Genomic DNA, 220321 nt, shown 5'->3' on the forward strand with positions numbered 1-220321 from the left:
TCCGCTGTCAAAATGTAATCTGGGACACAATTATAAATATTTAGCTTATGGATTAACTCTGTACCTTGTTATACCTTAGCCTACCTGGTCCTTCTTGGATTAATGAAATACATATCCTTGGGGTCAAAATCCATAGATGCAGAATATTCTCAGTCATCTGGTTCTGCTACAGGGTAAAGTTAGACTGAAAATAAGACAATGTTAAGTACAAGAAGCTTCCTTGTGTAATTCACCTCACAAGGGCTCCATCTGTAAAGAGTACAGACCAGAAATTCTATGCTCTACTGGGTCCTTTCCATGGTACCAGCCTGCTGACAAGCTTTAGCATCTTCATTTTTAAAATGGGGACAAAAATACCTGTCCTACCACTCACAGGACAGATTTAAAGGACTGATGAGATTGTATCAATGTACTTTATGATCTACAAACATAAAGTTATATAACGATAGCTATACTTCGTATTGCACATTCTCAAGTCTACTAGCCTACAATTCTAGGACTAGTAGTGGAAGCTTTACATATAAAATGCTCTTTTAATCCTCAATACAATCCTACATTGTTATTATAATTATATTCAATCTATAAATCAGTTAAGAGAAACTCAAAGAGGTTGATTAGTTTGATGTGCAAAGGTCAAATAATTGGAAAGGGGAAAGAGTCAGGATTCAACTTACTATTACCTCCAAAAAGGCTTCCATTCTTTTCAGTCCAGAGTAGCAAAACATTTTATGTCCCTTAGAATACAGGGTGTGATTAAGAGAAAGTGGGAATGGGGTGGAGGTGGGACAAGGAGGAGGACGGAACCACTGCATAACCTGCCCCTCCAGCAAAGCTAACAACCCTGGGAAAGCTTGTGCTTGCATTTCAGAACAGACCACGTGAGAATCCCTGGGCTTCACACTTTGTTTTTATATATCAAACATAAGGTGCAAAGTGAAAAATAGATGTTTTAGGAGTTAGAAGAATAAGGTATGCCAACCCAGCCAGATCCAAACTTAGTTGTCACGCACACACACAAATCAAAAATGACATGAAACAGGAAAAACATAGGGACTTCCTTTGCTTTTGGGAAACAGCCAGGACACAACAGAAAATTCTTTTTTAGAAATTCAGAAAAAAACATTTTTTTTCATAGTAGCTAATATGCCTTCCTTGGGCATTAAAACATTTCTGTTCATAACCTTAATACAGCCATATTTTTACTCTTTATAAAAAGTCTCCCAGTAAAAATGGTATTTTACCACACTAATTTTTAAATTCCATCACTAAAAAATGTAGTTTATACACACCAATTTCTAACGTCTTGGAACATTCTGCACAGTGGATTTTAGTCACTGGAATGAATAATTGCTCAGAAAAACAGCACTGCCTGAATTATGGTACGATTTGGTAGTCAATAGCTTGTTTTCCAGTAAAAAGGAGATCTCATGAGCAGAAAGACTGGACTCCTTGTGGTTTCATCGATCAAGAGAACGTTTCTGAGCAGCTTCTGAGCAAACATTTCTTAACAGGTTGATCACAGATCTGGGGTCTTCACTCCTCATAATGGCACTGCCAGACACAATCATGTTAGCTCCTGCCTGGAAGAAGTAAACACTTAGATTATGCCTCAAAGGAAGATGTAGAACAGCCTAAAACAGAATTCCTGGACTAGAGTTTATTTTTTGCCTTTGCAGCTGGTAGTTAGCACTGTAATTGTACAAAAGCAACTTCAACAAAGAAAGAAGTTAAAATGCTTAAATAAGGATATAAAATTATTTTTAAATACGTCTGAAAAATCACTGACTTTTTGGTAACCACCTCTAAAAAAAGCTAGACTGCATCTCTGCTAATACTTAGATAAGGTTTAAAAACCTTTCATCTTCAACTCTATTAAGGCTTTTCCTATACAACTCCTAAAAGATTCTCTTTATCTTTGACTTATGTATAGGAATTGGTAGGGAGTTTAAAAGGACAATTATTGCTAAAATGTGCAAGGACTCACAAAGCAAGGCAACATTAAATTTAAGTAATTTCTTGTTTTGAAGCCAGAAGCACCTTTTTATGTATACTTCACTGCATTCCAGATAGTTCTGAGGTGGCTTAAAAAAAGATTTTTAAGATTTTTTTCAATGTGAAAGCAAAGAAATGCAAGAGAAAAGCAAGTGAGATGAAGCCAAATTTATCTCAGAGCATCCTAGGATGTGACTCCAGCCTGTTATGTGATACATGGCTAGAAGAAAGGGCGGACTATTGGGAGAACTGCTGAAGCTGAGGAAAACCCCTCCCTGGGACACTGTCACTCTAGGAGGCAGAGTACCACACTCTAACAGTCCCCCACAAAACGAAAGAAGAAAAAATTGGTTTTATAGGGTTACAACTTAACATGTCTCATAATGTAAGCAGGAAGAGCGCTGATGACAAAGCACAGTTCAGTAAAAAGGAATTCCACAAGGAGTCAAAGGATATATGCTCACTAACCATTTGGCCAGCAACTCTTCCATTTTGATCACAGCCAAGCTTTTGATAATCATCAAGCTTTTGATAATCATCAAGCAGTGTGGCCATCTACACGAAAAACTGGAAGGGCAAATTAGACCATCCTACTTAATTAAAGCAGGCCACATAAACTTGAATCACCTGCAGGGCTGCCGCAGGGAGGGCTGGCATCCTCTTATGATGCTCAGGAGCCTAACTCAGCTTGGCTAGCTACGTGGAAAACAAAACACCCCACCTCTACAGAGAGGGCCAGAGGTCAGATCTAGATTTTCATCAGAAGTGGCTCCAGTCAGTTTTTGCAAGGCACAGTTTGGTAGCTAATACACCTAAGTTCTACAGAATAACAATGTTTTCCCTTTATGAGCAGGTATGTTTTCTTTCCCTATTTTGGAAAACTCTCTCACTCTACGGCCTGGGAACTTAATGATCTTCCACAGGCTGGCATTCTTTTTCAAAGAATTTTTTCATCATTACTATTTAATGATTATGTGATTTTAGAGTATTTATTTACTGCTCTTTATTCTCCTAGTTTTACATTTGAACCAAAAAGTACTTTTCCAAGAAAGAAAGGCTATTTAGGAAAGGTAGGGAAAGCCTCCGGCAGACAAGTCCTGTCCTGGTATTACATTTGTTAAGAAACCGGTCTAGGTCACATACAAGGAGCAGTCTCACCTCTGCACATTTATGGATGGTGTCAGGACCTACTCCACCATCAACCTCTATGTCCAAAGACGGGAACTGGGTCCTCAACCAGTGAACCTAGACATACACACGGAATAAGTGACTACTAAAGTGGATGTGTGAGGGCAAAACACCAAACAGACAAAAAAACCAGACAGCTAGTGTTAGCCACTAAAATAGGACTCCAAATGTCTCACACATAACTTTATACCAATACAAATTATGATTGCGGAAAACCTTTTTAATCATGGCTCTGTGGAAAATACACTTCATGGAAGCAAGACAAAGACAAAACTCTCAATATTCAATGAAAACTCCCAAGAGATTTAGAAGTTAGAGATAACGGTTTTGAAAGAAAATTTCAAGACTAAGGTATAGCATCTTTTCTGACTTCCAAATGTAAATGTCTCATGGCACTTCTCACACCGGGTTCCAATGATGTATAAGCACCCGCTTCTTCCCTTCAGACAGGATGTGTCTAAACATACAAGTAATTCAATATATGCTTACTGAAGGAACACACACAATAAAAGCCTCACCCCAGAACCAAATACTCCTTTTACCTTTGGCATCATATCTTCCATGAATTTCTGCCCTCCAAACCCAGGTTCCACTGTCATAACCAAGGCCATATCTATCTGATTAGCCCATGGTGCCAAATACTCAACTGTAGTTCCTGGTTTGATAGCAAGGCCAACCTGTAACAAGAGACAGATTTGCTATATCACATCAATAATTATTTCCATATTATATAATCATGGCAAATCAGGTCCAGGAGAAAGGTCTATTCTTAAAGATCTTGGATGTAAATAGAATACGTAAACTGTTTAGACTATAATTATTTTTTTAAAAGTCAACAAGGCCACCAAAAGTAAATGTTTCTAAAAGGAAGTAACTCTCAGAAAAGTCTCAAACTATATTATCTTATCTGACAAACAAGTTACACTTAAACTCTAGCTTCAAAGCTGAAGAATAGCTGCCTAAGTCTGTCTTCTCTACCTATCATTTCCCATTTTCCACCAAATCTTCCCAACTCTGAAAATGAATAGTGTAAAACACCACGTGTCACCGCTGACCTCTCACCTTCATTCCATTCTCCCGGATGTCTTTAATCAAAGCCCCTGGGTTCTCAGTAGCCTCAAGATGAAAGGTATACTGATTGGCTCCTGCTACAGCCATCGGCTTTACCCACTGTTCCGGCCTGGACACCATCATGTGCATGTCTAGAAAGAAAACACAGATGTCCTAAGTATTACTAGAAAGGAAACAGCTGGCTCATATTATCGAAGCCAGCTTGTAGTTTTTGCTATGTCAGATATGAACTCTTTCGGCATCACAGTAATTGTTAACAGCTACACTTGGGTATAGCTAGCCTCCCTTATCCCTTATCTTAGGGAAGATAAGGTTTTGGTTAAACTCATTTACCAAAAAAACATTTTCCCACAAAAAGCCTACGGTGCTGTTTATGAAAATAGCCAGAAACCAGGAAACCTAAGCCCAGGTCCAGGAAATGCCATTCTAAAAAACTTACAGAAGTCATAGTATCTATGTGGATTTGCTTCCTCATTTAAAAAGGAAGCTAAATTAAGCAATTCTCTCCACCAGTATTTAATTGAGCACGTGTCACACCATTAACCACTCTAGGCCCTAGGGACAGAGCAAAAAGCAGCCAGACAAAAATCTCTGCTGTCACAGCGATTACATTCGTAGCAGGGGAGACGAACCATAGAGAAAATGAGTAAATACAATACACATTAGGCTGGGAGGGAGGGAGGCCGGCGTGGCCAGGGCAGGAGGAGACAGCAGGGCTGCAGGCTGTCAGGTCTCTCCGCACAACACGGGGCCAACACTGCAAGATTTCAAGCAGAGAAGTGACAAGATCGGACTCAAAAGGCCAAGGCAATGACCTGGGTGAAAAGTGACAATGGCAGCAACTGAGGATGGTGAGCAGCGTGGGGAATCTGAGGGTGTCCCGATGTTTGGAAGGCAGAGTCAACGGGGCTGCTGTGGGTCAGGTGTGAAGAGTGACAGTAGAGTCAGGATGGGGCAAGGACTCGGGCCTCAGGGGCTGGAACAGAACTGCCATCATCTGAGAGGCAGGCAACTGCAGAGGAGGAAAAGACTCAGAGGGAAGGGCGTGTTAACCAGAGGAAGCCTGACGTGTGTCCCAATTCTAAAGATTGAATCACAGAAATATGTTTGGGAAGAAATGGGCATGGCCTTCTTAAAGATCTTGATCTAAAACATAATAGCATTTCATGAGTGGGTAGCTTAAAAGAAGCAGGATCAAGAAGGTATTAAGCCTGACTAATGAAGCCAGGATTAATATTTATATTGCTAAACTAATAAAAGGAGCAAAAATAGAACATATTTTAACAGGCAAAACTTTGTTTTGCAAAGATATACTCAATTTGGTGGGGGTTTTTCTCTCCTTTGTATTATAAACAAGGAAAATTCAATCCGGTTTAAAAGATCAAGTTTACTCATTCCTTAAGTTACTAGTCTGCTAAGTCATCCCTATTCAATCTCCAGCACGCAGTCACCACTGGCAGCCCTGGCTAGACGATCTCCTGTGCTCAGAGAGTCAGTGGTTCAGCAAATCTGTCTGTAAGTAAAACACCAAGATCAGCAGGTCTCCAGTGTTCTATTATCAGACTCCCTTTATGCTCTTAAAAATTACTAAGATCCCCAAAACCACTGTTGATGTGGGTTATATGTATCAATATTTAATATAATAGAAACTCAAGCTGAAAAAAATTTAAAGTGTCTACTTATTTGTTAAAAATAATAATTATTACATGTTAATGTAAGAGTGGCATTATTTTACATTGTTGTATGTCTCTAATGTCTGGCTTAACAGAAGACATCTGTATTCTCACATCTGCTCTGCATTCAATCTGTTGTTTTAGATGGACAGGAAAGAAAAAGTACATAGAAAAGGGAAGAGTACCTACATTCACAGTCTTTTCACACAAGTGTGGATATTTTTATTTCTTCCCAAATCTCGACAAGTGGTGCTTTCATTAGGTTAATGGCAACATGGAATCTGTAACCCCTACCAGTGATCTTTTTGTACTTCATTACACTAAAACCATTAGCCTATCTTATACTTTGAATGGATCTTTTAAGTACTGTTGGTTCACTCAGCTACACAGATCTTCCAAATACTGACACATTTCATTATGTAGCACCCCAAACTCACATTTGTTAATGTCGCTACAGATCTTATCAGAAAAGTTGTAAGTACTGGGAAGCTGTCAAGCTCATAGTAGCAGACACAAGTTTTCCAAAATTCTAATTTTCACATGTAAGCTCCAACTTTATTAGGGCAATGAAAACTAATGAGTTATTTTCCTTAAAGTGACAGGCTTTTCTATTAGTTAATTTTAAAGAAAACGCCAGTAAAATATGCAAGCCTGATAACCACAGCCCATCTGTCATTTTCAAGGGAAAATAGAGTTCATGAAAAGAGCAGCAGCACTCACAGCTCAACCCAAACAGCGCAAGAGGTTTTCTTTGACAAGACCATCACCCTCCAGTACAAGGCAGAAGCATTTGTGTGTACTTCCCACTTTGACATGCAAAATACTAAAAAGACAGGCACTGGAGGTCAAGGTCCACTAAATCAATCATCTATACCGACTCATCGAGGACACTTGCTATGGATGCAAGGTGATGAAGAACATGACAGCCACCTGTGTCACCAGGCTAAGGCACCAACAGACTAACTGACCATTGCTTGTGCACCATCAGGACAAATAAGGGCAAACAATGCCCTTACAAATAAAACTATCATCAGTTTTCACGGAGGGGAGGGTATAGCTCAGTGGTAAAGCATACACAACGTCCTGGGTTCAATCCCCAGTACCTCCTCTAAAAATAAACAAACACAATTACCTCCCCCCACCAAAAAAAAAAAAATCAGTTTTGACGTCAGGGACCGTCTGAAAAAGATTCCCATGGGTCCTCAGACACTACTTGAAGACCACTGATATAGTAAAAACAATTTTTCCTGCCACTTTACTTCTTAGGTGGTTACCTCTACCCAATACTGAGACTGGATAGTTAAGAACTTTAGCAGTCAGACATACAACTTGTGATCTAACTCCTAGGAAACAGTCATGTATCAAGTATTCAACAACCAATACCCAAGAATTAAACAAACAAAAACATGTCTCTTAATATAAAAATAAAACAAAACCCAAACATTAAAGCATATGGAGTCCATTCATCTTTACCCAAGACTCATGTCTAGAAAGACTGATTAGCATGCTGAACAGTAAAAAACAAACTAAAAACAGGAAAAAAGAAAATAAGCAGACTGTGGGGTAGAGTGCAGACAGGTGCAGCAGAACTGGTAGAAGAGACTCAGTTAGAAGAAAAAAAAAATTTTTTTTTAATCCACACAAAGCCAGAGTGGAGGACTCTGGCCATTGTACAAGCAGGAGCAAATAACACTATTTATTTCATCCATTTCTGATAGCCGTAAGAACAAATATAGCCTGGAAAGTTCATTTTCCAAAATGTAGTTTTAAAAAAAGTTCAGATAATCAGAGGATTATATTTCATTATTTGCAAATTTCAAAATGGCGACCATGTCATTCCCGGAACAGTTTCCCTTATGTCACATAAATCAGGTAATAATGTACATGTTCTTTGGTGCATTCTAAGTGGATGGAGCTACACAGAGGCTCTACAGAACCTCCTGCAATGAGAGCCGTGGTCCTTAGCTGCACCATGCCACATGGCTGCACATGGCTATCAAGACCTTGTGACGTGGTTAATGCCTCTAAGAAACAATTTTTAATTTTATGTAATTTTTACCAGTTTGAATAGCTACACATGGCTACCATACTGAACAGCACAGCTAGAGTCCTTCATAAAAACTGGTTCACAATATGCCAATTAAAAAAAAATCTAAATTTTACTAAATTCCAAGAGTCATATAAAAACACATATTTACAAAAACTCATTAAATTTCTCAAATACCAGAGGCGTAGCAAACGAGGCTTTGTTAACTTAGTTTAAAACAGCAGCAGCAACAACTTGTGGGCTGAATCTATGTTCCATAAGAATTAACTACTAGGTCATTGTGTGATCTTAGAAGTCTTAATCCGTATTATCCTACAACATTGGAGTGGAGCACACAGAGGCCCATCTGTAGAAAGCTCCAATTTCCATGAAATAATTGGCTTTGCATCTAGACTATAAACCAACCTATTCACTGATTCATTTAACAATTACACTGAGCTCCAACTGTGTGTCTATGCTCAAATCTAGGAAAACCTCAGTAAACAAAGTGGATGAAATCCTGCCCCTAAGGAGTTTAGAGTCTGGTAAAAGTAAAACTCAGATTGAAAGAAGCTCTAAGAACATGAACAAGGCGATATGAGAACCGGAAGAAGGTTAATTCAGGGGAGGGTGCTTAGAGAGGCTCTCTGAAGAAATGAAAAATGATCTGAGGCAGAGAGATGAGGCAGCACTGGCCAGGTGACCAGCCTTCCAGGCAGAGATTAGCCGAAGTGCCCAGGCCCTGAAGTGGAAAGAGTCTGGCTTCTTACAGGCGGCCAATGAAGCCCCAGCACAGTGAGGAGGGGAAAAGGGTAGAGATGAAACTGGAAGTTGAGAAATCAACCAGCCACTTTTCCTTTGCTTGAGCAACACACCCAGCTTCAGATGGCATCACACCCACTTACCAAAGAAAGGGTCCTGGCCTAGCTGCTTTCGGAGGCTTTCTACCACAGGGTGACCAAAGGTGATGTTGGGAACAAAATGCCTACAAGACAAACAAAATCTTACTCTGAAAATGTTTTCAATTCAGTTTCTGTATTTTTCTCAATATGTATTCTGATGCGGGTGGAGGAGATTGCTTGTGACTGCAAGTTGTTCAGTCTACTATTTAACATCATAAATTCAATAAACATCATAAGTTCAATACTCAAAATATGTGGGTAATTTTGGTCTTACAAAGCTGTGTCTCCTTGATATTTCAACAAATCATAATAATGTCATGTGATTTACTCTGTAATTCATAATCCCTGACAGGCAGAAATGGGAATATGAAAAAATCAAAACCCCAAAAGTTATATGACTTGCCCAAGTCACACACTAGTTAGGAAGTTCAGGACTCTGGTAAGGGTCTTTCAAATCTTAGCCTATCACAGGCCACTTGTGCCTACTTCTAATCCATCTCTACTACAGGGCACGAAATGACAATTTATTTAAACTTTTTAAAAGATCATCAATAATCTGATGTGTATTAACCACCACCACTTACTGAGGCTTTACAACATACCAGGTATTGTTTCTTAGTTCATTTCATCTTCACAACAGCCCTATGAAGTAGACGCTGTTATTACCTCCATTTTATGATCTCAGGATATAAAACTTCCTTAAGTCACTCAGTTCATGATTTGTTGGTGCAGGATTCAAGTGAAGTCTTCCTGATATCAGAGCCAAAGCAGTCAACCATTATCCCACTCCAGCCAGTCCTTCTGTTTTATCACCACCTCACTTCAATATTTAACAAAACCTCCTCTATGTAAGTACCAGGCTGGGTGTTTCAGAGAATACTGTATTTTATAAAGAAATATGTGAGAGTTCCTGCTCACCCCAGAAAAGTTTACAATCTCACGGGCAAAAGATGGCTAACGACTCACCAGAATTCACGACCTACTGTTACAGCAGAGTTGTTGGCAGGAAGTCAGCTCAGCCAAGAAGCACACATCCCAACTGCCTTCACATCCAGGTGGCTCAGGTGACTCGTTCTCACTAGTGGACTGTGCATGTAGGTGAGGTGGGCCACTGCAGAGCCCAGGAGGTTAAGCAGTATGCCTGTTCTGCTCTCACTTCACCCCTCTGCCAGGAAAGAAGCCCTTAAGGAATTGGCAGAGCCACGGGATGGAAGGAGGCCATGTCCCTGCATTTCTGCACGGGAGGACAGTCACACCGAACTATCACATGAATGAGAAATAAACTTGATAACATTAAGCCACTGAAATCTGGGCTTTATTTATTGAAGTAGTAGGTATGACCGTATATAAGGATTGTAAGAAAAGCTAAACAAGAACAAGGGAAACCAGTCCAGGGGCAAGCAGTATCGCTTTAAAAGAGGGGAAGATCATGAATTTACAGAACAAACACAAACGAAATGAAGCAAAGGCAGAAAAAACTAAGTTATGCCCAAAGAAGAGGGGAGATGGCATGGCCCACCTTAGCTAATGTGGAAAGGCAGGAGGTAGACTGTGTCACATTAAGGTATCAAATGCCAGGACTTTATCCTATTGTAAATATTAAGTGAGATTTTAAAGAAAGAAGCAAATAAGAAACAAGGTGTAAGTAATCAAGTAGGAAGATGGACTGTAAACTGGAAGGAGGAAGGTAAGAGGTGTTGTTAATGGGAAGAAGCAATAAGAATGGAAACAAGGACAGGCAGACAGGCAAGTGACAGGATTTGCTAACTGATGAGATGGGGGGGTGGAAGAGAAAGAACAAACCATGACTAAAGTCTTGAGCTTAGATGACAGGCAGAATGAATGTTAGTAAAAAAAAAAAAAATAAAACAGCCCAGGCACCATTCTGAACACTTTCAATATATTAACTTATTAAAATCTCACAAAAATCCAGTGAGATAGGTACCACTATTATCTGTATTTTACAGGTGAGAAAAGAGGCCCGAGATCACACAGGAGGTAAGGGCTGGAGGCAGGAGTTAAACACAGGCAATCCAGTTCCAAAGTTCAAGCTCTTAACTACTATGCTTATCTGCCCCTCCACCAACAACTAATAACTAACACAAGTAGAAGTGGGGAGGAGAGCCTTAAGAGAGAGAGGTCAGGATTCAGGACACACGTGAGAGGGATGGGTGAGGTGGATGGGTTCAAACACATTTACTCTCCAGCACCGTGGTCCTTGGCGGCTGGATTTCCAGTATCTTGGAAACCATTCTCTCATTTGCCTAAAAGCAATGACTAATTGCCAGGGTTATGGATAAGATGTTTACTATGTTTACTCAGAACCTGAGGTAAGAGTCACATAAGCAGGCAGTAAGGCCTACTGGGTATTCCACAACTCTGGGATCGAAAGACCTGGATTTCATTCACTGTTCTTTCAATTTGCTGGTAGCCTTGGAAGTACTTTTGTTGTCTTACATTTCATTTATCATGAAAATAAACATAATAACCACATCTTGAGAACATATGAGAATAAAACAAATACGCTTTTACTTCATTGGGAAATAGAAGCTATAATGGCATTTTGCAGTAGATTGCCAAAAATAAAATGCAATAAAAATGCTCCCAAAGAACTTCTCAAGATGAAACTATAGTTGTCTAGAATACAGGGATAAGGGATACAATTATTTTGATCTCCTATCACATTCCACCATCAATCCCAAGCTTTGTTTATAATTGTCATACAAAGCAAAACTTTATTACATCTCCCAACAGGGCAAAGACAGTTAAAAGGAGGATCAAGGCTGATATGTAACTGGAACACACTTCCTATGAACCAGGAGTCACACCCTCATAAGCCTATACAGGGGTTGGCAGATAACATGGAGGAGCGAACCAGGCCAGATGGAGACAGGAGACAAACGGGGAGCACGTGGCCAGGCTGACAGTGACTGTCATTTAGCTCCTCCCCATTGTGGCCTGTGAGGCTGTGGGCCCAGTACTGGAAATCTTTGGAAGTTCAAATCTAGTGCTAATCTGAGATCTCCCCAGTTTTTAAATCGTCATAACGAATTTAGAATTTGCTTATTTGCTCTGTTCCTACACTTAGGACCAACACGTTGCCAGTCAACAGCCTGTCATGACGTGTTTATGCTCACATGCTTTCAGTTTTTCTTTTCCAGAAAATCCACTTGTCCTTTATTTCAAATATCCAACCATACTAGTGCCCCCCTACCCGCCCCCCTGCAGTGTTCCCAGAACTCGGTCCTGACTTACAAGATGAAGATGGTCAGTTTTAATCATACTGGGGGCCTCAGTGGGGGACAAGGAGACTAGAAAATGACAAGTGTATCCATGCTCAGTGTGACAGTGGAGTTCTGAAGGGGGCCGGGAAAAGAAGTGTGGAGGCAGTACCTGGAGGGAAGGTCAGTAGTGGCTGGCCACCTTGGGAAAGGGTGTTCATAGCCCCTCTTTCAAACCCCTGGCCTAGGAGACACTGCAGCTCAGCCAGGCTCTGCCTCTTCCAGTGGGACACTGGGGAAAGGGCTGAACCTCCCTAAAATGATTTCCTCCTTTGCAAAAGGGGAATGAAAATGGCTCTTAGGTTAGAAAACTGTGAAGCCTAAAAGGGAAAGTTTTTAAAATGGTGTATGCAGAATTTAGTTTTTTTCAAAGCAAAATGTTCCTGGCAAGGGGGGAGAGAAGTCATTTTAAAACTAATACTTTTATCTTAATAAGCTCAGTATGCCACAGGGCTGGGAGGGGCAAAAGGGATTCCTTAGAGATCCCTCCACTGTGATAAAGCATTTATCCAACCAATAGTAACTAAGCTTGCCATAGTGCTTTTCCTGCAGATAATTCAGAGGCGAGCCAAAGAGATACACCCAGCTTTCAGGAAGCTTACAGTGCAGCAGAAGAGATAGGAAATAAATTTAAAATGTAAATTAGTTACTCTTTGAAGACAGAGAATGTCTTGATCATTCTCTGTAAGCTGGGTACCCAGAGAAAACATTAATTTCTGAGACAAAACAAGTTTTGCACGCTTCCAGTCTGGACTCCACCATTTCCTAGCTATGAGGTGACTCGCGGAACCTCTCTTGATGTCTGGCTCCTCTCTGTCAAAAGTTAGTGCTGACAACAGCACTGAGTTCATAAGGTTGTGTGAGATACTTCATAAAAAGTATCAGAACTGAAGTAGTTAAGTGCTCATAAATACTACCTGTTGTTGTTTCTGGTATTTCTGATTGGTGAACTGAAACCATGCTTTCTCCATTCATTCACTTAAATGTGGCACAAAACCAAATTACTCTCTGTGTCAAATAGGCTACACACATACACATAGTCCATTCTATCCTGAAACGCTAAGTGTTTCAGACACAAAATTTTCCCACTTTGTGTCTCAGACACAAAAATGTAGCTACTCATCTCTGAGAAACACGTTCCAGTAATATTATCTGAAAGTTTAGGGCTTTCAAGTAAAGACGTCATAAAACAGTATGTAAGCAGAATTACATATGACAGCAAACTAAACAAACAAAAAAAGCCACCATCCCCCCACCAAGTTTTTGTAAGAGGTAATATTTACTAACCTTCTTCCACACTTAGACTAGAGTTCATAGCACTCTAAGGTCAAGATTTTGCCATTATTGGTTGGGCAGTGTTGAGTGGAATGCAAAAGAGAAAAAACAGATTTAACCAGACAGAACAAAGGAAGACAAAACTCTCGTAAGAGGAGTGACATTAAAAACAAAGGGAAGTGACCAATCATCTTTTGTAAAACAACAAACAAACAAACAAAAAAACTTGCAAACTTGCTTAAGAGCACACAGAGATCAAACCTATTTAAAATAAATCTATTTTTCTACCCTGAACCAAGGTAATGGCTCTTACGATTTTATGACCTGTTATCAGTGGGGCTCAGAGAACTACTTGGCAAACCCAAGAGACACACGTTGCAACACCGTCACAATGTGTGTAACCTTGAAGGAGTCAACTGTTTTCTCTAGGTTTGTTTCCTCATTTTATAACCAATTTAAGAAACTAGCACCACCCTTACTCAAACAATATTAATTATGGGCGATAACTACAGTGCTTAAAAATTACTTACAAAAAACTGACCTCCCTGAAGAGCAGGGTGCCTGAAGAGAAAATAGACAGGAAAATCAAAATTCGAACAATGATACAACAACTAACAACTATAGCGTTTATTATATGCCAGGCACTGTAAACTTCACGCGTCCTAGCTCATTTTGTTTTCCAGAAATGCCGAAGCGGTAGGGCCTGTTATTACTCCCATTTCTCACAGAATGAAACTGAAGCTCAATGAGGTTAAATGGCTTGTCCCAAGTAATCCAGCAAGTGGCAGAACTCGGCGTTTTCACGCCAGGTGCCAAGCTCGTCATCGTTACACACGTCTGTCTCCCCAGCTTTGCCCCTAACTAGCTATATGAGCTTGGGCAAGTCATGCCTATCCCCTTGGGCCTCAGTTTCTCTAACTGAAAATGAGAGACGAGTTCTAGAGATTCAAGGTCGCTTCCGGGCTCTAAGTGCTAGAAGACCACTCGTTACGTGGGGGGAGGGGGAGGTTTGGGACGCGGCCGCAGCCCCGGGTGCCGCCTCAGGTCGGCTCCAGGCAGGGCTTCCAGAGCTCCCACCCCAGGGCTCCCACCCCTGGCCCCCCCTCAGAACCGCGTTCGGAGTGAGGCGCTCCGCGGTACCGAGACGCCGTGCACCCAACAGGCTCTCAGTGAAGGTGCGCCCATCCCGCCCCGCGCGCGCGGCAACCCTGACCCGAGCCCCGCGGAGTTACCCGTCCATTACATCCAGGTGCAGATAATCGGCCCCAGAGTCCAGCATCCGGAGGCACTCGGCCCCTAAATTGGCCAGGTCACTGTTGAGGATGGATGGGCCAATCTTGCAGCCGGACGCCATGGTGCTGGTTCTGTAGAGCAAGTTGCCCCACGAGAGCCCTGGCAAACGAAGGCTTCCTCCCGATTGGTCGTCCAGTTTTGGCCCCGCCTCTTCCCCGTAGCATCTTCCGGACTCCGCCGGAAGCTGCTTCCCTGAGGGAAGGAAGTCCCGCCTTCCCCTGAGGAGAGGGGCCGCCACTCCGAGAGCCTAGGGGCGGGGCCTCACAGAGAGGCCCCTTCCTCCTTCCTCTGACCTTGGTTCTTAAAAGAGGCGTTTCAAGCTTCCGGGCCCCTCCGAGGAGTTTCTTAATCTTTTTTTAGCTTTACTTCTGCCGTTCCCTCGAGACTCTTGCCCGCTCTTTACTTTTTTGTTTCTCCATTATTTGCATGTGCGATCCTTCCCTCTTCACTCCTGGACTTGTCTATTAAAAAATTCTTTGTTCTTATTTCACTCTTTGAATTCTTAAGAGCCGTGGGAGTCAAATTTAGGACGAGTCCTGGCCATACCAGATACTAGCTGGGTGACCTACAAGTCACTTCTCACTGCCTCCAGTTTTCTCACCTGTTAAGACAGTGGCCAGTGTTTGGGGTTTGGGAATCCAAGGTTGTGTCCAGCAGATGATGCCTGGTGCTCAGTGTAGAATGCTGGTTGTCGTTATTATTACTCTGCTCTGTTCTGGCCCGCATCCCTCTTCTCTTTGTTTTCGCTCTCACAGGAATGCTTATTGACAAGTTATACGTCTATTTACTGTTCAGACAAAATCCGAAACAATGTAAGGGTGGCTCTTCATCTGCCAAATGTGTCTAGGGTTGTTGGGTCAGGAAAAGAAAGGTAGTAAAACTAATCAGATAAGGTAGGGGGTTCTCTGGAGAAAGAAAACCAAGTATGGCTTTCTTAATATAAGATAAGCCTAAGCCATTTTGTAATCTAAGCCTGGCCATAATGCTTTCACTTCAATAGGTCTTAGTAATTCATGATCTTAAGGGGACACAAGAACGCAGGGGAAAAAATGACTGTTACCAGTTGGGCAAGAGAAGTAAACAGAGCAAAGATAATGTATCAGTTGTCAGCTCCCAGTTCTATCTCAGTATTTCAGATTAGCCTGAAGTGCTCAACCACTACATTGACAGGAACCTGAGGGATGATGATGTTGACCTTTTCTGACCCTCGTGACTTCAGTCAACTAAAGCTTGGACTCTGTCCACCACCCAAGCCCCTTAACTTAAAACTTCCCCAGTTTTGCTATTTGGGGACACACTGCTTTTGGAAAGATCCCTTGTGTTCTCCTTACTTGCTGCAAATAATAAATCCTTCCTTCTCCTGATCTTTGGCTTTGTTGTATCTTTTGGCTCGACACCCATCAAGAGGCAAACCTAATTTTTCAGGTAACAAATTCACATGAGGAAAAAAATGGATTTAGCAGGAGCATACCTTAGAGGGTAAGGATGGGACACTTTGCATAAAAGATAGGACTTGTGGTAACTTGGATCCCGTGGTGATCCTGGTTACATTCAGAGAATAACTGGGTCCTTAACATTCCTCCTAAAAAACCTACCAGTCATAATGTTAAGTAGTTTAGATAGAAATGAACACTGTGCAGGGGGAAAGGAACAACCCAGAAAATGGCAGTGTGTCTGCATTCAGGAAAAGGGATTCCAGAAATTTTTTACTTTCTCTAAATGAGGGCCAGTAAAAGAAGCCAGTTAAAATCAAAGTGATGCAGCTGCATATGAGAGGGGGCCCTGGTATAACTTGACCCAATGAACCTGCCGAAAAGGGGATGGGCATGCTAGAGTGCAGGGAACCTGAGTTGTCAATCAATCAATCAATCACGAAACCAGGATATAAAAACAGGAAAAACAAAGAAACAGTGCCATTTTTCCTCTCTGGGATTGGCCAGCTTCCAATTCTCAGGAGTGTACTTTTACTATTTTTTTACTTCACTAATAAAAATCTTCCTTATATCACACTTTTCTGTCTCTCATCAAAAATTCTTTTTATTTGAATTGACTAAGAACCGAGGTAATTCTTATTTTCCTTTTCCCAGTAACAATTCCAGTAGGTCATAACCTGAGCGGAGAAGTCAAACTGGGGTACTTGTCTCCCAATAGGCCCATTCTGCTTTATTTTCCAAGTTAGGTGTGGAGAGCATGAGTAGAATGGAGCTCATCTGGGGTTGGAGGGAGGAATTGGGGGTGTCCAACTAAAGGGTAACCTCACGCCGGACTATGAAGGTTGAAGACAGATATCAAGGCATGTTCCATGGACCCAAAACAAGAGCAGACCCCAAGGATCTAAAATGAACATGTTCCTATATGAGTGAAAACTATTCCCTGTGAAGAAAAATGAGAACTGAAAGTCAATCAGGCATCTTAATATTTTTAGATTTATTTTATTATATGTGCATATTCAAACACAGAAGTCTAATCTTTCATAAATATCTTTCATAAACGTTTCAGTATTTATTCATATGCATTTTTTCCATGCTCTTTGGTCATTCAGTATTCATAACAAACTTCATAGTCATCTGAGGGAAGTTGGCTGTGTAGTCAATCTTTTGTTTTTTAACCTATAAAATGGCTAATAAAGGATTTTCATCCTGCAGTCACAGTGACTATTGAAAAATATGGAGGTACATTGATCTGTAATCCTAAAAGATCCTAAAACAACATAAGTAAATTTGTCTTAAGTTTTTCCAAACACATTCTGCCCTAAACTTGTTTTTATTCTCCTGAGTGTCAAACCAAACTTTGTTTCTGAAATGCTGCAGTTGAGACCCACTAAAATAAATGAGGAGGTGGGACTTTCTATTCACTGCCAAGACAAGGCCATGGAATTGGAAGTGTGAGGTCACGGGGCATGACTCAGTGTGATAGCAGCAAATTCCGGAGACTATTCAAGTCTCCTGTTCAATCTGAGGAAGGGTATTTAATTTCTGTTTTGGACTGTCATTCTATTTATGACCCTTTCTTCCCTGTAGGTCCCTGTATACACTCTTTTCCTGTCTCAGATACTCTCGGAGCCAGACAGCAGAGTGAGAATGTTTTTAATTGACTAAAGGGACAGCTACTAAAGAAGGAAGGAGATATCCTGCCTAAGGTAAGCTTGGAGGCTTGAAATAGCAAACCAGCTACTCCCAGCCAGACCCCTAAACTCCACAGATTTTTTCCCCCAGCATTGCTAAGCCCATTTATACCTTTTGACACTATAGTTCTCAGTGCCTTGTCCCAATGCACTCAATAACTCAGTGTCTTTTTGGGGGAAAAAAACATAATTAATCTAATAGAATTATAGAAAGCAACAAATACTGAAAAATGAAAGTAAAATGTTTTGCTATATAAAGTACTGTATCCAGAATTTGAACTGCTTGAATTGGATCTGAGTAGCATAAATCTCCACCCACTATCATGGATATACACGCTTATTCTAAGATCTCTCAAAAGTTAATTTCAGAAGAAGCAGCCTCTTGGTGGAGCTCAATTTTTTATATATGGGAAGTGAGTGTCTGTTTTAATTTTCCTCTGAACAAGATAAATATTATTAAATATCACAGCTTAAGAAATGATCTAGTATTACCAGTACTGTATTTATCATATGTAATAATTAACTTTTAGTTATCTATGCAATAATACTTGAATTACAAAAAATTGTAACTTATCTTGAACTTTTTCTAATCTTCCCCGACTTTTTTTTTTTAATAATTATTCCTTCAAACTCCAGGTAACAGTATTCCTGAGAATACATCTTGTAACAATCTTATGCACATACATGTATTTTATCAATTACACATAAACATTTAACACATTACATTCAACACATTTAAGGGCACCTTAAATGGAACAGATGCACACATCTGCAAAATCTCCACAGTCCCAGTATGAAAACATTTCCACTCTATAAGGCCCTGTTTGTCAGAGTGGAGGCTTTTTTGCAAGGTACAACATTACTTAGCTTATTGAAAAAGTTTCCAACAGACTTCCATAACACTAGAGTGAAGGAGTCAGGCTAAAAGGCAAATGGGCCAGCATAGTCATGTTCAAAACAGCCCAATACTTTTTAAACACATAGAAAGGTATATAGGATTCTGATTGGATATTTAACAATCTTCTTCGACCCTTTTATTTTTAAATATTTGATACGACTATACACAGAGAATCTGAATCAAGAATCAAGAAACTGGAACAAAGCACACACATATATAGAGACTCATATAGCCCAGACACTGGTAATTACCAAACATAAGGCCTCTAGCACTAATGGAGCAGCATAATTTTTAACAGGCGAAATATATAGCTTAGAAAAAAATCACAAAACCACTCATATATGTATATTTTTGCACTTGAGAATTAATTCAGCATTAAGTGTAAATGTCCTGAAAATATTGTGAAACATAGAAGAGGTCATTTACCACCTCTATTTTCTGAAGTTTTAGATTTGAAATTTTTAGTTTTGTCCTTTAATCTTTAACACAGAGATAACTTTCATTCTATCAGTGAATGAGACCAAAACCTCAAATTATATTTGAACGTGTAGATCACAGTAAAAACAAGGCCTACTTAATAAGCAATTCTAACAGAAAAATCATTTTCCTTTGTGATTTGGGTGGGTTTAATAGGTCTCCTTTATATGTACATATTCATTTCATAGCCAATGTAGTCAGAGTTTAAATGTATAGGTTTTAAATTCACTGCAATGTAATCAATGTCTGAACTTCAACTTGAGGACTAGAAACCACACACACCACCACCAGCATTCCAATTTAGGTATGTGTGTGTGTTTTTGTATGCTTAGAAGTTATGTAACAGTTTTCAAATAAAAACTGTTAAAGTTTTGAAATTTAATTTTGAACTGTATGAGGCCAAGCCCCACTATAGGATCAATAACACTAGATATGGCCTCACAAACCTTCTAAGTTTCATACTTTTCTTGAAGTAATTGAACTTCAAGTTAAAGTAAAATAAACAAGCTGACTGTGTCTATAAAGAAATTGCTCACTTTGTATTTTCTCCTCATAAACTTTGATGACTAAAGGATCATATGAATATTCTTAACACTAAGAAAAAGTTATTTTATCGAACCAATTCTAATAACACTAACCTTAACATCTGAAAATACGCCCTCAAGGGCAGGCACAGGATGCAGTGAGGGAACGTAGTCACGGTTCCCAATATCTCCCAGTCTTGGCATTGATGTAGTCAGGGCTAGAAGGAGGAATGCCATCTCTTTCTAGCTATTATATTTACATTTAATTTTTGTCATAGTATAGGCTGTTTAGGTTCTTCTTAATTCAGAATTATGTCTGATAATTTCTAGAATATTCTCTACTGTGACTAATTATGAAATGGAATTATCTTATATGGTATGAGCATTTTGATTTACAATATGCAATGAAATTGACAATTAAAAAATAAATATTGAAAAGTCCACAGCTCTAAAAATAGTATTTTTTTTCTTCTTCTAAATAGCTGCATTGTTGATCAAAACAAAAATGGCTGCAAGCTTACTTACTATTTAGTTTCCCCAAACTTATATTTCCTTATTATTTTTACGTAAATTTCTACTTATATAGCCACCTGATTTAATATTCTTGAAATTATAAAAATAAACATTTGCATGAGATGTATAATGTAACCTCAAAAATTGCATTCTCCTTTTAGAAGACATTATTTGTTAATATTTCTAAGTAAGCAGCTCTGTAATAGTATATATTTTTAACTGCTCAAGGCTTCTTGAATCATAAACAATGTGCAGTGAAATGGCTCTTTCCCTTTATTCCTCCCTGGTTTTTATAGTCTTCACACAACCAGACCATCTTAGCCATTGATTTTTAAAGATGTTTATGAAACAATATGCACACTGGCAGCAAAATCTACTGGGATCTGTGCTAACCATTGGGTGTAAAGTGCTGTGTTTTCATCTTTTCCAAGCAAAGGTTTTTCAACTTTTAGCCACATGAGCCCTTGCACATCCTGTCTACACCTTCAGCTCTTAAAAGGTGCAGAGTTAAACGTGAGACTCATCTAGGTCTACATCACTCTCCCCCAGCCCCTGCCCAGTGGGTGCAAAAGGGAACTGGCTGGCCAGCAGGGGGTTCTCCATGCCATTTTCCTCACTGATGTGAAGGACAGTGTCTCCGTGCTGAAGGAGGATGGATGTCTCAAGGCCTGTGAAGTCATCAGGGTCTGAGAGTTGAGCAGAGAGGGGGCTGTGTGCTGCAGCACCTTGTACTTCTGTGTCCTCCTTCTTTTCTCCTTCTTCAGCTGGGAGGGTCTCACCCTGAGATTGAAAGGATCGTAACATCATGGAAAGACAGGGAGGAACATCAGTGTTGTTGTCTAGCTGTAACTAGACAAGGAATCACAAGGCTGGACCCAGTTTTAGCCTCTGTTATATATGAGATCTTATATTGGCCCTTCCAACTTTCTAAGCCTCAGTTTTCTAACCTGTAGCATAAGCATCAGTTTTTGCCCCACTTACCTTGTAGACTGTGAGTATACAAATGAGGTAATGGTATTACAATGCTTTTTACCCATTAAAGATTTTATAAATGTATATAGCATATTGTCCCTTAGCTTTCTTTAAATACCACAAGAAGAATGTGGGACCTATAGGAACTTATTTCTAAAAATCAATAGCAGAAAAAAAAATCAAAACAAGAAAAATATTAAAACCATAAGGAAAAAGAACCAAACGTTCCTCTCACAGGATACAGAAGGCTGTATGTTTAAAGGCTTCCTCTAAATTGATAACATTTTTTTCAATTGAACTGTCTTTCAACTATGTATTATATATTAGTTTTCAATGGTTATTTTAGCTATGAAATATTTCCTCCGGTTTTTCATTACAAAGAGCATGAAGACTTCTCTCATTCCTTCTTAAGTATATGTAGTCTTGGCCATGTACTTTATATAGATTTTCTTTTTCCAGGGTCTGTCTGACTAACAAAGCTTTACAAACTCAGACTTAATTTATATGGGATACATATGCATACCCTACTGGTTTCCAGACAAAGGTGCGCCGGGAGCAAGGCATGCCTGTTTCTCTAGCGCCCTCACCTGCTTGGGAGACAGGCTGTGAAGATCAGCGACGACAGTGGTGGGGGAAGACGTGAGGACCGGTTTGTCCATCCCTTCTGGTTTCCTGGACGGGGCTGGGCTGCAGCCCTGTGGCTGGGCTGTAGCAGGAAGTGTGTCTGCTGGGGCACCTGCTGGCTCCGGCTGAGCCTCAGTGAAGGTCACAGATCGTTTCTGATCCGCTGTAGGTCAGAAGTAAAGCAGTAAATAGGAACAGTGGGGGGAAGTATGTTGTTGATGCTTAATTAGCTTTAATCAGCGTCTCCTGACTTTTCTTAGTAAAGACATTCCTAGTTTATCAATAAATGAGAGCATATTTGACTATTATGTACATGTTTTGATTTTACCTTCTTACAAACAGTAGGACTTGGGTAGAAAAATCATTTTTACATAAATAGCCTTTTCACATAAGTAGTTTTTACATAAAAACAAGATTGGCAAAGAGCATTAAGTGAACTTGGTCATCGCTCAGAACGACTGCCAACAGCATTTAAAAGTCCCTACTATTCATCGTTCCTCTTTCTTCAGTGAGACATATGACAATCCTAGTTCCTGGCTTGGGTAAGGAAAACACAACCCTTACAGTCAAACTTCATAGCATTTGCGCTTTCCATTTTCCTAGGTTCAGGAGGGGAGGGATGGGGTTGGGGAAGGTGAGAAAAATAAAGGCACTCCAGTTTCCTGGGAAACTTCTTCCCTTTTCCTAGTGGCTCTCCAAAGGTGTGCTTATCTGCATGAGCTCAGTCTCAGCTGTGTGGCATGTCAGCGTGTCAATGGTGCGTCAGAAGGGACACAGGAGGCCTCACCAGATGGCTTTGTTTTAGGTTGAATGCTCCTGCCAGTGGTGGACAGCCGAGCCCCGTGGCGGTTTCTGGGTTCAGTTTGAGTCTTCTGACGTGACAGTAGAGGACGTCTTAGCTAAAGAGAAGAGACAGAAGAAGGGTAGCGCGAACAATCCAACTACCTGGGAGGAAAAACTGAGCTCAGAGGATTCCGCCTATGGTTTGTCCCCTTCTTTGTGGGTTTCTGTAGAGTCCTATGGTTGTTCCTCACATTCATCGCTAATGAAATAAACTTCTTTCTGCATATCTAAATGCAAGTACGTATTTGGCATCCCCTTTAACCAATTCTGTCTTCCGATTATTACTCATTTATATATTCTAAGAACATTAACCATAATTTAAAACAGTCAATGTGAGAATTTCAATGAATTTTAGGATACAAAACTAGTAATTCTTACTTAGCAATCAGCCTTTGCTCATCTAAAAGCTGTCACTGAACTTAAGCTAACTCTCAGGGGGAGGCTGATGAAAAAAAATATCAGATGCTGGGAAAATGTCTGGTCTCCAAATCAGTGTTGGGACGCTCCCATCAAAGCAGCAATGCAAAGCCTCATTTAGATTTTTATTTAGACAGTAATGTAAAGGAATCGCACCCACGGAAATTTGTACAGGTGATCTTTACTTCGATATCAGTTTGAAATTGAATCATTAATCTTGAAATGAGGAAGAAAGGATGACTGTGCCTCTGCTTCTGGAAGGGATAACTGTATCTCTGCCCCTATGCAGAAATAGACTTTAAATCAACTTTATAACAAATCTTGCACAGTCAGTGGTTTGGCTGGCAAAGGTTTCTGGATAGGGGGCAAATAAAAGCATAGGCTCATTTATTCTAAGCAATCAGCTTGGTTAATAAGAAACTTCAGAGCTAAAATAGAAGCCCCAAACTCTCACCTTGCCTAAGCACTTACCATGTTTTAAAGTTGTTCTGTCCTGCTTATTTCAGGTGGGGAGAAGGCAAATTATAGTCTTAATATACATCTGAATTCAAAATTGAATACAGCTTCCATTTCCTAAAAGGACTCTCCTGCTCTTACAGGGTCGGCTTACCTGCCTTAGGCCCCTCTTTCTCCCCAGCGGCTGCTGAATGAGGAGGTTCTGCTGGCCAGGCTCACTCTGTACACTTGCCACCCTGCCAAGCATCAACAGCGTTAGTGTCCCCAGGAGGGAGTACAGAAGACCTTCCTCTGGTGGGCGTTAGCCAAAACCACGTATGTCCAACAGTCACTTCAAAGATGCCATAATCTTTGAAGGAAGGTTGAGAAAGAATCCCTGGGATGGGACTTTTCAAAGGTTTGGGAGGAAGGACAAGGCTTTGTAGCCCCAAGCTGCCAAAATTGAGATTCTGTTTTCAATGACTGATGCTGGATCTACTATTCAGCAAAACATCAATTTGATCACACCCCTGGATTGGAAGCCACCAAAAAGGCTTAAGACGCCATATTCTAATCTCAATTTTTTTTTTTTCCGAGGGTAAGGGAAAAGGTGGTGACGAACAAACACGAACAACTCTATCACATGGATGGGAACACCTCTTTTAAAATTTCAATTTAAATGAAAAAGATGGACGAATATCAAACACATCAGACACAGAATCCATTTGGGTGAAGGGTCACATTCAACACATGTTTGCAGCCGGAAGTCTCTGTGACTACTGAGTACATGAATAGTCACGCAGGTAGACAATTAAATGTCTTGGGAAAGTGATTTTAGATTTAAAAGGCTGGCAAAATAATTAAGCTATCATTACAACTTAGAAGTTTAATTAATTAATATAGAATTGCTGCACCCAAACATAGTACGTAATTTATAAAAGCAACAACCTGCTCCCCCCAAATTTACTGTGTATGTGTGTCTTTTATATGCAAAAATGACTACAGGCAGTGGTCCCTATTTCAGTGTTGGGTGAAGCTGAAAACACGGTCATGGGCCCCATGATCCTTTTTCATTCTGCATGCATGTGTAACAGGTATTTATAATGGGAGTGGAGGTGAAAAAAGGAAATGTATTGTGCCCCAGAGAACACTGTAATCCTGTGGATGATGCCAATGTGATTATTTGGTTAATGGGTAATTAATTTCTGCTTTGCCTTTGCAAAAGGAGAGTCATCTACAAATAGTTTTTACAGTAAAATATTCCACAGAGGAATGCAGAGTCAGCAACTGTCCATGAAAAGGAAAGACTGTATTCATTCATTGCCATTTTTAGAAAAAAGAGCTACCTAAATACAGTCTCCCTGCACTTGTAGGGAGAGAAATTGGTGGCAAGACAATCAAATGTTTCCCCTGTTGTATTAACAACTAGTCAATCATTGCCATGGCTGGCACAACCACATCTGTCATTTTTTTTAGTTTTAAAAGTCTTACTTCTATTTCCACTAGAAGAAAATGAATGATTCCCAAATGGAGTTCATCACAGTTTTTCTGAAATAAGGATGGAATTATACCATAATGTATTACACCATTTGGGATGCACAATACAAAATTCCAGACAGAGTCTCAAAAACAGATGTTTTTACACTTTCTTGTCCTCCTGAACATCAAGTTCAAAAAAATCGATGTTCATTATTTTTATACATATATGACCTTGTTCCATATACGACTTTTCTATGAAGATGGAAAATCATCCCAAAGGAACAATGCAATAAATTCTGATAAGCAATCCAAACTAAGTTGCTGGCATGTTTGAAATGACATCTCCTTATTAATTATACATTTTAACATGTGTCTTAAATTGGAAAGGTGTTCAATTATCATATGCACAAAAGTAGAAACAAGTTTCTCCCAAATACTTAGCAAAGCTTTCACTAGAATGGATTCTTCATTGACATCTAAGTGTTACCTCAGTTCCCTCGGCCGTAAAGGGAGGTTAATACTTACCACCTACCTCCCATTAAGGTAGAGAAAAGAAGTTAGTTGATGTAAAATGGTTTGAACATGAAGAGTGATGTAATATAGCATGCTTCCTTGTTTTACTTTGTAATGAGTTTACTGCTTCTAGAACACTAGAAGGAAGTAGGCAATAAAATGTCTTAAGAATAATTGGGCAGAGAAAATGAAATAGAGGCAGTCCACTTGTCTCATTTTTATTCAGTAATCAGAGATTGTGAGGAAAAAAAATGGTGCAAGAAACAAAAAGAAATACACGCCACTCAAGGATTTAAATGTCAAAACATAATGGTAATTTCACGATGATTATTCCAAGGGAGGATCATAAGCATCAAAATTTTCTCTATGGATAGAGAGGCTTATCTCTAAGAAATGGATCAAGTTTACAGCCTTAGTAATTATCTGTTCTGTGTAAGTGATATAGCATTTCATCAATGGAATGCACATATCAGTGATGAAATTCTAGAACATGTCCTTGGAATTACAGTCCAGCTAATATATTATATTCTCCCTAAAAATGTGATGCTAACATGCTTATATTTGGAACATCAAAGTCTAGCTTTACTGTGTGCAGAGGACATGTTAATAAAAAACAGAGAAATTAACAATAGAAGTAACACACAGAACGTGTTTCTTTTTCTCAGGTCTGTATTAAACTGGAGTTGCGTATAAAAAGTGATCCCAATTTAGCTTCTCCCCATGTCATGTAATATTTCCATCATGTGTAGGATTTGTGATGTGTGACCATCAGGTGTGCAATACTAACACCAACCAGAAGACCATGGTGCTTGCCCTAAGCACCTCTCAGAAAAACTGATTTCCTAAAAATTTAATCTTGGGGATGAGAAATGACTGATTTCCACTGTTTTGCCAAATAAAAGAGTATACAATAAGTATAAAAGCAATACAACTTTCTGAATTGAAGCTAAAATCATCCTTTGTATTTTTACATCACTGAACAACATTACTATGGCAAATGATCTAGATCTTAGGGAAGTAAATGTACTTGCGTCTTGGCAGAACCACTGTGACTCAACTGTATGCAAAAACCAAAAACACCTATCTCAAAATACAAGGAAGTCATTGATAAGCTAGAGAAACTTAGACAACGTTAGAAGACAATTCTGGCACAAATTACCTCTTTTCCCTTACTTCAGCACGAAAGCCTGTTTTGTGGAGTATAAATACGTATGTATCTCCTGATGGAATATATGTTTAATGGTATTTCTTAAAGGATAGGGGAACAAAGGGCCATTCAGTAATGCAATAAAAATTTGTATCATTCATTTCAATTACCAAAAAAAAAAAGATTTCAATCTAGAAACAGATTTCATAAATAAAAATTATGAGTAGAAGCACTGGGTGAGACTAGCACACAGAAAATGAATTCGTATTTTCATTGCTTTTATCTATAGTTTTAGTTTCAATTTTAATATGGTTAGAGAATCTCGAGGTGCAGTGCCAGACCACGAGCAGAGCCACTTTCCCTGGGGGATGGCCTTGTGCTGGGAGTGCATGAAGCCAGCACTAAAGGAGCCATAAAGCATTTATAGAGAAGAGGGATATAGGGATATAAACAGACAAAATCCTACTCTTCCCTTTCCCAGTAGAAGATTACTGTTTAAAATTTACTTAGCCTCCACAACAACCAAGAAAATGTATCTTTCAAATGCCATGGAATTTTGATATTAGAGGCTGGAATCAGATTTAAAAGCTGGCGGGGGTGGGGATAATCTGGATCTTCGCTCTCCTGGAAGAACTGACTTAGCATGGGCAGAATATCCTTATCCCATATCACAACACACGTTTTCTTAACTATTAATTCTCAGCTACACAAAAAGCTTGCTTTAATTTTTCTCTTGTACTTTAGAGTACTTGCCAAGTTTTCATACTTTGAAAAATATGTATGATCATGAGATGGATAGGTTATTTTTATTTTGTCTTACCCAGACTGCATGTCTTGTTCAAACTTGAGCCACATTTTTATTTGCCAGGTGATTAAAATTACCCTTGCAGAATCAAATAACATTGTAATCACTCTCTTCTTTTTAAGGTTAGAGTTGATTGTCAATTCCTTCCTTTCAAAATGTCCTAACATGTCCAAAGAAAATTTAATCCTCAAGTATAAACTTCCAGGCTTATGTGCTTGGATAACTTTCTGTGTCTATATTCTTCTGGAGAGAAAATATGGTCCCTAGTGTGTGTGTTTGGGGGCGGGCACTGGGAGGGAACATTCACAATGAGTTTCTGTACTTCGAAGGGCAACACTCTCAAAGCAGAGAATTCTTCCATGGAACATTATTATAATTTATTAATTTCCAAAAGAAAGAATCTTTTCTCCATAGCATAGTGCTTCCAACAAGCTTATATTCCTTGTCATGAATGTTTATAAGAAACCAGTTAGCACAGGTTAAAAAAAATCCTGGAGGAAATTTTCTAAAGGTCTGCAAGAATTGTGTTAATTTCCATCTATTCATCAGATTATCCGATTATCCTAGTTTTTTCCTTTATTTTTTTAGCCCTCAGACCAACTTGCCCACTTTGCCTAAAACAAGTGCTTTTTCAAAAGCAATTTCTCAGAAAGTTTATCAAAATATGGGTTGGCTGGAGGAGTCAAGTTTATTACTTTCCGTTAGGCATGCTTCCTGATATTCTTTAAGCTTTGGTGCCAGATTTTCCTTAAGACTACTTTGGATGGATTTTAGGTCCTGAGTACTCGGGTGTGTGCTAAATGTAACTTACATGGTTCATGCCTCACTGCTTTCTTGAGGATTTTAAGAGCCTGCAGCATAAAGAAGTTTCATGCCCCAAAGAAGAAAGCCCAGAAACCAAATATAAAAAGTATATAGCCTATTTTATAAACCCACCTCTTAGTAAATGCCAAAAGTTCCTCTCCTCCAAAGAGAACTTGGTAACATGATGGAGTTCAAGAGATATGATTTGCAGTGTATGGCAAAGGTGGATGTGCTACTGGCCGGTGGAATGCCTCTGCATCACTAGAATTATTTAGAATCCAAAGTAAACACCTCACCTTCTGGTTTCTTAATGACCGTAACTGAATCCGGGTGACTGACACCCAGAACTGAAACACCCCAGTTACAGGAACAACAAACCAACAACAGTTGATTTAAAACAGTCATCAAAGCCCTCACAGCAATGACTAGTTCAACTGCAGATAAAACCTACAGGTTTGGCTCTGAACCACTGTCACACAGCAAGAATTTTGGGTTTACTCCCATTGACACTGGACCCAGGGCAGACTGAATTGGCTTAGATAACTCCAGATCAGAGTCATCTGAACCCTAAGCCTGCCAAAGAAGGCCAAGTCCCTGGGAGAATTTATAAAAATCAACACAAACTCCTTCCTTCTCCCACCAACCCCAGACTGGTATTTACTCAGCAAGAGTAGAATAGAACATGGCCTAATTAGAAGAGCTGGCCAAATGAAAGTCTGATTTAATAGTTTCTACCCTCAGTAGGACATTGAAATTATCTTTCTGATCCAGCTTCTCCTGTTTCGTATGTTAATATTAAACTTTAAACAAATGTATGCCTTAAAGCCACTGGTCACAGTGCTAAACTTGGTTCAAAGCTCTTCAAATACAACGAACAATGAAGGGAAAACATCTAGAGGACTGTTTTGTACTTCCGGCCCCAAAACCCTCAGTAGTGGTACTAAAGCCTTCACTCTACGGCACTTCCACATTTACCACCAGTAAGAGACTGGTCTGTCACGGCAAGGGCTCGCAAACACAAATGAATGTCATGAATTATGAGGCCAGTGGAAAAAAAAAGATACACCTGATGATGGAGTAAGTTTCCCATTTTCAATGGCAGAAGAAAATGTGAAATCTGAACGAGATGCAAAGAAAACAAAGGACAGCCTTTCTCAGGAACGGCCTCTCAACATTTCCTCATCTTTGTGATAGAGCAATAAACATGGGTGTATTGCACTCACTCTACAATGCAAACTTGAAAGGGAATGTTTTCTCTTGAGATGGAACAAAGGCACTCTTAGAATGAACAAGAAGCATTGCCCCTAATGAGGATTAGTTGAGAGGTGTGAATCAACAGCACAAGATTAGGAATGTTTGATGTGGGTTATCTGAGTGTTAAAGGTGCAGTCCCCCTCTCTGAAGCCTTAAGCCAGAAGCCAAACCATTATATGGTTTGCATCATAAGGCTTCTCTTAACGAGAAAGGTTTGTGTCTGATATTTCATGGCAAATTTGGGAGTCCTCTTTGCACTGGGATAGGCATTCTTTATACAAGTGTTGTTTGAACAGGCTACTATGATAGCCTGCCTCAAAGCATGCATTAGAGAGCGGATGACATAATTGTATCAACACTTATTACAGCATCACTGTTTGTTTTCTTACCATCCATGCAATTAGCTAAAAGGCCTGTCTGGAATTTATAAGGGGCTTCTCGATGATGGAGAGTTGTATTAAAAGGCTTCTGAAAGAACAGTTCTTATGGAATATCAAGGGATATTGGGGGGGAAATGATTAGATGGGATAAATGTAACATTTGGCATGTTAAACTCTTTAGATGGTCCATGGGATAAGCCCTAAAAGAACTCCAGGGATTTTTTTTTTTAAAGTAAGCTTTTTAGGCCATTTTTGATTGAGCTCTGAAGCTGAAAATGAAGGAGGCTACACCTTTGACTTCCAGGCTCGTGTGTTCATGAGCAACAAAGGGCAAGGAATGAAAATCGTTATCGAGACGGGGCGAGAGGAGACAGAGAGACAGAGAGACAGAGGAGACAGGGAACAGCTAGTTCCTCAGCACAGACACCAATAGACAGGTAGCGTTGACACTGTACCTAGAGAGGCTGCCCTCAGCGGCCAGGCCCTGGGAGTCATCGAGGACATTAGGTTCACTGCAGGAGGGGTAGGGAGATGAAGCATTTAGGGAAAGAAAATGCAAACAAATAAAAGAAAAAGAAAAAAGGCATGCGATTTTCTGCTTCCAAGAACCAAAAAAAAAAAAAAATCAATTTAACAGAACAAGGAAGGAAAAGGAGACAGTCAACCATTTCACCTTGTGCTGGGTCTGTCAAGACATAGGACTCAAGGCAATGGGGGAGGAGGGACTTTGGGGGGACACGACTCTCAGTGGAGTGACCTACTTATTGGTCAAGAGTTGGGACTTAAAATGAGCTCCGAATGGACACATGAGCTCTGAAACGCATCGCAGAATGAATCTGGAGAAGACGAAACTGTCATTCCTCTGGTAACTATTTGGTTGGGTGGTGATGATCTTTCACCTGTTTCATGGACATGACGCTTCACTGACCAGGATCCTGCTTCTTTCTGGTGTACTGTGACGTTATCACACAGAAACCACTTACCATGAACTGCTACAACCCAACTCTCGGAACAGATGCCATTAAGAAAAGCAAAGAAAGAATCCAACTTCACCTGCTAATTTTGCAATGAAAATGCAAGTACACGAATGGAAGGAAGATAACCCTGGGAAATTCACCCGGAACTCGCATTTACCTCCTCGCTCCATCCTCTAGTGACTGAATTGTAAATGCCAAAAGAAAAAGCCTATCAGGCTGGTGAGAGAATAATTAAATAGTTTATTGATATATTTGGATGCCGCTGATTTGGGGATTTGTGAACAGAAACTGTCACACTTTTTCTCTCTTTCCCTCAGTGCCCAGCATTGAGCAAAGCACCTACAAGGCACTCAATAAATAGTTGCTAAATTGGATGGAATTAAACTATTCAGAAAACTGGAATGCCTGCCCCCAAAGAATTGTGGTTCACCTGCTTACTGTAAAAATAGCGTCTGTCCTCAGGAGGCTTTCCCTACACACATAGACATCATTATCTTCACTAGCCTTCCAAAGTATGACTTAAGCCCAAAGGGGTCACCTACATTATTTTTCTGGATTTCTAGTATATCCATAATAGAACCAATTTTCTCCCCAGAAATGAGATAACCTCTGAAAGGATATGGACAAGGGGAATTGATGGCCGAGTTGTTTTAGGTAAATAACAAAAAGATCCTCCATTTAAAATTCCTAAAATTCTCTAATTTAAATAAAACTTTCAAGTAGATGGCTAGATAGTTTTTATTCATTCTTGAGAGAAGTGTGCACATTACTAGCAATTAAAAATAAATCACTAAAAAAGTCACTAGTTGCCAATGTTAACTGCTTGTATGATTTTACATCTTTTTTGGACATTATAGTTTGGCCCTGATTTTGTTCATTTATTTTATTTATAAGACTGCCTTTTCAAAGATAAATTATCAAATGGTGGGTAAAACAATTTCTTACAATGATCGTTACCCTTATATATTATCAATTTTTGTAATAACTAAATAGTACATAAATATTGCTTTCTGTATAAGCATGTAATTTACTTACTAATCTTTTATAATCTCCCCCTTTTAAAAATATTCTCCAAAGTTTGGCTTTATTTCACAAATTTTATTTCATCCATGCAGGTCAGGAATGATTTGCTAAAGGATTTGGGTACAAGGTAATTATTTCTGCATGTAAACTAATTTTACCTGAACATTAGAATGTGCTCTTATCATTATTATTTTCCATGTATAAATTATACCACAATGGTTCTATAGGTAATAAAAGTGAAAAGGGCCATATTCTTTGAAATAATTCAGTTCCTGAAGTAAAAATTTTATTGACTCTGGAATAGAAAAATTTTTTATTAAAGTATAGTTGATTTACAATGTGTTAATTCTCTTATGTCAGATCATTTTCTATACTACCATATATATGGCAAACTATATGTATATGAAGTTTTTAATCGATATTCTGAGAGGGCAGAGAACATCAAAGAAAATGTCTTAAAGGATTTAGTTATGGAATCATAGAACTATAGATAGAGAAGTTACCTTGAAGACCAACTTCAACTAATCTTCTCATTTCACAGAGGAGAAAACTGTGGGCTCTTGTTAAATGATTGCCCAAGGTCAGACATAGTGGCATAGGTCCTTTTCTGCTTGGTTCAGTATCACTACTGACCACTAAATACTGATCATATACCAGAGGTCTAAACTTTACCAAATACATCAAGCAAGTCTTATACACTTGGCGAGACACTAATTATTAGCTTAGCTGATGATATATCTGAAATTCAAGAATATCATTTGAAAGAAGACCATGAACAAAGATCTTATATATATTTATAGAAAAATTCTGAAGAGAAATAATGCTAGGATCAGAAACTAAGATCCCTTCTACTGGCCTGGCTTAGAAAACTCTCTGCAAATTGTTGCCTGTGGAACCCTAGTTGAAAAATCGCTTGAATGGTCTACTTCAAAACATTGTTTGCTTCTTTTTAGCTTTTTAGAATAACAGGAGAGAATTCTCAGAATTTCTGCCTTTGCCCTCAAATACAGAGTATAACATACCCGGGGCTCTTTACCTTTGGCTGGGTAACATGCCCACCTCAGCCTGAGGTGCAGACATGCTGGAGACGTGGCTGGAGAACCGTCTCCTTCCAATGGCGCTCAGGAGGTAAGCTTCCTGTTCACTTACCACACTGGGCATGCTGACAGAGTCATCTGAAAGGGCCAGAGAAGGGAGCGTTACCAACTATGAAGTGGATCAGAAAACCCAAACCAACTTTGTGCTTGGGTTCTGTCCTTGGCTTAAATACAATCTTAGGGCAGTCTCTAAAGCTAAAGTATCATTTATCACTTTGTACAGATTCAAAACTGAGACCTCTGGGGTCTGAAGAAACATCTTCACTATTTGTACAAAAATGGAGAATTTGACAGCTGAGCCAGAGTTAATGAACATTGTCATTTTGAGAATATGAACAGAACGTCGAGTTAAAGTGACCAGTTACATCATTTGGGTGAGGGAAACAGCCTCAATAAATCTTCATGACTGTAATTCCATCTTGGAAAAAAAAAAATGACCTTTGGGGGCTTAGTTTTTAATCTGTAAACAAAGGGATGAAGGATAATTCTTCACATCTACACATCTCCCACCTTTGAACAGCCTTCATGAAATAAATGTAACTCCTTGTCCATTACTACAAGTAGGTTATTTGTAAAAGTCAAGGGGCATCTGCAAATTAAAGATTTCAGAAAAGCTGGACTATACACTTTTAAACCTTCCAGCAGTAGTCCAATAAGGGACTTTGTTATTAAACAAGTCAAGCATGTTTCTTCGACATTCAAACACTACATTCAGTACATTTTATTAATGATTTTTAGACTGCTGAGGGAAAGATTATTTCAAGTATTTTTTGGAAAAATATTTAAAAACCTATAAATTCGTTAACAAATGCTTATTTTAACCTAAATTTAAAATTTGATGCATGCAGTTTTGTTTTCTTCATAGAAGCAGAAATGAATGTATCCAAATGCATATGAAAATTAACGTTAGTACAATATTTATGATGAGGTGACCTCATTCTAAGTGAGCTAGTATTGTTTCTTACTGAACAGGAAACATATTCTGATTAACATTAGAGTTTTGGTGAAACGTTACCATATAAGGTCATCTGACAGCATTTATTTAAAATATCTCCAAGTAGTCCTATTTCGAGTGAAATTTATTTCAAACCAAACAGGTGAAAAGAAAAAGTGCTAAACATTTTAATTTGCTATATAATGACTGGCTGGAAGTTGATTCTTGGTATAGAATGGTATTTTCTTTTTAGGTGTGTTCATAGAGAAGAGAATAACCAGATGTGCCTTAAAAAACATGAAAACATGGTCAGGTAGATTGAGCTATTCTTACTGAGAACTTTCTGGGATTCCACTAATTTTTTTCACTCTGTTCAAACTCGTATATCATGTAACACTTACTCCTTCAATGTTTGTTTGGTGATTAATTGTGTGTTGCCTTCCATTCACTCTTTTGTTAAGTGTTCTTTATCAAAAATGTCCGTCATCTCCTCTGCAGGACTATATTGAAGACTTTAGAGAGCACAGAACATATCTTTCTCATACTTTCTTGTTCCTGCTAGGTCTTGATACAGGTTTGATGACTGAATAGGAAAATTGTTTAATTCAAAGATGTCAACCTTCTAGCTTTCATACCCCACCTAGTAAATGAATACACACCCACATCACAATCACACCACACCATGTGTTAGCAACCTTTCGTTCATTGGGACGGCTGTAATGTCTGAGAGCAGAGATAGTAGCAAAAACTTCCATGTGTCAGTGTGTGTGTGCATGTGTGTGTGTTGGCATTTGGTAAATGATATCTCTGTTTATTTCTTCTGTACTTTCCTTCCCTAGCTCTTTCTACTGGCTAGGTCATCTACGTATTTATAAAGTTACCTGCAAAATATATTTAGCTCTATTAAAGAGAGGTTGTTATCATTTGTCATCATTTAAAAAAATTGCTAGGAGAGATTACTTGAAGCATTAAAGGAAAATGGATATTACTTTAAGTTCTAGATTATTACGAGGACTTAATAAATATTCTAACTGCTGATCCTTGTCTGTCTCATTTTGTTTTTCTTTTGGTCAAGATTTTTCAAGATTTTCCTAATTACAATTTTAGGGTTATTTCCATGAGCAATGACCAGGGTGATTTAGAAACAAGTGCGTAAGTCAGGTGCAGAACAATATGATTATCATTTTGTTATCTACTTAGTTCTGAAGCTAAATCCGGAAATATAATTGATGTGCATTTTGACAAAGCAGTTATTTCTTTCCCTCTCCTACACATCCAACTGCAGTAGGGTGTTAAAATACCTTCATTCATCCTAGTTAATTAAAATTCCAACCTCAACTCTATTTAATTTAGTTCAGAGTGGGGCTTTTTGTTGTTATTTCGTATGGAGAGGCTCTGAGTGAAGATCCAGATTTTGTTTTCATAAGGCATTGACAGCACACTTTGCTATAAATCTTATACCAGAGTGTCCTTAATTAGGTCTTTAAAATTTTTTTTAAATAAAATATTTTAAAAACACAATCGGAAAATAATTGATACAATTAAGAAAACATTATACGACAGTGGTGTTTAATGGACACTTTCTTTTAAAACTATTATGCATATATATGGAAGTGTGTTCTTGACAGGATTTCCCCTCATTTCATTACATCAAATCTTAAGCATATGCATTAGAAGCTCCTGGGCTGTTACTGGGGACATTTTAAACTCAAATTGGGTTATATGCCCCGAGACAGTCTTCTGGTTTACATTCTAGATAATACAGACGACTAGTCTTTTCCAAGTCATGAGCATACGCATTGCTCACTTTTCTTGCCCAACTGGGTCATTAAGTGTTGACTGACCTAAGCAAGATGGTCTACCCAACTCCTACTAAATGACCAAGGATATCAAAGAATTTATAGAAAAGCAGGCATTAGAAATCATGGGATCTGTCACAATTCCATTTTAAATCCTTTTTGTAAAAATGACCAGGGGGGATCAGAACCAAAAAGGTCACAAAAGCAGAAATCCTTCCCAAGTCCTCATTCACATGGCCAAGCTATATCACACACGACCTCCCCAGCCCCTAACCATCCCTCCCTGCCCCCGCCAAATTCTGCAGGATGACCTACTTTCCTCATCTTCCTCATCGGTTCGACTCAGGGTGTCCTGTGAAGCCTGCTGGGACGGCTCACTGTCCTGCTCCCAGACAGTGCCGGTGCCCGTGTTGGAGCGGGACATGGTGGCCAGGCTCAGGCGGTAAGCGGAGGTGGAGGTGCCCACAGTGCTGATGGATGTCTTCCCTTGGTAGGCTAGTGGGATGGAGAGACCAAAGGAAATCTATGGTAAGGATCTTGAAAGAAAACAAGTGCAAGCTTCAAACTTCTCTCTGACAACGTGTATTTTTCTTAAGGAAAGGTCAGCAAAAGAGTGTGTCCCAGATAGATGATCTTCAGAACAAAATAGCAAATAGAAGTGAAAACGTTAAAAAAAAAAAATTGGCCACTAATGTACTTATAATTTAATAGTTTTATTGCAAGGAGCGTATCTCTAACAATGTAAAATGCTTGGATGTTGCTCCCTCTCTCTGTTTTCAATTTCATTTTCCAAGGCTGGCGAAATGCAAATTAATTTTGACCTGAATTGTAGCTTCCAACTTGGTCAATTTCACTGAGAAATATACTTTACCTGACAAAAGCATAAAGAAGTAATAAATTCATTGTCTGATAGGAACCTCACAATCAGAATCAGAATACATACTTCAAACTGAGTTCTTATTCCCCTTTTCTGGAAATTACAACTTATAAAATACCCCCTTGGTTCTATGTTAGATAATTTTATTATAAGGCAGAGTACTTGAATGGCACTGTATAGATTACACCAAGATTATACTTGTCAATTTCTTTGTCTTTACTTCATTGCAAACAACAATAAAAGTTTTAGACAAAAAAAAAAGCCATCAGATAATAATATTCTACTTATGGGTAATGACTGCCCTCTAATGGCAGATAATGATTTATTTTTTTTCATCAGTAGCCTGCAGTTAGTGTTAATTATAAAAGTAAACAATGCACTCCCAAAGAAAATTTTTTGAACAATGTAAAGGAAGTACCTCCTAGCTTGCCAGTTTTGATTCAACCCTCTCTCCCTCCAATTTGTGTGAAGTCAAGGACTTTATAATCAGTCATACAGACCTGGTTTTAAGTCCCATCACTGGTGCCACTGTCTATGTGTGTAAGTTATTAATCCTCTATTGAGCCTCAATTTCCTCATTCTATAAGTAGACGTTCAGTTATGCATCTTGCAGGTATTAGTGTGGGTTAAATTAAATAACATCTATGAAATAATCTATCCTATAATAGATGTTCACTGAATTTGAGTCCCCTTTTCGAAAAGGAAATGAAGTAAGAATTTAAGTATTTTTTTACAATTAAATATTTGAGAAAAAGCTTAACCACTGACATGATTAAAAAATGTTTAGAAAAGGAGTAAATTAAACTCTTATGATACTCCTTTGATGTGTTTTGTTGTTGACAGCGATGAAATCTACCAGTTGTACTGAAGTGGCTAACTCACACTTGGTTCCAAAGAGAGCAGTGACCTGGACAGAAACATTGGTAGGTTGTAAGTTCTATTAGTCAAACAGATTCAAAATACCCCACGCATACTCACCTGACCCACTGTGAACTGCCTCTTTTAGAATTTTGAGTTCATTGTTGAACTCAGCAATGAGGGAGCTCTTACACAGAGGGCGTGGGATGAAACGCCGCTCCAGCTGGTCAGCAATATGTTGTCGGGCAGAAAGCTCTTCATGATTTTCTGCTGGTTGGGCCAGAAGCTGAAAGGAAGGCATAGATTCTCAGGTCCTCAGTTTTCCTGTCTGTAAAATGGGCTGATTATTGCATCATTTCATAGTTGGTTGTGAGGATTTGATAAAGTAGTGCTTATGAAGTTCTTAGAACAGTGCTTAGAAAGTGCTTACCCAATACACTGTTTTGAATCACTGCCCCAGGAAATTAGAGCATGGAAAGAATGAAAGTAGATGAATACTTAGGAATCCCAGGGAAAAACATGCTTTAACTATCCCATTTTTTTCAAGTTTATTTAAAATCCGATCTCAGTCATACCACTAAAGAAAGGAGACCATTCTTCAGATCATTCCATTGGGTCAATCTCTTTTTCTGGGTTGGGGGAAAAATGGGAAGAGGGCAAAGTTCCATAGACTTTAGTTAAGCTCTTACTGTGAGGGTTTTTTTTTTTTTTGTCTTTTTGTTTGTTTTTTAAATGGAGGTACTGGTGATTGAACCCAGGATCTTGTGCATGCTAAGCATGTGTTCTACCACTGAGCTATACCCACTCCCCTAAGTGAAAGTTCTTCTAACATGAAGTTTTATCCCCTGGGACACTTGTTTGGGCTGTCTTTTTCATCAAGCATGGTATTAGCTGGTCCTACTGACTAGCTGTAACACGTTCCCCCCAGCAATGCTGCTGTAATCCTGCCTTAATCTGGACAGCAGCACGTTCCCGGGACGTGTCACTCCCCGGAGGAGAAGCACACACCACACCTTGCACTGGATAAAAGGGCGCAGGAGCACGAAGATGGGGATTCGGGTCCGCACGATGAAGTCGAGGAAGTCCCACAGGGCCAGGCCTCCCACCTTCCGCAGGGCCATCTCCTTCACCTGGAGACTCAGCCAGTACCACTGGCTTCCGAGCTGCCTCTCAAAGCAGACGAGAATCACCTTGAGGGCTTCATACCAGGAAAAGAGACAGGTGAGCCCGTCCAACTGGTGCTTGGGAGGAACCCCGCCCACATCCTGCCGCCCGCATCCACTGCCCTTCAACGCATCAATTTTGACATTTCTAAACTCTCTCTCTGTTTCCATAAACTTTCATGTACTCTTCAGTGAGACTGTTCTGACATCAAGACAGACATTCGTGTGGTAACATGTTTTGATTCTGATTAAGACAGTACATAGATCTTTCTTAAGTGCCTTTAAATAGTATTTTGGAAAATACAGACCCAAGCATTTCGCAGAATTGAAAGGGGAAGGCGTTACACGATGTGTGGCTAATGTTTTGCTTTCTAAAACTTCTGTCATAGTGGCTTTATGGTTATACTAACATACCACCCATATCCTAAGCGAAAACACGGGCGTTTTAAAATATTTTTTTTTACTTTTAAACTTAGGCATAATATATTCTTATCAAAATATAAAATCAAACCATGCAGAAATGCATAAAGTTTAAAAAAAAGTCCTTCCCCTTCCCACACCCTTTCTGACTCCAACCTAAACTGCTCCCCAAGTAAGCAGTAAATGTGTGTGTGTGCGCATCCTTCCAGAAAAGAAGACTCCATCGTCCCTGCCTCCCCCGCCTCCATTTTGCACATCATGTCTACTACCAAACCCTGCTGGATTTCTTTTACAACATCTCTTTCCTCCCAGATTCAGCAGCCACGTCACAATCTGCATTTATGTATTTATTTTCAGGAAGCAAAATTTCCCAACAGTGTGTCAGGAACAAACCAGAATATTGTAAAGATGTGGAAGATTGTGGTGGGGGCTTCCTCTGCCCCCAACCCCACCAGCTCTGCCCACAGGGTCTCCCATGGGGCAGTCAGGGGAACCTGGAGTTTCTTCATCCTGCCTGAAGGCCCATCTCAGCATCTAGAAGACACACAGAAATCCAGCTCCCTAAAGCCCTGAGGAATCACGTACACGTTTACCATTAATTTAGGGCATCTCTAGGGGAAAACCATGCCATATCACACAGACAGAGATGTTGTAAGATTCTTCCTTCCCCATCTTCCTCCTCAAAATCTCACTTTTTCAGCAGTCGCTAGTCTCAATTCCTCTCCCTCAACGAAACAAACAAACAGATGAACAAAAAGCAACATTCCTCTATCCCTACCCTGACCCTGGTGACATTTCTACTGTTATGTGCCTGTTTGCCTTCTTTGGGTGTCTGCCTTTCTGCTTTCCACCTTCCTCTCCATCATAAGTAGAATAGCAAAGGGCTCATGAGCAGGGATTCTGGTGCTGGATGGTTAAGGTCTGAAATTGGGCTCTGCCACTTACTAACTGTGTGACCTTAGGCAAGTTACTCAACCTTTCTGGGCCTTGGCCTTGTCCCTTCTAAAATGAGAACATTTACTTCTTAGAGTTGTGAGGATTCCAAGTGATGATAGTGTAAAGTCCAGAAAACACTGCCTTCTGCACACTAAATGCTCAAAATGAATGTAGAAATAAATTTAAAATAGCCTGGCCAAGTAACCAAAGGATCCGCCTTCATTAGAAAGGCAGAGCGTGTAGAGAACTGAAGATAGTTACTCCCTAGTGTTTCCTCCAATCCCTGTCTTACATGCTAAGACCTCTTTCTCTGTCATCCTTTCTGTAGTCTCAAACCTCATGCAAGGCTCTGTGCTAGAGTCTAGATTTCATTTGAACCCTAGATTCTCTTGACTCTGGCAACCAAACCCCACGTGGGTAGGTCCTGTGCACAAGTGGCCTTGTTTCTTTTTTTCCATTTTTCATTCTCCTTGCAATCACATCATTTTCAGATGCATCCCTTATAATGCAGTCCAAACATCCCACTACACTCCAAACCCCAAGGACCTGTTTTTTTTTCCATTGTGTATACTCCCCACACCAAGGTCTGCTTTGGTGAATTGAACAACGTCCTACAAGATTTTTTCAACTTCCTCCTTTTGAGATTTTCTGCTATAGTGCTCCTGAGTGTCAGTGCTGTGGCGGGGGTGGTCTTTTCTCCCTGGCTGAGTTCTTTCTGGCCAAGGAGCAACTTCTACCATTACATGGGTCAGAACCCAGTTACAGCAGGGATAGGGTAATGGGAAAGGAGAGGTGGAGGGTGATGCTTCATCCTTGCTCAAGAGGCTTCTTTAAATACTCTCTGAATTGAGGTCTTAAAAAATACTTTTTGAGTCTAGGTGGAACATAACTAAATAAATACATATGCATATACATATACACACACATATATAAGGGTGTATATATACATATATGTGTGTATATATATATACATACATTTATACATATATGGAGAGAGAGAGAGAGAAAGGAAGAAGTACCCACCCAAGTATGCTGCTTGGCTGGTGGACTCTGCCAGCCCTTCCCTGCGCAAGTCCTTCCCTGCATCCCCGGGGGTGGAGCAGTGGGCGGGGGAGCTCTCCAACATGAAGTTCTTGCTCCTGGACGTGCTGATGATCCGTGGAGGCAAGAGCACGTTAATGACCGTCTGTAGCAGCAGCTGCACCTCAGGCTGCTCCAGCCACGGGCTATCTGAGGGGCAGAGTTTGGAAGAGGGAAGTGGAAAGAAAAACAAGTCACAAGGTAGACTTTCCACATTAGACACAGAAGAATTCAGCTCTCTTTCCAATTCCAAACTAGAAAACCCTAGAAATTCGAGTGTCTTCCCCACCAAGTAGAGCTCCTCCTATGAGTGGAAGCCGTGCTTCTGGTCCTGGGTGTCTCCTCCGTGGTCAGCACCCAAGGGTCCCTGTTCTCAGCCAAATCTCTGCTTTATCACTTCAATGTCTGCTCAAATACTCATAATGCACTCTCTTTACATTTGAGATAAACTTGTCCTAAAAGAAAAATCCCCCAAGAAGGAAGAGGAATGAAAACATACTGGAATTTAATAACAGTGGAAGGATTTCTGCTAAACCTAGTGTCAGCAGGTTATAAAGTCCATTCACCTGTCAATGCACATCATACTGTACTTCAGTTAATACCATTTTCTTACTCAAAACAATGCTCTCCTGGTTTTTAATGTACTGAAATGATTTTAAATAGGATGTATCTTCTAAGAAGCAGAGCAGAGGAAAGCTTTGCCCCAGGGTAGCTAAAATGAAAAGAAAGAAAAGCTCTATTTTCTAAGATAACCCTGTTTATATCATTCAGATCGATTTCAGTGATGACCTTCATGGGAAAAGGAGAAATAATAGCTTGACATTTAAGAAAACACAACAACAATGATAAGTTTCCTTTAGTTAAATTAATCAGACCTTTGCTTCCAGATCCTACTGTGAGCACAAATGGGATGAGCAGATTTAAAAGCATCCCTTCCCTTCGCTCTTGATTGGTGAATGGGGAGATCACATGGCTTAAGGGGAAATCTTCTTTTAAAGCCTGTGCAGCAATAATAGAAGAAAAGATTAATTGACCCCCTCACCCATTCAGTCTGTTTTTTTTCACACAGCATGGCAGGACTCCCTGCTGGCTGCACCTGCAAACTAGGAGTTCAGTTGTCATCTGTGCAGCATACAAGATTCACCCCAAACTGATACTTTACCATTTGCTTGACATAACTGAGTGCTATATACCTAAAAAAACCAGTAACATCTTGAATATAAAATAAAAATTTATTATACTTATAGTCTGGTATTAAAATAGCCACATTTCCCCATTTTCAGTTTCTCCATATGTCCCCTAATAAATATTTTAGCAACCAAAAAAAAGGAAGAACTTGCCACCTGCTCCATTTGAAAATTATTTAAAAGTCCTCTGACCCCTGAATAAGGCCTTCTCCAAGCCAGAAAGCAATAGACAATAAAGAAAGAGATAAATGATCTTTGTACACGTGTTATTAAAATGTTATCACTTTAGGGATTTCATTGTTTCCCTTTTGTGTGGTACCCACAGTGCTTGCTTAATCTCTTTTCCATCATCTTACCCGTTCTCCGGATGATGGACCATCGAGCTTGGTTGTCAGAGAATAGATGGGTCAGTTTATATACCTCCCATTGGTCACAGAGCTTCCTGGTGATTTACAACTCTTAAAATTAGTGACACACAGAAATAGGCAGGGAAATTGGCATTCTGCACATTTTTGCCCTGGGAATGATTATTTTAATTTTAAGACATAAAAGAAGGGGGAGAGTAATAATTTTAAAAGCACCTGCAATATTCAACCCACAATCATTAAAGAAAATTAAGATATTCAAAGTCTGGTGATACCATTTGAAAGAATTTTTTATGGCAATTCTTTCTGCAAATAATTTAAAGCCAGACTTTGAATATTACTGCCTCTTTTAATTAACAATTGTGGGCTGATTATCTGTGAACCACTATTTCCCTAACAAATCTGCATACATTTTAAATGACTGAAGTGGTTGCTGAGGTCGTGGTAGGACTAAATGACTCTGCTATTTTTGAGATCTCAAGAAGAATTACAGAAGCACAACTTTAGGACCAAGCTCAGTGCTGAAGCTCCAAACCGGTAAAAGTTTGGAGATGTTTACACTTTCGTTTCACAGATTTTGCCCAGCCATTGCAGGAAAAAAGAAAAGAGGACACCATGATCTGGTGCCTCAACCAGCAACTTAAAAGAGCGTGACAAACAGGTAAGGCAGTCACACCTGTATCTGCAACGCTACAAGCCGGACAACAGCTGTGCTGAAGGGCAGAGGTGGTGAGAGATAAGGGCTGAGATGAAGAAGGGGTAATCCATCAGCAACACTGGAGGGTCCTACCACTCCCATCACCTGAAATACAAACAGAGCACATGACCAGCCTTGACTATTGCAATTTCATGCAACTGTAGTAAGGGAGTCTCATTCAGTAATAATAATAATAATAATAATAATAATAATAATAATAATAATGATAATGATGATAATAATAATAATAATAATAATAATAATTTGAAGGTTGGACATGTTACTTTTAATCTGTCCGTGCTGCCTCCTCTTGAAGGCATGTAATGTCTGGAGTCAGATCAAATGTTTACACTGGATTCAGGCAAGGTTTTGTATAATGTTGTTTATAACTAACTATGTAAATAATGAGAGATGAACCAAAAATTGCTCTAATCAGGAGACTGGATATACTTACTTGTGGACTCAAAGGAATGCAGTCAACATTCTTTGATGGAGCAAATACTGAGGACAATGATGATGGCAAGAGCTCTATTTGCACTAGGCATTCCAACTACAGGTTAATTGCCCAACTAGTTAAGCAGCAGATTCTAGTCAATGAAATGCTCTACCATGGTTTCCACATTGTACAAAACCTTGTCGGGACCAGACTCTAGAGATTACATAAATGATTAAAAATTTTTTTTCTTTCTTCCCATAAATCCTAGACTGGCCAACTCAGTGTCATTTTGCACTAAAAAGAAAAAAAAATTCTCTTTGTATTTTAAACTCCCCCACCCGAGACTACCTCAACATCTAGCCAATTGTGCAGTCTCCACCACCCCACTCTCCAACTGGCAGCCCTCAACTCTCAGCGCAACTTGAAGAGGTCGACTGTCAAAGTAGTGTGTGGGAAGCAGCGCACCAAAATCCCATCTGTGCAGGGGTGGGCCCCTGGATCTCCCCACACACCACCTTGAAATGTGCCTCACTATTTTCAGTGTCACCTGAGCCGTCTGTTTTCATGGATAGGTAGGTATGTAGGTTGACCTGTAAATCTTCAATTCAGAGAAGTCAATAGCAGAGTTACATTTTGCAAAGTTTCAGAAGATTGCCACTTGGCTACTCACCAGATTGACACAGACATTGATCAGTGACCTAAGGTGAGGCAGGAAGGATATGATTGGCTGCCTCTGAAGTGTCAAACAAACCCCTTCAATCAAATTGCTGGCAGGCTCCCACTCAACCTGTCGCCTGGAATACAATATAGGAGCCATTAGCGGCATGGCTCCCTTCTGGAGACTGTCTGAAAAGAGTGAATGAGACGGTGATTCTGACGCCATCTAAGACAGGATGGATGTCTGAGACAACAAAGTGCTTCACAGAGGATGAAGTTTACCCATGTTTTTCCAAAAGTACAGAGCACAGTGGGGAGGGAAGAGGATACTGAAAACGTAGCATAGGCACTCCTGCCCCACTCGACTAATGAGACAAAATCTATTGAAGAAAAAACAGAGATGATGAATGGGTGGCATTTCACGTTTCCTGGGTTTAGCTCTGAGAGGGAGCATGAGGCTACGATTGTAGGGACGCCATCGTCGGGGTCACCACCCCCAACAGAACTAATCTGACTACAGGCTGTGTTTCTGAAAACTTCCAATCAGACTACAGTTGATCTCATCAGCGTTTACACCAGATTACAACTAATTAGATTTATATGGCTTAACTCCTGCCAAAAAGATGACATTAGAGGAAAATAGTCTATCTATTTATTTTTGAAAATAGTCTATTTAAAAAGTGTTCTTTCTTGTCTTCCTAAACAGTGATATTTGGGGGCTGCTTTCTATGGTAGTATAAATGGTGGTATACCTAACCAACTAGATGAACACAGGATTTTCTGTAATAAAAGACAGTTTAGTAAGTATTTGTCTCAGTAGCAAAAGGGTCATTTCTGTGGCCCCCTAAATAAACAGGTTGGGCTTTACTGAGATCAACACTATTTCCAATTATCCTGGAAATAATTTCTAAGCTTATATTGCCTACCTAATTGAAATTTCTATAGTGACAAAGTGGAAATGCTCATAAATGAGGACATAGTGACATCCCTGATGCCCAAGGAACTCACAGGACAGGTTCAGTCCACATTTCTCTTGTGGAATTGAGATCACCTGAAGAAATTAAATCCATGGCTACTCTAAATTCACAGCCTGCATCCCAAGAAAACTGCCTACCACTGACCGAGTCGATGCATTAATCCAGAAGTCTACTTTTAGGAAGCATGCTGTTCTTTAAAAATGGTCTTAGTTATATGACAAATGAGTCAGCCTATGAAGATGCTTAACATTTTTAGATACAGAGTTATTCTGACACATCCCTGTAAGATTTATAAGCTCGTGGCCGTTTGCCAATAGGCACGAGTGTTTCATTGGGACCACTAAAGAAAACAGGAGTCCTTTAAGGACAGACATTTCCGTGCCCATGAAATAAATAACCTTGAAATAGTGTATAGGCATTTGTCCTCACAATACAAAAGAATATAGCATCAAACCATCAATTATTAGAATGAAATCTTTCAATTTCTTTTTTTCCCCCTGATGACTACATAAATAAAGACAGGCACAGGATGAAACTTGCAAAAGTTCTAACAAATCGAACAGTAAGCTCTACAAACTCTTGGGCAAGAGCTGCACTGACTTTAGGTTTTGTTTAAAAGGACAGGAAGTGCCCATCCTAACCCAAACTTGAAATTTCCAAGTATGTGGGTTTATTAGCATTTATCAATTGAACTATCTGCTCATGGTGCCTATAGGTTTCCAAACTGGGCTCAGATCTCCAGGTAGACTGGTTCAGAGGCATCTGCTCATAGAAAGGTTACTAATGGGTATTTCAGGCCACTGAGTGGAGATCAAGTGGTAATAACATTCATTTAGTACCACTTGAATTAAGTAAAAAGGTGAAAATGAGTCATCTGTTACCAACCCTGAGATCCCTTTAGCTGCTGCTTGGCTGATTATTGTAAAGCCTGGCATTTCTCTAAACTGGTACCTAAAATACTATGTTAAATACCTGTTTTCTGAACATGAAATTAATTTTTCTTCTCTCCTTATTTGTGTAATGTAGAAGGTATGTCCTGGAATTGAAGGGTTCACACTGAATTTCTGATGTGTGTCAGATAAGAAATATGATAGCTAAGAAATGAACAGATTTTTCAAGATACATATTTTTAAAGAATATGTTATTTCCTCAAAATATAGACGTTGCTGCTTATGCATTTGTACACCTGACTATCTATGCATACGTAACAGAACACTCGCAAGTCATTCATTCAACTCCAGATTGATCCACCACCTTAAAAAATGACAAACTTTAAGTCTGAGGCTTGTAATATCAACAGCTGACTAGGAGGCCTCCTCACCTCAAAGTAGGCATCTTATGAATTTTGTTGAACATTCTATCCAATCTCTTTAGAATGAGGATGAGGGCCGGCCTCACTGCCTCGGCCGTCCAGTCAGTAATGGGCAGCATCTCCATGATGTAGCGCCGCAGCCCCCGGCTCTCCATGGTCTGGGTGTCGTATGGTGCCAGCTTCAGAAGGGAGTGGGCTATTTCCGCCAACCTAAAACATTTTGTTTGGTTTTTAAAGAATAAGCTTAGAATGCCACCATGGGAATTGTCCCACACAGCATCATGCTAATCACTCTCCTTCCAACACACCAACTCCCTGAACTACAAACATTCTGACACATTATCTCGTAATTTTAAAATAAATGTTTAAAAAAAAAGCAAATTAGGACAAACTAAGTCCCACATATTTCAATTGACTGATATCTCTCTTAAGTCTTTTCAATTGGTAGTTTCCCCCCTCCCCCTCTTCTGTTTTTGGTTTTTTTTCTTTTTTGACATCTAGTAATTTATTTGTTGGAGAAATTTAGCTGTTTAATGTGTAGCATTTCCCACATTCTGGATTTTGCTGATTGGATCTCCATGGTGTCTTTTATTTATTTATCCCATTGCCCCTATATCTAATTCAGCTGGTAGTCATGTTCAGGGGTTCGATCAGATTAGATCTGATTTTCTGGCACGTGCACTTCATAGGTGATACGTACTTTCATCAGCAGGCACGTGATTCCTAGTTGTCACTCTTTTTAGGATGTCAGCCACCACTAGCGATCACTGTGGCAGATTCATTAACTCACTGGGAAGTAGTACAGTGGAAATAGTGTATCACTCCTTTTTTCATGTTTTAACTATTAACTATAGCATTTCAATAAGGAGAAATTGTCTTTTGATTATTCCAAAAGAGACAGGATAAATGCTTGAAAAGATCTACAGTTTAAGAGCTGCCCGGGTGATTCTGACAGGCACTCTGGTTTAGGAATCAGAGCCAAGCCCCCTCCTCTCTAATACTTAGATTGCTCCACAATTGCTCCATCTGACCAGCGCCACGGATGGAGAATTTGCCACTGCACAAGGTGGCTCATTCCATCTATGGGGGTCCACACTGTGAAAAGCTCTCCTTGTATTAGGTCCCCCAATTCCCAGAGCTTTTTCCTACGAGGCTTCATCTGGAAGCCTGAATTCAATCCGTCTTCTCCCTGGCAACCCTTCATTATCAAGTAACACTTGTTGTCTCCTCATCCCCCCTTATCCTCCCTCCAGACCCAACGTTTACATTGTCCTTCTGGAAATTGTGTGTGTGTGTGTGTGTGTGTGTGTGTTTGTGTGTTTCACAGTCTTTTGTTTATCTTTCTCACAAATGTGCCCTGCGGAAAATAATTCTTCACTTCTCAGGCTGCTTGACAGATAAATCTACACACACGTATTTCTTTTCCCTTATTAGTTTGTAGGTAACCTTAAGAAGTGCTGGAGAAATGACTGATCCATTTTAAGCTTGAAAACAATACTTAAGAGTCATTTTATGGATTACTAACCGAATTTCTCTCATCCCTGGTCATGTTACAAAATGAATTTGCTTTGGGCATAACACAAAAAGTTCCTTTAATACAGTCTTTGCTGTACTAGCACATGAATAATCGTGAGAACACAGGGATTTTTCCCACTGAGAAGGAGAGGGAGAAAGAGAAAATAAATTTGCAGATCTTGCTACCCTGCTATACTGCTGCTTTGGCAGCTCTGGGTGGGGCAAATGCGCCAATAAATTCCCTTAGGGTAGAAACTATCTAATCAAGAATATCTTCCTTGAGAGCCTTGCAGTCAACCATATATTCTGCAAATGCAGGGGTACAGATTTCTTCAACACTCCTTCTTGGCTCTTTGACTCAAATCAAGTAGTCCTTGCAAATATCTCTTCTATCTTTTATATCATCCCATTTCTTTTTTTTTTTAAATCAGTCCTCTCTCCTTGATTAATATTGTCCATTCCTATGGCTTTAAATACCACCCATATGCCCACAGTTCTAAAATTTATATATTTAGCTCTGACTTCTACATATATCCAAATGTGTACTTAATTTATAAAAGAAAACCTTAATTATACCCTTTGCTTGGCATAGGATAAAAGTATTTGGAACTGTCCGCACTCAGCAAACTGTTTGGAAAGAGAACATGGCAGGTCTATTTTTACTGAAAGCTTACTGAAAGAAATTGCATGAATAGAGGGCATTTAGTCTTAATATCCCTGGCAGTAAAAATTTTGCCTACCTCCCTATAGCTCCAGGCCATGAAATAACTGTTCTATAGAAAGACATTATCCTGTCTCTGTAGAGGCTCCTCTTGCTGAATTGCATTATGACATCTGGAACTCTCAGCAGTGACAGGCATCAGCCATGTGACACTGGCCCTTGATCTCTATGGGGACGTTGTTGAGGGTGCTGTTTGTCACACTCCTCTTTCCTTTTAACCAATGCCAACTAGGAGATATTTCTTTTTCTTCATATTTAAAAACGGTAATGGTTTACCAAAAAACTAGTTGTTTTTATCTTCTCAATACTATGATTTTGTTATTGGTCCTTTCCCCCTCATTGCTTTGATAACTCAAAAGCTCAAAGTAAAATTTATAGTTCATGAATAGCATCCATAATGATTAAATCATATAGATTTCCTGTGCTCTCACCATAAACAAAATTACTTTCCTGCTAAGTTTTTTCACATTGTTCCGACTCTTAATTTGTAAATTGCATTCCTTTGTATCATACAATTTTCTAAGTTGCCTCAAGTAACTTGGTGAAATAATAAATACATATATACACATGTGATATATAGTACTTGCAACACGGCATTATATTCTTCAAAAATTTTTTTTTACTGAGTGGTAGCTGATTTACAATGTTAGTTTCAGGTGTACAGCAAAGTGATGCAGTTATGCATACACATACATACATATTTTCAGATTCTTTTCCATTCTATGTTATTAGAAGAAATTGAATATAGTTCCCTGTACTATACATTAGGTCCTCTTTGTTTATCCATTTTATGTATAGTAATGTGTGTCTGTTAATCCCCAACCCCTAATGTATCCTTCCTGGCCCTTTGTTTGTTACCATAGTTTGTCTTCTATATCTGTAAGTTATAGTTATATTCTCATGTATGCTTCTTGTATTGGGCTGTGATCATGTTGAGGACCAGAGTTTTATTTTACATCCCCAGTGTCATCATAGTATTTGGGTATTTCTCATTAGCATTAGTATCTATTGAGCCCTAGACCAGTGCCAGGCACAGAGCTCAATCATTTAAACTACATGGGCTCATTTAACCTTTACAGGGTTTGACCTCTAGAGGGACCTCCAGGCCCCTCTGACATGCTCTCCCCTCCCTCCAAATGCCTTAAGGATGGTAGATACAGATGGACAAGTTGTAGGACAGTTACTAACTCATGATCATGATCTCTCTCTCTCTCTCTGACTCTCCTTCTCTCTCTCTCTCTCTCCCGTCTTTTAGAAATCTCTCCCCCTTTCTCCTACAAAATGTCTGTTGGTAGTAGTGATTCTCTGACTCTGGGTGACTTAGGTCAGCTAGCCATGATCATCAGTAGGAAAGGAGAGGAGATGGCCTGAACAGAGCACTGAGTTACTATGGCAACAGGAGCGTAATACTCCAAACTTTCCTCCCCTTCCCCAGTGTAGGAACTGAGATTCTCAGGGTAAAATAAGCTCTCCCCCATCACAGCACGGCAGGGAGTGTGAACACATGCGAAGCCCTGGAGCTCTGGCTGTGTGCCAACAACTCAGAGGATGTGAAATCAGTCTGGAAGAGAAAAAGCCTGTGTTTTCCACACATTTTCCCTCACTTAGTATTTTCTAAATTTTTCAAGAGATAATTTTAAGGGGAAAAAAAAAGAGAGTTAATAATTAGGAAACTGGTGTCTTTAAATTGCAATGTAATTTCTGAAAGGCTAGAACCTAAGCCTACCTTTAGCTTTACAGTTACACTAAACTCTCCAAGTGAACATTTTGATGCCCATGGAATTTTCCTTTCAAGGAATTTTTATGACCTTTTACAGACGGTTACAAAGCTAAATAGAAGATCCTCTGGAATCATGTTCCTTTTAGGAATTTGAAAATACAGACACAGACTTTATAGTTGGAATAACAAGTGAAATAACGTCTCCATAGGAAGAAGGAAATATGAGTGCACAGAGATGTAATTCTGGGGCCTCTCCCTGACACACCAGGAGTAAAAAATTTTAAATTCATGACTGGCCTCATCTAGGGCAGAATTTTTACCAGGACACTGTTTTGAGACATTGGAAGGCTGTTACATCCAGTGCATGTAAAAGGGAGCTCAGACTCGAGCAAAATGTGGCTTCAAGTTAAAACTGTTCCTTTCCTGCCAACTTAATCAGAGCATCCTTGGGTCATGTAGAGGCAGGGGAAGCCCTCGAGCAGAAAGTAGCAGTGCATTTTTAGTGTAAAATAAGAGAAAGGAGACATTGGATTCTTTCGAAAAATTAGAATCTGGGCAGGAAATAGAACTTGGAAGAAGGCTACTTCCCCAAGAATTAGGTGATGGAATTTCCCTTTCACTCTCTTTTATTGAGGAGCAAATACATTGCCTGGGCTTTTCCGTCTTTAAGAGCATTGCCCCCTGTCCATGCTGAGATCCTTTTTCACAGACTTAACATACTTTCCCAGAGGGCCCTGCATCCAAGCCACAGGAAACCAGTCAATTTCAACCAACTCCATGTTCTTATTCTGCCCCATCTCTACTCCACTGCCCCCCACCACACCCCAACCTCCTTCAGACATCCAGCCCAAGCTGTGTCCACACTTAGAGGCAGAGAAAATGAGGGCAGTACCTCATGTGGGACTTCACATCCAGCAACTCCAGGGCAGTGACCCGTGGCTCCCCGGCCAAGTTTTGCAAGATCTTCAGCCTGGGCCCGCAGTGCTTGTAGAACTCCGTGCAGATGTTCAGCAGCGACTCCCGGGGTCTTCGGAACTCCTCCCGAGCAATCCTTTCATCCAGTTCCTCTCTGGGAAGGCCCTGCCCTTCCTCCAGTAAGTGCAGGTTTTCTCTGGGGATTTACAGAAGGTTAACTGGGGGTCTGGAAAGGTGCGTGGGGGGGCAACTGTGAGAGGAGAGTACCACACGGCAGAGAAATATGATTCCTTATATTATATATAAGTTAGCAAATCAGCACTGGGTGGGGCCTAGGAGAACCTCATTAGAAAGCTGAAGAAAGTGCATCACCCTAGAAGAGATGGTCACCCCAAATGGTAGTGGCTTTACATTAGCCATTTCTTGAGGATGTACCCCAAAGTAGAACGACATGTGGGGATGAAATGCAATCTAATGGAACCATAACCCAGCTCACAAGGCAAATCATCACAAGATAGCAGAATTAGTATGAAATTAGGGCTGTCTTTCAGTACCTGATAAAGTGCAGTTTGGCGCCCTGTTCCTGGTACCTGGGAGTCAGAAAAAAGTCTGCATGACTATCAGAGCGAGAACAGGGGCCCTGTGGTGGGGTCTCTTAAAGATTTTTCCTAGCAAAAGCCTTTGAAGCTACACATTTTGATAAGCTCACCAATCCACACATGCTAATCCTGAAATACAAAATCTTACTCTTTCATTTGGCAACCACATACGCTGAAATTATAGCTGCCATGAACGCTGTTCCATTGCCACTTAATTTGTAGAAAGAAAGGCATTGTAAAAACATCCACAAACCCATGGGATGTGGTCAAATGAGGGAAATTTTTGAAAACTTCAAAGGCAAAGTGAATCTAAGTTATAGTTTTTACATCATGTCCTACATTTTGGGTGATCAGAGGAAGAACTATGGCTGACTTCCTTTTAGTTCTAGAGACTGGCTGCTTTATGACTGATTTGATAACAGGACTTTAGAAGCCCACTTTCTCTCTGCATCTTTCATCTCGTAGTTGAACCTGGCCCCATGTGCTTAGAGAAGACCCTAAATATCACTTACATTCATTATTTAAGACCCACATAGTCATTTTTCCTTAACGTGAGAAATTGAGGCCTGAGTTAACACTATCGTACCAGATAATTTATAGTCAGGAATTTATTTTATTATATAGATATGTGATAAGCAGGGAATTTACTTTACACAATTAACAATACACACTTAAAAGTATGCTTCAGAGAGAGTAGAAAATTACTTAGTTTTTTCTTATCATCTCCCTACTAACTACTCCATACCAGGAAAGGAGAACTTTCTCTCAAGCTGATCTTGGGTTTGCCCTAAATCTTCCTTGGAGGAAGAAGCTAATTAAACTTTTTGTTTGTTTTTGTCTTAGACTGTTTAGGAGTTAACCCAGGCAGAAGAAAGCAGGTGAAGTATTAACTAGTATAGCTGGTGTCTGAGTTACACCAAAACAGGGAAGGCGATGAAGTCAATGACCGTGAAAGCATCATTTAAGGACTTAAGTCAAAATGTGGATGAAATGTCTGCAAAAAATCTGTCCAGATGAAAGAAAGCTGACTTGGCACAGCTGCCCTGGAATGAGAAACCACCTCCTGATTATTACTGTTTCATTTGGCTTTTTCTTGGAGGCCAGTGAAACAACACTGGAATGGTTCAAAGACCACCCAGGAGGCAGAGAACATCTTGCATGTTTGTGCAAACAAACAGACACAAATGCCAGTTTTTGAAGGTGGCTTAGTTCTCTTCATTTATGAAGGTGAGAATTTCAAAGAAGCCTCAGTATTTTCCTGTCACTCTAAACTCTCCCCTTCTTTTCTTTTCCTTGGAGATTTTCACACTCAGTGTTGACTATTTTCAGGATTCGTTTCATTCCCAACAGCTGAGATTCAGGCTGCATGAAACTGAGAGACCACGGAAGAACAAGGCCAGTGAATTACCTGGTGTTCACCCCAGACGACATGGTGTGGTTGGCTGCGGTGGCCCCTTTATGGCCTTGGTCACACCTGCTCATCTGTGGTGCTGTCATGGGCCTGTGACAATGACAGTAACAAAACAACAACACAAGTGGAAACACTGATGAAATCCTCAAGCTACTGCAGCTCACACAAGTTTTAAGTTAGTCTTAGAGTCTTATAAAGATAGACTTTGGGTTTTTCTGTCACACTTTTCTGCTGTCTCTGTTCTGGGAAGCACTTTTAAGGGAACACTGATTCGTAAGGGTTTATAAGCTCAGCATGATTTAAGTCCTCCCATTTCTTGGTTTATTCATAGAAATAAACTATGACTCTTCAAACCAGACATTTATGAAATCAGACTTCTAAGTCTGTAGTAATTGAGAGTTAAGAGTTCATTTTTCAAATTCTACAGTTACCAGGAAGTTAGCCACTCCAGACAGTAAGAGAAAGATAGGGGTGTGTACCATTCAGGTAACCTTCTCCATAACCAGCCACTCTGTTTTTCTGAGAAACTATCAAAGAGTAAAAGAATTTTTCTAGACAAAACTATACCTAAAACTGCCCAGGGAAGGTAGTAAATTAGTATCTATTATAAGTCAGTAATTGACACACTAAGAAATAGATTTGAACCATCTCATTTTATATCTGCAGGGTTCACTTTAAATATTAGGCAAACTTAGCCTCTGCATCAGCGTCTGCAACATGGTACGGATGATAAAGCTTTTCAAAGCCATTGCTTGTGTGAGCTCTTTAAGGCTTGCTTTTGTTGTGCTCATCTTCTGGATGCTGGTTGTGGCTGGAAAGGGAGAAAGGCTTTAAAAATCACACCATGTTAGCTATCTTGATTGTGGTAGTGGCTTCATGGGTACATACTTCTGTCAAAACTCATCAAATTGTACATCTGAAATATGTGTAGTTCACTGTACAGGAACCATTCCACAATTAAGGTGTTGAAAAAGTATCAATTAAAAAAAAAATCACACCAGACCTTCCCTTCCTGTGCCTTCGTGGTGGTAGGCGGCATTTAAAGATGGCCCTGAGAACTTCCCACCCTGGCATTGCTCCCGTGATTAAGCTACATTATATTGGCAGAAAGGAGATGATCCGGGCAGACCTCATCTCATTTCCAACCCTTAAAAAGCACAGAGCTGACTCTCACTAGGGGCAGACAGATGTGAAGTCTGAGAGGGACTCAGGGCACCACTGCTGGTAGATCTGGAGCCGTGTGAGAAGGGAAACAGGTGTCTTCTGGCAGCAGAGTGGCCCCTGGCTGACTGCCAGGAAGGAAAGGGAACCTCAGACCTGAATCTGACTGGTGTTGGATTCTGCCCCAAACCTGAATGATCTCGGAAGTGGATTTTTCCCCAGGAACTTCAGATAAGAGCCCAGACTGAATGACATCTTGATTTTGACCTTGTGAGACCCTGTCAGAGGAACCAGCTGAGCTTGCTCGATTTCTGGCCTACAGACCTCTGAGATAATAAATGTGTTCTGTTTTGAGTCTCTCAGTTTATGGGAATGTGTTATGCAACAATAGAAACTCATACTGAGACACTTGAAATATAATTATTTATTTATAAGTAGGTTTTTTTTTTTTCCGTGAGCTACATAAATTAGGGCTGTGAAAGTGAAGTGGTATTCTCTTCTTTTTGTAAAAACAACGAAGCCAATTTTGTTGTGAATAATTATAACCAAATAATGAGACTAGTCTTCCCCTCCATCAAAAGAGTATTAAATAGGCTGGAATATTTAAGGCTACAGAATTTTAAATGCCAGAGCTCCCTCCATAACTCTTTGTGGAATTTTGGGTAAGTCAATTTTGGATAAGCTAATTGACTTACTGTACAAGGGAGTAGAAAGCATCAATATTGTGTCTATAAATAGAAATATCAAGTGACATTTAGGAGAATGGTCTGCTCTTCTCTCCTCTGGTCACAGGAAGGCACTAGTGATGTAACCAGGTGGATGAGAAGAAAGAGTGAAAGTCACGTGTTTCTCTTTAGGATCTTCTCCTACCTCGGACTCTCAGGAAATCATCGTCAATGTACTGGGGACTGTTTCCCATTGGATGAGGCAATTCATCATGGCTCCCTGTCCCACTGCTTCCCATTTCTTCAGTTTAGATGCACTCGGGCACTTCAATAGATAGTTGACCCAAGGCTTTGGGGCTGTATTCTACTTGCCGAGGTTGGCAATGTAGCTCAAGATTAGAAACTAAACATACATTGAATTTAATGAGCGACAGTCTCACTCCCTGTCTAACTGCTGCTGCATGCTGAAACAGTCCTCCCTGAACCAACGGATTTCACCTAGCCCCCTCACCGGCAGAGCAAGATGGGGCTGAGGAAGTGGGCACCTTTGGTGGGAGTAAATCATGGAATTGTAGGCTAAGGATATGGCCAAACAGGATGGACACCAGGGCAGAAAGAAGGCTTCCCCATGTCCACCCCTGTGGAGGAATGTCACCTTCCAGCTAATTTTAGATGAGAACGGAGAAGGAAAGGCAACCATTTACATAGTTTCCTGCATCTACTGTCCCGACTCCTCTCACTCCATCTTTTGTACATGCCTCCTGTACATGCCTTCCCTGGCAGTTTAATTCCCCCACTTCTCCACCCAAGAATCTTGTGACAGGACTAACTAAATTCCTGGAACTTTGTTCAGGGCTGAACCCTGGTGTCAACTGACCTTTCCATTCCCAAATCCCTCAGCCCTCTGTCTCAGCACTCCTGAGCCTGGTCCCAAGGAAAATCTGTTAATTACAGCATTAGAACAAAATTCTGTAGTTTATCTTTGTTACATAGCTTCTGAAATGAAAGTAAGAAACCCCAACTCCTTACAGACAGTAAAATAACAAAAGAATGCTGAGTTGGAATGGCAGACATTTCATGTCTCATAAAAGAGCTTATTTTATTAAAATCTGGATCACATTTTCATATTCACTAAATTGGCCTTTTTACAAAAGATTTGCTCACTGCTGGCACAGAAGCTGCCACAGAAGCTCAGCAAATTACATGCAAATGTGTGATTAGTAATCATGGTAGAAAAATAATAATAGTTACTATTATTATTATTATTACTCAGAGTACTTAGCACTATTTATGTAACTAACATAGGGAATGTTTGTAGTTTTAAGCTATAAAGGGCTGAGTTTGGGTAAGTTATCCGTAAATAAAAACTGGGTTTTAGAAATTTTTTTTGCCACTCCATTTTTTTCTGCTTTTTGGTGGGTACATACAGTTTCTGGCTGTGGATATTTCTGCCAGTGGGATTACCTGGTGAGGACCTCCACACTGTATAAAAGAGCCTGCAGGGACGTCGCAAGGGCAGCCGTGGCCGCGATCTCCTCCCGGGCAGCAGGTACCGTCTCCACTTGTGATGTCTGCCTCTTTAGCTTTTGGAGGTAACATGGCACTAAAGCTTCCAAGACCATCAGCATCTGAAGACTTTAATCAACAGAAAGAAAACCAAGGTGACATTTTACATCCTACTTTTGTGGATCATATCACATTTAGGGGTACAACAGAGACTTGGTGTTACAAATATTGAATCTTGTAAGAGTTGAACTTATTCCTGTAAAAGCTATCAGGGAACAACTGTTTAAGAGCCTCCAACTCCACCCGGGAATTAAGAACGCCTCTGGCTTACAGCAGAATAGGGTATTAGGGAAGACTCTTCAAAAATTTCAATTTAACAGTATTGACTTTGGCTTTTAACTCACAACGACAGGGGAATTTCGTTGTGAATTCTAATTTCTTTTGATTCCAATGTGTTTGATTTTCACTTGAAAGAGTCTTTTGTGTCTCATTGGGAATTTGATAATGGGAGGACTTTTTAGTCAAATTTGGGGGTTCTGTGTCATTAGCATTTTAATATTAGAGGATCTTTATGCATTTTATTATTGCATCATCTTAGTATTACCCCTTAATCTCAGTGCAGAATCTCTGATACACCCTATTAACGTGGCACTGGACACACTTGGAAGGGAAAATAGGATAGGGACTATTTTGTATGTGTGTGTGTTTTATTTTATTTTTTTATTTTAACATTTTTTATTGAGTAGTAGTCATTTTACAATGTTGTGTCAAATTCCAATGTAGAGCATAATTTTTCAGTTATACATGAACATACATATATTCATTGTCACATTTTTTTTCTCTGTGAGCTACCACAAGATCTTGTATATATTTCCCTGTGCTACACAGTATTGTTTATCTATTCTACATTTTAAAATCCCAATCTGTCCCTTCCCACCCCCTGCCTAGGGACTATTTTTATATTCAGGAATTGAGTGGACATGGAGTTAATGCAGAGTTTCAATCCATTTTTGAGTCTTTTATGAGCTGTGATATTGTAGGAGGAGCCTAGGGAAAGCGGGACGAGGAACATCATGATAGAGGGTAGATTCGGTCTCCTGAGGGCTGAAGTCACACTCCTGGTTGACCACAGGCATAACGTATAATCCTCATTGTTTAAGACAAAAAGAACTGGAAACGTTGGGGGTGCAGGTGGCATTTTTCACTCATTCCTCATGTTTCCTTCCAGGAGAGAGAGTTCAGTTCATATAAATCCTGGTTCCTGTTCGCCCTTTTACTCATTCTGCTCTGGAGGAGTGGGAAGGACTTACCTGAGGGGCAAATTGATAAAGATATATACAATCAGCTCAGCCCTTTCCTTTTTCCTGGAAAGGCTTGCCAACAGGGCTTTCCTCCGCCATGCTGTGAGTTTTCAGGGAGGTCCTGTTTCAAGCTTGATTCTGCTACTTAGGCTTTCTCAGTAATAAAGGTGATATGACCAACCTCCCTTTTGCCTCGCTCCTTGTCTTCCTTCATTTTTTTAGAACATGGGCAAGAGAGAGGGGACTCATCATTGGCTCCTCTCAGAAACCTCAACACTTAAAAGACTAACACCATCTCAGGAGTTTCTGAGAAAGAATAAATAAAATCCTCAAGAAGCCTGCGGTGTGCAGCTCAGGAAGGAGAGCAGGGAATTGCACCAGAGGTTGTGGCCAAAAGAAACATTATGTATCTTCTTCAGGTGACTCCTTCTGTTTACACACATGGTGGTAAGAGGCAGGATGAGGTAAGGTGAATTGACCTAGCACCTCAAGACAGCTAAACAACAAAATTTCAGAAGTAAAAACTACAAAAATTAATTGCTATAGAAGCAGAGGCAGGAGAGATTATTTGTCATGGGCAGATGGGGAAATGTACTGTGAAGATGGTGCAGAGGTCACTCTACTCAAGATCAGGATGATCTGACCCTACCATTTGCTATCTCCCAGTGGTGTGTGCAGAGATGGTACATTATATGCAAACTGATGGAAGACTATTAACAACGGTGTTACAGCATAAGATTGATCCTTAATAATAAAGCAGTCTGGGAATATCTAACAGGCTGTCCATTGCTTTTTTCATAGATTACTTTAAAAAATACAAAATCCCAGTCTTTTGTTCAATTCATAATAACTAAGAGAATTTTCAGCATCAAATAAAACTGACAATGGTTAAAACATCACTGAGGAGAATTTGTTACTGAATAAATTGATCTAATAGAGAAACTATATCTTGCAGGCAACACTGAAATACGACTTGGGGAACCAGGCAGGTATAATGATCAAAACCCAAAACACAAAAGCTCAAAATGACAGAAACTCTAATTGGCAAAGTTTGATATAGACCAAAACAAAATCAGTCCTTCCCCAAAACCTAATTGATGACTTTAATCTTTATTATAAATTTTACATGGAAAGAAAATAATCTCAGTGAAAAGAACTTTGGTTTTTGTTTTTGGGGGGTTTTTTAGTTTTTTTGTTTGTTTGTTTTTAGATTAGGGGAAAGTGCAAAAGTAGTCCCCCACTAGCACAAGTCATGCAGTCAAGTTTCCTGCATTTGGGGAAATCGCAGGGGTCAGTACACCCAGAGTGCAATGGATAAGCCTCACCCTGGGAAAGCCACCTTCATGATCATGGTGACTCCCCTGCCAGGTTAAGTATCAATGAAAAGAATTTTGATAAAATGAAAATAAAAAGTTGAAAATGGCTTATTTGCAACATAAAATAACTGATCAAGGAATTAAAGTGGCATAGAGAAATTAGACAATTACCCCTTAATGAACATTGATCACTGTAGGCATAATTATGATTAAGGTTTTTATATTTATAAAGTCATAGTCAACATATCCTTAGAGTTAAAATACCCACTGGATTAAAATAGTATAGTTGCAATATGGGTCAATGTTTTTCTACACTAATTGAAAACCAAAAGTAGAATTAAGGAGGAATGTGAAAAATTGATGATGAGATTTGATCAGAAAGAGAATTAAGAATTCTAAGTAATGTGTAAATCTGTAAGCCCAATCTTTACACCCCAAGTATGTCACTATATCTTATTTTCAGGGTTAGATCAGGGTCAGCATCCTGGAACTGACGTAATACTCAGAAAAGATTTATATTCTTGTTCTTTATGTGACAGGAATCTGTAGTCTCAATTTCTTGAATTTATATCAGGAAGATGCTAACCTGCTTAGATAAGGCAGTCTTAATAAGGAGCAATACTCTGGAACAATTTATCAACCCATCTTTCTCTGTAAAGTGAGAAAGTTGAGGCAAAAGCTGTGAGATGTTTATGACTAATCTTTATTTTCTTTCAAAATATTTTCTGACCACAAAGGACTATGCATAAAGAAATAACAAATGAGAGAAATAGGAAAATGGAAACAGTTGGCTGTTATCTGATTTGTTCATTCTATACATTTTTACTGTTATATCTTCTATGGACTACAGCATTATATTGGACATTGGAAGATATATACAGATATACCAAGAATAAGGCAAAATGTACTGCTTTGTTTCTAGGTTATGTATTATGAGAAAAAAATCAGACTAGATTGAGAAGTTGTAAGAGAGAGATTGTCTATTGTTGATGTAACTGGAGAAAAGAAGGGAAGGCCAAAGGGTTAGTTAGGCCAGAATTATGGAACATTTTGAAGGAATGCAATTCTTATTTTTAAGCATGTACATTACATAAAAGGGGGCTATTCACAATTCATTTGAATTATTGTCTCTGCCTTTAGAAGACCTATTTTCATAGAGAGATGAGACTGATTTTCATTCTGCATATCACTGTACACATATATCAGATGAGAGCCAACGTCCTAGAACTGGAATGACACTCTCTATGTGAGACCTTTGGATTCCTTGCACTTGGCAAAATGACAAACATGACTTATCTTCCTGCTCTTTGGCAGAAGTTCTTACTGCTCCTTGAAAGGAGTTTTCTCAAATAGTTTAAATGTCTGTCCTAAAATTTTATTTGCTATTAATTTATATCACATGTGAGGATGATATTTTCTAAACAAGACTAAACATCTTAGCTGCTGCACAAATTCCAAATCAGGGGATTTCAAATTAATAAAGATATACTATATTTTTCATAATCTCTGCTATGACAGATTTCCCAGATTTAGTTTTTGCAAACATACTTGCCAGAAAGTTACAGGTTAATATTAGCACACATAACCCTTTGTGGTCAATTTTATTTTCTTCACCATATTTACTCATTTCAAGGCACAGAAGAAAAGGCTGCAGTTACCTTCTGAATGACTCAGGAGCGTAGGCCACCACGGTAACGCAAAGCTTAATGGCTTCGCTTATAGAGAAAGTCAGGTCTTCATTTCCATAGCAGAAATCTGAAGGGACAGACGGTCAAGGCCAGGGAGAAGAATTTGTCACTGTTAATACTGACTTTCCAGTTATATTTTGTAGCCATTTCTTTCTTAGACTTTATTCCTAAACTGTGAGCACTATCAATTTCCTCATCTAAAGGGACTGAAAACTCTGTTCTACTTTTGAATAAACTGGATGATTAAATAAAAGTGCTTTTTCTGGGGTAGCTTAAAAAAATCTTACCTAATAGAAGGGCATCTGGATGGTCTAAGGTAAGACACGAGACTTCTCTGAATCTTTGAATACCTCTACTTATACACAGTCCATGACAATAAAAAAACTATCTTAAAGTATTACCCACTTCGAATCGCCCATGAAAACCCAATTTTCTGAAAACTGCAGTGGTCTACTGAGCCCCCTTTTTTAATACAAACTTCATGGCAGAGAATTCTTTACACTTCAAGATTTACAAGAAATTTAAGAAAAATAGGAGCTAGGAAAATGTTCTCACCATTATTCTATTTGTTTTTGCTGTTCTGATTTAGTTCAAAATACTCAGTATAGAGTCATTCAGAAAGATTACCAAGAGAACAAGAATGTCAAGACAAATTTTGCTTTTACCTAGTGACTTCAGAGGCTTCTCAGCTTTGACCAGCTCTAAGATGTCTAGGATGTCTGTGGTCTCTCCTTCCAGTGACTGTAGCAAGTCAAACAGGCACTGAGCTGACACACCTTTGCTGGACCCAGTGTTGGCAGCATCCTGTATAAAGAAAAGCCATTTTAGATGATTAATTCCTACCTGAGTACTGATGTCATTTGATCAGGAATTCAAGTTTCATAAACTTTGCCACTGATAACAATTACAATATCTTCAGTTTACAGAATTCTGCATCCAACCATGCTGCTGTGTGACTTTGGAACGCCTGATCTTTCAAGAAATCTATTAAATGTTAATCTAGTACAAAAAAGATATTTGTGGAAACTCATTAAAATGCAGCAATATGTGAACTGCCAGAAGAGCTCATGCCACTCGTTCCGCTGGTCTATGCTAGTAGGACTCAGCATTCCCAAAGGAAATGCCCATGGTGGATTAGCTGAGTACTTCCAAAATGTTTGGAGAACAGATGCTTATTTTGACAACTCTGGGAATTTTATAGGTCCTATATGATAATATATCTCCAGAATGGAAATACTTGCCATCTCAAATCTCTTTAAAATGGCTTTAATTCATTCATTAAAACAACAAATCTTCATTAAATGCCTACTATGTACCAGGTTCCATTTTGTGCACTGAGGTTATAGCAAAACAAAAACAAAAACAAAACAACTCCATAAAAATTAAACAACTAAAGACAACAAAAGGCAAATGAAACCCAGGTAAAGGTCTGGCTTTAATGGAGCTTATATTCTGTTCTGGGGTGTGGCAGAGATACCTATTGGTGAGACAAATATATGTGTGACATGTGATATGGTATAAATGTCCTGCAGAAAAAGAAAAATAAAGCAGGGTAAGTGCTAGAGAGTGATAGAAAGAAATGAGAATCAGGGACTACCCCTTTTATCATTTTTTATTTTCCATCCTTTTATTAATTGAGTATAAAAAAACCTGGAGAGTTGGTCCATCTACATCCTAGGGGCTGAGATGAGAACTGAAGATGAATGTTGAAGAGACATTATTCACTTGTTGAAAGAGAAATGATTTGCGGTGCTCATGGTCCAGTGGCTGAAGGAAGGGAGCTGAGAGACTGGTCACACAATGGAACAATGACCAGGCCAACGTAAAAACAGAACTCTGATCCTCAGCCTGTGGTAACCAGCCCAGGAAACCAGCCTGCTATAAGTAGACCTGTAGAAGTTAGACTGCTGGCTCTAGTGTAAACAAATTAACCCCTGGAACAATTAGCCCCCTAATGGCCAGGACCTGATTAATTACTCCCAGCTTCCCTAATCCTTATCCCCGTATCCAACTTAGGACCAACCAGAGAAAGCCAAATATGCGCCCGTAACCAACGGCAAAGAGAGACCTCACTTCTTGTTAGCCTGTGTACAGCCTCCCCACGCCAATGGCCTCCAATCAGGGTATCCCTGAAGCCTTCCCTTTTCTCCACTATACTGTCTGCATTCGAATTTTTTCCCAAACACAGGTGATGGTGGCTAACTCCCTTGCTCCAGTGAGCTCCAAATAAAGAACCTTTACTTTTCTCGTTTGGTTGGTCTTTATTTCCACAGAGCTGACTCACAGGAAACTCCAAGAGAGGGGCCACACTTGCAAACAGCTGGAGCACAAAGGGCTTCCGGTGTAGAATGTAGAACTGGTGGCAGGCAAATTCAATGGCTTGACGCAGCTGGGGGTTACTTTCGTAGTCAGAGTACACCTGTGGGAAAATGCTGCATAGTCAGAAAATGCCTAAACAGCCTATTATGGGAAGCATGGAGGGCAATGGCGAATTTCATAAACTGGTAGATGGGAGGGTAAAATGGTATATCCTTTCTTGAGGGAAATTTGGCAATATATGTAACAATCCTAAAAATACCAATATACTTTTTTCCCCAGGAAATTTGTGACTTCGGAATTTATCTTAAGACAACAATTGGACAAATATACAAAGATGTATATACGAGAATGCCTGCTGCGAGGTTGCTTAAAATAGAAGAAAATTTGAAACAACTTTCGCTATTTGTAAATTGGGGTTGTTTAAGTGAATTATGGTATATGCATACAACCGAATACTATACAATTATTTTTTTTAAAAGATGCCATAGTGCTAAATGGAGCTACATGAGAAAATGCCCACAATATTCCTAGTATTACATTTTTGAATAGATGGTATGACCCAACTTCTGTTTTTAAGAAAAGTAGGAAAGAGTATCAGGATTTTGAAGATTTAAACCAAGGCTATCTAGGAGGGAGGATTACAGGTGATCTTTATTTTCTTGTTTTAAACTTTTATCTTCTGAATTTCATAATGAGCATTTACTGTTTTTGATAATCAGTCAAAAAAGTTATAAAAAGGGGAAAATTCCAACTATTTAAAAATCAGAGAGCCCTGATGACATTAAAAGTCAATTTCTTGCCCCTGCAGGTTGAACAAAGCCCGCTTTACACAAGTGTGTATTACTTCCATAATTTTTATGAAAATGTCCATGAAGGTAGAGAACTAGGGTGATCCCCCAGGCCCTGTCTGAACTTTACTCAGCACTCCTAAATGCACCCACATACACATCAGACTTGTGTAAGTGGAAACTGTTCCTGCTCCATTCACCTCCTCCAACCCCGTCATATGCCAAATTTAATGGCAATGAAAATCTCTATTCAGAGAGAGGGCAGAGACTCTCTTGGGAGAAACATCCACTTGCCATACATTTGAATAATGGTTCTCACACTTCCGAGGGCATCAGTATCACCTGGAGGTCTTGTAAAAACAGATTACCAGGCCCTGCCCCCAGAGTTTCTGATCAAGTAGGTCTGGGATGGGGCCCACCCAAGAATGGGCATTTCTAACAAAGTCCCAGGTGATACTGATGCTACCAGTGCAGAGATTACACTTGGAGGACCACTGGCCTAGAAGAAACAGGAAAGCACAGCCCAGATCTGGGAGATCTCAGGATAAAATGGAATATCGTGACCTTTTGGAAATTTCTAATGGAGGGAGGGTTTCACTTGGTGCCTTCTGGGGTCACAAAAGAAGATAATTCCATCATTTAAAAGTTTCCTTAATAGATCCTGTGGAAGTGCAAGATGGGCAGTTAATCTCCCAGTTAGGAGAGGCGAGCCAGCGCACCTGCAGCATGGTGGGCAGAATCCACTGGTAGCCACTGAGAGAGAACAGGTGATTGAAGTGCACAGCGCTGTTGATGACGGTGGCTGCATACTGCCTGAGCAGGGCGCTGTCTTCCGGGTGGAGGATCAGAGCCCCATTAAACACGTTGAGGAAAAGCATGATTTCATCTCCCCAGGGAAACTCGCTTGGCATGCCCAGGAACATCTCCTCCAGGAGCTGGATCCACAAGCTCTTCTGAAGTGTGTCGAGGCCAAACAGCTCCTTGCCAGCTGCGAGAACATGAAACAGCACAGACAGCATGAGCCCCATGCCAATCCGGTCAGTGTGGGATGACCACCAAAGCCCAGGGCACCGCTGTTTCCCATTCGTTCCAACTCGGGGAGTGTGGAGATCGACTGCTGACCCACTTCCCAGCACAACACTGCTGGCACAGCTGTAACACCACCTAGTCGACTCTCCAGAGACTTTCATCACCTCTTTGATTCAGCTCTGTGGGCAAGACGGGGTAGGTATGCGCAGCGTGTTGCTGCTGCATAAGTCATGGCTTTGAGAGAAAATAAGTCATTACAGAAAGAAAATGGCAGGGATATGGCTAATTCTTGGTCTTTAAAATCCTGGTCAGACTAGAGCTCTGTCTACTACTGCTCTGGAGCTTCTGGATGAAGACACAGAGCATAGCGATGCTGATTTAAGTAAATTGTCCCAAATTTAAAACTGAGTAGTAGAGTGAGGTTTCAGAATGGTCTCTTTCTATTTCTGTTTCAGGCTCCTTTCCCCTCACCCCTGTCTCTCTCTCTCAAATCGGGTATAATTTAGATAGAGTAAAATACACAGATCGTAAATGTAGAATTCAATGAGTTTTGACAAAAAATACCCACTCATGCAACCAAATTTCCATCAATACATAGACCATTTTCACCACCTTAGAAAGATCCCTCCTGCCCCTTTCCAGGAAATCCATTCCTCCCAAACCAGAGGCCACCACTGTTCTGATTTCTGTTACAATAGATTCATTTTTCCGCCTCTTAAACTTCGTATAAATACCTGTTCTTCACTTAGTCAGGAACTCCTCTACCACCACCATACTACTTCATTCAATTGCTCATGATTAGCTCAGAGCAGTGGTCTCGGAGTTTGGTCCTTGGGAGAGCAGCATCAGTATCACCTGACAGCTTGTTAGAAATGCAGGCTCCTAGGCCCCATTCCAGAGATACTACATCAGAAACTCAGGGATGAAGAGTAGGGCCCGGCGATCTGTGGTTTATCAAGTTCTCCAGGTGATTCTGATGCCCACTCAGGGCTGAGAGCCACTGGCTTAGGGAACTGTCTGCTGATTCAGATGCTCTCCAGCTGAGGACAAAACAAGGGCATGAGAAGAAGCCCAAGAGAGGAAGTGCTTCTTTGCTGATACCTTGAGGATCACTGAAGAGTGAAAACTCCGCATCGATAGCACTTCGAGGGAAGGAGGGCAGTCGGAGGAGGTCTTCCTGGAGCATGGAGACGTGGGACTGCTTGTGGGCTGTGGGGATCTTCTGGGTAAGGGAGATGAGAAACAAAACCCGCCCGACTTCCTCCAGCTTCCGGGTGAACACCTAGCAGCAGACAAGAGCAGGGGCAGATGACAAGTAGAACTGGCAACCCGGGAATCACTAATTTGAAGAAATTGAAGCAAAATCTTTAATGGCAAAACAGGCTGATTAAAAATTAAGGGGTGGAGGAAGTGAAATGAGGAAGAAATTTCTTTTTTTCTTCACCACATAGAGAGAGCAAACAATGTTTAATTGACCCCAACTTCCTGCATCTGTCTGCTCCACAGAAGGAAGTGTCCTGCCGAGTTTGCAGGCTGGGGGCGGAGCACAAGGCGAGCATTGTCAAGAACCATTCAATGTTAAACAGAGCCCGTTTGTTGGATGACCTTCTGTGACAGGAGCCAGTCAGTTCCAATTGCTTCTATCTTTTCCACTGATGCCTTAAGCTGTTTTCTATCAGTTCTGGGTTTGCCTCTTAAAGACTGAAATGGGATCCAGGAAAAACCTACCTTGGGACAAAAGCTGATGGGACTTAGATTTGTACCCATTTGGCCCTGAGTTCAGATGCCTCGGACACAGGGCTTGTGGCCCTTCTCTTAATGCCTTTTCTGTTGCTGCCGAGGGGGCAGGCGGGTGAGATGAGGAGGATGATAAGCAGGGAGCTGCTGTTGAGGAACTTCAGAGCCAGAACCACAGGTCTGCAAATGACTACGTCCCTGAGGAACTCAGAAAGAAGCCTTAAGATTCCAATTTGGAGAATACAGACAGCGGGAATCCCATTTTATGCTATGTTTTTTAGAAACATGTTCTTAAACATGATTTAAAAAACGACAATTGTGAAGTGCTGCTGTTGATCATGGTTTTAATTATTTTGCTGCTATATCAGAGGCTGGGATCTTTTGGGGGAATTGTTTTAGAAGTTATTTGCATTTATGATCTTAGTTTTGCCTAGCACCTCACCCTTTGTAACCCATTCACTATTTTCTTTCTTTCAAATGTAGTTTAGGTCATAGTACTAACTGTGTTTTTAATTACTTAAGTGGTCAAATTCTAGGCCATCTCATTCATCTCATGAAGATATTTTTGAATACTTTGATGCCAAATTAGCATTCTTGCTATGTGCAGAAAAATTGAAATGATAAAGTTTCATGCTTAGACATTTTATTAAAAATAAATGAATGTAACACACAGACCACATTAAAATTATATCATTAGAATCATGTACTACAGCTATATTTCACATGCAAAATACTGTGAATTTCCTTAAGCTCGAAGTCTGATTTGTGATGAGATGTGTGAACATTATTCTGCTCTTTGATCTTAAATCTAAATACAGCTGCTTGACTCTGTCTCCTCCTGTTTCAGGAGAAGTTAGTAACATGCCCAAGGTCAGATCTCCAGTCAGTGGCAGAGCTGGGACTGAGTCCAAATCTCTGGACCTTGGTTCAGTGCCCTTTTTCAGGCATATTACATTGATCCCTTTTATTTTTTTTCCAGCTAGCATAAATTTCTGGGACAACTTTCTAATAGCTATATTATGTGTACTTCCAATCCTGCTTTACAAAAATGTGTAATGAAAATCCATACTTAGACACTAATAGGTAAATAAATTAGATTTTTATTATTTATACCCAGTGATTCATCCTAGCATTACTCCAAGAGTGTTCCTTAATATCTTCGCATTATGATCTAATTTATAAAACTTAGCTCACACACTATTTTGGGGTATTATCTATTGACCAAGGGCCCATCCATCTACTCTCTCTAGAGAGGATCATGACAGAATCACAGAATCTCAGGGCTGCCAACCATTTTCAGATCATCTGTCCCAATGACATGACAAAATCATACAATAAAACTGTGGTGGTCAGTCACCTGTTTCTGAATCAGCTCCTGTCCTTTCTCTGGATGCATATGTACAAGGTTCAGTTGTGGAGACACTGATCTCCTGAAAGGATAAATATCTCGAACGTAGGTCTGTGGTGGGATCATACAAAGATAAAAAAGAATTCAAGTGATTAACTTGGACTCTCATTTCCTCTTTACCCAAAGGTCAGACAAACATAAGTTGTGTATTTTCTAGTGTTTAGATTCTTACTACTTTATGCTCCCCAGTTCTACAAAATCCCAGGGAAGATAAACTCCCCTTCCCTTCAGGAAAGCATCAAACCTCTCAGTACCCTTTCCAAACACCAGGGTGCTCGGTCAAGGGCAAAGGAGCCAGAGGCAATTTACTAAAGGACATTCCAGAAGAAGAGAATCACTGGAAAGTGATGTCACTGGTCTTCTTCTGGGTTATTTTTGCTCATTAGATCATTACCACATTCATGCTTAACATAATAGAAAGAGGAACAAGAACAATATTAAAATTCCAAATAGAAAACCTAGTTATGATATAGGGAACCTAATTTTTCATCTAGATGTAATAATAATGAGCAACTAAGTGCTTTACTTGAATTTACCTCCTTTAATCATTACGACTCTACAGTGGATACTATCACCACCTTTACTTTCCAGACCAGGAAGCCGGAGGGTACAAAGGTAGAGTGGCCAGTCCAAAGTGACACAGACAGCAAGGTGGTGCCACCCAAGCGGACATACTCATCGCCTCTAAATAGTGATGCCTCCCCAAGTGCAAGCTGCCTCAGGAAAGACATGATGAGCTTTTGACACAACTCTCCATGAGTGGCATTACTGCAAAGTCTCACCTTATTGTAGTGGATAAGGTTCCAGCGTTTATCCATGAGAAAATAATGTGTTGACTGGGATTCTGGGATATTAAAAAACTCCAGACACTCCTAGAACAATAATAAACACTTATTGAGAACTTATTATGAGCCAAGCAGCAAGCTGAAAGATAAAAGCATAAGAACAAGGTAACTTCTTACAAGGAAACATACATACGTACATACGTGCATGTGTGTGTGTGTGTATATCCATCTATCCGAAGAATGAGCGCATAAGGACAGGTAGTGTAACATAAACTGTCTGCTCTTATGGTGCTGAAAGGTACAACTATAAAGTAGACTTGAGTGATGAACTGTGGAGGCACAGTGGCATCTACTGGTCTCAACATCAGGAAGAAAGCAAGTTTAGCAGCTGCGTTAAGAATATGAACTACAGTGACTGAGCACTTATTACCTACTACGTTCTAAGTTCAACGCTTCCCACGTAGAGAACTTGCACAACCTGCACTGGGATCCCGGCACTGTTGAAAGAGAACTCGGGACTAGAGAGGACCTGGCTTTGATTTAGGTGACTCCGGTTGTCGGGGAGCCCGGCTTTGAACTAACTGTCTGCCTTCACGCTATCCTGCCATTCAAAGTGAGCAAGAAAATGGAGTGCTTGTTGAAGTTTCCTTCATTGAGTCTGAGAAGTTCTCTGGAGATAAATGGGTGAGGCCGGGAGGAGGCTTAACAACCAGGAAATTTTATTTTTACTGAAATAGAATACACAGGTTTGGCAAAGCTGAATTTCTCAGAGGTCTTTTCAACTTATGTCTGGGCCAAAAGTCTGGACTCTGGATAAATGGGAAATCACTGCACTTAGGGTACTTATTACTTTACCTTAAAAACCTTATCGGCAAGAGTCACTGTGGATTGCATTTCTTCTGAGGGGCATAATTGCCACAACCATTAAAAATACTTTCTTGATTCACCTGATTTATTCTAAGGTGTATATTTTCTGCTTCTCCAATCATTTCTGTCAGGGGCAAGTTAAGACTGCATCGCTCAACAAAAAGGGTCTCTGGCATGGATCATCGGCTGACTGCTAGAGTCTGCCCCATGCTCTCAGCATGTGGACCCAGGGCAGCTCCAGAGCTACCACGGGGGTTGCTGGGAAGCTCCTAAGCAGGACTCATGGTATCCGGAGAGGAGTGTGGCTGAGATTTTGCCCACTTCAATGCAGAGCTAAAATGTCAGTGATCGTGAGGAAAATTATGCAAGGAAATAGAGGAAGGACAGAAGGGCGAGGATTCTGTAAAAGGTGGATAAATGCGCATATTGATTGGAAGATGGATAAATGCCATTAAATTCTAAACTGGATGATCAGTGAAATGGCCATCGACATCGTGCATGAAAGAAATCACTTCTGTTGAAAGTCATCCTTACCTTTAACAGGGCTTCAAATTGAGTGTCTTCATGGACTGGTAACTGGGTTGGGATATCACACTCATTCTGTCCATGAACTACCAAGGTTTTGGTACCTACAGAAGGTAAAAATCACAATAAACTGACTTCTACTATAAGGAAGTTTTGTATATAAGGCATAGAATATTGAAATATTATCAATAAGCTGATATTTTAATTGTTATTATTATGATTATTACTAATAGTGTTTAATGTGTGTTGGGTATTGTACTAACTGCACTCCTTTGTTAATAGTTAAATATATACGTTCAATATATTTACTTATTAAGAGTGACAGCTACCATTTATGGAGTTCCCAATACTTTAGATAGTTTTTAGTGCATAATTGTATTTAAATCTCACAGCAACACTATGATACATGTATTATTATTTTCATCTTACAAATGAGGAAAACAGAGAGAATTTATTCTTATAAATAAGAACTTGTAAGTAACTTAGTCAAAGACACACATTTATTTAGGGGAAGAGTCAGAATTCCAAACTTAAGCAATGCAACAAATAATATACTCCTATATTTTAAATGAGATGACAAGGTAAGAATGGTTGAGAAAACATAAATGGAGATATTAGCAAAAGCAAAACATGTAATTGAAATTTAGTTTAAATTTACATTTTCTGTATTCTACTTTGGCTGGTGAGATAGTACTTATTTTTACTTCATTCCTTAATTATAAATCTTTGTGAACATTATGATATACCTTGATTTTTAATGAGTTGTTTTTAAGTATATGATTGACAATATGAGTTTCTCTGCTGTACTGAAAACTGATCACTGTGTTGAGTAATCTGCAGAACATAGAAATACACAAGCACCATTTACTAAATGTTTACCAGGTGTCAGGTATGACAGCAAGTATTTTACAAACCTAACCTCACTTACCCCTCATGACTGTGAGGTATGAATTATACCCCATTTTACACATGAATAAAGAAAGCTTAAAAAATGGTGTACGGCAGCAACATGTATGGACCTTGAGACGATCATACTGAGTGAAGTAAGTAAGACAGAGAAAGACAAATATCATATGATATCACTTGTATGTGTAATCTAAAATATGAAACAAATGAACTTACTTACAAAACAGAAACAGACAGAAAACAAACACATGGTTACCAAAGGGGAAATGGGGGGACGGTTAAATTAGGAGCTTAGGATTAGCAGATACAAACTACTATATATAAAGTAGATAAACAACAAGATCCTACTGTAGAGAACAGGGAACTATACTCAATATCTTGTAATAACATATAATGAAAAAGAATATGTGTATGTATAACTGAATCACTATGCTGTACATCAGAAACTAACACATTACAAAATCAACTATACTTCAATTTTACAAAATGATGTACTTTTTCATAGCTAACACTAATTGTCCAGACAATAAATGGCAGTGCTCTGATTTTAACATTGGCCTCTTTGCTGCTAGAACCTGTGTTGTCATTTATATGTAATTTTGTCTTTCTCTTTATTTCAATACATGTATCATCTTACATTTTCTTAGTCATTGCACAGGGATAAAGGCTTGGCAAAATTTTTATCTCAAAGAAAGACAAGCTATCCAAAGTGAAAAGGAACGGGATCTAAAGTTTACATCACATTGCATGTTCTTTTGTAATTCTCCTTCCTGCTTTTCCCTGTTCCAACTTTTCATAAAGCCATCTCTCAGTGAGTTTACAAAAGCCTGGGCCCATGCCATGCAAACAATCTTATTCTCCTTGCAGTGCCAAAAACTCATTCAGAAAGGCTCTCGGTTCAGCTGGCCCTCTGCGATAGACTTAAATACATCTTTAACCTTGGCAGCCCTTGAAGGTCTATTCACACGGATCTCAGTTCTGATGTCTCCCTTTTCATCTGGCAATTGCTGACTTTTAAAGGGTCTATTGTATTTCTTTAGATGGCAGTCAACAAAAATTCTTTGATGCCCTCAACACCAGGGTCACAACCCTGAAAATTTTCTCATGAATGAAAGAGATGCTTAGTCTGTTAAAGGATTATTTGTACTCTTACCTGGCATTGAAGCGGTCACCAGGAGCTTTACCTCACACTGCTCCTTCTTCATGGTCTGCTTCAGATCCTTGAAGAACAGGCCTTCCACATAACCCACCACCTCCCACAGGAAAGTCAGAGTGGCTGAAATGGCGTCCATCCCCCACTCGCAGGGGGTCCGCACAAAGTACATGATTAATCCCACCTGGAAGCCAGAAGAGGATGCAGTCACAGAGCCACGGTAATCCTGAGCTTGTGTTCTAATTTCCTGGGCTTTTCTTTCCTTAATTAAATATTCTTTTTGTGCCTTCATAGTCTCTGTTCAAATGCTCCTCTAACCCTTTCTGTGCAGTAAGCAGGAGGTATGACTGGAAAACTGGCCAGAATGGGTCGTCTTACCTTTTTACGTTATCACCAAAATACTTACTTCTTAAGGGGAAAGCAGATCATTTTTCCAGCTTCAAGTCACTTGGGAGCTCAGGTACTTGGGCCGCCCAAAATGCATTTCTATATGATGTTTGCCCAAGTACTATCTGCAGCCTGGATGATGTCTAAAAAGTTCGACCTAAGAACACTCTGCTTGGCTAAGTCAGTGAGCATAGAAGTTTTTGTTTGTGTCCTCTGAAATAATTTTGAAAAACTGTGTGCCCTTCTGTCCATTTTTAAGATAACACTTAAAAATATCTCATCATACGTTTACTTTTTGTTAATATGAATAGAGTATGTCAAATAGCCTGTACAGTGAAGTAAGAGGACTGACTGTAATTGGAATGTGTACTTCATCAAATTGGATGAAATAAGTTTTAACTACCTTATTCAATAATGTACAACAAAATCAGAAAGAAATAATATAAAAGCCAGCCCCCAAGGCTTCTATCCATTTTTTTTCTTGACAAATTCGTTAAATTTAAAAAACTTTCCAGTTGCACTGGAAGAATCAGTGTCACTAACCCAGTCTGCTTTGGTGGTTCTGAAGGCTGAATACTCTCACAATGGCCAAACCTCATCCCTAGTAGACAGCTATAAAAGACAGGAAAAGGTGAGAAGTCCTATTGGCTTAAAGTGCCTGGATCAATCAGAAATGAGGCTTCCTTAATGCTCATGACAGTATTACGTGTCTGTCAATGCAGTCTGGTGATATCTGAGATGGTCAGAGAGGGCCCTCCTGGTGTACAGCAGGGGAACAGGGATTGAGATGGCAGTCATGCTCAGGGAGTATCAATGCATGTCTGCAAAATGAGGATTTGGAGATTTATTCCCTTAAAACTATCTGGGAAGCAAACCACTTTCCAAGTCTTTACACACCGCCACACCTACTCAGACCCCAGGATGAAGATCAGTGGGTCAAGTTAAGCAGTAGATTTAAATATCCCTAACAACGTCCAGAAGAGATGGGTCATTGTTCTCAATATCCCCACCGTACACATCTATAATATACATGCTCTATAAGAGTCATTAGAAAAAGGAAATGTATAATAAAGGTAATGGTTTAAAGAATGACTCTGCCTTCACTATACTGCCGTTCTGAGTGCAAGACCCCTTTCCCCAGTTCACCTAAAGCATCCATGTGCTTGGGATTCAGAGAAAGATTAGAGTTTAGACAGATGCAAAAACAGGAATTTATATTCATATGAAATAAGATTACACAGCATGTAGCCAAAGTGTTGACAGTCCCTTTCTTCATTAGCTTATCAGTGATCTAGTTGGGAGGACTTTTGGCTACCATGTAGGCTAATTTGGAGTTGACAAGAGAGTATGGCAGAAGGGAAATGAAACGTCCATCTTTCTGTCCCAGGACTAAAGGATGGAGGGGAGCAGTGGTCTACATAAGCATCTCCCCTGTCCAGTGACCCGGGGGAAGGAGCAGGTACGCTCGAAGGGCCTCTTGCTTCTGGTCTCTGTTTGGGTCTCTGACAAGAGTTCACCACAGAGCCTTCTGATAACAACTGGATGCAACTTTAACTTGGCAGGGTATGTACTTAAACTAGGGAGGCACCGATATTTGGCTTTGCTAATCTACTTTGGGTTTTTGTGTGGTGTGGACAGGACCGAGAAGCAGCAGACAGTTTGGCTGGAGAGCTTTCTGGTTAGAACTGCCATAGGCTGGTTCACTGGGCAGGATGCTCTGGACAGGGGACTTCCTAAGCTAAAGCCATATAGGACCCTCAACCAGAACTCAGAGGGATGCAGGGTACCAGTAGGAAAGGAGGCAAGGTGGAGTTTCCCAGTAAACACTGTTGGGAGCAGACAGGGTTTGCAAATTACAAGAGCCAAGAGCTTCAGCTTCTGCCAGCCAGGCCTCCAGCAACTAGCCAGATAAAGAGCATTGTCTTGCAAGGGGAGGAGTCAGAGCAAAGGATAGAATGCTGAACAAAGGTCTTTTTTCTCCCCAACTCCACATAGCATTTAGAGCTGAAAGAAGCTGGAAGGGAGGAGAATTCCTAGAGACTAAGTATTTTTAGCCAAGAGAGACTGAACACTAGCCAAAGGTACTATTTATATATTTCTCTCAGTCTGAACTTAAAACTGGATTGGACACTTATTTATATTTTTCCCCTTGCCAACCACCAAGTGGGCACTCATGATAAAAAGCAGATCAGTCACCAACATGAGAAAGGAATTACAAATTCTCTGTGCATATCAGAGTTGTAGTGTGAGTTAAATTTATCAACCTGCTACAGATACATATGGATAACTCTTTTATTTTCCCACTTGCTAGAAGACCAACGATAGTAAAGGAGAAAGAAGTTCTCTCAATATAGAAATTCATTTGGCCATCTGTCTGCCTAGATTAAGGTGCAGTTTAAAAGAATAGTCATCATGCCAACAATCTCCAAACTGCATATTCATTTAGGGTGTAAGGAGGAGAATATAAAGAAACTGGTAAATTCTGGAGTGTTCAGGAAGGAGCTGTCAGGATAGTTTAAAGCACAGACAGTTGCTATGGAAAAATACACTTGCAAATACTTTCCATCTAGGGCAACATTTTCTTCTCTGTGTGTGTACGTGTGTGTGTGTTTGTGTGTGTGTGTTTTAAGCAGCAAGGTAGGAAAAGGGAAAAAAATGACTAAAAATGACACATTCCTTTTTTTACAACAGAACCAACATGAGGAAGGTGTATAATGCCAAAGGAAGACAGAGACAAAACTGATAGTTACTGATTGCCTCCCACAGGCCAAAGATTGTGCCAGGAGGGGCTTCCCCATACACACAGTGGGGACCACGATTCACCGTCAGTCATGTAACTAATGGGATTTCATTGAAAAAGAAATCTAAAACCTTTTTCTCATGCTGCTGCTTCCTACTTGGAAATGAACATTTATAACCCGCTAGAGGCGAAACTCACCAAGTAGTTGAAGAGGATGTGAGACGTCTGAGCAGGAAAGTCTCCGATATTCAGGAGAAGTTTGCGCAGCATGTACATTAACTCGTCCTGAAAGAACAACATAACCTCCATGTCTCACTTGGCCACCACGTAGGAAACAAAATTAACTTCTTGAGGAGCAAGGGGAGGATTCCTCTTATTTTTGCCCACTTGCTGACTTCCATTATGTCCAGCATTTTAATGTTGGATACATGATGCTTGTTAAACAGAATTTAAACTAACTGTAATGCCTTTTCCTAGAAGCTAATATATGAAATTGCTGAGCAGTAGTCACACAACTTTTCTTAAAATAAAAATTTAGATCGTGTCTGTAGGTCACAGGCAAATCACAGGGAAGCTGGATATTTAGTCAGCTCTACTTGCTACGGCTGCCAGGTGTAATGGAGATGTGAGGAGGACCTATCATAAGACACCATTAAACAAACTAGGATTATTGAACATCATAGTTCTGTTTCCTTAGTTTTGAGTCAAAGAGATAATGTGCTAGGCCAAGAGAGGATAAATGGAGATGTTTATAATTAACCTTCTTTTCAGAAACTAAACTTAATCTTCCAGTGAACAAGATCATAACATAGAAATGAAGAAATAATTTGCAATCAGTGTATTTTACCATTGCTCAGAAAACCACTTTTGTTTGGCATAATCTTCTTACAGAGGGGCCTGGTAAATTCGATTTTTTGACTAATGGAGAGTTTCAACATACTCTGATAATGCTACCTGCATCACAGACTACCAATAAATCAGAGTTCAGTAAACATACCCAACACTAAAAACATTAAATAATATTAAACTGAAATTTAATCTTTGTTTACAAGATCGAGAATCTTTCAGTATCTTAGGGTCATTACTAGCCATGTACCATGAACGTATGGAAACTTCAGATAATGGAGAAATTCGAAAGAAAACAGCAAAGTTTAATTTGTTCATCATTATCGTTATCCAAAGTACTTCTTGGCTATGTGTCAGGGGATACTGACGTTGCATGAATAGCACTATAAAGTCCATCACTCACTTTTAACCGTGTTCACACACAGAGCTACATGGCTACCCTATAAAGAAAGAGGAATTTACTTGTCTATTGCTGATGGTCAATTTCTCCAGAAAATGCCGAAGGACTGTTGATGGATCTTCAATTAGACAATTCCATAAGACTTGTTGGGCCACGGCACTTACTTTAGGAGAGAAAGGAAATTGAACACTTGTCTTAAATGGAAATAAACCTATAAGATAAAGTATTCAAACAATTTACTAAGCTTTGATTAGTCTCTCTAAAAGCTTTGCCTTAAAAAGGTTCTGTGAATTCTTTTTTTCTATTGAAAGGTAGAAACCTTTTGTTGTTTCTGAACATTTTAGCCAATAAAGGAAAGGTGAAAAAAGAGTATAGGATGGTCTTTAAATATTAGCATTGTTTTAGTAAAGAATGCATTTGTGATATACAATGGAATATCATTCAGCCATAAAAAAGAAGGTAATCCTGCCATTTGCAACAATATGGATGGACTTTGAGGGTGTTATCCAAAGTGAAATGAATTAGACAGAAAAAGACAAATACTGTATAATCTCACTTACATGTGGAATCTAAGAAAAACCCAAACTCATAGACACAGAGAGCAGACTGGTTGCTAGAGGCATGGGGTCAGGGTGGAGGGGATGGGTGAAGGCAGTCAAGTTACAAACTTCCAGTTGTAAGATAATAAATCCTGGAGATGTAATTACAGCATGGTAACTAAACTTAACAATACTGTATTGCATATTTGAATGCTGTTAAGAGAATAGATTTTAAAAATTCTCCTCCTAAGAAAAAAACTGTGACTATGTATGGTGATGGATGTTAACTAAACTTATTGTGGTGATCATTTTGCAATATATACATACATCAAATCTTTATGTAGTATACCTAAAACAAGTACAATGATATATGTTAATTATATCTTAAAAATACATTTATGAATCTTTGTTTTGGAAATCACCCTCCTATTAGCAGTGGTAAGTATTTATTACATTAAAGTCCTATTTATTTAAATACCATTTATTGTTTGTTGCACGGAGAAATTTCTAATTATTTGGTTTTTAGGAAATATGTCTCAGTTTAAAATGCATATGAATTAGAGATGACCTTTTATTGTTCACATGAATACTTTAAATAGTAATTCCTTCAGCAAGATAAAATAGTTGAGCCAGTAGTAGTTATGGCTCCCACTTCTAATAAAAATGTCTTAGGAATAAATGTGAAAGAAAGTGCCCTTTCTTTGGGGAAGGTGGTCAGGCTAAGATTGCCTAGAAGTGACCAGGCTAAGAAAGCAGGTGGGTAAAAGTGAGTGGTGGGGAAGCACTGTATGATCTTCAGTTTAAATGGTTTAATTAGCTTAGTTTTCTAAACTAGGAATATAGAATTTAGCATGAATTTATCTTTCAGCTGATATTTTAAATAAATGCTACCTTTCCTTTGCTTCAGATGCTAACCATCCAATTAAAATTGAGCTATATAAATAAATAATATTAACAAGATATGTCTAAATGTAAGATTTAGCTTTCATGTATCTTTATAAATAATTAAAATAGATGTGGGTTTTCGTTAGGTTGAAACTGGTTGTAAGACTATCTATATAATACAATTTTTATTCTAATTGATGAGGTAAGGCAGTTTAATGCTTAAAACATGAAAAATACAGAAAAAGACAAAGAGAAAAATAAGACTGGTAAGTCTACCAACCATCAAAACAACCATTAACATTTTAGAGTATGTCCTTTCATGTACATGAAATATATATTTACATGTAGTTTAAAATAACACCATGTAGAAAATATTCTCTGGTACTCAGTTTTTTATTTAGCAATAAACTGAACACTTTAATGTTAATATTTTAGAATATTGTTTCTGATGTGCACAGAATGCTGTCTTATGGAAGTACCATGATTAACTAATTACATATTGTTGGATATTTAAACTCTTTCCAAATACTTATTATTGTCATAAACCTTTATTCAGTCCTCATTATTGCCTTAGGAAATTGCTAGAAGTCAAATCTATGTCAAGGGGTGTTCACACTTTCAAGGTTTTTGATGCATACTGAGAAACTGTTTCAGAAGGTTTGCACTGAGTATTATACTGCCATCAGCAAGGTGTGAGGATGCACTTTTAACAACATTATTTACAGATATTATTAGCCATTGGATTGTTTGTTTATATCCTTTGTCCATTTTTCTACTGGGGTTTAAAAAAGTCATTATTGAGTTATAAAGGCTTTTTAAAACTAACATTAAGAATATTAACCTGGTATCATTTTATTTTTCAATTCTTCTCTTTAGATAGTACCTCTGGGAAGGTAATCAAGTGAGAAAGGTGGCATTAATGATGTCAAGCCAATAGTTAAGATTTCTAAGATGGCCCAAATCACTATGTGATTTCTATATTGCCAAATAAGTGTTGTTCTGTTCTCTGTTCACAAACAATGCTCCTGGACTGGATTCCATATTTTGAATGGAATTTCTTGGTCATAAAGTTTGTGGGAGGAAGGGGTAGAGAAAGTGATAGTGTTAGTCCCATGTACTACAGATCTATAATTATAATATATGCATAAAACAACTCCACATATGCTAGTGGTTCATGTCTTCAAAAGCACCCTACTGTCTTTATCAGATGAACACCGTAAGTATTTATTAGACTTATTGATAGTTTTACTGGTCAAAACTGTACCTGCTACTCCATCTTCCCGCACCTCACCATCCTCCATCAGATGAACAATGGGGAGCACTGCTGCACAGATGCATGCTGGGAATACTGCCTGTGGGGGCTGAGGTACATGGTGGTTGGGGGTGTGTTCGGTGGTGTGCTCCTCATCTGAAGAGGGAGACATAATTGGGGTGCTTTTCCTCAGTATTGTAGTTCTAATGCAACAACACTTCTCAGTTCAAGACCTACCTATTTAACATTCTTTTCTGTATAGATACCTAGTTCTTTCCCCACTGAATTTTCTCAGCACCCTTTTCAAACACGGAATCAAGACACATGTGATGGTCAACCTCTGGTTGCTCAATTCTATACCACTGATCTGTTTGTCAATCCATACGCCAATACCACACAATCTTGATTACTGCAGCTTTGTAGTAAGTTTTGAAATTAGGAAATGTGAGTTTTCCAACCTTGTTCTTCATTTCCAAGATTATTGTGGCTACTCAAGGGCATGGAGCAATCAGAACCCTCGTACCTTTTGGTAGGAATGTAAAATGATACAGACACTTTTTGAAAATAGCTTGGCAGTTTTCCTCACAAAATCTATACATAACTGTTCACAGCAGTGTAATTCATAATAACCCAAAAAGTGGAAACAACCCACATTTCTACTAATGATGAACTGATAAAATGTGGTGTATCCATATAATGGAACATTATCTGGAAATGAGAAGGAATGAACAACTGATACCTGTGACAACATGGATTAATTTTGAAAATATTATGCTGAGTGAAAGAATCCAGTCACAAAAGGTCATGTATGGTATGATTCCACTGATATGAAATGTGAAGAACAGGCAAATCCATAGAAATAGAAAGTAGATTACTTCTTGTCAGGGGTTGGGGGAAGTAGTGGATGAAGACTGACTACAAATGGGTATAGGACCTCTTTTGGGATAATGAAAACATTCTAAAATTAGGTAGTGGTGACAGTTGTACACTCTACCAATATACTAACAGTTACAGCATTATATACTTCAAAAGGGTGAATTTTATGGTATGCGAAATATATGTCAACAAAGGTGTTATAAAAAAATATAGATGTGCCGTGGGCCCATCCCCATAAGTTGTGATTAGCATTGGTCATTTTTGAAGTTCCCCAGTGCAGTGAAGGGTTGAGAACCACTGGTTTCTGTATGACTTTTGGATGACTTAACAAAGCAGTGACAAAATTCGTATAATCATGAAGCAACAAGTCCCAGACAGTTATTTATCATTAGAGAAGCACAATTTAAAAATTCCTGGAACTGAAGAGGATCACATTTTCCCCTGGAATCAGATTTTATTACAGGAGTAGCAACAGCTTCGTTCTTTCTTTGATTGTTAAATTACTCCAGTATAGCATCCTAAAACATCCTACTGAGTCTTAGCTCACACTGGAATCACCTGAGCAGATTTTTAAAATATTGATGTGATGGGTCCGACCCTTAGACGTTCTGATTTGGTCTTGGATGTGACCTGGACCCTTTTTAAAACTTCCTTGGTTGACTGTAATGTGAAGCTAGGGTTAAAAACTGTTAACTTCTGAGAATAATGTTTACTGGACCCTCAGCAATATGATTATATGTAATGCAGTTAAAATAGAACCAACTTAGCACGGGCATTTGCTGGATTAAATCAACAGTAACTTTTTTTTTTTTAAAGAATACCACACAATCGAATATATATTTTTTAGAACTTCAAAATCATGAGGCAAGTTATTTAATGAAGACAGTATAATAAGGTGAGATAATATCAAATAAAATTGTTTCAAAATGCATCAGTGACGAGAAGTAAAAAACACATTTGTGAGAGGACACACCTTCCGCACTGACGGCTGAACGCACCGACCAGACTGAGCCTCGGCGGAAGGAGTAATTCCTGTGGGAAGTGCTGGAGGTACAGGATGGACTCACAGACAATCGACGGGATGCCAGATTGGTGACTTCTTCTACTGGCAAAGAAAATGGGGAATGTGAACTTTGGTTTTGTAACAACAAAGCTACCATTATCACAACTACAGTTGTACTTACATCAAAGTATATTGCTCTCAGAGCATAAGACTTATTAAGTAATTTAGAGTATTTGAGAAATGAAAAAAAAAAAAAACGTACAGGAAGAAAGACAGAAAATTCCTCCCAAAGATTTCACAAAAGCAGGGCAGAAAATCACTGAGTTTAGAATGGTTCATAAATCATTTTCTGATACCGACCAGCAAACTGTCTGCACTTAAGGTAGAAAGCAGTTAATGGACTAACCCCATTTTGGGGGGTATGTGGTAATTAGGTTTATTTATGTATTTATTTTTTAATGGAGGTACTGGGGATTGAACCCAGGACCTTGTGCATGCTAAGCACGCACTCTATCACTGAACTATACCCTCCCCCAGACTAACCCCATTTTTAATGATGAAAGATTGACTGCATTTACTTTAGCACACACTCTGGATTCAGCTGTTGCCTGAGTCATAGTCACTCACTGCTTGGTCCATTATCATATTGGTTCATTCAGTATAGCTAATGTTCCCCTCTGTAAACAGGCCAACTCTAAACATTCAGAAAAAGACAACTTTTCTCTTTCTTTAGATAGTGTCAGGAGGTGAGAGAGAGAGGGAGCATATCACCTCATGTCACGTAAAATCATCAATGTTTATTTCAAAGCAAGTCCTTTCCCTCTCCTATGACTCAGCCCCCCAAGAAGTCCAGTGTGTAGAGGGCACCTTCTTCTTCTGGCTCTGAGTTGGGTGTGCAGGTGGGCTCATAGCAAGCCTCCTGGGTGATGGGGATGGCAGTGATGAGGCTGGCTTCTCGACCAAGACGTTTCTTCTCTTCTTCCTGTTGTAAATTCTTTAAGATGTGTTCTGCCCTTTGATGGGAGCGGGACACAGCCCGGGCTGAAAAGGATTTCTATGGAGACATGAAGGCAAGTTTATTTACTAGCAATTTTTCTACCTGGTCACAGGCAAAAAGAGTGTTCCAGTAAATAACACAAATGTAGTACTTTGTCCTCAGGAAATGTTAGAGCATCCATGATTTAGTTTCATGGAAATTTATTTGTTTACTTCTTTTTCTACCAAGTTTCTAGGTTGTCTCCAACTAAGCTATTTTTTTTTTTCATGCAATCTGAATAATTCTTCAAGACTGTGATTTCTGGAAAGAATCCTATTTTACCTTTAGAATAAAATATCAATGATCCACTCTTTGAACACTGACAACAAATAAAAAATTTTAATATTCTGTTTCTTTCCAAAATTTCTTAAACTGGTTTTAAATGAAGGACATTTATTTTGTAAGGTTAATAAAAAAGAAAGTCAGAACCATGGGAAGGAGGAAGAAAGAGATCTATCTCTCATATGAAACAATTAATTATGTGATTTATTTTTGTATCCTAAATACCTACCACATTGTAAGTACTTAATATTGAAAAAAATATTAATATCAAATAATATTAATAATATTGAATAATATTAATAATAGAAAATACAGTGGCACACTGTAAATACTTATCAATATTTGTGGAAACAAAGCTATTGAGTGGAAACCATGAGAGTTGATAGTGTTGCTAAGTTTGAATGTAAAATCGGACTCTGTTTACCAGCAGCAAAAGCGTAACAGATGAGGAACACTAAAGGAGAGAAGATTCACTGTGAGTTGCCATTCTATTTGTGCCTTAATCATGATGCTTATGCTAAGACAAATTCCAAGAGCTTGGGGAGTGAAGTCATTGGTCCCAGAGCAGGGAAGTGATCACTGAAGTTCCTGACTACCAATGTGAAGTGATGTCTGTGTACAACAGCAATTCTACATCTCCTTGTTGGCCAGTAGTTACATAGGATTTTAGAGACAGACCAGAGGTGGTGATGACTCTTTTAAAGGACTATAGTCAAAGAAGCTCCCTTTATGCAGAATCTTAACATAAGACTAAAGATTTCCTATAATGAATGACACACAGCAGTTAAGGGCATCTGATGAGCCACATGGCAATTCACTTTTAGAGCCAGGGGTTAAGTTGATTCATTATAATATAAGGGAAGAATTATAGAATAAGAAAAAACTGGATATAGAAGCAGGGAACTTGGTTTGAAATTCACTGTGAACTTGTGAGAGAAAACGTACTTGGCTCAGATGAATCTATCACATGTATGGAAGGAAAAACCAAAGATATTTATGCCAGTGGTCCAGATGCTAGAATTACTGCATGTATGAGGGAGGAACCAAGTATGCCTTTCTCTTTGGCACAAACTATCAGATATGAAGGTACCGTATGCAAAAGAATTAAAATAAAATATTTTGATAAGTAGAGAGGTCAAACAGTTCTCCAAAGAAAACTATAAACATCTAGAAAATAAACGCTGATATGCAAAAATATTCAACCTAACTTGATATATTCATCCAACTTTTTAAAGAAGTGTGAATAAAAAGCCAATAACTTTGTTTTTGCCATTCAGAGTGGCATTAAAAAGTAACGCTAGTTAATTTGAATAAAGAAGACGTTTCCTATTCTGTTGTATAGGGTAAAATGGTGCAATCATCCTGGGAATACTTTGTGAGATGTATCAAAAATCTTTAAAATTATATACCAGTTGCCCTATATCCCATGGGAATTTATGCAATGAAATACTCATGGATTTGTGCAAAGAGATGTATTCTTTTTCTATTTTTTATTTTCTAAATTTTCTACATTACTCTTGTAATTTAGAAAAATGCCACTCACCAGATGAAAGAGGCATATTTTGAAGATTCATTTTTTTAAAAGGCACATATCCTTGGTCCTTGTTTATAAAGAGACTGTGTTCTAAACTCAACTGTTTATGAATTGTATTTATATAGCAGTGAAATATTAGAATAACATAAGACCAGAGGCCTCAGAGTGATGTTTCTGATGATGATACTGATGATCAACAAGATAAAGAAGAGAGTAAGGCCCAAACAAGGAAAAACAAGAGCTGTCAATTCAGTTCTTTAACTTATTCATCCAGGGCCAATCTCACTAACTGTTGGGTAGCTTATGTAGGTTAAATAAACTGTTCTGTAATAGAAGCAAAAGTGCTACCTTTGACTAAGAAATCAATGCCTAATACTCTTAATAGCTTTATAAGGTGGCTGCTGCTTTGATTATAGAACAAAACTGTCTTGGTTTGGAGGTCTGCAAATGCTCACTCCCAGGTGTTAGTTCCTTCTATTCTGTTTCACAGGAACTAAAGGCCTTCTGTGGCTGATTTTCTGTGCTGCTGTTACCTTCTTACAACAAGACCAAAAAACTGGCTCACAGATTCATTGCTCGTCTCTCTCACATGTACATCACACAGTCTGAGGATCTGAGAAAGAAAGTGCCTGTTACTCACAGACTGGTCTTCATTAATGGGGTCCTGGACACTCCCGCTGCACTGAGGGACCCAAGGGGGGTCAAACATCGGGACGGATGGCATTCCAAGCACTGGCGAGGGCAGGGTGAAGTTTATACTGGGAGGCGGGATCTGTCAGTGGATATCAGAAGAATGATTTAAGATGGAAAATAAGCTAAAATGAGTCTGAAGTATAATTATCACAATCTTACAGAGCACAGGATGTTATAAAGCACCATGTGAACCTCTCTGGGTCTCAGTTTACTCACTAATAAAATGAAGGGTTTCAACTATATGATCACTATTTGTGTTAATCACCCCATCCTTCAAAAAACACCTGTGTATACAGCAGAATGTCTGGAAGATTATACTCATATTTTTATGTGCTTACCTCTTGGGATGGTAGTGAGAACTTAAGGTTCACAGAAACTTGATTTTCTTACTCTACATTCTTTATATTTCAATTTATAAAGAACAAGAATTCACAATTATATGAGTCAGGTTTACTTGTATAATAAGAGAGAAAAAAAGGAAGCATCACTTGGGCCATACACTGTGGATTTGAGGTTCAAGGATTGAAACAAGCCTTGGGTCAGGTTTGTTAATCTCATTCGTGTGTGTGTGTGTGTGCGTGTGCGTGTGCGTGTGCGTGTGCGTGTGTGTGTAGTACCCCTTTTGTGGAAAGTATCCCTTACCTTAAAAATCTGCTGTGCTCCCTCCTCCATCCGGGGCCAGACCTGATACCGAAACCTCCAGAGCGTGTGGAACTTAAGGACAGCGTTCAGCCTCTGCACGGTCTCTGGGTGGTGGAACTCTGACATCAGCATATCAGACACAGCTTCGGGGACTTTCACCGCACACAGTAGGAACATGGCAGCTAAAAACCATCAACAATTCATCAGCACACATCTTTTAATTTTGCATGATTCCTGGGGATGGGGAGATGCTGGGAACTGCTCCTATCTCCTGAAAATGACTACTGAGCTATAGAGCCAGGCCACCAGCATTGGCAAAAGCAAACCTTGTTTCAGCCACTGGAAACCAGACATCATCCTTTGTGCCACCCACGATCTTCCAGTATCTGATGCAAGGGCAGTGACAGCATGACATTTCAGTAGAATAACTCATTCTGAGCAAAGTTTCCCTTGGCTCACAGTGAAAAGTGAATGCCAGAGGAAGCAAACGACAAAAGGAAATTACATACTGAAATATTTTCTTTAGGAAATGGCTAGAGTCATCTCAGAGTAACCCTAGGACAGTATCTAAAAATGTCCATTAAAAACTGTCTCAGTTACATTCGTTATATTAAAAATAAAATTCATTATATAGACTCTTATTAGAAACTTCTATCCTTCCAAGAGGTAGAAGAGATTAAGAAACTAAAAGAGGTTTCACGAACCATTATACCATTGTTGTTTTTTAATCTGAGGAAAGCCAATATCAATAAGAGAAAGGTGCGTACCCTGAAAAGTCACAATGACACTGAATAAGGAGGAAAAAAAATCACTCTAGAGTGTAGATGGAGGAACCAGTGTCGATCATAAAAACATAACTTAAAATCTCTTGTGCTTTTTTCAAGATCCTCGAAACATCGTCAGGCAATGGTGTTAGAATCACTGGGGTTGAAACCCAGCTGAAACTTCTCTGCTATCAACCTTGGCCAAGTCTCTCTACTTCTTAGCCTTTGTTTCTCTATTGAAAATGTCAATGATGATGATGATGATCATAGCTGCCTCCAAATCTGTTGTTAGAATAAAATAAGACAATGTATAAAAAGGTGTTTTGTAACATGAAAATTACTACAGAATTCTAAAGTGTATTTCATTTTTTAGAGGGAATGTGGTGTATGGAAAGGGCACCTACTTATAGTCAAAAGATCTGGGTTTGGTTTCCTGGCTCTGTTATTTCTGAGCTGTGTGGACTTGGTTAAAAGTCCTTTTCAACCTTCTGAGCTGCAGTCTGCTCATTTACAAAATCACTGTTATGAGGATCAAGTAAGCTAATGTGTGTGACATAGTTTGATGACAAATGTCAGCTACCATCATTGGTAGCTTTTGGTAATCCCCTTTTTTAATCCTACCACCTCCTCAAATCACCACTATTTGTCCCACCTTTACTTTTCTTTGAAGTGTACTCTATTCTGTCTCAATTTTTAAACACCATGGTCACTCTCTGAATCACGGCAGTTGGAGTTCTACCTCCATCTCTTTACTGAAGCAGTGTTCTTGTAATGCTCATTCATCAATAGATCCAGTGGTCTTTTTTAGCATTTGTTTCCTTTCAGTTTTTAACACCTTCATAATGATCTCCTTGAAAACTATCTTCCTTTTCTTCCATAGTTTGTGATTATTTAAGTTCTACTTTTCTGCTCTTCTGAGTTTTGCTGGCCAGCAATTCTTCTTGTCCTCAGAAGGCAGAGAAGGCCAATGGCTTTGTGCTCATCACTCAGCTCCCTCCTCTCTGCTGATTCTCCCCTGAAATTATCCACTCTCATTGCTTCAGCTGCCACATATATCCAGTTTTCCCCAAGCTTATCCCTAGCTTTGGCCTTTGTCATTAGCTTTAGTGTCATATCACCAATGATATGTCTCATCATCATCTAAAAATCACTGTTTCTAAAACTGAACTACTCCACTGCCACATTAAACTTGGTAATAATTCATACAATCTCAGTCCCATTCATTTGCTTAATATACTATGGACTAGCGACCTCCTGACAAAAGCCACCCCAGTCTCAACTCCTCCTCAGGCTTTCCAAAGAAACCCAGGGCATTTCCACACCCCACGTAGCTCTGCACACACCATTTCCTCTTCCTTCTAGCTTTTCCTAAAGCCCAGTTCACCTGTTTTTATCTTCTACAGGAGTTTCCATGGCTATCCCATATTTAGGGAGCATGCCCTTCCCTGAACTTCTGCAGCCCTCTCTGAGAAATATATGGTACAGAAGCAAAAATCTGAGCTTTAATGTGAACAAAGATATTTCATAAAGACATTTATTGCAGTGTAGTATAGAAGAGCAAAAGGCTGGAATGGACTCATTTTTTAAAGGTAAGAGGGGAAATTATTTTTCCTCCTCTACAGTTCTTGGTGACCAGGATGAGACCCACTGGGACACCTCACTCACTCTGGAGCCTGCAGACAGCATCCTGGGAAAATTGGCAGAAGCCAGCAGTGGGTAAGAATGTTTACTAAAGTCAGCTCCCCTAGATCTTTATCTGGTGCCTGGTTCAGAAAAGAAAGTAAAATTTCACATTGTCCCTTCCTTTCCAAGTTGGCAGGGAAAAAAAAAAAATTGTTATTGATCCTTTCTCTCCCAGGGACAGCTACTGCCTTCTTGTTCATTTCATTTTCCTTTTTGCCCTGAGAACTTGGCTTGGCAGTCATCAGATTGGAGGTCCCCAAAATCTAGCCAGACAGAAATGTGGGTTACATTCCATTTGTGGCCAGGGTCCTACTATTGCCAGCTCTCAGGGGAACTGTCTAAGTCTTTCTTTCTTTTGGTTATCTTTGGGAATAGCTCTGGATCTTGTGTTCGTGGGATTATTCGATATTGCCAGAAATATTTACTGTCTGTCCCACTCAAACCTGACAAGATATTTGACTGTTTTTTTTTTTTTTTTTAAGTAGCTCTACAGTCAGAAGTTAGCCAAATTGGAAGCAGATATTTAGAGCCTGATAGGAACTATTTTTCAGGCCTTCTCCTCCAAGCTAAAATAAAGCTATGTACCCAGAGGGGAAGAAACACATTCCAAAGCCACTGCAGAAGAGTTTACTAAAACATTTCAAAGAAATACAGCGCTAAATCTAGGACACAGAAATCTTTTGATTTCCATCTTAGTTGAAGCTCTGCTCCCTGATATAAAGAAGCAAACTGAGAATAATGTAGTTGGATGGTTGGGTCAGCATCTTGATAGTCAGGCTGCAACCCAATTCTGTGAAGAATTAAAAACAACTGTACTTGTCTAACAGAGTAAGTCTTTATAAGAACAATGTGGCTCTAGAAACAACTCAAAGTCCACTTATCCTTTTTACCAACCCCAAAACCTCTGCTATTTATCTCAAAGGACTTGCAGATATTTAAAAAAGAAAATCTGGATTTAGGAAACAAAAGCCTTTCTTGGAGAAATTTACATCTTTTCTTTGTGATTTTGAGATGTAAATGTTCTGTCTGGTCTTCTCTGGGAACCCAAATCCATCCCTTGAAATGCAAACTTCAGGAAAGTAATTTTTATCAGAAAAAAAAGGGAGCTATTTGGGAAATCAGGTGAATGAAAAATCTTAAGGTATTTTCCACAAATATTAGTAAAAGTTTTAGCCATCTGAGCAGGTAAATCTAACTTATTTTACTTGCCAGGAAGACAATTTAGATCAAATTGTTCTTTTATAAACTAGTCAGTTTTGCATTACCAGACCTGTCTCATGGCTGAAATTTTAAAACTAAAGCTTTAAGATCTTTGCATCTGTCTGTATGTTAATATGTGTCTATGTTTGCATGTTACAGATGTGTGATATTTTTCTACTTTCAGATGGTATTGCCAAGATTAATTTATGAGGAGCTCTATTAATTGACTTAAAGACAAACAAGCATCTATATAAATCAAGTATTCCCTCAGATATATAGGAACTAAACCAGATGTTTTTCAAGTTCATGTGATATAGGATAATCTTTTGAAAATAAAAGCTAGTTAAAGTTTGTTGGTTTAATTAAAACTGGCATGTCTTTAGAGTTATCAGCATTAAATATAATACTTTAATTGGACCTAGGTTTACTAAAAGTCAAACAAGCTCATGTTGTTATACCATTTGTCAGCAAGAAAGATAACTTGATAGTTAGCTGTTTAATGTCTTATGAAATTTTCATGAGTATTCTAAACATAATTATTAAGAACAAATGAATTAAATAGATGAAGGATGAATGTGTATAAACTTTTCAACATTAAAATTTATAGTATGTCTACTTAAAAATAGTTTCTGAAATCTTTTTGGTAACTTGAAACCTTTTAGTTATATTGAGATAAGTTAAATGATGGTTATTCATTGACTATCTAGGTCATTTCCAAATAAGATAAAATTTTGAAACATTAATTACTGAACATAGCTTTATCTACTTCTGGCTTTCTAGAAATCTGTCAGTACTCTCATTGCCCAATTATTATCCTAAATTATTGTATGCCACAGAAATAACTACATTTCCTTATCAAATGAATTTTCATCAGATCTTTCACCATGGCCATTTTTTAAAAGTCTTTTTGTCATTTACAGACAGTTGTTATTTTGCTCTGATGCTTTTGCAAAGGTGCTTTTTCTTCAGAGAGATTCATGGAAATGACTCTAAGAGCTACTCTAAAAAAGTAGGTTTCTGGTTAACTGTAAGATCATAAAACTGAACTGAATAAAAATTTCCAGAACTAATGAAAAAACTGGATTCAAGCAGAACAAATATTAATAATATGGGATTGAATAAGCTGATGAGGGTAATTATAATTTTTTTATAACTTTTTCTTTGAAACATTGCTGGTTCCTTAGTATTTTGTTTTCCCAGACTTAAGGAAATATTTTTCTTTTTTCTCTTAAGCTTTCTATGCCTTACAATAATTCTGTAAAGTATATTTCTGTAAAATAATTTTGTAGAGTATATTACTTTTTATCCCTATCTGATCTCTCCAGAATTCAGAAACATATTGAATATTTTTATATTTATGGCAATATAATTATTTGCATAAATTCAATAAAAATCTGTTCTCCTTATAACAAGACACAGTTGGGAACACTGGTTATATTACTAAGGCTTTATTGGAATTGGAATATCATATTTGAGAATATGCATAAAATCAGGTATGACCAGTTTTAAAGGGCTAACGTTGATTTTATGGAACCAAGAAAAGCCCAAGGGAAAACCGGCCGGGTACCTTGCTTATAGAGTTCCCTGTAGCCTTACCAGGTGAGTAAGGAAGGTAACTTCCTGGCAGGCCAAGGAACCTCAAGATATTTGAGGGATCTCAAGAATAGAGGAATTCACCCAAATCTGTAGGTGTGCCAGGTGAAGTCTGATGGTACGTTCTTGGCTTGGCTTCTTAGCCTGGAGAGGCTTTTAAAAGTCCAAACTAAGATGCTTTAGGAAAAGTTTCAGTAAAACAGATTTTAAAAGAGCCTATATGTAAAGAAAGTTGAAATCCTGCCATTTGTGACAACATGGATGAACCCTGAAAGTATTATGCTAAGTGAAATAAGTCAGATGGAGAAAGACAAATACTATATAATTTCAATAATATGTGGAATCTAAAAACACAAAACAAATGAAAAAACAAAATAAAACAAAAGCTCATAGATGCAGAGAACAGATTAATGGTTACTAGAGGGGAAGTGGGTTGGGAGGCAGGCAAAATGAGTGAAGGAGGTCAACTGTACGGCGACGGATGGCAACTAGACTTGTGGTAAGTGATCACTTTGTCATGTATATAGATGTAGTAATGCTGTACACCTGAACCTTACATCATAATAATAAAAAGAGAGGCTATATGGTCAATCACTATTCTCGCTGTATTTGTGTAAATAATCAGGCCAAGTTTAATGAGATGAGACTTACTTTGCAAACAAACTAGTCTCACTGTGATTGTCTCTGATAGAAATAAAGGTGATTGTGGAGGAAAAGATTATGTTTCAGTAGGAAACGATAACACAGCCTTGTGGATAACAGATTCTGGTCCCGTACGTTATCTTTGAGGTTTTGTTATATAACTGTACACCAAACTGAATTCCACTTTCTTCTATTTTCCTCAAGTATCTCCTTATAATTCTCCAAACTAATGTTTCTAATTGTTTCCCACCCTTCTGATTTGGAATCACTAAGAACAAAGACTGCCTTTGAGCCTCCTTGACGGGACCACAGTAGGCCCTCCTCACTACCCAGATATCAGTCATACTTAATGGACTTGAACCTTGGGTCCACATCCCTCAATTAAAAAGGCTCTTCCAAGCTCTTGGAACTACACACCAGCTGGAGATCTAAAATGAAAATTGACTAAGGAGGTTCCCATCCAGAAGCATATGGTACCTTGTAGTGAACAGATCTCCCAAGCACACAGATCAAGATCTTTATCACCAGTGTGAAATGTTTATTCCTTCTGCCTTTTCACTAATTGCTTTTCTCTGTTAACGCACAGGAAGACAATGCTCCTTAACTCTGGCAACTGTTGATGAATGTATATAAGGCTACAACTGCATAACAAAAGACTCAAGATTTTCTTGTTAAGGTGGATTTAGATAATAGAACTGCTTTAGATTACTTATTGGCTGAACAAGGAGGACTCTGTGTCACAGCAAACGCCCCCTGCTGCGCCTGGATCAACACCTCTACTGTATCGTAGCAAATATAGAAAGTGAACAAACAAGCCACTTGGCTAAAACAGGTATATTCTTTGGTTTATTTGATTCTAACTGGTTTGGTTCACTGGGGCCCTGGCTAAGGAGTACACTTCAGTCTCTTGGTATTATTCTCCTAATAGTTAACATTACAGTCTCTCGTCAATTTTTCGCATGTGAGAGGATGACCAACAATTATGAAATTATTTTGAAAAGGAAGCCATTAGACTGAGGTGGCTCTAATGACATGGCAGCTTACATAAGCAAACCCAAATCTATGCCTGTAAACCCGTCAAATCAAAATGCTATGGACAAACAATTACAAGAAGCTAACTAGGTTTTAAGTTATAGCTAATCAGTGATTGTCTTTCTTTGCTTCTGCCTTTTCTCTGTAAAAGTCTTTCTCTGAGCTACTCTTGGTAGAGTGCTCCTAACTACTTCTGGTTTGGCACTGCCTGATTAAAATCAATTTTTGTTCAAATAAACTTTTAAAATTAAAAAAAAAAGTTTCCTAGATATAAACAAAAAATGCAAAGTACAGAAGTCTTTATGGTATGTCCTATTTGTGTGAAAAGGGAAACATGTAATACACACACACATACTTAGGTATATACATGTGCACAGGGTACCCTTGAAGGTTTCCTGGGAAATTTAAAAATTGTCACCTCTGAGAAAGGGGACTGGGAATCATGGGAAAGAGGGTGATACTTTAAAACATCATACACTTTTATACTATTTGAATTTTTACCATGTGCATTTTTCAACTAAAATAACTATATCAAACTAAAGGAATATGTACAAAAAGTGGTAAAAGGTGAAGAACTCACATTTTGCATCTACCATTTACAAGCTATGTGGTTTTGGACATGTCACTTAAATTTCAACAAATCTGTTTTGATATTGTAATTTGGACACAGAATATGACTCGCAATAAGATATAATAAAGCTAACACTGGTAGTTCATGGTTGATCTAGGAAGTCACAACATACAAAAACAATTTATCTTTTGTGAAATATAGTGAAAATGTAGATTCCTGAGGAAATCATGCTTTATAATTTGGTAGTATCCCGGGAGAGACATACTGCTCTTGTGCAAACTACACAGTGAACTGAAAGGGGTGCACGTAGAGCCCAGTCCTGTTTCCCCGTGGTGCATGGCTCTGTTTAGAGTCCTAGCCATTGCTACCAATCTGACCCAAGGGTGAAAACGGAATGATGTGCTTCTCTATTATTTAAATATGGGGATGAGTGGCAGCAGGACCAGGATCCTGGGTAGTCTTTCTCTACCTGCCGCCCCTGCCATGTGCTCATCCATGCTGAGCAGGAGCTCCCAGGCAGCTGGCTGGATGTCTCCATACATCTCCTCTGTCAGAATTGGTGCCGCCTTGATTAGCAGAGATAAGGGAGCAGGAGACAGGCTCATCACCTGGGAAAAGATGGAAATGATGTCTTAAAATCTTTGAAGACACTGATTGCTGTACTCTTGAAAATTAAGTGCCACCCCCTCCCTCTGCTTTCCTTAAATGACCTTAAAGTCCTTTCTAAAGTGGGAGCACATTTATTGGCATAACGTATAATAAGCCTTAAATCTTATTAGTTGATGCATAATTACCAAGAATTACACTAATTTTATAATGCTGTCACCATAAAAACTAATGTGCAACCATCTAGGGAATAAACTGTAGAATCAGTATAGTACCATGAGGGAAAAAGGACTCCAGCCAAAGTATCTTTGTGTTAAAAGTCCTGGTGGACTTTTTCATAGCACCTTATTTTCCTTCCTATGGGAGTTGATTTCCACTGGAAACTGTGAGCAGCCTCTAATTTATAAAGGAGTTCCATTCAGAAAGTTACTTTTCTAAACCAGTGAACTTGGATGGCTTTTTCCCTTCAAAACATTATACACTATGGTTACTGCCGCCCAGATTAGCCCACAAAGTCCTATTTAATCTATTATTTCAAATAATTTAGGTGATAAATGTAGGTTCTGGGCAAATTAAGTTTTAACCATCATTTAAAACACCTTCTACAAAAATATGAAACTTTTTTTTCTTTTCCCCTGGGGAAATGTATTATGGTTTAGAACTTAGGTTGTAATATAACAGTATAACAACATGTCAAGCCCTGGATAAGTAGGTAAGTGTACTGTCTTTTTTAATCCTTTGGGATAGGTCTAGTGTTATAATCCTCATTTTAGAGATTAGGCAACTAAAACTGAGAGAAATTAAGTAACTTGCCCACAGTCTCAGAACCAGAGCAGTAGACATGGGATTGGAACCCAGACTGTCTCATTCAGGACCTGTGAGCATCACTACCACACGCTGGTGGGAAGCTGGCATCCCTGGACTGTGTGCAGAGACTGGTTCTAGCCAAGCTCCCCGAGCCTTGTCTCTATGCAAGCTGGCTGTCCAGCAAGAAGGGATTTTTTCCTTGCACACTTGGTGGCACTCTTGCTCATCAATTAGAGGAGACTTTATGCCAATACTGGGGCAATTGGCATTTTATGCCCCAAACATTAGTAAACAGGCTATCTGGAGTCCCCTCCCTATTACTGCTCCATGAATGTTTCTGACCCACGTGTCAATACCTGTAGTCTGATGTATTTCAGCATTCCAGAGTCCTTTTTCCCTTCCAGGTTGGCATCTGAAACTCTCTTCTTCAGAGAAGGTGTCCTCAGGCATGATTTATCTGAGCACTGAGAAAAATATGAGATAGGTGATGAAGAGGGTTGTGCTCTCAAAAACCAACAAGTGTTGTTTCCCCTCCAAATTCTCCAAACAACCAACTTCTTCTAATGGAACAGATGATTTAACGCCTTCTTATGGGCCCACATTTTCTGAAAGTGATAAAAGCAGTTAATTTTGTAATGAAAAGGGAGCTTAGGAATATTTAGCAACAAATCCCTCTTTTGCCGCCAAGGAGACTAGGATCTAGACGAGGGTAGTAGCCTGCCCAAGGTTCAAAGCTGGTCATCAGCAGAATAAGGAAAGGACAGGATCCCCTGATTTCCATTTCAGGGCAAATTATATTCCATCAAGCTGTTAAAATCACAAATCTTTTAAAATGTTGTCAGTTAAAATCCACGCTCTCTCATAGTCCTTTCACAGGGTTGGATGTCATAAGTTGATCATTTGGAGGAAAGAAAATATTTCACACAGACATGTTAGGAAGTGAAAGATAAAAGACTCTTATCAAGGAAACATGAATTCAGAGCATCCATCATCCAGGTGGAGTGACTTCATTAAAAATCATACTTGGCAGCTCCTCTTTCAAACTGACCCCTCAGACCAGGGTCCAGAATAGGCCGGACTCATCTGCACACACACGGAGTAGACAGTATCCCCCCGACTCCCTAAATGCCAAGAAATGGAGTAGACAGAGCAGCTGGGAGAATGATCGCTCCCAATGGCGACAGGCCCTTGTTTATTTATCCTGAGTCCTGATTCCTCTTATTTTTGCACTTCAGGCTATTCAAAGAGGGAATCCATCCCTTTGCACAGTATAAATGCTCATTTGTTTTTCCAGCGCCATGTCAATGAAACACTTTCTCCCTCAATGCCAAGGGAAAAAACTAAGCTCCTTAAGAAATTTTGAACAGAGCTTTACAGTGTTATAGATGGAGATATTTCAAAAGAAAAAGCAAATCTAAAAGTACATGCATGTTCCAAGAAAGCCTTTCAAAACTCTGACAAAAAGGCCCAAGACAATGCATCTGTTATGTGACTGGGAGGGAATAAACTTTTAAATGAATCTACTTGGAAAGAAATGAATCAGAGCTCTTGCTGTGTTTTCTAAAGATAAAAAACGTGGAGGCACGTACTTGGGAACACACACCATTTGGGGAGAGAAATACTGCATTGCTTTTTTTTTTTTCCTTCTGTGACTGTAAAAGTAATATACAGCACAAATATTGTGCCTATTTTATATAATTTGAAAACTATTCTAAAATCATAAAATCATGGCAATCATTTTACATATAAATGTAGGGGTGTAGTTGACTTTTTTAAAAGCTAAGGTATTCACAAAGTGGAGTCTTTTTGCTTTTATTCTATTTATAAAAAATACATGTAAATTGTAGAATATCTGGAAAATACAGGAAAAACTATGAAGAAGAAAGCAAAAGCCCTATAATCTCCAAGTCAGTGATGGCCATTATTTGGTTCCTTTCAGCCTTTTGTCCCCTTCTGCATCTTAGCACAACTGTGACAATGCTATGAACGTGGCACACAATCTTAAACATTTCATTTCACTATGCTTTTATGATGAATACTTCCCCAGGTCATTACAGTAATTTTATTACTTCTTTTTTAATTGAAGTATAGTCAGTTTACAATATTGTGTCAGTTGCTGGTGTACAGCACAATGCTTCAGTCATACATGAATATATATATATATATTCATTTTCATATTCTTTTTCACCGTAAGCTACTATAAGATATTGAATATAGTTCCCTGTGCTGTACAGTCATTATAGTTATTTTAAAATATGATTTTTTAAAGTTTAAAATATTTTATCCCTTTCTCCTTTGGCTAAAGATTTTGTCTTTTCAGGGTTACTTTTGAACAATGCTTTTGATTAATTTATAGGAATTTTAACAAGGTAGATACAGGAAAATACTCAGAAGAACAAGGACACACATTTATGTGTTTCTTATACTCTGGGAAATGTAGGGTTTTGTTTAATCCTGTTTTCTGGGGACAGAAGGTATAAGTCAAGCTTCTCAGATATCAAACATTTAATATCCTGGCATACTTCCTTAAGAAGCATGATGTGTTCTGCTGGCCTCAAGATAATTAGGATGTTTGTTTTAGTGGCAAGGGAGGGGAATTGGAAAGGCTTTTATATTAGGGTGATGGGCTAGTAACTCTTCTAGAGTGACTTGTTCAGGCTTGAAAAGTAGATATTAAAGATGGGTGCATATGTGATGGGCACTTGGATACACTATGTGAAGGTCCTAAAGTCCTCCACTGGTGTGACCCCCAATTCAGGCTAACAAAGATATCAGTTGCTTTTTGCTTTGGTAACTTGGTGTAAAACTTGGCTAGAAGAGAGTAAGAAATGGATGGAGTAGGAGGCTAGTTCTGAAGGCATCTATTGGTTATTAGTCATTCTTGAAGAGTTGGAAATTTCAGTGGACTGCAAGAGGTACATGGTGGTTGGAAATACACATCAAACAGGGACCTATAAAGAAAACCAAGACTAGTAACCCAAGACTAAAGGACAGAATGTATCACTAATAAAGGATGTCATTCACTGTTGAACTGATTTACCATAGGGAGGCAGTTCTAAAGTCCCAAGAGCTGGCAGGGATACTGGGGCATACTTGCTATGGGTGGTAGAACTTGGACTACTGTCATTTTCTTCTACATACATATCTTAGACATATTCCCTATAATTGTCTCCCTATCTTCTCTCCTCATTCTGATACTACTGATTAAATTTACAGTATAAAACCAGCCTACTGCCTGCCAGTGAATTATCACTTGTGGTGTTTGGATCAAAAAGAGGAAGAACTGGTCCCATCAAATTCCTCTCCGAGAGAATTAAGGGACCGAGTCTGATACATTTGGTGATGGTTGCTGGGGCTGAGAAATAATGATGCAACCGGTAGATTTTCAGCCTAAGTACAAGACGAATAAAGCAGGAGTTACTGGTCATAAGTAAGCAGACAGAGATGAAGCAGAAAGCAGCAGAGATGAGGGACGATGTTCATCCGGAGATGAACAGCAGCTTTGGGTCTCATTCCTTTGAGGCTTGACCGTGTTTTCCAACTGTCCCTAGTTTCCTGAGATTCTATTATATCCTTTGAAGAAATTCTCTGATTATTTGAACAAGTTTCAACAGGCTTCTATTCCTTACAACAAAAGATTATTGACTAGAGAGGCATAATATTAACTTAATTACTTTGAGTAAAAATTGTATTTATTCCTTCAATAATTCAAGTATGTTTATTAAGAATTAACCACATGCAGGAACTGGGCCAACTTCTGAGGATACGCTGAGGAGCAAACTCCTTCATGATACTTGCCCTCTTACACAGGGTATCTTACCAGGAGAGACAGCTAACAAACAAGCACACTAACGCAATGTCAAGATAAGCAGAAAAGGAGAGAATGTCATGAATGATGTTGCACTGTGGAAATAAGGAGGTATTTAAAACTTGGGAAAATCGGAGTCAGCCTTTGGGCTCTTTGGGAAAGCGACCGTCTCATGTTTCTGGGAGGAAACATCATGCCAACAGAAGTACAGTATTTCTCCAAAGTTAACCCAGACCTTTTGTGTCTCATATAACTTTGACACATGGGGAATGTATATTATGGTGAGGAGTCATTCTGGCCTATGAAATCAAGACCCAGGGCCTGGTCTTGCCATCACAACTATGTTTTCCATAGCTTTAGAAAAATATTAGTCCTGCAGGAAATCAGCTGACCACTTGCCATTTGAATTGGCTTCACAAAATTTACGGACCCTATGCCCTTGCTTGTTTGGACACATATAACCTTATATCTACCTCTCCTTTTCAACCAGAAGGAAAAAAAAAGTTTTATCTACTCCTTTTTTCATCAGCAGGCACTAACTGAACATTTAATCCATTTAGAGCATGGCATTAGACAAGGTACAGATACATAGGAAAAAGCAAAGAATTCTTTGGTGAATTCACCTTTGGTGAAGGTGAGGTATATGCATATATACATACATAAATACGTGCATATATATGAATAAAAATATATATAATGATAATTATATAATGATAGTTTATAAAAATCTCTCAAGTTTGGAAGTGCATTCAAATAGACTAACAGAATGTACCGTAAGTCTCTGAGCAGGGCAATGTAGATTAGCAGATTGATCAGTTAAATGGGTTACAAAATGTACTAGCTGCTCCAAACATATTCTGCCATAAAAAACAATTAAAAAGGAAATAGGAATGAAATATCAATTGCTCATAAGTCTCCATTTTAATCAGAATCACTGCTTTCATTTTTGATTTATTGCCTACTCTGTTTTCATTTTGGCTCTGGAAACGTGGGCATTGTTCATTTATGTGACAGATTCAGAACAGGCAAATGGAAACATCATGAGACAATAAATATTAAAAAAAAGAAAAAGCTTGAACGAGAGGCTGGCATTCTGGAAATAAACTGCATATCACAGAAGACTCAATATATCTTTTCAGCTCTGCATCTGCATGACTAATTGAAATGCGTGAAGGTTGGGGGAACAGACTCTTGTTTTATTTTCTCTTTCAGAAATGTATGCAATACCTAAGGCTGGTAACCTTTTCTCCTGCTTCAGGCCAGTGTCCTGGCTGGGCCAGAGGTGGAGGGCACTCATGGAACATCCTAGAACTTTGCAGCCCACTCATCCATTCAATAGTATTGGCCCTCTGCTACAGTGAGGTACTCTGTTAGGTACCACCAGGATATATGTGTGTAAGACTGCCTCGGTTCTCAAGAAGTTTGATAATTAAGTGTCAGAGGAGAAATAGGGAGTTAAGTGGCCCCATTTTGCAGGCAGAGTGACCTTGAAACCTCTCACTACTCACAGGATCAAGACTAAAATCCTTCCCATGGCCCTAGGGGCTCACCCTGGTCTGCCCTCTATCTGCCCACAAAGCCTCGTGCTGACGCACCAGTCCTCTGTATTCCCACCATCATCCTCTGAACTCACGTCTTCTTTCTGGTAGGAGAATTCTGTATTCAGCTAACATCGATGTATCCTTTAGTCAAAGCTCGTCTGTCACTTTACTGGAGAGGCTGTCTTATTTCCCCCAATACGTTCAAAGTCTTGTTCAAAAGCTCTCTCAGCACAGGGGGTTTCTCTTTCACTGTGCTTACTGTTGTTGCAATTTTACGTCAGTTTGGAACGTTTCTTTGATTAATGTCCGTCTCTTCAACTAGACTGTGTGCATCATGCTAGGGCAGGGGCCATGTCTCTTTTGCTATTATTATACCCAGCACATGGTGTAGACTCAGCTTGGTCCATAAGATCTTTAAAAATTTGTTGAATAGACACATGGATGGATGGACAAATTAACGAATGAATCACTGAATGAAGAGTGAGAAAAGCAGAAGTAAAACACCACTGCAGTTTAGAGGAAGAAGGAACAGAAAATAACTAATCATCCACCTGCAGTCTGTCCTGTGATGAATGCTAGGGAGATCAGAAAAGGTTTCAGTGAGGAGGTGGCATCTGAGTTGGATCTTGAAGGCTGTTTGGGTTTGGCCACATATGGATTACAGGTGAAGGTGCAGCTGGTGCAAAGTCGTGGAAGTAAGAAATCTCAGAGGTGTATGGTGAACAATGAACATTAATTTAGGCTGGTGTATTTTTATAACTTTCAACATCTATGGTTTTCTTCTAAAGCTAAGGGAGTTTTTATGTGAAGTAGTACTTGCCTAAAAGAAAACAGATTTCCTTTGAATGTAGTGTCATTTATGGTTGAGATACATATGTATGTAAACATGTATGTACATACATACATACACATGTACTCATCTCAACCATAAATGACACCTCTGTACATGTATACATGCATATATACATACATACTTTTCTTTTTATGTCATTATTTAGCAGTTCAAGTAGTTTCTCCACTTGATTTCCTCTCAGAATTTGTGTAATTTGAATACCATGAAATGCAATAAAGTCTAGTTGAAAAAATGAATACTCCATGTTCCTAAATGAAAGTCTAACTGAATGCATTATAGATGTGAACTGTGGACAACTCCACCTTTCTGAACCTCAACATTTTCATCTGTAAAATGAGAACAGTATCTCCTGCACAAGATGTGCAAGAATCAAAAAGTGCTTTGTTAATGATGTATACCTGCCTTAAACTCTCATACATATGCTTAAAAAAAACCCCAAAACTAAAAGATCATATCCCAGAAGGCAAATTAGCATACTTACAAGATGCACAAGATATATATATATATATATTTGGAGCTCTTAATATTAGCCAGAATTTCTTCCATGTACCTGTATTGCTTTCATAATTTAAAAAAAAAGTCATTAAAAAATCCCTTTTTTGGCTGTTAAAGCATCACAAATTGCCATACAACTCAACTGTGCCTTTTTTGTTACGGCTCGTATTCTCCAGTTTGATTTGTATTTTATTGCCATCCTCCTACCCCGCCAAACCTGGCTCACAAACTCCTTAGCAGAAAGATCCTCTACTCCTACTTATTTATTTTTTATTTCTCCAAAGAATATCTGGTCTCATATTGTGCCAACAGCAGGTGCCCAATGAATGCTCATCGAAATGAATAGGTATTATATAAAAATCTCTTTGCAAAACCACTTGTGGGAAGCAGCTGCAGGGGCAGCCAGCAGCACGCAGAGGAGCATCTTGGCGATCACGCCTGTTCAGGGGCAGGTGGGTCACTCAGGGCTTCCCTGGCAGCAGCAAGGCAGCCCTGGTTACTGTCTCCATCTCCTGCCAGCTCAGCTGGTCAGTTGTCAGGAAAGCGCAGCTGAATGCTTAGAAAATGTAATCGTTTCTTAAAGAAGTTTCCTTTAGTCTGATTTGAACTAGGTTACTCTATTGTTTATCTCTGACCAACTGGGCCATCTATTACTTATTTCTTAATACGTAACTTTATGGATTTCTTATTAGTGCTGTAACAAATTCCCATAACTTTCTTGTTGAAAAACAACACGAATTTATTACCTTCCAGTTCTGGTGGTCAGACGTCTAAAGTGGATTGGCAGGGCTGTGTTCCTTTTGGAGGCTCTAAGGATCCATTGACTTCCTGGTCCTTTTTGGCTTCTCCAGGCTGCCTTTGCTCATTGCCCTGTATCACTCTGACCTCTGCTTCTGTTGTCACATCTCCTCTGCCTCTGACTACAGTGGGACCATCTGGATAATCCAGGATAATCTCCCCATTATAAGAGTCTTAATTTATTCTCACAGGCAAAATCCCTTTTGCCACGTGAGGTAACATATTCACAGGTTGCAGGGATTAGAATTTGGACACTTTTGGGGGACACTGTTCTGCACACCAGAACAACCTACTTATCACCATCGCCCCTATGAGTTCATATTTATTCACAGAAAAAAGACAAAACCTGGGAAAAGAGTCCATGTTTGCTCATGAACAGGAAGACAAAGCACTTGTCTTTCTTCCACTAATCTTCCATCTTGGCTCAAAATCACACAGATCTGTAGCCTGGTTTATACAACTGCAGTGGGCTGAAATTTGCATTTCCAGAGAAAAGACTGTTAGGACATCATTCTCCCTATCATCGGTACGTTATCACGGGATCATTCACTCACCTCTTTCTGTTTCTTGCCCCGGAGAACCACAGTGCTGACGCTGCTGCTCTCGCGGAGGGAGTCCACGGTGTCTCCGTAGAGTAGCTTGATGGCCCTGACCAGCCGGGCACAGGAGCGGCTGTGGTGCAGGTAGCAGTGAGGGTGGCAGTAGTCAACATGGGTGCAGATGAAGCTTTGCTGATTGCACAGCAAGATCATGACCTGGAACACAGATATCACTGAGACTCAACCAGGCAACCAGGGTACAGACAAACTGTGAACAACTATGTGGGGTGGAAGATGAAAAGTCAAAATGTCAACTTCCCTTAATGGGTCTTAAAACCACAACAATTCCCATAAGAGAACAAAGAGTTACAAGCCTTTATGTACTTGGCTTCTTTTGTTCCCTGGATTTATACATGCTAGAAAGTCCTTTTTGAAACAATAAAGGGCTAAGTGATCTTCAAAAACATAAAACAATTATTGGGGAATGTATGATTTCCAAAGTATTTCCAAATAAAGATTCTGAACTTAAAATATATTATTTACTCAGCTCTTACGTTGTGAAAGGAGCCAGAGAGAAAAGCAGAAACTGATGAGAAGTTCTGTCCCAAAGGATTGGTTGGCCTTTCACAGCTGTTGGATGTATTTAACTCCAGCCCACCTACACGGACCTGGAGAACATTTCTGCATCTCGCACACATCTGACCTATAATCTTCAAATGGGCCTTGAGCCCCCACTGTAGAACTTCATTTCCTCTTTCTACAAACTAAGTTTTTTTTCCAGCTTTTGGGCTATTCCAGCTCTTCACTTGTGGCTTGAACTGGCTCAAGTCCCCCTAGACTCCCCAAGTAGGATTCCAGAAAAGAACTCGGCTGATTTAAAGGATATGGTTATGTTTAAAAAAGGAATGAAGGCCCTTGAGTTTGTAACTTCCAAAGTTGCCTTCCTAAAAAGGCAGTAGTATTCCTAGAGCTGCAGGTTTAGTCAAATCTGTACAGATTAACCTTCTGAATGATACCATCCTTCAGGAAACTAGTTCCCACCCCAGCACCTAACCTGTGAGAGACCATGTGCCACACCCGATGGAGAACATAAAGTAAGTCTGCGTGGACAAGGCCAATCAAACTTGCTAGGCAGGGCTGCCACACGTTTCCTCAGGAATGAGAGGCCCTGCTTCCTCTGACACAAAGGTAAACAACAATAACAATCAACTCCATAACCCTGTCAGACTCAGCTAACAGTACCTCATACTCTTCAAAGCTTTCAAAAAAAATATAGATGTTGTCAGAGCAGAATATCCAGATCTCTCAAGACTCATCAAAGAGCCCTGATATTCCTATTTATACTGGTAAGAGGTAGGGCACAAATAAGAACTATAAGGTTTCCCTTGTTATTCTCAACTCTGACTGTTCAAGAGAAACACCAAGAAAGCTTAACAAAAACAAAGAGATACAAAAATGAATATATTGCTGGCCTTCAGCTCAGGAGATTCTCATTTAGCACATCTTGGTAGCTATATTTCTAGGATGTCCCCAGTGACCACACATTCTGGTATTTATACCTCTGCGAAACCTCTTCCTGTTGAGTATGGGCTGGCCTAGTGACTTGCTTCCAACCAACAGAATGCAGCAGAGGTGATGAGATGTCATTTCCATGATCAGGTTGCAGAATATGGTGACTTCTCTTGCTAGATTCTTTCCCTTACTGGCTTTGATGAAGCAAGCTGTCATGTTGGAAAGGTCCACATGGCAAGGAAATGAGGGTGGCCTCTGGCCAACAGCCAGCTAGGAACAGAGGCCCTCAGTCCAACAGTCCTTGAGGAACTGAAATTCTACCAACAAGCACATGACCTTAGAAGAAAATCCTTTCCTAGTCAAGTCTTCAGATAAGACCCCACCTCTGGTCAATACCTTGATTGCAGCCTTGTGAGAAATCCTGAAGCAGAGGACCTAGCAAAACTGTGCCAAGATTCCTGACCCACAGAAAGTATAAGATAATAAACATGGGCTGTTTTAATACACATACATATATATTACCATATATTAATATATACTTTGAATATATTTAAAGATATTTAATTATGCATTCAAATATATTGATATTACACTTACATTCAAATATAAGTATATTTGAATGCATAAGATAGCATTCAACACAGTGAGGTGGTCAGGACCTACAAGATGAGATGTGGACAGAGGGCATCCACTGAGGTGGGTGAGCACAATGTGAGCGCACACCATACTCCTCTTGAGGCATTTGCTACTTCTCAGGCATAGATGGCCAAGGAGCCAGGCAGAGCTCTAGGCAATTTCATGGGGGCTGGAAGACAAAACTAGAGTTCAGATTTGCCCAAGGAAGGAGGAATTGAGTGGATAAGATCCTGTCAAGAAGAGAGGTTCAGAGAAGTGAGACTGACACTGTGACTGTTTTCCTTTCTAAGCCTTTGCTGGTTGAGTAGCTAAGAATTCAGGCAGAAACCAGCTGAGAAGCAGAGCGGAGATTTTGGAAATTTCACTGTGATGGGGAAACAGAATTGGGATTTCTGACCCATCAAGACAGAGAGGCTCTCAGACGTACCCCAGATGCTCACTGGGTACTTTGGAAGCCTTTGTACTAGGGTGTGTGTGTGTGTGCGTGTGCGTGTGTGCACGTGTGTGTGTGTGTCAGGGAGACGGGGTGGGGGAATAGAAACACTGCAGGTCAAATCAGCTTAGGACCAATGCAATCTTCTTTGCTGTCTGCTGAAGTATATGGTGGATCCTCTCTGGAAGGAGATAAAACCATCCAGAGCTGCTATAATTCTATAATTTTAAAAGTTAATAATCTTCGTTTTAAATTCACAGCAAAATTAAGTAGAAAGTACAGAGTTCCCATATTCCTCCTGCCCCAATACATGCGTAGCCTCTTTCATTATCAACATCCCCCACAAGACTGGCACATTTGTTAACACTTGATGACTCTATGTTGACACATTATCACTCAGTCTATAGTTTACATTAGGGTTCACTCTTGGTGTGATGCATCCTATGGGTTTTTTGATGACATGTACCCAACATTGTGCTTCTGTAAGTTTTCATCCACCATGTCTAGGAGTCAATGAAATAATCAGACAAATTAAGGAGCAGGAGGACCAAGAGAATACAATAGATTCATAGACTGAAGTTATCAGTCATGAACTTTAAAATATCTATGATCAATTATGATCAAAATGGAAATCAAAAAATATTTTAACTGAAAGATAATGAACATACAATGTGTCAAACCTTGTGTGATACAGCTAAAGCGATTTCTAGAGATTTATAGCTTTAAATGAATGTTAGCCAAGCAGTTGGAAATCAATTATCTAAGTATCTATTATCAAGAATTATGAAAGAAAACAAATTAAAGTCAAATAAAGTAATAAAGATCACAGCAGAAATTAATGAAACCAAACATTCCCAAAACAACAAAAAAGAATCTTGTACTTTGCTTAATAAAAATCGACCCATTTCTAGCAACACTGATCAAAAAAAGAGAAGTAACTCACCAATATCAGAAATGATACAGGCACATCACTGCAGATCCCACAGAATTTAAAATGATCTAAAGAAAATATTATAAACACCTATTTTGCCAATAAATGTGAATAACTGAATTAAATTAACGAACTCCTAGAAAAGAAATCAATTTACCCACACTGTTCCCAGATGAAACAGAAAAACTGAATGGTCTTAATTATATTACAGAAATTAAATCTGTAATTAAAAACCTTCCTACAAAGAAATTTTTAGATCTAGAAAGTTCCAATGATTTCTTCTAAATATTTAAAAAAGAAATAAAACTGATCTTCACAAACACTTCCAGAGTATTAACACTACATAGAAAACTAAAAAGCATTACTGAAGAAATTTTGAGATCTTAAATAAATGGTAGGACATAAATTAATGGAAGGATTGACCATTTTATTCATATACAATAAAGATTTCAATTCCTCTATTTTAAATGATCTTTATATTCAATATAAGGCTGCTGTGGAAGCTTTTTTTTAATGGAAATTAACAAGGCGATACTAATAGAAGCAAACATAGCCAAGGATAGACTAGGCCATCCTGAGGAAGAACAAAGCTGGAGGATTTACACTTGTGAAAACAAAAAGAAACCAGACACTACAGAGTACTTAGCATATGACACAAATACGCTTTTCAAAAATAGACAAAACCAATCTTTGGTGTTAGCATGGTGGTTAGGAGAAGTTAGTGGCTGGTGGAGGGCCCAGGTAAAGCTTCTAAGGTGTTGATAATGTTCGTCGTGACCTGGTGGTGGTTATACAGATGTGTTTACTTTGTGAAAATTTATTGTGCAGTACACACAGGTTGTGTATACTTTTCAACATGTTAAGATGAACTTCACCAAAAAGTTTACTTTAAAAACAGCTGCCTCAGAGATTCTCAAAATCAGCCAGTTCCGAGGGCTTAGCACTGAAAGTCTGAGCATTATACCCAAGCCAGCCCTAATCTGACCCTACCAAGAAGTCAGATTAAAATCAGAGGAGATGAAGATAGTCCATATCTAAGATCCATAATAGTGCTGGCAGTGCCCTGCTAACTGTGGCTCTCACGTCATGCTTCCTTACCTTTCTTTTCCTTTCTTCATGCCCACTCAAACCCTGAACTCTAATCTGTGCCTGAGGTACCCCTGGGATCCCTTCTTCCCTGGACCTTCTGGAGAGCCTATTGATCTGTGACCTTCATCACTTTAGAATCTCCAAGTCCTGGTTTACAATTTGGTCGAATACAGACTCAAGACAGACACCATGACCTTGCTCTCAGCATTTGTGGTGACCTGTATAAAATTGATTGTGAATGCCTTGCCTATGTCACTCAGGCTATCTTGATCACCAACCTGGTCTGGTCCCTCAGGGTTTTCCCTGACTTATACTGACCCACAAGCCAACCATAACAAAGGACCTTTGGTCTTAGATAAGCTTACAATGAATTCAATCCAGAAAATTATCAATCTTAGAGAGTACCCAGAGGTTCTGCTGAAATATAAGCTTATGGTTCTTCTTAGAGGTGGAAATGGATCGATGGTTTCAGTATAGTCTCCTGCCCTCCCTCCACAGATCTTCCCCAAAGCCAAAAGAAATTGATCTCAGGGCTCTTTCTGAGATCCTACTTACGTGAAGCCAGGACATGTTCCTGTGGTAGTTTTCCTCCGTGCCCACAGTGCTCATTCCCTCTGGCTCAATACTGGGCTCACTTGCACTCCAAGGACTCCCTTCTTCAAAAGAAAAATACCAAGAAAAGTTGTATGGTCCTGTCTCCCTGGAGAACATGCTGCTATGGTATAGCTGTCCATGCTTTTGAATCCTAGGGCAGACTACCATGGCCCAGAGGGTTATGGGCAGAGCATCGACTTGAGTGGAGAAGTATGACTAGGAGCGGTTCCCTTCATCACCAGCCAAACTGGTGATTACAAAGACATTTATGACCTCTGTTATGGTGGCTTCCATTTTGAGACATGGGAGCAGGGGGAAAAACAGAGTCAAGTCCCTGAATTGCTGAGATGAGCAAGTTACTGGCTGAGTGTGCCCAAATTTATTGAGTGTGCCCAAGTCCATTCCAGACTGCCCAGACCTTGCAGGTGTACTTAAGTAGGGACACCAACCAACCTACAGTGGCCACACGGGGTGCTGCTACCTCCCCTGCTGCCGTGACTACGGCCAGTGCTACCGCTCTGAACACCATCTGGCTTTGCTATCAGAGCTATTTCACAGATGGGCAGGTGCCTTGGAAAAACTAAGGGAATTTGAAAGCAGTTGTGCCCAGTTGTGGACAACCCTTTGTCCAGACTCCTTTCTGCAGGAAAATACGAAGGAGGTCTCTCGCAGGAATTCGCTACTTAGTATACTAGATAACAAAGCTCTGTCCTCAAATCTACAAGGCTTTTTGGGTATTTTCTATGACAAAACTATGCTTCTAGCTTGGATAGTCTGATTTAACAGCTTAGGCTAAATTAATCAATTTTAATAATTAATTCAAATAATATTTTCCCCCAAATTGATGATCCTGTTACAGCTAAGACCTGTAACAAAAGACATCATTAGGTTTTTTTTTCCTATTGTCTCCTTTAAAAATAAACTGAATCTTAACTAATGCATAAATTAGCTATTTTCAAAGGCAAGGGTGGGTAAAACATTTCCTATTTTAAACTCTCTTTGATGAGCTATACTCAGTCTCTATTTCAGCAGACTTGATTGATAATTTATCCACATTTCCTGACTGACTTCTGAAGAGGCCTACTTAGGGAAAAAAAAAAAAAACCTTTCCATTTTGGTTTTCATACAGGGACTGAATGGAAAAGAACATGTACTTCACTTTTTACCTAACAGTTAAATTTCAGGCAGCTGGTGAGTCCTACTGGCACGACTGCTTAACCTTTTTCTTGTCTAATAAGACAGTGATCAGGGACCACAGGACTAATACATTTTGGGGTTCTGTGGATCTTAAAGTGACAATCTACAGTTCTAATGCTCTGTTTGTATATAGAGCTCCTACTCAGGAGTTTGACACATTTAGAGCATCCCTTCAGAGTAAACAGGGAGTAAACAAAATTATCCCCATTGGGTAGCTGGAGAAAACAGTCCCTAAGGAGTTAAGTGATTCGCTGAAGGTCACTCATTCTTAGGTGTAGACATCTTTCCTCTGAAATTTTGGTTGTTTTTACTGGGAAATAGAAACTTTTATTTATGCTAGCTGTCTGTCCCCAAGGGAATTTCTGCATTTTTGCTTGAAAGGTCCTGACCAAAAGAATGGATGCACAAACATCTGGATTTCCAAAAACTGTCCCTGTCATTAAAATGTTTTCTTTCCCTCATGTAGACTCTCTGGCTCCCAGCCCAGAGCTGCTGAATCAGAATCTGCACTTTAGCAAGCTCCCAGTTGACCGACCGTGTGCACGTTAAGGTTGGAGCAGCCCTGCTCGAGAGGGCAGCCTGGTTTTCAGACTGAATGAACGCTCTAACCTATGACTCTGTCCTCCATCTACTGATGTGCAAGAAAATGGACTTGAGCTGTTTCAGGATTTGGGCCCTGCCTTCCTGCCCCCCACGTCCCTGCACACCCCACTCCTCTATGTTACCTAGGTCAGTGACAGTGTCCCTGCTCTGGGACAGCTGCAGCTCCTCAGCCTCAGACTCTGAGTCCTGCCGTGATAACTTGCTGCTTTTTAAGCTGCCGACCCGGCGAATGCTGGACAAGGAACCCCCCTTCTTCACCTGGAAACTGCGGGTTCCTTTAATCTGGAGCAGGCGGGAACCTCCTATCCTGATCTTCCTGCTGGGAACTGTATTAAAAGAATAAAATAGGGCTTTTTCCCCCTTAGTTCTCCCCAGCCAGTGTTAGATCCAAGCTCTCCCCAACTTGTCCCTGAACAGCCTCCTCTCTGTTGGCCGGGAAGAGCAGCATGTCTGGACAAGGAGCTTCTCCCAAGCCCCCTGTCAGGCAGCTTTGTTAGGTGGGCAGGAGGCTGGGTCCACCAGGAAGGGCTGGTGCAGCTTCTCTCTCGGACACATAGCTCATCGGTGCTGGGAACACCTGCTCTCTCTCTGGCCCAGGGTTCACAAGCATGAGCGCACCCCGCCGCAGCATCCTCCACGACTGTTAGTACGTTCACACAGCATCACTGCTTGAATCAGTAGGACCACAAACCACTTGTTTTTGTCTTTCTTTTGAAATGGAACTTACAGACTCATGTGAGTTATGGAAACCCCTTCATTTAGGAATACCTCGTTAAGAAATAAAAACAAGTTCTCTCTCCAAGAGTCAGCAGTGGGCTCCACTCAGTTTCTTAGCCAAGGCACTATAAAGGATCTGTTTTCAGTGGGGTGCTTTGGGTGAACCTGAGTGTGAAATGGTTCCATTTTCAATGCACCTAGTGATTTCATAGCATCCTCCTCTCAGTCAATAGGTTGGGTGAGATATGAGTCCAAAAGCTGCAACACTCTGAGCCAACCTTACAGTCTACGTGTACCAAGAAGAGCATGCATTATTCATCTTTAGTGTTCTGGAAGAAACAGTCATCAGTCAGGAAAACAAAAGGGTAAAAGAAACACATTCAACTCGAAACCTACTTTTTAATCAAAAGCATCCTTATTTCCCATAGTCATATACACACCTCCTTCCTCTTCTTTGAAGATTTGATAATTGTCACATATTGATTTTGCAAAAGTGAGAAAAGAAAGTTTTCAGGGCTTAAAGTGATGATCAGGAAGGGGCCATTTCTTAAGACAGGAACAAGATTTTTTACTAATGATTTAAGGCATAGCTATTAATATTTTTAAAAGTCCCAATCAGGGAGATTGCATTTTAGCCTAAAGTTTCTTACTCACAGGGTAGTTAGTATGTGACTGTGACAGAACTTGCATTGCTCCATAAAATGTTAATTAAGTATGGATTTTAGTGCCACATAAAGAAGCCTGGAAGAATTCCTATTGAATAATGTGAAATGTTTCATCTCTGACCTATTCTTGCGATTGGGAAAGATGGAAATATCACCACTCGGCTGGCAAAGGCCTCATGGAGCTCCCTGAACACATCTGGATAGAATTTCACATTTGGATAGAAATTCTTGCAGCAGAGTTGGATACACTCCACAAGGACTATAGACCAGAGTGCTCTGTGTTAATTATAGCACAAAACTCAACCACTGTATTTTTCAGGCTTCACTGTATTATTTCTAGGTTTAATTGAGACTTTGTGACCTACCTGAAATGTATTTGAAACTTAAGAATATACTTATCATTTTTAATAACTATTAATCTAATCTCATCTCAAAGTAGATTGGGAAGTAGAGAAAAACATTAAAGAAATAAGTTTTAAAACTTTCTTACAGAGGCACACTTGGCATTCTTTGCCTGATTTCATGATCTTTTTTCATCCTACAAATATGGCAAGATAACCCCAAATTAATAGGATCTGAAACAAATTTAATTTTGAGAACCCCTTCTACCACCAAAGATAATGGGAGACATCCTACAGCACTGAAAAATTAATGTTCAGAATTACAGCACTGGTTATTTACAAAGGATACAGAAGTTAGAATTCAGATTTGGCATAGTACATGAGAGACATCAGTTGAGATTGTACACCATCGAGTTTTAGCCTTTGTTTCCATGACAACGAGAACTGGTATGAAAGTGAAACAAATTCATCCAGATTGGATAAAACATCCCTTTTCCCTTTTCTCTCAGTATATCCACAGTATATTCATTAGCAAGTCTTGCTGGTGCCACACTTTAAAATATCATTGGATTTTGAAAGCTGCATCACCTATCCCCTGGACTAATATAACTATGAAACTCCCTCTTACCCTCACTCCTGCAGTTCGACTCATCTTTCAAATACATAAATTATAAATACAAATATTATATCACTTTTCTAGTCAAAGCCTGCTAACAACTCTCAGACACATTTAAGATAGAATTACATTTCTAACCACATTTATAGGCCCTACTTATTTGCTCTTTGCCTGACCCCGTCTCCTATCACTTTTCCTCCAACTCATTCTGTTGCAGCCATGTTGACCTTTTGCCCTCTTCACTTGCTCCAAGTTCATTCCTACATCAGAGCCTTGTTCTCACTGTTGTCTCTGTTTGCGTTTTGTATGCCCTTTGTATGACTGGCTCCTTCACATCATACAGGTCTCAGACCAATTTCACTTATGGGGCCCATCTGACTACAATCCCTCCCACTCCAGGTCACTACTAATTCTCTGACTCTAATTTGTTTTCCTTCATACTACATATATCTAATTGAAATTAATGTTATTCACTATTACATTATTAACTACTAGCTAAGATAAACTAAAATATATGTGGGAAATTTTCCCTGTTCACCGCTGTATTCTAGGAAACTGTAACAGTGCCCAGTATACACTAGTGTTCAATAGATGACTGCTGAATGATCAGACATGTCTTGGGGTCTGTATTTTAGAATGCCAATCTTAGTTTGTATTTGGAATATGGATAAAATGATTGAACAGAACTTGCTTGGAGATTTTAGGCAGACGTTTTTAGTTCTAAGGATTATTTCATGTTAGTTTTCCTTTGTAGGATCCAAATTGTCCTCAGGCTGTTTATTTCAAGAACTGGCATTTTTAGATGTTATACAAACAGATGGTATGAAATTTTAAATACAATTTTAATAGTTTACATTAGCAGGGTCCCTGCAGTCCCCCTTTTCACATCCGCTTTGGCAGCTGGTATCAGCTTGTGAAAAGGGTTAAGGAATATTTAGGAATCTTTGGGAAGGTTTTTGCCAACTGGTAAAGGACATTTTATGAATATGTTCTCTTTTTATTCATAGTTTCAGTTTCCTGTTCTTCATTTATGATACAAATTTCATACAATCACATAGCCATTCTATGAGGAGAAAAACTGTCTTTGTGTATTGAATATCAAAGGCAATTTACATGAACGATAATCATGAAATTAAAGTGTTCTTAAAAATTAATCTGAGGTCTTATTTTTTTAAGTGGTGTAGAATTTACTCTGCTGAAATTTAACCATGTCAGTATTAGCAATAATACTGACACAATTAGAAATAATATCTAACACAATACTTTGGGGAAAAAAAAAATCCCTGTGGGATATGTTTAAAACATGGAAGTGTATCATCATCTGCAGTTATCCTTTCAGAAGTACTAGTATCTGAAAAAGCCTTGACTTGATACTTCATACTCAGAAATTGCTAAAACTTGGCTAAATCCTTCCTGCAACATGGCTTCTATTAAACCATAAATTCAAAACAATATAATATGTTACTTGCATTTTTAAATGTCATGACAACAATATGATCTTGAAATATTAACAAGTCTTTTTTTGAGAATATATCCATTCCTCACAAAATTTTAAATATTTTTAATATGTTGTGGCTTCTCTATCTAGGGCTATTCCTTTAAGAATTATGCATTCCTTTAATTATCATTTATGGAGTCACTGTCTGCAGGACACTAGAAATTATCCCAATGCATAAAATTGTCTTTGACTCTTTTTACAAATGTGCTGATGTTCTTTCAATTGGAGTTCATCAGACAAGCATTGAGGGGCAAAGAAATTTGAGAAATAGAAAAATCAGGTAGAGAAGTTGACAATTCAAAGGAGACTTTAAAGAGCAACTTAAAACTCTGCAATCTCTAACTCATATTTAGGATTTTCTGCATAGGTTCTAATTTCTATGCTCATGTTATATAGAGATATATATATAAGGATAATTATTTATTGTGTACTTACTATGTATCTGGTACTGAGTTTATGTTTTACTTGCATTGTCTCATTTAAAGCCCTCAACATTATAATGTGGTAGGTGTTATTAATCAAATTTTACAGAGAAGAAAATTGACTTAGAAAGTAAACAGCTTGGACAAGGTCCCATAACTAGTCACTCTATTTTATTATCTTAAGGTGCACATTTTTTTACATTTGAACATATCTAAACTTGAGATTTGTCTTACAATTGATGACATCTTAGGATAACCTGTGCCAGGCAGCATTTGTGACACATTTGCTATTGCCTGTGTTCATGTGAATATCTAAAGCACTGGCAACAAAATATAAAAAATGGGTGCCAGTGTTTTTTAAGTCCAAGGAGTCAAATGATAGCTGGATGGAGGAGCCGGTAATGTGGTAAGATGCGTTTGGCAACATTCCTGAAGCAGGAACTGAAGGTGGCTAGCTTCATAAAATTGCACGCTGGCTTAAAGTAACTAACACCAATCGCTTTACTTCTCTTATAGATTTATTTAAGAAATGATGTATTACTAATATTCAGATGGCACAGAGGACATTATCACATATAAAAACACAGACATGGACAATTCTGAGTTGAAAAATGATTAAGAATTTGAACTCTGAATTGAAGATGGTTTAGAAAAACTTTAACTAGTTTACTTGGCTGCACAAGATTATATATACTGGTAATAAAAATATATGTTTAATTACATCTGAAAGTTCTCTTTCAATAAGAATGAAACATACATTAAGTGATAAGAAAGTATTGCCTACGAGCTGAATGGGGAGTATTTTTCCTTTCTTATTAGTATATAAGATAATGGTTCATCTTACAACTGATGGCATCTTAGATCCAATGGGATTTGGAGAATTTCTGAGCTGGAAATAGAACCCAAGCCTCTCTGATTGCAGAGTCCAACCTCTAACCAGTGTGACTGCCTACCTCACTGAGCAAACACAGTGCTGTACAGAGCCAAAAATTCTGGACTTCTTTTAGTGCACAATTCTCCCATTTAGACCCCAGACCAAATGCCCTACAAGAAACCCTGAAAGATGAATTAATTTTTGCTTTTCCATACCTTTCTTCTCCTCAACACCTGCATCTGATTTGAGGGTGTGGCTACTACTGTGAAGGGAATCTTTTGAGTCTTCATTTTCATCCAGGACCCCAGCAAAGCTGATCTTCCTCTCATATCTGTGCCGGTCTAGCTCAGGATCCAAACGAAGTCTGCAGCTTTCCAAGTCCTGAAATAGCAGTGGGGAGCACGTGAGTGCTGGCATCTCCCCAGCACTGCACTGGTCTTATGGCGAACCTCCCTCCATTTCGAATTGCACCCAGCTGCATTTAAACAGCCAAATTCCCTCTTATCTAATGCCAATTGTAGATTGTGGCCATGAAAACATTTTCCTTAATCCATAGGTTAGGGATTCAGTCCCACAGGACTATCTCCATTTCAGCCACCAACTGCAAGCCCAGATTGTTAGCTGTGCTTCTGACCAACTGGCTATAAACCGAAGGTTCCAACAACCTTGGATTTGCTAGAGTGGCTCACAAGACTCAGAGAAACACTTTGCTTACTAGATTACCAGTTTACTACACAAGGATATAATCAGTAACAGCTAGACAGAAGTAATGCCATAGGGCCAGGTATGGGGAAAGGGTGTGGCGCTTCCATTGCCTCTCCAAGGACACCCCTTTCCCCAACCTTCACGTGTTCACCAACCAGAAGCTCTCCGCACCCTGTCCTTTGGGTTTTTATGGAGGCTTCATTCCATAGGCATGACCGATTAAATCACCGGCTCCTGGCAGTTGATTCAACCTCTAGCCCCTTTCCTCTCTGTGGAGGTGACAGGGTGGGACTAAAAGTTTCAATTTTCTAATCACTTGGTTGCTTCCTCTATCGACCAGCTGGATCCTTAGGTGATTTAGAGGCAATCCAAAAGTTACCTCATTAATATAACAAAAGACACTTTGATCACGCTTCGACATTAAAGAAATTGCAAGGGTTCTAGGAGCTCTGTGCCAGAAACAAGGATGAAGACCAAATATATATTTCTTATTGTACATTACAATATCACACAACAGAAATAGAAAACAAATACAGAGATGATGTTGGAGTTAAATCTTGAGGATTAAGTAAAATTAGCTTGGCAAACAAGGAGGAAAAGGCAGTTCAGGCTTAAGGAACCTGATGTGTGAGGCCAGAAGCTCAAAACAGGATCATACACCGGGGGAATTTCTCACTCACTTCTAGGAAGACTTCAGTATAACAGCGGATCCATCACTATCTGCTTATGAGCAGAATGATCCCACACACTAAAGTAAACCTTGCGGAGTGTAAATATTTAGTAGTTTGTTTGACCTGTGAGGCCCCAAGTTGAACATTTGAACTGTTCTGTGAATGGAGTCTTCCTCATGCTGAAGATCATATTTAATCATTAACCTCTAAAACACTTTCAGACCTGGTAAGTGAAAAATATATAAAATGCTAACTTTATTTTTATACAGCATTTTTCCTAATTATGACGTAGTAAGCCCTCAGATTCGAATAGCATGGGAAACAAAAAATAGTTTGAAAAACTCAGTTTGCACTAAGATGAAAATCTTATGCTTTTAATTGTTGCTAATAAATGAAACTTTAGACTCTACATATTGTTTCTTCTTTTCCCTTTGAATTAAGAACAGAAGTTATGCTTTGGTATTCAGAAAATTATATCACATCTAGAAAAATAAGGAACTACATGGAGTCTATTTAACATTGTCAAAAAATATTCTAGGAATATAATTGCTTCTCTGAAATTAATCCCTTTTAGGAAAAAAAATAACCAACTACTTTCTATTTTGGTAGCCACATTTAATTAGACTCATTTCTTAGTTGGGACAAAAAGTAATACAAAACAAATCTGGTTCTCAAAAGTAATCTCTTTCATCTTCCACTTTTATCTACTTGCCAAAATCCCACTTATCTTTCAAAGCTACATTCAAATGTGAACTCTTCCAGGAAGGTTCTTCAGATTTTTCCAGTCCCTTATTTGGCCAGCCCTGGCCCTCTGCTCCTTTCTTAAGTGTGGTGTTTATGCATTGGTTTTCCTGTTATAATATATTCATCTCTGGGTCACGCCCTCTCCCATGTCTGGAACCATCGCACCACCTTGCTCAGTCTTTCTCTCAAATATTCATCAGCCTAGTCTTCATATATGTGAACTGTGTTTTGCTTCAGATTTTTTTAACTTTAGGAACATTTGGAATCCAGCAGTATATTCTTTATAAACTGATTGTTAAATCCTGTTGGTACAGTTTCTAGCACAATCTTATACAAAAGCATCCAATATGTTGTTTTCCCTAATGAGGGAATATAGACGTCTGGAGACTGCCTCACTGTCTTTATTATTATGGATTCATATCATCATCAGATGAGAAATAACTTCTTTTAATTCCATGTTGCTTGGTCATCGGTTATTGGTTTTACTAATTCAACTGGGAAACATCTGAATAGACCGGCAGTTTTATAAACAAAATTCTGTAAAAAAAATTTCTTTGTTGTTCTCAGGTTTGGAAGTTAATATTTAGAGAAAAATTTGATTATTATGCTTTTCAGATGATGAATCTTGTAAAAAATGCTTTTTCCATTTTTAAATATTATTTGTATGGTTTACAAAAAGAGTGAATAAAAATGCTATCAGAAGTTATTTTTTGGGGGGGAGTATACTAAGTTGCATCTAGGGATCTCTGTGGGAAAAATTTGTTAAGTCAGTAAAAATACATTTTTAGCAACATTTTAAAATCTTTTGATATCATTTTTCCTTTTACCTCTGTTCCCCACCAATGAGTGGCCTCCTGGGATTTCTTGACCCTATCAAATTAACTTTTATTTTAATTACTGTACTTCAGATATTTTTGCATTCTCTTCTACACTTGGAATATAACTAGGATTTTTTCAAACAAATATTTCATAGGGAAATATCTTTTATTTGGAAACGGCCTTATGACATTTCTACCAGAAAGACTTTTAGTTGGTGGAAAGTTTCTGTTCCTAATTTTCTCCCATCTTCCAGCCTCAGATCCCAGAATATTTTTAATTTGAAGTGATTATTTTACTACCTTCTACTTTTATTATTCTATACATTAGAATAACTTTTTTCTACTGCTATTAAAAATGTTCCTGAATAAATAAAACATTCCAAAGGTCTATAAATACCCTTGTAGCCAGTGTCTTGTTAAAATTTTAAAGTATTTCATCTTGGTGGTATTTATGCTGAGTCTGTTACAGTCACTATTGAGTACAATTTCTTAAAAAACAACGTCAAGTGTTTATAGCTTCTGTGTTGGTAAAATAGTTTTATGATACTATTTTTTCTACAATAGTTTAAAATGTGACTTGAGTTTTCTTTACCATCAAATACGGTTAGATATATTAAACATGAGAAAAAAGTCTTTCCCATTTATTTTATAAAGGTCACATCTCAACACAAAATATATATCTACACTTGACAATGAAAATCCTAGTGTAATGAATAAAAGATTTCTGAGACCTAGTGAAAGGCAGTGTAGCAGTGAAAAAGTTCCTCTTATTGAATAAATGATTGCAGGTTCTGTTTTTGCTTAATTTCTTGGCATTTCCTACTAGTCTACTAGGTGGTTATACAGGAATTTTTTAAAGATTTGATTAATTTTTTTAAAAAATGAAATTTGTTACAATAATAAGGAACATTAAACTAAAGCTTCATAGTGTTGAAAGGAAGAACAAAAATAACCGTCAAATGTTAAGGTTCCTATTTTTAAAAATCATAATGGGCCAAAATGGTGACCATTGAAAATCTGAACACTTAAAAGTAGGTATGTTTCTGTGCTTTTATCAAGGCTTTAGTACAATTAGAATGTTACAGGTTAACACTGACAGAGGCCTACAGATCAGACATTTTCTCATACTTAACTTTAAACTAAACCCATCTGGAAGTGGTGGTTTTGATTTGGTTTTATACAGTAGTCTCAATATAATACTGAAGGTGACAATTCAGAAAAATAAAGGCCCAGGATAACATGAAATTAAATAAAGGTAGAAGGAAGAACTCCCCTTTCCAATATTTAAATGGTATAGTTTCACAGTCCAAATGTGGATATGTTTCTCTTGAAAACATATTTTACCTATAAGTATTTCCATTTTATGTTTTAGAGTGTGAGGAAATGGGCTGTCCAGACATGGGAAAACTGGAGTTAGAGAGGCACTTCTCAGGAATACCAGAGCACTGATTCTTCTGTTCCCCCAGGACGGGGGTTCGGCCTTCTTCACAGAGAGTTTGGTTAAAAAAAGCAAGAGAGCTGGTGGATTGTAAAATTCACCTAAATGGAGGCATGTAGATTGTTGGTATGACAATTTTTCTGGAAGAGCAGTGTAAGTCTTGTGTCAGGTGGAAAAAAAAAAAAGAATTTCTCTGGTTCCTCAGCTCTGGCTGTGATGAAGAACCACTGGAAACTCTGTGCCCCCTGGAGAACTAAGGGCCAAGGAAAATGGGCTCTAAGGTGTGCCCCTGTCCCACACGCTCTGCGAAGACCCCTGGCTCTTGTTAGAATTTGTATCCTAAGTTACACAAATCAGGCCCTGATGATACAGGGGTGTGTGTATGTGTGTGTGTGCGCCTGTGTGTGTGTGTGTGTGTTTCTGTGTACGTGTGCGCGTGAGAACATGTGATTTTTTCCTGCCCACCTGCATCCATAGGAAATGCTGCAGGGCTAAAACACATGTTTGGAGATATTTACATGCTAAACACATAAGTCTTTTCACCTATAACTGAAATGAGAAAACTCATTGGAAGCACATTTCTACGTGGATTTATGAGTAGTTATTATGAAGAAAAAAATCTGTCAGTGATTTCTGGAGAATGCTGGCCATAAAACTCCTTATAGTTTGTGAAGCAAAAACACCTAGAGGTTCTTAGACATTCTTAGGATAACTAACTGACAATGATTGATCCAGCATTTTACCCAGTGGTGCTATCTTTAGAGATTTCAAGGTCAATTATAGATTTTTTTTTAATAGAGAAAAGAGATCTTTCTTTTTATATATGAAAATCCCTTGGTTGAATTTTTAAACTCTATGATACATTTGGCCATTGGAGATTTGAGGAAATTGTGAATCCTCAAAACCTGGCCACGTGGCTAGACTCTCCAATTAGGCTGATCATCAATATGTTTTGCTTACCACCAGAGGCTCAGTGCGTGGTCTGGGCAGGCAAGAAAAGGTCTCTCGCAGGAAGGTGGTAATCTCCAGGAGAAGCTGGCATGCTGCCATCTTCAATGCAAAGGGGCAGCCACATTTGGAGGGGTTCACAGTGCCTATAGAATGAAAGAGTTCTTTTATAAGTAAATAAACCAATAAAACATAGAGAGAGGCACGGTTTGATGGACATAGCTACACATGTATAAAATCAAATTGCATATGAGAATGTTACCTCCACATGTCCAAAATGAAATTGCATATGAGGATGTTACCTATGCATGTTTAATTTACCTGGTCCCTTTAGCATAATCTATGCATTACCACACCCCTCTGTTTCCCTCTTTTGCAATTCTATAAGGAATGCCTCAGTATTAAAATGTCAGTCATTAAGAACTAAATTGTTCTCCTCAAGGCATCAGAGAGTAACAAAATGCAGCTCCACTAAACTGGAAAGCCTTTTAATGAAAACAGAAATAGAAACCAGCCTTGCCAGATTTTCACATTGCTGGTCAATCAGATTTAGACAAGGAACAGGGCTGTCAACTAGATTTGGAACTACTAGATTTGGTACTTCCTTGATCACCTATATAATACACCCTATACAAGTTAGCCTGTCGTATTAAGGGATAGCTGTACTAGAATATGCAGATATGCTCCTTTGCTTTGAAGAAGACCAGTCTTTGAATGAGTTGCATCTACCATAGACCAACCAATGGGTTTTGCTCTAAAGGGAGATGATGGCCAAGGTGACACTATAGAGACTTTTTAAATCCTCACAATTAGTTCTGAGATACATGACATCCCAAATCATGGAGAAACATATTGATTACTTATCAGTGTTCAGAAAACAAAACCAAAGTCATGCCTCTCATAAAAGAAAGAAAACAGTTATCTATTTCCAATGAATCAAGTTACCAAGCAATCACTGTATCACTGCATATTAACATTCCTAAAAACATTTCTAAAATGTTTCCTCTGTATTGGCTTCCTTAACTGAATATAATAAATAATTCGTGGTTTATATCGATAGTGGGTGGAAATGATAGTCCTTCTGAAGATATCTGCCTATTGCTCCCTGATGAAAATCATTATGTTTTCTACAGAGGTAATATGTGGCTGAGGATACTGCCACTTATTAAGAATGGAAAACATTAATTCCTCAAGAATTTCCAGACTGATAATTTGCTTACACCATGATTATTTTTTAAATGCAAAGTGAGCTATGTATTGACTTGAAAGGAGAACTAAAAAGCAGACATTCCAATCTTATACTCAGTGAAGGCTATATGACTCTAGAAATTGCCTAGGTGTGCAAATGTTTTTAAAAAATAATTGAATACTAGATATTCAGTATAAACTTCTAGAGGTGTCCTTTTAATCCTGAGGTTATCATTTAGATACTTCTTGTCAGTCCTTGGTCTTAGTCCAGGATCTCTCATTACTATCATCTGAAATATTCTGTTACAAGGATTGAGTTATACATAATCTCACCAAAAAGCTAACATAGCAGGCATACCATATTGGCCAATGATATTTATGTGGTCTCATGGAGATGTGAGACCATTCTGGTCTACGAAGATACATCCATCTAATGTTGCTTTGTCTCCTCTCTGTTCTAAAGGACCCCAGGAGATCGAGAGCAGTTTGGGAATTCTTCTGACAGGCACTCATTAGGTTCTGGGATTGCTGGATAATCCTCAACTCTTCCTATAAATCAGACCCAATTCTATGAGTCATTCTAGGATAGCTGAGACTCCTGTGAACTTGAGGGAATCTTTGGGGCCAACTTTCATCATTAGATTAAAAAGGCTAATGTCAGAATTTGGTGTTTTGTCAATAGCCAAGTCAAAAAGATTTTCTCTGACACGATAAGGGCTGAGAAAAACCAAAAAATGAAAAAATGCAAAAAAAAAAGTATTGGTATGAAAGTGGAAAAAAACCAATACATTTTCTTTGATTATTATTTAATTCTGTTCAATATTACACTCTAGACATCCTTTTACATTTCATGCTTATAAGGATGAAGTAGGTTTGGCATCACTTAACTAAGGACAATCCTTAAGACATAATCAGGGTCTTAGTTTCAAACCATTAAAGAAGGGTAAAAGGAAGAGGTCTCACTGTCTTCCTCAGATAATGATACTAATTTTATAACCATGTTGGAATTTGATGCTCCACAAAAGGCAGTGGTACACATACACACAAGTTTGTATGGTACAGAACACACATATGCACAGAATGGTTTTGAGAAGGATGCCCAGGAATCTCCTTGTCTCTATTCTTCTATGATGGGGCTCAATTATAATTCTAATAAGTAAGTATAGTACATCAGACATTCACAGTTTTAACAACTGAATCTTAATATTTCAATTCCATGTTAAATACTGTAATATTCTCTGATTAAATATTTCAATATTTTAGTGATTTGGGAAGCTTTTCATTCAATTTTATTTGCTCTTTTTAATCTCTAAGAGCAACAATAAAACACAAAAACCTGACCAAACCTCTTCCGGGACAGTAATTTCTCATAACTATGTTTTCTCAGAGAGACCTAAAACTAATCTTTGCATAATATTAAGAGTCAGAGACTACAACACAATGGATGTTCCATATTGCCTGCAATTCTTTGCTCCCGTCTACAGTCTTCTCTTTCTGGTCCTTGCTCTCTCCTTGTGTGGCTTTATGCACATGCTTCACATCCATGCACAGGGAATAGGGGAGAAGGTGCAGTGGGGAGACATGGGAAGGTGGTAAGAATATGAAAGAGGAAAGAGAAATATTACGTGCTCCTAAAGCAGAGGTTCTTACAAGCAGGGGTTCTTGTAGTAAAGGGAGTCTCCTTACTGTCATCTAAAAAGTCTTCCTCCTCATCCTCCTTTCTCAGTCTCCTCTTGGTCTCCTCATCATAAATGAGACCCAGCAGGTTGGCTGGGCTCTCACTCTCCCCATGGCACAGCTCATTCAATCGGACGCCAATTGCCTACCGTGGGAAGAGAAAGAATGAAACAGCACAAGGCATGTCAGACTGTAAAATAGGCTCTCACATTACAGAGGTCATAAGCCACCAATTAATGGGAATCATTTCCAGGATAAGCCTCCCTTGTATGCCACAGTGTTGTCACCACCACGTTCCCTAACGTGGAAACCCCGAGAGGGAAGGCGCTGATGCTGTCTCCAAGGTCAGTTAGTCTGAAGACTTGCGGGAGCTGGAATGGTATTTTTTTATTCTCATACAAATTTTTTTCTGAAAATATTTTCATTCACTCAAAGGTCATTTATTTTATAGGTCTCAAATAAAGGAGTATGCAGTTGTTTTTAACGAAGGATTTTGTTGCAGTAAAAAAAAAAAGTCACAGCTCCTCGGTGTTCCTGATTATGCTATTTATGAGAAAGGTACTGTCATGCTAATGAGTTTAGATTCTGGCATGGGTTCTGGTACTGCAGTTTTATTTGTATCTGTCATTATGTACACAATAAATGGCTTTCTTTGTTCCCCCCTCATGATACACTATGAATTAGAAAAAAATAGTAGCTATTCTTCTGAGAGCATACCCGACATCAACAATAGAAATACAACTTTCAGATAACTCAGCACATGGCAACATAGGCTTTTACAAGAAATTCACAAAACTAGTACTTGTTATCTATTTTTCTGAATCATCATGGACTGTTGTCTGATTTACCAACAGGAATTTTCCAAAAGAAGAGACAAAATATATTACCTCTATCTAATGCCTTTTATATTCCAATTACATACTCTATGCAACAAAAGAAGAGACACATTCTTAGGAAGGAGAGTCAAAAAGTTAAAATGAGCACTGAACTTGGAGTTTGACAGTTTTGGTACTCTGCATTAATAAGGACAAAATTTCAGCTAATTTTTTTTCTTTCTTCCTGTATCATCCTTTCCAAATATTTAGAAAAGTCAGCAAATTTTGGGCATGTAAGAAATTAGATACACTACTAGAAACTGACAAAGATATGTTCAGAACTCTTTAAATAAAAACACAAGTTGTTTGAATGTCTTGGCTATCTGAAAACAAAGAGGTCTTCTAAAACTCTAGAATTAAGGAAGGAGTAACAAAAACCACATCAATGAGTTGTCTTTTTTTTTTCTTTTTTTAAGGGGGGGAGGTAATTAGGTTTATTTATTTTTAGAGGAGGTACTGGTAAAAAAAAAAAAAACCACATCAATGAGAAAGAAAGCAGTGTAAAAAGATATTGCAGCATCCTAAAATGTTAGCTGCTTACCTGAGAAGTTTAAAGCAAACAAAACAAAACAAAAGCAAAAACCACCACCTTAACAAAAGGCCTTGTCCTGATGCTACTATTTTGAAAATCCTCTGTAAAGAAGGCGACATGAAATTCTGAGTCTGGAGTGGGGCAGTAAACTTAACAGTGAGATTCAAAGGGGAAAAAAATTTTACATTGATCCTTCCAGAATGCTGGTACTAAGCAATTGAAGTTAAACCCACAGTTTGTAAAACTTAAAAGGTTGCTCAAAAAATGAACTTTTTTGGGATAATATTAAATACCCAAGTAATAATTTAGAGCTCTGTATCTCTTCCAAGACTAGAAGAATGCCTTGGGGATATGTTTATTCCTCCTTCATTCATCAAATATTTATTAGGTAATTTGTTAGGTATTAAATAAAACATAGAGTTGAATAAATTGTATAGTACATCAGTATCTTTGTTTAATGTGCCCTGGTAGATTATAAACCCTCATAAAGAAGGATCACTGTTTGGCAATTAGGAAAGTTAGAAATGTTGGAAGACTCGCTCGAGGTTGATCAGCAACCTTGAACTGGGGTTCAAACATTGGACATCTGTCTCTGTCTTTTGCTGTTTCCCTAAACGAGCTTACAGTCTCACTGGAGAGGTAATGACGTATCAAAATAACACATTAAGTGGTGAAAGAAACTGAAAGCACTTTCTTGGTCTAGAAGAAGGAGAGATTAGATTCATTTCAGAGAATCATATAGTCTCATGACTGCAGATTTTGAAGAATCAGTGTTTGCGCTAACAGAGAAGGGGAAGAGAGGATATTCCAGATGGAGAATTCCAAAAGACCTATCTTCAGGGAAATGCACTGATGCGTCCAGACACTGACAGATAAGCCACTCGGTTGAAGCAACATTTTATGAGAGGAAATAATGTGGCTGAGGGCTTGGAAAGGTAGATTGGGACCAGATCCAACAGTCCTTGAAGTTGGACTTCACTTTGTACTCTGAAGAAGGATGGAAGGTAGCTTTTGAGTGCGGAGAACACTCATCACTCTTCTGAGAGAAACTGTACTAGCTGCTAGAAATACACAAACCATATATCCTGCTTTCAAAAATTAATGTAGTAACTTATTATTACTGAGTATCTCTTGAATGCAAAAGATTTGAGATAAATGTTCTTTAGATATATTAGCTCATTTGACCTCATCATCCATAATCATGGCGTGATTTGAGCAAAGGTTGTGGAGAGAGCACCAATGCCAGGCTAAGCAATTTGGGTTTTATCCCTATGGAAAAGGAGGGCCACTGAAGCATTATAACTGAGTTAAGAAACATAGTCTGATTTGCATTTTAGGCTAATTACTGTGACAGCAGTTTGGAGAATGAATTGGAGGGAGAAAGTCTGGAGGCTGGGAGATAAGTATGAGTGTTCTGGTTTTTGATGGCCTATGACATTGGGAGATCATTTTACTGGCAGTGTGTAGGATGGGTCAGATGAGGGGAGACTGAGGGGAGGAGACCAAATAGGGAAACACTTTAGTCACACAGATGAGAAGTAACAAAGATCTGACCTAAAGGGCATCAGTGACATGGAAGAGGAGGAATCAATAAGGGAAGGCGGTTTAGAACATGTTCAAAGGCTGTCATCTTAGATAATGGTGGTACCATCAATAAGAATAGAAAGTTCAAGATGGGTTGCAGATGGGGATGTGTTTAAATGGAGAGAAGGATTTTATTTTGCTTCGATTCACTTCAGGACATTAAGTGAATGCCTCCAAAGTACAGTTGGCAATGCTGGTCAGAGTTCTGGGAAGTGCTTTGGATAGAGAAGTGTATGCCACTGGCATACAGGTAACAGTTGAGAATAGAGGAATAAATGTAATCCTAGTGGAAATTATACGGGAAGGAATGATGCGATCCTGAAAATGTCTGAATCTGTAGGGAGGAAAGAGACAGAGGACCAGGAAAGAAGGCAGAAGAGATAATGTCTAACTTTGTAGATTTATTTGGAAGATTAAACAAATTAAGTTTATTTGCCCCTAAAATATTTTGTTCTGTTCCTGGTACATAACAGATATTCCATAAATTGTCTCGCAAACAAATGGACAAACATAAACACAAAATTTCTTCACTTCACCCAGACTACTTTTTATAGAAGAAAATCAAAAGCTCACGTCTCCCCATTGGTAGAAGAGCTTGGCAGCATTCCACTGCAGCTTCTGGTTCCGCTTGTTGCCCACAATGGGAGATCGTCCCCTGGAGAGGCCTTTCTTGGTGATATTCACGTGATGTCCTTTCATCCACTCTGGCCAGTTGCCACGGTTGCAGCGGTGAACAAAACGGGCACATTCCAGGAAGAGTGCTGCTCTGGCGACCACAGGCGCTTCCTGAGTAGGGTTGTTAAGGAAAGAGTAACGTGGGATTAATGAACAGTAAATTGACCTTAAAGGGAATGACCATGTGCTCTTAGTTTATTTGAGTCTCCGTATTTTGATTTAGTTTGGCCGTATTTCCCAGTGTAGTGTTAGCATGGTTAAAATAGTAGTGGGAAATCTGGAAAATGAATGCAAGATGGCAAATTTGGGTGTTGAAAAATTAGACATTTTAAGTAGGTTTCTGTGTTTAGTTTCCGCCTTTTGAAGAATCTCAAGTAATTTCATGACTCTAATGCAAATTTAAGAGGCAGCTGGGATTTCTGTATGAGAGTGAAATAAATTTTAATAAGAAGGCTTTAAATGTGAAGCTTTTTTTAAACCTAAAATTAACATGATGCAAACACATATTCAATATCTAAAACTAGTATTATGTCAACCAAAGGTGTCAGTAGGGATCTTGTTCAAACAATAATCTGTTATCTAGGACCATCCACAAGCTCCAAGAAGTGCAACTCCTCCCTCATTTTTGCTAGTAAGAAAAGGAAGAGCTTATTAAATTAGATTGAGTTGTGAGAGAAAATAGAGAATAAAATAGGGCCTGAAATGGATAAATAAATAAATATGTATGTATGTATGTTGAATTAGTCTTTTCCCTCAATTTCTCATAAACAATACGCCAAATTTTGCTTTAATAGGCATGGTTTTAACTGCAAATGCTTGACAAAGAGAAAATTGCTTAATTGATAAGTGAAAAATAGACCATTTCTTCAGGAAAATAAAAACATGGCTCCATTTTGTCATGTCAAGATGTATTTGAAAAAAAATATAAGAAGCAACTTGTAGTTGATACCCAGAAACATCTACAGAATTTTTCATAAGCCAAAAAAATAATTAAAAATGGAAGAAATATAAAGTTTTCCATAGAGGGTCAACAGGTCACAAAAAATACATAATTCAAAAATTTACTTGTGCCAGTTAAAAGAATACAGAGTTACCTAAATAAACACAGGTTGCTTAGTAACCACATGTTTTCAAATTAAAATGGTTTTCATCATTGCAAGCAATAGCATTCTTAACAATGCATTGATCCATAATGTTAAAATATCGGCTAATATATAGAGAATATCAATTATGTGTCAATTAGGTACTTTTTTGCCAGTCAGTTTTTATGAATTGTAATTCTTAGTTATCATAACAATGCTGTGAAACAATATCTTCTTTTTAATATTTTTAAAAACGAGGTATAATTTTCCACTATCATATGGCTGGGAAGAAGTGGACAGGAGTCAATCTCAGATCTGTACTAGTTCCTCTTTGGTATCTACATGGTCTTAATTTATACTCATATAAACCTTGGTAAAAGATAATTTCTAGAATGCATGTAGAAAGTCATTGGGACATTAGTGTCATGTAATATTATTTTCTAAAATGCAAATATATAATCACATAATTTTCCCATTTAAAATATATTATAGGCTCAGTCATCAGTGAATAATAATACCTGACCTTTGTTATTTTGTTCATCTCTCTTTCTATTCCTGTCTCAAGTGCTCTATGGTCCAATTATGTCAAACTGGTTAGTCTCTCAAATATGGCATCTCCTACCCTTACATGTGTTGTTTCCATGACTTGCAGAGCCTTTAAGATCCTCGTCTATCTGGCAAATTTCCACTTTTAAGATTCAGTTTAGTTACCTCCTCTAAGAAGCCTTCCTTAATCCCATCCTTCTTCAGGCAGAGTTGGTTACTTCCTACTGCTGAGTGCCACAGTATCTCAGACACACTGGATTATTCAAGTAAGTTTGCCCATTAAACATTTCTCATTGTCTACAACTTAAATGAAACCATCAAGAACTCCCAAAATACATTTATTTATATAGGGACGTAATTTTACAAAGCATATGATGTCTTGCCATGACATATAAAGCTAATCTATGTGAAAAGGCAGAAGACAAGATAAACCCAATGGTGAGAATTTATCACTAATACAAGATGGACACTGATGATGAGAAACCATCATCAACTGTCCTGGTGCCAAAACTTGGTAGCAGGTCACAGGGATAGAAAGATTTTAGATTGCAAAGGATCAAATGACTTTCTGCATCAAAACTACCATTATTATGGTGCCATAACATACTGACTAAATATTTGCACTTTTTTCTTGTATTAAATATTTTACTAAACATCTCAGATATGTTAATTTGTGTCTAGAAAAGGCTGGAACATCTATGCCTAAAAATGAATGCCAGTCTGGAGGGCAAGGCTAGTGCTGTGGATTTTTTCTTAGTCTGCCACATTTGACACATTTTTAATATAAAGCAATGAGATTCATTGTCTAATTACAGGAAGACAGAAACAACATAGAGTAGCATCATGTTATGAACCCTGGCTCCTTCACAATGAACAAGGGTAAAACTTCTAACTCAAATCTATGGGGAAGATAGGTCTTTTTTTTTTTTTTTATAATTGCCCTTAACTATTAGATGGCACTGAGAGGACTAATAGAAGATGAGTGAAAAGTCCAAATTGTGCTATGTGGGGTTTCCTATGTAGATTGGCTAGCCTTCTTTAGAAAATACGTTTTTATTTGTTTAGGAAACTCAAGGCATTTTGAATGAAAAGCAATTTCGATTCTCTGCTCTCAAAAACTTCCTATGATAAAACCCAAATATTATCCTACTGGCCCTAAGAAATCCTAACATAAGTTAGGAAATGGTATTGAGATCAATATGAAAATAATTCCCATTAATTACCTATACAGCACAACATTAAAGGGAGGGTGGGTTATTATTTGATAAATTTGATCCATATAAATTGCCAAATCTAGTAACTTTTGGAAATATCACTGTCCAAATTAAGAGACAATGACATAGAGTAACTCAAATGTTGCCTTTTTATTATAAGGCTCATGAACCTGGTAGATGAAAGCAGGCTTGAGAATCCTACAGTCAAGATGGCACTGAGTACTACCAATTTCTGGGGTACTGTGGTATGTATATTACTGTACAGACAATGGAGGGAGTTGTGGTGCAAAGCCGAGGATTCAACTGTACATCCCAGTAGAAGATACTTAGCAACAAGTACTGATATCACATTGTGTGTGAAAAAGCATTCAAGGCATTCTAGTGAGGGTGTGGCTATATGGGGAATTATTCTCCTTGTAAGTTCCTGTCAAAGCGTAGTTTAGAAAGTATTGATTTTAGGAGGAGGGTTATGTTATATCTTAGACAAAGGATTCTTTCTGGACATAAAGGAAAGTCAGTTGATGGAGCTCTTTCGATGGAGCTTACCTCTTAAGGCTCAGTGCAACCTGAAGAAGTAGCGAAAAATGGAGGTATGACAGAATGGCTAGGGATGGATTCACGTCACAGAGAAACACAGCACAAATGGAGAAAAATGAATCAGAAGAATGCTGCATGGATGAAGAGAATCACAGAGTATCAGAGGCATAGTTAAAAGTGAACTTCTAAGCAAAATTTGATACCATGGGTATATCACAGAGAACTTTGCAGGTGGTCCTGATAAAAAAGCAGGCATATTTAAATTATTTCTTATTAATATTGTCTGCCCGATCACCTTTTTGTTCCATAATGCCACAGAGCGTCTTTAATTTCACTATGTCATAACTTCATAGTTTCCTGACAGGCAAGAATCAATTTTAACTGAGAAGACAAAGTATTACGTTGAACCACATGAAATCTCTAAGTTTGAAGGTCAAAAAGAGTAGAACATTACCAATTTCATATGGTTCAACCTTATATAAGATATTCTCTGCAATGCTACAGAGCCATCTAGTTAAAATTACAAAATGTCATACATTATACAGCATGGATTTCTCTAACACTCTACAGCTAGAATACTTCAAGCATCAGGCTACTTTTCCTTGACTTCCTTTGTCACTTTTTCCTGCATTTCCTAAGATCATCATGTATATTGAATGTTTCCTTTATGAAAGTAAAGTAGAGAACTAGAATACTAATTCAAACAGCTGTGCTTTCTTTTGCCTGGGGACCTAGAAAATATTGTTGATGGCTAATTGAAGGTTATAATTGCAATTCATTCCTTTCCCTGAAGGACTATATCTAAACTTAATAAGAAACCCTGACTGATCTTGAAAACACATAACAACACAGGACAGCAACTAACTGTTTCTAAAGACTGAATAGTTTATGTTGGCCCCTGGGTAGTTACATAATATTTTATTGCCTTACAATAAAATATAAAGCTCTTGCTGGTGCAAGATACCTATTTATTTAAAACCAATGGGAATAAGCAGTTATTGTGGGTCTTACTGTGCAGTGCAACCTCGCTTGCTAGAGGGCATGCGCTTGTGAGTCAGTATTTATTACTTAGCTTGTATTGAATTCTCTGCCTGACTGAAATCATTAAGTAACTGACAGGCTGCCTCTGCCCCTGCCCATTTCTACAGTCGCCGTGGGCAACTGAAATGTTTCAGTGTCAGGCTAGAGGCAGGCATTACTATTTAGTACACAGTCTGGATGGTAGTCATTTTAACACTTACTCAGATCATGCTAATATTTTGGGTAAGTGTTTTAAAAACCAAATGAAGACTCCTGTTTCTGACAATATGATGGATTAAGTGTGAAGACAAACTTCTTTTGGTTTAGATACCTAAAAATGCTGGATAAAATAGCCAAAATTTTTTCACATTGTTTTTGCTTTTGTTTCTAACAAGAGATAGATCATTGGAGAGTAGAAATTACAAGGAAGTGCAATTCTGGGTTGAAGGTAGGGGGAGAGATGCGAGATAGTGTAGGAATATTTGCTCCAAGTGTTTCTATTGACTATGGCAAGACCACTAGGTTCCAGCAGAATGGGAGATCGGGCCATACATTCTAATATAATGCTACTATTCCAGGTGAGAGCCACCTTCAGTACGTGAAAACAGAACTATCTGACCCACAGAAGCAGGCATGCACGACTAGGCTTGGCTCTGGGTAGGACAGAAAAAAGAAAAAGAAAAAAAAGTCTTAAACGAGAATTCCTAATCAAAACTGAACATTCTCGTATCAGTTTCAACTAGAATGTGCACTATTTCCATGTTCCTTGCCCCCAAAAAATGTTTTAAAAATGATCTCGGGTTGGTGATGTTCCTAGGTGCCTGAGAAAAGAAATGGAAATCCTCTCTGGAGGAATACTTTAAATCAGTGCTTCTCAAATCTTCAAACTTGAGTATGCATGAGTCACTTGGGAATATGGATAAAATAGATCCTTTGGCCCCATTCTCAGATCTGATTCAGATCTGCTGCAGGGCCTGAAAATTTGTATCTCTAGCAAGCTCACAGATGATGCTAATACTGCTGATTCACTGAATAACACTCCTAACACAGATCTTAGAGAATTTACACAGATAAAGTTTCAAGGAGTTAAGCTCACATTAAAAATACATTTAAAAAATCCACCATGAGTAAGAGTCAGCAGAAACAACAAAGTGCAGAATCAGACCCACAAAGACTGCAATTATTGAATCACAGAATATCCATGCATTTAAAGATTAATGTATTAAAAGTAGAAGAAGTTAGATTATCAAAGTTGACCAGGCAGTTTTAAAACAAGGATTAAATAGAACTTTTATAAATAAAGATGTAGTACTTGAAATTGAAAACTCAATAGATAGATTAAAATACAGATTAGATCAAGTTTTTTCAACTTCAGCACTATTGACTATTTTGGCCAGGTAATTCTTTTTTGTGAAGGGTACACTATGTATTATGAGATGTTTATCAGCATCTTTGTTATCCATCAACTGGATGCAAATAGTAATCCCCAGGTTGTGACAATCAAAAATTCCTCCAGACATTGCCAAATGTCCCCTGGTAGGCAAAATTATCTCTGGTTAAGAATCATGGGATTAGACATAATGGAAGATATACCTCAGAAAATTATCCAGAATTATGGGATTAGACATAATGGAAGATATACCTCAGAAAATTATCCAGGATACAGCATAGGAAGAGACAAAGAAATGAAAAACATGAAAGAGGGGTTGTCAAAAACAGAGGATAAACTGAGAAGATCTATCATTCATCTTTTCAATTTGTAGAAGTAAAGATTAGAGAAAATGCAAAAGATACAATCTTTGAAGAGAAAATAACTGAATAATTTTCAGAGTGGATGTAATATGCCAATACATGAGTCAAGGACTTAATAAACCTCAAATCAGAGAAACAGGCTAGAAACATTTAAGTGAAATTGCAAAGTATCAACAATAAAGAGAAGATATTAAAAGCAACTGGGAGAAGGGATTACAGGAGACAGATTACCTGTAAAGGAACGACTATTAAACCAGAAGAGAAGGGAATAACCTCTTTGAAGTATAGCAAGAAAATGTTAGCCTATAATTATAATTCTATCAAAGCTATCTTTCAATGAGTAGAGAAAAATAAAGACATTTTCAAGTAAACTGTAGCTGACAGAGCTACATCCAGTTGATCATCACCAAAGAAACATTTGAAAGGTTTCCTTCAGAAGAAAGACACAGACCTTAGAAGGGAGTGTCTGAGATGCAAGGAGAAATGGTGAGCAAAACCATGCTAAGATTTAGGGCAAATATTAAAATAGTTTTCCTAAAGAAATCAATAAAAATAATGTCTACTTTGCCAATGTTAAAACAAAAACAAAATAGAACTCAATCTTGAAAAACAGTTGGGGTTAAAGCCTTCTACAGTCTTTTAATGTTTGAAAGAAGTGTAAAGATATCCATTAATTTTAGACTTCATTTAGTTAATATATATGTAATTTTTAAAAATATAATAATAATATAATAATTTCCAAACTAATCAAGGAAAATGAGTAAAACAAAGCTAAACAAAATTAAAGCAAGAGAAATAAAACACAATCCAACACAATTTGAAAGAAGGCATGAAGTGGAAGTAAGAACACACAATAGTGAAAAAATATGATAAATAGGTAGAAGAGGACAGAAATAAATCTTTATCAGTAATCATAATCTGTGTGTAAATGTTCTAAATTTTCTAGGGGAAAAAGATGTTTAAAACAGTATAAAAATTTAAATATTCACTTTTTATAAGAGATATACCTAAAACACAAAGATGTAGAAAAGTTGAAAGAATTGGCAAAAAGACATACCAGGCCAATGCTAACCTAATAAAATTGTTTCAGCTGCATTAGTAATAAAGAAAAATATATCTTATATATATCAGAAATAAACTGGGTCACTAGGTAGTGATAAAAGATTTATAGCACCAGATACACGTCACACTTCTAAACTGTCTACCTCTAAATAAATAAACAAAAATTGGTGAAACCACAAGTATACATGGCCAAATTTGTCATTATAGTGGAGATTTTAACATAATAGTAATTGACAGATTAAACCGTGAAGGAAAAAAAATAAGGATGTAGAAGATGTGAATATAAAGCACTATACCTGGATGGACTAGAGGCTATTATGCTAAGTGAAATAAGTTAGACAGAGAAAGACAAATACTGCATGATTTCACTGATACATGGAACCTGAAAACAAACCAAAAAATGAACAAACAAAACAAAACAGAAACAGACTCACAGACAGAGATAACAAACTGGTGGTTGCCAGAGGTGGGGCTGGGGTGGACAGGGGAGATAGGGAGTTGGGTTTGGGTGAAATAGGTGAAGGGGATTAAAAGGTCCAAATCTCCAGTTATAAAATAAATAAGTCATAAGGATATAATGTACAAAATAAGGAATACTGTCAATAATATTGTAATAACTTTGTATGGTGACAGATGGCTACTAGACTTATGGTGAACAGTTCATAGTACACATAAATGCCTAATCACCTTGTTGTATACATGGAACTAATATGATATTATAGGTCAACTATACTTCAATTCAAAAAAAAAAAAAAAAGGAAAGAAAAGCCACTATGTGTGCCCAACAATTAGGTAATGCACATTCTTTTCAACCACACATGGAACATTTATGAAAATTAATAATGCTCTGGTTCATAAAGCAAGTCTAAATTAATTCCAAAGAATCAATGTCTGAAAATGAAGTTAGAACTCAATAACAAATAGACAGCTAACAAAATCCTGGAATTTATAAAATGAAACACACAGATATTTAAATAACTCACAGAAAAGGAAATTATTAAAGGAATTAAAAAGGACTTAAGTTATAACAAAAATACTACCTGTCAAAATGTATGGCATATAGTTAAAGCAGTACTTGGTGGGAAATTAATAGCTAAAAGCTCAGTTTTGAACAAAAAATAAAAATTATGAACTGAGCAATCAACTAATAAGCTAAAGAATAGTACAATGAATCAAAAGCAAGATGAAGGAAATAATAAAAATAAGAGCAGAAATTAATGAATTAGAAACAAAGATACAATAGAGAGAATCAACAAAGTCACTAAAAAACACTAATGAAATTGACAGACATCTGGCAAGCGTAATCAAGGGTGAAAAAGGAAACAATTTTAGGAATAAAAACAGATAAAATAACCACAGATGCTGCAAAGATTAAGAACTAATAAGAAAATGTGATGATCAATTTTAGGTTAATAAACATGAAAATGTAGGTAAAACTGACAAATTACTAAAAAAATTAAAATTACTTAGACTCAGGAAGAAACAGAACTTTTGAATAATCAATTCAGATCTGAGTTTCAATTTGAATTTTAATTATATCTAAATTTATCTAATTCCAAGAATAACTCAAAGGATTTTCATGGAAACTGATAAGCTAATTATAAAATTCACATAGAAGAACAGAAAGCCAGGAATAGCCTAGGTGATGCTCAAAATCTGAGCTATTAAGACAGTAGATTAACTCATAGTTCACAGAAAAAAACTGAGAATCACATCCACGTATGTAGGAAACCTGACACATGATTAAGATGGCATTGCACATCAGACAATAAAGTATGAATTAGTCAATGTATTAAGGTAGGGTAATTTTTCTCATATAAAGAAAGGAAATAAAGAAAACAAATTCCTATTTTATATCATTCACACAGTAAACTCTAATTAAAGACTTAAATGTGAAATGCAAACTTTAGAAGTTTTAGAGGAAAATGTAAGATGCATTTACTACCTTGGAATTTCTTTAAAAGACATGAGAGAAAATTTTGATGATTTATATTACTTTAAATTAAAATTTTCTCTTCATTAAAATACAGCATAAAGAAACTAAACCAAATAAGATATTCCCTAGGGACACAAACTCAAGTAGTAAAATAAAGCAAGCACAGGAAAGATTAAAACAAGTTTCAAGACAGCAGTGTTGTCTGGGAGGTAGGGGTGAGTGACTAGGGAGGGGGATAGAGGGGACTGTAAAGAAACTGGAAATGTCCTATTTATTTTTTTCTTTAAACCCTGCATATTTATGACATATATTCTTTATGCTACATTTAATAGTTAGAATTTTTCAATTCAATAATATAGGAGTACCACTAGAATTAAGTGAATAATTTGATAATTTAGTTTTGGTTATTACTGGATTATTTCAACTTTCCTTATGATTCAAAAGAGAATACAGTATTATTTTGCTTTAATTGTTCCTTGTATGCACATATTCCAATCTTCCTGAGAAAAAAGCTAATTTCCACTGACCACCAAGTAGTCTTGTGATGCTAAGCCCCAGTGCAGGTTAAATTGGATGCAATAAACCAGAAAGTATGGCTATATGGTAACCAAGTATCTCATTTTTTACCCCAGGGAAGTTCTAGTTTATGTCTATTTAACTGGTACAATTGCTAGCACCCCCTTTAATTCTCAAAAATGTCCCAGTTTGGATAAAAATTATATAACCATTTCTCCTAATGCTGTCTATTTGTGAAGTTACATGGTTTAACATGAATTAGGTTTTCCCCATCCACAGACTAGGGAGAAGTATATGATCCCATTGATTCTCTTATACTCGTAGAATTGTTCCTAAAGCAACCTGACATCATTGTAAGTGTTATTCATGCTAATACATTACCAGTAAATTAGATATCACTATGTCTGTACATGTTTCATATTCAATTGGATGAAAAAGGATAGATTATTTCACCTGAAATATATAGAAAACAGACAGAAATGCCTTTTGTTCGAATTGTTTAACTTTTCTGTCTTTGTGCTTGTATATTATGTAAACCTAAAGATGAAAGGAGTCCTTTCTAAAATATATCTTTTTAAAAATGCCTTACGGGCACATTTATTAAATGTATACTAAAGAGAAAGAGTGTGAGGAGCTGCTATGCTGAACCGAAAACTAAACTAATTATCCCTTCATAATCGTGGCAAAAATGACCAGAGGACTGTTTAAAACAAACAAGACGGGCAAGACTGAACACTGACTGACATTTCTAGTATTTCTTTCATTTAATAATACTTTTTAATACTGAAGAAAGTTGTAAACTCAAAAAAAATCACATTTTAATTTGATGATTAAGGCAACAAAACAATGAAAACTGTCCTGAAATAAATTTACATCATAATGCAAACACTGTATTTAAGCTGCAGTTACAAAATGAATGAGACATCCAACAAAAGAAACAATAAAAGAGAGATAGAAGAAATTGTTGGACTGGAATATGATGATGAGCTGAACATGTTCATTTTTCCCCTCGTCTCCCAAATTCTATCTGATGAAATGGCAGAATCTATGCCTATGTCTGTATCTGTATCTACATCCATATCTGAATCTATATCTGCATCTGTGTATCTGTCTGACATCTATATCCATCTACCTATCATCAATCTATCCATGTCATTTATTTCTATACTTAATTCTATATCTATATCTATTTCTATTGAACATGTTCATTTTTCCCCTCGTCTCCCAAATTCTATCTGATGAAATGGCAGAATCTATGCCTATGTCTGTATCTGTATCTACATCCATATCTGAATCTATATCTGCATCTGTGTATCTGTCTGACATCTATATCCATCTACCTATCATCAATCTATCCATGTCATTTATTTCTATACTTAATTCTATATCTATATCTATTTCTATTTTCATATTTCTATCTATCTGTATTTACACACACACACATATGACTAAAACCACAAATGCACTGGAAAACATATAAAACATTTAAAAGTGAAGCATGTCTGAAAGTCAGGAAGCAGATGAGAACAGACATTAAGTGAAACCAAATACAGCAGATACAGAAGCTAACAATACAGTTAATAGAAGTATCTGTGAAAGAGCACTTTGAGGAGCTCCTGACCCAAATCCACAGGCATGGAAAACTGCAGTTCCCACACCCGTGCAAATGACAGCAAACACAGAATGCTACTTTGATTCAAACACATCGGACGTGCAGCTACATTTTCCTTCCTCTCAGTCGGCTTGCCAGCATTCACCAGTGACTTCAGTTCCTTCACTTTTCTATACCTGAGAAACTAAGTTTAAGTGTGCCCTTATTTGGGGACCATTTTCTGGCTTGACCCTTTTCTCTTATATCAACAAATAAGATGATGAATATGAAGGTGCTTTATAAACTATGACATATAATGAAAATGTTACTTTTGTTACCTTCTACCATCACCCCTGCCACCACTGCCACTGCCATCACCACCACCATGACGACCATCACCACCATCATCACCTATCCCTTTTATTCAACTGGCCAGGTCTACTTGGATTTTCTCTCTTTGTCTCCTTTAAATCTTGACTGATTCTGACCTCTGGACACTCCTTGGCCTTAACCTAGAATCAAAGACGCTCAGATATGAAAGCAGCTCATACTAACCACTCACCTCTTGAGTCCTCCTGTATACTTGTCCCCATTGAACCCAGCGCAATAACAAAGAACTCATTACTTCCCAAAGTATCTGCTTCATCATTGGACATCTATATTGATCAGAAAATACCTCTTTGCTTCAAGGCTCAAAGACACTGCTTATAAGCATCAAACCTCCTTTATTTTACATCTTCCAATGAAATTAATAAGATTGAAGGGGATAGGGTACAGCTTAAGTGGTAGAGTGTATGCTTAGCATGCACGAGGTCCTGGGTTCAATCCCCAGTATCTCCACTAAAAATAAACAAACCAATAATAAACAAACAAACAAACCTAATTACCCCTCCCAAATTTAATAAAACTATCTTAAAAAAAGAAATTAATAAGATTGAGAAGGTCAAGCAGGGCCAGAGTAGGTTCTACAGGAAAGGAAGAAAGGAGAATCTAGTGGTCTGGTAATTATCTGGCCATAGTCTTATTTTGGGGAAGTAAAACAAATTTAAAGTTTTCTACGGAATTCAGCCCAACTTAATGGTAGGAGTCAAGCTACAATCAGGAATAGAGTGTATTTCTATTAGGAAATCCCACATATGACATCTCCTTGGAAACTCTAAGCATTACAGCAGTTGAGAATCATATAGGTGGTACCATCTGATGAGAGGGAATGAAATCTCAACACTCAAGAAACTGATTAAAGTATTCATCAATATTCCTTTTATAATAATCTCCTTTCAGAAACCAGTATTAATTTGTTCTACTGGGATTATTTTTTTAATCTCCAAACATGTATTTCTCATTTCATGACAAGCCTCCTGTTTCTTCCATGCCCACATGTCTTATATTAATCTTTAAGTTTCTATTTCTATTTCCTTCTGTTGTTGTATCATCAATAAAGGTTAATGAAATTATTCCAATTATTTTATTAGAGAGTCCCTTTTGCCAGTGATAATACATTAAATAACTGAGATTGTGTTCTTTTCATTTTTAGTTTCATGGATGGGTTTTGGGGTGTTGTCCATGAAACTTCTGATAGTATAAGGCTCAATTTTGTCTATAAATGCACTTCTCTCCATAGCTTTCATTCAATTCTGAAAGAGTTTATGTCTCCAGAATACTAAAAATCACTGCTTTAGAGGGAGAATGTGTGGTGTGAATCCTCAAAATTAAAAATCCTCTGTATTTTTCTATTACGAATTCATGAATTCATGTGACCGTTTTTCAAGATTCAAATGCTTTTGGACCATTAGAAATCATTCACAGTCTTCTTTATTATGGAGATCATATACCTCTAAGTGCATTTTCAATGTATCAAGGGATATTCTGATTTACCTAAGTAATTTTTTTTACAGAAAAAAGTATACGATATTGCTAAAAGAGTCCTGAATAGAATCAGATGATTCTGCTCTGAGCCCAGTTTTTGCTTTGACTGGCTTACATGACCTTGAGCAAAGTATGAATGAAAAGACTGGCTTGATGGAGTCCATTGCATGATGTGTGTTCATGTGGAGATTTCACTCAGGATCTCTGAAAGAATGAGACTGAGACTTCCCAGTGAGGGAAGGACAATCTGTCACCTCTGTCATCAGGTGCTTATTTCACTGATCATTGTCCAAATACTATTATCCTATCATGTTCCGATTTGTATGTCCAGCTGTGCCTCTTTCTCTGAATTTTTCAACAATAAGTTGAAATAGCATGATTCATTATTACTGTTTTCCTTACATTCAGGCAGTTGCTTGAGAAATTTAATGTCTCGCCTGTCTCAAAATTTTCCAAACTATCTGTGACTTTAGGGTTGAGACAAAGATGGACCTGATAGCACTGAAGTTTGGAACTATCCAGAAAGTTCTAACGCACAACTGCTACTGTGTATTTAACAGTTGTTCAGCTAGTTTCTGTCATCTTCACTTTCTTAATCACATTTAAACTATAAGGCATAAAATATAGAATTTATTATTTTTATGTTTTTAAGTTCTTATAGCGATCTCACGTAATTTTTTTCATGAGTGAGTCAACTTGGTGAAGTACAAATTTTAGGATCTCTGAAGACAAACCTGGGTTCTAACCTGGCTCTATTCTTTCTAGCTTTGAGCCCTGGCCCATTGGTCTTTCTGAGATTTAATTTTTCTTTTTTTGAAAACATAGTAGGGACACAATAAATGTTAATCATTAGTTTATCAACCTTAGAATGCTGTATACGCCAAGTCTGGAAAATGGATCACTATACAAATATTATCTTCACAAGGAAAGCTGCAAAACAGGTGAAGCTCTCTAGTTGAGGTCTGTTGTGTTATCATTAACAGTTAGCACCATGCCTGGCATACAGGAAGCCTTCCATAGACACTGGTTGAGTTAATTAATCAGTTATTATACGGTGAGTATCTTACAAGTCTCACTGACTTCAGGCTTTCAAATTCTACCACCCTTTCCATTTGATATATTTGTATGTAGAGAACTGCTCTTCCACCAGGACTACACCTAGTCCCAAATTACTAACTACTCAGGGAGGAAACCAAGGAGGGCTCTGCTCAGCATTATTGCTCTCTCACTATCACTCTGTTTTCCCAATACTTCCTTCTGTTCCCTAATCAAAGCCTACTGCTTCCACTGCTATTAACACCATGATATTTCATACCTCGCTAATAACACTTTTTAATCATTGCAAATCTGACAGCAAAAATATAGAAATTTATAGTTATTTTAATGAGCACTTCTTTAGTGCAAATACAATGGGACATACTTCATTGGCTTTAGTATTTTCAGTGAACTAACTGTTGATGTACTTAACTCATTTTTTAAATGTTCAATCGTTTGCCCTTTCCTTATTCATTTGTTACATTAATTTATTCTAATCTGTTCCTTTTGAGATAGATCAAGATGTGATTAAGAAGAGCCACGTATGACTCAAAGGAGTGACAGGCTAGTTACCACTTTCCCATTTAGAAAATGAGAAGTTGGCTCCTGGCCTCTCAGCTCCCTTGCTTAAGACAGGTATCTCCTTGTTCTTTGTCTGTCTGCCACCAGCCTCAGCTCTCCTGGAGACTCATGACTCTCTTCATTTTATAGTCATGGTAGCATATACCAATACACATTAAATATTTTGGAATTTACAAAAATATTTGCAAAAGCCAAAACTAAGGAATGGGAAACTGACTGAACAATCTTATATAACCACAAATCATCATTTTGGGTGATTACAGTGGTATTTCAGGCTTCAGTGAAGCTACTTCCCTTGCTGGTCACTAAATATCCTAAGAGCAAAAATGATAAATGTCACAGAAAAATGTCATGAATTATATTACAAGGTTTGGACGATTTTACGAGGTAAAATATGAGTGGCCAGTGGTCACATACTCATGTTTTGTAAAAAAGGATCATTTTACAGACAGGCTTAAATTTTTTTGTTGTAAAAATGTCAATTTTAGCTTTTCTTTTTTAAATGAGAAAATAAGAGACTTTTATTTCTTGATATTTACTTGGAATTTTGTACCCAGTATTTATGCAATGCATGAAGAGCTTATTAAACCAGAAGGTAAATAAAGGAAATTGAGAAACTGAGTTCAAAACTGACATCTGAGCCTTGTTTACTGGACAAAAATAATTTCTAAGCAAGATCTACTTTATACCCTTGAATCTCTTAAGTGTGCTTAATGCCATACGATGTTTGAGATGTTTCTGCACAATTAATGTCAATTGATCCTTGTTTCATATTTTCCTTCCAATAATAGGTAATTAAACAAAGTCAGAGTTTAAAGGACTAAAACATGACAGACATAAAACTAACAATAATATAATAATAATGGCCTACTTTATAGAGCAATTACTATATTTCAGGTATTGTGATGAGGGTTTTCTATCTAATATCTCATTTAATCCTCACAGTAGCCATAGTAGGTAGGCATAACATTATTCCTTTTACTCTCTTTACAGAGTTTAGCTAGTAGATGTCAGAGTGATTTTAACCCAAGCAGACTCATTCCAGAACCCTCATATACTTTTAATCATGATACTATACATTCTACTTCCCAGAATATATTTACTAAGATTTTTCCCCCTTCCTTTTCTTCTCTCACTTCACTACATTTTTTTTTATTCTTTTGCCACTAATGCTGAGAAAAACAAAAACACAAAACATAACCCCACAGTTAGGATTAGGATTAGGGATTTATCCTTTTCTCCATTAGCAGAATTAACTGGAATCGGGGACACGGTGGGCAGATTCTTCCAACTACTTACAAGATCCAAGGCGGCTGCCAAGATAGATGCATCAGGAATTGTCCCTGGCTCACAGCAGTTTAACAGAAATTGAAAGCGCTTCATGCCTTGTCGAATTGCTCCAAGATTCACCACATTTTTGCTTTTTCCGCCATCTTGGTTGGAAGACAGATGGTCATCGAAACTGTGGCAACCTGCAGGGGTTTTCCCGTGGTGGAGGAATGAAGGAGAGAGAGTATAATGGTTATAAATTAAAAACAGAGCTTTGAAGTTTTAACAATGCATTTTCTGTACTGTTGGCCTGAGAACATTTTCCTGGACCACATCTCCCTCCTCTCTAGCTAATGCTTGATTTGGACACATCTTGACTTTTAGGAATCTGGTGACACATAGTATATGTAAATTTGGGGTTTTATACAACTATTTAAATATAGGGTCTGATCATTTTGCCACCAGATCTCCTCTCTAATATTGCTAAGAGGATTATTTAAAATAATTCTTCCAGTAATCAACAACTAACTTGTTTTTATGGAAGATGCAAAAATCACTGTGCAATTAAGGATTTGTTACAGAAAAGTTGATATCAAAGATAATATCTTGATAATTTAGCTACAATGCAAAGAATCACTGACTATTAGAGTTGTAAAGGACTTGAGAGGTTGCTCATTTAATTCTAGGATCTCCAAACATGGCTGTTTATCAGAATTATCTGGGAAGTTCCTGAATCTTATTCAGAACTTCAGAAGCAGGGTCTCTGGAAGAGGAATGTAAGATTTTGCACTTTGTAAATCTTCACAGATGATAATGATGCCACCAGCCTGACCCCACATAGGGGTCAGAGGTTTGGGAACCGCTGACCCATCCTCACTTACTTTTCCATAGTTAAGCTACCTACGAATGAGAATCAGTCACTAGCTCAAGAAGGAGCTTCTTAACATGCAGAATATCAGGTCCCATTGCTAGAGATTTTGATTCCATAGGTCTGGGGGCGATGTATATTTTTAACAAACATGCCACATGATTTTAATACAGAAAGTCTAAGGATCACACATTAAGGAAGAATAATACAAAGCATTGTTTTTCATTTTTTTTTTTTAATCCCCAGGTACTTTTAAGAAAGCCTAAATATCTCATGGCTTTTCTATAGCTTCTAGTATATATATATTTATAAATGTGTGTGTGTGTGTGTGTGCATATATATATATATATATATATATATAGTGCTTCTAGTGTGTGTGTGTGTGTGTGTAAGTGTGTATAATTTGTATAAGATAATAATATTGAATATAGTTTTTTTTAAAACCAAGCTCAAATTACTTCCCATGATTCTGAAATGTACCTCCAACACCTAAGAATATACTCCCAGGTTGCTGATTTAGTGTTTGGTTTAATCTGCGCTGATGCCATTTATTTGCAATGCTACCAACTCCTGGTCCTCACTAGGTTACAGATCCCATTACAGGAAATGAATCTCTCCCCTCTTTTGTCAAGAATACCCTATCCCTCCCACCCACTGCCCCATTTGCCCACCTGCCACTTAGCACAAAGGTGGCTCTTGTAACTGTTGCTCTCAACTGAGGTGCCCTACACACCAGTGTGTCACCACTGGTGGTTGCAGGATGTACGGTGAATAATTTATCCCTGTTAATAAACACTAATGTTTGCAAATTTGCATTTAAAAATCAAATCCAGAGTTGGAGTTACCCCTTTAATAATCTGCATTCATCGTAGATAAAAGGGCCATATTTACAGTTATGAGCTTGAGTTACCAAGAGAGTATGTCCCACCCAAGGGATGGCGGCCAACAGATTTACTAGTGGAAAAAAGTGGGCACCTGTTCTTTTAGAAAACACATCCTTTGGAAGTAGTTCAAGCTGGGGGAACAGATTCCTTTCGACTTTATTACCACAAGATAAAAAAATATGGCATGACACACAATTACCAATTCCTGGTCAACAACTTTCAAAATGTCACAGTATCGTACCGAAGTATGTAGGTGTGAAATGATGTGGTGTCTGGAATTTGTTCTAAAACACATTGCAAAAATAAAAGATGAAGCAAATTGTAAAATTTTTTATCATTATTTCAAGTGGGTGACGGATACTTGGGATCTATTGGAAAATTCTTTTTACTTTTTGTCCATGTTTGAAAATTTTCATAAGAATACAAAATGGCTCAGAAAATAATTAAAATATCATTATCAACATTTCCCACATTTCATTCCGTATGGGTATGTTTTCTTTTCAGGTACAAATATTCCATATTGAAAATTCTATGTTCAGCACCCTCAGTATTTTTTTTTTCAGTTATTGTATCAAATGCAAAAAAGGAAGTAGCTCAAGAAGAATCTGAAGATGGAAAAAATTCCAAAGACAGAATTTCAAATGATACAAAGAAGGCATAGAAGCTATAGATTAGGAACAAATATTTCCTGGACAATACAGTATTTACTCACTGGACATTACCAAAGCTATGAGAACAGGCAACTTCCTATTATTTTTCCTATCTATGTATCACTTCATTAATCATTTATATACAGCCCTTTAATACATACACATATCACAGGAAATATCATCCATTAAATAAAATTATAGCCTTAAGTCTTTAAACTTAAACTTAAACTTTGAATTTGATAGATCCCAAATAATAAGATTTTTGTTTTTAGTGAATCCACTCATTTCATTATTTCCTACTATAATTAAGATGCATCAAGTGGTAACTCTCAAATTTGTAATAGAACTAATACATAAGACAGGATGGATGGTCAAAAAATTATTCTAATTTAACCAATTTATTAAAAAACAGTTGTCATCATTTTATTAAAAGAAGCATTAAGAGTAAGTGTCCCACATCTTTTTAAATATTTTTTGACAAGATAATTAATTCTAAAAGAAATATATTCAATATCACCAAAGAAAGTGCCATTTTGATCAAAAGAACTTCAGAAAGAACGCAGCTAAGGATGATGACCAAAATAGTGAAGAGAGAAGTGATCAAAACAACTTTTGTCAGCAAGAACCTATTCTATGAAGAGCCCTTCACAGAATGATGTACCCTTATGACAGATAAGAAGATCAGTGGAACCCTGTGAGCCCAGGACATAGGATCATGCCATAGGGAAAAGCTATTTACAATGGAAAATTTCCATTGTACCCGTAAAGCAGTAATAGATAACAATATATTTGCTAACTTTTTGAGCAGTTTTGCATTTCGTGTTGTAATACTAAAAGAAATGTTATAAAGTAATTTGCCTATAAAATGTACCTCTTCTTTGTCTATCTTCTATATAAACTTACAAGAATGTAAGGATGCCTCTTGGCTTCCTTGGCTATCATTAATTTTTTAGTCTCAGCATGGTTTAGTTGCATTTATTTACTGGGTTTTTTTTTTTAACATTAAATTTACTGAGGTATAATTTACATAGAATGCATTTTTAAAAAGCTGTTAAATCTCCAAAGCGTCATTTCAAGATGAAGTATTTCTTTAAGCAGCATTTCCCATAGAGCTCACGGCAGAGCTGAGCACAAAGAAGATATTCAGTAAAGTTTGCTGATTAGTTGAGAAGAAATCCACCACTTTAATTAATGAAATATCATCCATGATTTCTATAATAAAATATTCTTAATGAATGGGGAAACAGAAGAAAAAGATAGCTGTTCTCTGAATGTAATTTCAGTTCTGCTAAATATTCAGCAGATGTATTTTTCATTTGTTGAATAATTTTTTAGGTTAAAAAATTCTATCAGCTATTGCATTTTATCTTAGTTCAATGAAGTTTGGGTACTGCATTTAAATTGAAAACCTTTGATATTTGTTTTCTTTAACAGCTTTAAATCAAGAAACAGGCAATATGCAATTAAATGAAAATCATTTGAATAAGAAAGAAAAGGACAATGTACCTATAATGGTTGCACAGAGACCATTTAGTCACAGATTGTAAAGTAAAACAGAAAGAAAGAAAAAACAAAATTAGGCTCAAAGTTAAAAAGGTGTTCACATGGTCAAGGATGGTAGTTGTTGCAAAACACAATGTACTTAGATTAGCACATAATGTTGTTTTGGTTCTTTATAATAGCTAAGGATACCTGTCTTCTGTGAGAGATTCCAAAAGAACTGTCTCACAGACTACTCTTTGTAATTTTTAACAAGCCAGAAAACAAGGACAAAGAATGATGACGTCAAGCCATATTCTTTTGCAAGTCAAAAGCACATAAAATATTCCAGAATCAGTCCCAGATTTTATCATTTTGGCTTCTAGACAAACAGGAAGAGACTGTCTGTATTGCCGATTGTTGATACAAACTCACCCTAGACTCAGGCTTTATGAATGTTCTGTATCAGGTCTTTTCTATTTGTGAAGGGAATATAAAGAGCATGTGAAACAGTGGCTGAAATCTGTAAGAATGGTGGTAAGAAAAACACAAAATCCAGAATGAACTAAGGTGTGTGAGAAATACTAATGATAACATGTTTGGAACAAGAGTAAGAGTAAAAATACTGGCTTTTTACCTGAAGAAAGGAATGTAAGGAAGTCAAAAGGAAAGTCAACAACTCAATTATGCTTTCATCCTTTCTACTAAGGAGAGAAATTCACAAATGGGAAAGTACAGAAAGATTCATTATGAAGCCACCAAAGAATACTGGCAGTTTTGAACACTAGATGTATCCTCTCTGAAATATCATGAGTGGAAAGAGTGCAAGAGGACTGAAAATGACAAAGATCCTGATTGCTAGGAAGATTCTCGAAACCACAGAATAATTAGCTTAATGTGTGCCCTAGCCCAATTCTATAAGAGAGAATTACATAGAGAGGAACATTAAAAAAAAAAAAAGAAAAGAAAAGAAAAACACAGAAGTAATCATAGGAACCCTTGTAGTATCAAGAAGACATCTTGTTGAACTAAGTTACATGCCTCCTTTTGACAGAGTTATAAAGATACCAGTGAAATATTTTGGTAAAGTCAGATGATGTTTTTGTAACGAGGTTGGAAAGTACCTGCCGATCACTAGTAAATTAAGTGTGTGATTGGCTGAAAAACTGTACCCACAAATTGTTAATCAATATAAGTCAACTAGATGTGTTCTAGGAGCTATTTCTTTGGATTTGTCCTGTTTAGTAGTAATGTCAACAACTTGGATGAGAATAGGGAAATGTGTATATCTCTGCTGATGTATCTTTATAGCACAATGGTAGAGGAGAAAAGATTCAGAATTCAACTTGTTTTGGGTTCTTGCTCTTAACTTCCTCCCTGGGCAAGTCACAACCACCGGCAAGTTAATGAAACAATACATTTTATGTATTTTGAGATGAAGAATTAATAATGGCTATTTCAAAGTGATGCATGATATTCATTCATGTGAAGGACATCTAGCAAAAGTCTGTCCAAAATTCAATACAAATCAACTATGTGATGTGAAAATAGATAATGCAGTCTTAAATTGTGTTCATCCACTGGCTATATCCCTGGAGCTTAACAGTTACACTATCTACTACACTGATTAAAGTCAAAATGGTATACTGCATTCCATCTGAGGCATCATATTTTGTAAAGCACATTATCTAACTAGAATACATGTAAAATGGAATCCAAATGGTGATGGACCTAGAGACTCTTCTATGTAAGAAAAACAAAAGGAATCAACAATATTTACCCAGCAGGTGAGGTGAAAAGAGAGAAGGTGAAATGGATAATAGGTGAAACTACCATTATGTGTGTATGAGTGTGTGTGTGTGTGTGTGTGTGCGCACACACACACGCGCGTGAACAGATATCACTGCTAGGACTAGTGAGTCAAATTTATGGATAAGTATATTTTCAGAACATGAGGAAAGACTTTCTAACAATGACAGCTGTCTAGTTGCTTTGTAAAGTAATAAACTCCCCCTCAGTGGAAGTGTTCAGAGGGTGGCTGGCCACCTGTCAGGGATAAAATTTATGTGCAGAATTCCTAAGTAGATAGGTGGGTGGATAAAAGGATATATGAAGGTTCTTTACTCTCAGATTTTAACAAAGGATAGAATGGCAGAAGAAGAGGCTGTGTCTTATTCTTGGTAAACCCAGGGCCCACCAGGGAGTGAGGAACCCAGTAGGACTTCCATAAATGTCTGTTGAACCAAATTGATAACAAGCAGAGAAGCTATAAATAGTAGTAAAAACAACACACATATGAGGAAGAAATGAATAAGAAATCAATGGAAATAGAAAATGGATCATTTTATCTCATTAAATGTTTGTTCTGTGTAATGAAAAGTTAGATGTAATTCTTAGGCCAAGTGACATTTACCAATTGAACGCTTGAAGAAGTTGTCCTCCTCGTCTCTTCCGTTTTCCATTCCGCTCCCTGGCCCCCCTTCAGAAAGCTTCACAGCACTGGTGAATTTGACCTGAGAAAAAAAGGGAAGCGATCACATAATTCAATTCAAAGGAAATTCTTTGTGTTTATACTAACTTTCACCTTGAAAAATAAGTTGTTTAGAATATGAAGTTCCCTTCATTTCTTCTGACTTCTACACCTGGTTAGCTAGTCTGGATAGTTTATTCCCATGTGCCAAAAAAGATATCACTTAATAACTACATTTTGAAGAGAGTCTTGGTCACAGATTCAAAGTGAAATAATCAGGCACAATTTCATGAACAATTGAGATATTCTTAGGGTTCAATTCTGATAAAGTCCAAACTCAAATTTATGAACAACAACTCATATGCAATCTTTACAAACAATACCACAACTGAGAATCAAATGAAGTGAAAGATAGCCAAATAGGAACCAGTTTAAATTAATTTATAATGTGTACTATAAAGTGCAATATTTTTTTCTAACAATTTAAATGTGTTTGTTTTCAGCAAAGCAATGAAGCTATGGGCCTCACAGACTCTCAGATACTTGGCCAAATTTTAGCAAAAAGAATATGAAGGAGGAATTATAAATATATCTTATAAATGTCCTATAATGTTCTATATTCTTTTTATAATTTCAAAATATTGCTTTTAAAACAGAAGACAAGTGGTTTTAGTAAGAGTCAAAGAAGAAAGAGTGTAAGCAAATAATTTGTATACAAAGAAATTAAAGTCTTATATGCTGAAAATTACAGCGACCAGGCCACGAATCAGCCACAAGGAAGACTCTTATCAGAAGTGGATTTCACTGAGAACCATGACTTTTCCAAACTGCATGCTACTACAATGTCTAACAGTATTATGAAGAAGCACTTAGTGGGAAAAGTCATTCTGAGCTGCTTTATCCTTTTCAATGGGGAGAAGGGTCCATATGGTATGAAAAGTAGGGAAGGAAGGTAAGTGGTGTGTGGGTGGTTTGGTTGGGGGGATGTGCATGTGTGTAAAAGGAATCATTATACAATGATATATCCATCCTTGGATAGGAACTTGGATGTTAGAATTTCACATATGTATTAAAAATTAAAAGTAGCTGGGAAATAATACCTATATACCTCTCTACAGCTGCATTATAATTTTACATTAAGTTTTTGTCACTTTTTTCCTGTCTATGATAGTCTACCACGAAGATGTCTTAGTTTCCATTGCTCATTTAAGTTTTTAAAACTTACTTAACTTGAAGGGAATTTCTTCAGCTCTTCCTTATTTGGCCCTGCCAGGTGTTTAGCATTTCTCAGCCCTGACATTTTCCTATCAGTGACTCCAACATTCCCTTACATAAGTAATATTCTGTTTACCTTGGAGCTTTGCCTGATGAAAGACAGGCGGTCCACAGAGCTGATGTCCAGGAGGTCCTCCACACCATCTGCCAGGCCCGAGAGGGAGGATCGTTTCAGCCAGTTTCCTATTTAATAATTAAAAAAAAAATTAGACCAAGATAGCATTTTCTCCCAAATGGATTAAACAAAAAAGTCAGCATGTGCCCAACAAGCAGTGAAAGTTACATGGCTTGATGTAAATAAAAGTGAAAGCAAATTGTTTTCCAAATGTACATGCTTTGAATAAACATCTTCAGTGTTAGGCTATAAAATTACATGACTAAGATCAGGACAAAAAGAACCCATACCTTTGCACACTGTACTGCTACCTCCTGGGGTGCTCTCCTTTCCACTCCCCCTCAGTATCCTGAAGATCTTAATGCCACTTCCTTCAGGAAGCCTTCCCTGATTCCTACTCCCTCCCCCTATTTAGGTTCGGTCTTGCCGTTGCACGCTTTCAGAGCACTACATAAATTTCCTTCATAAAATTCATAGTTTGCAACTATAATTAGTTGTATGATTATCTGCTTTAGTGATTATCACTTCTAATAGATTATAAATTCAGCAAAGTCAAGCACTGTGTAATTTTGCTCACCATTTAATCCCTGAAGCCTAGCACAGTGTTTGCACATGATGGAAGTACACAGTAGGGGTTTGAGAAATATCAACTGAAAGATGAATGAATGAATGAATGAATGAATGAAGTCAGCCTAGCCTTTGTGATTTGAAAATTTTTCCTTCCATGTGTTGCTCTGTTTTGATTGTGAGTTGATTTGAGGATATGGCAGGGAATAAGAGAAACCATAAAATAAATACAGACATACTTTTACCTATGGGGAGTTTAAGCTTCTTCCGTAGGGAAATTCTGCGGGACCGTGAGCGGGCGCGCCGGTCAGAGGTGTTCCCTGAATGGGCAGTGGTGCATTCTGAAGTGTCCTGCTCAGACTGGCTGCTGGTGTCACTCGCTGCACTCTGAGATTTGAACATCTTGCGCCAGAAATCTTTCCGTCCTAGGTTGCCCCCTTGCATTTGTTCATCGCTGAAAATCAGGCAGATGATAGGGTTAGACGTCTGACAACACGTGAAATTCTCCTAGATTTCTTTCAACTGCCTGACAATGATATTTAGGCAAATCATGCAGGCTGATCTTTGATGGGCTGGGATTAGGAAGAGTCAGAGTGGGAGTGGAAGGAGGGAGACCAAAGTTGACTCTGCTTATTGAAAATAGTCATGTCTCAGCTGTCAAATTGAGGTGATCATTTTTTTCAACCATAATAAAAAGACTAAATATTATTGCAGGTAATTGCAAATATGAGTCATAATCACAGAAGCAGTTACCGTGTCAGTAAATATTTAACTTTTTTGAAGTTTCCTGAAGTACCGTAACTTACTCTCCACCCCAACCCTGCTCCCAACCCCATTCCCCACCTATAATTCTTGGCACTAAATAAACTTATAAAAATGCTTGAATAAATAAATAAAATGCAATCACCATACCCAGGGGATGCTTCATCCCACAATTTTTCACCAAGTTATTTTTATAGTTCCTGACTATTTAGCTTTCTTAAGTCAAAGACGCTTAAAATTTAAGAGTTACAAGAATTAGCCTGACTCAGTAAGACAAATGGGAACCTCTCCAAAGGGATTTCTGACTAGGGCATTCCACAAGAGGAAAAAGACAAGTGGCCAATAGCATGCAGAGTTTAATCTCACTAGGACTTAAAAAAAAAAAAGCCAGTTGAAATGAGATCCCCATTTTCACTCATTAAGTAAAATTATTTAATGATTAAGAAAGATTAAGGGGAGAGGGAGAAAAAGCAATGGTACTATCACACTACCACGATGAGACAGAATGATTCAACCTTTCTGGAAGATACTTTGATAATATGTTATCCAAAGCCTATGTCTACACCTTCAACAGAGAAATTCAATTTCTAGGAAGTTAACCCAAGGAAACAATGGGACACTAAACTAACATGTAGATACAAGAAAGTCAAATGCTCACTGAGGTTTGTGGGTCAATGTTAAAAAAAAAAAAAACGGAAACAATCTAAATGTTCAACTCCAGGGAAACAGCTGAATAAATTGTAGGGCTTCCATATGATGGCATCCTCTGTAGTTATTAAAATCCTATTTTCAGAAGACTAGTGATTTGAGGTACGTTGATGATGTATTGCAAAGTTAAAAGGCAGTGATCAAATGGGTTAAACGGGATTAACACCAAGGTAATAAAAAGAAAAGTACACATGTAAGTGTGTCTCTGTGTGTGAGCTTGTGTGCACATATGTTCAAATATTCACTCAATATAATGTATCAAATCTGGAGTGGTTATCTGTATTTGAAGATATCTGGGTTTAAAAATTATTTTTCTCCATGTATAACTGAAAAATTGTGCTCTACACTGGAATTTGACACAACATTGTTAAATGACTATAATTCAATAAAAAGAAGTTTTTAAAAAATTATTCTTCTCCATGCTTTTCTGTGTTTTCCACGTGTCAGCTTGAACAACATATATACTTCAGTAATTTGGAAAGAAGAGGTTATAGAAAATACTCTAGTAACATAAGGTGAAATTTATTTTCGGGGATTCTAGGTAATGATTTGCTTATAAGCTTTGAAGTTAAACCTGGGATCTATCTAAAATTTGACAGTATTGTGTAATCATTTTCTGAAGATATTTATATGGAGATGCAGATTTTAGTACCAGAGTACTAAATACCTTCAATTATTATTTTAATTCAGGACACCGCTTATCAAATATGGTGTGAATTTAAATCAGTGTTTTAGACTTCTCCATTATTTTTATCAGATGATCACAGTGTATGAAGCTTTTCTTACCTTTGGGAAATGCAAGGCACAGTGATGAGTATAGGACTACGTGGTCTGAGAGGAGAAACGTCCAGGGAGGCTACAGTTGACCAGCTGTACAATAAAGTGCCACATCAGCTTTGTCCAGTGAGTGTGTATCAGTAACGAGTTTCAGAGAAATGGGCATATAAAACTGCTTTTAATACTACTCAGTTAATGTGATTTTTATTTAAGAGGGAAGAAGGAGAAGTGAAGGGAATGAAGGGGAGGGAAAGGCAAGAGAAAGAGAAACTAGAAGAGGAGCCAGGATTGCCCACCCACCTTTCCCCAGTGCTAAATAGAGGACACATGGCAGGCACATCCCCTGGGCCCACTCAGATTAGGGAAAAGTCCCACATTTGATATTCTGTGATAGCCCACCAAGTGGAGATTTTTATGTAGACGCATGTTAAAATATGTATCTTCATTCAAGGGAAAGAACAGGCACGTGCTAAATGCTGAGAAATGGGGTGGTATTTACAGAACACTGCAGAAAGAGAATATTTTGCAGTCTGGGAAACAGAATCAACTACCAAGGTGGGTGGTTTTATGTTTTAAATTCGATTTACCTATTAAACCATTCTCATTGTTCAGATTAGCTCAGGAGTTGTTAGTGTTATTTTGGGTGAAAAAAAGCCCCTCTCTCATATTTTGGACAGATTCTGTATCTAAGGACTTCTTACTAGTCTTGTCGTTGGTTATTCAGCTACAGACCTTTGCCTTTCACATTAATTTTTGTGTGTGTTTGTTTAGATTTTTATTATGTTCTTAAAGACTTAAAGGAAAAACTAAACTTCAATTTTGAGAATGGAAATTAAAGAAGACAAAGGCTTAATGGTAAAATTCGACAAGTCCATCCTTTCATTGATTGACTGTCATTCATTCATTCTTGAAATACATATTAAGTGCCTACTATGGGCCAATCCCCGTCTAAGAGTTAGAGCTGTAATGTAAGTAAAAACTCACTTGGTCCCTGGACCCATGGAGTTGATTTATCTTCTCTTTCCTTTTCTCTACCCATTTAGGGGCAGTTTCTAAGACTTTGAAGGGCTACAAGAATTGTGCAGACATTTTTCTTTGGAGGTTTTGTTGCTTGTTGTAGATTACCAAGGTTCTATTTGATGACTGATGTCCTTGACTACAGAGAGGGGATACCATAAAACCTAGAATACTCTGCAGGATTTCTAGAAGGATAATCACAATACAAGATCAGGGTTTTGGGAAGTAAAACGGTATACTTAAAATGATGTTCATATTTTAAATATTGATTGTACCTGTGGGCAAATAGTTATCAAAAGAAGAATGAATACAAATGAGCCTTGCGTAGAACTAGACTATATATTTAGAGTCTACAGTAATCCTCACATTTTCTGGGGGCACTATTATCAAGATGCTTTTGATTTTGCTATTATGAAAAATGGAGATAAACTGATGTCAGAGGACTTTGGAATGAATCTCAGGAGAGGACCCAGGTGAAATGGAGTAGAGCCCAGCTAAAGCTGGACATGGGAAAAATTATCTTAGTTATTTTTGGAAAAGTTTCATTGATTACATTGACAAGTTGCAAGTGATTTTAAGCAAGAAAGTGGATGACACCCCCACCCCACCTACCACACATGCTATTTTTCAAGATTTATCTGCAGGATTGTGCATGAAAGGCGGAAGAGGAGGGGAAACTGGAAATAGGAAAGGCAGTGAGGGAGACTTCCTGTAAGCACAAGGTTGGCTATTTATGGTTTGGGCCTGTAGAGGTGAGTGGCTTTGGGAATGAAAAGTAAAGGGCAGAAGCAAGGAGAAGTTCAACAGAAATGAAAAACAAACAGCACCCTGGAAAATAGAATTTCTTCCAGTGGGAAGTGCTCAGCCCACTGCACTGGAGACAAAACCAATGCTACTTACTGCTCTGGAGTCTGGGAGGGGCGACCGGACATGAAGCTGCGACATTCCTCAGGTGCAGGGGTCACCTGGCCTTTATCCACAATGCTTCCTGCCTCCGACCTACGCAAATGGTGCATTCCACCAGTCACAACAGAGCAGTCCACCACCTCTCAATACTTCATACACTTCATAAGGGAAAACACTCTGTTCCAGACAACCTAGATGGCTTGCAAACCCTATACCACCATGAGTCTATGTTGGGATGGAATTTACATCTTACCATTTGACTCAGAAACTAGCTACATTATTGCAGACAGTCACTAGCTGCAGGCAGGATTTTGAGTTTAGGAGTTTCTTTTCATCATTGTAAGTGGCATTTCTTATAGAATGGGCATACAATAAACTCATTCACTAGAAGAAAAAATAATTGGACACTGCTCAGCAATTTGTCTTTGTCATGTTAAAATATTACTTACTGAACAGGATGATAGGGTACCAGTAATTGATTTTCCTTTCCGGGCAAGAATGTAAGTTATCTAGAGAAGGGTCAAAACACAGGTAACATTTTCCCATATAATTAAGAGCTATGAAGTGAGGTTCAAGTGTATAAAAGTTTGAAATCAACTGAGCTTGGATTCATACAGAGGCAGAATTTATTTGATAGCAAACTCATTCCTTTTCTAAGCTGCAGCTGAGCCACCACCAGCAATACTGCTTATACAAGAGAGTTGCACCATCCCTGCACTGGAGTTACACACCATGTTGGGAACTCCACGGACAGTGCAACAGAAGATTATATTATACAGACACAGGCAAACCCTAATATTCAGAAAGCTCAAGCTTCCAACCTTTTACCGCCTACAGGCTTAGATTCCACTTCATTCTCCTCCACCTTCTTCCCTGGTGCCAACTTCTCGGCACTGTCAAGCAGAGCACTGAGGGCCACTCTCCTGAAGACATTCCCATGTGCCTCTTTGATGAACTGGACCAGCTGACGGATATCACAATACAGTCCCTGTTTGGAAGCAAGATGGAAAGTGTGGGAAAAGGAAGATCGTTATGTGATTAAATAGTTTTCACAGGAAGAAGGGGAGAAGATAATTCCTTGGACTTAGATAGGCATTGGAATCGTAAAAAGAAGACAAAGTACTACAGTGAAACTGATGGTATCCTGCCCCTCTGTACCTATGGTAACATTACCAAGACCCTTGCCTGTCATCCTCAGTATCAAAAAGAATGGTTACCAAGCTTCATATTCAGAAAGTTGGCTGTATCATTAGATAGATATTAATTTACACTTTTAACCACTGAATTCCCAAGTTTTTAATTCTCTTTCTTAACTGTGACTTCTAAAGAGATGCCTGCAAAAAAAAAAAAAAGGCAATTAGACTAGAGATTTCGGTTGCTGTTGAGCTTCTCCACAATTTCTCTATCTTTGTGATAAAATATGCTAACTCCTCTAGACATTCCTAACAGAGCCTGATATTCAAGGATGATGCATTTTGCTGCACAGATTTAACAAATAATATGTATGTTGGAGCCCACTTGAACATGAACTTGACTATGGACTTAAAATGATACAGGGCTATTAAAACAGTTATATTGGTGATTCAACATTTAATAATATATGCAGGACTTTTTAAAAAGATATTAAACTTTTCACTCAGCATATTCTCTCTTTCTCTTCTCTTCTCTCTTTAAGAAGGCAGATACTATATTCTTTGTCTTAAAAAAGTTCATGACAAAGCAGAACATAGAAACCTAAGAAACATTTACCTTACAGCTTTGGGTTTCAAAACTGAAGACCACAGAGACAATTATGCCCATGACCTTCAGAAAAGCAGAAGGAAGGGTCAGTAAGGAAAACACAGAGAGTGTCCTTTGGGTCCTGTGGGAAGCAAGGCCCTATGCCCTCACTCTGCTCTTCAGTAGCTCCTCCGTGGAAGGCAAGGCCACAAAAAGCAAGGGTTCCAAACGCACCGGAGTGTCCATCCCTCAGCAGCAGAGAGTATTACATGAACTAACATGTGTGGGCTGATGACTGAAACCCGTGCAGCCTCACCAGGCCCTGGGTCCTACCTAAGACTTGGGGATCTTTGCATCACTCTGTGAAGTAGGGGAGACCCAAGAATGACTGAGCTTCAACCTCCAGCCATTCTGGTGGAATGGGGGTTCAAAGTCAAATTTAAGTTGATTTAAAGAAAACTAAGAAATAAATTATTTCTTCTATACATGAATTTGTAGGCTAAGACTTGCATGAGCTCGTGTATACTATAATCAACTTGTCAAATTACTTCCTGCCAGGAGCAAACTGAACCCAAGGATGGTACTCAAGTTATTCTCAAGCTCCAAGAACCTTGCTGGGATGGCTTCAACAATTAGCAAAATTACATTCCTTTCAGTTTGGGGGTTTGTTCTGTTTATCTCAAGTTAAGTGAATACATAGTTTCTTTGGTTTAGAATAGCTTAAAATAATTTCTCTGACTTAAGTAGCTTGGCAGATAGTGGCCATATGTGTAAATGGGCTGATTTCTGCATAGGACTCATAATATCTAACAGAGTGGTAAGACAGGGAAATGTTGCTTTACTCACTGAAGAGATCTGAATTCATCTAGTCATGTCAGATGTATCAGTCTCAATTTATGTTTTAGTATCCCAAACCACAATCTCCTTGGTAGCAATTAAGCGCTAACTTTTTACAGGCTGGCTCTCTCTGCTTGTGGCTTCAGTGGTTTAATTAACATAATCTTTTGAGAAGAGTAGCTAAAAAAGTACATTGTTCAATTTAAAAAAGACAAAATCAATTTTAGCAGCATATTTGCATTAATTTTTAAAGTAAGTATGGTTTTAGAAAAAAAGCTTGGCATAACATCCTTTACTATTTCATGAGCCAACAGGCTGGGCTCTATAGCACCTTCTTTCTGAAAGGCTCAAAGAACCCTGGAGCTATTTTTACCAATGACCACAAAACCTCTGAGATGGAAGACATGAGCCAATCTGCAGGTGACATAACAAGTAACAGGGAGGAGAAACGTGTTGCTGAGTTTCCACTGTTACTGGTGACACTGGGAAAATTGATATTTTAACTTTAAAGTTTTAGACTTCAACTTGTCCTTCTCCGGGCCATGGAATGAGAGCAAGAACTCCTGTGGGAAGAAGAGGGGAGCTTCTCACCAGATTCTCAGGGCTGTGCAATTCATGTGTCGTTGAAGCGCAGCGTGTGATGAGGGATTTAAACATGGCGTTGACAATAATGCCTTCCACATTTTGGGCTGTGGATTTGTTGTCCACTGTGGTGAAGTTGTTTCCAAACCCAGCCTTGTCTGGAATGCAAAGGCATCAATGAAAGGCAGTATTTCCATTCAGCTGCACAGTTTAAAGTACCGGTCACTCAGGAATTAGTGAAGGGCCACACAAAATACAGAAGCAGAGGATACAGAACCAGATACCCCTGGTTTGATCATCTCTACGAAGACTTGGAGATAACTCATTGTCTCCATCAGAGTCTTTACTATGACATATTTCATCACTTTGTGGAGTGTTTTAATTGATACATCTTAGCAACAAAAAGAGAATCAACTGTTGACCCTAAGAAAGTCTTTTAAACCTAAGTAGTTTTTAAATAGGTGATCACTTAAAAAAAAAAAAGATCTACTAAGTGGCCTCTCAGTGGAGACAGACTTAATTTGATACAACCTTTTCGGTGGTGAAGAATGATGATTTCTTAGCGCAAATTCTTCAGTCTGTGGGAAGTGGAATAAGGTGGGGTGGACCAGGTGAGCTGGGCAGTGGGAGGGAAGAGATGGGGAGGGACCCTGCAGGGGAATTCACACCAGCACCACCAGAAATAAAAAGAAGACTGAGTCTGGCCAAGAGCTGCACAGGACTTCCAGCAGCTTCTTGCTTCCAGAGACTCCACGGGCATATGGATAGGAAAAAATCTACAATTCCCTTGGAGCTACTACCTTCTAACTCATCCACACGTGAAATGCCAGTGAATTGAGGTCATCACCCTATGTGGCATTTTATACAAGTTTTTCACATTTCAACAGGTACATTAGGTATTCTGTGGCCTCGCCAGAGTATTTCTCATAGCTTGTGAGCCACCTGTAGACTGTAGAGGTGGAGTATGTGCAGCTCCAAGACTGATCAGTCAGGGACATGTGTGCCTGCCTGGCTGATACACTGTGAACCACTTTAACTTCTCAAGAATCCCAGGAGGAATTCATCACTTTAAAGTAACATACTTTGTATAAGTATGACTCAATCACTATGTTGTACACCAGAAAATAACACAACATTGTAAATCAACTATACTTCAATAATAAAAGGAAGAAGGAGGAGGAGGAGGAGAAGGAGAAGAAGAAGAAGAAGAGGAAGAGGGGTAAGATGAGGAGAAGGAAGAAGGAGAAGAGGAAGGAGAAGAGGAAGGAGAAGGGGAAGAAGACAACGACGACGACGATGACGAAGAAGGAGGAAACATACTTTATTACCAACCTCTTACTGTCTGTTTCAGTGGGTCAGAGGTTATCTTTAGATTTAACGTTACAGAAAGAAATCTTTTAGCCTATGTTCATAGTTTCTATATCAAACAGGTTAAAAAAGAGAAAGAAATAATTTGTAATAAAAAATTGCTCTTGCAGCATCTCAACTACATGCTTACTTACTTCATTGTTTTTTAAATTTGCTATATGCTTGGCTGAAAACAGCTTTAATAACATAGATTATTTCAGGGATTCTAGAGGGGGACAATAAAGCCTGGGATACAAACGAAAAGCTGTTTCTAAATCCATGAAATAAGTCTCCATTAAAAATTTATTTTATTTATTATTATTATTTTTTAATGGAGGTACTAGGGATTGAACCCTGCACCTCATGCATGCTAAGCATGCCCTCTACCACTGAGCTATACCTTCCCCCCTCCATTAAAAATTAATCAACTACTATCACACATATACTAAATAAATAATAAACACCTATACAAAGAAGTTATTTTATCCCAGACTCTTAACAAAAATACATATTTTACTTAACTCAGGCTTCAGGCATCAGCTTCATTTCATTACTGCATTTGCATTCAAGTGATATTGAAGGTGATAATTTATTGTGGATGTAATTTGTGTTCACTGGTCTCCCCCTATAATATAAGTCTTTACACTAGAGTCTTCCTAAAGCCATAAAAGCTAAAAAGCTATAAAACAGTTTATGAGCCGATCTCTAGATCCCTTTGCCCAATTAAAAAAAATTCAGTACATGTGTATGTGTGTGTATATATATATATATCAATCAAAATTATATTACTACTATGTTTAGTCTATTTTTTCCCTTTCCTGTTTTATTTTGTGAAAAAAACCACCAAGCATGATTTCTGGCTCATAAAAGGTCCTCATATTTGTTGAACTAATAAGCATATTCCCTTGTTCCTTCATCTCTGCCTCAGTAGTCGTACAGAGGTCACGTGACAGAGAGGAGTGTAAGGACCAAGGGGCTGCAGGTGAGGATGCCAGAGCTTTACCAAATTCCCCTCTGCTGAGCTAAGCTGTCCTTAGAAAGACTCCAAAATGTGTCATCAAAGATGGTGTGCAAGCTTTTCATGTTTATATTTTATTACACACAAGTGCACACACAAACACAGAAATAGCTTTTCCTCTCAACTTTATCTCCATAAATTTCGGGTGTCTCTGAAACGCTACCTGCTTCACTTCTCACAGCAACTCCTCCTAGAACTCAGTGCAGTTTTACTTACTGTCAGTGACTGGTTCCATACAAAATCCTAGCAAAGCATGCAAGAAGTCCACTACGTTATTGAGAGAGTCCTTGTTCACATAGTCCCTCATGGTTTGTCGGAACTGCATCTTATCTAGCTTGTATAACTTAGTGAGGCAGTTCTGGGCCTGCAAGGAAGGAAGAAAAGTGAAGAAGTCACAGGTACCAGCTTAGGCTAGGGATACCACTGTTCTGAGACCAAAGCCTTCAGAAGACAAAGGCTTCAGTCTATCCCTGCCGACTGGTGCCTGCCACCCCTGCCAGCCCCTCTTATCTGAGGATGAAGTAGCAGAGGGGGCTGAGCAGTATGAGGGAGATTACTTTGAGAAGGGCTGTTCCTCAGGAAAAACCCAAAGCTAAGGTCTAACACTGTCCCAGAATTAGCTCAGTATTTTCGCCAAGATCAAGATTTTAAGACCTCAATGAAAAAACTCCAAGTGTAAAATTTAGGTAGGTGACAGGACTGGTTAACAAAGTTTAGAAAACCTCAAAGGCTCTGTGTCAAGGGAAGAAGCAAGCCACTCCCTTGCTCGGCTATTCTGAATTGAAGTAGATTTTATGGGTGTTTTGGGGAGTATGTAGGAGGTGCTTATCCGGAGTCCTCTTACGTGGCCAGGAGGGAAAGACTCTTGAAACGTGAAAGAGGTATAAAATAAAGGTAAGTCTAGCTTGTTTATTTATGTGTCTGCATTTGAACGTGGAAGTTTGGTATTTAAGTAGAAGTTGGCCTTAAGAATATGAAAAACAATTGACCATTGTCTAGGCCCTGATACTCAAAAATATACTACTTAGGATCCACCAAATAATTTTGCCATCTTGTAACCAGATAGGGTAGGGGGTCCCTGGAGAAAGAGAGCTAGGCATGGCTTTCTTGACCTAAGAGAAGTCATTTTTGGCCTAAGCCATTCTGTGATTTAAGCCTGGCCACAAAGCTTGCCCTGGAATAGGCCTCAGTAATTAATGACCTTAAGGGAACAAAAGAATGCAGAAACAAAGGACTGTTACTAGGCAAGAGAAGTAACAATAGGAAAGATAGTATATCAGTTGTAAAGACTCCCCGTTTGGTTTGATAGCAAAGATTAGCCTGAAGCGCTCACCACCAGATCATCAGGAACCTGAGTGATGATGACGTTGAGCTTTACTGACCCTCATGACTTCAATCAACTAAAGTTTGAACTCTGTCCACCGCCCAAGCCCTTTCATGAATACGCATGTACCTTTAGTTTAAAACTTCCCTAATTTTGCTGTTGGGGAGACACTGCTTTGGGAAAGATCCCCAGCGTTCTCCTGACTTGCTACAAGTAATAAATCCTTCTGTTTCCTGTGCTTTGGCTTGGTTGTATCTTTTGGCTCCATACCTACCAAAAGGAAAACCCAGTTTTCGGGAAACAATCTGGCAAAGAGAAAGGGAATAATCCCCCCCACCAGAACAAATAAAATCACAGTCATTGACTGCAGATGGCCGCATACAAAATGCCCTGATACTGTTAGGGAGGCTCGGGGGTCCTCTCTTACCACTGAGAGAAAATAAAATTTGTGTAGTGCTTTGCTGTTTAAAACATATTTTTTGTGTGTAAGTGCATAGCAACATTCAACATCCACACCTCTGTGATTTGAAGAGTATCCTTCTATCAATGGAGGAAACTGAGGCTCAAAGACGTTAAGGACTTTGTCCAAGTTGATACACCACATTTCACAGCAGAGCCAAAAGTAGAAGTCAAGGTCTTGCTTTCTCACAGTGGTTATTTCTCCTATGATAGGGTCTATTAATGTTTGCTGTGGAAAATGTATTTAGAGACCATCCACTTCCAAAAAGGATTTAAGATGGCAGATACTAGAGATTAGTTGGTATGTACAGAAGATAAGATCTGCCTAAAAAAGAAAATCCTTAACAATGGAATGAACTGGGGAAATGATAAGAGAGGACTCTAGATTGAGGGGTAAAAAGCAAAAGATCAAGAAGGGCGAAGTGGCTGGATGAGGACAATCTTAACCAAGGAATTTGGGGCAACCAGGTATAAGCATGGGAGTCAGGTCAGGGAAAGCAATCCCTGAGAACTGGGATCTTATTGGTGAGTCCTTACTGGTGGCCCAGAAGAAAACTTAAATTATATCACCATTTTGACAAGTTAAAGCCCAGAGAAAGAGTCTTAGGAATTTTGAGAGGAAGAGAAAGATTATAAAAGTCTGAAACTTGTAATGAGCAATGGACTTCTCGGTGTGACCTTGCTTTAGTCTCTCCATCTGTATCACAGTCAGGTGGACTGATTTTTTTTTTTTCCCTCATTTTCCCTTCACTGGGTCCTGGAAGATTGGGAAATTAGTTGTTTTTATTCCAGAGAGGTTTCTGGTTGCTATGTTTCAAGCAAGCTTCCCCCTCCCCTTATAAAATAAATGCTACTTGCTATAAAACGAAGTTTGTAAAGTACTTCTTCTTCTCTATAAAATACACCAAAAAGGCAGAGTTTCAGATCTACTCTTTAGAGGCTATTAGAATGTCTGAATGAGTTCAATGGGAAGTTTAAGCAAGAAGCAGAAAATCAAACCATAAGTATTTTGATTCTGAATGAATATTATAAACTTCTCCAAGAGATATAAAGAGAGAATTCCTTTCAGTAATTTGGGACTACCAGCTAATGATTAGTTTATTCTAAGAAACACATGCCGGTATTGCTAGGCACTTTGATGAATATCATTACAATAAATAATAATTGATTTCTAAAAAAAAAATAAAAGTACAGAGTACCTGATCTGATGGAGGTAAGAAATATTCTTAGTATTTTAAAAAGTGAAGTCATTTCTGAAAATTCAATGCCAGAGAAATCTGGAAACATCTAGCTTCTTGAATTAGACTTTCCCAGGGAAAACTTCTCAAATTTATACCTCTTGGACAATGCGTCTACTAAGCATGGATAAGTAAATATAGTCCCTATAATGAGTGCTAAACTGGGCTATTGGAAATGGAGGTATTGCCATGTAAAGCAACAAAGTTGAGAAGGCAGGTAGAAAACTGGATGTTCTGAGAGAGTAATGTTCAGTACTCTTGAGAGAAGAGAGCATGGTGACAAAGCAGTAGCAACAGCCCCTCAAGTGGCTTCTGATCCAATTAGCCCTACTTTCTCCAAGTCTAGAAAGACAAATTCTGATGTCAGAGCCAGTTTATACCTCCAGCTAAAGCATGACACTTCTTTTTATATTGTGATGTTTCATTTCATGGAATCAGTCTTCTGCATGAGGAGTGATGTGGTTTTAGCCTTGAAGGGAATTATTCATACTGTGCTAGAATTAAAAATCAAAGGTCAAAAATCACATGCACAAGTGCAAAGATGGAGGCAACATCAGCTTTTATTGCCTTACTCATGATTATTTTGATTATTTAAAATTTTTGGCCTCAAAATCTAGATCTTGGCCAAAATGTCAAGTTTCAGAATTTAGATGTTAATTACTGTGAATATAACCCCCATATATATAATAAACAAATATAATACAATATAACAGAATACAAAAGAGTGAGTGATATATAGATAGGTAGGTAGATGACAGATTAAGAAAGAAACACAACATGCTAATACCGTGTGAACATTTCATGACAAAACCTAATACCAAGGAAAAACAGGCTGGGGTTAGGTTTTGACATGATCCTAAAACTCTGCTAAGATATGTCAAAGGGCTTCCTGGCCTTAAATTTGCATCAAACCCTTACTTTTAAGAAAATATTTTCTTATGATTTCAGTTCAAATGTATGCATGAGGCAACTGTTCCAGCTCGGACTTGTTGTGGGGGTGGGTTATTGCTCAGGTTTGTAGGGAAAAGCAGTCGGGAGTGGAGGCATATGAAAATGAGCTGGAATTACATTTCCATGTTCCATCACAGAATTAGGGAAAGTGCAGAGTTTCAAGTTTCACACAGTTCAAAGGGATATGATCTCAAATAGTTAGTAGTTAAGGTTCATTGTCAAACAAAGCAGCCAGAAAATGACTGGCTACTTTTGCAGTCCTGTTTTGTCCCAATAAGGGCCATTTTCCATATCTAAAAACAACAAACTAAGTCCTAAAATTTGATCCCTTTTTCTAATATAAGATATGCTTCTATAGTACCCCAGACAGGTGATTAAAACGTCATCTGTCACAGACCATCAGAAGCTTGCTAAATGCACTCATCTTTGCAATGTTCTTTCAAACTACAATTCACATGTTCCAATTATACACCCTTTTACCAACTGGGTGTTGGCCTGCCCTGAGCAGGAGGTAGAAGTGTTTTCCCAATTAAATTTTCCTAGGCCTGGGTTTTAGATATCTTGAGATATTTGTGGGAATCCTCCCACCTTATGATGCATTAAGTACCCCTATAAAATACAGTATTTCTCCAGGAACACTGACCCTCATTGTCAAAGGACTCATTCCTAATTTGGAGGGAGGGAAGAGGAAGAGGAAATGGAATCTACTTTAATTCTCTTACATTCTCCCGGAATACCTGGTGTCTCAGACGATCCCCAGAGAGCCCTCGGTGTCCTTCTCCGCAACCATAGGCACATCCCAAAGACTTCACTATTTTGATGAGCATGGTTAGGGCAAGCCTATGGTTGCTTACAGGTGTACTTTCATCCTAGTACCCACAAACGAGAAACAAAGAGGATTCTGTTTACTTAAGTCACTAAGGTTCTTTTGCTACTAAGATTCTATTTTATTATTAAGCCAAGTACATATGTTGTAGAGTGAGCCCCTGCAATTTGGGAAGGAGAACTGTCAAGGGTCCAAAAAGCAACCAAACTTTTCAAAAATCTAGAATGAGACTTCCAAGAAAGAAAAACATTTATGCATTCTGAACACCCTCGGGTGCTAAAGGATACGAACATAGTCGTCTTTATTAGAAGACATGCTTTCACATCCTTGACAGACTATCAAAATAACTGCCTAGAAAGAGGCAGGGCAGACTATCGGTGATGAAGGCAAATGGCTTTTTCCGGAAACTATCCTCATCAGCAGGCTTCTGATGATACCACCAGGCAACGATTACTGTTAAATTTCTGGAACTGATCCAAGTCAGAAACTTTGAAATTTCTGACATTTTCAAAAGATTTTTCTAATTTTACACTTTCACTATATTGTAATACTCATGCAGCAGCAAGGTGAGAACATTAAAAAAAAAAACTTGTAAATATTAAGCACGATTCTTCCTTTGAGGCTAAACAGGAAGCCTCCTGAGATGAATTATGAAAACTGCTACCATCCTCTCTCTTGCCTCATTTAATCCTTGGTCTTCGTGGAGAACACAGCTTCCAGAAAAATGAGCTTCCCTGAATTATTTCCAAAGAAGAAGGAAGCTGTTGCTAAGGAATGACGCAGATCCCAGTGTGGAAGTCCTACTACCTTCGAGAAGCTTCAGCCTTCCTCAGTCCTTCTAGCTACTTTCCGCACAGGCACCATGGACCTGAGATTCCAGCTGTTCCTTAATTGCACATGATGTTAGATAAATTAACTAATCTCTTTATGCTTTCATTTTCTCACCTGTGAACTGAGGTGCCTAATAGCTTCCCTTCTTTCTTTATCGATTTACAGTGCCAAACAAATGAAATAATGAGTAAGAATTGCTCTGTAAATTGTGAGGGGCTTTTCCATGCTCAGATAGATACACAAACTTTGGGGCTACCCACATAGAAAGAGTATCCAGATGTGGGTAGGGCGTGAAAGGGACGGGAGTTATCTAGACATTGTGTACTGTTCACTATGTGATGGGGTAGGCTCTCTGCTCCCCTAATGTTATGTAATTGGTCCTCCTTTTCTAACCAAAAGCGCATGTAGTGGATGTAATGCTGGACTCCAGAGATGCCCTCTTTAGAACTGAATATTCATTCCCTGAGCTGCTAGAAGTACTGATGGCTGATAGCTCTTGGCTGATAGTTCTCTCCAGGCATGGCCCTTACCTCAAGAAACCTGACTCGCCCCAGGGTATGCTCTCTTCCTGGAAACACTCTGCCTCCAATGGCAGGTCAAGGGCATAAAAAGGATGGGGGGGGGCGTGGTATAAAGGTGGGCTCCCTTACTTTACCTGGGGATTTCTCTGAAGAGACAACCCAGCTCTGGAGCTCCCCATGTGATGGACTGAAGTTTCTGTTACAACGACATTGCAGTTAGACTTCTCTGCCCCTTTTATACCTCGCAGATACTGATCCTGAGTGGACACCCTAGGAAACCTCCTGCCACACCTCTCCTGGCTGAGTCTGTTTCTTGGGAATTTGACAGCTCTGATGGTTGAAAATTGAAGACTCGAACATACATACATACACACACACACACACACACACACACACACACACACACACACACACACACACACACACACACACACACACACACACACACACACACACACACACACCAATTCAGAAATGTTTTAGTTTAAATTCAAATCTTAGCTCCATAACCTTGGGCAAATTATTTAATCACTCTGTGCCCTACACAATAAGAATCATAAAAATACCCATTGCATAGAGTTTGTGAGGCAACACATGTAAGGCACATGTAATAATAACAAAAAGAATGTTAATTATTTCTAGGTGTAGGACACTGCTAACCTTTGGGGCAACTTTGTGCATATGAGAAGAGGCACTCCTCCAGGTGGATAAATTAGGAGAAGGTGAGCCCTCTTAGCAGAGGCAGCACTTGGGTGAAGAGCTCGGTGAACAGGGCTTGGCCTGGAGTTTAGTCCTGACTGACCCCCTTAGCACAAGCCCTTGGCAGAGCAGAGCACACGCAGTCAAGGGAGTACTGCCTCGGAAAGTCATCCTGAGTAAGGGCTGATTTAGAAGATTGGTTTACATACAATTAAAAGTTATTACATGTTACTTTGAAAAAAAATTCCTAGCTTCAAAAGCTTTTCTCTCTTTCTTTTTTTTAAAATTTCATCAGATCTTTTGAGGGGAAGGGGGATTAGGTTTATTTATTTATTTATTAACTGGGGATTGAAACCAGGGCCTCGTGCATGCTAAGCACACACTCTACCACTGAGCTATACCCTCCCCACTCCAATAACTTTTTGTAAATATCTATTTGTATTTCTTTGGACCTTCAGATGTCCTTTGGATTTATGTCTCATAGGAGACATTCAGAAAGATGTATCAAGCTACAGACGGAAATCGGGAGAGCTATTAAATAACATTTCAAGCTCTCAGTACCAGTGAGAGGCAAATATAGAAACAGAAATTAGATCTTCCTTTCTGAACTAATCAATCCCCCATGCTTCTGGTATTACTAGGTTGCAAAATTAGATACACCTTCTGATTTCCCTGAAAAGACAGATGGGTTTGAGGCAAAACAGACCTGTGTGAATCACAAGCACAATGTACTTGACCTACGGTAAGGTATGATTTTATAAATTCTCTGTATTACGAAGAATAATATTCTGCAGAACTAACTAAAAAACATTTATATCTTGGTGGCTGTTTTGGATAACATATAATCTGACTTTTTAAAAATCCCATCCTAATTAAAAGTGATAGTTTTGGTCAAAATTATATTACCAAGTTTCTAGTATAATATCTAGATTTTAAATAGACAAGGGACTTGCAGTTCCTTAATAAGAAATTAGATAAAAATACTACTTGGGTGAAATTTTAGAACTAAAAACAAAAGCAAAACAGAAACAAACTATAATAAAATACTAATAATGAACTCCAGAGATTCTCAGCATAAGCAAAAAATCCCTCATCAATTTGGGATAAAAGCTTATCAAAATTTCACAACTTTGTTCTTTTCTATTTTTTCTTGAATATTATGACATGATGACATAGCAATATCTATTTTCTCTTTGAGTGGTGAGGCTAGATTGACAGGTAAAAAAAATTGAACATTAAGAATCTCATGATTTGTTGTGTTTACAAATTTGGTCCTTAAAACTTGTATTCGTTTGCTAATTCCTACATAACTGCTTAAGGAATAACTTCTTAGATCTTAGGATCCAAGATCAAATCCATTGTGATCTATATCATCATTTAGATAATTTTAATCTATGGTGAGATCTGAGGATCTTTGGATTGTCCTCAGTGATGTTTAGGAAGGTAAGAAGTTGGGAACCTTAAGAACCAGAAGATTCTGTTAGAATTGAAAAACATATATATGATCTAGGCAGGAGAAGAAATCCTAAAAAAGAGGGTAGGTTTAGGAATGCAAGAATATTGGGACAGGAATAATTGGATCAGAGTCCACAATACTAAGAAAAACTGAGAGTAGACAATGAGAGGCACACACACAGATGATAAATGCACATTAAACATGCATCAAGTAGAACTGGAAAGAGATAGAGAAAAAAATATATAAAAGAGGAAGGAGCACTGCAACACTTACTCAGATGTAAAAAACCTGATATCCTGCAAGGAAATAACAATTTACTCTTTAGATAATATGTAGGTGGTAGAACTCTGCACGGTGAAATCTTATGCTTATAAACACTTGACTTGATGTGTAGATTGTCACCTGTTCAAGATCCAAATCTCTTGTTGATTTCAATTTCTTAATAGCATTTTCCAACTCAAACCCCAAACTGAAATCAGCATAAATTATATGAATTTAAGCTGTGTTAATTCTTATTTAAAATTCAAATTAAAAGAGAAAACTGATTCTTGATGTTAAGTGCTGAGATCATAAATCAGGTGCTTTCGAGTCAAGGGAAATTAAATTCAAGAACAGTCAGTAACAAGAAAGCTAAAGACACCTAGATGTGACACACTGTGACATAAGAGGAGCAAGGCTCATCTTTCAAACCAAGACCAACAAACCAACCAATTACACAGAACATCTTCCCTTCTTTCCCCTTAACTGTGATTAAAGTAGGCTGCCTAAAAATGCGTTCCTTAAGTCAAGAGAAAGGACTTTATTTAATTTTTTTGTGGAAAAATTATACTGCTTATTATGGATTAAATGTCTGCCGCCTCCAAATTCACATGTTGAAGCCCTAACATCCAGTGCGATGGTATCTGGAGACGTGGCCTTCGGAGAAAAAATTATGGTTAGATGAGGTCATGAGAGGGGAGCCCTACAAGGGGATTTGTGCCCTTATGAGAGGAGACACTGGGGAGTCTGTTCTCTTTCTCTGTGCACAAAGCAAAAAGAGATCACATGAGCACACAGCAAAATGGCAGCCACCTACAAGCCAAGAGAAGAGGCCTCAGAATGAAATCTACCTTTCTGGCACCTTGATCTTGGACTTCTCAGACTCCATAACTGTGAGAAATAAACTTCTGTAGCTTGAGCCACCCAATCTATGGTATTTTGTGCCGGCAGCCTGAGAAGGCTACAACACTGCTCAACTGGGTCAGACCATGAAAGTCTTGAGAATGAGGCTGTTCTTGGTGGCAGACTAAGAATTATGGCCATGTACTGTATCTGAGATATTCTCCTGCAGAATTAACAAGGCCAGGGAATTAATTCTAACATTACTTGGACAGCCATGGCTTTTGAATTCAGGATACAGTTTCATCTGTTTTTCACTAATGCCTGCTGAGAATCTAATGAAGAGATTTCTAGACTTTTTCACTCTACTGACTAGTTGCTATTCTGAGTCAACAAACTGCCGGCAAGCAAGAATTGGAAAGAAATCAGGAGTAACATTTCATGAGGACACAAAACATGGTTGTCATACCTTCTCTTGGTTCCTATCATTCTTCTCATAGGGGCCACTTCCACCTCCTCCACCTCCTCCTCCGTCACCTCCTCCACCTCCTCCATTACCACCTCCTCCTTCTTCTCCTCCACCGTCTCCAGCTCCACTAACTGAAGGGCCCCCAAATCCACAAGTAGAACTTCCAGATACTCCTTTGAACTGGAAAGTTCCCTCACTTGGTCTTTTTTCCACAGTCCCATTTTCCTTATTTTCACCCTTCTTTCTGTTCTTTTCTACACAGGGCACCACGCCAAGCTGAAGCAAGCATTCCACAATGTTTAGCGCCACATCACAGATGCGAGAACTGATGTCATGGTTCAGGACGAGATAAACAGCCTTCAGAACCACCTGGGGGAAGACAAAAATAAACCGGGGGTAATTAAGGGACTTGAATTAATCTCTTCCTAAATAGATTCAGTTATTCTGTTTAATGCATTTCGTTTAGGCTGTTCTATGCACTTAAACATAAATAATTCAGGTAATTTTCAGATGTTTTATTAAGTTGCATTGGAATCATGTGTATGTGCTTAATATAGAAGAATTAAAAATGTATGTGTGTTATCTCACTTAAGTACTCTAAAACTTGCCATGATATAGACACTTTATGGGGACAATAAAGCTTAACAAATTAATGGGAAAGAAATTATTTGCCCAAATGGAAACTTGCTCAACTGATTTTTAAAATCACAGTGTTTTAATGCTCTGCCTTTCATTTCCACCAATACAGGATGAAGAAAAATGACCTCCTTATGGACACACATAATAGAACATTTACGTATGAGCAATTGCATCATTATTTAATTTCAATTTTAAATGCAAAATATTTGCATGTTTAAATTATGTCTTTTATTGATTCTAGTAGTTTAAATTACTTGCTGAGCCAACTTCCCTAAGGTGAAATTACAAAACTTTGTGAAACATAATTGTAAAATATAACAACCCTTTCATTTTCTAATAACCATAATCAAGACAGGCATTCTTGAGAATGTAGGTTTAAATGTCTTATTAGACTTCTACTCATTTCCTCCTGCTATACTGTGGGTTTAGAGTCCTACTGCTTTTAAACAAAAGAAAATAAACAGAATTTTTTACTACCATTCTAGATAGAAAAAAGGGACTTAGTAAGCGCGCACACACACTTGTATATATCTACGATCAGGATATAAAAATATTGAGATCAGATCAAATCTAATGTAGTGCTCCAAAAAAAGAAAAGACGAATCTAAGATGTGGGTACATTTATGAAATTTTTTCACGTGGGTAGATTTTTCATTTAACTGCTCAACATTTCTAAGAATTTATATGCCCATTTTACCCAACATTGTAAAAACTGGCCCAGAGATTCAGTATCTTCCAAGCTTCAGTAAGACAAATTCTTGCTCCTTACAGAAAGATCGAGCATGCCATTCTTGTGGACAAAGTTATTGGTCCCATCAATGTGTTCTGTGTCTTCCAAGTAGCTGTAGTTTATGCAGGAGTCTGTGAGGCTTCGAGGCAGGTTTGCACATGCCAGGGGTTCGTGTGGCATCTCCGGGATAGGCACCTGGTTGCAGAGCTTCCTCATATGCTCACTGAAAAAGTCTGCATAGCCTACGTTGAATGACGCCAATGTGGTATTGAAGGTTGCAACTGTGATGGTGGAGATCTGGGATCGTACTAAAAAAGGAAAGCAATGTCTTGGTTTTCCCCATATTAACCTAAGACATCATGTCAGACAGTTATACTATCATTTAAATCATGACCAAATCACCACTGTAGCATTAACAGATATTTGACTGATAGTCTCAGAGCTATTCTCAACTTTGATGGAAATGATTAAGGTGTTAAATCATGTAATACATGATAAATAATGACAGTTATAGAAAACATGAATACTTAACCAACTTCCTTAAGACACAGGCTAACATTTTTTGTCTAACAGGTGCATTTTACCCACTGTTAGATGATAGACCCTACTGATATAGTTAAACTAGTTTAGCTGAAGTATTTCCTCACAAGTTTGTAACTGCTAAAATATTTGGTTTTATTTAGTATGTTTAGGCAACAGCAAACAAGAAAGGTTCTTTTTCTCCTTTGCTTAAGAGTAATGGAACATAAATTTGTGGTGGTAACTAACAGATGTTATCAAATACTTGAAATACAATCCAGGGAAAAGAGGGACTAAATTCATGCTCATAGGTTAAGAGCACAGAGTAAGAACCCATCTTGGATTCCATCCAGAAACACGTTTGCTCCACATAAAGCACCAAAGATCAGCTGTCTGAAAAGGAGATCGGTGATCTTGGACGGCAGAGATTTTCCTCCCACCGAAGGTGGACAAGCCCTTCAGAGGGATGTCATAGAGGTCCTCTAAGTCGCTCCTAGCCCTGTAGGTCTATGCTCTTTTGAAAACAAATATGGGGATAGCCCCATGGTAGAGTGCATGCTTAGCAGCATGAAGTCCTGGGTTCAATCCCCAGTACCTCCATTAAAACAAAAACAATTATGAATGGCTTGCCCTGGCTTTCTCTCTAAGAGGTACGGTGTTCATAGTGTGCTATCCAACAGCTCTTGCTACTAAGGAAATCTTAAGAATGGCTCACAAGGAGATTACAAAGCAACATAATACACAGATGGAGTTTTCAAAAAGCACAGGAGCCAGGTTACAATGAAAATGGAACATGGAGTAAAAACAGGAAACAGGAAAAGGAACCTGAACTCCCGCCTGCCAGGGCCGCCTCCGACCCACCTTCCTTGACGGTGTTTTCTCCGTGGCTGTTGGAGTGGTCTGGCAGGTCACTCACCAGCGTGTGATGAGAGTGGGAGTGCCTGGCGCTCAGGCTCTCCATCTCAGTGGCCGCGTCCGAACTGCCCCGCCGGGTGAATTTCCCTGAGATGGACAAGAGCACCACAAGAGGGTTTGAAAATCTGAAAGATGCTCTGACGAGGTCTTGTCAGTCCAAAGGACAGCCATGAGAGTGAGGGGATGTCAGGAAGCGCGTGAGGTACAGCCGACTAGCGGGAATTGAACTCGCCTTGGGAATGTTCTGGGTCAAGATGATGGATGAAGCTGCCTGTGATAAGGTCAGCCCTAATCTAAGCCAAATGTCAGAAACCATCTGTTAGGCCCTGGCCAGCTGTCAGCTCTTGACTTCAAGCTGGCCTTCTTAATGTGACATCCAGAAAGAAAGAAAAAAAAAGCTCCTTTTTCTTTTCTTTACATCTTCCTTTTTTAAGATCTAAGTTAGAAAAGTCTGCCCTTGGATTCACAATGAAAGTTAATGCACAGAACCCTCTGAGGCCATGTTTCCACATCTAGAATGATCCAAGAAATAGGTCCATGACCTGTCTAATTACACAGGATTCTTACATAATTCAATTATCTGCATTTCTTTTGCTATGAAAGAGATAGCATAATTTTGGGTCTGGGGAGCCTACATGTGGGCCCAAACTTCTTGACTAAACTGTTTAAGAAAGATCCAGATTTCCCCGGGAGATCTAGATCCAGAGTTCCAAACAGGTCACTGAAGCTCTGCCCTATTTTGGGAGGTCCTGGTGGTCACCTAAAATGGTGGTTTGCCAGCCTCCTTTTTCGATGCCTCGCCTGTCTTCTCCGAGCCCAGAGAAACTTCCAAAGGAGAATGTGCTGCGGGTGGGGGACACATCCAGGTGGTCCTCGTGGAGCAGGAATGGCACTCCCATTCTGCGGGGCCGCCTCTTCCCCGTGTGGTGGAACGGGATGGAGCCTTTTCTCTCTCTGTCTTCTTTGCGGCTCTTGAACTACAAGGATGAGAGATGAGGGGTCGGGCACAGGGCAGAGGCAAGGTTACAGTTTGCTTCCCAAAGGGCTCCATGATCTGGAGTAAAATACAGGAAACGTTCCAGGAGAGGGAGAGCCAGAAAGTCACCAAATATCATCCAATTTCCACAGTGTGTCAAAAGAATGAAAGAAACTGAGCAAAAGCTAATGTATTTCCTGGCTTTTTCTGCTGGATTGGGTTTGAGGAGTGATTCTCAAAGTGTGGTCCCTGGACCAGCAGCAGCAGTGCCTGGGAAATCGTCAGAGATGCAGATTCTCAGATTCAACCCCAGCCACACTGGATCAGAAATTCAGAAGGGGGAGGCCCAGCAATGTGTGTTTTAACAAGCCCTGAAGGTGATTCTGATGCATGGTAAAACATGAGAGCCCCTAGGTTAGAGTCTAGAATTCCAAAGTCACTGCTTGGACCAGCCAATCTTTCTCTGTTCCATTTTTTCAAGACTAAGATCCATTGTTTCAGTCAGACAAAAACCAATGTGTGCCTCTGTTCATAAGGGGAGGCAAAGAAGATACAGAGCATGCATTGGTACAAATCTATTACTCCGACCAGTTAAATAAGTTCAAATCCAGTATAACTAACAGTTTAGAAATTGCTTGGAAAGATTTTATAATATATCAATGTCTGGGCCTAACCTTTAGCAATTCTGACTTAATGGGTCTGGGGTCAGACTTGGGCACCTGAATTTTTGAAGGTTCTGCAGAGATTCTCATGTGCAGTCAGTACTGAAAGCCTCTTTTACCCCTACTGATTGACGTTTTTAGAAGAACTATAGCCATTGCCCATTACTGCATCATCAACAAAGGTAGCAACACTCCGAGCTCATAGATGGGGTCATAATTCTGTGTTCTTCACTGACATTAACCAGTCATTTTGAAAAGAGAAAAATAGGCTACCACATATATATTATTCTACACATGTCATTTTCTATTTGATCAGCTCTAATTATTTATAAAAAGGACAGGTGAAATGTGGAGTCTTAGAACATGGACTATCTAGTTAGAGGGTTTAGTTTTGAGTTTGGACTCAACCTTTTGAAAACTACCTAAAGTTTCCAAGGTTCAGTTTCATTTCTTTTCTTCCTTCCTTTTTTTTTTTTAAGAATAATAACTTTTATTGAGTACTTGCCAAGTGCCAGGCACAGTAAAGACTTTACATATATTATCTCACTTAATCTCTTAACCTTTCAAGATTAAGTGTATTATGCACTCATTTATAGATGAAGAAAATTATATCATTTGGCCAGTATCACATGGGTAGAAAGTGGCAGGGCTGGAATTTGAACCCTGATCAACTGATTCCCACCTCAGTTTTATTTGCATGAAGACTACACCTTTTAATTTCCTACCTTTAGTGTTCTAGCCCCTTATGAATGCTCAATAAATGTTTGTTGAATGGAAACCTACATTGTCACTCACAAAAAGAAGTGACAGGAGTAAACCTAGTGGTCAGTTATAAAGAGTTACTACTTTATTAACAAAGCTTGGTTTGCTTGTTGTCTTTCAAACAGAGATGACTTCAAGAATAAATGCTCCATGATGATCCCATCACTCTAAGAACTTCAGTAAGACACAGTTTCTTAGGTCCAAATGGTGAAGAATAAAAATCTCGTTGGATTAAATAAGAATTATTTCTATAAAGGGCTTGGTAAAACGAGATGAATTATACAAATGTAAGTTACCATCACTGCTACCACAACCATCTCCATTATCTCATTACTAAAAGCATTTTACACATATCATCAGGGCTGAGCTCTGTAACAACTCTGTATAACGTGTAGAATGTTAAGCCCTCATTTAAACATCTGCACAAGGTCATACTGCAAGCCAGTGTTGTAATTGGGAGCAGACCTCTTCCGGGATCTCTTTCTCATCCCACCCCACTCTGAAGCACGATCAGAAGCATCTCATGCCCCACTGCTTTGTTTTGTTTTTTCAATTACTAGCACGTCAAAGAACGTAAGTGGTTCTACTCACCTTCTTAAAAATGTTCATGCCAAGGTCTGAAGAAAGATCTGGGACTGCAGGCCTACGCAGATTGGTCAACGAAACCTTGGAAAAGGCCTCGGGGCTGAGAGATTTTTCCTCTTCATTACACTTCATAGTGAGATCCTTAACAGACAACAAAGGTAGATTCATGATCAAGGACTTGGGGCTTTATATCTAAATACTTTTCTTATTGAGATCTCATATTTTTAATAGGGATATGCCTACTGTTTTGATATCTATGAAGTATTTAACTGGTGTGTCCAAACTTTCAGAACCCAAAAGCTACTACTGAGGAGGTGTATTTCATATTAATTGCAACTTTTATTTGGACTTTTCAACAGTGAGACCACAAAGTTCCAGATTTAGGAAAGCTAAGAAAATCAGGAGGGAGTAGGTATCTCTTCAGTTTTTATTTAAAAAAATGTTTTTCCATTTAATGATTCTCCAAAGGAGATATTCACCTTGTGCAGAATCATCTATTACTAAAACAGAGCATACTTCCTTTTCATTCTGAGATTCCTTCTCTTTATTTTCAGAACATGCAGACTTTTTCCAGGCACAGCCAATTCACATTTAAGTAAACCCAAACAACTGGAACACACACAAAATCATATTTTTCTCTGCATATTCAACATGTGGTATTCATGAGGAAGTGAAGAAGAACAAATGTTCAAGCTGGTAACAGGACTTTCATTTATCAAAAAGTGATTTTCTGGAGGATGTTATCACATATGCACACATTCAGTTTATTCCTCCAAACATCTAAAGAATGCATGGTAATCTATATATCAAAAAACAATATTGCTAATGATGACCCTGAGGCACTGGAAAATTTTGAGCTTCAAAAAGGAAGTTGAATCACGTTCAGCAGAATGCTAGTGTCATGCATTTTATAATATTGGTACTTGACAGTTATATGTGAGAACTCTCTATTAACTAGTACTTTGATTAGCCAGAAAACCCATTTTCCATTTTCTGGATCAGCAGAGGCTTACTTTAGATTAGTGTATGCAAGAGGCATTTAGACAGCACTTCTCTGAATGGTCAATTAAATGCTAAGGGTCCAGGAGTAAAAGATGGAAAGAAAGGATAATAGTATGAAAGTAACCCACCAATCAAAGAGTCATCACTGGGATAAAGAAGAGCTGGATACAGAGAAGAAAAAAAGAATCTGTTATGGTCAAAGTTGTGGGTTCAAATGATGATGGACTGAGCATCTCTTACTTGGGTTTTGTGTGTGTTCACTAGCGAGGGAGTTGCTGCCACCATCGAGCTACTCCTAGGTCTGGGCAAGACAGGAACATCTGGCTCTGGGGGCTTTTCTGGCTTCTCTTCCAACATGTGTCTCAGCCTTTGTAGATAGTACATCAGTGACCACTGAGTGCCTTCCTCAGACCAGTGGGGCTGCAGTAGGCAGCGAAGAACAGCAACGTCAAAGTAGGTGGCGTAGCGGGACCTTTGGCATGGAGGTATCACGGGAGATGCCCTGTTCCCAATGGCAGAAAGAACATGATTATATTGACAGTCACAGATTCCGTGGGGCGGCGCAGCAACGCTTAGAGCTCTGCTTTCCTCATTTGTTCATTTATTCATTCACTTCTCTCTTACTTGGTTTACTTTACCATCCTTCTAACTGGTCTCACTCATTTCACTTTTGCTAGACACTCTCTGGCAGAGGAGACATGGGAAAGAATTGAAAGATAGGTAGCAATTATCCAGGCAAAGTTGAGGATGGGGCAGGAGGGTGGATCAGCATTTCAGTGAGTGGGAACAATGCCTACAAAGGCATGGAGTTTTTAAAAAATTGTATGTTTTAAGTGAGAGGGGGAGAATAATTCCATTGGTATAGTTGGTGAGTAATTTGTGTGATGGACAATGATGAGTCATAGAAATAGATGAGGTTCAGATCACGATGTTTCTTTTATACTAAGCTATCAGGTTGACCTGCTCCTTGATAGAAATGGAAATAATATTTGTGTACATCACTAGGACATTTTAATTTCAATTTCATAATATTATGTAAAAGGGCCAAGGAAACTACAAAGTACTAAGCAAACAAAAGTTATACTATAAGGAAAATGAAATCATTTTGAAAATTCTAAAGTCATATATAGTTTTAAAAATTTTTTGCAGTATAGGTGATTTACAATGTTGTGTTAGTTTCAGGTGTACAGCAAAGTGATTCAGTTATACATATACATATATATATGTTTTCCTTTTCAGATTCCTTTCCATTGTAGGTACATATGATATTGAATATAGTTCCCTGTGCTATACAGTAGGTCCTTCTTGTTTATCTGTTTTATGTATAGTAGTATGTTTATGTTAACATGAGACTCCTAATTCATTCCTCCCCCCCAAAAAAATCTCAAAATTCTGGAATTCTATTACTCAATTTAAATACATAATATATTCATTATTCAGTGCTCAATTTAAAATTACTATAAATTAGTTTTAGGCAATTACTCAGCATATTAGGTATCTTACACCATCTTAGGTATTTTAGGAGATATGAAAATATATAAATTTAAACTTCCTCACCTTGAGGAATATATGGTCAAGTGAGAATGACAGACAATAAATGACAAATTATAAACTTAGAACTTCTGGAATCTAAGAGGGAAACTTAAATCTAAAATCTAAAATTAACCACAAGCACAGTTTCTTCCTGAGTTAAATGATGCAAAAAATAAATTTTTATATTATTCTATCAACAATCAAATGGTGCCACCCACACATGAAGGGCTTCAGCAAAAGAAAGAAAGAAAGAAATTTTTAAATGCAGCCACTGAGAGTGAGGAGAGGTTTTCCTTAGCTTCCCAGACTCATATTTTTTGAACTGAAGGTTATGACTCATTATTGGTTCAGGAAATTAATTCCAAAGGATATGACTATGATTAAAATGTTAACTAGAATAAAAACTACCAAAATGCAATAAATGGAATAAGGATTTGGATGGTTAGTGTTATTTCTGTTACATTTTACATACTTGCCATGAGTCATGAGTCAAATATATTTCTTACTGTGGGCTCAGTAAAAAGTTCAGATATACAAACCTGGACCAGGTCCCGTGAATCATTTTCATAGGCTCTTCACTCCCCCTCCACCAAAGCACGTGTTGCCCCTCACTTTTTCTACTCTTATTAGTACTGCCTAATGTGTTGAGAGGCAATTGCCTATGTACACGATGGTTTTGACAGTCAGTGCTTCCCTGTAGTCTAATATTCTTGAATATTTTAATTGAAGTAGCAAATTAAGTGTAAGTTAAATTTCAACCATATAAGATGCTATGTTACTAATTATTTAAATAAATGAGCAGTCATATGAAGAGAAGCTTTCTGCAATCAGTGAAGTTCCTGTATATGTAATCCTAGAGTTTACCCCTCTTTCAGGGAGTTAGAATACGCTTCGGACATCAATTGCATGGCAACTTTCTATCCATCAGAAAGTCCCATAGATTCTCCTTCTAACCACTTTGCATTAGCTCCACAGACCCCAGCATCTCTCTTTAGGCTTTTGCAATTACTTCCTTATGGTCTCATTGGTGCTTCTCTCATCTCTCTATTCCTTTGCTCAAACCTTCCAGTAGATTTTTTAATCACCCTTAGAATGAAATGCAAGCTCCCTACAGCGGCCAACATGGCCTGCATGATTTGGCTTGTCTCCCCCTCCAATCTCATTCTCTGCCATGCTTGCACTGCTGTGCCAGTTATTTATTTTTGCCTCTTAGTTCCAAATTCATCTTTTTTGCTTACTCTGTGAAAAGGGATTTGGGACCTTTAAATGTTTTTCCATTGACAGTTGGCACAGTGTTCAGCTTGGTCAGTAGAGAGAATGGGAGACGTACTGCAAGAGGAAAGTATTTTGTTTCCTGGATCTAGTGCACTTTCTTGACATGTCCACGCAATGTGTGCAGCTTCTCCAGTACCAGTTCCAATAGTGTTCATGTTTGTCCAGTGCTGAGGTCCTGCCATGCACATGGCTTCCCCAGTATGCAGCTTCTGCAGCGTGGGTGTTTTTTCTAGCACCAGGCTCCTGCTGCACTCACAGCTTCTCCTGTGCCCAGTTCCTAGCGTTCACAGTGGCCAGCAGCACCCTGTAGTCAACAGCTCCCTTGGCACACCCCATTTTAGGAAGTTTTGTAGCCAGGTGCCTCTACCAAGACACCTCCCCATGAAGAGCTTTCCCTAGCACCCTAGAGGGTGAATTTCTGACAAATTCTAGAAGGTAGATTTCCAGCAAGTTCTCCTGATACAGCATCACAGTGACCTTTCTGCCCTTCATGAGACGTGACTTTTTTGTCTCTAACAGGATCTGAATCTCAACCCTGGGGAGAGGGGGTTCTTCCTTGGGTGTTGTGTCCAAGCTTCAAAGTTGGTGCTTGCTCCATGATATCTACTGTTTCTGTATTTTTTAGAATTCCTTTTACTTCTTACTAGCTGGTCCATCATTACTCCAATACCCCAGTCCTGGGTTATACTTAATAATTCACTATATTAAACTTGCCCTGTTCAGATTCCTGTGTGGTTTCTCCCTCCTGATTGGACCCATCCAGACATCCGGTAGTTATGCCCTTCTTACTACCCTTGAATACATTAAGTTTTTGCCAGCTTCAGAGTTCTTCTCTGTGTGGAAATTTCTATCCTCATGCCCTAGGCTTTATCTGGCTCTGTTTCAATGTCATCCCCTTAGAGGCCTTTCCTAACCATTGTGTAGAAAGGCTTCATTCTCCCACTATCCATCTCTTCACCTTGTTCTCATTTTCTTCACAGAACGTGGCATGACTTGAAATTATATTCTACTTAGTTTACCTGCTTATTGACTGTCTTCATTTATTTGAATAAATTGATAAATTTCAGAAACATAATCAAAATACAGTGAAATCAAAGGCTTTTGTACATACAAGCAATAAATATTTTGAAAATGTAAATGAAAATGGCCTATTCAAAATAACAACAAATATGTAAAATGCCACGGGTTGGGGAGTAAAATGATGGGAAATAAAATTGACAATGTAACTTATTAGTATGTTCAAATCTAAAGAATATTTGACCAAACAAGCTGAAGATAAACATCAACTCCAAAAAGTAGTGGAAAGAAAGGTGAATTTAACATCAACTGGTGACAGTTTAAGTGGGGAATACCTAATACTCAACATAAATTTGAACATTGTCTTATATTATAGTTTACAAACACTTGGAAAAAATAATCAGTATCAAGGAGTGCTAGGAAAGATTGCAGACACTAAACAAGTTAACCTAGAACATCAACTCCCATGCTAAAACAGAATGGTAATACAAGAAGTTGAAGGCACTTGGAAACCACTATAAATAATACTGCAGAACATTAAAAAAAATCTTAATTAAACAAAGAGACAAACTATAATTATTGGAATATTCAATGTTATAAAGATTTCTACTCTCCCCCAAATAATCCATAAGTTTAATGAATTCTCTTTTGCGTTCTGCACCCAGTTTCAATGTGTGGAGGTGGGGAGGGAGTATTTTTCATACCACCAACAATCTCTGGACACCAACTGCATTTCCTACTCAATTCTAACACTTCCTCCCCAGAGACAGTATCAGATTTTACAAGTTAAGGGTTTAGAGACAAGACTTCCCCCACTCCAGACACAGGTCACAAGTCCAGGTTGTCACCAGGGCTTCTGACTCATTGGTTACAAATTGGAGGTTCTCACAAACCCCATTCCTAGGACTCCAGCTGCCAGTTGCAAGTTCAGGTTGTTACATATATTTCTGAATGTCTGGCTACAAATCAGAGGTTCCCATGACCCCCAGTTGGGTTTGATTCACTAGCTAAAGAGGCTAACAAAACTCAGAAAACCCATGTACTCACTAGATTACCAGTTTATTATAAAAGGATATGACTCAGGAACAGTCAAACAGAGGAGATACAAAGGGCAAGGTCTAGGGAAAGAGAATGAAGCTTCCATGTCCTCTCCAGGCTGAACACTATCCCAGCACCTCAATGCATTCACCAGCCTGGAAGCTCCCAGAACACTCTTGGGGTTTTATAGAGGCTTCATTACACAGGCATGATTGATTAAATCACTGCCCACGGCAACTAATTCAACCTCAGTCCCTCTTCTCTCCAGGGAGGTCTGGGGTGGGGTTGAAATTTCCAACCCTCTAGGCAAATGGTTTGTTCTCCAGGCAACCTTAGATGCTGGCCAAAAGTCACCTCATTAACATAACAAAAGACACCTTTGTTGCTCTCATCACTTAGGAAACGCTAAACATTATAGGAAGTTTGTGCCAGAAATGGGGACAAAGACCAAGTATACTATATATTTCTTATTTTAAATCACAATATCATAAATTCCAACCAAAATTCCTAAGAGATTTATATTTTATAAATGGTGTATGTAAATATAATGAAGAGAAGTATATATACAAAAAATTAATGTTTATGTCAACCTGATTAGCTCATGACTTTCGATTTTTTAAAAATACTTTATGCCTTTAATTTTTTTCTATAATTTACATACACTTCTTTAATATGCATAGAATACATTATGACAAAGACTATCAAAAAGGGGTAAGAATTCCTTTAGTACATTTTCCAAGCAACTATGGCTTTAAGGAAATCAAGTTATTATTAATTAGGGTTGGGAGATGCTCGTAGAAAGCATCTGAAGCAGAAAAACACTTTGGAAGGGAGTAACAGACTTCTCTGTGGAGGCAGAAAACTGTGGAAATCAGTCCTGACCCTATGGAGTATTTAACGAAGCAGAAATTAAGTCTATGCATATGGTAATTAAAGATGAAATCTGACATCAATTTAAAGAAACTAGCTACCTGTTCACTGGTTGCAGACTTCAGGGAAGAGTAATGTTCAGTTCAGTCAAGGTTAGGGCAAAAGAGATGGCGAATTGGATTTCTTTGGTATAAGCAGACACCTTTTTTTCCTAGGATATTTGCATTGTTTTGTTATTAAATTTCTCTTTATTTCTGATTAATACATGAACTTCTCCAATGAAGACATATTAACATTAGCATTTCTGAAAGGCCTACCTTGTGCATCATTTCCATGGCAACCAGCCACTGTAGCTAGGCAGAGAATACAGAATTCATTTTTCTGAAGTGCTACTAACTCACACCTAATTCAAACATGTAGATGTATGTGTGCTATGGGTGATTGTGTGCATATATGTCTCAATGAATGCATATATACATAGATGATTGAGTGTGGTCACATCAGAGAATGGAAAAACAATGTCCTTCCACAAAGGAACACTGAACGCTATAGCTGGCTTTGTCTTTGAGTGCAAATCAGAATAAAGCCATTAACACTGAATTTTGTCAGAGGAATAAAAGATCATTTGCTATTTATATGTGAAAATTTCCAATGCTTACTATAGTTAAGAAAAATTTTGTAAGAAATACAAGTTCCTGGGTATTTTATGACCTCAATATTTCACCCTAATATTGTTTTTCACAATTTTTTAAAGTCAAGCAGAAGCGTAGTATTTGCGTTAAGAAACCACTTATATTAAACTCCTTAGAATTTGTGTAGAACAGAATTAGTAAAGAAGGAATATGAGGAATACTCAATAATTAACATGAGAAAATGTACATATATAGTCATAATAATTATCATATGTAAAATGATGATTATATTATTACCCCCCTGCTTACCACTGGCCCCATATGACACTGTCCTTCTTGCTGTTCCCAAAATATACTGGACTAATTCCCACCTTGGGGCCTTTAGACTTGTTCCATCTGCCTGGATTGCTCTCCGCAGGTCCTCGTAAGGCTACATCCTTCATATTACTCAGGTCTCTATGAAAAAGGGCCCACATCCCACCCCTTTGCATTGCTTTTGCCTTCATGGCCTTAGAGTAACCTGAAAATAATTTCATTTATTTATGCATTTACTCTCTTTTGTCTATCTTTTTAGAAAGTGAGCTCTTCGAGGACAAGAACTTTGGATATAGATACAACCCTAGTGTCTGAATACCCTTAAAAGATACAGACATGAATAAATGAAAATTTAGAAAATACTATGAATGTAAAGATTCTAGAAAATTCTATGAATGTAAAGATGTCTCCAAAAAGGTAGTCCTTATTAGTCTGTGTCTGTGTCATAAGGAACTATCTTTTCCTCAAATATGATTAAGTTATACCCTTGATAACTCTGTTAGTGATTGTCACCAAATAAAATGGGTGCCTTAGTGTGTGGAGGGGTCATTATGGTGGCTCCCTTTGAATAAGCGGACAGTAATATGAGAAGATTCTGTACGTACTCAAAGGATTGTGGTGAGTGCACTTAGGGGATCCATTCCTGCTTCCTACCTGATGGCGGTCGCAACGTTTATAATCTTCTTTTGAGTGTGGGCAGGACCCGGGACTTTCTTTTTTTGTTGGAGAGGCTAGGCAATTAGGTTTATTTACTTATTATTTAATTTATTTTTAATGGACTTACTGGGGATTGAACCCAGGACCTCGGACATGCTAAGCATGCACTCTGCCACTGAGCTATATACCCTCCCCCTCTGGACCTGTGACTTTCTTATAACCTGCAGTTTAGGACAAAAGTGGTGGGATGCCATTCCTGTGATTAGGTTATTTTACATGACAAAGATGATGAGATGTCACTCCTGTGATTATGTTATATTATAAATGTATCAGCGGACTGGAATTAGAGAGGGGTTCTCTCCCTTGCTGGTTCTGAAGAAGGAAGCCGCCACGTGAGGCAGCCTGTGGTCAGGACCACACAGCCATGAATTGTGGGTGGCCCCTAGGAACTGAGAGCAGCCCCCAAACAACAGCTAGCAAGGAAACAGAGGCCTCGGTCCTACACCCACAGGGAGAAATTGTGCCAACAGCCTGAAAAAGCTTGTAAGTGGATCTCTCCCTGGTCCAGCCTGTGATGAGACTGTAGTCCTTCCTGACATCTGAAATTCAGTCTGGCAAGACCCTGAGGCACAGTCCAGCTAAATTGTGCCTGAACTTCTGATATACAGAAATTGTGAAATAGTAAATGTGTGTTGCTTTCAGCCACTAAGTTTGTTGTAATTTGTTACATAGCAGTAGAAAACTAACACAAGAACAATAGACAGAAATTATAGAAAAGCAAAATTTGGTCAAATATAAAAAGGATATGCCATTAAATAGAGCTATCTAAGAATGAAATGAGTTTCATCTGAGAGTACTAATTTCTTCATTGCTGAAAGTGTTCACATAGTTAAAATGATTAGTGTGTCAGCAAGGAGACAGGAGTTGGATTGGTTACACTTCCTTTCACATTAAAAAGGATATGATTTTGTGGGGAGGGTATAGCTCAGTAGTAGAGTGCCTGCTTAGCATGCACAAGGTCCTGGGTTCAATCTCCAGGACCTCAATGAAAATAAATAAATAAGTAAACAAACAGATAAATAAATCTCATTACCTCCCCCTCGAAAAGAAAAAGAAAATGATACAATTTTAAGCATGCATCATCACTGACCCAACACAGTAAATCATGTGGATAAATACAAACAATCCCTGCTTATACAAGTAAAGTTGCCATCAAAATTTCATATTCCCAAACAGCAAAAGATCATTCAACTGGGTTGCTTGGTTTTAAAGTCCAAAATAAAGATACAAAAATAAACTTTTTACATGTTATTTTTTTAAAGCACAACAGAGTAGTATTTTGGTTAAAAAGCAATTATATTCATTTAGCTCTAAACTTTCAATAATTCTAAGAAATCTTAAAAAAAAAACAAACTACACCCATGTAGCCATGTAGTGGTCCTGGTGCCAGAAGGCGTTACATCATTTTAAAACTACCAAATGAAAAAGCAAGCAAGCTAATACTAAGAGGGAATATCTGTGAATCTTTTTTAGGCTTGGGGGGCAGGGAGAGATAAAGACATACCCAGAATATATATTTAAAAACTCTTGCAATTCAGTAATAAGAAGACAAACAACCCATTTAAACCTCGGGCAAAAATCTGAATAGATATTTCACAAGAAGATATTTAAATAGCTAATAAGGACATGAAAGTACACTTAGCATCGTTTGTCATTAGGAAAATGCAAATTAAAACCACTATGAGATCCCACATCATACCCGCTATAGTGGCTGTAATAAAGAGACAATAACAAGTTCTGCCAAGGATACAGAGAAAAATGGACTCTCACACATTTCCAGTAGAAATGCAAAATGGTGCAGCCATAATGGAAAACAGTTTGGCAGCTCTTAAAAATTAAACATAAATGTACCATACAATCCAGCAATTAAAAACATCCATCCATCCAAAAACTTGTATGGGAATGTCCATAACAGCATTATTCATAATAAACAAAAAAGTAGAAACAACCCAAACATCCAACAACTGACGAACGGATTAACAAAATGTGATACAGCCATGCAACAGAACACTGTTCAGCAATAAAAAGGAATGAGCTACTTGTGCATGCTATGATACAGATGAGTCTCTAAAACATTATGCTAAAGGAAAGAAGCCAGATGCCAAAGACCACATATGGCATGATTCCATTTACTTGAACTGTCCAGAAATGCAACTATAGAGACACAAAGCATATTAAGTGATCACCTGGATCAGGGTGTGGGAACAGGAGTGACTGAAATGGGCACAGGGATGTTTTCGGGTGATAGAAATGTTCTAAATTGGACTGTGGTGGTAGTTGCATAATTTTGTAAATTTGTTAAAAATTGCTAAATTGTACACTTAATATGGGTGAATTTTATGATATGTAAAGAGCATTTTTAAAATACCTGCTTTTAAAATACTACCCACTAGACAGAAACTTCACTTGAAAACAGGGCTATACAAATGGTGTCAGGGTGTCTCCCCTCTGAGGTGGAGTTTGCCCCTAGGGAAAGCACTGGTAAGCAAATTCACTGTGTACCAACTAAGTCAGGCAGCCTTGGAACGTTTACAAAGAATAGGCTTCTGAATTCGCTATGAGTAATTTAGAAGCACCCATTTTTTTAATACAAGGATTGGCTGGTATAACGTATTTTTATATATCAAAGCAGATCCTTTCACATCCCTGCAGCATCATTTGAGTTTCTGCATTTAAATATTTAAAATATTATCTAATTCAGACATCTCATTAAATCAGACATGTCTTCCCACTTCCATCCAAGTATGCTTAACTGAGAGCTATTCATAGCTCATTTCTGGAATTATTAATCTAATGATACTTTGACCAAGAGTATGTCTACATACACCGTGTACTTTCACATTTTAAGGAAGAGAGGCTACACAAGTAGCTAGAAATGCATATTTAACTTTTGGGAACTGGGAATACATTTCTGTCCCTAACATCGCAATCACACACCTGGAATGTGATGGTCCTCTTTCCTGGGAAGTTTGGGAGGACAGACTTCCATCAAAGGAGTTTCCTCGGTGGCAGCCTGACATGGTGGCCTTGGGTGAGATGGAATCCGACTGGAATGTTTCACAGACCACCTGAAGCCCCTTTTGGAGGTGGAGACAGCAGATTAAGTTTTTTTTTTTTCCCTTCAGGCATATCCTCTAGAGTTATCTATCATATTACATACATTGTTTTCTAAATTTAAAAAAATTTTGCAGCATAGTAAAATATGTCATAGACAAAGGGATCTGGCTTCATCGAAAAGGGATTGAAAACAGGCTTCTAGAAAGAACCTGTGTCATTCTAAGCACTAGGCTAAGCTCTTTCATGTACTGTATTTCATTTTGTCCTTGATTCTTTTCTTTTTCATGTGCATCTCGAGTATCTACAGAAGAGTTACAGGCAATTCAGCAAAGATACGCCAGTACTGAGGCGACCTGAAGAGAGACATGAGGCAGAAGACAAGTGCCGAGTTAGACAGAGCTAATTAAATCAAAGCCAAAACATCAGAATGAAAGTGCAAGGTGCAGGATTTTCCATCACTCATCAGAAGAGGGGATGAAAAACATTTTTTGCAATTGGGTACAATGACCTTTATTTAGAAGCACAAATTCAGCCTATTTCTTAGAGTAGCTTATTTTAATTACATTTAGCTGGTAACTGTAATTCTGCCCAGGTAACGTGAGATATTTTCCATTAGTATTACAGATAAAATTCTTTGCTAAAGGATAAAGACCCTCAAAGACCAATCATAGCATTTTAGCCCTTACAATTTCCTGTAAAATAAAAGTATTGCTCACAGAAGGCACAAGATGGCAGAGTAGAAGGACGCTCATAGCCCACCCTCTCCCACAAATACATCAAGAGGGACATCCACAGACCCACCTAGCCAATCAGAACACCTGCTGAACTTTGACAGAATATCACCTACTTCAAAAGACAATATAAGCCACAAATCTGGTAGAAGACAAGGAAAAAAGGAAGAAAAAGGAAAATAGTGCAGGACCGGTCCCAAAGGGACAGAGAGGCAAAGAGGAACAGCGCTCGATCTCTGGGTCTCCCCCTCTCCAATGGAGAGCTCAGTGGGATGGAGGGGAACCTCCGAGGCTCGGTTCTGTATGGAATAGCCCTTGACCATCAGAACTAAGATAAATGGGCTCAAAGGGTCCCCACGACCCCCAGCCCTAGACGCGAGCCGGCAGGTGGGGGACGGGACAGGCTGCCTGAGCCAGGCGGAGGGACAGGCTGCCTGAGCCAGGCGGAGGACTCAGGCCGGCTGTACAGAGGCAACCCCGGGGGACTGCAGGGTGCTGTGCGCCGTGACTGGGAGGGGACACGGAGCAGAACAGTCCGGGTCCCCCATAAGACACACACACAAAAAGCAAAGCTACAATGCTGAGGGGCGCAGGGGGGAGGGGCGCCATGGCCTTTGTCTCCACAGACCCGCTGCGCCATTACGGGCGCGTTCTCAGGGGAGAGGGGCGGGGCGCAGCCACGGCCGCCATACTCGCCTGTGCGCGGTTCCCAGGCAGAGGGGGGTCAAAGCCTGAATCCTTACCTGGGGGCTCCGCAACCTCACAGACGGGACTGAGGCTTGTTGACAGCCCCAGGCAGAGAGGACCGTTCTGCCCTGTGCCTCTGAACTCGCGCCTCTAAGACAAAAGAACAAGGAGCGGAGTTCTGGCACACAGCGGGGGCAAAGGTTGGTGCAGCCATTTTCTCGGAGGCTGCCTACTGCGCAGGGGCCCTACGCAGGCGCAGGGAGCGGCGCTGACCGGGGAGCGGCCCCCCCACCTACCGCGCCCGGCGCTGAGATGCAGCTTTGGGAGGAGGCGCGACCCGCTGGCCTACTGGCACAGACCGCGGGTGCGGCCCAAGGGCCTCTGGAACCAGCGAGCGGGGTTTGCGAAGCAGGGCAAGGGCAGGAGCGGCGACAACCACAGGACGAGAAAGAGTCTCTGCTCAATAGCCAGGGCAGGCTCTGGCCACCACACCACCAGCCACACCCCCAACCAAAGGGACAACAAAGGCATGGAAGGAAGAGTTGGCAACCACCCACACTTCAGAAGGACCTCTTGACAAAATTATTGAGTGCACAGTCTCCATGGGAACACATTCACTTTTTTCTTTAATTTTTTTCTTTTTTAGTTTTTAATTTTCTCTTAATTTTTATTTTTTATTTTTTAATCCCTTTAAAATTTTTCTTTTAAAACATTTTATTAATTGAAAAAATTTGTCTCAATTTGGTTTTAATTTCTCTTCATTTTGTTCTTCTGTTATTGTTTATACTCTGTTTTCAAATTTTTTTTCTTCTTTTAAATTTCTTTTTTTTTAGTTTTATTTTTGCATCCTCTTTAGATAAGTAAATAAACAAACCCCTTCAGGACCACAGTAGATAACTGATACTCCATAATCCATAGTGCCAGAGAGATGTAACTGAAATGAAGAAGCAGAGGAACCACTGCCAATTAAAGAACAAGAGAAATCCCCTTAAAGAACCATCATGAAAGAGACCATGATAGTCTACTAGATCATGATTTCAAAAAAGGAGTGATCAAAGTACTGAAGGAACTAAAAGAGATTGTGAATAGAGACAGAAAGTATGTCAAAAAGGAAACTGAAACTATAAAGAGGAGCCAGTTGAAATTGGAAAACTCATTTTCTGAAATAAGAGCTGAGCAAAAGGCTGTAAAAAGTAGGCTAGATAATGCAGAGGAATGAATAGTGACTTAGAAGACAGGACAACAGAAGTCACCCAATCAGAATAGCTGACAGGAAAACAAATAAAAGCCAATGAAAACAATATCAGGGACCTGTGGGATAATATAAAACATGCCAACCTACACATAATAGGGGTCCCACAAGGTAAGGCTGCCCACTATCACCACTCCTATTCAACATAGTCTTGGAAGGTTTAGCCACAGCAATCAGACAAGAGAGAGAAATCAAAGGGATCCAAATTGGAAAAGAAGAGGTAAAAGTGTCACTATATGCTGATGACATGTTACTGTATATAGAAAACCCTTAAAGTTCCGCACAAAAACTACTAGAGCTGATCAAAGAATTCAGCAAGATAGCAGGTTGCAAGATTAACGTTCAAAAATCACTGGCATTTCTTTACACTAATGATGAATCAACAGAAAAAGAAAGTAAAGAAACAATCCCCTTTAAAATAACACCCAAAGTAATAAAATACCTAGGAGTAAATCTAATCAAATAGTGTTATTTCTTTAAAGAGTCTTTCACTGTTCCCTTTGACATATTCTTCTAAGCCACTGACCCTGATTATGCAACCTTAGATGCCGAAAATGATCGAATTTATGCTGCACAAGAATGACAATCATATGAAAAGTAGAGAGATTGAAAGAGGCCGAAGGTCATGAAATACACTAGACTTCAAACGTTAAAAGTGAAAAAAAAATATTCATCTTAGAATAGATGAAATACAGCATATAAATCACAGTGTCTGTACTTAGCGATTGCTCCATAAATAAGAGAAATATATTAGGATTCCAAAATTTCTAGTTTTGAGGGTAAAAAGGATGATGATACTCCTGGCAGTAATGCATGAGTTAGAAAGAGGATACAATTTTGATGGAAAGCAGCAAATTGTATTTTGCACGTTTTGAACTGGAAGTGAAAGCAGGTCATCTAGCGATGTGTTAAGTTAATGACAGTATACATTTCTGTGTGGCTTTGAACTACCCTGGCCTTCATTTCTTTCTTTTCTGAATCAAAGAGTGCATGATGAATTTACAGTAAATTATGTTCTGTTTTATTATGCATCCTTGGCTTTATGTGGATTAGTCTTGATTCCTCATTAAACTTTAGATTCCTTAAGGGGTAGGACTGCATCTTAAGCCTCCTTTCTACTCCCTCCTCCCCACTTGCAATAGCACTATTGTACCTATATTAGGGTTGCCTAGAAAATATTAGGAGAGTCAATAATTGAAACAAGATGATAATTTAATGTGGAATAGCTATCAAATAATGATAGCTATCATTTATTGAGTGTTACATGCTAGCCATTGAGATAAAGCACTAGTCATGTCTTACCCATGACATTATACTATGTCCAAGGAATGACCATCTCCTTTCTTCTCTCAACTACATTAAACTCACCTCTCGGTGTCTTGGGTCTTGATTTGGTGATTCACAGGTCTGGTTCTGGCTGTTGATAGGCGAGCTTCTCTTAGCTGCAAAGATTTTATAAGATGATATGTTATATATAAATTTATTTTATAAGTTCATTTTATTTTCAAATAAAAAACCCATCTCAATAGAGCGCTAAAACCTTGAAGGAAGACATTTAATAGTGTATGTTGTAAGAGAAATCAAATAACCAATTCAGAAATCTTAGCATTTCTAGGTTATCAATATAGATTTCTTTACCTATTCAGTCCAACTCAATAGGTTGCTAAAAAATTGGCAGTACTAAAGATTATAAAAGTTAACATCTACATAGTCCCTAATATCTGTCAAGTCCTGTTCTGTTTTTAAAATGTCAACTCATTTAATACTTATAATAACCCTATAATAACTTATGGTATACTATTACACCCATATTACAGATAAAGACACTAAAGCACAGGGAATTTAACTTGCCCAAGGTCACTGCCCCTTTCATGAAGTTTCCAGCCCAGGATACCAGGCTCCAGGCTCTGTGCTTTATTGACCGCATAAAGCTGCCCCTGGAGTAAGATTCAAATTAATCACATCTGGTCAGGGACAATGGGAAGCAAAAATGACAATGTCCCATTTGAACTGGAGTAAACTGGTGCTGAGAGGGAAAGTGATTTACCGAGTCACAAAATGAGAGACCAAGTGCACGTCACCTATGTTCACTGTTTTCCTTCTGACCATACTAAACTGAGTTTAACTCCCCCTCAGATTTTGGGCACCATTTCAAGTCCACAGGCATTGGGCAGAGGAAAAGGAACCCACTGTGAATATTACTGAGAAGCAGAGGGAGGGTGAAGTGAATAGCCTGAGTGCTTCCCTGGATGGACATGATTCCTTAATTTTTATTCATGTGTTAAATGATTATTTACGTCTTAATCAGAGAGAGAGATCTAACTTTAAGCTCACCTCTCCATTTATAGAAAGTGATAGGACTTTAAAAAATTTTTTAAATTAAATTTCTTTAATTAACATCAAGATACGGCTTTTTCTGTAATAGTTTTGTTTTACTGTAGCAGATTTTATTTTCTTCTGTCTTATTTATATTGTTTTCAGTTTTTTAACCTGGTACATCTGTCTTCACTTTCAGATTGTTTTAATCCAGTGAAATTAACCTTATTCCAGCCACAGATTCTGAAGCAGACCGTTTGTGGCTATGACATCTTTACTTATTTAGTTCCTTGATATTTCAACCTATGACAGACTGTTGCTCTTGAATTTATAATTTACTTCAATAGTTAATGGATTATATATGGGTAAATTGTGAGATTATCTAGTTTTACCATGTGAAAAATTTCATCTTCCTTTTAAATTGCTATCATAAGAATGATTTGTCACTATAAGCATATTATCACTCTTCACTTTACAAAATTCCTTAACATACTATGTACCTTGCAAGTTTGTATTAAGTTATAGGGGGAAATAAGAGTATGCAAGAACCTGTTTATGGTTTCGTTCCCCTTACAAAGAAAGCTCTTTTACATGCATAATCCTCCACTGTCTGCAGAGAAAACTTACAAAGTAAACAAACTACATATATGTTTCTGTAGACTTCTCACATGATTTCTCTCTTTATAGATTTTGTTTTCGATGCTAAAGTTGGGCTGGGAATAAAGATGGAATTAAGCACTCACTATAAAGTGGGCACCTTATTCATTTTCTTATTTATCCCTCACTATGAAGGGGGGATCACTTCAAGGTGGTATCAACTACATTTTAAATAAATAGAAACAGAGAGGTTAGGTTACATACATAGTAAGAGATAGAGCTGGAGTGAAGCAGGAAACTTCCAGGCTTTTCTGACTTTTCAGGCTATAATGTTGTACTCTTTCTACAGTTCAACAGTAGGGTTATTTCATAGGCAATTCCTGCAGTGAAATGCTTTGACAGCCAAAACACACTATGGCAAGATTGTTAAAGAGTTGCTATTCCATTTACCATAATGATGACATAATGATAATTATAGCTACCACTTATTCACTTACTATGCACCTAGCATCTTTCTAAGCAGTTTTACGTATATTAACTCATTTATTCCTCATAACAACCTTGATATACTTGTAATACTATAATTCCCATTTCACAGATGAGGAAACAGAGGCTCAGGAAGTTTAAATGTTTTACCCAATGTCACACAACTCAACAGCATGTGCTCCTGGTTTGGAGTTTCTCATCATGTAAATGAGCCCTGTACCTTGGGCACCTAGATAACTCCCTGGAGAAATTTTCTTCCTCTTGGTTTCTGAAGAGCAAATCACCCATCACCCTCACTCCTGAATATGAGGGAGTCTGTTGAGACCGACCCACTGGGTGTCTGAGTCACACACCTGTAATGATGTTCCTGATGGGCTTCACCAGGGCTGTGAAGCCAGAGACTTCGGGCTGTCTGTGCTCCCACATGGGCTGCCATATAACGAGCCCACTGGCCAGTCGGAACGTGAGGTCAGATTCCTGGGAGAAGAGAAGATCTATGTCCAAGAACTGGCTGAAGGGACCAGGCAATGCAACAATTAACATCATTCACCAGATTATTTTTAAAGAAGTCTGATCTTCAAGACCTTTCCTCACTCAGATGAGTGTTTCTAGGGTAAACCAATGGCCCTAAGTCATCTTCATAATTACTATGGAAATCACAGTGGTCTGCTTTAGGCAAAATTAATAATAAGAATGCAGCTTTGAGCAGAGCATGAAACACACTAATCATTGTTGTGTGTTAGCAGTGATTGAGTACTTTCTGTTTCAAGGGTCTTGGCAGATCTTTTTACCCATGGTTATTATTATTATTCCTCTTAATGATTTAATTGTCCCCTTTTCCCCTCATAAGGCAGTATCCTTGGAGGCTGGCTATTTTGACTTTCTATTATGCAGTCCATCTCTTGTTCTTGCATTTCATGGAATTGGAAACATTATTTAGACTCTTCTTAGTGTATCCTTTTGTAATGCTGCCTTCTCAACAATCGCTAATTCTCTGAGGGCAGAGAGGTATCCAGCATCCTCCCTCCTCCACAGCCCCTGTCACCATCACAATGCTAAATACAGCATTAGAAGCTGGGTGCACAATAGGTGCTCGATAATTACTTGCTGAATTGCACTGACTTTACAACCCATACTCCTTCAATTTATCTACAGTTGAAGGTCTCTCCCAGGGAGTACATTCTCTGCTTCATCATTACCTCATCTTGAGTGGCTGAGATGTCTAAAATGCAACTTATATTTATTGTATAAGTACAAATACATGACCGTCTGAGGTTACATTTTAAACAACGCAGCCTCTCAAAACAACGTAGAGATGGAAGCTTAGAATATGATTGCAGATTAATGAACACAACTGAGATCCAGGAATTCACTTAGGGTGGTGATTTGCAACCCTGGGTTGTATATTATAATCACCTGGGGAGCTTTTAAAACCTAGGAGGCCCAGGTCTCGCTTTCTCCCCTACCCAGATTGATTAAATTAGAATCACTGTGAGGTTTTCCTAAGTTCCCCCTGGTGACTCTCATGCGTAGCCATGATTGAAAACCACTGATCTAGAAGGATAAGAGCTAGAAAGAAATTGATTCCTCAAATGGTGAATCAATGGAGCTCAGTATCAAAGGAAGCTTTAATGGAAAGACTGGATGAAACCCCCAAAGAAATCTCCACATTGAGACAGAGGGGATCCTTCTGTACACTATAGACTGAGATCCTGGCACCATAGCAGTACCTATGATGGAAAAGCACCCAAGACTCCTACTGGAAGTATTAGAAAAGCCCATAAAGCATTTGATCAAATTCGTTCAACATTCATTCCACAAATATTTATAGGCCACCAACTGTGTACCTGGTCCTGTTCTAGGTTCTGGGATACAACAATGAACAAAACGTACAAAAATCCCTGCCCCACAGTGTGAGGGGAGAAGCAGAGCAGGTACAGGGAAGGGTCAGGCAGGGTGCTGATGTTTTAGACAGGATGGCCAGGGAAGGCCTTCTTGTGCGGTGACTTTTGAGCAAGTATCTGAATGAAATGAAGGAGCTGCCAGGTAGATATTTCCAGAAAAAGCATTTTGTGCAAAGGGATCAGCAAGTGCAAAGGTCCTAAGTATATCTTGTGTGTCAAGAAATAGCCAAGAGACTGTGAACCTGGAGTCAAGTGAATGACAGAAGAGTAGGAAGAAAAAAAAAAAAAGATCTGAGAAGTTATCAAATTCCAAATATTACAGGCCATAGTAAGAACTTCAGTAATTACCGAATAACATGGGAAGCCAGCAGAGGGTTTTGAGAAGTCGAATGACATGACTGGATGTATGTTTGGATAGGATCACTCAGATTATTGAGAATAGTTTGAGAAAGAGTAAGCGTGGAAAGAGAGACTATTTAGGAAGCTATTATATCATGTAGGTGAAAGATGATTACATATTAGCAGAGGGCAAAATGAGAAGCGGTAGCTTCTGCCTACATTTTGAAGATACAGTTTACAGAATTTGCTAATTGAGTAGAGGTGGAGTGTAGGAGAAAGAGATATCGAAGACTTTAGGCTTTTCCATAGATAAAGATGGGCAGGATGAAGGAGGAAAGTTTTGGGGGTATCAGGAGCCTGGTTTAGACATGTTAAGTTTGAGATGCCTGTTAGACATTCAACTAGACATACTGAGTAAACAGCTAGATGGACAGGTCTGAAGTTAAGGGGAAAGTAACCTCCCTCTTCCCTTGAAGTGGATGTGGGGAAGTTTGCATGGTATTACATGTGGCATTAGATCCAAAAAGCAGGGAATTAACAGTGTGCAAAATATATCAGATTTGTCCCCAGAATTGCAGGGTGCTAAATCTCAATTGACCTCAATTTGATCATATCTTATTAGTTTCTGAGATTGTCCTTTTCCATATTTCTTCTAAGTAATCTTGACACCGATAAAGCTCCAGTGAACACTGCAGCAGGAAGTGAGCTCTCTTATATTGACATCCTGGCCTCTGACATCTGCTTTGTCAATGCGACACTTAGCACTCACTGACAGTTACTGCCATCATTTTATTGTATTTGATATCCCCCAACTAGATTGCATCTTTCTTAAAGACAGGATCTCCTATGCATTTTTCCTCGAACATCAACACGTAATTGTTGATTAATTGAGCATATTTTACATTTCCCAAATAACACCAACTAAATCTAATTATCCTTTAGAACTGAATACCGGCAGTCCCTATGGCCAACTCTTATGTCGGTATGTCCTCTTGAGTTGGCTGAATGTATAAACTCTGGGATGCTAATTCCTCTTCTAGAGCCCCCTTTAATGGGTCACCCAATGCTATCTCTGCACACGAGCAGAAACTCTGCAGCTGGAGAAAATGCTCTTTATCATTCAAACAGCTGCGCAGTGGGTGGTCTAGAAAGGTCCTGAGAAAAACCAGAAGGTATAAACATTCATAGAATCAACATTTCCATATTACACGTTCTTTCTTGCCTGCACTGAAAGCCTGTTTTCACGATGATGTGAAGCCATTCTAAATATACTTACTAGTAGCTTAGAGAGATCTACTTAAACAACTATTATTTTAAATTCCATTTTAAAGTTGTTTACTTCACACATACGGATTTTACAAAAATTTCCTTTAGGGCTTGGATTTTGTTTAATTCCCTGCTGTTTCTCCAGCGCTCTGAACAGTGCCTAGCATATAGGAGGTACTCAATAAATATTTATTGAAAGAATAAGTGAATATGATGAAATTAAAAAAATATTGATAGTGCATTTAAAGCAGATTCCTTAGTCATAATGAACATTCATCATTTTTCACTGATAAAATTAAATTTTCCCTGAATAATATATTTATAGAATGTTTAGGTTATTGATTTCATGTAAAATATTTGAGCTAGTTATAAATGCATAAAATGTATTGAATTATATACTGTCTTACAAAAGGATGAGTCACTTATATTTATTTGCTAACTAGTAAACTAATTCATTCAATAAATATTAATTGCATACCTACAAAACAGAGACTACATTAGCTATCCAAGATACAATGATAATTTCTAGTCTCAATCCACTCAGAATCTAGTGGGAGAGATGGACACATAAAGAGATAATGATAATAAACAAGCTAAAAGTGACAATAAAATAAGTCTAAGGAGGGGGACAGATCTTGATTGAAGTCATAAAGAATGAGTAGGGGTTTTCTAGGCAGAAAGATGGTGTACAAGGGCATTTTATGGGCATGACCAGCATGAGAATAGTGCTGGGAAAAAAGCATGCTGTGTTCTTAGGGAGACTCCAAGCATTTGGAGCTCAATGGCACGAGAAGAAGCCAGGCAGCTCCCAGATACCACACTAAGGAGCTGGAGTTTCACTCTCTGTATAATGAAAAATCCACAGATTATTTTAAGCATGTTGGTTATTTGGTCAGATCTGCATTTTAGAGAAAGTGCTTCGGTGTTGAGGTTGGATTTTATGAGACAAGCCAGGAGACAATCCAGTTAGAAAGTGACTAAGTCAGAGGTCCAAGCAAGAGATGACGAAAGCTTAAGTTAAGGCAGTAAATAGGGATGAAGAAGATGTGGTCAATTTGAGAACTATTTAGGAAACAAAATGAGTAGAACTCTGTGATTAGTGGAATGTGCAGGTAAGAATGAAGGAGTAATCATAGGAAGCTCCTAGGTTTTAAGTTTATGTGAATGGATCCACTGAAATATTGAACATCAGGATAAGGGCTCATTCCAGGGGAAATCTGAATGCTCATGGATTATCTATTTGAAGAAGCTAGTTGACAAGTTGGTCTAGAGGCCAGGAGAGGAGAATAGTTAAGAGATATAAAATTAGGTGACCTCAGCCTATTGGGACACAAATAGTAAAAGGGGTCAGAGAGAAGATACAGCAATGATAGCAAAGGGTCTAGTTTGTATCTCTGGAGAACTCCCACAGTTAAAGGGGCAGGCAAAGAAGATGAGCTCTCAAAGAAGATAGAGCAGAAGTAGCCAGGGATGCATGGAGAGCTGGCAGAGTGTAGTGTCACCAAAGGAATGGAAACCTTCAAGAAGAAATGACGGCTGGGATTTCAAAATTTGTAGATACTGACAGGCATATGCAGAATAGATAAAAGATTATACTGTATAGGGAAATATATATAAGACCTTATGGTGGCTCCAGTGAAAAAAAATGTGATAATGAATATATGTATGTTCATGTATAATTGAAAAATTGTGCTCTACACTGGAATTTGACACAACATTATAAAATGACTACAACTCAATAAAGAAATGTTAAAAGAAGAAGAAGAAGAAATGATGGCAATTTCAAACACAGCTGATGTTTAGTGAGATGAAGACAGCAAAAGAAAGATTAGGTCAATAGCTCAGAGGCTGTTCATGACTTTAGTGAAGAGATTTCCAGCACAGAAACATAAAAAACTGTGTAGTTTTGTAGAAAGTCAGATGGAATTGGGTTTGAATCCCACCTTGGTTACTTAATGAGCTTGATTATTGCCTCTCTGGAACTCAGTTTCCTCTTTGGTAAAATGAAGACAAAGATAGTCACCTTCCTGTGGGTGTTTGTAAAAATCAGAAATGATACTTGAAAACTGCCCGTTATATAACGCGCTCGGATGAAAAAGCCTCGTGGGGATATTTATCACATTATTAAAATGTTTTATCCCCTATGGCATCTAGAACAATACTTCCCTTATAGCAATAGTAAAATGATAAAACAACAGTGCTAGTAATAACAGCCAGCAATAATTGTTACAACACAGTACTATGTATTAATCACTGTGCAGTGTATCAGAGGCACTTTCTTACTCCCTTATAAATGCTCCAGTCCCAGGCCATACGTAAAACCTGGGGACCTTGAGCCAGCTCTTCTGAACTAGCTACAGTCTCCCCTGAAAGGAGATCTGGTTCCCCTCCCACTAGTAATGCACAACGCCAGCAGCAATAAAATGCCAACACTGCAAGTAACTACCATTTGTTAATGACTTTTTGTGTGTGTCAGGTTGAGCACTGTAATTTGTTTAATCCTCACAGTGCCTCATAAAATTATTCTTACATTCAATTGATACTTGAGGCTTAAAGAAGTTAATTGCTCAATGTCCTTCCTACTTAGAGTAGGATGCAGCAAGCACTGGATTCTAACGCAGGCCTGTGTCCTTAACTTGGACTCTCAGCATGTCTTCAAATAAAATTACCGCCATTCCGGTCACTCCTATACTTCCACATTTTTTAATCCAGAGGATATTTCTCTACAAATAGACATCTTACTGGGCTATCTTTTTAAAGGAACTTTCTTTCCTGCTCTCTCCATTTTAGGGACTATGTACCTACATGTAACTGATACTTTTAGCACCAGAATCAGCTTCTGATAATAACTTGGTTTTATTTAGTGAGTCAGTCATTAAGTGATTATTGATTGCTCCATATATGTCAGACACTCTTTAGGCGCTAGAGATACAGCTGGGACCTGGACAGGCAGCATCCTTTTGCTCAAGAACCTCTGTTTTAGGGCGAGTGATAGGCAACAAAGATGTAAACAAACACATAAAATAATTTCAGGTACTGATAAGTGCTAAGAAGGAAACAATGAAAGAAGTAGATTTATATACTGGTGGCACTAAAGTAGCCAGGGAAATACTTCCCGAGGTGGTAACATTTGAGTTGTGAGTAAAGTGACAGAAAGGACATGGCCATGTGAAAATCTAGGGATAGAGGGTGGGAGTAATGCTTCAAATAGAAGGAAAAGTCAGTGAAAAGACCTGAAAGCAAAAATACGCTTGGTGAGTTGGAGGGTGAACCTGTGGTGAGTCTGCAAATTAGTGAACAAGAGAGACACCAGTGAGATGGAGGGAGACGAGGCTGGGGAGGTGGGCAAAAGCAGGTCCTGCAGGCCCCATGGGTCTGGGAGAGGGTCTCAGATAAAGTGATGCTTTCCATTAAGTGTAACCTTTATAAAAGACTTTTAAAGATGGAAAGCATAATGCTTTTAAAGCAGCAATTTAATTTAATTTAATAACACAGAATTTTTTGATAATTTTCATAGATGATGTGGCCAGTGCCTGTGAAACATTTTGGGAATTTACAGGTAATTTCAATTCAGCAATGGGACAAAGTCCATTGAAAGTGAATTTCTCTAAAATTAAATTAAATGGATGAAAGTTCTCACTAGTCCATGCCCCCTCAATGGTCTCACAACCACCATATATACATATATATATATGTATTTATATATTTATTTTATATATATATATATGAAACATTGATTTATTAGGATCCTGATATTCTATTAAAGAACAGTTGAGTGTAATAATTCCTTATCTCTTATCAGAGCACTTAGATGGAACACTCTCATTCATTCATTCATAGAAGTAACAAATAATTCTTGATTTCTTTCCATGTACTTGATGTCTTTCCACGGACTTTCTATGCACTCTGTCTTCACGTATACTCACCATGTGTTCAAAATATCCAAAATTGTATGCAGTGGAGGATCCAAGAGGTTAAATAATATCACCAAGATCACATAGCTAGAAAGGGTTGGCACAATGACTTCAAATGATTTTGTCTCTTTCAGATCCAAGGAGTACATGCATATAATTGTATTTTAATACAGTTTATTTCCATGTAATAACCATGTTTTGTACTTTATGCATTTAAAAATATTTTGAAAAGCAGTTCTTAGATTGTACACCAAATTGTTAAAAGGTCCACAGCACATAAAACGTAAAAACTTCTGCTCTATTATAACAGATGTAATATTATTATTACAAAATGCTACAGAAATACAAAGGAACAATGGAGGGAAAGGAGGGCAGAGCAGACTGCAAGGTCAGATTGAGGGGATGGTTCACATGGCTCCCAGAGCTGGATCATGAGGTGGTCAGTAGGGACTGGCAGTTGATTACGAGAGGGACTTAAGCTCCAGATCATGCTTGACCTTATTTGGCATGTTTCATATGCTGGGCATGATCTTGGGGCAGATGGAGAACCACTGAAAGTTCTTAAAGAAGAACTTTGGTTTTGAAATAATGTTCGGTAGTTTAATATAGCAGCAAAGCTCTCCATGTCTTGGCTTGCCATAAGATCAGACAAAGACATGGACACCAAGTATGGAAATATCATTTGAAGCCCACCCTCACCTGACCTCCAGCCCCCTTCAGCCCTAACCAGCTTTCTGCTTACCTTGATCCTGTGTACCAGAGGAGCAAACAGAAACACAAAGAGCTCCACGGTAGCCATGGAGTTCTGGAAGATCTTCCTTCGGTTGTTTTCTTCTTCATCGTTGGAGGTGCTCTGGCAAGGCTGCCCTGGAGAACCTTGGTTTTCAACCTGATGGATGAAAGCGCTGCTGCCGCCACCCCAGCTGGAGCCTCGGTCTGTGCCCCCAAAACGCTCACTGCTGCAGTCCTGGGGGGCCTCCAGGAGCATCCAGTGCAGGGTGTGAAGGAGCTTTGTCTCAGCGACACCCAGTTTATCCTGGTGGCCTGCATGGGACAACCCCACAGTCAGGTTAAGGCAAACTCTATGACCAGAACAATGGATGTCAACCTTAGGTCTTGAGAGCACATCCTTGCTTTGTTCTGTGACTTGATTTCCTGGGAGACACCAGCATTTCTCTGTACCACTTACAGTCACTGCTGGGAGGGCTCATTCTTGTTCTGGGGACTTTCTAACTGGCTGTAATCTCTGCAGAATGATATGCTGTCACAGGAAGAGAAACTGCATGGATCACAGCTCTTCAGTAAGATCCCCATATATGTTCCCAAATGAGCAGCACAATGGTTAAGAGTATTGGCTCTGAAGATAACAACTACTCCATTTTAGAAAGTGTGACTAGGAAAGACCTCTTGAGAAAGGTAACATGTGAGCAAAGACCCAAATAAGGGGAAGGAACAGGATGGAGAAGAGCTTGGGATAGACAGCTAGGACATAATGCTATGTAGGAAAAGCAATCTGCAAATAATCTAAATAAGACTAATAATATTTATGTGCATGCATGTACACATACACATAGCACTACAAAGTTGGGAAAGGTCTGGAGGGCACTTTGCCAAATTCACGAAGGCAGTTGCTTTAGGTATTGGGAGAACAAAGGGACAGCTCTGATTAGAACTCATCTTGAACAGGTGAGAGTCTTTAGTTTTCCTATAACATTTTAATGTTTGAATGGAGAATATATTCACATAATACTTGTAAAATTTAAACCTTAAAACAAACAGAGCTAGTCCTCTCATGGGTAACATGGAGATAATAGTGATGCCAGAGTGATGGAGACTTTGTGAAAATTAAATGAGAGAATGTGTGCACAGTGCCTGGGAAAACAAATAATAAGGAAGAAGGACGGTTCTTATGAATGTTATTAGGAGTTGCTCTGAGTGAGGACAATGATTCACCATGAAGAAGGGAAGCAGGAGCACCAACCTAGCTTGTTCCTGTTCGACAGCAGGGTGGCGGTGCAGTGGAGGACATGAGGCAAAGCAGCTTGTACCAGTTCCCATCTGGAAATGCTCTGGATGGCCTCAGAGAGGGCCGGAGAGAGGCCATGAAGCTTGTTTTCTACCAATACTCGTTCAAAGGACTATAGACAACAAAAAAAGTGAAATAAGAGATTGGACTCTGATGGGTGAAAAACTAGACAATGTACTACATACCCGAAAAGACACAAATCATTACATTAAATTGTTTAGAGTGTGCTCAAGTTGCATTTCATTCTGTATGTTGACATGCAGTGAGTCAGTGATAATTTCCTATTATCTACCCATTTTCAAGTTTTTGAGCCAAAGTCTATGGTTTGAATTATTAAATGATTTTTATTTCCACCAAAATAAGTTTCCATCAAAAGAAAAAAGTGCAACAACACATTTAACCTTATAAAGTTTTTGGATGTAATATTTTATAAAAATGTTTTTGGGCCATCTAAAGGGTTACCACAACTGCAGACCAAATTGAAACGTCTCTTGTGAAAGTATCTTGAGGTACAGAATTTATGAGAATGTGCAATCTTTCAAGAGATCTGATTTTAGGGTTCCTGAGTTATTCTATGTTCCTAGCAATGACTTGGCACATGACACTCCTCACCTAATGCCCGCAACTATAAAGATATTTAATTTATCTTTTGAATAAAGAAAGAAAAGGACAGGGAGAAAGAGGGAGGGAGGTGGAAAATAAGCCATTTTTGCTTTGCTAGTTTACTAAATCTTCTATCCTGGTTGGAAATTCTTTCAGAGAGTGAAGCATCCCCACTGAACAGGTTTGACCTACTCAATTTTTTTTGAAGGTATAGGAGGAAGGATATCACTATAAGATGTTGGGAAAAGTGTAGCTACCAAATATTAGAATAAATTTAATAGACATTTGACTTGGATGAACAGAACCTGATTGGTACTTGATGTCCCAGATGGTGTAAAGAATTGTGTTCTCTAGAATGGTAATACAAGTCCCAGGTGCTCAAGCTGTAGTATTGGAATCATTAGGATACCTGAGAAAACAATATGACTTAACACAGAGATTCTCCAAAGAAAACCATCTACTTTAGACTCAAGGAAGGAAAATAAATTCATCTTCATAATGAAAGGCATGCTGAGGTTTGGCAAAGAGTGTAATCAGAGATACAGTCCTTTGGGTTTTGTTTTGCGTTGTATTTTGTTTTTTCAAAGAAACAAGATAAAGGCAGATCCAAACACTTTTAAATTCCTCAGCCCTCGGATATCTAAGTATTCATTAAGTAAAGGGTGAGTATGTTAGACATTAGAAGACTATAAGAATTTATACAGTCTTGATGAATATACCTTTAGAGGATGAGTTATATATTTCATAATCTCAAGAAGCTTTAGATACTTAATATCATTTTCTTCTTAAGTGTTACTAATATAACTTTTTATAATTTTCAATGCAGGAAATTGGTTTTTATACTTATATCTATCTATGAATGTGACTTACTTTTTTAATATTGTGTGACTATATTAAAAATGTCAAGCATATCTTTGCCAAGAACAGAGAAAAGTCAGGGTTATTTTAAGCTAGTGTAATTGTAACCATGGTTTGATGAAGGCTCAGAGATTTCAAGTGTCAAATTACTTTAACCTGAGCTAAGTACAACAAATTACATTAAAAGAGACTTACTAGAAAGTTAGTTAGATTAAAAAAAAAAACTGTGACAATTTTGGAGGTTAAGAGTTGCAACAAAGCAAATTCCTATTTAAGTGTGCATGTGTGTGTGGGAGGGGGGTGTTTAACTCTCCACTGGCTCTATAATAGTTTGTGGCCCAAACACATTTCAGAGCTCCTTACTAGGAGGTCATCTATCACCTATCTAGGCATTTGGAAAAATCATGGCAATACTCACATGGGTAGATTTCCACTTTTAGGTTATAACATATGCAATGTAAGACCTTTACCTGAGCTCCAAATTTTAATGAAGTCTATGAAAAACGCTTTGCTTCATTGTTTCATGTCCTTTGTTCTAAATTTGTAAGACATGCATGGGATTCCCTTATAATCTCAGGACAAGTACACAATATTTTGCATAAACATTAATAGCATTATTTTCGTAGTTATTTCATATCATCCATTTCAGACTTGCACAAAAAATGGAAGGCATCAAATTCAAAAATGCATATTATTTTGAGTAGTTCACAGGCTGTCATCTTGTGAACTTCCACTATATAAGTCTTGATTTTGTTTTTTTGGGGGGGTAATTAGCTTTATTTATTTATTCATCTATTTTTTATCAAGATGCTGGGGACTGAACCCAGGACTGAGTGCATGCTAAGCATGTGCTCTACCACGAGAGCTATACCCTCCCCCTTGAATCTTGATTTTGTTAATTAAGGATTTCACTTATCATATTTGCCCTGCAAGCCCTCTACCACCTGGTTCTCTGCTATCTCTCCCCCCCACCCCCCTTCTACAGGTCTACCAACCCCCACCCTGGGCTCTGGGCTAAGGGCCTTTAGTCTTGCTTTTCCTCTGCTCTTCCCTCAGCTATTTTTCCCTCCCTTCCTTAAAGCTTTGTCCAAGGGTCACATTAGCATGCAAACCTTATCTGTCCAATGCATCTAACATAAAACCTTCACCCTAATACTCTCTAATTTCCTTTTCTGCTTAACTTTTCTCCATAGCGTATATCACCATCTGGCTTGTTATGGCTTTTACTTATTTGTGAGTAGACTGTCCCTCTCCCTTTAGAATGCAAACCCCATATTTGTTTAGATTATTGCTCTATCTCATTATCTGGAACTCTGCCTGACACGTAGTAGGTGCTCAATAATATTTGCCAAGTGAATTAATATACACAGTATGATCTAACGTCTTTCTTACAAATTACCATACAGAATATAGAAATAGTCGTTAAATGGTAAATATCACATACCACACAAGAGGCTTCATATTGCTTTCCCAGTTTAGGCCTCAAAAATGCACTGAAAAATTAATAGAGAAAAGTGTAGTAAACATAAGTACAATTATTATTAGAGCATCCTTATGACATATTTTTCAACGAAGACAGTGCTATGAAACTCAAATTTCATGCCTTCCTATGGCTTGTTAATGAGCAGGTGTTGAACAGCTGACGACATTTGCTTTTACACGTGTAATTACATATATGAAAAAGCTGTGGATCTCTACGGTTTATGTAGCCACTCTTATTCTGAAGACTTTTTACCTAATTGGATTCTAAATCGCCAATGGTCAGAAGTGTTGCATTACTCATGTGTACAGTCATATTAAAAACTGAAAAATGAACACAGCTTGTGGGTTATGATTTTCAGGATCTAATTTCTTAGCTGATAAATCTCTAGAATAATAATAGTAGCAATAACGGAATCTTGTTTCCTGTTTATTGGAATAGGCTTCAGGATTTTTCGGGAAAAAATTCTTATCAAAAATTCTTCTCAGAGGCTTTAATCAGGAAGATTACACCGGCTGAATCCGAGCAAAAATGGTTAACAAGTGGGCATAGCAGATATTCGACAAACAGGAGCTGGAAAAACAACAGGTCACCGGGCTGGAATTACAGCAGGAGATGGAGGGGGAATTGGACACAGGAGCACAACCAGTCATAATTATCTTCCCTAGTTCCCCGCCCCCTCTTCCTAGGCTCTCTGCCCTCCTACCCCCTAAATAATGTATATATTTATTCTACAGTTGCCGATCTGCTTGCCGTCAAACTTCACTGAAATATTTTTAAATGCGTGGTTTTAAGCGGGTGCAGAGGGCTTGCTTTCCAGCCCCAGAGAGGGAGCTGCAGGCTGTGGCGCGGCCTCAGCGGCAGCGGCAGTGGCGGTGGTGGCGACGACCCAGGCGGCCCCGGGAGCGCCCCCAGCCCAGGGCGGCCCGCGGTGCGCCCTCTGCGCCCCTCACCTGGTTTGCCGCCACAGGAAGGTCTGGATAGGCAAGGGGATGCCGCGGCCGCTGTCTTGCTCCTGGCCCTCGGAGCTCTTCCTCTTCACCATGATGGTGGCTCCCGGGAGTCCTACTGCAGGACCCAGCGCCGGCTCCTCGCTAGCCGCCGCCGCCTCCGCCGCCTCCTCCCGCTGCTCTCCCCAACTCTCATCCCCTCCTTCCCCGAGGCAGAGCAGGCTCTCTCCGCCCTGATCCCCCGTCCCTCTCCCCTTCCCCCGCCCCTCCCCGTGCGTGGAACATGGCTGCGGGAGGAGGGGAGGGCTGGAGGAGCAGCGGAGCGAGGAGGGGGGCGCTCGGAGGAGCTGTCCGCCTCGCCGCCCCCGTGCCCGCTCCTTGCTTTCAGCACCTCCCACTGTGGACAGCGGCCCGCGCCGGACGGACCGGCGGGAAACAAGACCAGGGGTCAGGTTGAGAAGCGGCGGGATGGCCAAAGGGGTCCACCCTCTGCATCGCACGCAGGTCCCCTGTTTGGCCTCTTTAGCCCCCAGGATTCGGCTTCCTCCCCTCGGACCTGCACCCCAGGAGTGTCCCTAGTCCTGCTTCCCAACCTCAGCATCTGAAGAACTGTCACGGTCTGGGGAGGAGGAGCTTTGGGGAACCGCAGAGCAGTCACTAACCCTGGCATCATTCGCACCTCTAGCAAGGAGGTCAGGAGTCCACCCTCGGGGCTTAGCAGAAGGAGCACATGAAAATTGTTAGAAGTGTAAACCAGGAAGGAAGCTGGCTTGGTGAGACAGAGAAAGCCTGAAAGTTCTCTGATGTACAAATTTATTTTAAAATGGTAACCATAAGAAAGTAACCGTGCATGTTTTGCAAAAGCAGAAATATTCCCAAACTACCCAGTTGTGAGTATCAGTTAATTAGAACTTGAGAAAGAACATTTGAATGATGCTGTTAGGATATGCAGTTTATTATAGTCCATTAGTGCCCTTGGGTGATCCTGCTCATCGCATTGATACTTGCCATCTTATTTCAGTTGTAGTCAAAGCCCATGCTATAGTTTATAAGTGGATTATTGTTAGATGTTTTATCTGGCAGTGAAACAAGTAGGGGTGGGATTAAGTGAAGCAGTCTGAGTAAAAACCAATTGCTGTGGATCCAAATACTTGCAAAACAAACATAGTCATATGCCTTTTTGAACAAAGGTATTGGTGTGACCCATGCAATGGAGAATTAGACCCTGATCTCAACAAACAGAAATATTTATGTATAATTAACTGCATGTGTGTCCATTCCATATAGAGAGAACTATAAGGTGTGTATTGATATTTTCAGTCACAGAAATGTTTATTTAATATCTTAAAGTCATTTTTTAAAACCACTATTGGACAAAGAATCTTATAATTCATATCAGCAGTTCTGTCAGGAGGAAAAAAATAACAATGACATTTTGTAAGTTTAATAGTAACTTCATTTCTTAGAATTATGTAATAGTCATGCATTTTTCAATCATTCATAGACACTCTTCATTGCTTTAAGTTTATAAATATCTACGGCTAGGACACACAAAGGAACCTTAGAGGTGGTCCGCCCCTAGTTTCAAGTTTTAACTATTAGGGTGATGAAGCCTAGAGTTAGGAAGCAACTTGCCTAACTGGTTAATGGCAGAGCCCAAAGGAGAAGCAGGTCCTCATGAGTCTTAGCACAGAGGTCTTCTCTTTTATAGGATAGACAGTAAATAGATTTTCTTTCTCATGCCAACTCAAATCAATTGATAAGACCTGCCCGTTGAGAAAGATGGTGCAACTAAGGCACAGGTACTGCAAGAAAGGACTATGGTTACTGATTAGCGTTGTCTGCTGTGTGACGAGAATAGGGGAATAACATATATGTTTGCTATTTCTCGAAGCTATTCTTTATACACATTCCTTGAGGCTAAACTTTCAAGATTTCTTCTGCCTTGTTTGTAACGGCAATCACTCACAATGCTACTTAATGTTGTCAAAGGTATTCTACTCTAAGAGAAGTCGTATGTCTCAGTGAATCAAACTTGGATTTAATCACTAGGAAACATGTCATTCTCAGTGTTTGGATCTTCACTGAGTTTTCTTGAGCTGTTTTTTACTTCTTGTGTTGCTAAATGTCTTAAGCTTCTGCATTAGTATAATGTAACCTGTCTGAGTAGGTTTTCAAAGCTGCCAGGGCAGGCCTAAAGCTCTGAGTACAGGCTGGCTCCAGTTTTGCTCCTCTTAAAGTCATCTTTTAATAGGAATCTTAAAACAAGGAAAAGATCGATTCTAAACCGCTTATTCAATGCAAATTTATTTCGTTCATTTTGTATGCCAACCATTAATCTATATAGATTCCTGCTCATAAGGAACTCACAGTATTGAAGGAGAGACAAACAGGTAAAGAAAAAGGTACCATGATATGAATTCACTTATGAACAAAGGGGCAGATCAGAAAATAGGGGCAGGAATCAGAGGGAGAAAGGTATTGTATGGCAGGCTACAAAGTTTGGATAGGAAGAGTTTAAGTGGAGCAGGAAAAACTTCATTTCCATTTAAAAGTGATTGATATGACTAGAATGTAGAAGTCATTTTAAAAAGGCAAGGGCTGTAGGTGGGAACACCAGTCTAGAGATTAGAAAAATATCCTATGAGATCCTGAATATGAGAGCAGAGCTAGAGATTCGGAGTTGAGTTTGAGTGATCTTGCAGAAGCAGAATAAATAGGCCTTGATTACAAAGTGGGCATGGAAAAATTAAAAATAGGTAGCACAGTGGTTAAAAGCTTAGGTCTTGAGCCAGACAGTTTTAACTCTAGCCCTACCTCTTTTTATGCATAATACCCTGGAAAAGGTTTTTCACTAAGGTTTTCAAATTATAGCACCTTCCCCATAGAGATGTTGTAAAGATTAATATTAATACTTGCAAAGAATTTAAGAGAGTCCCTGTTCTATACTAAGCCTTCAGTACATATCCACCAAAGCTCTAAATTTTCTATTTTGAGCAACTGAGTAATGATGATCTCATTCAAAGAGAGAAAAAGTTGGCAAGGAGAATCGTGTTCTTATTTTATATGTGTGTATGGGAGCATTAATGAGTTTTCCTTGAGCATCTTTTGGAAATTCCAATGGATATCATGAAGAGGCAGCTGGAAATATGGATATGGAGTTCAGAAGAGTTAATGAGGTAGGATAGATCGATTAATACTGTATAAAATGTAGTTGAAACCATGGAAGTAGATAAAGTAATTCAGGTGAACATCTGGAAAGAGAAAAAAAAAACCAATTTGGAAGTATAAGGGACATCAACTATTGTCTATTGTCACAAAAGATATTTTTGAGAGATGAGAGCATAGAATAGGATAGTGGGGTAGGCAGAATTCTAAGACAGCTCCCAAGGTGAACATACACATCTTCTTCAAGCTAGTCATTAAAAAACTAACCTAAGTGCTGCTGTGAAACAACTTATATAAACTTTCTTGAGGTTTTTAAAACATTTATTTCTTAGGGTATTTTTGGTTTAAAGAAAATTTACACAGAAAGTACCTATATTCTCTCTTATCCAGCTCACAGTTTCTCCTACTAACAACTTGTATTGCTGTGGTACATTTGCTATTATTGATGAGCCAATTTATATGTTATTATTAACTAAATCCATAGTTTACATTAGAGTTCACTCTTTATATTGTAGAATTGTATGGGTTTTTCCAAATAATATAATTTATCCATCGTTTTTATATCATACAGAGTAGTTTCATGCTCTAAAACCTCTCTCTGCTTCATCTACCCATCCTTCCCTACTCCTCCCCAACCCTTGGCAACCCCTAATCTTTTCACTGTCTCTATAGTTTTACCTTTCCCAGAATGTCATATAGTTGAGATCATATAATATACAATTTTTTTCAGACTGATTTCTTTCTCTTAGCATTTAAGTTTCCTTCATGTCTTTTTGTAACTTGATAACTCATTACTTTTTATGGCTGAGTAATAGTCCATTTGTATGGATATACTACAGTTTATTTATCCATTCACTTATTGAAGGGCATCTTGGTTGCTTCCAATCTTTGGCAATTATGAATAAAGATGCTACAATTCATTTGGTAAAATACCTAGGAGTGCAATTGCTGGATTGTATTTTAAGACTATGATTAGCTTTGTAAGAAAATGTCAAACTGTCTTCCAAAGTGTCTGTACCATGGAATTTTTTAAACATATGAGATTTGGACACATTTATGAGCCAGAATTAAAGGGTCATTTTAGAAGGAAATGTTGAGTATACTTAAGAGAGAGAATAATTAATTAGCAAGGTTCTGGAGCATAGCTGGATTCATTCTGTTTTGGTGGAGGCATAATTCCTAAGATGGGAGATAAAAAGGAAAAATATTTGAGGCACAGTTAGAAAGGAAAGAGGAAGAATGAGAATATGAGAGAGTTCAGGCTTGATGACCTAGGTAAGCTGTGAAGTAATCAATAAGGTCATTTTTTTAAGAGTGATATTTAATAGGATAAAAGTAGGGTATCTGTCAAAAAATATTAATAGCAGATAATATATACCGAATACTTGTTATATGTCAAGGTCTGTTTAAAGTATATCCAACAGTTGACCCAAAAAAGTCTGCTATCAACATTTATAGAAGGGAAAATTGAGACACTCAAATGTTACATAACCTGCCTGAGGTTACACAGTAAGTGCTAAAAGAAACTGTGAGATCTGGCTTCAAAGTTCTACCCCCACAAATTTCTACTATAATACTGAATTTTGTGAAGTTGTGAGGGTTTGGAAGAAGTGTGATGAATCATGTAAATGCGAGCTGTTTAAGGACGTATGAAAGAATTTGTCTGTTGACAGTGGAAGATGAACAAGAGCTAATGACCCTATCCATTCCCAAATGCCCTTAAGGCAGTGAGTCATATGGGGTGGAAAAAAGATCTACAATGAGCACTGTCAAGACCTGTTTTCAAAATAACATTTTAGTGGAGAATTAAGATTACCCTGATGGTTTACTTCTCATACCCCACTGAAAACCTCCAAATATTTTCTGGTTTTAGGGAACAAACTTGCCCTCCCTAAATGCTTTCCTCTACACTACCTTCCTTAATACATTTCTTTTTCAATTCAGATGAACACTGTTGGAGGAAAGCTAATAACTGAGTTAATCTGGTCAATCACACCATCACAGTTAATGAACCGGCTCCATGGTAATCACTGCATCATGTTATCATCTCACTGTGCAAGACATTGAATTGGATGTGGAGGTTTCCTAAAGACAATGCTCAGTGATGAAGTGGCTTTGGATCAGAAGAAGGGACTGGCTACTGGGCTTTAGGAAGCATGAGAAAGGAAATTGCAAGAAGATCCAGACAGATGCAGCTAAATGTATGTCAGCCTTGAAGGTTATCCTCTCTTTTAAATGGAAGGACAAATTTTGATAATGGCCAGGTTCCAAGTTGCCAGATGAGTATATAAATAAACATTCTTTGCAAATAAACTGAGCAGAAGAGAACTCTGCCTGGATTTTGGAAAAGATTGTTTTAGTAAGCAGAATCCAGAACGTTGTGTAAGTACATGAGAGCTAGTAGTTATATTAATTCTTATAATAATTAATAAAAACCATTTTGACAAGAGTCCAGTGTTACTCTACAGCAACCCACTAAAATTTGAAGATAAAGCATGATTACTGTTGTCATACATCCATCAGATGAAGTGTACAAATGAATACATTGGTACTGTAGTTTTGGAGTTTGAAGGGAGAGGCCACATGTATCTCAAGCTCATACTTATTATGTAAGAGTGGATGTGCCCCATGTGTCTTGTGCATCCTTAGCCCAAAGAGCTGATATCTCCAAGGAGAGCAGTCCCAGTGATCTCTCAGTGGGCAGAACAAAGCAATAAAGCCCAAGTCCATACTCATCTGAGCTCCTTACTTTGGTTTGCAAGGTTCTTCATGATTGATTGCATTACAAACAATTCTTATTACTTCACTTTGCTCTGGATACATTGCCCCCTTCAAGGACCTTGTATTGCAGTTCTATCTTCTCCATATCTTTACAGGCTGGCACCTTTTTACCATTCAGATCTCAGCCCAAGTATAATCTCGTCATATAAGAATGTTAGTTAACCTGCCTGAAATAATACTCTTCCCTATTTTATTCCATAAGTGCTATTATTTTCCTCTGTTTTTCATAAAACTCATTATTCTCTAAATATCATATTTATGTGTTTTAAGGTTGATCTATTTAATGTAGAGAATAGCAAGAGAATCTATAAGGTATTCAGGAATAAATCTAACAAAAATATTTTAAAAAAAATTTTAGGGGGAGGTAATTAGGTTTACTTATTTAGTTTTAGAGAAGGTAGTGGGAATTGAACCCAGGACCTTGTGTATGCTAAGCATGCACTCTACCACTTGAGCTATACCCTACTCCCCTAACAAAAATACTTAGTACCTTTGTGAAAAAATACTATAAATTGTTTAAAAGCATAGAGACTGCAAACATACCATGTTCCTAGGTAGGAAGAGTCATTTTCATAAAGATATATTGTTATTATTTAAATTCAATGTTATTCCAGGATTTTTCATAAAAACCCTTAAAAAAATCATTCCTAAAATTCATACAAAGGAGTTAGGAGATTCAGAAAACAAGGAAAGTGTTGAGGAGTCATAAGACTATATAATAATTAAGACAATGTGATTGATAATAACATAAGGATAGAAAAATTTACTAGTAGAACAGAATAAAAAGTTTAAATAATGAAATATGAGGAAATCACATGTGATATAGCGGAATGTGTTGTGTCTATTAAGAAAAAATTAAATTGATATTTCTACCTAAACTCTACCAACTATACATATGGAGAGGCAAAAGACCCAGAATAGCCAACAAAATATTAAAGAAGAATAAAATTGGAGGACTGACACTACCCAACTTTAAAACTTACCCTAAAGTTATGTTAATCAAGACAACATGGTATTAGAGAAATAACAAACAAATAGATCAATGGAACAGAATGAAGATCCTACAAATAGACCCACATAAATATAGTCAGTGATCTTTGAAAAAGAGTAAAGACACTACAAGAAGCAAAGATAATTTCTTCAGCAAACGGTGTTGGAACAACTGGATATCCACATGCAAATAAATGAATCTAGACATGGATCTTACATCTTTCACAAAAATTAGCTCAAAATGGATCAAAGACCTAAATGTAAAACACAAAAATATACAACTCCTAGAAAGTAACAGAGGAAAACCTTGATAACTTTGGATATGGCAATAAAATCCATTTTTGTGGCAATAAAATAATGTTCTAGCTAAACACCAAAAGCACAATCCATGAAAGAAATAAGCTGGACTTCACCAAAATTCAAAACTTCTGCTCTGTGAAAGACCATGTCAAGAGAATGAGAAGACAAGCCACAAACTGGAAAAAAGTATTTGCAAAAGACAAAGCTGATAGAGGACTGTTATCCAAAACACACAAAGATCTCTTAAAATTCAACAGTTAGACAACAAACAAGCCCATTTAAGAATATGCCAAAGACTTTAACAGACATCTCACCAAAAAGATAGACAGATGTCAAATAACGTATTGAAAGATGCTTCACATCATATGTCAGCATGGAAATGCAAATTAAAACAATGAGATACCACTATACACCTTAGTAGGCCCTGATCTGGAACACTAACAACACCAAATACTGGAGAGGATGTGGAGGAACAGAAACTCATACACTGCTGGTGGGACTGCAAAATGATACTGCCACTTTGAAAGACAGATTGGCAATTTCTTAGAAAACAAAACACAATCTTACCATAAGACTCAGCGATTGCACTCCTTGGTATTTACACAAATAAATTGAAAATTTATGTCTGCGTGCAGATATTTTTGGCAGTTTTGTTCATAATTTCCAAAACCTGGAAGCAACTGAGTTATTTTTCAATAGGTGAATGGATACATAAACTGTGGTATATCCTGAAAATGGAATGTTATACATCAGTAAAAAGAAATGAGTTACCAAGCCATGAAAAGACATGGAGGAGCTTAAATACATATTACTAATTGAAAGAAGCCAATCTGAAAAGGTTGTATGTATGATTCCAACTACATGATATTCTGGAAAAGGTAAAACTATGGAGACAGTAAAAAGATCAGCTGCTGCAAGAGGCTGGTGAGGGAGGAGAGATGAATAAGCAGAACGCAGGATTTTCAGGGCAGTGAAAATACTCCATATGATACTATAATGATCAACTCAACACATGTCATTATACATTTGTCCAAACCCATTAAATGTACAACATCCAGAGTGAACTGTATGGTAAACTATAGATTTTGGGTGATTATGATGTGTCAGTGTAGACTCATCAGTTTAACAAATGTACCACTTTAGTGGGATATGGGGGATATGGGTGATGGGAAAAGCAATGCATGGGTGGGGGCAGAGGATAAATAAGAAATCTCTGTACATTTCTCTCAACTTTGTTGTAAACCTAAAACTGTGCTAAGAATAAATTCTTCTTAAAAACTCAGATAATACCAAGGTTTGTCAAGAATATGTAGCGCTGAAAACAAGGACTTAATTTATAAAATAATTTTGGAGATTAATTTCACAATATCTAGGAAAATTGAGTATGTGTACACTTCAATCCAACAATTCCCATAGTAGACTTTGGAGGATTTATCACATATGCAAACAAAAAGATAAGAACAATAATTACTCACCACAACAACATTTTAGTAGTGAATTCTAAGCATCCTATGCATTTTCACATTCATGAGAATGGATAAATCATCTATGACATAGTCACACAATGGAATAATAGATAGCATTTAACATGTATGAATTAGACCTCCACGTATCAACATGGGAAATTTTCCAAAGAACAGTGTTAAGTGAACAAAACAACTTGCAGAATCATTTTATGGTATAATAACATTTATTTAAAAAGTTAAAAATTAAAAAAGCCAATGCTATATATTACATTTAGGCATAATAATTTAATGGTCATACATTTGGCTAACATCCTAAGCTGAGCTTCCTAGAAAACAGGGCTTGAAGCAACTGGTTTATGTGTTACTTCCTATTAGGGAGTACAGTTCAAGGGGGTAGAAGTGAACTGAAAAGAGATGAGGGAGAGAAGGAGGCAAAGCTAATAGGATGGTGCATTACCAAGCTGAGTCCTACTTCGTATCAAAAGCAATTGATTGCTTGACCTGGAAATTGTTCTCTGAGAATCTGTTACTCAGAATAACCCCTTCTCAAGAGAGTACATTTACAGAGGGAAGGGAGAAAAGTTCATCTGCGGGTTTGGTTTGCTCCGTGGAGGATTAGTTTCTTCACACACTCCCTGGACACACACGTGTGGGCACAGAGAGGATCCTGCAGCATCTCATGCCTCCGCATTAAAATGGGCTTCTGGGTCACTGGTAGCTTATGTGGCAGGGGCAAAGGTGAAGCTGGCAAGAGTCCACATAGCACTGGTCTCTGCAGAAATGGCTGGGGCTGGAACAAGTGGTCACTGGCCCCAGTAATCGGTGAGGCCAAGAGGATTTGAAATGGCACATAAGAAGTTCAAATGTTGTCGAAACTGGGCCCTCTATGTCCTGATTACTGAATTGAGACTTCAGGACAGAGCTTTGGATAAAGCAGAAGAGGCAACTTTATTTCTTTGCGAGGTAAAGGAGGCCTCCAAGACTGTGGGCTTCCTGAGGAGATAAGGTAGACGGTTTTATTGTAAAAGATCAAGGGGTGGTGCTGGTTTCCATAGAGATCACACACAGGATAACAAATTGTTGCAATGTTGTCCTTGTTTTTGCAGATGCAGCTGTCCCTTCTTTGGGCTGGGCATATTTTTTTATTGCCAGCCTTGGAAATCAATGACCCATATCCCCTAGATGTGCCTAGAACAATGGGTATTTAGGAAGCAGATCTGTGGGAAAGGGCTCTAAAGAAAAAATTGTGCAGTTTAAAGGCAGGTTGATATATGTTTCTGGTATTGAGGTGCATTGAGACTTGGGACCTCTTGCTGCAGTGCTTGCATAGGCTGGGACTGGCAACTTGAGCAACAAAATACAAAGAAACTATAAGGGACTAAAAATAACTGCATGCATGCACAGTTGGGACAAGCTATGAACTACAAGATACAAAAAACAGAAACCCAGCTGCCATTTCTGGGGTGTCAGGAGCAACAGCAGGGCACTGTGCGTGACCCCTGCACACAGCACCACTAGCAGGTTGGGCAGACCACCCAGGCCCCCCCCACTTCAGCCCAACAGCCTGAGAAAAACCATGCAGACTATCATACAAATAAGCAGTTACAAATGCCATATGGTCACCAATGACAATAGGATCCTGCTTGGTTAAACAGATATGATAACAAACATTCATCCTTAAAAGCAAGGACCCTGAAACCTGACTTCCTGGGTTCAAATACCAGCATCGTGGCTCACAAGCCATGTAACATTGAAAAATGCCCCCTTTAACATTGCTAGGAGTCAGTATCCTCATCTGAAAAATGAGAATAACAAGAGTAGCTGATTTGTAAGGCTGTTGTGAGGATTAAATTAAATGAGTCAATATATTTTCTGGTTCCAACTGTTGCATAACAAATGATCAGTCTCAATCTTCATGGCATAAAACAACCATTTTATTGTGCTCATGACTCACAAGTCAGGAATTTGGGAAGTCTCAGCAGGGTAGTTCCCATTTAGAGTCTCTCATGCAGTTACAGTTAGTGGTGAGTTGGGACTGCAGTTATTTGAAGACTTGAATGGTCTGTAGGCCCAAGACGGCTCACTTACATGGCTGAGAGTTGATGCTGCTTGACAGCTGGGAGTTCAGCTCAGGCTGTCCACCAGAGCAAATCTACACAGCCTCCCCTGAGTGTCAGTCTCTAGGTAGTTGGACTTTTCACAGCTCACTTCAGCCAAAGAGAGCATCCCAAGAGAACCAGGTGGAAGCTGCCTAGTCTTTTCTGATCTAGCCTCAGAAGCCATGTAGCAACACTTCTGCTGCAGTCTATTGGTTATAAATAAGTCACTAAGTTTCCTCCAGAGTCAAGAGGTAGCAACATAGATCCCACCTCTCAAAGGGAGGAGTGTCAAAGAATTTTCAGACATCTTTTAGAGTAACTACAATGTAAGTAAAGCCCTTGGAGCAGTGCCTGTTCTACTGCATCATTAGTGTTATTATTTGGACATGATGTCATAGCCTTTTAGCTTTTTAAATGAACTTTTTTGTGTAGCTTAGTCTTCTTTTTCATTTTGTCTCAATGTTACAATCCACAATGTTTCTTTATGGAGTGACACTGGGGAAGATGGACAGACAACAGTTCTGATAATTCTCAGAGCTGATGTTATATAAACCTTGTAATTATGTGGAAAAGATGGCTACAGCATTTGCATTTAATTTTTTTCTTTTCCACTTGGAATCTTGTTAGGGCTTGTTAGTCAACGTATCCCCGAAGCACAGGGTGAAGTGACACATTGTCATTCACTGATGCCTGTGGAGGATGGGGGTGGATGCTAGCTCCTGACATGGCTTTAGGATTCACTTATTTGAAATCATAACACATGAATGGTCTGTCTTTTACTAGGTCAAATCTCTGTTTCAACTTTAATTCATGCCAGCCCTCTGATTCCTATTAATTGTCTGACAGCTCTGTTTCAGGAGTACAAAACCCTTTTTCTTCTATAGATGTAACAGAGCAGGACCCTGCAGGGCCTTCCAGGGTCAGATCCCTCCCCCATACCCTCTACTGCAGCTCCTTTCTGAAGCCCCCAGAGAATAGTATCTCATGTTTATTTCCTGAGTTTTTCAGATGCTAAAAAGCACCACCAAAGGAAGAAATTAACTACTTGATGATCAATAGTACATGGCCCCCAGACCTTCTGGCACCTAGGGGTTGATATTGCTGACCGCCCTGTTACACAGCAACAACCAGTCAGAGGACTGTGCACAAGCTGATCACGTAGTCTGTGACCCCCCTCCCCTTCCTGACCTTTAAATATATTTGCTGAAACCCTTCGGGGAGTTTGGGGTTTTCTTAGGCATGAGTCACCCTGCCCTTCTTGCTTGGCCCTGCAATAAACCTTTCTCTGCTCTAAACTCCAGAGTTTCAGTTTGTTTGGCCTCACAATGCATTGAGCACACAAACGTGCTTTCAGTAACAGAGATTTAAGAAGACAGAAAGAAATATATATATTGTGCTTCAGGGAGACTTCAATATCTTAAAGCCTATTTTTGTTTGTTTCTAGCTTTAAAAACAATCACATGTTTTTTGTTGAAAGAGAGGAAAGCTTCCTGATGCTGGAAGCCATATTTGCTGAGTCATTATGTATTAATTTTCATTTAACATTGGTGTGGCTTTAAATATTTTTATTTCTCAGGCTTCATTTTTATGCACTGTTTGTCACATTACGATGATGATGTACACATTCCCATTTTATATTAGACCGTTGTAATGAAGGGAGCTTTATTTTGCTAAGGTGGGAATGCCGAACAGTCCCTTGCCCCTTAAAAAACTATACCTCAATTTAATTTTCCTTCTGAAGTTTAGGAAAAACAATATTTTTAAAAATCCTCTTTTATACCACCACTATTAAGAGAACAAAGAGATTCATGTTTTCCTAGAGTAGACCATTTCTGCAGAGGGGCCAATTTAAAAAATAAAATGGTTTATTTTAGAAAGTTTGCATGGAAAATGCAATATCTGCACTTAGTATTTTATTGACATTTTCTTATTAATGAAAGGTTTGCTTGTCTGTGACTGGCTGAAATTTTGGATATACCTTACTTTGTGTGCCCTGCAAATGTAATGATGAGCGTTGATGTGAGAGGAGAACCGAGGATGCTGGGCTCCTCAGGAAGTAGCCAGGAAGAAACAGTCTCTGCAACACTTCTCCCTGCTGCCGTGTCGCTGCTTTGGCTCCTCACTCCTTCTGTTCTCTGGTGCACGCGCCCGCTGCCAGGGTGGGAGTCTGTCCATGACTCAGTCGCGTGGCCACAGCACAAACCCCAGACCCTGATCTGCCCCAGCAGAGACA

The 220321-nt window shown here is 38.5% G+C and overlaps 2 protein-coding genes, 1 long non-coding RNA gene and 1 other non-coding gene across 22 annotated transcripts; 1 reads left to right on the forward strand and 3 right to left on the reverse strand.

Annotated features, from left to right (window-relative positions):
- Positions 1 to 1043: 1043 nt before the first annotated feature.
- Positions 1044 to 14837, reverse strand: RPE (ribulose-5-phosphate-3-epimerase). 8 transcript variants are annotated; one of them, XM_015240094.3, is made up of 7 exons: positions 14652 to 14836; positions 13950 to 13969; positions 8856 to 8935; positions 4243 to 4382; positions 3723 to 3857; positions 3151 to 3237; positions 1044 to 1580 (listed from the first exon to the last, which is right to left on the reverse strand). In XM_015240094.3, exons 1-7 carry the CDS (start codon positions 14760 to 14762, stop codon positions 1458 to 1460), a joined length of 696 nt encoding a protein of 231 aa, XP_015095580.1. In that variant the 5' UTR covers positions 14763 to 14836; the 3' UTR covers positions 1044 to 1457. The 8 variants fall into 8 exon arrangements, with proteins under 8 accessions (XP_015095580.1, XP_072817452.1, XP_031534098.1 ...); XM_072961351.1 differs by having other exon boundaries at positions 14641 to 14766; XM_031678238.2 differs by having other exon boundaries at positions 13939 to 13969; positions 14641 to 14766.
- Positions 14838 to 17107: 2270 nt separating this feature from the next.
- UNC80 (unc-80 homolog, NALCN channel complex subunit) lies at positions 17108 to 207459 on the reverse strand. 12 transcript variants are annotated; one of them, XM_072961363.1, is made up of 64 exons: positions 207288 to 207459; positions 206299 to 206347; positions 203349 to 203505; positions 202110 to 202411; positions 194298 to 194421; positions 191914 to 191987; positions 187756 to 187895; positions 177662 to 177923; positions 176426 to 176560; positions 174195 to 174411; positions 173381 to 173521; positions 172040 to 172308; positions 170632 to 171000; positions 165454 to 165600; positions 160976 to 161123; positions 158404 to 158552; positions 156078 to 156244; positions 155251 to 155349; positions 151332 to 151540; positions 150481 to 150587; positions 149073 to 149172; positions 142809 to 142981; positions 126669 to 126881; positions 123114 to 123249; positions 120252 to 120385; positions 115131 to 115296; positions 109905 to 110108; positions 107944 to 108044; positions 102803 to 103003; positions 95110 to 95217; positions 93810 to 93948; positions 85856 to 86037; positions 85161 to 85292; positions 82536 to 82722; positions 81639 to 81770; positions 79802 to 79945; positions 77176 to 77276; positions 76066 to 76152; positions 72741 to 72924; positions 70691 to 70785; positions 69287 to 69376; positions 68454 to 68555; positions 66461 to 66641; positions 65050 to 65318; positions 63508 to 63642; positions 61889 to 62027; positions 61194 to 61290; positions 56877 to 57047; positions 53584 to 53676; positions 52131 to 52166; positions 51554 to 51772; positions 46715 to 46915; positions 44430 to 44553; positions 43303 to 43428; positions 41950 to 42073; positions 41018 to 41224; positions 38489 to 38673; positions 37596 to 37761; positions 36056 to 36235; positions 32947 to 33085; positions 23704 to 23785; positions 22621 to 22732; positions 21797 to 21996; positions 17108 to 21017 (listed from the first exon to the last, which is right to left on the reverse strand). In XM_072961363.1, exons 1-64 carry the CDS (start codon positions 207377 to 207379, stop codon positions 20745 to 20747), a joined length of 9927 nt encoding a protein of 3308 aa, XP_072817464.1. In that variant the 5' UTR covers positions 207380 to 207459; the 3' UTR covers positions 17108 to 20744. The 12 variants fall into 12 exon arrangements, with proteins under 12 accessions (XP_072817464.1, XP_072817465.1, XP_072817456.1 ...); XM_072961364.1 differs by lacking the exon at positions 109905 to 110108 and having other exon boundaries at positions 151326 to 151540; positions 165469 to 165600; XM_072961355.1 differs by lacking the exons at positions 191914 to 191987; positions 194298 to 194421; positions 202110 to 202411; ... (1 more) ...; positions 206299 to 206347; positions 207288 to 207459 and adding an exon at positions 189350 to 189428 and having other exon boundaries at positions 123078 to 123249; positions 151326 to 151540; positions 165469 to 165600.
- On the reverse strand, positions 59432 to 59596 carry LOC116280732 (U1 spliceosomal RNA). Its single transcript, XR_004190216.1, has one exon. It is a non-coding gene; the product is annotated as a U1 spliceosomal RNA (small nuclear RNA).
- On the forward strand, positions 165713 to 171618 carry LOC140696438 (uncharacterized). Its single transcript, XR_012072776.1, has 3 exons — positions 165713 to 166123; positions 170894 to 171027; positions 171380 to 171618. It is a non-coding gene; the product is annotated as an uncharacterized lncRNA (long non-coding RNA).
- Positions 207460 to 220321: the final 12862 nt, after the last annotated feature.

Source organism: Vicugna pacos, chromosome 5, assembly GCF_048564905.1.
Source record: "Vicugna pacos chromosome 5, VicPac4, whole genome shotgun sequence".
In the NCBI taxonomy this organism is placed as follows: Eukaryota; Metazoa; Chordata; class Mammalia; order Artiodactyla; family Camelidae; genus Vicugna; species Vicugna pacos.

Coding starts and splice junctions, on each gene's coding strand:
- UNC80 (XM_072961363.1), bottom strand. CDS start 207,379: ATGGTGAAGAGGAAGAGCTCCGAGGGCCAGGAGCAAGACAGCGGCCGC. Junction 77,277..79,801: donor GCGGGAAGATGGAGTAGCAG/GTACAGTTTTGA, acceptor TCTCTCCTAAAG/TAAGTGCCGTGGCCCAACAA. Junction 63,643..65,049: donor TTCTGCCCACCATGCTGCAG/GTGCGCTGGCTC, acceptor ATTTTCCCACAG/GTGTACTCTGACTACGAAAG.
- RPE (XM_015240094.3), bottom strand. CDS start 14,762: ATGGCGTCCGGCTGCAAGATTGGCCCATCCATCCTCAACAGTGACCTG. Junction 8,936..13,949: donor GCACCCTGCTCTTCAGGGAG/GTCAGTTTTTTG, acceptor TTTGTCTTGTAG/GCATTTTGTTCCCAACATCA. Junction 4,383..8,855: donor AGGCCAGGACCCTTTCTTTG/GTAAGTGGGTGT, acceptor TTTTCTTTCTAG/ACATGCACATGATGGTGTCC.